The sequence below is a fragment of the Hemicordylus capensis genome, chromosome 11, assembly GCF_027244095.1.
Source record: "Hemicordylus capensis ecotype Gifberg chromosome 11, rHemCap1.1.pri, whole genome shotgun sequence".
NCBI classification, from domain to species: Eukaryota; Metazoa; Chordata; class Lepidosauria; order Squamata; family Cordylidae; genus Hemicordylus; species Hemicordylus capensis.
In genome coordinates, this window is record NC_069667.1 from 1708103 (window position 1) to 1994654 (window position 286552).

A 286552-nucleotide genomic window follows, 5' to 3' on the forward strand; every position below is an offset into this window, starting at 1 on the left:
AGATGGGCTTCCTTGGGCCTGATCCAGCAGCAAGGCTGTTCTTATGTTATGTTCCTGTAACTCCTGCTAACTGGGCAAAGAGGCACCCTTTTAAAGTGGTGATTCTCTTCTTACTCAGCAGGAGGAGAGCAACTGGCCCTCTCCAGTCCCAGCACAGCATCCCTCCAGTGGCTGTTGCTGGTGTCTATCTTATGTTTCTTTTTAGATTGTGAGCCCTTTGGGGACAGGAAGCCATCTTTCTCTATGTAAACCGCTTGGTAAACTTTTGTGGAAAAGCGGTATATAAATCTGTAGTTGTAGTAGTAGTAGGTAGGTCTGCCCACACCTGGGGAGTTCTGCTCATGTAAACAGCCCCAATGTAGTCTCAGAATTTCCTTATTTTAAAAAAATCACACACTTCATATCATGCTCATATTTTAATTTTTGCTTCGGAATCGAGTTTAAAGCATTCAGGTTGGTTTAGGGTGAGTGTGGCTAGTCCTTAGTCATTATCTTGCACTTGGTGACAATCCGCAGATATTGGAGGTTCCATGCCTGGTCTAGAGAACCCTTCACATTCATGCCACTTCAGCCCCCAAAACGTGAAGCCCTGATATGGAGAGAGGAAAAGCTGATAGAACTTAAAACTTGGCTAAAGTTTCTATTGAGACTGAAGTCTATGAAATGTGAGGAAATGAAGCCACTCAGTATATTTGCCTTCATAAAAGAAGGATGAAGAATATGATATCTGCTTTCAATCATTTAAATGCCGAACACTAAGCAGATGGAGGACAACTGCTCTTTTGTGCTACTGAGGGCACAGAAAATGACAGGATATCTGAGCATCTCTATGGAAGCAAATTTGGGCTTCATTTGAGGGAGAGCATCTTGCCACGGACACCAGGTAATGGAGTCAGTTTTACACCTGTGGAGCCTTTGAAACTTGGATGCTCTGGTCCAGGAGTTCTTAGACTTGCAGAGTCCCTCTGATGCAGACACAGAGTTTCCCCTCCTGCAAGAGATGCTCTATTTGTACCCAAAGAGAGGGAATGCAGAAGGTTCCCAGTTCCCTCCCTGGCAGCATCTCCAAGATAGGGCTGAGAGAGATTCCTGCCTGCAGCCTTGGAAGCCATGGGAAGCAAGGCAGTCTGTGATTCTTGCATACGGTAGGTTGTGTGGTGATATGCTAGGGTGACTGCTTATCCCCTATCAGGCAAATCCAGGGCTCAGTCTCTTTATCCCATCCAGACATTCTGGATTCTAGACCAGGCCCAGAGAGTAATGGCCAGATACTGGAATCCCCCAAACAATTGCAGTGTGGAACTAGATAGTGAAGGGGCCATATCCAGTCTTTCCTCCCTTCCCCAATGTGAATGCTTGCTGAATGCACAAACCCTTCTCTGAGTGCACCAATGCATGCATGCATGCATGAGAGAGCTGTCAAAGGGAGGGATGGGCAGAAGGTAGCAGAAGGTACCATACATGGGAGAGTTGGGCGGGGAAGAAGACTGGACTCTCCCCCTACTTTTCAAATGACCAAACCTGGGAGCCATAGGCAATGCAGACAGGTCACAGAGATTGGATAAGTTCATAGGAAATACATTCCTATGGACTGCACCAGACAAATCAGGGGAAAAGTCAGAAAGGGTTCGGTCTCAGTTCAGGGGGAGTCAGCTGGATGATTTTCCTACTCCTGCCTGTCCTACATGGAGGCAATACTATGACTAAGAAGCAGTGATCAGCAGAACCCCTGAGGTGTGTGATAAAGCCAGCAGCTTGCTGCAGCTCCAGGAAGGAAGGAAATCAAGCTTACAGATGGCTGGCCACCGTGATGGAAATGGCAGGAAGATGCCCGCTAGGAAGAAGGCTCTTCGGATAGGGATCTGCGGTGCGCCTGGAAAGCGGAAGCCAGATACTAAAAGGAGCTCTCCCACAAAATGGGAACATCAATGTGGAAACGACCCACATCTTGGAAGCCTGACAGAACACAAGGACACGCTTCCAGCCGCTGCCATGGGAAGGGAAATGTCATGTTTTTCTCGAAGAGAAGAAAACTGTAAGGAAAATAACATTAAAAATTGCTCTGAATGCTTGAAGAAGAAGAAGAAGAAGAAGAAGAAGAAGAAGAAGAAGAAGAAGAAGAAGAAGAAGAAGAAGAAGAAGAAGAAGAAGTTGTTGCTAACTGTGTAAGCACAACAGGGCTTGCATACAGCCCAGCCACGAGCTCAGGCTGGTTCAGGAAGCAGAATCTGAATTGTACACTTAAGGGTTTGATATATATTTTGATATGTTATAGATAGATAGATAAATAGATAGATAGATAAAAAATCAAACCCTCCTCCATTTTTTGTGAATGAATTCAAAGCAAATAAATCAGAAGAGTCCAAAGTGATTCAGCTCTACTTCTGGCTGCAAATGAGCACACCAAGGCAAGCAGGGGGATCCACTGGTGGAACAGAAGCCACCCCACTGGGGACCCATGGGGCAAGAGGGCAAGAGGTAGGCTGCTTTTGGTTCCATCCCAGTGGTTTTTTGGAGGCTGATTCAGTCTCCCATCAGCATCCCCACTGAATTCAACATGAAGATTTCATTCAAGCCAGAGAAGAATTTCAGGGCCTCTAATGCTCACCTCCCCTTTGTGGCAAGCATTACAGAGTCCCTGATGCTAATTTCCAGGCCAGAGCTGGGTGAGCTTTGCAGTCCCCTCTCCTTCCTACTAGCCTCTTTCCGCGTCGGCTTTCATTGCCATACTTGGAAAAGTTCTTCACAACAGGTGCTCCAAAGTCTTCTGCTTTGGGCATCTGGCTAAATTTCCTTTTAAGCCTTCTTTCCTCCACAAAGGCAGGAAATTGCTTGCCCTTTGTCCAAGCCAATTTTTATCCCAGCACAGATTTTTCTTTCATTGTTTTATCATGTCCTCTGACAGATCCCAAAGAGATATCATCACAACCATCTGAAGTTATATCCATCCTAGATCTCTGAGGGCCAAAAACAGTGGTTTTCAAAACCTTTCGACATTGATTTGTCCACCGATGGAGCTGCAGACATCTACCATGGAGCCTCTCTACGTTGAAGAGGATTCTGGGGCATGCTTTCCACATGCAGGAACCAGGCCTGGTCTCTTAGGACTCACTAATGTCATGCAATTTTAAACATACCCTGTAAATCACCTTGGAAATTCCATACTGAAAAATAGGGTGACATGTTTTAAATAAGCTGTATGAACTTGGAATGCATCCTCTTTCACAGCTATACTGTGCTCCCAAAACTCAGCTGTTCATTGCAATGGAAGACTGAACATATGGGCTAGTTGCCCTTTGGGGGGTTGCTGTGGTCACCTCTAGCTTAGATGCCTGCAGTGTGTTATGCATGAGTGTGCCTTTGAAGATTTCTCAAAGACTGCAGCTCAAAATATGGCGGCTGTAAGCTTGCTGGCTGGGATCAGCTGTAGAGAGCATCACCCACCAGCTATGAATGCTCCTCTGGCTGCAGGTCTGGTTTTGAGCACAATCCATAGCAACATAGGAAGCTGCCATATACTGAGTCGGACCATTGGTCTATCTAGCTCAATATTGCCTTCACAGACTGGCAATGGCTTCTCCAAGGTGGCAGGCAGGAATCTCTCTCAGCCCTACCTTGGAGATGCTGCCAGGGAGGGAACTTGAAACTTTCTGCTTTTCCCAGAGTGGCTCCATCCTCTGAGGGGGAGTTTCTTCCAGTGCTCACACTTCTAGTCTCCCATTCATATGCAACCAGGGTGGACCCTGCTTAGCTAAGGGGACAAGTCAGGCTTGCCACCACCAGAACAGCTCTTCTTTCCAAAACGTTGAGCCAATGTGGCTTGGGACCCAGGCGCCTGAAGGACCTGGACTCCACATACGTCTGCCCTCCCATTCATCACCAGAGGCCCTTTGTGGAACTCCCTGCCTTCTGGAGTTAGGGAGCTGGCAACCTGCATGAGGGGGTCTTCTTAGCTGTGGCACCTCCCTTGCAGGATGGTCTCCTGGGGAGGCGGCTTGCCTGGTCCGGTGTCTACCTCTCTTTGTTGTTAGCCAAAGTTCTTGCTTCCCATCGGCTTGGAAGATGCCAGATGAGTTTGATCCTGTGGCGTATTATTGTGCTTTCATTGTATGAAATGCTTCTATTCTTGTTGTTAGCCACCCATGAAAGTTCAGTTGGCAGGGCATAACAAACAAAAAGAGAAGATACTGATCAGCTTCTTGAGAAACACTTGGGAATCGTTAAGACCCCGTTACCATTTTATTTTTCATCCTATTACTCACTGGAAGCAAAGTAGCCTCAATGAGGGCAGAAGGGTGCCATTGACTTACAGCTCCAAATATTAAGATATTCTCACACCCATTCAAATTGGTCTCCACTGATTCATCAGCTAATGGCTTGTACTTGCTCCATTTACCAATGGATCCTGTTAAAGCTGCTAATTAATTGCATTATCTATGCAGAGGCCCTCATCTGCGGGTGACCGCCAGACCTCCTGGCTGCTGCTCCATTATCTGCTGAATGAAGCAGCACTAGTGAAAGGAAGAGATTAAAAGTGCACACTGATTTGCTCCTTCCATTCAAATCCATCTCACCATCCCAGCACTTCATTCAACCTGCAGCAATTTGCTGTGGCCTAATCTCTATGGGAGACTTTATAGCAGGGTGTGAGGATCTGGAAGTCATGGACAGAATTCTCATCCCTCTGGACCATTTATGGGAAACAAATGGGAAAGAGGAGCTTCATCGGAAGCTTAAAGGAGTCCTCTTGATGCATGTCCAGGGAAGCCAGGAGGAGCCTGGTGACTGGGAAAGTTATTCCTTCTAATCCCGAACAGTTGGCTTTGGGATTCTTTTGGTCCACAGGTTTCTGAATTGCAAAGGGATGGGGTAGAGGTTCATGGCAGGGTCAGGGAGGCTCCCTGGTATTTTGAAATGAAACATCATACTATTTGATAGATTTCCCAGGCTTGCAAGAGGTTGCTGGGACTTATTGCAAACAATGGGGGAAAAACATGTGTGGCTTCTCCCTCCCTTGTGGGGTGGAATTGAATTCTTTCTGCTCCCTTTGAACTCATATCCAGCCTAGTCCACACAGTCAGCAGTGCCAGACGGGTACCTCTGCAGAGAATGCAGGTGGCTAAATGGATAAGTGAAGCCCCCCCCCCCCTCCGTGGCTTGCACATACAAAACTTGCTTGTCAAGAAGGAGGATAGTTTGGAGCCTGTCTTCATAAAATCAAGCTTTCCGTGTGCAGGAAGGTGTCCTTTCCTCCGCTTCATGGGAAGGAGCAACCCGCCACGTGACGTTTGAAGTGGTGCAGCCCAGGACCAATTTTACCACTCCACACTCTTTGCATAAACGATGCCCCTGTGGCTTACCTTAAGTCAGTAAGTGGGACATGAACTTAGGAACACAGGAAGGCGCCTTAAATGGAGTCAGAGCCTGGCTTCATCTAGCTCAGCAGAGTTGACACTGACTGGCAGCAGGAGACTCTCCCAGCCCTACCTGGAGATGCTCCTGCCAGGGAGTGAACCTGAGACCTCCTGCAGGCCAAGCAGAGCCCCGCCCACTGAGCTGCAGCCCCCTCCCCATTTCAGCCACCACTTGAACAAAAATATCCCTGTCTAACCCACAGAACCAGCTTCTACACGTTCAAGTCCGTTTTACTTTCTCCCCATCGGGATGTTGGTGTTTTGAGCACGGCTTGTGAGTGTGTGAACAGGCTCTGTCCTCAGCACCTCTAGTCAAAGGACTCTGGCTGGGGAAGAGTCCTCCTCTCTCCCTAAGCGCTTGGAGAGCCCCTGCCCCCCTCACAGCAGGCACCGTTGGGCTAAAAGGATTCACAGGTTAGTGTAGCTTTGGATGGACAAATTCTAGAGGCATTGGAATTCAAATGCTCAGCTCATGCTTGGTCATAGTCAGAGGTTGTCAAATACTCCTTGAAGCCCAGAACGCTTGGCATGCTGGTGGGAAAGGCAGGAGAGAGGGGTCTGTGCATGTGCAGCCCTGACTGCTGAAGGCCTGCAGATCAGACAGGCCCGTTGAGCATTTAGCATCCCCTCTCCTGCCAGAGATCTCCGGCCTTTCCCTGCCCACCTCCTCTCCCTCACTTTAGGGCTATCTTAATTAACTCCAGGAGGCAGGATGCTCCTTCCCTCACTGCAATCTCTGCAAATAGACTGCCCTAAACTTCCCACACCCAAAAGATCCGTACAAAAACCTGTAACTGCAATGCATGGGTCGACTGCATAAGAAGCGTTTCACAAACTGGTTTGGTCTTTAAGTGCCTGAGTAGTCCTATGGAGATTTGGGGACTACGACCTGGTGCTCCCATCAGTCCTAACAGGAAAAGGAATGTTGCCGAGAAGCTGACGGCACTCAGAGTTTCCTAAAGGGCAAGAGAAATTGAGCCATTTGTAATGATTCCAGGAAAATTTACCAAGCAGCTGCTGTGATTAGTGTTAAGCTAAAGGATGAACATTTGGTCCAGTTAGAAAATGTGTGAATAAAGAGGCTTAAAGGCTGCTTGGCCATTCCCTCACCTGCTGTGGACCTGTATATCAGTCTTGGTTGCGAAGTGATCCCCACACCAGCTTTACATGAGAATAAGGCAAGGAGGAACCACAAATCCGGCCCCAGAAAATCTCCCTGCCATCACCCTCCTAAAAGAACATCATCATCAGAGTCCCTGCTGCTGATCGCATATAACCGGGGTTCCCAACCTGTGGATGGCCTTGGTGTTATGAGGCAGACTGAAGGCTAGTCCTTGGGCACAGAGCTGCCATTGGTTTATTTCAAAAACATTGGCCAAGTCAGAACCTGGTGGATCAAGAACAGCGGTTAAAGTGTCAACTTCATCTGTTTTCATTGCTTTTGAACAAGTCATTGATTGTGTGTTTCAAAAAAGTGATCATAGAGCCAGGAAAGAGCAACAAAAACGATCAGGAAGCTGGAATAAAGGTTAAACAATCTGGAGAGTTTAGGGGAAAAGTGAACGGAAAGGATACATGATCAAGGTTTATAAGAGGATGTGTTGGGTGAAAAAGGTGCAACGGGTTTTCTCCTTCTTCCACTACATTAAAAAAGCAAAGAAATGGATGGAGCAACAGATCACATCACAGGCAAGTCATGTAGGGAACTCAGTGCTGGAAGAGGTGAGGCTGACCATTGCTTTAACATGGCTTCCAAAAGGGATGAGATAAATTTGCGGAGCCTGTCCACCTTAAGTGGCGCAGCGGGAAAATGCTTGACTGACCAGCAGAAGGTTGCCGGTTTGCATCCTCACTGGTACTATATCGGGCAGCAGCGATATAGGAAGATGCTGAAAGGCATCATCTCATACTGTGAGGGAGGAGGCAATGGTCAACCCCTCCTGTATTTTACCAAAGAAAACCACAGAGCTCTGTGGGTGCCAGGAGTCGAAATTGACTTGATGGCACACTTACCTTTACCTTATCCATGGTTATTTGTCCTGTCAGGGAAGTGGGATCTCCATGTTCGGAGGCAGCGCCCCTGACGGCCAACAGCTGAGGGCCAACCTCAGGAGATGTCTAGTTTCTCCATGCTTGTTTGTGAACTTTCCCAAAGCATCTGATGGGCCACTGTGGGATACGGCATGCTGGTGGACTAGACTGATCTCTGGACTCATCCAAAGAGCTCTTCCAGTGATATATAAAAGCTTGCATAACCTCTTTGACCAGAAATGTATTAGTGGGACAAAAGGAAGAACTGTGCAGTGCACACTCCAGGAAAACATCATAATGCTGCTGTTCTTCTTCAATAGAACTATTGTCTAGCTTTAGGACAAGTTACTATTTGGACACCATTAGAAGAGCGCTCTCTCTCTCTCTCTCTCTCTCTCTCTCTCTCTCTCTCTCTCTCTCTCTCTCTCTCTCACACACACACACACACACACACACAGCAAGTAATCAGAGCTGACTATACTATAGAGAGCCTGCACTTGCTGCCAGCCAGCTTATGCTTTGAAATTCATGATCTTTTTACATGTGCCTCGAGAGGAATTCCATGTTTCACTTGCTGTGCTGGTGGGACAGCCTGTCTGGCAGTGGAGAGAAGAGGCTTCTTCTTTGAAAGAACATTTAAGACACACGACTGCAGAGAGACTTTTTGCATTTCTGCTGCTCCCTTCTTCTATCCTACAAGGCCCTCTGCAATGGCTAGCTACGACACAAAGGTAAAGATGACGGCACACGTTGATTCTGGGCCGTGGGGACTGGTCCTCCTTCTGTCGTGTGAGCTGTGCTCATATTCCCTGCCTTGTGCTTGGGGCGGGGAAGCCTCTGCTCCTGACTGGGACCCAAACCTGGCAAACGGCCACCCTGCACAGCAAAGCCTGTCCAGCCCAGGGTGCTCAGGTTAAAGTCGGGCTGGGCAGGGAGAAAGAGAGAGGCCGCTGGGGCCAATTCTGCCCCACTCCCACCCACCAGCACCAGCAGCCCCTGTTGGCTGAGTTGAAAGATCACATGGAAAGAAGCGGCACATCCGTCCCAGAAGTGATTTGGATCACATCCTATTGTGCTGCAAGAGGCCAAGAAGATGGATGCTGAGTCAATGAAGCTGCCTCCCACTGCTGCTCCGTCTGGCTTGGCACTGTCTGCCCCTGAGAGGCAGCAGCCTCCTTCCCAGCCCCTTCCCTGGAGATGCTGCCGCCAGGGAGGGAACCTGGGACCTTCTGCAGGCCAAGCAGGGCTCTGCCATGGGGCTCTGGCCCCATCCCCAGCCCTAGCTGATGAGACAAAAAGACCGCAAGACGTCTTCAGGCTCTTTCGAAATGTGGGGAGGAAGAAAGGCAGGCACACCCCTCCAGCATCTCCGCAGAGGGAAACAGGGGCACACCTGGGCATCGTGGGGGTGGGGCGAGGGGCAGAGCCTGGCAGCTCAGCAGCAGCGCCTGGTTGACCAGGGCAGGGCCAGTCCTGGCCATCAAGCCCCCCCCCCACCCAGGCAGCTCATCTTTCTGCAGAAATTGGACACTGACCCACCACCCACCACCACCTCAGTTGCCAGCCAAATGCAGTAGCTGTTCACTGCACTAGCTAAATGGAACCTCCTGTTTCAGAGGCACTCTACCTCTGGGGGGGAGGGCTGCTGCCCTTGTTATCCCCCCACCCCGTGAGCTTCCCAGGAACCTCTGGCTGGCCACATTTGGAAGAGGGTGCTAGCAGAGACCTGATCCAGCCGGGCTCCGTCTCTCCCTTAAGTCTCATTCATTTGGAAGTTTTGCACCTGCTGCAGTTGCGATCAGCACCGGGCATGGCTAAGTCTGCTAATCTACAAGTGCACAAAGAAATTAGCTGGGGAAAACAGACCCTCTTCTTCTCTTGCCTCCCTCCGCAGGCCCATCTGTTCCCTTAAAATATCCAGTTGGGCATCTGTCCAGCAAAGCTCTTAAGCACGTGCTTAAGTTCCAGCCTGTGAGAAATCCTACCGACTCCAAAACAGGAAAGTGGTTTTTCTTTTTCTCTGGCAAATCCTCCGGTTTCATGATGTTTCAGATGCATGAAACATCTGCCTGTGATTTACAAGCCCTGCAGGACTCGTGTGAGCTCGAAGCCAAAGACGGGTGACCTCACGCCACAGGCTCCAGTGGTCCCATGAAGCAGGCGCCCACAGCAGGAGGAGCCCAGCTACAAAGGGGTGGTATTTTAGGAAGCTGATATTTTTACTTCCACTGCCGCTTTCCTCCTGAAGAAAGCAGAGGCTAGTCACAACAGACTGCAGCAGCAGCAGCAGATAACGCAAGGGCAGGCATCGGCTAGGCTGGCTGCCGGGCTGACACACGATGGTCTACCCGCATGTTGTCCAGGATGTTCACAATAATAGGAACAGAGGAAGCTGCCTTCTACTGAGTCAGGCCCTTGGTCCAGCTAGCTGAGTATTGTCTACACAGCCTGACAGCGGCTTCTCCAAGGTGGCAGGCAGGAATCTCTCTCAGCCCTGTCTTGGAGATGCTGCCAGGCAGGGAACTTGGAACTTTCTGCATACAAGCAGGCAGATGCTCTTCCCAGAGTGGCCCCATCCCCTCAGGAGAATATCGTCCAGTGCTCACACATGTAGTCTCCCATTCAAATGCAAACCAGGGTGGACCCAGCTTAGCAAAGGGGACAATTCATGCTTGCTGTCACCTAATGGCACAGTGGGGAAATGGCTTGACTATCTAAGCCAGAGGTTGCCAGTTCAAATCCCAACTGGTCTGTTTCCCAGACTATGGGAAACACCTGTGTTGGACAGCAGCGATATAGGAAGATGCTGAAAGGTATCGCCTCAGGCTGTGCGGGAGGAGGCAATGGCCAACCCCTCCTGTATTCTACCAAAGACAACCACAGGGCTCTGTGGGTGCCAGGAGTCGACACCGATTCGACGGCACACTTTACCACAAAGCCAGCTCTCTTCCCTTAGACCACTCTCTAGAGCTGATCAGCCGAATCCAGAGGCAAACAGCCAACCCACCCATGAGAACAAGTTCCTGTGCTCCAAGCTCACTGCTGTGAGGGGTGTGGGGGAGTAACCCTGCTTACCCTGCCTTGCATCGGGGATGGGTGTGTGTGTGGGGGGGGGGTTGCTCTCAGCAGCTCTGATGGTGTAACTCTGTTGGAAGAGTGACAGGGGAATCAGCCGCAACTGAGCATGTGGGGCCTTAGAAGGTGCTCGGGGCAAACGCTCTTTGGAAGAGTTGCTGCAGCCGAGAGTCCCTCCCTTTTCATTCCAGAGCCTGAGAGTAAGAGCTTTCCAGTGGGTTTCTGGGTCAGGAGAGGATTTTTGTATAATTAGCTTTTGGTAGAATTCCCCCGATGTAGTTTGAATCATGATGGCTGGTTGTTGTTTTTAACAATGAGTTACGGCTGTCCGTGCAATGGAGGAGCCAAAAAAGCTACAGAAGGACAAGCAGAATTCTGCTTTGCCTCATTCATCACTGCAGGAAGGATGTCAGCGAGGGCTTTGGAGCTGGGCGGGAATGCCGCTTGAAGGCTCCACTCTTCCAGTAATTTCTCTTTGTGCAGCTAAGCAAACCGTCGGCCCAAAAGAAATAGGAAATGCCAAGTGGACAGACCTTGACGTCTGTTGCACACAGCATTCAGATTTGCCTCCCACCGAAATTCAAGGCTCAGAGTAGCAACATTTGTAATATTTGGACCTTGGGAAAGAGAGATTCTGAGTTCAAAACTTCAGATATGGTTTAGCTTCAAACACAAAATTGCTGGGTTGTTTGTTTGTTTTTAAATTTAAAATGTGCTGGGAAATTGGTGTCATTTAGGATCTTTCCATCCTGCCTCTCACTCCTCACTTTACCCCGGGAGCCAAAATATAAAATAAAAATCAATGGAACTGTTAATTCAGCACAGCTGGACACCCCCCCCCACACACACACACACTTTGCACCATTGGAGGCCTGGTAGTTCCATCTGAGGTCTTAGATTCCTCTAAAGCGGGGGCGGGGGGGGGACAAAGGGCTGACTAGCCAACCCAGCCTCTCAGTGGGCCATCGAGACCCCTTCTGGCCACCCATTTATGGGTGTCTCTAAAAACCTTCCACATCAGAACAAGCAAAGGTGGGGTTTCATTTCCTGGTGCTCATAAAATTTGCCAAGACCCCTGCATACGAGGAAGATGAAATGTTTATGGCCCTTCGTGTAATTAGAAGATGCAGGATTGTAAAGACGTCTGAAATGCAGTTGAATCTGCTTTCATGTTTATTTGTTATGGCCTGGCTGCTGTCCATGTACTCTCCACCAAACGTGTGCTGTCTTTAATGTATCCCATTTATAAAAATTGTGTGCAGCATGTGCCTGAGACTTGGAAGCTGCCTTCATTTGTCTGAGAGAGAGAGAGAAAGCAGGCAAGAGGACACCTTTGATTGCACCAGCTTCTGCCACTGTAACTAAACCAACTTCTGAGCCCCCCAGAAAAGCTGGTCCTAATGCTTCCCCAGCTGACTTACAAAGAACAAAAGAACACAAGAACAGCCCTGCTGGATCAGGCCAAGGCAGCCCATCCCATCCAGCACCCTGTTTCACACAGTGGCCCACCAGATGCCTCTTGAGAGGTCCACAGGCAAGGACTGAGGGCATGCCCTCTCTCCTGCTGCTGTTGCTCCCCTGCAACTTGAGAAGCATCTTGCCTCTGAGGCTGGCCTATAGTTGCCATTGATAGACCTGTCTGTGAATTTATCTGAACTCCTCTTACCATCCAGGTTGTTGGCTATCACCACATCCCATGGCAGTGGATTCCACAGATTAATTGTACTTTAAAAGTACTTCAGTTTGTTGGTCCTAGATCTCTTGGCAATCAATTGCATGGGATGACCCTGGTTCTAGTGTGATGTGAGAGGGAGAAGAATTTCTCTCCATCCACTTTCTCCACACCATGCATGATTTTATAGACCTCTATCATGTCTCCCCACAGTTGTCTTTTTTCTAAACTAAAAAGCCCCAGGTGTTGTAGCCTAGCCTCATAAGGAAGGTGCTCCAGGTCCCATGTCATCTTGGTTGCCCTCTTCTGCACCTTTTCCAGTTCTACAATATATTTCTTAAGATATGGTGACCAGAACTGTATGCCACACCACAGATTTGTATAAAGGCATTATAATATTTGCATTTTTATTTTCAATACCCTTCCAAATGATTCTAAGCACAGTTGGCCTTTTTCACAGCTGCCACGCACTGTGTCAACACTTTCAACGAGCTGTAAACCACAACCCCAAGATGTATCTCGTGGTCAGCCACTGACAGCTTAGACCCCATCAGTGTATATGTGGGGAGACTTCATTAACCAGCAGACTCCATTAACCAGGCTGTAGACTGTGGTCGAGAAGAAGGGTAGGGATACATCGGACAGGACACGACAAGCCCAGGAGAAATCAGGGACTATCCCTTATTTGACTCTGATCTGTTTTTGGAGCTGAACTGATCGTTAAAAGTAAGGACAAAACAGACTTTCAATATTTTTCTCGGGCTAGCAGATGTGCCAGGATGCCTTCCTGTCAGTCAATTTTCTGGTCCCTGTGCCTGGAGAATCACTAGGAAACCAGCCACTTTGTGCCTGTCTCTTTGTGTCTTTGAATGATGCCCTGTTAATGTTTTATTAACAAGAGTTCCTAGAGCCAGCATTTTTCAGGGTGCACTTCTGTCCCCCAGGGTCTTTTGACATTAAATCTGAGTAGGAAATGGATATATCACTCGTCTGCAAAATCCTGAAAAGTAAAAGCTTCAGTGTTGAGGTGAGGTCATCTGTCTGGTCCATAGAACCATGATATTGACTGAGTTTACAATGAAGATGCACCGGGGAAAGCAGGTAAATATTAGTTGCTTCAGAGCTGATACTCCGTTTCAGAGAGATGTGTGAAGCATTTCATACTGGAATGACTTGCTCTTCCAACTTGTATGATTATATGCAATAAAGTTTACTGTCTGTGTTAAGACTGTAAAAAAGCAGAGGAAATGTGCTAATTTTCTATGCCATTTGCATTCAGGAGGCAAAAAAACCATCCCTGGATTTATTGTGAAATACATTTACTCTCAGACAAAACAACTTTTTCCCCCTGTCTGCCTTCAGTTTTTATGTAGTGCTTATCATAAGAATTCAAATGCTCGGCCTTGCAAGGCTGAAATCCTTAGAGGTATGAATTGCAAAGTCTAGCACAAATGTCCAACGGGATGAAGAAAGCTTTCGGAATCTCTGGTCTTGTTATCATGGAAGTGTGGGGGGCAGCTCTTAAATAAAACTCTTGCAGGACATATGCCACATTTTAAGAAGGCAGCCCTGAACCTTGTTCAGTGTGGGAAACCAACAGGGGCCACCAAAACTGGAGAGGGAGAGCCCTTTGAAATCAAAGAACCAGATTCAGGCTAGACATTAGGAAGAACTTCCCCATTCGAAGGGCTATTGGACAGTCAGTGGTGGAATGGCCTTCCTTGCACGCTGGTGGACCCCCCTCTCCAAATAGAGGCTGACCTGTCAGGGATGCTGTAACAGCTTCCTGTGCTTAGCAGGGGGGTGACTAGAAGACCTATAAGGACCCTTCCAACCCTTCAATTCTATAAGGGAATGTTCAGCGTTGCCAATATGTGGCTGTTACCAAAGGAAAATAAAACAATAACTTTCCATGGAAAGGGAGCTCACAACTCTGCAGGCCCGATGGAGAACAACTGGTTCTACAGGGATGCAGACATCTGGCGGGGGGAGAGGTATTATTAAGTGCTTCTCAGCAACTGGGAGGAGGTCACACCCTCCTCCCTGAGCACCGCCCAGCTGTTGGAAGTTCATACTTTCTGTGGCTCCCTCTAGTGGCCTAACGAGCAGGACCTCAGCAGCAACGTGTTCCAAAGAAGAGACGTGGATGGCCAGGAACAGGTTCCAGGGTGGCAGCAGAAGAGGCATCAAGACAGCTGAGCTTGCAAGTCCAAGAGAGAAGCCGCCTGAGAGGGAAACAGATTGTTTACCATTAGAGTGGAATAAAGGAGGAGGAGGATCCTGTGATGAGGCAATTAGTGAGAAACAAAGGTTGAAGGGCCAATTCACTTGGTATTAGACTTTACTCCAGGATCAATACATCATCCCATCCAACAGCAGTCCTTCCCTCTCCAAGCCTCAAAGTCATTTCCAGCAAAAACTGGAAAAGGTGGTGGTAGAGGGGGTAGCGCATTAGACTGTAACTTAATTGCTTGATAGAAAGGAAACAGACAGGTCCACCACCACCACCACCACCACCACCGCCCCCCATTGAAAGCCTTAGTTTTATGCGAACCCTTCAGGACATTTGGGTTTCTAATCTTTCGGGATTTAAAAAGAAAGTTCTGCAATGTAAACACCTCACTGTGCGTGTCTGGATTTCTAATAAAGAAAATGTAACAAAGATTTTAAGTGGTATTTGCCTTGCTGTTTCCATGAGGATCATGGAACGGATCGTGCCGTTTCATAGTCAAATGTATGCAAATCAAAGGAAAACATGAGCCCAGTCTTAAGCAGAAATGGAATCTGATTTCTTGATCTGTGTAAGTGACTTTTGACATTTCATATGCAGGATGTGCATAAACAGAGACCCCCACCCCCACCACCCCCGCCAAATGGGCAACAACCCTATCATAATAGATATGGACGATAAAATTAGGCCATGTGTTAAAGCTTCAGGGCATAAAAATAAGCTTCAAAAACAACTGATGGGCCTCTTTTAGGAGTCAGAGACCATGTCAAGGGAGAATCATTTCCACTAGACAAAAATACAGAAGGTTACCAATCCCCTCCTCCTTCATTCCAGTTTATGGAATTTAGGTGTCTATGGATTTAGAAAACCAATTATTTCTTCAGTGTGTGAATTGATCTTTTACATCCCCAGCAAACTACTGACAAACAATAGTTTTTACAAAGAGTTAAAACTGGTGTGATCTATTAATTTTTTGTTTAACAAATATTTATACCCTGCTATACTAGTCTGAAGACCTTCAGGGTAGCTTACAACAAAATATCAAACATAAGAAGCGTATTTAAAAGGCCCAGGAAAACGTGGATACAAGGGTAGCAGTCCTAACCTGGACTGACATTCTCTATGGCTGCTTCTTGGGCACACCCAGTATTGCAATCTCCTTTTAATGATGCCGCCATTTTATGTTCTAAGAAAGGAATCATCATTGTGGCCTGGGATTTTCATCCAGTGTCTCTTTGTGACTTATGCATTCTTACAGATCCCACACATTCATTTAAAATGCTATTGCCTGCCTAATGAGACAGGGGGGATTAGGAATCTTGATCACTCTGCTAGCTGAGCAAAGAGGCATGCTTTAAACTAGTGGTTCTCTTACTTGTAGCACTGGGGAGCAACAGTCCCTATCCAGCCTCAGCACCGTGTTTTTCCAGTGGCTGTTGCTAGAGTCTACCTTGTGCTTCTTTTTAGATCGCCAGACCTTTTGGGACAGGAAACTATCTCATTTCTTTTTCTATGTAGACCATTTTGAGAACTGGGTTTTTTGTTTTGTTTTTGGAAAAGTGGTATATAAATATTTGTTAAAAGGGTGTGTGTGTGAAATGGTAGGCAATTACATATTGTCCACAAAAAGAGTTTGGTCATGGAAATGTTTCCTCCCCTTCTCTTGCAGGTGGCTGCTGCAGATGCCCTGCCCCAAACACACCTTGCTGCCTGGTTAAAACACAGGAGCCCCACACCTGTGACAAGCAGGTATCACCTCCAGGTGACATGCAAAGTAAGTTTTGTACACTGGAAGACCGAGGGCACTTTTCTTCTTCCAGGCCATCCACATACCACAAATAGTTAACATAAGGGCATGATCAGAGGCAGGCACATGGTTTGTGAAGGCTATTAAGTTTCATAGATAAAATAAAGGAGATTTTAAATTCTGCACTGAAATGCTTCGAGTGATAAATCACACCAATTAATCAATTAAGGTTTGCAGCCCAGTGCTATTAACACAATAAGAAATGGTTGAGTCAGCATAGGTGGCCAGAAGATGCCCACTGTAACATCGGGGAGGAGGGCTCTGCACTTAATCAGATGACTTCTTTTCTTTCTCACCCATCCACAGTTTTTGAGGAGGACACTGTTGTCCTTTTCTGCCACGGTTGCTGACGGGGGTGGGTACTTCCTCCCAGCAATATAAGCTTCCTGATGACTAGTCTATGGTTGCAGTTGCTCCAACACATTGGCTAGAAGGAGGACCCAGAGGCTGGAAAAGGAGTGGAGACTGGAACTACTAGAGAGCAGAAGAGACATGGATACAGAAGGGATGGTAGCCAAGCAAGGGCAGTGGCTGCGGCAAAGAGCAAATAAGAAACCGTGAGCAATCTAGCAAGGGCCCAAACAAGAGGAACAGGAAGTTATGAATGGAATCCAAGCAGATTTGCTAGTATAGCAATCCTTGTTTCATTCATTAACAAAAGTGCAACATGGTCTCTGTTTAAGTGCAACATGGTCTCTGTTCTTCTTTCAGCTATTTTGCCGGGTTGTTGTTTACTCCCAGAAAGAACTCAGGAAACCAGAATTAATTTTTCAACTCCAGCTTAAATGTTGGTGCGAATGAATGGTTTATTTTGATCATTGATCAGAATACAGAAAATTAAAAATGATACAAAATCCCAATAAATAAAAACAAAAGAAAAAGTCACTTTAAATCCACAATTCAGTTAAACATTTAATAACACCACCAAACTGTACATTAAATTGATGAAGCAATGTTAGTGTTGTTTGTTTAGCCTTGCTCACTTATGCCCTGTTCGTTCTGGTGCTCTGTTGGCTTCTGGAGCTCAGTTCTCATGGGTGGAACCTTTTCTTTATTGGTTGTACATACACACACCTAGGAGAAACCTAGGACGCTACCTCAGTCCAGCACACGTCCCTGTAGCTGCCGTGAAGAGTCAGATGCCTGCTGAGGATATGGGCACCATCAGGCAATTAATCAGTGTGGGCCCACTTTGATCTGTGTGGCTGACAATTAAGAGCACATTTACATAGGTTTTGTCTACTTGTGGGAGGGTATTTTAGTTCAGTGTGTCAGGAAATGAGAGAGCATATGGACAAACAATCCTTAACACTATTTTCTTAGAATCTGGCAGAGGAAGATGAAACCAGCACAGTGGCAGGTTTCTCAAGAGAGCCCAGTGGGATATAATGGACGTAGTCACAGACCTGGTCTAGGGAGATGAGGATTCAGTCTGTGCTCAGCTTCAACACACAGTGGCCTGATTTTCACAGTCATTTGAATCTAGGTTTAAAGTCAGTAACCAACATTAGTGTGGTTGCATGGGATTACCCTGCTGAGATTACCAATGTTGGTTTGTGTCCTCCGAGGAAGCTGAGATTCCCACCTTGATGGGAGTCCACATGACCATGCTAACACTGGTTATCAACATTAAGCCTCGATTCGAATAACAGTTATGAACCAGGTCACTGACTAGCCTTGGGAAAGTCAGTCTCTCAGCCAAAACCTGCATCACAAGTTTTTATCCTCATGACAATAAAACTGGATAACATCCCATACATTGTTCTAAGCTTCTTGGACACAGGGTGGGGACCAGGTAACAAGAAGAGCTCCAAGTTACCAGTCCCACTGCTTAATCAACTCAGCCAATTTTAACCTAGAATTAAAGCACCCGTTGATCAGCTGCAGTGATTAAGGAGTCTGCATCATCATCAATTGATGCTTGCAACCCTAATAAGATCTCTCAAAAAGCAGTCTGGGGTTCAAGAAAAGAAGGGGCCCACAAGAGATGAAGGGGAAAGAGCTGGCCTGTTTTTCCCTGAGTGAGGCTGGGACAATGCCACACACGCCTACCCAAAAGCTGCATCTCCCTCCATCCCCCTCGTGCCTGCACTCCCCAAGACTCAGAAGTGCCCTCACACATTCCAGTCTTTGGCAAGCAATTGATCCACCTGCTCACAAAAGCTCAAATGGTGGCAAGCTCAAAGAATGCTGAAGAGAATGTCCCCCACTGCTGCTCCACCCGCATCCCCCCACAGGTAGGGCAGAAGTGGAAGACAGCGCGAGCTTGTTCCAGGCTGGGGCCCCCCAGGGTTACCAGTGGCTGGGATAGCAGCAGCAGTGCCAACAACCGGGTGGGGGGTCTCAAAGCAGGACCATGGACAGATCACTGGGGGAGGGCCCCCCCCCAAGGAACCAGGGAGGATGCTGTGCCAGCAAGGACCTGGACTGCAGGAAGGGCTTCAACAACAACAACCTTTATTTGTTAGCTGCCTCATAACAAATTGTTTTCTGAGCAGTTCGCAACACAGCATTAAAACATGAAATAAAAACACGTAACCCATTAAATCATAACAGACCAAAATGGGGTGGGGGGGATGAGAAAATGCACTGCCCTTGACTGCCAGAGAGGCCAAAGGTCTAGGCGCAGACGGCCCATCTAGAAAGATGGCGGGACACTCCCCACAAGGGCCAGGCCAGGGTGTGAGCAGGACAAGGCTGCTGTGCCGCTAGCTCAGAGCTGCTTCTCTTGGAACGAATGAGGCCCACGTCGCCTGCCATGTCAGCCTAGAACAGCCACCCACCCTGACACGGACCACCAGCCAGGCTCCCAGTGGAGACCCTGCGTGTTCCGAGCAGCAAGAAAGAACCTGAGGGTCCTGTGAGGTGGCTGGAACAGAGGTGCACCTAGGTCATGTTGGAGCCTGGAGCTAAAGGCTTTTGAAGCACCCCCACCCCCACTCACAGTATTTTAAACATGACCACACCCCCCAGGACAGACTAAAAATGCTGATGATGATGCACATCCACCTCGGGCTGATGCCGTGAATGTGTGGACCCAGTGCCTGGAGGCTGTAGGGGTTTGGAGGGGTAAAAACAAGCTCAGGCTTAATCCCTCCAAGACTGAGTTGCTTTTGTGTAGTTCTTGATCTGGCAGGTTCCAGTCTCAAGTGTCTCCCTTGAGGGGGTCACATGCCCCTTGAAAGAGCAGGCTCGCAATTTGTGGGTTATCCTGGACTCACGGCTTCTGCTGAAACAGCAGGTGGAAGCCGTGGCCAGGGGAGCCTTTGCCCAGCTTTGTCTGGTGTGCCAATTGCAGCCTTACCTCGACCCAGCAGGCCCTGGCAGTGGCAACTGTAGCTCATCCCCTCTCGGTTGGACTACTGCAATGCGCTCTACCTGGGGTTGCCTTTGAAGACGACTCGGAAGCTTCAGCTGGCCCCGAATGCCGCTGCTGCTTATGGGCAGCAGAAAATATGATCATGCTTCACCTTTGCTGAGGTGGCTGCATTGGCTGCCAGTTTGCTTCTGGGTCCAATTCAAAGTGCTGGTGATCACCTATAAAAGCCTTCAGGGTTTGGTGCCTGTGTACCTTCAGGACCGCCCCCCCCCCAACTCTGATGTGCCCTGTGGGGTTGTCTCAGGTGGGCCTCCTCAAAGTTCCGGGCCCAGGGTCCTTGGAGGGCCTTCTCAGTTGCAGCCCGCTTCCTCCTTAAGAACACCTTGCCTCCTAAGATTCGCAATGCCGCCTCCCTTCCGTCCTTAAGAAGCTTTTGAAAACTTATTGATTTTGCCAGGCTTTTAGTTGTTAATGTGTGTGTGTGTTTCCCCTTTTAACCTTATTTTCCTTGCTGTTTTAATTTATGTAAACCGCCTCGAGTCTATGGAAGTCAGGTGGTCAATAAATTTGCTAGCCAGATAGATCGATTTGGAGGAGGGCCCCAGCCCAGGGGGTGTGGAGGCCCTGGACCTCGCCCGAAGTCCAGGAGTAAGAGCAACTTACTGGGGGGGGGGGTTGGACAACTTACTGGGGGTGCTGGGGGGGGTTGGACCGGGGGCGATCGCCAGCAGCACCTCTGCGCCCCCAACGCACGGCCCACCGACCGAGGCGCCGCGTCCCGAGCTAGCCCAGATCTGCGCGCACCGCCTCGCCTGAGGGCAGCGGCGGCACCACCGACTGCTGAATAAGCCTTAGATAAAGATCTGCGGCTGGCGGGCTGCTGTTCTGGCACGCCGGCGAGGCTGCGGTCAGAGCGGGGCCCGGGCCCGAGCAAGGGGCAGTCTTGCTCGCCCCGCCGGGCCCCGTGCGGTCCCCTCGGGCTGCCGCGCCAGTGCGCGCGAGGGTCTTCTGGGGCTCCGGGCAGCGCGCCCCGCCGGCAGGCCGGTCGGTGCGCGCGCTCGCCGCTCAGCAGCAGCGCTGCCTCAGCCTCTCCCGCCCGCTTTGGCAAGAGCCGCCTCGGGGCACGTGGAGCTGGGCGTGCGCCTGCAGAGCCGCGGCGGCAGGGCTGCCTTGCTGGGGAGCCCGCGACGAGTACATAAGCCGCAGCCGCGCGCCCAGCCGCCGCACGCACCACCGGGCAGCCCCGCAAAACTCAGCAGACTCTCTCCGCAGCAGCGCGCTCCGCTTGGGGGCTGCAGACTCGCGCGGCCCTCGCAGCTGCCTGCCGGAGTCGCCGCCGGCTCGAAGCAGAGCCGTCTCCAGGCAGCGGCGGCAGCAGCAGGAGAAGAGCGGCCAGCGGCGCGGCGCTCGCGGAAGGAGCCGGGCAGGAAAGCGGCGCGAGCGAAGAAGGGCCCCCGACCAGCCCGGACAGCCCAGCTCGCTGTTGCTGCTGCCGCCGCCGCCGCCTCCTCCGCCCACTTGTTGCTTCCCTCGCTCGCTCCGTCTCTGCCGGGCCGGCCAGCGCTGGGCAGCCAGTCCGCCAAGGGCCAGCAGGACACCCGCACGGATCGCTCGCCCGCCCGCACCCCGCCGCCGCCGCCGCCGCCGAGGTGCTGATTGGGCTGCCCGCCCGCCTCCGTCCGCGCCCCTCCTCCGGCCGGGCAGCCAGCCGCTCGCTCGCTCGCTCGCCCGCCCTCCTCCCTGCGGTGGGGGCCAAAGGGGCGGGTTGGCCACGCCGCCCCCCGCTCGCCCAGCAGCTCGCCCGGCTCTGCTCAGCGGCTGCTTCTGTCCGAACAGCCGAGCGAGCAGCTCTCAGAGCCGCCGCCGCCCCGGCCTCCCCGCCCGCCCGCGCCGGCCCTCCTTCACCTCGGCTCACCCAGCTGCCTGCCTGCGAGAGAAGCGTCAGCTTGCAAGCGCGGCTCGGGCAGCGAGAGGGACCCCACCGCGGGCGGCCGCCGTGAAAGTTGCCGACTCCGGCGCTCCTGCCGCCGCCCTCTTCCCCGGCTCCCGCTGGCTGCCTTGCCCAGGCCTCGAAGCTCCGGGCAGGCCGGCCCCGACCTCGGGCACCCTCGCGGGGTGCCCTGCCCGCTCCGCGCTGCACCTGCTCAGCCGGGGACTTGCTGGCCCGGACGCCGCCGCCAGAGATGAGCCCGCTCGCCGGCCCCAGAAGCTGCCGCCGCTGCCGCCGAAGCAGCCAGCCCTGCTAGAGGAGCCCGCCCGGCCCGGCTCTCTCGCGACTCCTCCCCAGCGCCGCGCGCCTCAAGGACTCTGCCCCGCCGCCGCGCCAGCCAGGACGAGCCAAGCCGGCGCCGCCACTCTCTCCGCGGCTGCAGGCATGGAGGTGCACGTCGGGCTGGGCAGGGTCTACGCCCGCCCGCCGGGAAAGACTTTCCGAGGAGCCTTCCAGAGCCTCTTCCAGAGCGTCCGCGAGGTTTTCCAGAGCCCCGCGCCCGGCGGGCCGCGGGAGGAGCCCGGCCCTAGTCACCAGGCGGCCGCAGCGAGCTCCGCTTCTGCCTCCGCGCCGTGCCAGTCCGGCGGCCGCCTGCAAGCCGCCAGCCCGCAGCAGCCGGGCTCTCCCTCCTACCTGCCGCTGGACGAGCAGTCGCAGGTGAGCAAAGGGCTGCAACAGCCCGAAGACGGCCGGGAAGCGCACGCAGCGGCGGCCTCCGCCGCCTCCTCTTCCTCCGTGGCCGCCCCGTCGCCGCTCGCCCTGCTGGGCTCCTCTTTCCAAGGCTGCACGGGGGACCTCAAAGACCTGCTGGGCGAGAGCAGCCTCCTGCCGCCGCCTCCGCCGCCCGAAGGTGAGCCGCCGCGTGGTGCTGCCGGCGAAGCCGCGCCGCCGCTGCCGGGCAAGGACGACTACCTGGGCGAGAGCGCCAAGGAGCTGTGCAAAGCCGTCTCCGCCTCCATGGGCCTGGCGGTGGAGGCGCTCGACGCGCCCAGCGGCGAGCTGGTGGTGCCTCTCCGCGGCGACTGCATGTTCGCCTTGCCCGGCGCGCACGCTCGGCCGCTGGCCGTGGGCGGCTGCAAGATCGTCGAGGCCGAGCAGGAGGGCGTCGCGGCGGGCGAGGGCGCGCTGGCCATGGACGTGCCGGGCAACCTGAGCCTCTACAAGAGCTCGCCGTCGGAGCTGGACGAGTCCTCGGCAGCGGCCGCCGCTGCCGCCTTCCAGAGCCGCGACTACTACAACTTCCAGCTGGCGCTCGCTGCCTCCTCGCACAGCCGCATCAAGCTGGAGAGCCCGCTGGAGTACGCGCCCGGCGGCGTGTGGGGCGCGCAGTGCCGGCGCGCGGCGGAGATGCCCGCCCTGGCGCCCCACTACGGCGCGCCGCCCGGCCCGGGCTGGCACCCCTTCTTCGCCGAGGACGGGCAACTCTACGGGCCGTGCGCGCCCGGCGACAGCGCTCCCCCGGGCCCCTTCGGCTACGGCAGAAGCCCCGGGCCGTCCGGCCAGGAAGGAGGCGACGGCCCCGCCGAGGTGTGGTACCCGGGGGGCGTGGTGGGCAGGATGCCCTTCGCTCCCGGCGCCGGCTGCATCAAGACGGAGCTGACCCCGTGGATGGAGGGCTACGCGGGGGCCTACGGAGACATGAGGTAAAGTACCAAGAGCCCGCCAGAGAGAGACCTGCAGTGGGCACCCTTCACCCCCACCCACGGGTCCCGAAGGGCCTTGCTAGTAGCTCGCTTCTCTGGGCCGGCCCAAGGAGGACGGGAAGGCAAAGGGGCGGAGGAGGTCCTTGAGAAGTGTGGATCAGTGCCCTTCACTGCCACTCTGAGTTAGGGTCAGGGGTGGGAGGCCGAGCTGGATGACCTCTGGAGTCCTTGTCCCTGCGCCTGTGAATCTAGATGCTCCTGCCAGTAGTCCAAGCCAGAATTGCTCCTAGCCCAGTGCCCACCTGCCGCTCAGTAAGCCCCACTAAGTGCTTCAGTGGGAGCTACTCATAAGGAAGTGTGCATCAGGTTTGCAGCCTGCATGTGGAACTTTCTCAGTGCTGACTTCTAACAGGTGTAAAAAGCTTTACCCCCAATGTTGTGCTGAGTGATTTGCTGATCTGCCCGGGAGCCCCGGAATTTGGATGTGTTTCTTCCAGTCTGGTCTCAAACTGGAGGGTTTGGGCTTCTGAGAGGTTTTGCTTTCATGGACTGGTGTTTGCTTTCTGGATTCCAGATCCAAACTGTTTGATTCATCTTCCATAATGGAGCAATAGTTAACTTTTTGTTTTGTCTTGCTTTGTTTGAAAACAGATTATTTTAATTTGGCAAGGTTGCTTCTCATGACTCATTATGAAAGATGGTGGTTGCTTTTGGTTGTTCAGTATTTCTGTACTGAAACTCAAGACACCAAAAGGTGACTTGGTGATCCATCAGAGATATGTGTATGTGCACTGTGATGATTCAGACTTCCAACTAGCTCTGCATCTTTTTAGATGCTTATCAAAGTCCTCAGATCACTATCTAGTTGGAAGTTTCAAATCTGTCCCCCCCACCCCACCCCCCGCAAAAGCTCTCCTTATTTTAATTGCATTGAGGAGTTTCTAGAAGGCTGACAACTGCACAGCAGGGGAGGGGGGATGCTAAACTGCCCAGAGTTGCACATAAAATATGGATGAATGCTCCTTTCTGAATTTAGAGGCTAACTTGAGACTTCATAGTTAATTAAATTGCATACAACCGCAGGGTTATTTAAAAGGCCCTCTTTATCCTGAATAAGAGACCTTATTATGAACCAGTAAATGTTTGTTGGTAAATGTAACAAAGAAATGGGTTATGTATTTTCCCTGCGTGTGTGTGTGTGTGTGTGTGTGTGTGCGTGTGCGTGTGTTGCACTTTAATTTCCCCTTTAAAAGAAGAAAGTAACACACTAGATGTCAAGAAGCTCAAGAGTGAAATGAATACTGTATGGCACATACACATCAAAAATTTCTGTATCAACGAGAGCCATCTTTCTTAGCTTTAACAAGACCCCAAAAGAGTCCATTGTAGCAACAACACTGAATAAGTTGTACGACACTCTCGTCTTGCAGCTGGTTGGCAAAAACTCCACTCTTCTCTTTGCCAGCCATTTTGCCCATTTCCCCCATAACTGACTGATTTGGTTGAGAAGGTGGCAGTATTATAGGTTCTTAGAACTTTTAAAAAGAATATAGTCTGCTGGTCTAACCCTCCCCACCAGCTTTTCACTGGGCCTATGAAAGATGTCTGGGGATTCTCAGCGTTGTTCCTCCTAGAGAGTCAGATCCTCTGTTGCCAGCAGCGCCTGCATCGACCTTCTCGGTGGCGCAGCCTTGGGTTAAAATGGAGACGGAGGTGAAGCCCTTCCCAGGATCCCATGGCACGGAACTGGGGCTTGATCACTCCCAAGTCCCCCATGCCTGCTTTGCTGATGTGAAGATGACCTCATTTGTTCAGGCAATCAAATATCTGTCACAAGCAGTAACTCCTCTATCAATATTCTCATTTGGGGGGTAAATGAATGATAAGCAGCACTAAAGCCGCAAAGTCTCGCTAGGTGCTGGACCTGTCTGGTCGTCTTGGCTGATGCAAAAGTGAGAGGGGAGCCTGGCATTGCAACCTGGCACCTCTGCCTTTCAGTGATTCAGACAGATAATATAGGTTTTGCGGGTTTCTGCAGCATTTACTTCTGTAAGTGTATTGCCAAACCATGAGCCAGTTAAGACAAGAGTGCTCAGAGTCCCAAGGACTACACTGGGGCTGGTATTAGGATCCTAAAACATGTGCGATGGAAAGAGATCCCACCAGTTTCAGGATAACTTACTTTAACTTGCACGTCCTTAGGATTGCAGTCTAAAGTGACTTAAAATCCTAGCATTTAAGCTCAACAAGGGTGTGGTTTTGGCTGTTTTACAGAGACAACTATGTATTTAGTTTGTTGACTAGCTAGTTGAGACTGATAGTCCACCAGATTCAGAGGCACTGGATGAGCATTGCAGACATTACAAAAACAAAGAACAAAAACCCAAAGACGAATGGAACCCTGTCCCAAAGTCTAAAACCTCTGCTAACTGGGCAAAGAGGCACCTTTTAATGTGGTGATTCTCTTTTATTTAGCAGAGGGAGAGTAACTGGCCCCATCCACCCCCAGCACAGTACCTCCAGTGACTGTTGCTGGTGTCTACATTTCTTTTTAGATTGTGAGCCCTTTGGGGACAGGGATCCATCTTTCTTTCTTACTTACTTACTTACTTACTTACTTACTTATTTATATTTTTTTCTCTGTGTAAACCGCCCTGAGCCATTTTTGGAAGGGCGGTATAGAAATCGAATAAATAAATAATAACTAAATAAAAGGAATTGAGAAACTGTGGGAATGGCCACACAGAAAATGTACAATTGCCCAGCAATGTTGCAGGGATAGATTCTAAGCTAGACTGTCATCAATTCTTGCAAAATCTAAAGATATTTAGTTATAAGAAAATGAATAAAATGCAGGTTTGCTTGTTTGCAAACTGTAAGTGGTACATACCTCAATGTGGTTTTGACCCAAAGCTACTTATGGTGGTGCTTTTGCCTGTTTTGCGTTATGATGCATGTTGGGAGGTGGGGAGAAGAATGACTGGAGAAGACCAGAGTTTCTTTAAAGCTGATGCAGTTATATGTACACAGTTAAATGTAAACTTATATAGTTTTGACATACACAACTAGCAATGCTTTGTAAAGAGTTCATGTGTTTCTTTGAGTGTGTATGTGTGAGTGAGTGAAACTCTCACATCTGACTGTTCTCATTTCAAAGGCTGGGGCTGTCCGCCATTTTCTCCTGGTGTCTCTAAATGCAGCGGAAGAATGTAAGTCTGTAAGTCGAAAGTAATGCCAGGCTTCACCTCCTTCTGTAGCCCTCACTTTGGACCATAGTCCCAGTTGGTGTGGCAGGGGACGCTGGCCGCCATAGCCTCAAACTGTTGCCAAGAATTGCAAATGGCATTTGTTTATGTAAGAAAATATCAGGCAGAAAGTATTTCTGCTTGTTAGGCAACACACTGAAACTAAAAGTTAGCCACCATTGTCACCTGGGAGATAGGAATTTTAATCTGAGCTCTCCCAGGTCCAAGGCTAATGTGTAAATCCTCCCAGGTGTGTGTGTGTGTGTGTGTGTGTGTGTGTGTTAGTTCATACACAAGTAAACTGCAGGAATCTATACCACCCAGCGCTGATGGTGAGGGGCGGGTGCAAAGTGAAAATGGAGTCGCGCTGGAAGAAGTGCCCGCATATCATGTCTGAACGACGGTGGCAGTTTTCCAGTCCCCTCCTGAGAATACATTTTGACTTAAATTGAGCTTCTATGAAGTACGTGGTTTTAGATACCTAAAGTATGTAATCTACCCATAGAGTGTTGTCGTGCTTGAATCCATCGTATTAGTCTCACAGTGCCCCTACGGGAAAGTATTCTGCAATTTACAGACAAGGAGCAAAATTTGCAAAAATCTGATAGACGAGTGTAGAGAATCAAGCTCGTCTACCCAAGTTTTTACAAAAATAGGTACATTGTAAGCAGCCAACTATCTTTCCCTTAACATTTATCTTGGGCCTCATCCAGCGCTCCATGGAATCTAATGGAAAGCCTCCCATTGACGTCAATGGACCTGGATTAGCTCTTTACATTTTACGACCTCGGGTCCCATTGCGACTTGAAAATATGGCGGTCTGTACTTTTGAATGCCTCTTATTTATTTATTATGTATCGCTTACAGTAGGCCTGCTTGTGTCTATGCGGAACAGCCACTCTTGCCTGCGCAGTGATCTAATGGATCATCTTTGGTGCAGTAACTCAAAGTAAAACTCCCTTTGTTCCTGCTGGAGCACAGCTCCATTTTAGCAGGCAGAGAGCTGTCCCTGTGTGTCCCGCTCACATTATTCCTAGTCTCAATACATTGCGTCTTTTCTCCTCCCCCACACCCCAGGTGTTTGTTTTTGTGTTTGTTTTTGTGTTTGTTTTTGTGTTTGTTTTTGTGTTTGTTTTTGTGTTTGTTTTTGTGTTTGTTTTTGTGTTTGTTTTTGTGTTTGTTTTTGTGTTTGTTTTTGTGTTTGTTTTTGTGTTTGTTTTTGTGTTTGTTTTGTTTTGTTTTGTTTTGCCAATAGTTAGCACTCTGGAGATCACGGCAGCACTGGAGGTGGGCATAATAATTCCACACAAAATAGCAAAAAACCTAAATGCAGGTCGTTCAATATGTACAGAGTTCTTTATTCAATAATTTTAGGTGCCTGTTGATCAGCGTGTGTGGCTATGTTGTTGAAAGCCAGGAACTAGTTTTATTTTTAACCGGACCACCAGACAGAATACTTTCTGTGTGTTTTTTCCTTACATTTCCAGAAGTCAAAAGATTAGGGACTTGGGACACGATCCAGCGGCCCCTTTTCTTTCAATAGGAGAACAAAGCAAAGTGGTTGCACGTCTTCTGCTGAAACCAATGGGAGTTAAAAAGTGCTTAACTTTGATGGGATCATATTATGATCACTATTTCAAGGCAGTCCAGAAAGGGACTTGGAAGATCTGTTCTCTGCTGTGGCTTGAGATGGTGTACTTGTCTGAGGCAGCGTGATCCACCGAGCGCTGGGCTAGCTTGCCTCTCTCCTGGTTTCTACTCGGTATACTGTACGTCCATTTATAGTTATTTTTAGGCTTATCAATCTTTCCCCATTGCCTCTAACCCTTCTTCTTTCTGAATTTGTTGTTGGCTTTTCTGTACTGTTGTTTACCAGCACTGATAAACAGAGAGCATTGCCTCAGCTCAGCGTTGCCGCGATGCTGCCTTCTTGCCTTGCTGCTTGAACACCATTATTTTAATCTCACCTGACGGTGAGTGACACAAAGGGCCGTTTTGTATTTATCTTTTTTGCTCTACGCGATTTTCTGGTGAAGAGTGGCAAAGATTGTCTGCGGTCTCTCCGCCTCATCGTCATCACACAGATCGATCTCCTCAGATATATATTTTTAATTCTCTTTCAGACATTGCCTCCGTGTAACTTTATGATTAGCTGCCTGCCTAGCTTTTGATTTACTCCTGATGGGAGGAGATAAACAATTAATAAATTGTCAGTGCCAAGATAAGGATTTTTGATTTATGCCATCCCTTTTTAAAGCCAATGGTTGGCAGGCAGAGGCCTGCATGGGTTATGGTGGTTTCCCATCAGTTCTCTTCCCTTCTCCAAGACTGTTTTTTCCCCTGAGCAAGTTCATTCTTTGGCACATGGACAGTGCTTTGTACGGTTTGGGCATTAGGTGAGTATTTTGCATGACGTGCGTAGAGTGTGGCAGGAGAGAGATCCTAGGGAGCCCTCACTTCTCTGGCTGGGAGGGCCGGGCATTCTCTTAACCCTCACAATCCAGTCCCCAAACTAACCGTGAAGTCTGTGAGCCATTCCTGGCCTGAATTGCTTCCGTGGCACTAATTTCCCTTCACCCGTCAGTGTTCCAGACTCTGTATAGATCAAATCATTATGAGGGGAGTTGTGTGACTTGACATTCTTGACATGCAGGACTAGGTCAGAAACCAGGGGTGCCCTCAAGCACCCAGCTTCTCCTCCCCCCCCTTTTCTTCAGGCCCTGCCAGACGTTAGTCCTGGAATCTGCCTTCAGATTAGCCAGGGCTAAGCCCCAAGACACATGATGACACACATTTAACAAAATAATAATAGTATAAAAATAATAATTGTGAAGACAGAACTGGGAAAACTATTTTAAGCAGTTAGAGAAATTAATGCCGAATAATGTTCCCCCCTCCATCGTCTTGCTTTTTGGAGTCGGGCCTGTATATCTGATGTGGGCTCTTAAAATGGTTGATCCCGCACTGAGGAGTCTGAGATACTAGCCCTGCTTTGCATAACGAAGGGAGTGCCACTGGGGTTGATTTAAGTGCCTCAGTGTTTCTGGGGATGATGGGAGCTGTAGTCCAACAACACCTGAAGACTCAAGTTTGAGAATCCCTGGAGTAAATGAAAGTGGCCAGTGCACATCTGGAACTCAGAGTGAGGGTTCTTGCGGAGACACAGTCTGTGGGGAAGCATGCTATTCTCTTCCTGCGATGCACTCCACTCTGCTCTGGGGAAATCCTTCTTTTCCATTCTTTCTGTTGCACATTATGAGGCTAACCGGACATCCCTTCTGACCCTAGACTGTAGTCTTTATTTCGGTCAAAGACCAGATACAATAATAAAGTTTACATGCACTGCATAGTAATACATTGCTCTATCAACAGTATCCTCCTATCCCACAATCTGTTCCAACTAGACTAAGCCAGACTAGTTACTGGTACGAACCATTAAAGACCCAACCCCAGAGGTTGGTGCCAGATCTTGCAAACAGCTACACAAAATCTGGCCACCTTGAGACTAATTTCTATCCTCTGATCCAGAAGTCAAGAAGTAACACAAAAGGCTTCATTATGACCGGTGAAAGACAATCTAATCTGGTGTGTCCTGACACAACAGCGAAACTCCCTTCACACGGGCAGATCACTTCCAACACTTCGCCAAGTCCAGCATCAACGCAGCAGTTAAAACATAACGCAAACTACAGTTTGTTATAAAACTATAGACAAAGCAATAAAAACAGAGCTATTAGGTGACTAAACGGAGGAGCAGTGAACGCGCCGTCTTGCTCCTCCCCACCCCCCTGCCGTTTTTATAATGCTGCTCTGCTCGTTTTCTCTTTGCCATTTGACCCTGGAAAGGTGGCCTCACTCAACCTCTGCATTCCCCGCTTGCTGCAGGCTTCGTTTCACTGCTTCTCACTTTGTTGGGAAACTTAGATGGCTTCAGCTGTAGTACCACTGGGGAGGAGAGAACGGGTGGACTTGAGGGATGATGATTTAATAATAATAATAATAATAATAATAATAATAATAATAATAATTATATATATATATATATATATATATATATATATATATATATATATATATAAATAATAAATAAATAACATATTTTTATACCACGTCTCTGGGTGGTATAACAACAAGATTAAAAAAGTAAAACATTAATTAAAAACTGGCTGGTGGGTGGGTGGCTGAGGGCGCCTTTGCTCCCTGCAGGCCCTCACTGTGACTCCAGGTGAGGGATGGATGGACACTGCAGATGACATCTGACCACTTCTTGTCAGCAGTGCCTGTCGCTTGCGGCGTGGGTAGGCTGCAGTGGAAGCGAAAAAGACCTCAACACCAGGAAAGATGGCCTTGGACTTTGAGCGGCCGGGGTGGGGTGGGGGGAGATGGGGGTTTAGTGATAGAGAGGCAGGAGGGGAGAAAATTGTTCTGAGCTGGGCCTTATTTCAAGCTTCAGGGCCAACTGCATTGGTGCTGCTTCTGCAGTGTGCAAGGTTGTCCACCATCCCGTTAATCCACTTAGAATCTTAATAAAGGGGAAACGGAGAAGGAAGAGGGCAGGAGAGAAAAACCTGAGCACATCCGGATTGCTTTCAAGGCCTGTCAAATGACACTGCATTATTATTTTCTTTTTTTCCCCAAATTCAATTTTTATTAATTTTAACAATAGTAATATTGTCATTCATTACAAATACACACAAAAGGGTAGACTTCCCGCACACATCTCTTCGTGAATCATCAGCTATAAAATTTACCCTTGCTATAATAATAATTCAAAGCATAAATTTAAACCCTTACAAACATAGTGCATTATTATTTTCCAGGAGTTTACCGACTTATAGCTTGCCGGGGTTGGGGGTTGGTAGACTAATCAGCCGCTCTCCCGTTACTTCACTTTGGAATGTGATCGGCTACATTTCTAATGCATTCTCGTTGTTCAGCAATTGGAATGTTCTAATCCAGGACTGGAAATGGTTTATTGGAAATAAGCATATAGACCGACAATCCACAATGAAATAGGGACATTGGTTCTATTTGCTTCAAACGAGAGCTGTGGTGGTGGTTGTTTTTAAAGAACAGGGTGAGCTAGTTGATGAATTTGAAGGGGCTGGCATGGGGAGACAGATGGGTCGGAAGCAGAATGGAGAGAAGGAAAACCTAAGTGGGGTCTCTGGACTAGCATCTTTGATAACTTCACACACACACACACACACACTGGCCTCCGCTCCTTCTCTGCTGTCTATTTTGCCAGACTTGCTAGGCCTTGTTGTAAGGTAGATGGTAATCTCTCCAGAGTGGGTGCTCCTGTCTCACAGCATGTGTCTTTTGCAACATCTAACGCAACATTGCTGCTAGTTTCTCATGCAACTGTCATGCTAATAGCTCATAACTGTATCATAATAGAAGCTGCCAGAAAAAGATGCCGCCTTTCTGTTTGGTAAAAGAAGCAATAGCAATAAGGATGAAGCAGGACTGAAGCAAGCAACTAAAATAAACGAGCCGAGGCAATTTGCCTGGGTCTTTTATCCCTGTGGTGGTGTTTTTTTAAATCAAAACAACAACAGAATCCAAATGTGTCTGTTTAAATGGAGACTGCTTTCAGGTGTTTCAGTGAGTTTGTGAGTTTCAGTGGTTTGTGGATTGCAGAGATTGCAAGAGAGCTTTGCTTTTCAGTCCATATTTGCAGTGCTTAGGGCCTCGATCCAGAGAAAGGTTGTTCTGTTCAAGTTCCACTGAAATGAGAGCATATCAATTGCCCCATGGGCCTGGATTGGGGCCTTCGAAAAACGGATTAAAGCATTTTGGGGAAATGTACCTGTCCTACAGAGCTTGGAGCTTGCTTTTTGCTCTCTCTGGTGAATGTGTTGGAAGTCTCTGCAAATCTAACAGCAACTCTACTGTTAAAATTAAGTGAGCTCGTTTCAGCAGAATTTGAATTCTGTAAGTTGCAAGGACATTCACATGCTTTATGTTTCACACCCATTATTTCAGCTTCTAGAGACTGAAATATTGTATAACTTGTTATAAATGCATTGGGATGAAGATAATTGTAAACCATCCGTTTAAAGTCTAAAAATGGGATTTTTAATTTTCATGTATGGCGCTGTGTGTGTGTGTGTCGCGCATGTGGGAGCAAAGTGAAACTGGATAAGCAGCGGTTTGCAACAGTTGGGAGTTCAGATGATGATGATGATGATAGCTTTTCCACCATGTCCCTATTGGCATCGCTAAACATAGGATCAAGCCCCTGCTCTCTAATGGGTGCCTCTGACCTTTCTACTTCAATTTAATGGTAATAGCATGTAGATATTTCTTTTGAAGACAAATCGTGCATGGAGGAATGCAGTTTCGGAAACCTGCCTGTCTGGCTGCCTTTCTGATACTCAGAGTCCACAGCCGCTAAAACAAATTTATGTACAGTACTGCAAATTCCAGGTAATTGTGAAAACCATTGATGTGATAAATCCTGTCTTTCATTATAGAATCTATTCAGGCCCCTTTCCCTCCTCCTTGTTCTCTCTTCACCTTTTTTTAACCTTTATCTTTTGTAGCCTGAGTTTAGAAAAGCCCCGACTCTGGGTCCCATTAGCTCTTCCCTTCTCTCTCCCTTGTCCTCAGCAGGTCTTGAAGTCATGAACTTTGGAGCCTGATAGAGAGATATATGAGTGAGCCGGGATATGTGGATATGTGAGTGATATGTGAGTGAGCCGGGAATATGTGAGTGAGCCGGGAAGCAGGTTATCTGCCTTTATCTGTCCCCTCGTCCTTTCCCACAGGCTAGAAAACAGAACATATTGCTACGCACTCTGTCCAGGGCTGCCATGGATGGCAGATTGGCTGCTTCCAGCCTTGGTGGCCAGGGCTGCAGCCTGACTTGGGAGGTGGGCAGGTCATTGGGAGCACGCGACACCCCTGTTTCTCCAGGGTTTGCCTGCTGGCGCTCCCTCAAGGCTGTGATTCTTTTCTCCTGGAAACTCGCCAAAGGCTGGGCCTGTGCTGCTTTCAGATACAGCACAAAGAGATTTGGATTCGAACGTGAATGAGTTATTGGCTCATTTGATAGCACTCCCGAAGTAGAGGTCTAAATACAAAATGCTCCCTATGTCTGCTTGCAGGCCTGTGAACCCCTTATTGACCCATTTTCCCACCTTTATTGTTTATAACCTTCGGTCATCACAAGTAAGTTACTTATCAAAAGATAGTGCTTCCTTGAGCCATGTAAAATGAGGTCTTGGAACATCTGCCCAGATGCTTCCTCTGTGGAACTAGGCACCCAAACGGCTGCCTGGTCCTCTGGCGTCCCCCAACTCCCTTTTGGACAAAAGTGCTCCAGATTTGACACATTGAGTCATCTCAAGTAATGGGCAGGATGGGAGCCTTTGGCTAGAAGTGGCGTGAGCATCTCGTCTGGGGGAAGGCAGCTGGGCCCAAATGTGCGAAGGAGCCCGATCAGGCCTTTTAGCAGCTGTGCCACATGGCTGGCTCATGCGCAGCCTGTGGCCCACTAGATCCACCTTGGTCACTTTCACATGTGCTGCTGCCAAGTCAGGGCTCCTGCCTCTTGCATTTGTGCATTTGCTTGTTCTTGCCCAAATGCATTTTGATCCTGTCTTCCACGGCGTTAGTATTCCCCTCCCCACCCCACCCTTGTGTGGGGTGGGTAAGCATCTCAGCTGCTACTCCCCTGTTGCCGATGAGAGGTTTCTTAACAGACATTTTGTTTTCTAGACAGCTGGAAGCTTTTCACACGGGGCTCTTGAAGCCCTTTAACTTGCAACTCCCCCGGCATGGAGGGGGTGCATTCACATATCGCTGTGATTTATTGGGGAGCCGTTGACACACAATTCAGGTTTTTCACTGTGCATTAGAGTGTAACCTGATTTATTTCCAGGGTTAAAAAAAAATCCAATATGTGTGGTGTTTTTTTGGGGACAACTTTGAGCCTCCCTGTAAACTCGCCCAGTAAAGCCTGCTGTGTGTAAAAGCCCCTGTTGAGGCGGTACCCAGGTCTTGTCTGCTGTGGGCAGTAAAAGGATCCTGGATTTTGGAGGGGAGAGGCCCAAAGGGGAAGGATGAGGAGACCTGGCCTTCCCTCACCTTTCAACCTCAACATCTGCTTGGGAAACTGTCCCCCCAGAGCAGGCCTGCTCTGTTCTGCCCATGGAGAATGCAGGACTGAGGCGAGACCGTTGCTCTTCTCCTCTCTAAATCCGATGTGCTTTATTGCTGCCAAGCTGAACCCTTTGTTCATCCTTGTAGCCTTGTGGCCATGAAGTCTGATACATGTCGACACAGTGGGCAGCCCTCCTGGTCAGTTTTCCTGGGTCCCTTTGACAGCACACCTTGAAGTCTAAGTAAACACACCAGGAGAAAGCAGTGGGGAGGCCAATGGGGAATCCCCCCCCTGCTCATCTGAATGTGAGCTGCTCTGGATCTACAGTAGCTTTTTGGGGTGGGAGGGAAACCACCATCAGCTTCAGAAAAAGGGGGCTGTACACGTTCTCTGCAGAAAACACCAATGGTGCTAGTGTGTCAAACCCCACGTGGCATATTTTCTTCTGTAATGAAATGCAACTGCCCTCTGAAGAGTCACACTTGAGTCTTCAGGTACACAAAACCTTTGTTTTGAAAGGCTTATGAAACACAACTAATTGGGAGGAAACCTGGCATGCCTTCCCCTGGCTGTGTCCCCCCGGCCTCTCTGTCTGGAAAATCATTGCAGGCGACTGCATTCAGACGTGACAAGCTAGAGTTTGCCTTCATGAGCGCCAGCAACCTGGGCTTACACATGCTGTCCTCCTCCTCCTCTTCCTCCTTGCTCGAGGGGAGGAAGTTAGAAGTCAGAAACTTCCAGTGCTAGCAGAGATTGCTTTTTCGTGCAAACCTATGAAGCTGTAACCCACAGTTTGCCTTTAAGCAAAGATCCCAAATACTGGGGACAAACAACCTTGGCCAAGTTATGGGTTGCTGTACACCAGCATCAGGAACTTCAGATCTCCTGCTGGAAGTAAACTGAGGAGTCTGTTAGCCCGAGACATCAGAGTCCAGAGCTTGGGCTACTAATGGCCATCCATGGTTTCTCACACACTTTTGCGGCGGCTTCTGAGAACGCGGTGAGCTCATCGCAAGAGAGAGCGATCCCATGGCAAAGAGCTGACCTGGCGGTGTATTTAAAGATCTCCTGAATTTTCAGCATTTGTGTTGGCGGGATCATGGAGGCAAAGTAGGGTTTATCTGTCTGGCATGAGTTAATGATTACTGAGCTGGGTTGTGCCTCCGAGTTGTGCCTGTCTGGGGTGACATGCATGGAATGGTTGCCCAGTTTCTTAGTGTGTGTGTGTGTGTGAGAGAGAGAGAGAGAGGGAGGAGGAGGAGGAGGAGGAGGAGGAGGCGGCCGAGGAGGCCGCCACTCATGCTGAAACCCGTCTGCAGCAGCCCAACAGACCTGAGGGCATGCAGGTTAATATAGCATTTTGTGTTACTCCACAGAGTTTTCATGGTTTGTTTTCTTTCTTTTGGCTGTGGAAATGAAGTGGGTTTGGCTTCATAATGAACATGGAAATCTTATGGTGTTGGTGCTGTTTGCTGTATTTACAAAAAAGAAAAAAGAAACATCCATTGACCTTTAACTAATATCAACATCTTCATGTCGGATCTCAGCCCCTAATCAAGCACAGCTTTATAGACAGACAAAACATGTAATCATATTGATCAAATACTTCTCAACTTCCATCACAAGAGAGGCTGAGTTCAGGACCTGTAGTCATTTATTCTGTTTTTCTTTTGAACCTTTTAATCTCACCTTTCCAATTCACACAAGACATTCAAGGCAGTAAACATCCATAGTTTAAAAACAACCAAATGTAATAATTGGATTATAAACCATTTCAAACCTCAGAAGGGCAGCAGATACAACAAAGAGGAAGCCAGATGGAGCAGATTCCAAGCTCAGACAGGCAGATGGCTTTCCACAGCAAAGTTTTTTCAGGTGTCATTGGAAGAGCCCAAATGGATCTCTTGTGGTGGGGAGTTCCACATCCTAGGTGCCACAGTGGAAAAGGCCCTTCTGTAAGTTCCATCAACTGCACTTCTGATGGTGGCAAGATGTGCAGAGGAGCCGTCTCAGCTGTTCTTGGTGGACAGACAGACGGGAGCAGATAGTGCTTTAGGCAGGTTAAGCAAACTCAGGATGAGTTCCCTCATCTGGTGTCGGGCATGGTTCCTGCACTGCTGCATAATTTCTTTGGCACATTTTTTGTCACAAAGAGGGGAGATCTACGAAGGGCACCAAAAGCTGATCTCCTAACCATTCTTTACCAACTCTGGCTTCTAGGCATTCCCCAGTGAAAAATGGATGTTAAGGCAAATGTTTGTCGTCCCCCCGGCCCCAATGAAGACAGGACACACTTAGTTGGCATAAATAAGGGCCACTTTATTCTTGTACAGTGATAACGAGCCTGCAACGAGGGCCCCACCTAATCAGAGTGAAGGTATTCCTCCATGTGTTGGCCCCTCCTAGTGAAGGGCGTCCCACGCCAGGGCGAAGGGCCGGGTCCTGAGTCGGTCAGGCTCCATGTCCTGACTTCATCTCACCGCGAGGCTTCCCCCGCTGGGTTGGGGGTGTGTGTGACCAGACACCCTCCCCAACCCAAGCGGCCAAGGCCATGAGTCTTGGGACGCTGCGTGTGGTGCCTCCTTCGTGCATTTTCAGTGCTTGCACGGGGATTACTGCGCCGCCCCCCCCCCCCCCGCTCTGCTTCTTGCCTGCCGGTGAGTCCTGCCACCTCAGCCTAGCAGATGGCTGATGACTTTTTGGTCTCCCAGCGGTTGGTGGTGTCGCTGGTCTCTTTTGCTGCCACCTGCTGAGATGGTTTATTTACATTGCTCATTCCCTTAAGCTTTCTTGTTAGTCATTGTTTTTTGTTTCATGTTAAGGCACATGTGCTTTATTTCACTGAGATTTCAGTTGATAATGAAGTCCATCATTTTCTGATCTCTTGACTGCCCAGGATCTGCCTGCTGCAGCTTGTAACAACGGGCCAAGCTTTCAAAGAATGCTGTTGAGAGTTGCTTGCAGATGCTTTTTAAAATAGGTGGTAGCTAAAATTGCCATCCAGAAACCTCATTAAGTTGGTTCAGCAAAGGCTCCATGCATCCCGCTGTCTGGAGAAAAACACCCAAGTCTTCCAGCTGGCAGACGCCAGACTGGTGTCGGGGCTTGGGTGGCCTCCTCTGGCCCGACTGCCAGTGCTCACCCCTTGGGGCCAGGCTGAATTGCTTGACTTTCACAGTCTTTAATTGAGAGTATTTCCCCATCCTTATGGAAAACTTCAGCCCCTGAGGGCTGGTCAATACCAAGACTCTTTGGTGTTGGTGGTGTTGGTATTTGAAATTGTCGGAGGTCTTGGAAGGGTTCACCACTTCTCCGGAACCCCTGGCGTGGCGCTCTCCCGCTGTAGAATGGCCCCACCTCCACCTCGCTGGGCTGAGCACTGGATTCTAGCTGAATGTGAAGGATCTACTGGCTCCCCCTTTTGGAGGAGAGGAGGAGGAGGAGGGTCTCGCCTCGCCATCCAAGCCATCTTGCAGGTCTCTTGAGCTTCAGCCCCAGGCTTTGGCTCTGACTCTTGGCTGGCTCATTTCCCCCCATTGCCTGGGTCCCTGCTTGACCGTCCCAGTCTTGACTTGTGTCAGAAATAAGGCACTGGTGTGGGAAAGCGGTACAGAAATGGAATGATGGAATAATACCCTGGCCCAGGACTTAACAGATCCCAGGCACCAGGGAGCTACAGAGCCAGGACTCCCAGATTAGCAGAGTCAGGGGTGGAGCTATTAAATGAAATCACTATTTGTCCCAGGCAGCTCTCTTCTATTCTAAGCATGCTACTGGCAAAAGAGACAAAGAGAAGCCCGTTCCTCCTCCTCCTCCTCCTCCTCCTCCACAGTGTCTGTCATTAAGACGGGCCATTTTGTCAAGTGTCCATGGTCTGGTCAAGGCCTGCAACAAGAGGGCTCTTCTTTCATTCTTCTGGACCAAGCCATCTTGGCGAGTGCTCTGCTTCTGACTGTGGCCAGCGAGAGGGAAGCCCCTGGGATGCTCATATGGCAATGGAGATGGCTATCCCATGGTGCTCAGCCCTGGTATCCTTTCTCTGAATGTGCCAGCTCCCATTGATGGCCGTTGCTTGCCCTGATCCTGTCTAATTCTTATTAAAGGCTAGTATTGCCATATGCCCTGACCATTAATTCCATCTGGTTAAGTATAAATTGTGTATCAAGATCTGGGTTGCCGAAGAGGGATATGCAAGAGGAGTATTTCTGATGAAACATTCCCCTCCTGAAAGGAGGGGAAATCATGGACTTACTGAAGGTGTAGGTGTGTGTGTGTCAGGGGTGTATCTAGGGTAGGGAAGGCAGGGCACGTGCCCCGGGCGCCACTTGAAGGGGGGCGCCATTTTTGAAATTTTTTTTAAAATGGCTGCTGAAAACAAAATGGCCGCCACACATGCTCAAATGGTCCCTGTGAGGCCCTAGAGGCCAACAGGGGGATGGGGAACCTTTGCAGACCCCCCCACAGCCTTTAGGAAGCCCCCCGAAGGGGCTACATGTTAAAAAAAATTAATATAAGTCACTGTACACATATTTAGTTTGGCACTATGTACAGAGAATCAGGGCTTGTGAATACTGAGCTGAAACATATGAGCTAGGATTGTATCTAGGAGCTAGGATTTGCTCTTACTTTGCTTCTTGTGATAAATGAGTTAAATGTGATGTCTTAATAATATGGCTATTAATGGTGAGTTTGTCTTTGAATCAGTGTTAAATCCTTAGTATTAAGGCCCACTGGGAATTTCTTGCTCTCTTTCTCTCATTTTAACTGTCTTTCTGAAATACTAGAATATATTGTGACACATATATTGTGACACAGTTTACCCTGCATTTCCTTTAATTATTTTCAGAGTATCAAGGAAAAGTCAAATTCTCCATTTATTTTTAAAACTTATGTAATAGTGATGCAACAATGCATAGTAGAGAATTAGACAGGCAATTCTGTTTAGTTTTCCAAGTATACCTCAACATAGTTTTTGTGTATTTCATGAGTCCCAGCATACTGAAATTTGTAGTTTTCCAGCATTTTTTGGTCTGGCTACGTCCACTGCTAAATAGTTTTTGAAATATGAAAAGATTAACAAGCTTGACTTGTATTTTTGAGCTGTTATTATGGTAAAGTTATCTGAAAGATGGGTGTCAGATGTTTGGACAGGGGGCACAATTTCAGTGCTTGCCCTGGGCACTATTTCCCCTAGATACGCCTCTGGGGTGTGTGTGTGTGTGTGTGTGTGTGTGTGTGTGTGTGAGAGAGAGAGGGAGAGGGAGAGGGAGAGAGAAAGGTCTCTTTGTAGTCTTAATGCTAGCTATCTAGCATATCATAGCAATTATTATACCTGTAATCATTGTTTCTAATTAAGATGGATATCTAGGCTAATCTTGCATTCATGCTCTGGAGAGATCTTTGATGGAGGCAACTTCAGTGTGTTGGCTTCGGGCGTGTGTTTTGGGAGGAGGGATGCCCAATGGCTGAGAGAAGATTCAGAGGACTGTCTTACTTGACAGCTGTTTGGGACCAAGAACAGTTGCCAGTGAACAGGGCTCTGAGGAGCATGCGGCCTCTGATCAGCCGTTCCTTCACAAAGTTAATCTGCCTCAGGCATCCCCTGCGAACATGAACAGAGGCACCTTTTTTTAAGTGGCTGTTCTCTTTATTGAGCAGGGGGAGAGCAACTGCCCCTCTCCATCCCTAGCACAGCATCCCTCCAGTGGCTGTTGCTGGGGTCCGTCTTATGTTTCTTTTTAGATTTTGAGCCCTTTGGGGACATGGACACACACACACACACACACACACAAACTGCTTTGGGAATTTTTGTTGAAAAGCTGAAAATAAATATTTATAGATGTAGTAGTAATGGGAGATAGTGCAGAGAGTGGCTTGGGGTGTGTGTGTGAGAGAGAGAGAGCGAGAGAGAGTGCATGAGTGCACACAAGCTGTTAACATGGTGCAGAGATGTTATTTATGGGCTCCACTTCACATTGAGCAAAGAATGTGCTTCTAAATTTTGAAGCTTTTATATCAAGATTTATCCTCTGAGTGGCTAATGTGGTAATGAGCAGAAAGCTGCAGAGAGGCCTTTTGCTTGGAGCTCGTTGGTTCCTCATTCCACCCCTCTGTCGTCCTCTTCCGTTTTGAAGGTGTGGGGCTGAGGAGGCACTTGCCGCTGTGGCTGCTTTGTGGGGGAAAGGAGGATTTGGGGCTCCCCTCTCAAAGGATCCCTGCTTTCTAGGATCCCCTCCCCGCCCTCAGTGTCTTAGAGTACACGCCCCAGAAGCCTTTGTAGTGGGCAGGGTTTCTTGGTGAAGTGGAACCAGTCTCCCTAAGGCTGACCGGTGAAAAACCATGGCTGTGCATCCCTCCGGAGTTAAGAATTCAACAACCACAACAAATATTTATATGCCACTTTTCCATAAAAGTTTCCAAAGTGGTTTACACAGAGAAATCGAATGAATAATAAATAGATAAGATGGATCCCTTACCCTGAAGGGCTCACTGTCGAAAAAGAAATATGATAGACACCAGCAATAGCCACTGGAGGGATGCTGTGCTGGGGCCGGATAGGGCCAGTTGCTCTCCCCCTGCTCAATAAAGAGAATCGCCATGTTAAAAAGGTGCCTCTTTGCCCAGTTAGCAGGGGAGCTATAGCTGTGTGGAGTGGTGCGCTGCGCACCCTCTGTTGTGTGTGCCAATTATTTACATACAAAGAGAACTCTTTCATAAAGATAACTCTCAGAAGTAGAACTGTGGGGCACTAAGGTAAGACCACACGAAACATCACATACACCCCCACCCCAAAGGACTCTTTATGGGCCACAGTAGTGTGATATGAAATGCCAGGGTAACCCCCCACCACCGTCATATGAGTCAGAGTCCACAAGTATGAAATGATGGAGGTAGACGTCTCTTTATTGTAGTGTAAAGCTTTCTGTGTCCACATGGTGAATATCATTCCATTCCGTGGTTTGAATAGGGAATTGGACACAATTTGTTGCTTGTGGTGGTTTCCTTGGGTTTTCTTTTGCAGAAGAGGTGCTTTTCAAGACTTGTGGCTGACCACCTCTTCTCTTCCACCACTGGAATGCCAGTGCTTTCTGCAGCAACAAAGTTAGCGTAGTCTCAGCCCAGACTGGTATTCTAGGTTAACCAAAACTCAGGATATCCAGTACCCAATCTGCAGACCCCCGTACTCTTTGGTCTGCAGCCTTGTCTGTTCTCAGCTGGGACATGGGCCTAGGGATACCAACAAAGCTCTCTGTTCTTGGGGCACTATCCTTGGAGCTCAGAAACAAGGGAAGGGAGAACTTCTCACACCCTGAGAGATCTTCTGAGCCCAGAATGCCTAGAGATGTGCTCCACCCTACCCCGGGCCCGCCTCTCTCCCTATCCTTACTGGTTGTGGCTGCAGCAGAGCAGTGAGAGAAGCAGCAAACACAGTGCTATGCAGGGAGAGAGACCTGCAGTCATCTCTAAAGCATGCTTTGAAAACCGTGGCCTGTTTAGGCAAGTGGCATGTTGTCAATGTTAGCTTGCAATCAGATGCCCTGGTGACTGGGCCTTTCAGTTAATATTGCCTAACTTGGTTGAGCTGTGGCAAGGTCTTTGCTAATGTGTCCTAGATAGCCAACATGCAATCTGGAACATCTTTGATGATAGATGGAACGTGGGAATGGAAGCAACACATTGTGTTGTCCAATGGAGAACTGCAAAAGGCTCTTGAGATTGTGTTTGGGGGTTTTATGAAACTGGAACAGCTAGTTCTGGAGTGAACATACTTTATTCTGTATTTGTTTCTGGAGTCTTTCCTTTAGTTCTCTCACTTTGTTGTTGTTGTTAATTTACATTTTATATCTTGCTCTTCCTCCAAAGAGCCCAGAGCGGTGTACTACATACTTAGGTTTCTCCTCACATCAACCCTGCGAAGTAGGTTAGGCTGAGAGAGAAGTGACTGGCCCAGAGTCACCCAGCAAGTGTCATGGCTGAATGCGGATTTGAACTCGGGAATCCCTGGTCCTAGTCCAGCACTCTAACCACTACACCACGCTGGCTTCCTGCTTCTCCAACAGTTGTGTGTGCTTAAGAGCTGGACTTCATGTCATGTTTCACATCTAGCCTAGCTCTGACAGCAGAGGCAAGGAAGGAGAGAAGATATTGTTGTTGTGTGTCCCAACTCCCAGAATATGTTAAGACCCAGAGCATTCTCAGCTTAAAAGTGCAGGCATTTTCAGTCTGGAAATGAGTAAGTTTCCTTCTCCTTTTCCTCCCTGCAAAGGATAAAATGCAGTGGCCAGGATTGTCCAAGAACAGCATGGGAGCCCGCGCGTAGCTGGGTTCAGTGGCTATCTCAGCCACACAAACTCCTCATGATTCTCTGAGCACACCACTTCCTCTTAGCCTCAGTTTCTCCTTTGCATAATGGTGACCTTTTGGATTAATGCTAGAGCAAGGCTAGGAAATGACCTGGTTGCCCAGGTGCCTTGGAACGAAAGAAAACATTTCTTCTTGCAACATGCAATTAGCTCATGGGGGCCCACTGCCACAGGAGCATGTCGTGATGGCCTTTAAATGGTGATTAGACAACGTGTGGGGAAGGAAGGGTCTGTCGACGCATGATGGCTCTACTGAGCCTGCAGCGTCAGGAGCAGTAGCCGCTGAGGGCCACTTGTTGAAGAGCAGCAGCAGAGAAGGCCTATTGCAGTGGGTCTCAAACTTGGGTCCTCAGGTGTGGCTGAGCTACCGTTCCCATCATACCCAGCCTTTGGCCATTGTGGCTGGGGTTGATGGGCGTAGTAGTCCAACAACATCCGGGGACCCAGGTTTGAGAAGCCATGGCTTGTTGCCTCCATCCTCTGCTTGTGGGCTTCCAGAGGCATCGAGTTGGCCATTGTGGGAAACAAGATGCTGGACTTTTGGGGCCTCTGGTCTCATCCAGCAGGACCCCTCTTAGGTTCTTGTGCATTTGGCACTGCTGCTTGGGAATCCAAAAGGCTTGCTCTCGGCCCTATGCAAGGCTGGTGCCTGGCTTCCAGATACTGGCTCTTGGGGAATGGAAACCCTTTTTGCAGCCCTGGTGAACTCAATAAAAAGAGGGCAGAGCACTTTGCAAGCTGGATGTGTGCCGTATAAATGAGAAGGAGAAAATAGTTTCAACTCTTGACCCGACCAGTCTTTGAACTGGCAACCGGCTCCCGGGAGAGACGATGCAATTATCTCCTCCAAGTGATCTCCACTTCCAATTTGATGGACCTGCAGTCATCTAGTGACAGGTGGGTTGGTCGTGCCTGAGTGCAGCAAGGAAGGATTTACTACCCCTCTCCTGCCTGCTTCCTGTCTGGGCCTGGCTTTTCCTGAATGGAGCAGGGAGATCTTGGTGCTGAGAGAGAGAGAGAGGAACAGTTGATCTGGCTTGTGTTTCACTCTGATATTTCTGTTCTGTAAACACTTAGGTAACAAGACGCAGCCGTGCTGTCGCCATGCACATCCTGGGCTTGGGCTGGCGGGCCGGCTTCCTCAGATCCTCTCACTTTCCCCCAGTTTGTGTCCCGAGAAGGCTAATCACACCGCAGTATTTCACTCATTGTAACTATGTCCTCGAGAAGAGGAACGTGGAGTGCTGGTCGCTGAGGAGTGAATCAGTTCATAAGCAATTTTTGCCACGGTTCTTGAAAAGGAGCATGGAAACAGGGAGGACCTCCTCCGTGAACGCCTCCAGGGACTGTGGTTTAGCTCTGCCCTGTTTCCTGTCTTGGGCCACCAAGCTGGTGTTGAACTAACATAAGAGTATTTCTGATGACGCCTTCGTCATAGTGAAAGCATGATGCCCCTCCTGAAAGGAGGGGTAATCATGGACTTACTGAAGGTCTAGGGGTGTGTGTGTGTGTGTGCGTGCGTGCGTGCGTGCGCTTATAAAGTATTACACCTGTTTGTCAGAAATGCCAGGGAGTGATCATTGTTTCTAATTAAGATGGATATCTAGGCTAATCTTGCATTCATGCTCTGGAGAGATCTGTGATGGAGGCAACTTCAGTGTGTTGGCTTCGGACGTGTGTTTTGGGAGGAGGGATGCCCAATGGTTGAGAGAAGATTCAGAGGACTGTCTTACTTGACAGCTGTTTGGGACCAAGAACAGTTGCCAGTGAACAGGACTCTGAGGAGCATGCGGCCTCTGATCAGCCGATTCCTTTGCAAAGTTGATCTGCCCCAGGCGGAAGGCATCCCCTGCGAACTGAGCAAAGAGGCACCTTTTTTAAAGTGGCGGTTCTCTTTATCAAGTAGAGGGAGAGCAACTGGCACATCATCCCTTATCGGTGAACCCTTCCAGAGACTGTGGTTTAGCTCTGCCCCCTTTCCTATCTTGGGCCTCCAAGGTGTGGTGTTAAACTAACAAATGGGGAAATGTGTCTGAAAGACCTCACAGTCAATGGTGACAGAGGGCCTGGCTCTATCACAATGACATGCATTAAGTCTGCAACTGACTTTTCACCACCCTGGTTTGGGGGAGCAAAAATGGTAGACACACTGCTGGGGATAAGGGCCCTGAGTATAGCAACGGGTTTCCAAACAATTATCCACAAAGAACAGACGTTTAAAAGGGGGTGCCCTGTTCCCCAAGATGCTTCATGGGTAAACCTGCCCAGCTCTCCCTCTTTCAGGCAATGCTTTAACAACAGGGTTGACATGGATTTGCTTCCCCTAGAAGTTGTCCTTGGTTGGGTGCTCCCTGAACATTCTAGTGACCTCCCACAATATTTGCTGTTGGTTTCGATATTTGGCGTCAATCAGTTTTTGATATCTGGCTATTCTCTTATGATGTGCAAGCAATATTTTGTTGAAATCAGCCATCAAGGTGTTGGTCTTTGATAGCATCAGGCGTGTGATTGCAATTAGTAGTTGATGTCACAGGGAGCAGATTTGGAATTGCTTGTGGCACAGGTTGTACTCATTCCATTGTACTGCTTTCTTGTAGATCTGTGTGTCAATGTGTTGCATTGTAAGGCGGGGTTGTTTTTGCTGCACTAAGAAAGTTTGCTAATTTTCATTAACTTAAACAATTAGGAAACCGAGGCATTGCCCTTTGGAGGAGTGGCAGAACACTAAAACGGAGAATAGTAACAAAACGTTGCCAGAGGGACTACACGCCTCCCGCAATCCTAGGCTGTTAAAGTGTACGGAACTTTGGATCGGAGCGATAAACAGAGAGCCAGCTTAGTACGTGACGGAGTAAACTTTGCACACTGAAGATGGGATACAGGGTTGCAGAAGCAAAGCCGAGGGAGCCATTTGCTTTGTCATGGGGTGTATCCGATGCAATGTTTTGGCTTTTGGTAATTTGGTGAAAGCAGTCATGTGATGGAGGCAACTCCTGTGCTGGCAGTTGAAAGGGAGTCCTGATGGTGGTTTTGATAGTCTGTTTGCTAGAAGCCAAGCTGGGATATTACAGTCATTACCTATTATTAAAATGGCCTTGAGAGAGATTGGAAGGGTTGTGCACTCTTGTTACAAAACGCAGGGCAGAAGTTTCTGTTCATGCTGCGAGTGCCTCTGATTAAAATCAGCCTTTTCTTCTGGGGTGTGTGTTACACACACACATGTACACACGTACACGTACGTATAAAACTGTTATAAATATATATAATATATAATTTTTAATATATTAATCTATTCTCCTGCAGTTCCAGAGAATGCTCTGATTGTTACACTGCTCTCTGCCCACAAACATTTTGCTAATGAGCTTTTGCTTGCTAAATTTTCTAGCAGGTGAGCCATCCAATAAGCCGACATGGTTAGCATGGTTTGTTTTTTAAAAATTTAGGCTTTCCAGGTTTTCTGTCTAACAGACACTCAGCAACTGCTAGCTTCCCTCCCTCCCACCTCCAATGGGGCTTCTATGCCCTCTTTCCCATACCTTCCCTTCTCTGCCTCTGGTTGTATTCCACTCATCCCATCAACTTGCTGATGATGGGGAAAGGGGGAAAGCCAGGGGGAGGGAGCCATTTCACTCCTCTCCCTGGAGTTCCTGGAAACGAGACCAGCAGTTGCTTTTGGGAAAACACATCACTGCAGTTCTTGCTCTTACAGCTTCCTCTAGCAGGACCCCGGTTTGCCTTCATTCTCTCCTTCTCTGTTTTCCAGTAAAGGAAAAGTGTGCCGTTGACTCCTGGCACCCACAGAGCCCTGTGGTTGTCTTTAGTCTAACACAGGAAGAGGTTCCCATTGCCTCCTCCCGCACAGTATGAGATGATACTTTTCAGCATCTTCCTGTAGCGCTGCTGCCCGATAGAGGTGTTTCCCATAGTCTGGGAAGCCATATACCAGCAAGGATTCGAACCGGCTACCTCTGGCTTGCTAGTCATGTCATTTCCCCTCTGCGCCATTAGGTGTACTTTTCTAGTACTTTAGGGCAATCCTCCGAGCCTCACCTGGGGCTCCTAGGATTAATACATGTTGGCTTGGGGTTTCCAGGACATGGCCTCGTTCTGAATTGAGCCATGCCCTCACCAGCAGGAGGACAGTGAGTGCCCTCTTCTCCAGGACTGGGGGCTGGTGATCGTGTTGCTTCCCACCCCCCTGCCTTCTGAGGTTTGAAGTCATTTTGACAGAAGGAGCCCTGTGTGTGGCCGTGTGTACACTCTTCCCTCTTTTGCCTCTGGTCAAACAGGGTTTTGCATTGTTTCAACAGAATCTCACCTGCCCAACTCGTTTGACCAAAGGAGACCCCGGAGGGGGGGGGGGAATAAAAGAAAAGTGTGCACAATATGCCGTGGCAAGCCCTGCTTCCCCCCGAAACCATCTTTAGCTCCTTGAAAAAAGCAAAAGCAAAAACCCAACTGTCTGTCGGGTGGATGAGTGTTGCCCCACATAGCTGGCTGGTGCTGGCTCCTGCTACCAGCACTGGGCTGTTTGCGATTCCTGGACAAAAGCGCTCCAATTAGCACTCTTAGGTTTTACTACAGGCTGCCGCGTGTGGACGAAGTGGACCGAGAAAGGGAGGAACGTATTAGAATTTGGGGTCCTCCAGTGGAAGTGATGGGCAGTAGGTTCAAGGAAGACAAACGAGAGGGCGTATTCACACAACACACAATTAACTTATGAATTTGCTGCCCCAATATGTGGGAATGGACCGCTGGCTTAGGTGGCTTTTAAAGCAGCTTGGACACATTTGTGGAGAAAGAGAGGTTTATTAGCCAGGGCACCTACTTAACTGGAACCTCCCTGTTAAGGGCAGTCTATCTCTGCATTTCTGTTGTGGGGGAAACGTCAGGGGGCGTCTAGTCTGCATTCTTCGTTTGTGAGCTTCCTAGAGGCTGACCACTGCTGGACACAAGGATGCTGGATCTTTCTATGTTCTTGGGAAGTCAGGGGCTGAATCTTCTGGTTCTCATTTAGGCAGTCTGAAAAGAAGGGGCAACCCCCACCCCCAATTCTTTTTCATTTTCTCAAGACGGGCTTTACTTCATGGAGACCCAGAGGAGAGCAGACCCTGTTGGAGTGAGCAACAGGATTAACAGGAAAACTGGCAGATGTTGAAGGAAAAAAATAGAAACCTTTGAATTTCAGTTCACACAGAGATTTACTGCCTATTCATTAAGGATCAGCTGCCATCCTTATTTATACCCTCCATAAACATCCTGGACGCCATGATCTTCCCCCTGGTATGTACAGCCAGACACAATTTATTGCCTGATGTTGTAAAATAAGTAATGGAACTGTTACAGTGTAAAAAATGAAAAATGTCTTTTTCTTTTTACATCAATTTGGTTCTTGATGTCCACACAGGTTTGTGACTTTGCGCACAAGTGTGCGTGACGATGTGTGGTGTGCCAGTGTGTGAGAAACCTCTGGAGAAATCTTGCTTTTTTGGTCAAAACTTTACTCTTTACAGCTCCTCTAATGTTTTGCCCAGGAAGGAGTCCTGACTTGCATTTTGCCATCGGTGAAATTTTGTGGCACTTCTCAGGGATGTGCTAAACACCTCTGAGCATCTCTGCAAACCTTGTCTTAGAGAGATGTTGTGGCCTATGGGCTGAGAAACGGAGCCATAAATTGGGAACGATCCGTTTGATCTCACCTCTGCCATGAGCTCACGAGGCAGCCTTATTGGACGATTTTCACGATTAACATCCCACCCTCCTTTCTTCAGTTGGATGATAAAATGTTTAAGAAGTGATCAAATAGCAAGTGCACCAAAATACAGTAAAACTAGAACACTGTCTTAAAAGCGGAGACTAAAAAGCTGCGCAGAATAACATCATCTTCTAAAGACAGGCAAAGAGAGCCGGCACTGCTGGCCCAACTCCCTGGGAAGAAAGAGGGTTTCAAAGCTGCCGGAAAAGCTCACCTCTCCGCCTGCCTCTGACTCAGTTGGCAGGCAGACCAGCAGGGCCAAAAGTGCCAATGAAAGGGCTCCGGCAGGTTAATCAGGGAGCAGGAGGGCCTTTAGATCGGCTGTCCCAGACTGTTGAGGGCCAAAGCGAGCACTTTAAGTTGGGCCCAGAAGCGAACTGGCACGCAGGGCTAGGCCTCTTACTCGGGCTAGCACTATCTGGCAGCTGCAGCGTGCACGGCTTGTAGCTTTCCAACCGTCTTCAAAGACAGCCCAGAGCAGCGCTGCCACCGTCTAGCCTGGGCATGAGTCTCCGGGGTCGCCTGGGCTGTAACCAGAGAGGACTGCCTTGACGTGCCCACTAGAAGGAAGGTCCGAGAGAGCCCCACCCCCTCTCAGCACTGAGAAAGCAAAGCAAGCCCTCCCTCTCTTTGCAGTATGAGGGTGATAATACTGATCTGCCTTACAGGGTTGTTGTAAAGGCTGCAACGTGCTGGTCCGTGTGAATGGCTTGGGGCGCTCCAAAGCACAGCAGGAGGCTTGTTAAGCCACTCTGACTTCCCTTGAGGAGTCCAGCCGAAGCAGCTGACTCTGGATGTGCCTTCGAGAGAGAGCTGGGCACCTGGGGCGGCGGCACTGGGCCTTGTACCCCTTGGCTCTTGCATTTGGTCCCCAGTGTGCAGAAAGGTCGCCGGGGGGCACGCAGTTGGGACTGGCTCGACCGCCAGCCAGCCATGATCTCTGCTCTCTTGCTCCCCCACCTCCCAGTTCTTTCTGGCACACAAGCAGAGGGCTTAGGAGGGAAGCAGGTCTCTTGCTCTTTGTACTGGGAGACAGGGATGGGAAGAAGTGTGTGTGTGGGGGGGTGCCCCCTCCTGCTGCTCAAAAGGAAGTCCTGCTCTTCCTTGCCTTCTCAAAAATGGCCGTGGAGAGGAGACCTCTGGGGAGGAGATCTGTGGGGTGCTGGGTGTCCTGCTTGCCCGAGGGCTGGGGGCCCTTGCCACCGGCAGGGGGATATATGGGTGCTTGACTAGCATCCATTGGGAATCTCCGTGCATGGGCGGACACAGGTGGGGGAAGGCACCTCTTCAGGTCGCCAGGTCCAAGCTGTGTAAATGGCACTCAAGGGAAGCATTGGTGCTTTGAATTGTCTTGGAAACTGAACAGTAGCTACCTAGCGAAGTCCTCCTGCCGGCCAAATCAGCCCACTGTGTCACCTAGGGCCGGTCCCTGTGAGCGATCTAGCTGCTGTTTTTGGAGCTTGAGGTTTCCAGGCAGCCTGCCAAGGCAGCCCTGCATATAACTGGTGTGCCCCTCTCTGGAAGCCCGGCCCAGTCCAAACCAGTGGCATCCAGTCCTCCTCCATGCCGCTGGGCCGCCTTCTTCCCCCCACTGAAGGGACTGGGCCAGCCTCTTTGTACAGAGGTTCCGTGCCTGCCATGGCGCTTCTGTACAAAGGGGCCGGCCCCCTGGGTTCCGTGTCGGCCTGGGTTCACCAGCTCTGCAACTGTATTACGGCGTTTACGTTTTCTTTTCCCTTTAAGCCTCCCCCCTCTCCGACATGTGGATAAGTAATTTACTGCCAGACAGTCTCAGTAGGGAAGTTCAGGTTCTGTTTTGCTTCCCCCCGCCGCCCCGCCCCGCCCCGCCAACCACCATTTATTCAAAGAAAGACATTTCATCACTTTGGGCTTGAAAGTCAAGTGTGCAGTTTATTTTGGCATGATTAGTTACTAGATCACCGTGGAATTTAATTGCCTTTTATTAGTTCTTGCTGTGACATGAGTAAGGCTACTGGAATAGAAGAAATCTATCAGGGTTGTCATGGCAAAAGGAGGCGGCGTTCTCCATGTGAATTCTCCTTCCCTCTGCCCACATCGTCTGTGTTTGCTAGAAGCTGTCGTCTCTCAGGATGCCTGATCCTGATGCTCCTGATTTCCCCAGGGCCTGATCCAGTCGGTTCCCCAGCAAGCCCCACTGAAGTCTCCAGCAGTTCCGGAGAGCAGGGCTGTGATATAAGCTTCCCTTGTGCAGAGGACCGGGCTTTGTGGCAGAGCATCTGCTCTGCATGCAGGAGGTCCTCAGAGCACTCCAGGGCGGGCTGGGAAAGACCCCTAAGCCTGAGGCCTTGGAGAGCCACTGCCAGTCAGAGTAGATGCTCCTGGCATGGATGGGCCATGGCTCTGACTTGGTAGACGGCAGCTTCCTGTCTACCTGTGTAGAACCTCCCATGAACTTCTGCTTTGGGGCCTCTTTCCTGTGTTAGCAGAGTTGAGGACCCTAATTCTTAATGGTAGGGAACTTTACTTAAAAACGAGAAAAGCTTAGCTGAGTTTCAGGTCTGTTTTGGATGGAGAAAGAGGCCTGTGGCTGTGTGCCTAGTGACCCAAAGCAGGTCTACAGAGAACAGCTCCATCATCCCCTAAGGGGAATCTCTTACAGTGCTCACCAGGGGCGTAACGAGGCTGGAGTGGGCCCAGAGACGAAATTTTAAAATGGGCCCCTCGCTGATACACACACACACACACACACACACACTTCACATGTGACTTGCCTCTGGGGGGCCCCTCGAGGCGTGGGGGCCCCCAGGCAGCCACCTCCCCTTGCCTAATGGTAGTTAGGCCCCTGGTGCCCACACTTCTAGTCTCCCTTTCATATGCAACCAGGGCAAATCCTGCTTAGCTTAAGGGGACAAGTCATGCTTGCTGCCACAAGACCAGCTCTCTTCCCTAGACGGATGGCGAATGACTCTCAGGCATGGTGGCCTCAGATCTTCAGGGGTTTGTCCAGCTCAGTGGGCAGAGATTGAGAGTGGGGTGTGAGCCTGATGCTTGTCCTGGGGGGCAGCAGGCTGCAGCCAGCTTTGCTTCTGAGTCATCGCTGGGAATGTACACAGCAAGTATCGCTCTGTGTGTTGTATCCCAGCGGGATGGGGAGGAGTGGACCAGCAGAATCCCTTGTTTCGGCCAGCTCTGCCGATAGCAAATGTGATCGCCAAACTACCTGATCCATAAGCAGACTTGCCTCTCCTTTCCCCCCACCCCATCCGCACACCTCCTCCTCTCGTAATAATTTGACTCCAAAGAGAAAAACATGCATAAGGGGAAATGCTGGCTGTCTCTGAGGACTTTCCTAGGCTTAAATGAGATATTTCTCAGGGCTCTGACTTCATCTTCTTTGTTTCTCACTGTGCTGGCTTTTGATACCTGTTGTTTTAGGATTCCCCGCTGGGTTGAGCAGAAGCGCCTCTGCACTCAGCATGGCAATGACCGTTGCTGCATCACATATGTTTTATTTATCTATTATTTCTCTATCATATTTTTATACCACCTGATATGTACATCTCTAGCCAGTGTACAAAATTTAAAGCAATAAAAAGTCACAGTTTTAAAATCCATGAAACACAATAAAAACAATAGTTTAAAACAGTTATTAAAACAAATTATTGAAATTAATTCTAATTAAAAGCCTGTGAGAACTGGTGAGTCTTGAGGGTACTACTACAACAACACCAAATATTTATATACCGCTCTTCTACCAAAGTTCTCAAAGCAGTTTACATAGAAAAATAAATACATGAATAAGATGGTCCCCTGTCCCCAAAGGGATCACGGTCTAAAAATAAACATAAGGCAGATTCCAGCAACAGCCGCTGGAGGGGTGCTGTGTTGGGGTTGGATAGGGCCAGTCCCCCCCCCCCGCCGCTAAATAGAGAGAATCACCACTTTTAAAAGGTGCCCTTTTGCTCAATTAGCAGGGGCTAATTCCTGAAAACAGACAGAGAAGAAGATGCTCTTATTTCAGCGGGGAGCATATTCCAAATCCATGGGGCAGCCACAGAGAAAGCCCGGTACCAGGTCGCCACCAGACGAGTGTAACTGGACCTCACCAGAAGATTGCAACAGGTGGCAGGGTTCATGACAAAGGAGGCGCTCTCTTAAAAACCCTGGGCCCAAGCCATTCAGGGCTTTATAGGTAAAAACCAACCCATGTGCAAGATATGTGATGTTTTCATGTGGGAGAAGTTTCTTGAAGGCGGCTGTTCATGAGAGCCAAGCTCAGAAGCTCCGAGGTGGCAAGGCCCGCATGTCCATCCTGGGACAAGCCAAGAGTGTTCATCTGCTCATCATCCCACTGGCCAGTCCTAGAGGCACATGAGCCAGGCATGAAGGCGGCAGCTGTTGCCCCATCCTGCAACTGTGCTCAGAGGCCTCCTGTTTCTGAACATGGAGGTTCCATTTAGCCGCCTTGGCTACTAGCCATTGAGATGAGGCCGTAGCTCAGTGTGGAGCCTCTGCTTGCATGGCGAAGGTCCACCGTCCCAGGTTCAATCCCTGGCAGCATCTCCAAGTAGGGCTGGGAAAGACTCCTGCCTGAAACCCTGAAGAGCCGCTGCGAATCAGTGCAGAGAGTCCTGAGCTAGGTGGACCAATGGTCTGGCTCAGTAGAAGGCAGCTTAAGAACATAAGAACAGCCCGGCTGGATCAGGCCCAAGGAGGCCCATCTAGTCCAGCATCCTGCTTCATATAGAGGCCCACGATACCTCTGGGGAGCCCACAGGCAAGAGGTATGTGCATGCCCTCCCTCCTGCTGTTGCTCCCCTGCAACTGATATTGAGTCATCCTGCCTCTGAGGCTGGAGGTGGCCTGTAGCCCTCCAACAAGTAGCCATTGATAGATCTCTCCTCCATGAAGTTATCCAAACCTCTCTTAAAGCCATCCAGGCTGTTGGCTGTCACCACATCTTGTGGCAGAGAATTCCACAAGTTGATTATGTGTTGTGTGAAAAAGTACTTCCATTTGCTGGTCCTAAATTTCCTGGCAATCAATTTCATGGGATCACCTGTTTGTTTGTTTACAATATTTATATGCTGCTATTCTATATAAACAAATCTATGGAGGCTTACAACAAGATCCATTAAACACAGTACTGTTCATAAGCATAGCTCTCTCCTCTTTCCTAGGACATCCAGGTTATGTAATAAGTAATGTGGCTGGCTTATGTTTGGGCCATCTGGCCAATGCACTGGACCGGTTTATCCTGAATGGTGCACAACCGGATGATTATCCAGACCAGTTTACATTCTGGTCTGGTCATAAATTGTCTACTATTGGCTATCTGCTGATTTCCCATAGTTTGATCCACTTCCTTACACACTTTGAAGTGGCGGTCAGACCGGAAAGTGACCACTGAACGTTTATTTTCATCTGTAAGCCCCTGGCGAGCAATGACAAGGCGGCTTCCAATCGACAGTTTGATGCTTTAGAGGAAGCGGGGCCCCTTAGAATTAGGTGGTGTGGACAAATTAATGAACTGGTGAGCCCCTGGTTGAACCCGAGGGACGGTTCCTCACTACTGCCTTTAGCAATGGTGGATTCTGAAGCAGACCCTCTTTTGGGTTCTGTCTTGGATCTCTATGAAACCCTTATTGAAAGGTTGCAGGTATTTGTGATGAGAAGCACATCTAAGTCATTGCAGAACAGATCCAGATCCAAAGGATGGTTTGACTATGAATGTTGTGCTGCAAAGAGGGAGTTAATTGGCATTTTTGTTCAACATAGGAGGATCTCTCATCTGAGTCTAACCAGATTATAAAGGATGCAAAAAGACAGTACAGATCACTGCTGGGCAAGAAAAAAAGCCAAGCTTTGGAACAAGTCCGTATGAATGCCCTCCCTTCGGAACTTTTGGCTGGTAGATATAGTAGAATTCCAGCTGAGCAGAGATTGATTGATTGATTGATTGATTGTTAAATTTATATACAGCCTTTCATTAAAACAATCCCAAGGTAGTTTACAGCAAAATTTAAAAACAAGATGGTAAGAAAGACACAATTAAAATATTAAACTAAAAATATAAAACAAATCTGATTAAAATTTAAAACAAAAGCATAAAAGCAATACAGAGTACAAAGAGCAACAGCAGAGACAATCAAATAAAAGCCTGGGCAAAAAACCAAGATTTTACACTTTTTCTAAAAACTGTGATGGAGACCGAGGAGCGAATAGCCACCAGGAGAGCCTTCCAGAGTCTGGGGGCAGCAACAGAGAAGGCCCTGTCCCGCGTGCACGACAACCGAGCCTCCCTCATTGTCGGCACCCGGAGCAGAGCCCCCTCAGATGACCTCGTCAAGCGGGCAGCAACCCTTGGGAGCAGGCGGTCCCTCAGGTACCCTGGGCCCAAACCATTATGGGCTTTAAAGGTCAAAACCAGCACCTTGAATTGGACCCGGAAACAAACTGGCAGCCAGTGCAGCTCTTTCAGGATGGGTGTGATGTGCTCCCACTGGGCAACTCCAGATAAAACCCTAACTGCTGCGTTTTGCACTAGCTGCAGTTTACGGATATTCTTCAAGAGCAGCCCCATGTCGAATGCGTTACAGTAATCCAGCCGTGACGTGACTAAGGCACAGATTGCCCCTGTATCTCTGATGAGATTGAGTCAGTTGCACATATGCTCCTGTGGTGTGTCTTTTATATAGATCTTAGGTGAAGGTTAATTGTCTCTCTTTTACATAATCTGCCAGGTCGATTGGATGAATTCTACATCAAATATTTGCTAATAGATGCGAATTTGTCTATCTCACGCACACACACACACAGTTGCAAAATTCTGTTCTGCAATATGAGTTCGTTACACTCTGCTTGCTAGTGGTTAGATCCAATCCCATACTATTAATATGGCTTTACGTTTAAAACTTTATCTTGTTTTAGATGTTGTGTTATTGGTCAAAGACCTTAATAAAGACCGATTGATTGCCCCAGATCTGCAGCTAAACATCCTGTGAATGCATGGGAGAAGACTAGCCGGGTGCTTCTCGCCTTGAAAAGACTGTCTACAATTTCCGCTGCAGAAAATATATTTTAAACAATATGAGCAGTCTGTGGAGAATGTTAACCAGCCCTGCTAGGTTACAAGGATAAATTAAAGCAAAGCAAACTGAATTTAGATTAGATTCTTCTCCCAATTGCATTTTTATTTGGTAAGAAAAGAGCACAGGTAGATATTAATTATAAACATTAAGTTACAGCCAGCTGTTTCCTTTCGCGCACACTAAGGGCACCAATCCCAGGAGGGTCCTGGGATGAGAATTCTCACACGGTCTGGGTCCTGCAAATTGCTGTAAAGAGTTGGCTTTTACACATATACGATGTCTCTAGTGAGACATGGATCCAGACAGGCTGGGGGTGAGTGTCATCTTAAAATGCAACTTGGCTTGCAGCTGTGTGCCCTGCAGAGGGGGTGCCAGGTTTTGTGGGCAAGAGGCGATTATCTGCTGGCCACCTTCCATCTTGCCCCTAGACTTCTAGAAAGGGAGAAGAGAGACAAGTCCGTGAGAACACGTGGCGTGGTGCTTTCCCTTTGTGCTGCGTAACAACTGCCAGCCTCTGAGATGGGGTGTGACTGTGTGTGTGTGTGTGGGGGGGGGGTGTATTCCAGGTAGAAGCTCTTGTTTCCCATGCTCATGAAATCCATATCATGTGTGCACCAAAGGTCTCTGCTGCTGGTATGTGCACGAGATTGAGGAGTCTCTGGCAGCTGCACTTCTGACTCCCACCCCTTTTTACTCTCTGGGACAGAAGGAGAAGAGAGCTGGGCTTGAGGAAGTCAGGATACCTTGTCCTAGTTTGCATTTGGATGGGTGACTACATGTGAGCACTGTAAGATATCCCCCTTTGGAGGATGAGGCCTTAGCTCAGTGGACCTGGATCTGCTTTGCATGCAGAAGATCCTGGGTTCAGACCCTGGCAGCATCTCCATGTAGGGCTGGGAAAGACTCCTGAACCTGAAACCCTAGAGAACCACTGCCAGTCAGTGTAGACAGTCCTGAACTAGATGGACCAAGAGTCTGACTCAGTATAAAGCAGCTTCCTGTGTAGTTTTTGCAAACTGAATGCATCCATTGCTTCCCACGCATAGGAACACAGGAAGCTGCCAAATACTGAGTCAGACCCCTGGTCCATCTAGCTCAGTATTGTCTACTCAGACTGGCTGCGGCTTCTCCAAGGTTGCAGGCAGGAGTCTCTCTCTCTCAGGCCTGTCTTGGAGATGCTGCCAGGGAGGGAAGTTGGAACCTAGATGCTCTTCCCAGAGCGGCTCCATCCCCTAACGGGGGGAATATCTTCCAGTGCTCACACATCAAGTCTGCCTTTCATATGCAACCAGGGCGGACCCTGCTTAGCTAAGCGGACAAGTCAGGCTTGCTACCACAAGACCAGCTCTCCTCTCATTCACATCTGACAAGTGTACTTTGCTGAATTTATTGAAACATCGAAATGTGGCATTTTGTGGGACGTCTATGCCGGGCGTGAGGGCCAGGGTCATGGCACTGCAGTAATGCATTGGGACAGCGGCACCTGCCAGTCAGTAAGACATTTTGAGGAGTTTTGCAAATCAATACAATTTGTCCAACGAGGGTTGTTTTATGTACGTTTGCTTTCTGTTTTCCTGACACATTTGTGTTTTTGCGGAATTGGGACATTAATTCTTTGAAATGTTGGAAGCTTATTCTTGGCCAGAGAAGCATCTGTTGTCCCAGAGAAAGACGCAGGTCAATGAATAGCAGGTTCCTGTCGGTGGTGGAAACACACACACACACACACACACACACACACCCCTCTTTAAAACCTTGGCTCTTCAGACATGTCTGAATGTTTGTGAAGAAGAGTGGCTCCAAGAGCGCTCGGGAGCAATATGCATGAAGCAGCAGCCGAGACAGCCCGGTGGATCGCTAAGGCTCCACGTTGCTCTGGCTCCTTGTCCACAGTGCTGAAAGGCCGGACTTCTGCATCCGCTCCTGGAACCCAGAGGTAGCGCCGCCCGGCTCCTCTTCCCACGACTGCTACTGCGCACACCCACTCTGCTTTCTTCCTTCTCGGAAGAGAAACTTCTTGCCTAGTCAGCTCACCGGGAAGTACAGTGTGCTCACACCACCTTGCTGAGATAACTTCCAGCAGCGATATGGAGAGAGTAGCGATGGCCGGCAGCAGCATCCTGAATGAGCCTTGCAAGGGAGGAGGGGGTGGGATATGGCGGCTCAAAGGCTGCCTTCTCCAGGTTATCTGCTCTCTCCCCAGCCTCTGAGTCAGAAAGAGCCGCTCAACTCTGACAAATGAGAGCTGCTTTTTGGAGTCCGTGCCTGAGCCCTCAGTGGTTTGGGGTTAGGATAGGGATGTAGGAAGCTGCCTTAGACGGAGTCAGGCCCTTGCTAAATCTAACTCAGTATTATCGACACTGACCGGCAGCTGCTCCTCCAAGGTTTCAGGCAGGAGTCTTCCCTAACCCCACCTGGAGATGCTAACAGGGAGGGAACCGGGAGCCTTCTATATGCAAAGCAGTTGCTTTGAAGCTGAGCTACGGCCTGGCCACCAAACGTGGCATACATGGGCCTCCCATCCAAGCACTGACCACAGCAAGACCTGCTTAGCTTCAGCAAGGTGGCTGTGCTGCATGCCCTTCGACCATGCTGTGGGATATCTGAAGTATCTCACTTTATTGGGGCGGGGCGGGGGGAGGAAAGACGTCTCTCTCAAACTTACTCCCAGGTAAGCTCAGGGTGGTAAAATCCCAAACGCAAGGAAACCGTTAGCGAGGATCTCTCCAAGCTGAAAGGCTGAGCAACAGAATGGCAGGTGAGAGGAAACAGATCACACACAGTGACAAATGTGCAGAGAGTGTAAATTGCTTGTAGCTACGTAGAAAAAAAGATTGGAAAACCGCTGGAATTGTCCGCGTCGCAGGCTCCAGCAGTGAAAAGGAGAAATTGCCTGTTAGAGAAGGGGGTGACAAAGTCTTGCATTGCTTGGGAGGGGGTGCATTATACAAAATCGTGGTCTGCTTATATTCCCCCCTCTTGGGTGCATTCTGGACACTCTGTTGTTGTTTGTTTTAATGGGAACCAGAGAGCTGACTAAAGCAATAAAAAGTAAAAAGAGCCAATAGTTGGCGACATTTTTCCTACAAAGAAATTGTGGTTGCGTCTTTGCAGCTCTCAGAAACTGCAAAAGCCGGGGGGTGGGGGCATTGTGAGAGGTTTATCAAATGACGAATGCTGTGGGGAGAATGAAGAGGGAGAATCCTCTTTCTCTCCGGTGGCTGGAGCTTCTCCATCAGGCCCTCCTCTGTCGTTAGTGTGTCAAGCTGCTGTGAGTGCTTGTAGCCCAAGGAAGGTGTCGGTGCAAGGCCAGGAGGGGCCGTTTAGAATCAGGGCGGAGAGGCTGGCTTAGCCAGGAGGTCCCTTGCTCAGATCTTGCCCTGCCACCAAGTCACTCGGTGGCCTTTAAGGCAAGCCTCAGCCTGCCACAGATGGTAGACTTGCAGGGCTGTTGTGAGGATCACCACCGGGGCCTGCCCTCTGAGCTTCCCAGGGGCATCTGGTGGGCCACTGTGTCAGTCAGGATGCTGGGCTGCATAGGCTTCCTTGGGCCTGATCCAGCAGGGCTGTTCTCATGTTCTTAAGAAGAGAGAGTGTGTGAAATGCTTTGAAAGCACCATGCTCCTGTTTTTCAGTTTGCACCGTTGGTTCCAAATTGGCCTCTTCCAGCAGCTTTTCTCCCTAAGAGGTGACAGGCAGGGGACCTGTATCCTCTGCTTTTGGAGCGAAAAGTAGCTGGGATTGCATTCTGGGAGGAGGCCGTGCTTTTGAAGGAGATGACTGAGCAGCTCCTCTTTGCAAGAGAAGGAGAACCCCCAAGAAAAAGAATTGGGTAACAAAGCAGGGGGTGGGGATTAGTCTGCAAGTGAGAAGAAGACCCATGGTTACAACTCATAAGGTGTCGCTCTGTCTTTAAATGGTTGGGAGATGGAGCCTCATCATGCAACTGATCTTCAGTAGGTCTTTTTAGAACACACACAAGAATGCTCTTCTAGACAGCATGATTAGCTTGTGGAATTCACTGTCACAATATAGTGGTAGCCATTAGTGAATCTGGGTTTAAAAAAACAACAGGATTCATAGAAGTGCTGTTTAAAAAGGAATCTTGTGGAGTTGAGTGGCAATTGGTCTCTGGTTTCCAGATGCTGGAGAAAAGCACCTGGGGATCCCCTCTCCCCCCCCCCATACCCTTTTTGTGAGGCTCTCAGGAGTGTCTGGCTGGCTACCAGCAAAGAGCACAGGGCTGGAGCCGAGTAGCTCAATCCAGCAAGGAAGTGCTTAGGTAAGAATTATGCAGTTGTTGTGAAGCAGAAACCATCTCTCTGGGCCGTCAGCCAGCATTGCTTGTTCAAACACTCCACGTGTGTGTGGCTTCTTCCCTGGACCAGTCCTAAGATCAACTAGCCTCCTGTTCGGTAACTGTGGGAACCCCAGGAAAAGTCGACATCCCGTCTTGCTGGCCTGTGTCATGTGCTGATGAGAGAACTGGGCTTGTGGATCGAGGCAACCAAGGGCCAAAGCTCTGGCCAGCCATGGTGGAAGGAGGCTTTTTTGTTGGTTGGTTGGTTTTGGTTTTTGCTAGATGTCATGGTTGGAATTGCTATCGATTTAATATTTTTCTTTCCGCGTCACCTGCCTGGAGCATGGTGGGATAAAAGTCTTCTACTTGATTGATAATAAAAGCCATGTGGCTCTTGACGAAAATGAAGGCCCATCCCTGTCTTTGGGGTGTCTAGTGAGTGACAATCGATGATGTGGCCCACTGTGCTTCATTTCCTCCGCTTTCTCCCTCCCCCATGAAATGCAGAGCAGGCAGTGAAGTGGAGCTGCGGAGGGGCAATTCCTCAGGGTGTTGCTCGCTGGTTGGGCACTTAGACATTGGCCTTCCTCTGGGGAAGGCAAATACTGTGGATGGCGCAGCTAGAGGAGGTGAAAGCAGGGAAGCTGGCCAGGGGGGCGCTTTTCACACAGGCCTTTTCGCTCTCTTCTCCTCCCGAATGCAGGTGTGCATTCACATATCAGCCAGATTCACCCTGAAGTAAAGCTATTGGGGAGCACTCCACACACACACACACGATTCGGGATTTTCATTGCGCGTTAGAGAGTAGCCAATTTATGTCCAGTGTAAAAAAAAATACACTTTTTGCGTTGGTTTTTTGGGGCAAGCTTGAACTCGCTGTAAAGCCTGCTGTGTGAAAAACGCCCAGGCGATGAGCAAAGAGGGGTCTGGAAGAGTGCTCCCCGTCCGCAGTCCTGTGCTCTCCATGCATTTGGCCGCCCGCTTGGAGTCTGACTCTTCCGCCACTCCCCCCAGAGAGCTTGGCCACGTCTCCTGTGCTTTCTCAGGCAGGGCCCTGCTTTGGTTGGAAGGATGCTGGGTTTGCTGTGGATCTCGGGCTGCGGGCCCTGAAACACACACATACTCCAGTGGCGCCACAGAAATTATCCCAGGCCAGTAATGATAACCTGTCACTAGTAGATCCTAGTTTGGAGATTGACTTTCATGAGTAAGGGCTGAATAGGTCTAACCTATTTGTAAATTCTCCTCTTGTTCCTCTGGAGAATAGCCTTTTGCCTCAAGGACGTCCAGTTCCCACTCACAGGTAATTATGGAGTTAAGAGCATTTAATTATAACTAAAGATTTTCTCCACAAAGCATTGTATGCCTATTTTTATTATTATTTGGGCATGCCACGGCCCTGATCCTCGTTGGCTGCCCCGACAGCTGCAATTTTACCAACAAATGAAGTTAGACTCTCGGTTTGGCCTTTCCATCTTCAGACATTTCCTGCCTTGGGCTATATGTCTCTTGCGCATCTCCTGAGTATTTAAAAAAAAGAAATAAAGGGCCATTGGTGTCACTTTTTTATTTTGTAGGAGAGAACGTGTGCGTGTGCGCGCGCGCACATGTGCGCACACACACACGCACGCACACAAACATATGGGGCAAGGGGAGAGAGAGAGAGAGAGAGAGAGAGAGAGAGAGAGAGAGAGAGAGAGAATAAAATGAGAAAACACCAAAGGGTTGGGGTGTGTCTTTTGAATGACTGTTCACAAGAGCAGCTCCAAAGCGAAGCCTAATGCCTTTAGAGCAATTGGCATTGTTTCCAAAATGCATTTAGTGGTGTTGTTGTTTTTAATTTGAACTGGAGAAACGGGCAGCTGAAAGTCCAGCTCTAGCAGAAGAAAGATTAACCCACAATTAGATCAATGCTTTGTATTGCGACATCTAGTCTAAAAATACCCTTGGCGTGATCAAAAGGAGTTATTTGTTCATTTGTGGAAGCTCTGATCTCATGGGGTCAGTGTGGACTAACTAATATTAGTAAACTAGATAGAAGTAGAGGAGTGGTGTGAATGAACTGCACGCGCACACACACACACACACACACACACACACACACACACACACACACACACTGGGAGGGGATGCTGATGGTGTGTGCACATCTTTATCACTGGTGGTCACACTGCTGGATGAAGGTCCTCATCCAAAACATCTCATTTCCCTGTTGAAGGTCTAGGCATTGATAGATCTCATTGTGGCAAAAGTGACCAGTTTCTGATACTAGAAGAAGGCTGCTGCAGACAAATACAACATCATTTAAGTCTTGTCTTGGCTCAACCTTTTTTTACTTAGAAGCAAATCCCCTTCAGTTCAGTGGTGTTTACTCCTGTGTAAGTGTGCCTAGAATTGCATTGTTAGCATTACCATTGGTGAAAATTGGTTATTTTCTTAAAATATTCCCATCAGCAAAGGTGTGCGCTGAAAATTCTTGCTGGCCCATTTTTATTTTATTCTATTTTTTGTTTTGTTTAACTTTCATATGAAGAGCTGTTATTCAATCCGTATGAACAACTGTGTGGCCTGCTGTTTTAATCTGGGGTGTTGAGCTTTCATCCATATTGCATGCTGATGACATTGCTGCAATTCCAAACTCATAAACTGGGCTGCAAAAATGATTAAATAAAGTGTGTAAATTGTGTAAGAGAAAAACCTGAAAGCAAAAGCAAGAGGTGTATCTTGCTAGAAAATCATAATTTATTCTATAAAGAATGCCCCAATGAATTTCAGCCACAGGCCTTCACTGGGGGAATTAAAATAAATGATGGAAGAACTGTAGCTCACTAGTTACAGATACTTGCATGCAAAAGGTCCCAGATTCAGTTTTTCGCAGCATCTCCAAGTAGTAGAGCCTGGAAAGAGGCTGGCTGCCGGTCACTGTCGGCCAGGGATGCACACCTCAAATGTCCTGGTGGGCCAGGAAGAACCATGACGTGGTGTGCAGGGGCCAAGGACAACTTTCAGCTCATGATTACACTAAAATTAATTATTAAAAAATTAATGAAAACAAGAAAGCAATGGGTTGGAGTCAGGCAGGGAGGGGAAAGGGATGAGGGATGCAGTTAGTGGCCCAGGGGTGGGACCAGCCAGGTGGCTGAGGAACATCTTGTCTCAAGTGGACAAATGCATTGAGCTGCTGCTGCTGCTTGCCACGGGTCACTCCAAGTGCTCTTCGTGGCTCCTGCTGTTGCTGAAGGACTTTCTTTCTTGCGGGCCAGATCCGGCCGCTGGTCCTTAAGCTGTGGAGGCAGTACTGAGCTAGATGGACCACGGGTCTGACTCGGTAGAAGGCAGCGACTTCATGTGGCATATATTTAAAAAACGATCTTAACGTGGATATAAGCAACTGGAAAAAGTCATCAGCATCTGGTCCTCAGACAGAACATATCCATGATTTAATATTGAGCAAGCATCTCAGATTGCATGCAGCATTCATGCGTTGGCGTCTGATTGCGACCACGTCCAAAAAAACTGGAAGGATTTCTTTGACAAGAGAGAGCTCCTCTGTTGTGTGGCCTCTATTCCACAAAAGTATAGCCCATAATGTTCCCGCTTTCCTCTCCCCCCCCCCCCCGCCCCCGTACTGGCGCTCATCAGTATGGGATTAGTCAATGAGCTTGAGACAGGCCGGAAATAATCAAACGGTAGTTCCTCTCTCCAGAGGGCGCCATCCCCAGTTCCGGTCCTGTCTGCTCGAGGCTCACACGCTGAGAGGGTTTGCTCTGTTGGAACTTGGTTTTGTTCCATCAGAAGTTTTTTCCTATCTGCTTTCTCTGACTGAAAATGTGCAAGAGTGGGAAGGAACCTGCCTTAGGCTATTGCTTTTATTTGTTAAACGCCCAAATCAGTTTTTAATTTATAGATTCGGCTAATTGGCAATTTTACTGTTTGTTTGTTTGTTTGTTTCCTTCTTTCGGGCTATACCGGGTGTGCTATCTGCATGATGGAGCTTGCCCAAGCCAAGGAGCTTCTTGGAGGCTCTCTCTCGGAGGGGTCTCTTGCCCCGGATCAGATTAAAGAACCGAGGCAGCCTTTACCATCCACATCGGCCCTCTCTTCGGCCGTAGCCATTCCTGCCCCGGTGGAGGCTCCTGTGCCAATCCTTCTCGCTTCTCCTCACAAGGTGACCAAGAGGAGTAGGCACAGTAAGGAGGGGGAACGGAAGCAAGTTCAAAAAGCCTAAAAAGCTTTTGGAATCGGTGCACCTCAGTGAGCATTTGCTCATACAAGCCGCTTGCAAATGGTCCAAAACGCGCAGTAAGGAGCCAAGTGCTAAGAAGGGGAAGGACGGCCAACACCCGGTGGGTGACTCATTGGCGTCCATGAGTACTTCCCCTGTGGTTGTTGCTGAGGGGGAACCGGCTGGCCCGTGCAGTCCTCCCCGCACACCACCCGAACCGGCTGACAAAGAGCGGAACATCTAAGGAGCCTGTGGGCTCCGAGAGACAGGAGGTCACTGCTTGGGACGGTGCTGCACAGACCTTCAGGTAACCTCTCTCGCTCTTCGGTGGGGCTGATCCCTGCTCCCACTCCTCCCGATGTGGCTATATGGCTGAAGGATTTCTTTACCAGGGAGTGCCTGCCTCTTATTGTCCAACCCCAATTGCAGGCTCCTCCAGATCCCTTGCAACCTTCCCGCCCTCACCCTGAGCCCTCTGGCTGTCCCAATCGGCCTTTGCAGCCTAACAGGTGCTTGTCCTAATCCTTCTCAGAGTCTAGCCCCAGGAGGGAGGTGATTCCCCTAATGAAGCATGGGCGTTTTGCCCCTAAGCCACCCAGACTTAGAGACAAGAAGCGGCTTCCAGTGTCATCGTCTGCCTCAGACACTGAGCAGAGGCCTCCCAAATACCCTTGAGAACCCAGGGTACCTTCCCAACCAGCTGCCCCGGCAGGCCCAGTGTTGCCACCTAGTCGGTCTGCTCCTAGCCTCCCTGCTCAGCCCCTTCCTAATTCCACCCTTCCCTTTCCCCTCACCCAGCCAGGTTCTGAATCAGACCCTGAGTCACACATGCCATTGCATAAGGGCTCGGATAGAGAGCAGGGCGAGCTCTCAGAGGAAGCCACCATTCCTGTGGCACCCATCTTTATGCGCCTTTTGATGTCTTCTGATTTGGATGTCCTCTTACCCGAAGCTAAGCGGGCAATTAATGACGTATCTCCAGTGGATGTGGCACCGCCTTTAGAATTAGGTCAGGATGTATTCCCTTCGACTTTGGCTCCCTCTTTGGCTCCCTCGACTTCTGTGCCTTTTCCATCTTTGTTCAAATAGGTGATGCTGGCAGAATGGCAAGACCCAGCATCCTGCAGGCCCATTGGCTCGTGTCCTAGGAAACACTGTACCTTATCTCCTGAGGTAACCTCTTTGCTGGCTACACCCAGGGTGGATCCACCCATTGTTCAGATGGTATCTGGGACTTTTCTGAATATTGAGTCAGGCGCAACTAAGCTCTACAGAGGACAAAAAGTGCAATCTGTTGCTTTAATAAGGCCCATGAGGCCTCTTCCACAGTGATTAGGGTAGCCACGGCTAACTCCATTTTTTGCCACGGATTCAATTTTATGGGCTAAGCAGTTGGCACCTTTAGTGCCCCCAGGAAATCCCAAATTAAGACAGGCTTAATAAACTGGCTCTGGCTGCGGCCTTCATGGCTCACTCCAGTCTTGATTGTGTACAACAGGCCTCGAGAGCCTTGGCCTCTGGGGTAGTTTTGTGCAGATTGCTGTGGCTCAAGGGGTGGCGAGTTGATTCTAAATCTAAGATCGCATTAACAGCCTCCCCTTACTTGGGTACTAACCTTTTTGGCCCCTCCTTGGACCTGGTTCTGGTGGAGACCAATGACAAAAAGAAGGCTATGCCTAACAACAGAAAAGTTTACCGCAGGGGTTTTTGCAACCCAGGCAGTTCCTTTTGTAACCAAAGACAGTCTTACAACCCACCTTCCTTTCGCACAGGAGATGTCAGGCAAACCAGCTTTAGAGGCACTGGTAGGTATCAATGGAGGCCATGAGGCAGGGGGCTCTCCAGACCACAGGGCAATAGAGACCCTTGCACGACTGCACACTATAATAAATGACAATGACTACCTTCCCGTAGGGGGCAGGCTTCAGCAATTCACCCTCATGTGGCTGTCCACAACCCAGGATCAGTGGGTATTGGACACGGCATCCAAAGGCTGTTCCCTGGATCTGTCTCTTATGCCTTGCGACTTCTTCTTTGTTCCCCCCCCCCCCGCTCCCAGCAGATAGGAAAACATCTCCGGATGACCGAGGCGATCCAACATCTTCTTCGGACTCATGCGATCGAGCCCGTTCCTTGGACGCTAAGATGTTCAGACGTTTACTTTTTTTTCTTTTTTCCCCCCAAATTCAATTTTTATTAATTTTAACAGTAGTAATATTGTCATTCATTGCAAATACACACAAAAAGGTGGACTTCCCGCACACATCTCTTCGTGAATCATCAGCTATAAAATTTACCCTTGCTATAATAATAATTCAAAACATAAATTCAAACCCTTACAAACATAGCTAATCTACCCAACCTGCAGTTTTTTGCTAAATTTCAAACCCTGCTGTAAAGTCCATAGTAGGATAGTTTCCAGTCTTCTTTAGATGTTCAGACGTTTACTTGCTTTTATTCCTCGTGCCCAGAAAGGACGGGTCCTGGAGGGCAGTTCTAAATCTCAGACGTCTCAACAGGTTTATCAAGAAGAGGAAATTCAGAATTGAGTCCCTATGGTCCATCAAGCAGGCAGTTCCGAACAACTTACTCGTGTTGGAGGACCTTTCAGAGGCATATCTCCATATCCCTATCCTTCTGGATCATAGGAAGTTCCTCCGCTTCTTCTACAACAACTGCCATTATCAATATCGGGCTCTCCTGTTCCACCTAGCCTCAGCCCCACAGGTGTTCACGAAGATTATGGCAGCCCTCACAGCCCACCTCCGCCTCCAGGGGTGTGCATCTATCTGTTTCTCAATGACCTCCTTATCAGATCTTCATCCTTCCCAGTGGCTCAAGAGCATGTGCAGCTCACCCTGAAGTATCTCAAGGATCATGGCTTCATTGTGAATCTGGACAAGAGTCACAGACTCCCCTCGCAGTCGCTTCAACACTTAGGGGCGGTGTTTCACACCATTCCAGCAATGGTGACACTTCCTATGGAAAGAAAAACCAAGATAACATCTGCCTTCTCTCCCCTACTTCAGGCCATATCAGTGGACCTGATGCTGTTAGCCCAGATTCTAGGACTGATGGTCGCCGCTATGGAATGTACCCCCTGGGCCAGGTGGCACTCGCAGCCCCTTCAATGGCTTCTCCTTCCATTCCAGGAAGCCATTATGATGGTGACTCATATCCCAGTACGCCTCTCGAGCCGGGTCAAGAATTCCTTACTTTGGTGGCTCTCCCTGGTGCTAGAGAAGGGTCTGCCATTCAGGGAACCACAGAGGATCCTGTTCACAACCGACTCCAGCCTCATGGGCTGGGGAGCAGTCTGCAAGGATTGCCCAGCACAAAGGCTCTTGTCAGCATCAGAAAGAAAGTGGAACATCAACCAACTGGAGCTAAGGGCAGCCAGACTAGCCCTTCTGCATTTTCAGAACTTTATCCAGGACAAACATGACATTCTCAGGACAGACATTACCACCACCAAGGCCCACATCAGTCGCCGGGGGGGGCGGGGGGGCGGCACTCGATCCAAGGGCCTGATGAAGGAATCCGACCTCCTCTTCACCTGGGCCAAAAGGCATCTCCTGTCCTTAACCGCAGAACACTTAAGCGGAGTGGACAACAGGCAGGCAAATTGTCTAAGCCATCATTCAGTCGATCCCTCGGAATGGAAATTACATCCTCAGGTGTTTCGTCAGATTTCTAAGCATCTGGGCACTCCTCTAGTAGACCTCTTTGCGTCTCCTCTCAATACCCAAGTGCCAAGGTTCGTCTCACGGTTCCTGTCCCAGCAGACAGAAGCCACGGACACTCTCATATCACCATGTTCCCAGGGGTTGCTTTACACATTTTCCCCGACACTTATTCTTCCAAAGGCAGTCAGGAAGTGGCATCTAGAGAGAGCAGAGATTATACTCATCGCCCCCCACTGGCCAAGACGGGCGTGGTTCGCAGACTTAGTCAACATGTCAGTCTTTCCTCCATGGCGTCTCCCACTTCTCCTGGACCTTCTGTTGCAATAAGGGCCCATTCTTCCTCCAGACCCCAGGTGGCTCTAACTTTGCGCCTGGACTTTGAGCACCGCAAGCTAGGCAGCGAAGGATATTCACACCAGGTTCTGGACACCATACTAGCATATCGCCGCATGGCTACTCCACGTATCTATCAGGCCACCTGGGCAGCATTTTCCAGATGAGCCCATAGGAAAAGCATCAACCCCATTGTTGCAGGGGTTCCTGAAGTCCTGGCTTTCCTCCAGTATGGAGTCACATTTAAAACCTTCCACCTTGAAGAGGCAAATCTCTGCCTTGGCTTCAGTTCTGGATATTTCAGATTCAGGGACGCAGTCCTTGCGCCCACACATCTCTCAGTTTCTCAGCGGAGCTTCCAATTTGGCTCCTCTGCCAGTGCCTCATTTCCCCTCATGGAACATCAACATGGTACTGAATGCCCTTACCTTACCACCCTTTGAGCCCCTGACTTCCATCCTTCCTGAGGATTCTTTCATATAAGACCCTTTTCGTGGTGCCCATCACATTGGCCTGCAGGGTTTCAGAGCTAGGGGCTCTCTCGGTCCGCAAGGAACTGTGCATCTTCCAGCCGGATGAGGCTATTCTGTGATTGGACCCTACCTTTTTGCCGAAGGTTAATACAGTTTTTCAGGGGAATAAAGGAGGCCTAAAGATGAGCTAGCCACTGCTATTTCCCCCCCGCTCTTTAGTCCAGAAGTCCTTTGCAAATTATGCTGATGGACGTCCTAGGGTGGCTTTACACAGCTGGCCAAAAGCTGGTGAGTGTACATTCTCCGTGGGTGCAGCATCTAAACTGGCCCAAGTCCAGCTTCCACAGCAGATTACTGAGATTCTCATTCCTGGCTTCTGTAGCTTAAGAGTTGAAGTTGGGAGAATCCAGGTAATGCGATGGCGTGGGACCCAGACTTGAGTGGGTTCGGATGACTAGCCCACCAGGTACGTGGACTGAGGCTTAATGTCTTTCAGGCGGTCGTGTCACACCTCCCAGGGAGGCATCTGGGAAATAAAAAATGGCGGCTGTTGGCATCTATGCTCCTTCAGTGAAATGGGATGGTTGGAGTGTTGTTCACATTAGCCTTTGGTTCTTTGGCTGGACCAAAGAAAGATCTAGTGCTAGCCACATGAAAGTAGCACCATCAGCCCATTCACACAGCCATGAATTAGAGGGCAGGAGGCAGTAAACCAAGCTATTACTGCTTGTGACTCACCCCCCCGCCAAGAATCTCACCTTTTTGAAGCTGGGGCCCTTTGTTCTTTGAACCCTTTCGCTCAATTATAGCTACACCTCTGCCCGTGGCCATCATGTTTGTCAGAGGGTGCTGCAGCTAGAGGGGCCTGGCAGAAGAGAGCTGTCGGTGCAGTGAGGGCTGCCTCTGTACTGGGAATGTGATGCATTCTGAGATACCTCCTTCTCTCCTTGGAGGACCCAGCTCCCACTTTCCATGCTGGAGACTGCAGCTGCCATGTTCGTCTGGATGTGGGGCTTGCAGAGCCAAACAGAGACTCTGCTTGTCTGTCAAGAATGTTTCCCCCACCAGTCTCCTCCATATGATCCTGTGAATGGCCTCCACGATTATCAACACTGCGACTAAGGCAACCAAATTCTGAGAGTCAGCCCCCAAAAGAGACAGCCTCTGTCCTGAAGTGGCCTCCATATGGATGAAAGTGCCTGTTGTTCCCCGGCCCTGTTGAATACGAGTTTCTTCAGGATCCAATTACTATGGTGCAACCGGGTGAAATTCTATGGTGAAATATTATGTGGCAGCTCAGGTACAAACGGCTGTACTTGCCATAACTGATAACCTGGTTTTAAGAGCGTTTTGCCTCGAGGGGCTGAGTTGTTAACGCTGTGTAAACAACTTGTAAAATGCAAATGGAGGGTCTCTTGGCAACCGCCTGCCTTGGCTGCGCCCTGAAGTAGAAAGGCTACTGCTGCAGTTGGGTCTTAAGGGCAGGGCTTTTAGGAAGGGGAGTCAAAATCCTGCCACTTGGGGAAGGCTCCCCAGACTGCTGGCAGGCCAGAGTTCCTGAGGGAGTTCCCAGCAAGGAATCCCTGTGTGGGAAAGCAGTGGCAGCCTCCTCAGGGTGTAGTGAGGAGGACAGCTTCTTGCTGAAGAGAAGATCTGAGTCATACACAGGTGCATCACCTGGTCTCCTCAGACTTGGGGTTAGCTTATACCACGACTAGTTAGATACCACTTTTCAACAAAAGTTCCCAAAGCAGTTTAAGAAATAAAAAATAAATAAAAGGGCTGCCTGTCCCCAAAGGGCTCACAATTTAAAACAAAACGTAAGGTAGACACACTAGCCACAGCCACTGTAGGGATGCTGTGCTGGGGATGGATAGGGCCAGTTGCTCTCCCCCTGCTCAATAAAGAGAATCACCACTTTGCTCAGTTAGTTTTGTCCTGGAGTTTGCACATCTGGTCATCATCCAGTGGTGAACATGCCTGTGTGAACAAGCTAGAAATGTGCTGCTCTCTTCCTTTCTGCTCCCCCCCCCAATAAATTGGGCTGTTGGGGTGTCCCAGCTGAGCACTCCAGCTGACAGAATCTGCAGGGGGAAGCATGCCTCCAGACCCTCTCCTGGCCTGCTTTCTATCAGGTTAGGTTTTATAAGAGACAGAGATCTCTCCACAGACTCCATGCATTCCGCACATTTGTGTTAAAACTTGAATTTAAATGCATACTTTGCAGCATATACTGTGTAGAAAATCATTGAAGATGCTCTAGATATTTAAATGGATCCCCCCCCCCCAGTAACAGGGATGAGGGGATCAGGGTTTTTTAACAGAAAATGCTGGAACAGAAGTCAAAGAAAACCCTTCAAAGTTTGGATGGAATGGAATCAGAGAGATCCGTCCATCTCTAGGCGTTTCCTACCATCTATGTAGAAATGCCTCTGTTGTGCCTCAGTCTCTTCAGCTTTTCATAATGCCCATTTTGTACATTTTCTTTAGCTTATTGTAAAAGTTTTATGTGGCCCGATATTCCAGTCTACTTTCAAGAATGTTTCCTTCCCAGGCCAGTCCTCTATAGTGATACCACTATGGAGTACTTTTTAATTTTTCTGTTTCTGCAGAAAGTTACTGTCTCTGCCATTAACAGATTTTTGCTTTGGGCCTCAACTGGAGTAACCACAAAAACAGAACAAACCAGGCAAAACCAGATGACTTCCTTGTCAGAGCATCAATGAGGGGTTGATTTGCCAGGTGAAAAGCCATTCCAGAATCCTGCTACAGGCAGGTATCACTGCTGCCTGGCCATCTAAGTGTGGCTGCTCTTTCTTTGATTTCCTCTCACTTAAAGTACACAGGGTAGCATGTGATCAGCTGCCTGACCTTTGGCTGTCTGGCATGCAGCATGGAAATTGCAATATTTCTGTTTGAAGTTCCCACTCTTTGCCCTAACTGTAAAGTCCAACCCTCCCAGCTTCTCTGATGTTTTGCCCATGTTGTTTTTAAAAATATGATACTTGTCCTTAACTAGAGCTCTATGTCTGCACAGCCAACCTGCTTCTCAGCTCCTGAAAGGTTCTAAGTGTGAGGCATTTAATGTTGCAGCAGCCGTTAAAATAATGGACAGCTCTATGCATCCAACAGAATTTAATTATTCATTTATATATTTGTTTATTTGTTTATTTATTGTTAAATTATATACCACCTTTCATTAAAACAATCCCAAGGCGGTTTACAGCAAAATTTAAAAACAAGATGGTAAAAAAGACACAATTAAAATATTAAGTGAAAAATATAAAACAAATCTGATTAAAATTTAAAACAAAAGCGTAAAAGCAATACAGAGTACAAAGAGCAGCAGCAGAGACAATCAAATAAAAGCCTGGGCAAAAAGCCAAGATTTTACACTCTTTCTAAAAGCTGTGATGAAGACCGAGGAGTGAATAGCCACCGGGAGAGCCTTCCAGAGTCTGGGGGCAGCAACAGAGAAGGCCCTGTCCCGCGTGCACGACAGCCGAGCCTCCCTTATCGTCAGTAACCTTATCGTCGGCTGCTAATTGTTCTCCATTGAAAAGATGAGGTGTGAGGCTCTTCTAGGTCTAGAAGTCAAGCCTGGCACCCATTCCTCTGTGTGAGAAGTTGCTTGTTTCTCTTGTACGCTTTTCAAAGGCATTGTGTGGGCAGTAAGCAGTGGGAGTTTCACCTCATTGGTCCAGTCCTGCAGATCTCAATCCCAGAGCAATTAAAGTTGGGTGGCGCTCGGCTCTGCTGATCCATGGAAAGTTGGACTGCATTTCAAACGAGGGTTCAGATGCCACTGGGAGTCAAACTGGTGCCAATGGGTGTGTGCAGTGACATCTGTTCATGATAGGGTTGCCATATTCTGGCTTTCCAAATCCAGGTGCCTAATTTGCATATTATGTGAATTGGCTTGAAAATCATTTTGCACATGTACATTAGCAGCTGCACTTTCTGGTCGATTTGTATTTGCTCTGGATATCGACCAACAATAGTTGGGGAAGAGATCTTCGCCCGACCACTTTCCTTGACATACTAGCAGCAGCAGTAGAACCAAACAATAAAAAATGCACAGCTTTTTGATTAAGGCTGCAATTCTGTACACACTTATTTGAGAGAAGATCTGTTTGAAACCAACAGTGCTTTCTTCTAAGTAGGCGTGCATTGAATGTAAAGCCAAGATAATCCTTAAACATTACAATACACAGCCTGGTAGGCAGGTAAAGATTCACTTCAAAAGCAAGCTATCCTCTCAACTGCCCGAAAGAGATTCCCTGCTGATAACAACCAAGGCAACATTCCTCAGGGGACGACTGTACTTGTGAAAGGGAAACCCTCCCAGCTAGTCTTCTGGGCTCTTCCTCTCTTCATCCAAGTCCAGCAGTTGAGCAGAAGAGTGACTGCACGTTTTGCTCCATAACTCTGCTTCTACAAGGGCTAGAACTCAGCTTTTCTTTTTTAAAAAAATGAAATCTGAAATCCGGGCTAATCTGGGTGGGCTAAGCAATCTGGGTGAGGTACATGAAATCTGGGTGAAACTCAGAATCCTGGGGGGCATGGCAACTCTAGTTCATGATGGATGTTTAACTTGCTGCTAGAAACTTCTGGACATGCATCTACTGCTATAGGATTTGCATTTGGCGAGCTACAGTTTCTTGTTAAATTGCTTCTGGCAGATTCAGCTGTTTAGAGCTCCATCCATGGGATGCTTGGCGATGAGGATAGTAATGGAATAGAACAGAAAAAGCTTTCAAACAGCAAATGTCAGGATTCCTCTGAAGTTTTCACAAGTCTCTGCCAAGCACTTCCAAATTCTGCCAAAAAATATTAGAAGGTGTGGTGGGGGCGGACAGATACGTTGTTTATCAGAAAGCATGCAGATCAGGCACTAGCGGGGTGGCCTTTCCCTGAGGCAGGGTGAGGCGCTTGTCTCTGGCAGCAGATGATTGGCGGGCCAGAGGCCTCCTGCAGCCAAAGCCCTCCTGCCCCCTTCTTTAAAAGGGGGGAGGGGTGCCTGCAAGGGGGCATGGCGTTTGGTGCCCTGCCTCTGGGGCACTGAAGCCTTGAGCCGGCCCTGGACCCTTGTGTGGTGCAGATGTGGAGAAGTTTTCCAAATCAGCTTGAGGAACAAAGATAAAGTGTGCTTGAAGGGACCCAAGTAGATCCTAGCAGCAACAGGCTTCTTTAAAAATAAAGCGTATGCTAGGGGCCTGTTACTCCAGAATGCTTACAGCAAATGTCACAGACATTAGAAGCTAAGAGTAGGCGCTGTAAAAAGGATGTGGCATGGATTAACCCATATTGGATGTTTTTGTAGAAGGATATAAATGTTTTCGTTTGCATCAGTAAAAACAACAAAATGTGGTATACCAATAGATCCATTAGCAATATTATGAAAATAGTTGAGATGAGCCAAAAATACAAAAGGATTTTAAGGAACATGTTGGCATCAGCACAAGTTTCAGGTGCAAAATTTGAAAGTCCCGCTTTCTGTCAATGAATTGGCAGTGAAGAGGAGTGCAGCATAGAGGCTTAATCCGTGAAATGACACATTATAAGGGACGACAGGAAAGAATAAATGTACAGAGCAAATTGATGTATTGGTGGCCTTTAATTGAATATTGGAACAAACAAAACCTACATAAATGTGAGTCAGGAAGTTTTGAATGTAATTTAGTATTAATAATAATAATAATAATAATAATTCAATTTCAAAGTATAAGGGTTAGGGTAATCTTTGAAGAGTGCTCTGGAAATGGAGGCTTGCTTCATCATGGGTGATGACTGTTTAATGTAAATGATTAATTCTTTAATTAAACTAATTAAATTATCAACTAATTGATAATTAATAGCCAATTATATTGGAGGGCTTTATAGGTGTGCATTTCATTTTGGGTAGACATGGGGTAGAGATTGGTTTCCTATGCAAATTCTGTTTGTAATAGGAAGAGATTAAAAGTGTTTAAAAAGGAAAAGGGCACCCACAGATGGAGAAATGCTTAGCAAAGACGAAGCAAAAGCATAGCATTTTATGAAAATGAGAGTTCCCACAATTTGGATCCCGTGTTTAATGGCATAAAATAAAATAGAAACATTCTGTGTTTTGAGTAAAAGCAGCTAACAAACAAAAGCCAGTTCTGAACATTATAGATGGCCGTCCTGGCTGGCCAAAATCTCTGGATGCAGCAGCCTTTCAATCTGCTGGCTCCATTTCCTTTGTTTCCTGTATGGTCCATTCCAAAGGCGTCCTCTGCGGAGCCAGCTCTTGAATGGAGGCCGGCCGCTTTGCCCTGGCTGGGGAGCGGGCATGTCCTTGTCAGTGGCTGACTTCTCAGCCCTCTGAATGTGACTGAGCCAATGGCGTTTCTCGAGCGCATGGCAATTGTTGTCTTGAATACCCTGAGAATGTCTAGCGCGCTGCGGATGCCATTAAAAAGTTCATAATGATGCAATTAATTAAGAGTTCATTACTTGGGATATGCTAAGAGTATTTTGTTTGTCTGGCAAGGACATTTTCCCCATTATGTGTGTATGTTTCCCTGGTTTTTAAGTATGCAAATTCCCTGCCCACATGGCCAGGCCCATGTTGCTTTTCTTTGCCATTCGTTCATTTTGGGGTCTGGATTAGCTCAGCTTCTGAACTTCTTGTGCCACACCAACTCACTCACTATTTTCCCCATCAGAGCAATCCGGCATAATCTGTAGCTGAATGATTTCCTCCTTTGGAGTCTGGAGGAGCATAAAAAGGCGCGGGGAATTAGAAGCTTTTGAAGCCATTAATTTGAAAAGAGCCTGCTTGGGGAGAAGGGCTCCTATGACCTTGTGTCCCGAAATGTTAATCTTGTTTGTCTCCATGTATTTTAAGTGCCCTTGAGGGTTGCAGGGAGCTTTTTAACAAGGGAGAACAATTGATTATAGATGCTGATCTGTGATTAGACGGCAGGGTGGATTTTTGGATGCAGGAACTGTGAAATTTGAGGAGCTTTTATTCTTGGCAGTGATTTGTTCTAAGTGCAGTGTTGTAAACAATCAGAATGGCCAAATTGGAATGAAAAGTTTCAGGTGACAAAACAGCCAGACCATTGTTGAAGAGGCCTTCTCTTGGTCTCCTCATGTGCAGTCTGCTGATGCAGACTGTGGTGGAGTCTTCGTTCCTGACCAGGGTGGTGGAGTGGTTGCTGACATGACAACTCCAGGGACTTTTGGATGAAGTGGATGGTCAGGGATCCTCAATGTTGGGCCCCCAGATGTTATTGGACTTCAACTCCCATAATCCCCAACCAAAGGCCACTGGGGCTTGGGATTATGGGAGTTGAAGTCCACTAACTTCTGGGGGCCCAACGTTGAGGATCCCTGGCTCTAGATCAGGGCCACCACCCTTAAATGCCCCGATCCAGCCCCAGCACAGCATCCCTCCAGTGGCTGCTGCTGGTGTCCACCTTGTGTTCCTTTTTTAGACTGTGAGACCTTTGAGGACAGCGATCCATCTTATTTATGTATTAATGTTTTCTCTATAGAAACTGCTTTGGGGACTCGTGTTGATTCTTGTTGAAAAGCAGTATATAAATATCCGTTGTTTGTTAAATGTGTTGGCCTACAGTTCTCAGAATCCGCTGTGGCTGGGAATGATAGGAGTTGTAATCCAAGAACAGCTGGAGGGCTGAGGTTGCACAGCCCTGGTCTAGATCCATTCAGTCTGGCTTCTGCTCGACATGCAGGATGGAAAATCTTGGTTTCCTTCTAAATAAGCCACACCAAGACAAGAGAGAAATGGGAGGAGTGTGACCCTGTAGTAGGTTTTGATCTGATTGCCTGTGATTTTTTCATTGACTGCCCACATGGATGGGAGCAGGAAGCCCTGGGTTGCAGTGGGTCTGATCCTGTCTCACAGGACAATTCCAGAGGGCAATCCTAGGGGATTGCTGCTCTTCCCTGTGGGAATCGTCCTTTGGGGTGCTGCAGTGTTGCATCATCTTGTTCTCATGGGTTTTGGGTTCCCCTCCCCCATGCAAGAAGGCGCTAGATGAGGACCATTACACTGATTGAGGAAATGCTATTTACTGAATGAATGAATGAATGAATGAATGAATGAATATACCGATTGACTCCAAAGGCTCTAGGCTAAGGACACCCTGGTTGAAGAAGCCAATTATTTTGATTTCCCCTGTGTGGGAGGAACTACAGGTTTCAAACTTACCATCAGCCGAGTGTGGGGTGGTGGCATACTGTTTCCAGACCCCAAGCGACTAAGGGTCTTCCTGATAATGCGGAAGAGCCTACCGTCCCATCCTCACCTTCAACTCAGTGCATGGCGGCTGGACTCCAAGCCAGTAGCACATGCAGTCTTCATTACACAGGCGTCACTGGAAGCTGCCTTACCCCAAATCAGACCCTGGGTCCATCTAGCCCAGTGCTATCTACACACTGACTGGCAGTGGGCTCCTCCCCACATGGGGAGGCTCCTCCCCACGGTTTCAGACTTGGGGGTCTTTTTTCTGTCCCCCAACCCTACCTATTGATGCTGCCAGTCATGGAACCTGGGACCTTCTGCCTGAAAAGCAGGTGCTATTGCACGGAGCTGCAGCCCTTTCCCAGTCAGTGGTATGTCAGTGGTAGATACTGGATTAGTGGGGAGGCCGAGGCGTCCATCTGAGACCTGCAGCCGGCAGCTCACGTTTTCTGTGCGGTGGCTTCTTCCCTTCCTGGTTCCCAGGGCATTCGTGTCAAAGAGAAGAGCCGCTGGGTGGCTGTCTTGGGAGATCCAGGGGTCTCAGGGGTCGGTTGGCTGTTTAACCACCTGTTCCAGCCCCCAGGAGGCTGGGTCGGAGACTTCTGAGTCAGTGGAGCCTGGGGCCGTGGAGGGGCCACCTGCCGCCAATTTGCTTGGGACGCTACTCCCATCCACCTGGCCTTTTTTGCAAAACCCCCCACAGGCTGTTCTTTGTCTCTCCACTAGGATCATTCAGTAAATATTATCAGGCACACTCCCTTTTCATTGCCAGCGGGGAGTGGAGCTTATAGAATTGGAAGGCTGTGGTGGAAGTTAAATGAAATTAGAAAAGATTACCCAGGACAGGTTGTTTCCTAGGGAACTGGTTAGGGCGCTCAGAGCAGCGGCAGCTCCAGCACCACCACCCAAGGTCCTCACCTTGGAGAGCCAGGTAGCTCCTCAGTCACTCGGAGAATAACAGGGCGATGAGGTGGCTGGTGACCTCAGCGAAGGCTGCCCATTTCATCCCTCACCCCCAGCCCACCCTGTTCTTGCTTTCCTCTCAGCCTGCATGCTCTGACCTTGAAGCCAGAGCACTGGGGCCGAGCATTTTTCAACCACTGGCACAGAATCGGCAGTGGATGCTTAAAAGGAGGGAGGGAGGACGGGCTCCAGGTTTTCTTTGATTTTGCGACTGGCCACACAGATCCCCAGTACCTCTTCTTGGAGTGTTCACTGTGTGGACATGGTGAACACTTTTGTTGATTGATTCCTCTATCGGTGAAGCAAACTGTCCATTGAATATTGCATTTAAAGCTACAAATCTGAGAAGGCAATTAACAGCTTTAACTAGCTCAAACTCTAGGAGGCTTAAGAATGGCTAATAACTTCTTATGTGCAATTGAGGGCTCTTATCCAAGGCAGTGATGCAAATCCATTTAGCCCCAAATACGGAGACCAAGTGGTGGCCGGATTTTTCTGCTCTTTCTGCCTATGGGAAGCTAGGAGGCTTCAGAATCGCTGGGGAGTCCTAAAAGCCTAATGACCTAATCAGGGATTCCTGCAGTTGCATTCTAGAGCATTAATGTGGAGTTGTTGCCTCCTCTTAGCAAGTGAAACTTGGCTTTGTGGACTTAGGAGGGTCATTTTTGGCCTTGTCAATTGTGTGGTGCCCCTCTTGGTTGGTCCACATGATGCACTGCACATGTGGGCCAATAAGCCTCCTTAGCCCACATGATGCTCAGCATTATGGCTCTTCCCTCAGTGGTGGTTCAGACAGCGCCAACACTGGGTCAAATGTGGAAGCAGTGTTTCTGGAGCTCTCCCCATCGTGGTGAACAAGGAAGCCTAACGAAATGCTGCTTCCACAGCCACTGCTTCTGGACTGCCCTTGGAATCCATAGCGGCCCCAGGCTCAGCATCACAGAACCATAACACTGCACATCATGTGGACCAGTGTGAATCCAGCCCCCCAACTCTGCATTGTCCAGTCGTGGCTCTGGCTGGTCCTTGCAAGTCAGCAGGGCGCCAAAGGAGACACAGTTACCTCTGCTTCCTGGCGGCAGCACGCCGGGGCGGGTGGGGTGGACTCCTCTCTTTCTGCTGTGCTGCCTGCAGGTTGACCATTTGTCAGGTAGAGCTGCATGGTTAACCGCACAGCTCTACCTGATGACTGGCCAGCCTGCAGGTAGCACAGCTCCAGGCAGGGTGGGAGAGATGGGAGCCACCCAACTTTCCACCGTTGGGGAAGCAGAGGCAGCTGTGCCTCTTCTGGCATCCCCCAGGCCAGCTCATGAGGACCAACGGTTACTGTGCTGTCATTCAGTGAAGTAGAGGGATGAGATGCTAATTTGGATTGAGGCCTCTCCCCTGCCCCTTGGCTTAAAGGAAGAAGAGAGAGGCCTTAAGAGCTGCTTTAGCTCAGATTATCCTCTTGATGGTGTAAAGAAAATCCAGGTTTAAGGTGACACAGAGGTGGTTGCTTCAGGGTAAATGAGGAGGAAATGAGCATCACGCATTACAGCAGCATTCACTGGAACACGGAAGCCGCCTCCTTTGGTCACATGGAACGCCCAGCATTGTAGTTAGAAGTCGGTCTGGTCCATCATCCCATTATCAGCAGCTTTGCCGGTCAAGAGCAATGCCAGAAGAGGGGGAAAGGAGATTCCCTCCATGCGTATGCCACAGCAGTAGCCCCCACCATGGGTGACAACACAGTCTCTCTCTCCCTATTGCCCCACTGCTGCCTCCATAGCCACAGGCGCCAACAAGGAATGATCAGCCAGGAAGCTGTTCACACGGGGCTTTTGAAGCCCTTTAACTCGCCTCTCCTCCAGAATGCAGGGGATGCGTTCACATGTTTAGTATGTATGTATGTATTGAATTTATATACCGCCTAGCGTAAAAATCTCTAGGCGGTGTACAGAATTAAAACATAAAAGTATAACACATTTAAAATTGATAAAAAGATTAAAATTATAGATAAAAACATTTTAAATCACATAATATCATCTAGATTTACCCCAAAGTCACTGCCAGTTATCGGGGAGCAGTTCAAACACAATTCAGGTTGTTCACTGTGCGTTAGAATGTAGCCCGATTTCTATCCAGGGTAAAAAAAACAACCCACTATTTGTGGCAATCTTTTGGGACAACTTTGAGGTCGCAGTAAAGCCTCCCCCTAAACTCGCAGTAAAACCTGCTGTGTGTAAAAGTCCCTGGTAACATGATCAAGGCTGTTTCGGAAAACAGAAACAAAAATTGAGTGCATTGGCATATTCAGCACAGAGTGGTTAGAAGAGCAGGGAGCGTTGCAGAACCGGCTTCTTGAAGCAAATGCGTTTGTAGACTGGCTCCAGATAGTTGGAGCAGCCGCTGCACCTGGTTAAAACAATCCAATTCCCTTCCTTGGCTCAGAAGTGGGAGCTCTGCATGCCTGGACAAGCTGATGTTGGATGCTGCACCAGTGCATCTTCTGAGCTAGTTGTTCATGCTGGGAGTAATACGCAAAATGAAGACACATGTTGTGGGGCACTGGCAGCTTGGCCAAACCAGTGGGTCTTGGCTCACTTACTGTGGGCACAAAAACATGGGAGTAGGAGCCAATGGAAAGCACCAACAGCCGTCGCACCAACAGCCCTAGACAGGCTCTCTCATCCTACTGTGGCACGGTCATCTGTATCATCCTTCCAGCTGGTACAGAGTGTGCGGTATAAGGTAGTAGCATGTGTGGTAATGATGCCCACCTCTGTATGAGGAGAGTTGCATGTGCTTGAGTAAAGTCTGAGGCCCCCTTTACACACCTTGCACCCCCAGCAGTGTCTCTCAGGCTAATCTAGGTACAGTATCATCATTACTTACAGGCTGCTTTTCAACAAAATCCTCAAAGCAGTCTGCCTAACAAAAGGTACAAGAAAATGGCTCCCTGTACTGCTGGTGCCAAGACTTCCATTGGCGAGGGGCCATATAGCTCAGTGGTGGTGGAGCCCGTGTTTTGCATACAGAAGATCCCGACTCAGTCCCTGGCAGGGCCAGGCAGGCTTGCGAAAAGAGGCCCCTCCCCCTCTCTTGAGACCCAAGAGAGCCACTGCCAGGCGGTGCAGGTCCTGTGAGCTAGACTGACAAAGCGCTTGATGTAGCAGGAGGCAGCTTCCGGTGTTCACTTCTGCCCAGGTCGCTCGGCTTCCGGACTTGTTTACAAAGAGCACCAAGGACACTTGCAAGGCCTCACTCTTGCACAGTATAGGCACCCATCAGTAGGGTTGCCAACATTTCATGGCCAGAATGAGGGACGCAAGTTTGGCGGGGCTGGCTGTGGGGCGACGGGAGGTGTGTGCAGTAGTAATCAGGTATAATTGACGTCTATGTAATTGAATTATATGCTGTTGAATAGTGCCAGCCTTGTTATTATTTAGAACATATTCAAGATACACCACTTGCTCGTCCTGCCACCAAAATGAGGGACGTCCCACGTAATGAGGGACAGTTGGCAACCTTACCCATCAGGAAGCCCCATTAGATGGGTGGATGTCTTTGCATGTGGCCAGACCGGCAAGGGAGGCGGCAGCAGCAGCAGCAGCAGCACTGAAGCCAGGAAGAGTGCCGGCCTCACAATCCTTCGTCATTGATACTACAGTATCTAATGTGTGCTTTGGTTCTGGAAACAAAGAAAGAGTGTGAAAGAATACAATTGTGAACCTTAGAACAGGACACAAACCAGCAGTCATTGCACTGAAATGCCAGAGAGAAACGGTGAGCTTTTGAATAATTTCTTCAGATGAGATCAGGAAGAGAGCGGCTGAATTTTCAAAGGGTGTCTGAGCCCTGCCTCTGTTTACATGCCCTGGCTGTGTTTCGAGCCACCATTTCCCATGAGACCCTTGAACAGCCCAGCCCCTTCCTGCCTGGCTGTCCTGGGGCCACTGCCTTCCCATCGGCTTGCTGCTGCCGGTGGCAGGAGGAAGCCCACTTTGCTACTGCATTTTGGCACAGCCCGCAGGTTGGACCATATTGCAGTGATCCTTAATTTTGTTCCCTTGCTCAGTTCAAAGGGCTGCATTTGACCTTTAGAGCCTTAAAAGAGTCTGGGACCAGAGGATCTTGCGATTCGCCACCCTCTGTGAACCTGCCCAAATCCTATGGCCCACTTCCACGACCCCTCTCTCAGCCCTCGTGCCATCACATGCATAGAACAAGGAAGGGCAAGGAAGAGGCACAGAGAGCGAAATGGAGCAGCACATCAGACCTACTTTGGCCAACTAACTAGTCACCCACTAATCCAAATCAAACAGCTTTATTAGCATCCATTGTCCAGATTGTGACACAGAAACAAAGCACACGTCCCTCTCTATTAAAAAAGAAGAGAAGTGAAGTGAGTTCAAGCAGATGACAGGAACCGAAGACTCCAGTTTGGCAACAGCTTTTATGAAAGGTGCTGCCATCTTGTATAACAATGGGTGTAGAATATAACACGGCCAATGGCTACACTTGCCCTAGAACAGCACTGGCCAAATGAGCAATGCTGGCCGCTAAGTGAATCATCGTTACAATTTTATTGCTCGGCAAAAATGTCTGTAGTCCAGAGTTAGAAGACAGTGAAAAGAGTCATTCCTGCAAAGAGGAACAGAGATAGAGACTGGCCAATTGGACCATCAGCTTAGATCTACAAGGTCTGTCAACAGAATAATAGAATCGCCAAATTAAAGTTGGAAGGAACCCTCTAAGGCGTGCGCTTGTGCACGCGCTCACAAGTTTTTAAATGTCCGCTCAGTTAATTTTAGATCCCGCTCAGGTTGAATCACGAAGGCTCCATTCTGAATGCAGGTGTGCACACACTGTCTTGATACTGCCGCCCAGAACAAAACTCATTCTGCACAGAGATGGAAAAAAGTGGAGGGACCACTGCACGTGGCAGACTGTTCCACTGTTTACCAACTCTTAACAGTAAGGAAATTCCTCTTAATGTCTAGCCTGGCTGCCTGTTTCCCTTTCGGGACATGGACTCTGGTGATGGACCCATCGCCTTCAGTGATGGGTGTGAACACAATCTCCAGTCACATTGAATGTATGAGGGAAATGAGGGTGTTGCTTAAGCTTCAAGGAGAGCATGATGCAGGGTCTGTGCACTTTTTGGTAGTACCTGATAAATGTGCTTATGCCATCATGCCAACAACAACAAAGTAGCCGTGAGCTGGGCAACCTAGTCGGAAATGTTTCAGGGCAGGAAGAGAATCAGGTGTGCCTTTTCTCCATCTGCTGTGAGGATCCCAAGATCCCAAATGTAGGTAGGAGAGCTGCTGTTTGGATCTCCATCTGTGGAGAAATGCATTGCACAGCTCTGCGACTTGGCTCTCCCTGAAAAGGATGTCCTCCTCTCTCCCGTTAAAAAATAAAGTAAAATTGCTCAGATGGAAATTTTGAGCACCAGGACTGGCAGCCAGGGGGAGGGGGTTGAAATTTCTCCCTATTCAAGGTTGCCCTCAGCCCATTGAGTGTGCAGTGAAAGCCGGGCTGATTGCTGAAATGAGCGATTGACACACAGGTGATGATTACCCGGCAAGCAGAGCCGTTCTTGGCTCCTGCCAATGCCTCTATTTTGCACAGCCCTCTTGCGTCCCTCAGGAGCTGCAGGGAGCTTTCTAATCGCCCTCTCCCATGTTGTGCCAAGGAGAGAGGCAGCGAAAGTTTGTTTCTTTCTCCCCTTCCGAAAGCTATGCAGACGCTTCTGCCCTTGACCTCCCAGTCGTGAACCCCGGGTGGAATCTCTGGCCCACGTCATTCCGACACAAGTTGTGTCTGCTTTGCTCAGCCTTATCTCCACTTTCTGGCTTTCCTGGCTTTGCCCTGGCACTTGCCTTACATTTTTCAAATTTGCTGCAGTTGTTGCACTGGAGAAAGCTGCTGCCAAGATGGAGACTTTGGGGTCTGATTCACGTGGCTGCCAGTGGGAATTTCTGTCATGCTTTCTCTCCATGCATGCCCGTCCCCAGGCTCTGCAAGCTTTCCTTTGCAGCTGGCTTGGGATGAACCAAGCACAGGATTTGGCTGGCATTGGCCAAAATCTCCAGTATACCCATAAGGCTGGTTGTAGCGGGGTGTGTGTGTGTGTGTGTGTATAAACCTTGCACAGGCTTGATTTTTAGACCCTTCAGCCAGTAGAGAAATGGGTCTTGAATCTGGGTGATCTGGATTCAGGCCCTGACTGTGCCACAGATTCATTGTGTGGAGCTGGGTAATCACTGCCTCCCCGCCACCCGCCCCTGAGCTTCAGTTCGTCATTTGTTGGAAATGAAATCCAGAGCTTTTGGGAGGATGAATGCAATAAAGCAGAGGCTGGCAAGAAGCCAGCCAAGGACAGAGAACAGGGACGAGAAGCCAAGTCATTTCCCTCTTACTCACTGGCTGCAGCCTGCATGTTCTGAGCTCGCTGGCTTTCCTGGGATGAGGAGGGAGGCATCAGGACGTTCTAGAGGCAAAGCAGAGATTCTCTCCTGAAGGTAGTGGCGGGATTTGGGCTGGTGGGCAAAAGGGCTGCTTCTGGCCACTGAAAGAAAAGGGGCCGGCCGACTATGAAGCATCTGCTTCAGGCCACGGATTCCGGGGTGGGGGTGGGGGGTCTTGCTTTCCTGCCATCAGTGTGAACCTCTCAGTGCTGCTCGTTTGGAAAAACATACCCCATTGCAGCAGAGGGAGGTATTCTTGTGAGGTGTGAAAAGGTCCTCAGGTTGGCATTGACTCAAGAAGGTACATGTGGGTGAGGTGTGGGGAGAGCCAGCCATCATGCATGGGGCAGGTATGGATCCATTGTTGCCTGCAGCCACCATGTCAATTTTGCAAATATGAAGTGCCACATAACCAGCAGGCATCCTAGTGGGATCTCACCACAGGCACACAAGCAGACCTGTCCCTGCATATGTTTGATTCACACTGTCATGATCAGAGCAGTGTGTGTGTGTGTGTGTGTGTGTGTGTGTGTGTGTGTGTGTGTGTGACATGGAGCAGTTCCTGGCTCCATCAGTTGTGCTGTTCTTACATCCAGGAGTCGTGTCTGGTGGTAAAACTTGGAATCTCAGCCAGGCTAGAAATGTTTATCTAGGGCTAAAAAAAACCCTCCATAGCATGAGCAGCTCTTGTTCTTGCCAGCACAGTCCATTAATTTTCCAGAGAGAAAGGAGATGAAGGACGGATGGTCCAAGCCCTGCTAGTGGCTCAGTCTGCGAAGGAAGAGTCACCCCAGCTGGGCTGCTGTTCTTGGATAAGCTCACTGCATAGGCTGGACTCTCCAAAGGTTGGTCCTCAGGTGCTGCTGGATACCTGCCATCATGTATCAAGAAACCAATTCAAGGAACCGTGCTATAGCTTCAGGGCAAGGCTTCCTTGGGGACGTCTCTGCTTAGACACCGACTTCGCAGGGACATTTTCAAAAATGGGGAGCACATTTCAGGGCTCTTCCCAAAGAGAGACACTTGGAGAATTTTTGAGAGAAACCAGAGATGTTTCTATAAGACAAGCGAGATTTCAGCAGGGAAATTTCAATGTTGGTGGGGGGGGGGTCTTACACATCCCTTAGTCGCAGAGCTGCACATTAATGGCCCAGCCACTGAAAGTGGTGTCTTCAGGTGGGTTCTCCTTGTCTTAGCATCTCTCCCCACCTGCTCTCTCTCTCCTTCACTCTCTGCTCAGTGAGTGGGTGCTGGAGAGGCAGGGAGGTGTTCAGCAGGGCGCTTTCCAGAAAAACCCTACAACAGCATCACTACAGATCTGCTAAGTGTGCTTCTGTACTTCCTGTGTTGTGACACCACAGTCCCTGTGCTTGCAGCAATGGGCCGTTCACATTTCCAATGCCTTCTTTCAGATTTTATCTTTGCATTATAGTGCTACAACATTGCATGTGCGTGGCAAAAAAAAGTAGCTGTATTTTCCCGTTGTAGGAGTTTCAGATTCTGGAGATAGTTTTCAATATGATCCTGCCAAGCCGAAGCATTTTACTGCTGTTGTAGCGTGTAGCAAGGGCACTTTCCAGACTAGCTGCTGGCACAACAGAAAATTCTTTCATTCGTGCAAGTCACATTTGGGGCATAAACAGCAGGGGGAGCAGTCTCGCAGCAACTAACAACCCCCCAAACCAGCAACTTTTCCACACCGGTTATACAACGTCCTAGCTCTATATCGCTGTGATTAAATTTGCTACAAGGCATTGGCAATGTGAACGGTCCCCTGCTGTCTGCGTAGGGACTGCAGTGTTATAATGCAGGAAGTGTGGGAGCAGGCTTCCAAGATCCGCCCTGACCATGTTGCGGGGTCTAGTCTGGAAAGTGCCCGGCTGAATTCACCCATAGTGACTTTCCATTGATAGATAGCAACATCGCTCTACAAAGATAACAGAGTGTTAAGCCCCTTCAGCCTCCCTCCTCAGCTGCTTTCTTCTTGACACACCCCCAGGTTGTGCATGTTTTGTTTTTGTCTTTTTGTCTTTCCTTGCAAAGGTAAGTAGATATCTAACACTTTGTAAAGTCTGCCTGCCTTTTTGGGGGACATGCCCTCGGCAGCTTGGATCTTCAGCTCAAAACAGGGCTCGCGCTTGTGTGGATGGTGCAGAAGGTAATCCTGGATCACTGCTTTGCAGATCAGTCGATTCTCTGAGGAAGCTGGGGGCAGGGGTGGAAAGAAAGGCATTTATTTTTGAAGCAATTAAACTAGAGACAATTTCCCCTGCCCCATTTCTAAGGATAATACCATTGACATAACTGTCAATATTCCTTAACTGATGGTTGTGAAGCTGTGGAAATCTCTTTCCCCACTTCTAGGTAGGGGTAAAGTGTGCTGTCAAGTTGATTTCAGCTCCTGGCACCCACAGAGCCCTGTGGTTGTCTTTGGCAGAATACAGGAGGGCCTTTATCCTTGCTCCCAGAATTAGGCAACTCTAATATTGTTTTAGAAACGAAATTAATCCAGGTCTGCTTCCGTTTGCTCCTTGTTGACTTTGAAAGGAAAGGGTTCTTTCTTTCCCCAGTCTTGAGCAAAAGAGCTATCCCACACACCTGCCTCTGCTCTTAGCGAATGAAGCCCTTCCTGCAAGATGGAGCCAACTCTGTTATGGAGCAGAAGCACGATGCCTCCGAATACCAGTTGCAGGGGAGCAACAGCAGCAGGAGGGAGGGCAGGCCCTCTGCTCTTGCCTGTGGGCTTCCCAGAGATAATCTGGTGGGCCACTGTGAGAAACAGGATGCTGGACTAGATGGGCCTCCTTGGGCCTGATCCAGCAGGGCTGTTTTTATGAAGTGCAGAACTACCCAGTCTCCGCTGCCAGCAAGCCGTGGCCTTGCTCTCATCATAGTCAGAGCTGTGTCTGCAGAGGCAAGCGCTGAGCTTGGGTGCTTTCCAGATGAAACCCCTCAACAGTGTCACTACGGATCTGCAAAATGTGCTTCTGTCCTTTCTGTGTTGTGAAACCACAGTCCCTGCGCTGACAGCAAGGTGCCGATCACATTTCCAACGCCGGTCTTCGGGTTTTATTAGTGCTACAGTATTGCAAGTCCGTTGCAGAAAAAGAGCTGTATTTTCCTGTTATAGGCATTTGAGATTCTGGGGGTCGTTTTCAACACGATCCTGCCAAGCGGAAGCATTTTACCCCTGTTGTAGCGTGTAATCTGGCAAGCGCCCTGGGGAAGCTTCTCCTCAAGCCTCAGAGCTCTGGTGAACTTCTGCATCTGGAACGTCCAGGCTGCTGGTTTCAGTGCTTGTACCGGCAAAGGACGCAAGCGTGGCGGCTATGAAGTGCTTGCCTGCCTGGCCCACCCCCATTCCCCCTCTGCCCCCACCGACATCGCAATCCTGGGATTGTAAAAGCAGGAAAAGGGCACTGCTGGGAGAATGTGTCAGGGGAAACAGAGACCCAGCCAAAGACACTCAGGAGCATGATCCTACATGTGCAGACGTGGGCGAGTATGTCATTTGGAACTGTAACGCCAGCTCTGTGGACTCCTCCCAAGTGGTGTTTCTGATGTTTTGTCGCTTTCGGCAGTTCAGTAATAATTAAGATTCGGATTTCCTTCTACGTGCCCCATAAAACCACGGCCTCCGCTACTGTGCCGATGGGGAAGGGGAATTACTGGGCGAGTGGAGAGTGTGCCTAGTCAACTTCCACCAAACATGCAGATGAGGCTTAATTTGAGCTCTTGCTCAGCTGGGCTCTGCTCCAGAAGCCAGTTGCCCTGGCAGGGACCAGCCTTGGGGATAGGGAAGCGAGGGCCTCTTGGGAAACGTGCGGGCGCTTTTTCCTCAGCCCCGAGTAAGCCTTTTGACCTTTCGCCTTTTCAAAGCTTCTTCTCCACTTCTGGCCCCTCCCTGCCTCGCACAACCATCTCCCCCCCAGCAGATCACGGAGAGATCTTTGCCTGCAGTTGTGAGCATGCAGCCTCGCTGTGGTGGGCACTCATCCAAAGCCCTTTGCTGCAAGCGGTGGGAGAGGCAGTGATCCCCAAAGAGAGCTCTTTGGGGACTGGGCTGGCCCACTCTGCTGTTAATTAACACTGAATAGAGGGCAATCAACTGATTGAAGGATGACTTTGTGTATTGATTGATTCTGGGCTCTTCATAATGGCGAACAGTTCCAACACAGCTGGGTTTTTCAGCAATGGGAAATGTTTGTATGTAGGGAGATTCCAAGCAAAATGGGCATTTCTTCCCACTTGCTTCTCAGAGGTAGTTCCCGTCCGAGACATCCAAGCATGCAGAAGTCTATGGCAGGGGTGCTGCGACTGCATGTCCAGCCCCATGCGAGTTAATTGACCTGCCAAATAAAACCTAAAGTGAATATTCAGCCTAGCAAATGGAGGTTGTTGGGGAAGCAGAGTTCAGTGTCCTTTGACTGCGGGGTAAGTAAGAAATGCACCCGGCTAAGTGCAACACCTTCTGCTTTCATCTCAAGATAATACGGCACCAGCGTCTGTAGGCTTGAAGCATGCTGGAGGAGGAGGAGGGGAGCCTGGGGACCTTGAGTGAGCCTGGGGACCCAGAGTACTGTCCTGGGCTGTATTTGGCAGAGCGTGATGTGAACATCAGGCATCGCTCCTGCTGCTTCTGTGCTTGGAAGCCTTTCCTCCGGAGCAGACAATCTGTGGCTCTTGTAGGAGACACAGACACGGTTGTTTTTCTCAGCTAGCGCATCCAGCGAGCAAAACTACAGCATTATTGTGGCTCACTCAGTAATATAAGGTCTCTTTGAAATAATGAAACTGGGTAAAAGCAGGAGGAGAGCGAGAGCTGCCGTTTGCCTGATTCCCTTGTTCCATTGCAGGCAGCTTTAAAAGCCTTCTCAGCCCATCATCCTTGTCGTCCTGGTCTCTTCAAAGAGGGAAATGTGTCAGGCAAGTTGACGGGCATCACGCAACTGGTGGGTGAATGCTGAAACAAGCCCTTGACTCCAGACAGGGGTGGGGCCCTGTGGAAGTGGCATTAGCCTTCCTAATTGGCCAATTAGGTCGCTCAGACTGGCCCGCTTAGTTTTGCTCCACACCCTGGGCTTAATCCTAGCAGGCTTGTGTGGATTCTGTTCAGAAGAGTATTTGTAAGATTAAGGAATTACAGTCCCGCCCGAAGGCAGCTTCTGATCTTTAGCTTACAGGGAAATGTGATAGGGCTCAGGGCTTGGCACTGGAAATCCGCTATTCAGTTGGTGCTGCAGAGATCCTGCCTCAAAGGCCATGAAGCAGGGCGGTTTTGAACCTCCCCAAATGAGCTGAAAGCAGATAGAACTTTTTCAGAGCCGTGGAGGTGGTTGGATGGAACTGTTACCAGGCACTTATTCTGAAGTGGAATCTGAACCCAAATACTCCTCCGAGGACACTATTTCAGTGCACCAGAACTGAAACCAACCCTAAAATGTCTTGGACGCTTTCCAGTTTGCAAGCCTCACACCACAAAAATTGGTGTAAACTGCAACATTTTATGGTGCCGAATTCAAACCGCATTAGAGATCTTGTAAAAGGACAAGCCTCTTACAACAGGCAAATACAGCTTTTTTTTTTGCAACACAGATGCGACGTTATAGGGCTGTGACGCAGTGGGTGGATACCTCTCAGCTAATATCTGTGACATCACCGACACACATAACTCCCCCCCCTTCACAAAGTCCCCTTTGAAACTGTTTTAACATTACACAATTGCCTAAGTGAAATTGTAAATGTTTTGAAAACTGAATGAAATTTAAATTAAGAAAAATACTTGTCATTTTTCTTTTTGTTAAGACACCATGCGCATTTATGTATATGTATGTTGCTTAAATTTTTTATTTAAAAAGTGTGCAGTCTACCTTGTGCATCAGAGATGGGACAAGATGGGGGCGTGTTGGCACAGTTCCTTAGCCAGGAGAAATAACTGAGCCAGATCCCAGCGATGTGTAGGGGACACCAAAACCCCTTTAGCTCTTGGGTTGCCAGACAAGCTGCTGAGCTATGGCAAACTGAGCTGCCCAAAGATGATAGATAACAGACTTAACCCAACTCAGGTACCAGCTCAGGGCACAGGCAGTCAAGCACCAAGTTCTCTGGTCGAGACCCTTGGGCTAATACGTGCTGCACGAGTTAATCCCTGGTTAAGGAACCGAGCTTCTGTGATCAGGGGTGTAACTATAATAGGGCAAGGGGAGACAGTTGTCTGGGCGCCCACTGCCTTGGGGCGCCACCCAGAGGCAAGTCACATAACTGATTCCCCCAGCCATTCATCCGCCCGGGCTTCCTTCAGTTGTATTCATCCCCCTTGTCTAATCTTGTGGTATTGTCTGTTGCACAAAATCTATGTCCAAAACGTTTAAGCTGGCCGGCTGCTTTTCATTCCTCAATACTCCCCCAGTCCTCCCCTACAGCAGTGTGATTATTGGCAGATGCACATTATTGGCTTCCTGGGCAGGTATACAAGGGGATCCGGACAGGCTTCAGTGCCTTCCCACATGGACCTGCATCTTCCAAAATAAATGTGTTTCTTGGTTCCAAGGCAATTGAGTTATGTAGTGATGGGCTCTCACTCTAGATCTTCTGGAAAATCACTCTTGGAAATAGGGAGCTGGACTGTGCAGCCATCGAGACAGGGCATATGATTGTGCTTTGAGGAAACCTGCGTTTCTCATTTCCAAGGGTTTCCAGTGAAAAGCAGCGCCAAATTTGTTATCCAGGACCCGCAGCTGTGGGGCTGATTTTGCCAGAGAACTGAAGAGCAGGCCTGGAGAACTGCTAGCCACTGGTGATCCATTCAGAGCAGGAGTCCATTCAGGAATCTGCCCTTGAACATCTGGCCCTGCAGCTCACTGGCCATGGCAAGCAGGAGGTTTTTGAGCTACCAAGGCCAGATGGGTCTTGAGTGTAGATTACGTGTCTGGTGTCGGTGGACTGAAGTTTAACTCCTGTGACTCCAGCAAGCTGAATTCCCTCAATAAGCAATATTCCCACCCCTGCAATATTACTGCATTCACAGTCTTTAAGATTTTTAATGCTGCTGGGTTGTTACAAACCTGGTTATCTTGATCAAACAACAGAATGCACTTGGCAGTATGTTGCATGCAACTTTTTAAAAAAACACCTCAAAATGGTGCTTGTTGTATGTTGCATCTCATGCAAAGGAGTTCCCCCTTTCCCCCTCCCACTGGCCAGGTTCCAGGTTTTCAAAAGCTGCTTGACAGGCAGACACTGGAGAGGTGATATGCATCGTCATGATGCTAATATGCATCACGAGACGGGAGCTGCAGCTTTATTATATTTTGCAAGCACCCTTTTAGAAAGGTGGTTCTGGCACTTGTAGATGACCCAAAGCGAATGGGGGATTCACAAGTGCAGTCTTTTCTCATGCCAGTTGCAGCCACCCTTGACAGATCAGTAATGGTGACTGTCCATCCAATAGCAATTAGCACAGATATGTGTCCCAAGGTCGCCCTCCTTCAGGTGTCATGTTCTCTCTCACCTGGTGTGGGCCCTCGGCCATTAGTCGTTCTGCCCGCACCCCACCTGCTGATGGTTTGCCTCTCTCTTTTGCACCCACAGATTGGAGTCTGCCAGGGACCATGTTCTGCCCATTGACTATTACTTCCCACCCCAGAAGACCTGCCTGATCTGCGGGGATGAAGCTTCTGGATGCCACTACGGAGCTCTCACCTGCGGGAGCTGCAAGGTCTTTTTCAAAAGAGCAGCTGAAGGTAATTCACAGAAGTGCGCATAGAAGCAGAGCCTTCCCAGTGTGTCTTCCTGGCTGGGATTTGCTTTTTCTCCTGCCTCAATGAGGCATCATCAGGGTTTGAATCTGGGTGGCTCCTGACCCTCGGTGCAGGAGAGCATACAGACATCGGAAGCTGCCTTCTACCGCGTCAGACCTTTGGTCCACCTAGCTCAGTACTGTCCACACTGACTGGCAGCGGTTTGCCAGAGTTTCAGGTTCAGGAGTCTTTCCCAGCCCTACCTGGAGATGCTGCCAGGGATTGAACCTGGGACCTTCTGCATGCAAAGCCGATGCTCCATCCCCTAAGGGGGAGATCTTGCAGCCCTCACATGTAATCTCTCATCCAAACCAAGGCAGAGCCGCTTAGCATAGGGAAGAGTTTGTGCTCGCTGCTACAAGACTGGCTCTCCTCCCCAGTCTGTGTTTGATATACAAAATACCTGCCCTAGGAGGCTTTAACGTTGCTGTTTTTGGACTGGTGGCCATGTCCGTCTGTATTGCAGCAAAACCAACCAACAATCTTATTGTTCACTTGCCTGATTTGCTCAGGAAAGTGAGTCTCCACCATGGGGAGGGAGAGAGGGAGAGGGAGAGGGAGAGGGAGAGGGAGGGAGAGAGAGAGAGAGAGAGAGAACCTTTCCCTGCAAAATGCTTGGGTTCATCAGCCTTTGGGTTCACCCGCAGCCCAGTCAAATACCTGCTTGGGGCCCTGTTGAAGAAGAGGAGAAATTAGTAAAGGATGAGAACTAGCAGGAAGTCTGCGATTCGCCTGCCCTCCTTCTCCCCTGCTGCCCATCAGACTCAAGGGGCTGGTTGCTCTCCTGGAAAGGTCTGAGCATCTCCCCAGCACCGGGATGCAGCATCCGCCTCCCCATGGCTCTTCCCAAGCCCCAAAGATGGGTTGCCTCCGAGGCAGTTCTTTCCCGTGCCGTGATTGGCTGTTGGATCCCTGGCAAAGTGTAGTTCTTAATTATGTGTAGAAATTACAGGGAAATAGGAAATTCCATTAGGCCAAATGGAGAGGGAAGGCCACCATAGGCTTTCAATGCGCAGAGCAAGGGAAAGGGGCCAGTACTTCAGAGCCCATCCACTTGGCCATCTATAAGCCGTGCCATAAATCAAAAGAGCCCAGCTAAGGCACCGTAGCAATGCCAGTCGTAAATCTCCTGTTAACACGGACGCCTGCTAAATGCGCTGGCTGCTGGCAGTAATAAGTCACTGCCATGTTTTATGATGTCATTTAGGTAAGAGACGCTTCTTGGTCCGCCGACCAAAGCTCTTGCATTGGGGGCATAGCCTCTGCATATTTCCCTCTCCGTCCTCATGGCGGGTCTCTGCACTCTTGGTTTTTCGAGGGACACCATATGGGGCACTGCCTACTCCAGAGCAGGGGCTCCCGTCCCAGCCTTAGGTCTCTCGACTTCGTAGGACTACAGCTCCCATCATCCCCAGCCACCCTGGCCTTCAGCTGCTGTCAACCAGGACCTCTCAGTTCTTCTGACCTCTGCCCATGAAGTGGGCAGGGGAATTGCATGCTCCCGAATTTAGGGGACATCACACAAAGCACTTTAGGAGCACGAATTGTCCCCTTTGCTAAGTGAGCTTGGTTTGCACTGGATAGGGGTGGGGTCCTAGCTCAGGGGAAGAGCATCTGCATGCCGAAGGTCTCAGCTTTATGCCCTGGCTGGTAGCATCTCCAGGTAGGGCTGGGGAAAGTTCCTCTGCTTGAAACCTTGGAGATCGGCTGCCCGTCAGTGTAGACAATGCTGAGCTGGATGGACCAATGGTTTGACTTGGCAGAAGGCAGCTTCCTCTACTTGACCCAGTCCAGTGTTTCCTGCTTGGAAAGCGGCCAGTTCCCTCAGGCTCTTCCTCCAGCTTCCTGCCACGTGGCAGTGGTTTGGAGTGTAGGCACAAGGCTTGCTGGGAACAAGAGGCCACACAAGATCAGTTTAGTGTGGCCGCTGCTTTCTTTGCTTGGCGTCCATGGATGAAAGCCGAGCTCACCCACGCGACTCCTGAAGCCCTTGCCAGTCTCCTCTTCGCCTCCCATTGCAAGCGATAACTGACTCACGTTGCTGCTGCCAGCCCCTCTGTTTGCAGAGCTGCCATCCAATTTGCACAACTGGATTTACTTGTCAGACTCCAAAGTGGAAAAGTAGCAGGGATTCATAATTGGGTTTTGAGGTCCTCCAGCAAAGATGTGGTGCTGCTGCCCAGGGGGTGCCAGAAGCGAAAGAACAGGGGGCAGTTGAGGGTCAGACAGAAGGGCCTGGAGTCGATCTATGCAAGGGGAGCAAGAGCGGAGTGGGGCCCTCTAGCCGCGGATATCTGGCCAATCGTTTCTCTAATTTACTGCAGGTCAGCTGTCTTGGGAACAGTGCAGGTTTGCACAGCATTTTTTAAAAATATACTCCCACCTCACCACCCACCGAGTCATAGGAACCTAGGCAGCTGCCATATACTGAGTCAGACCCTTGGCCCATCTAGCTCAGTATTGTCTACACAGACTGGCAGCGGCTTCTCCAAGGTTGCAGGCAGGAGTCTCTCTCAGCCCTATCTCGGAGATGCTGCCAGGGAGGGAACCTGGAACCTAGTTGCTCTTCCCAGAGTGGCTCCATCTTCCAAGGGGAAGATCTTCCAGTGCTCACACTTCTAGTCTCCCATCCATATGCAACCAGGGTGGACCCTGCTTAGCTAAGGGGGCAAGGCATGCTGGCGACCACCAGACCAGCTCTTCGACCTGTTGATTCCTTTCCTCATTTGTGAATTGTACAACTCTGGGGTGGTAGCGGCTTGTCCTTTGATGCCAAAGAGCCCCTGGTGGTGCAGTGGTAAAACTGCCGCCCTGTAACCAGAAGGTTACAAGTTCGATCCTGACCAGGGGCTCAAGGTTGACTCAGCCTTCCATCCTTCCGAGGTCAGTAAAATGAGTACCCAGAATGTTGGGGGCAATATGCTAAATCATTGTAAACAGCTTAGAGAGCTCCAGCTATAGAGCGGTATATAAATGTAAGTGCTATTGATATTGCTTTTGCTAAAGGAGGCGCAGCTGCCTCTGCTTCCCAGCAGCAGCAGCTCAGGCTGCTGCTCTCTCTCCCTCCCACATTACCTGCAGGCTGGCCAACTGCACAGCTCTACCTGCTGAATGGCCAGCCTGCAGGCAGCGCGACTCCCTTGCAGGGCCGGAGAGAGAGGAGCCACCCAAGTGGCTTCTGGGAAGCCGAGGCAGGGGCATCTCCTCTGGTGCCCCCCTGAATGCTGGGACGAGCCGCTGTCGCTCGGGGGGGTCTTGGCGCAGATGCCCAAATGGTGGCTGCCCATCTGTTTGGCAAGCATGTCGGCTTTGCTTGCACCTGGATTTTCTTCTTCCTTGGAAAAAGCATCGGAGCAAGAGTCTCGAGGAAGCTTCCCCCACAAGGCGTTTGGAGCCCTTTCACTCCCATCTCCTCCAGAATGGAGGCGGTGTGTTCACATATCGGCCGGATTTACTCTGAAGTCCCTGTGAGTTATCGGAGAGCAGTTCACACACAGTTCAGGTTTTTCACAATGCATTAGTGTAGCCTGATTTATATCCGGGGTTTAAAAAATCCACGAATTTCTTGGGGGTTTGGGGACAACTTTGAGTTCGCAGTAAAGCCTCCCAGTAAACCCACAGAATCGCCTGCTGTGTGTAGAAGTCCCAGACAGCAGAGAAGGTGGCTGAGAGCCGAAAGCTCTGCTTGGCCGACTATTTTCAGCACCCAGGGGTGGTGTCTCTATATTTAGTGGGTGAGGATATGAATTTAAGCTTCCTGGATGCTGCTGTGGCTTCTCCTCCTGATCTGTTCTGTTTCTGCAAGGCTTCAGGAATTATCCTGTGGTCCCTGTGGAATCTCTGCTGCCGGCTCCACTAGGAAGGCCTGCCCTGAATTCTGACACCTGATGGCTAAAAGACACTACTCGTGTCAGCTAAAAGGATCTGCAGCTCACTAGGCCTTTATTTTACCTGGGTAAACTGAGCTGCTTGCAGGGGAGAGCCTTTATAGGAGGGAAGCCGGGACGGTCCTTGCCCTCATGTAGGGTGCAGAGAGATGTGACAGACAGCCCAATCCTAGGTGTGCCAACTGAGAAGTAAATCCCATGGAGTTCAATCCCCTGGGACTAAACCCTGTGGAATCCCTCCAAAAACCATCCAAGAGCTCCCCTGGTGTGGCTCTGCAGTGTGTGCTCTGTCATAGGGACATAGGAAGCTGCCATATCCTGAGTCAAACCGTAAGTCTATCTAGCTCAGTATTGTCCTCACAGACTGGCAGCGGCTTCTCCAAGGTTGCAGGCAGGAATCTCTCTCAGCCCTATCTTGGAGTTGCTGCCAGGGAGGGAAGTTGGAACCTGGATGCTCTTCCCAGAGCAGCTCCATCCCCAAAGGGGAATATCTTCCAGTGCTGCTCACACTTCTAGTCTCCCATCCAGATGCAACCAGGACAGACCCTGCTTTGCTAAGGGGACCAGTCATGCTTGCTACCATAAGACCAGCTCTCCTTGAATCGATAATCTGCACGGATTCAGGGCGCCCAGAAGATTCCACCTGACCCTTTTAGTTTTCTGTTTCTGCTATCGTGCAAAGTCCTCCTTAGTTTAGAATACTTTTGAAGGCTCACGTTTGCTCTGGCACCTTAGTTGCTGGTTTTGCACATTTTTGTTGCAATGTCGTTCCCCCCCCCAAAAAAACCGCACGCCATGTTGGGTTTTTAAAATCTCTTTATTGATCGAGTGTCACTTGAAGTGCCTCATTGGCAGAAACAGCATCTTACCTGCACCATCAAATAAACCGCAGCCATAAAAACCATTTTAGATCACACCGCAGCATGGAATCCACAGTCGATACCAAGCCACTGAGCAGATCAGCACAGGTTTTATGTCTGGATTGTCTCTGTGTATACTTAGAAATAAGTCCCACTGGTTTCTGTGGAGCTTTCTGCCAGGGAAGTGTGTCGGTTTTATCCATCACTAAATCCCAGTTTAAACAAATGGTCTTTGCCAGTCTTCCTGTATCTCAGCAAGGAGGTCTAATATTGCTTATGGCAGAGCCATGGGGCTACTGCAGAAAAGACCCTGCGCCTTCCAGCAGTAGGCCTCACCTCCTTATGCAGTCAGGCTGTGGGCAGAGTATTACCTGCATGTCTTAACTGATCTGCTTTGAGGTGGAGTTGTACAAGGAACTCCCCAACATAGTGTCATGGTTAGAGTGTTGGACTAGGACCAAGGGGAGCTGAGTTCAAATCCTTCTTCAGCCATGCAATTCACTGGGTGACTCTGGGCCAGTCACATATGTCTCAGCCCAATGCACCTCATAGGGTTATTGTGAGAATAAACAGAACCATTTACACACCTCTGGGCTCCTTGGAAGAAGAGCAGGTTAAATGTAAAATAGATATGGAACTGTTATAAAAGACACCTCTGTGTTCTTCTTAGGGATGGGATGTTCTTAGTAGCACATCCAAGTAGCTATTAGATTGAGGGAGGATTGCTGGTCTTGTGGCAGCAAGCAGGAATTGCCCCCTTGCTAAGTAGGGTCTGCCCTGGTTTGCCTTTGAATGGGAGACTACATGTGTGAGCACTGCAAGGTATTCCCCTGAGGGGGTGGGGCTGCTCTGGGAAGAGCATCTGCATGCAGAAGGTTCCAAATTCCTTGCCTGGCATCTCCAGATAGGGCTGAGAGAGAGGTCCTGCCTACAGCCTTGGAGAAGCCACTGCCGGTCTGTGTTGATCATTCTGAGCTAGATGGACCAATGGTCTGGCTCAGGATATGGCAGCTCCCTATGTTCCTAGATTTTATATTTTCAAAAAGCAGAGGAGCCCTTGCTGTTTCTCCCAGTAGCCCTCAGCACAACCTAAAGTCTGCTTTGCACCCACTCTGTTCTAACCTAATTAACACTAACTTTTCCTGCCCTCTGCCTTAAGACTGTTACAAATTTGCCAGCGTTAGGGTTTCGGTATAATGCTTGGGGTTGTTCTTCTCTGCCCCTGCTCCGTCTTGTTCTCCAGCCAGCCAGCAGAGAACCTCTGGAGACCTCCACTGCTTGCCCCCAACTCTAGCATTCTCATTCACCCTAATAAAGGGGTTGCTCTCCTTTGACTCTTGGTCTGTCCTTCAGTAGCAATCTTTGTGCTAGGGTTCCAGTGCTGCGGCTGGATTTCCGACCATGCCCCCTGCAAGCTCTTGCTTTGGTCCCTGTGCCTTTCGTGGCACAGCTGATCTGCACCGCACTCTGGGGTGGGGTGGGGCCCTTCCGGCCAACTTGCCTGGCACCTTTGGGGTCTCCAGTGCCCACCCCCGCTCCTCTGACCAGCTCCCTGCTGACCTTCAGAAAGTGAGTATCGAACTTTCTGTTGAGGAGGTCCGTTCTGCTCCTGTGTGTTGAGTCGGTTGATGGATCTGTGTGAGCAGCTTTTCTTGTTTTCAGCTGAACTTCTTTAATACTGTGACTTTATTGTGAAATCCGGAAATAGTCCGCTGCTTGGGAAGCTCTTTTGGGCTCCTAAAGCAGGATGAGCATTCGAGAGGCTGGTAGGTTAAATATTGGAGCTGCAGAGGCCAGTGCCGGCTTCTTTCCCAGCTGCCTGGAACGGAGTCTGGGCTGAGCCAGCCACAGGATCACGGTTGCGCTGGAGCCGTACAAGCCTCTGCTGGAGCAAAAGCCGTCCTGCAGGTTGGTGACGGCCCAAGTAGACAGAGGAGAAACAGCCGCGCAGGTTAGGCCAGGTCCGGTGCCTGCCAGCTGGTCCAGGGCCAGTGTGGGCCATTTCTCTCTCCTCTCCCTCTTGGAGCGCCTCCTGTATCTCACTGGCCCACTCTGCCTACTCCCTGCTGCCTTGCTAAGGAGCCGTGGAGGGAGGGACTAGAGGGGAGGAGGAGGAGGGAGCTGCAGGCCCCTCTGGGCACAGGACCTGACCTGAGCTTGGATGCAGCTAAGGTGTGGTTGCTTGCTGTATGATCAGGCTCTTGTGCCTCCTGCAATGAATCCTGCCAGAATGCCTATTTAAAAGCAATTTATTAACGAGGGAGAGAGTAATTGCGGTTCTGCCTTCTCATGGACATCACCCTTTGGGGGCATCGGACAGGGATCGTACTCTGGAGATGCACCGTGAGCCGGGAATCCACAGCTCACTTGCAGTCGAAAATGTGTTAATAAGTGATTGCAGAAGTTCTGGCCACTGTCTCCAGCAGAGAGCCGCGCCAAGTGCCTGGGGAATGAAGTATGTGTGAGTTGCACCTTCACTGTTCACATTTCCTTTGAGGTGTGCAAAGGGGGAGCTCACACATTTCCCGGGGGGGGGCAATACTCCAGATGCAGATGCTAGGGAGGGGCAAGCTTGCCCCAACTCACTTCCCCGTCAGTTTTGGTTTCCCCGGCTGCAGATCCTCAGGGAAAGCTCGGCTGGATCTTTCCAAGCTTGAGAGAGAGAGCTCCGAAAGACCAGGCTTGCCTTCCTTCTCCCAGGCTTCCCAGTGCCACCAGTTCTTCTGGGCGTATTCATTGCCTCTGGGGAGCCTGAGTTCCTAGTGGCTCCCCCTGATTCAGTCCATTCAACAGAGAGGCGCTGGTGGCTCAGATTTCCCATGAGCCCGGGCAGCATGGTCTCCTCCGAATATGTTCCGAATTATCCAGGAGCAACCAGGGGCCTTACAGACGAAATCTAAGCATGCCTGCTGAAGCCCCCGCTCCCCACCCACCCACCCCCATGGGAAAACAGGAACCTTGTGGGTGGGGGGGGGAACATGTCTGCAGTTGAGGCTGTTTGCAAATGGACAAAGCACCAGGGCCCCCAAAGGCCCCCTCCCCCTTGTTCCCTGGGAGGGGAGACAGGATGGAAAGGGGCCGGTCCTGGTGGGGCTCTGCATCAAGCCGTCCTGGAGGACCGAGCTCTTGGGATGCTTCGTCCGGTCCCTTCAGCCGTGAGGGGAACTGCTCCACTGTGACAGAGGCCAGGGAAGCCGGCCAGTTCTGTCCAGCCTGGCACATTCTGCTGGAGGACTCCTTGGCAGGCATCAATCTCTCCCTCCTGTGCTCGCCAGGCCACTCGCCTTGAATGTATAGATGCTCCAAGGCACATCCAGGGCCAGGAGAAAGACAGATGGGCTCCACAGCTGGCGCCAGCCGCGTCTTCCGCCCTGCCACAGGTTTCCACGCGGGAAGCCGAGTGAGCTGGGCTGCCATTTGCATTGTTTCCTTCCCAGCCTGGAATCCCGTTTGCTGCCCAGTGCGGCATGGTGGGGGATTCAGGCAGGCTGCCCTGCTCGGCTCTCCCTCTTGCTGCCCCTCCTGGCTGGAGGAGCTGCCGACCATCCCAGAAGGCCTTTTCTCAGCATCTCACCCTTAAGTATCTATATTATTATTGATTTTGTTGTTGCTGCTGCTGCCAGGAATTGTGCCAAGCAAGCTTGGGTTTTGTGAGCAGAATACGTTGTGCCAGGCATGAATTTCCTTAGGCTGCCCTTTTCCCAAAACGGGGGTTTCAGAGCAGGACTGCTGGGTCGGAGGAAGGGGACACTAGTCCAGCCTCCTGCCTGCCTGCCGCAGTGGCCAGCCAGGGGCTTGCAGAGAGCTCACAAATGGGAGGTACCCGGGATTGGACCCGGTCCCTTCAAGCCCGATGTTCTCTGCCCTTAAGCAAAGGCCCTCCCTGGGTGTGGTATGGCCCCGAGCCAGCCCTGCACAAACCCACCAGGCTGGGCAGAGCCCACGAGCCACACGTGCTGGTCTGCCAGGTGCTCGACTCTCCCTCTTTTCCTGGTCAATGGCCGTAATAAAGATTGACTGGCTGACTGACCCTCCCTCTGTTTCTTCAGTCCCAGGGTGATGATCAGGCTCCAGTTCCCATATGCAACGGGGCGGCAACTGCAGAGACACTGGAGGGCTCCTAGAACTCTGTGAAGTTGGGAGAGCCCAAAAGGCCCTTTCCCTCCCACTGCGGCCCACCATACGCCACAGAGCAAACGTCCCAAGGTTACTGGGCAGCTCCAGGGCCCGGGTCTCCTGGCTGCCATCTCGCATCTTCAACTTGGTTTGGGATTCTTTGAGAAGGATGTTCCTGTCTTGTCCTGGTTTTTAGCATTGTGAGTCACGTTGGTTGGCCTCACTGATCATGGGCTGAGAAGTGGGGTATAAGGTTTGTGTGTGGGGGGGTGGGCTTAATGAGCCACGAGGTTGTGTCCCCCATTGCTGCTACCAGGGTCTGCCTCCTGGGAGAGCACACCCTCTTCCCCACCCAGCTGCCCTCAGTGTCATCTTGCCCGCCCCCCCACCATGCTTTTAACTTGGCTGGAACTGCACGCGCCGTAATTGCACAGCCCTCTCACTCACATGGCCCCGTGCCGTGTGCTCCGACAATCCTTCCGTGGAAGTCATCAGTCAACCAGTCCTCCATTTGCTCTCCATGCAGCTTTGCCAAAGGCTAACGAGTTGCCAGAGACTAAACTCTGGCCAGGTTGGTGCTTCTTGCCAACACAAACAGTTATTGGAAGCAAATTGTTTTCAGTCTGCCTCTCTCTCTCTTCTTGGGATTTCGATTCCCCTGCCTTCTCTTTGGTTGAGTTGTTGACTGCAGTGCCTGCAAGAAAGCTCTGGGCCTGCATACACACATGTCCTGGGCAGGGTTCCCCGGTGTTTACTCATGCAGATTCGAGAGGGACCAAGTGGCCTTTTTTGTCTTTTGGAGAAGCATTCGTGGCAAGGAGGACAAGCTGCAGGAACCAGGAGAGGATGAGAGCCAATAGTCTGCTTTGCTTGCTGTGCCGAGAGCCAGAGTGTAAAGCCCTGCTGCAGCCACGTTGTCACATGCTCAGAAGTTGACCAGACTTTGGGGCGTGTGTTTCTGCTTTCTGGATTTCAAACACACGTGAATTTTACTGAAACTGGTCTGTGGAGCCTTGTTGCTGAATTTGTGACTTGTTGCCCCAAGTCTTGTTGCTGAGTTTTAGGGCTGCACACCCTGCTTAGCCAAGGGGGCCATTAATGTTTGCTACCACAAGATCAGCTCTCTCCCCCCACCTTGGCTTGGCCTCAGAGGTGCAACTTACGGCAAACCCTGGACACTCACTGGTGCCGAGTGTGGGCTTTGCCAAACCGCCAGCAGCAATCCTTGTGATAGATAGACGCTGCACACACACACCGACCGACCAGGTGCCTTCTGCATCCTCCTCAGCACTGCTGACAGAGAGTGTGGATTGCCCCGGGGGGGGGGGTGTCTTCTGTTCCATGGCGCTCACTCGTCTCTCTCTGACTCTGACCATCCTCAGTCACACTCCTTGTCAGCTGCTGGATCAGTTGCTCAGCCTGGTGAAGTCTTTACAAGTCTTCCTGAACAAACCAGCAAATGACAGTCTATGGGTATTCCATCTGAAGAGCGGGGGAGGTTAATTCTTTTTCCGCTCACTTGACTTCAGCTCCTGTAAATTACAGCCCTTTCAGCAGAAATGGTGCCACCGTTTGTCCCTTTTTGTAGTGGTGCATGAAGCATTTTCCTGGGCGAATGCTTCCAGTCCTGCTCAGGCAGTGCTCTTTGCGCACATGCAGTGGTAGGGAGATGCCAGCCACTACGTGAGGCAGGCCTTCTCGAGCCAGATGTGGCTGGACTTCAGCTCCCCGTCCCACCATCCTCGGCCCCAGTGGCCAAAGGCCAACCACATCTGGGGGCCCAGGTTTGAGAACCCCTAAGGTCAGGCTTTGAGTGGGTAGCAGTTGCAGCTCCCTTTTGAGGCTGAATTATAAGTGTCCTCTTCTTTGAAGGAAAGAATGTGTTGCTCTTTGCTTGTGGCAGATCCCAGATTTTTCATACTTTGGCCAAAGCACGGTCCCGTCCCATCTGTGGAGGGCTGTGCAGAATCCTTACTTTGAAGAAGTGGGATTGCAGCACCAGGGCGTGATTTGTGAAGTGCACTGCGGCAGCCTCTGGATGACTGCAGAGAGAAAAGTCACTCTTTCCTAACCACACCGGAGGCTTCTCTCATTCTTGGGAGGACGCTTTAAGGGGCTGATTTGCAGTTCCAGAAGGTTCATGTTAGACCCAAAGGTCTGACTAAAGCAGTGTCCACCTTTCCACCATGGCCAGTCGGATGCCTCCAAAGGAAATCTCCAAACACGCCCCGCCCCATTGCGGCTCTCCAGATGCTGATATTCAGAGGTAGACTGCCTTTTCACCTGTAGGTTCTCTGTAGCCATCATGGCTAACAACCAGTGACAGCCAGGTTCCTGGAAGAGAAAAGGCCTCTTTCTGTGTCTAAAGCATCTAAACCAGTGGCCATGACTCCAGCAGGTTCCATACATTAAGTATACGTAGTGTGAAGGTCCTTCCTTTTGTCCGTCCTGAATCTCCTGTCTGTCAGTTTCATTGCATAACCCGGAATTCTAATTCTCTCTAACCACTTAGGCACATAGGAACCTGCCTTATACCGAGTCTGACCCTTGGTCCATCTAGCTCAGTATTGTCTTACACGGACTGGCAGTGGCTTCTCTGAGGCTGTTTCGGGCAGCATTCTTTCCCAGCCCTACCTCTGCTGGTTGGAAGTGTGCCTTCAAGTCAGTTCCGGATCCTGGCAACCGCAGAGCCCTGTGGTTTTCCTTGGTAGAATACAGGAAGGGTTTGCCATTGCCTCCTCTCTCACAGTATGAGATGAGGCCTTTCAGCATCTTCCTCTATCACTGCTACCCAATATAGGTGTACCAGTGGGGATTCGAACCAGCAACCTCTTGCTTGATAGGCAAGCATTTCTCCGCCGAGTCATTAGGTGGCACTCTGCTGGTCTACAAGACCATAGTCAACTTATCTATCTGTCCATCCCAGTCCTACCTGGAGAAGCCCAGGAGCGAACCTGGAACCTTCTGCATGCCAAGCAGAAGCTCCTGCACTGGAATGTCTGGCCACACTCCCATGGGGGGGTCTCCCACCCTAGTGGACCATGCATAGCAGAGGGGACCAACCAGCTCTCCCAACTACCTCTAGCTAAATTCTCTCCAGCCACCTTCTTCTTCTTGAACTGCACATGGCCAAGCCCTTCCTCAGTGCCAACCCCCTTGACAGGCCTGCAGTGCCCATGGGGCAGAACTCCCCCTCCTCTCTTATGGATCTGTTTTGGCGTTTGGCATGGAGCCTCGAGACGTCTCCCTCCCTGAACCGAGGATGCCTGTTGATAGAGTTTGATAATATTGCAGCTTGCATCCGAGAGCAATTTGCCTCGCGGAGGATGTGGCTGTGTCGGATTCATTGATAAATTGTGGCGACAGCCTCAGTGGGATAATTGCTGCTGTTTGCTCTGTTCTTTGTTTGAGACAGAGTTTGAAGCTGGCTTCCCCTTTCCCTGCTTCGCTTGTTCCCGAGGTTGATTGTGATGTCAGCTAATGAGCCATGATTGGAGTAATAGTGATAATTGGGTTGCTTTGTGGAATATTGGGCAAGAGGCCAGCGCCAAGGAGGTGCTCGGCAGTTCCTCCCATAGTGCAGCCCACAGCTGACATGTTTATGGCGGGGGGCGGGGGGGGGGAGAGTTCTCCTTGTCTGGACTCCATTGCAAATATTTGGAATTCAGAGTCTCCAGCTTTTCTCAGCAGTTCTAGTTGGGACCAGCTGACATGCAGACTAAATTACTCCTGGGTAGTAATGGTGAGTAACTTTGTCTGGATGTCAGCCATTGCATTTAGGGATTTTAAGGAGTCAACCTTAAAGGTAAAGTGTGCTGTCAAGTTGGTGTCGACTCCTGGTGCCCACAGAGCCCTGTGGTTATCTTTGGTAGAATACAGGAGGGGTTGACCATTGCCATCTCCCTTTCAGCATCTTCCTGTATTGCTGCTGCCCGATATAGGTGTTTCCCATAGTCTGGAAATCATACCAGTGGGAATTCGAACCAGCAACCTCTGGCTTGATAATCAAGTCATTTCCCTGCTGCACCATTAGGTGGTGTGAACAGAGTAAAAATGTTAAATTTGGCAAGTTGAATATAATAATAATAATAGTATTTCCTTAACATTAGCAAGACTCTAAAGCTGAAATCTGAAGAAGTTTTGAATTAGAAAGAAGGAGAATGTGAGTTCTCATTTGTCTATCACCTTATTAGGCACACAAGACTTTTTGCTGATTGCATACATTACTTATTAAAGCATAAAATATACCACAGGTTACTTATTTGCAAGCATTTCACAAAAGCTGGGGAAATGCTGGTGATAACATTGCTCTTTCCAATTTTGTAACTTCTAACATGCCTGCTGATGGTTTGGAAATGGGCAAAAATCGCTCTCTAACCTGGACGGGGTGTGTGTGTGTGTGTGTGTGTGTGTGTGTGTGTGTGTGTGTGTGTGTGTGCACGCAATAATGTCTGCTGGAGGGGAGGGGAGGGTGTGGCCAAGCTGCATCTCAGGTCTTGGCTGGAGTCCACACACCCAGCACAGGATGGCAAAGGGGAAGGATCAGACTTCCTTGCTTCTTCTCTGGAGGTGCCCCCACTATGTAGGACAGAAATACTGTGGTGGGTTTTGAGGGTGGGGTCTTTGGGGGTCTCTCGTTATCCTGTTGCCAAATGTGCATTTTGTGTTCCTTTCAGCAGGCTGCAGTAGTACTCTCCCTTCTTCAGTTCAGGAAAAGTCCACAAGTGTCTTTTTGCAAGGTCAGGCGTCTGTGCCTTTGTTTCCCCAGGGGGTGGGAGATGTTCTTTAAAACCCTTTTCATTCTACACTGCTGGTGGTTGAGCAATGATGATGGGAGATGGGCTGTGAGCCTTCTGGGGTTCTACTGCTGCCCCGTGCAAAAGCAAACGTTACAATACAGCTGCCTGAGAATCTCCGTCTCCCTTTTTGAAGCTCGGAGGCTTGCAAATATAACTTGACTCCATTCCCGCTTGACATGAGACTGCGTGGGGCTCAGTCAAGACAGGCCATTGGGCTCCAGCCAAGCGCTGAAACAAACTTTCTGACTCTCAGCTCTGGAAAGGATTTGACTTGCTTCATCTCTCGGATGGCTTGCCCTCTTTCAATTTCATGTTCAAGGGTCAAGTTCAAGGTCCTTCATAACATTCCTTATTTACATGATACAAATGCTGTTGCTCTTTGCCAAGAGACACACACACAGGCTTCTGCTCCCCTCTGGACTGACTGTTGGGCTTTTTGCTTGGGTGTTGGGGTGTGTGGGGTGTTTTGTTGTTGTTTTTTTGCTTGGTTTCCCTTCTCTTGTTCCTTCATTGATTCTTGTACTCTCTCATTCCTGCCTCCATTCTCCATTTGCTTGGAGACTTTAAATGCAGGGAGCGAGCCGGGGGAGCTGAAGCCATAAGCATGGCCGTGTGCATCTGGTAGGACCCTCCTGCATCTCCCTCCATTCACTGAGCTATGAAGCTTGCTGATGGTGCATGAGAGGCACGTCCCGTGTCCGGGACTTGCTGCTAGGTCCATTTTGGCCCCATTTGGAGGCATTCTTTATCACCGTTTGAAAATATTTGTGTCCCAGTGAGCCTTTTAAATCCCACACCTTATAGTATAAGAACCTGACAGATCAGGCCCAAGAAGGCCTCTCTTGTCCAGCATCCTGTTTCCCACAGTGGCCCACCAGATGCCTCTGAGAAGCCCACAGGCAAGAAGGGAGGGCATGCCATCTCTCCTGCTGTTGCTCCCCTGCAACTGGGATTCAGAGGCATTGTGCTTCTGAGGCTGGAGGCGGCCTATAGCCACCAGACTAGTAGCCATTGATAGACCTGTCCTCCATTTATTTGTCTCAGCCCCTTTTAAAGCCATCCAGGCTGGTGGCCATCAGTACATCCCATGGCAGGGAATTCCATAGATTACTTATGTGCTGTGTGAAAAAGTACTTCCTCTTGTCAGTCCTAAATTGCCCGATCTTCAATTTCATGGGATGACCCCTGGTTCTAGAGTTGTGAGAGAGGGAGAAGAATGTCTCTCTGCCCACCCTCTCCACTCCATGCATAATTTTATGCACCTCGATCATGTCTTCCCTTAGTTGCCTCTTTTCCAAAGTAAAGAGCCCCAGGTGCTGTAGCCGAGCCTCAGAAAGAAGGAAAACACACCTTATGTTTTTTTGCTCTCTCCAGCATTACTTTGCCCCTTTTAATGTCTTATTTCAGTGCTTTTATGACTTCTTGACCATTTCTGTTCTGCTGTAATTGGTTTAACTTTAGACCCTTCCGGCACTTCTCTAAGTGTGGGGAAGGTGAGGTGAAAAGTTTTGAATGAATGAATACAATTCTAGCACATTGCAGCAGTGCCGTTTTTAAAGTTATGCCCCCTGTTTCACCACATGGTGGCAAAGTGGGGATGATAATTGACTAGGCTCAGCTGCCCCAGATCTGGGACTCTTGCCAGGAAAGAGGGACCGCCAGAACCCATCACTCTGCCTTGGGCTTTTCACAGCCTGTCCACCTGTTGGGGTGTGAAGGGTTAAACTCTGCTAGTTGGGAAAGGCTGGAACAAGAGGTGGTTGGGAGAGAGAGGCTGGCTGTGTGTCCCCACATAGTTCTACAAGACAACTGAATTCCATTCAGGACTCAAAGGCAGAGGAGTTTCATTCATCACTGTTAACGTGGCCAAGTAATTACGACTCTTGGTATAGTGCTCCATTTATTCAACCGTACATAGGAACCTTCAGCCTCTTCTGTAAATGCCATTATGAATAGCAACAACTTCCTCCTTTGCTTAATGTCGTAGTGCTAAGGAGATTAGGACACTTACAGGATTGGATTAAATTGGATTAGGCGAATCAAATGCATTTTGCAAAAAGATTCCATTTGCAATGTCGGACTCGCTTTTAGAACCCTGTTTAGAAAAACAGACAACCCTTTCCAGAACGAATATGGTGAATATGAATACAGCCAATATTTATATACTGCTTTTCAACCAAAGTTCCCAAAGTGGGAGGGAGGGATAGATAAGCTCCCCATCCCCCAAGGGCTCAAAATCTAAAAAAATAAATGTAAGATAGACACCAGCAGCAGCCATTGGATGGATGCTGTGCTGGAGACAGAGAGGGCCAGCTGGTCTCCCCCTGCTAAATACAAGAGAATCACCACTTTGAAAAGGTGCCTCTTTGCTCAGTTAGCAGGGGATCACCTTTTCACAAGGTGGTATATGGGAAAGGCAGGCAGTTGAGGGCGCACATCTGTGGTGGGCCAAAAGTCTGTTTCACACGTGACTGTATCGTGTGCTGGTCTAAGCTGGGGTTAGGGATGCTGGAGCACCACTGACCTTGGACAGCTCCGAGTGCAGGGAGCCAGCAGCACCTCTGCTATAGTTGAGCAGGATCACAGGAGCTGGATAATGACTCAGCATGAGCAGAATGTTGCTCCAGCAGCTTCTCAGAGCAGACTGTCATCTTTTAGGGCTGCTGCCCAGGCAGAGTGCCTGCCGGGAAACATGGCTACCCTTGGCACTATTGCTGTTTGATTTGAGCAGCCTAGTTACTTCCACGCAGTTGGAACTATGGCTCAGCTTTCTGCTACTGTTGCATACAGTGGAAGTGTGTGCAGAGCCTTCTCTGCCAACCCCCCACTACAACTAACCGTCTACAGATTTGGATCCCAGGCAGTTACGTGTACAACCTTAAGGGCTTTTCCTTTGCTTAAGCAGTATCCTGCCTGCAACCTTAGAAAGCCACAGTCAGTCAGGGGAGACAGTCTTGACCTAAACAGACAATGATCTGGCTTCACATATATGGGCAGTTTTCGTATCCTCTGTTGTATTGTTCCTCTGTCCATAATTAATAGATATGTGGTTTTTTAAAGCAGATGTTTGTATCCTTTTCTGATGATGGCCATTAAACTAAAGTATGCTCTTCTCTAGATCTTTGTTGATGCAGCAGCACCAACAAGGGGAGAAAATTGATCTGTGTACTTGTTGTGGCTTTTTATGTGGGGAAGACAGCGATAGTTTATTGTCTGCCAAATGGAAAAAGACTAAATCCTCCAGAAATTAAAGTTTGTCATCAAGCCATTGAGAGGTTTTACAAACAGGCAGAGAAGAGGGGGCGAAAAACCCTCAAGATTAAATAAAAACTTTTTGCCATTCTGTGTATTTTAAAGGATGGCGGGTTGAGTGCTCGCCGGCTTTGTTTTAAAGTGCTTAGAATGAATCAGTAATAATGGATGAAGAGTTATGATGAAGTATTTTTACTTTCCATGCATTTAAGCCTCCTCTCATTCCCTCGGTGGTCCTAACATCAAAACAAGGCTTACAGAGTGCAACACATGGCCTCCACGTGGATCAAGTGAATTTTTGATCTCTGCGATGATGTTTCCAAATGGCAAACTGTTTCTGTCCAGTGCTCATGGCAGGAATCCTGCAAATGTTCACCAGATGCTTCCCAAATTCATTTCATCCAAATTTACTCCTGGGTTTTAGAGTTCCAAATTGCCCAGTTCTCTTTCCAAATTAGAACTGGTGAGTTGGGAATCTTCCATGGTTCCATTTTTTATAGCCTAACAAAAGAGCGTGCATGCATCGTTTTGCACCAGCTGTTAGAATGTTGTGTCTGTTTCCCCCTCTCCACATTGCCAGTGCACTTGGGTGCTGTGTTCCCTCTAACAGAGATTCCCTGATTTTGTTGACTACAACTCCCAGCATCCCCAGCTGCAATGGCTTTTGGCTGGGGATTATGGGAGTTGTAGTCAACTGCATCTGGGAATTCCTGTTAGAGGGAACACTGCTTGGATGTATTGACAAAGCAACACAAAAAAGCAAACTAGAGATGTGCAAAACGTTTCGGGTATAGAACGATCTGTACCCGAAACGACCCGTTTCAAGTGATTCGTTGCTGAAACAAATCACCCTCTTGCCCTCCCAAAATATTTTTGAGCCAAAACGAATCACCCCTGTTTCGGCTCCGAATTATTTATAGTTTCAGCCCTCCATTTTGTGGCTGATAATGTGCATCTTCTTCCTCCTCCATTTTGAGTTCTGACATCTATTTGAATTTCCCGCCTTTTTGCCTCCCATTGACTTCAGTGCAAAAAGGTCCGATCTGACATTGACTTGAATTTCAGGTCCCAGGGCCAAAAGAGTGGGGTGGCGTGGTAGTGCCTAATGGGTGGAGGTTACCACCCAAATTACAGAGGGATTGGGCAAAGGGCTGATTTTTGGTGAATTGTTGAAGTTTACATGTCTTCAAGGTTTTCCCCCATAAGATATAATGGAGGTGTATTGCTTCACGTTGGGAGGAAAAGGGTGGCCTAGAGTGGTGTGGGGTTGGTGGTAGTGCCCAAGGGGGGCAAGGAAGCTACCAGAATTTTTTCAATGGATTTGGGCAGAGGGCTGAAGTTTACGCATCTTTAAGGTTTTTCCCCATAAGGTATAATGGAGGTTTCAGCAGCCCCATAACTGCACTTGGGGGAGGGGTGCTGGGGAAGCCCAGAGCGAGTGTCAGTGTAGTGAACAGAGGGTGCCAATCACCCCCATGGGTTTCTAACCCATGGAGTATAGGGTTCTGTTGTTTCTGAGGTGTTCTGAGTGTAGATTCTCTGGTAGCAAATTAGATTTTCAATACAAACCATGAATCCACTCTCATTTGCTACCAGAGAATCTACACTCAGAACACCTCAGAAACAACAGAACCCTGTACCCCATGGGTTAGAAACCCGTGGGGGTGGCTGGTACCCTCTGCTCACTACACCACCACTTGCTCTGGGCCACCCCAGTGCCCCGCAAGTGCAGTTATGGGGATGCTGAAACCTACATGATTCCCTGTTTCACACAGTGGCACACACCAGATGCCACTGAGAAGCCCACAGGCAGGAGCTGAAAGGGGCATACCTTCTCTCCTGCTGTTGCTCCCCTGCAACTGGTACTCAGAGGTATCCTGCCTCTGAGGCTGGAGGTGGCCTGTAGCCCTCCGACTAGTAGCCGTTGATAGACCTTTCCTCCATGAAGTTATCCAAACCCCTCTTCAAGCCATCCAGGTTGTTAGCTGTCATCACATCTTGTGGCAGAGAATTCCACAAGTTGATTATGCATTGTGTGAAAAAGTAATTCCGTTTGTTGGTCCTAGATTTCCCGGCAATCAGTTTCGTGGGATGACCCCTGGTTCTAGTGTGATGTGAGAGGGAGAAGAATTTCTCTCTATCCACTTTGTCCCACACCATGCATGATTTTATAGACCTCTCTCATGTCTCCTTTTTCTAAACTAAAATGACCTAGGTGTTGTAGCCTTGCTTCATAAGAAAGGTGCTCTAGGCCCCTGATAATCTTGGTTGCCCTCTTCTGCACCTTTTCCAGTTCTACGATGTCCTTTTTTAGATGTGGTGACCAGAATTGTGAAATAAGTGTGTTGTCAAGTTGGTGTCGACTCCTGGTGCCCACAGAGCCCTGTGGTTGTCTTGGGAAGAATACAGGAGGGGTTGATCATTGCCTCCTCCCGTGCAGTGTGAGATGAGGCCTTTCAGCATCTTCCTATATCGCAGCTGCCCGATATAGGAGTCTCTGATAGTCTGGGAAACATACCAGCGGGGATTCAAACTGGCAACCTCTGGCTTGCTAGTCAGGCCATTTCCCCATGGTGCCATTAAATGGCAGCTTTTATCTGCCGGACTTCCAGCACCAGCTGAGACTCTTTTTTGGAAACAACACAGAAAAGCCACTCTTGTCCAGATTTTGGTAGAGCCACATACAGCCCTGGCCTTGGGATGGCCACTGTTGACCTCTGGCTTTCCCAGACTTCAGTGTTGAGGTTGGGCGGGAGTTGCATTATCCAGTTTCCATATGCTGGCCCCACATAGCCAAGGAGGCAACAGAGGACAGGAAAGCAAGATTGAGGATGTTGGGGAGGCTGGATGGAGAAGGCTGGAAAGGAAAGAGATGGGCCAGGGCAGGAAATTCCTTCCTTCCTTCCTTCCTTCCTTCCTTCCTTCCTCCTCCTCCTCCTCCTCCTCCTCCCCCTGGACTGAGGGGAGCTCTGTGAGCACAAGCCCAGGGAGGAGGGCGAAGCAGTGGGGCATGATAGGGGCTGTAGTCCAATAACATGAGAGTTTGAAAATCCCTGACCTCTGGAAACCGTGGCAAGTGGGAAATGGCAGAGGAGACGACCAGTTAGGAAAGAGAAGAAGAGGGGAAAGGGAAACCATGAGTGAATCTTATTGGTTGGTCTGAATCAAAAGAATTGATTTCAGGCTCTGTTGAGCCTTAGAACAAAACCTCTGATAATAGTAATCCTGGAATGACCTTGTGTGTCTTGAGTCTTTATCTGCTGGGCTTTCTCCCTGCATTTTTCATTCTCTTGGAGAGGCAGTGGATTAGACTTCTAAGATTTCAGGCTGCTGCTGGTGCAGAGATACTGTAGTTTAGTCTATGGATTCGCGAGAGGAAAAGAGGGCGGCAGCCAGTGACTGAAGGAGTGAGAGCTAGCAATGGTGTGCAGGCATGCTTCCAAGGCATCACTCAGGAAGCCACTTCTGGCAGGTGGGGATGGAAACTTCTGAGCCCACTCCAGCTGCTCTTGACCTGAGGAACTGGAGAACAAAAAGCAGGTGGAAGGAAAGAGGGCGAGATGGCCGCGAGGGTGGTCCAGATGTTGCTGACAACGATGCCTTGGCCACTGGAGTAGGCGCTGAATGTGTGTCTGTTTACTGTCCATCTGCCTGCCCATGGTGAGAGGCAGAATGCCGCCGTGGAGGGAACTGGGGCTCACTCATCCAAGAGGCGATGATTTCTTGCATCCTCAAGGGAGCTGATTTGACACCTTCCTCTCCTGCAGCATAACCCAGGAGGCCAAATCACTCTCTCGGCCCCTGCTGTGCCTTTGAAGGTATCCATCTATCCTTCCTCCACGGCTGGAGTGCCAAGAGAGTTTGCATGACTGGCCTCTCCTGTTCTCTCTCCCCCCCTTCCCCTCCCCTCCCCAAACCAAACAAGGGCCCTTAAAGCTGATAATGGGAAAGAACAAGAGAAGTCGTCAGTGGGGGGGGGGAGGTATAAGAGAGGAGCTGCTGAGAGCTGGTTATGTTAAAAGAACTTGGTGAAATATCACATTAATGCACTCAAGCACCATTATGTGCTTTTCTTGGCAGCCAAGGGTCTTGAGTGTTATAACCAGGTTCTAATAAGGGCAATTACAAAGTTGGTTTGTGTTTTTTAATGTATGGTTGTTTTATCAGGCCTGTGCCGCAGCGTCACACCATGCGTCCTGAGAGAAGGGAGAGCTTTATTAGGAGAGAAAAGACTTCTAATGACTTTTTATACAAGGCCTTGATTACAGGTTGTTGTTGATGTGCTTTGCTGATGGAGGCCAACCCTGTCAAACAAAGAGGACAGTTGGGTAATGCCAGGAGGCTCAGAGGAGGGCAAAGGCAGCAGAGTGGGGTCTCTCGCTGAGGGATAAACTGTTGCCTGGGATACAGCCGGGTGGTAGCAGCCTGCAAGGAGCCCCTCTTGGAAGCACGGTGTGGATGTGATTGCTGGAATTGGGGGCTGGGGGTCCGTGGTAGAGCGGGCCCTGCTCCACTCCCCTGTCGGAAACCCGGCACTGATGCTTCACCTGTTATATTTCTAGTTTTGAGCGTTGTGGCCGATTCATCTGCTCAGAGTGGCCCCACAGGCTGCCTCAAGGCTGCCCTCTCCTTTGGGCTTGCAAACATGGGGCCATGGATCCAGTCGAGGGGCTGGTGATCTCTGAGTGGCCTCATCTGCTTCCCTCCAGGAGAAGGGTGTGTCCTGAAGGCCTGGATGCTCCTGTGCATGCTTAGTTCCCTGCTGGGGTGCATGGGGCTTGTCGTTTTTCTGTGCCTACCAATACAACTGGGAGACAGAGGAAACTTCGGCTCCCATGCTCAAAGGAGTTTTTAGGTCTCAAGGGAGACAGAAGAAACTACTAGCTCCATGCATTCATGCAGTGTTCCCTCTAACAGGGATTCCCAGATGTTGTTGACTACAACTCCCAGAATCCCCAGCTGCAGTGGCTGTTGCTTGGGGATTCTGGGAGTTGTAGTCAACAACATCTGGGAATCTCTGTTAGAGGGAACACTGCACATGTGCACAAAAGGCGTATCTAGGTCTTTTGAGGGGGCCTTTCAAGGTCTCTTCTATCTCCAGCAAGTTCTCCCTGCTTCTGGTGCCTTCTGCATTTCACAAGGGGAGGATTTGTCTGGGAGGGGGGAACTGGCAGGGCTCACCAGTGGCCAAATAAAGTGGAAGAGGGAGGAATTGCAAAGCATTTGGGGGTGCAGAGTTGTTCCAGTGAAATTCTTGACTCCAATAATAGAGTCTTCCTGCGGGTTGGATTCCTTCCACTGCATGCCTGCACCGAGCCTTTATTAATATCAGCCCCAACTAAGCTCAGAACAGGTTTCCTTCATTTGTGATTGGATGCATCTGCGTTTGAGGATGCCAGGGTGTGAGCAACTATGGGTTGCAGCAAAGTGGGTGGGGATGAATCTCTAGGGTTGTTTATATTAATCGCCCAACATCTTGATGTGGTAAAGTTGAGGCAGCAGATAGAAGCATCCACCTGTCTCTGGCAAAGGCATGTTGGCCCATCTTGTGTGTCTTCTCTTACTTTGCTTATAAGCCTTTTCCCCATTTTTGCTTTATGTAAAACTTATCATCACTGGACTGTGTAATAACAATAACTATTAATTATCATTATTAATTAGTATTAGCATATCATTGCAGAGGGAAGGTTTGTCCCAAGAGAGCATAAACACTGGGACTAGAGGAGGATGCAGGACAAATAAGCTTAAGGTTTAGTTTGCCGGCCTCATTGCTAGCAGCAAAGACTGACTGGCTCCTTGGCTCTCCTAAGTTTCCTTCAGCATCCACAACTCCCCTTTCTGGGGAGGCTGGTTGTGCTGGATTATGGGTAACTGAGATGAAGCAACTGCATCTTCCAGAGCAGTGAAGTTCTGCGTTGAGCTCCCTGGAACAGCTGCTGGGCCAAAGAGCTTCACAGAGACCACGACTGAATATCCCCTGGCAATTTCTTTTCTCTCTCTCTGGAGCAGCAGCTCGTTGGAGTTAGGAAGGGTGTGGGGGGACAAGGGGGCCTCTACCACTCACACAGCTTGAGGCAGGGAGTTATTTGCACCTGGCTCCATGCTGCGTTGGGCTTGAGGGAAGCACCCCCCTGCTCTTGGGTTTTGTTTTTGCAAGTTCACATACCATGCCTCTGTGTTTTCCTTCTAGCCAATGGGGGGCGGGGGAGAGAGAGAGATTACTAAAGAGCTATATCTGCATATCTAAAGAGAAGATCCCTCTTATCATGCTAATGATTCTACCTCAGTGCCTCTCCCTGTTTGCTCCAGCATTTTCAGAACAAGTAGCTTAAAACCAGCATTTAAAAAACCCAGAGATACATCGAGATAAGCTAGAATTCGCAAGACAAAACTCGATTTGTGTGTGTGGAGTGGGTCCGAGGATCTCAAAGGGACTTCGGAGTAAGGATCTCGAAGGGACTTCAGAGTGTGTGTGAACACACACACACTCTTCTGAAGGAGATTCGGGGTAGAAGCCTCGTCTGTAAATCCTCCAGGTGGCAGCGGAGTCTGGCCCACATCTGCCTTAGCAACTGTCTGCAACAGCTCACTGGTCGCGATTGCCAGAGCCTGCCTCTGCAGGACTCTGAAGGTTGATTCCTGGTGTCCAGGTTTCTCCATTGTCTGAAGATGGGAAGGGCTGTGTTGTCCACTGTTGTCCTGTGCAAGCACCAACATGGATCTTCACCCTGAGTCCTAGCTATGTTTCTAGCCCTTGAGCTGAGTAGTTCTGAACAGGTGTGGGGCAAAGCCTGGTGAACTTTCAGAAGCCAGAGTGGGGACTTGTCTGGATTTCTTCCCAGTGGCCAGGGTGGTGTATACCTCTCTGCCTCTCCCAGTGACTCACAGAAGCAAAAATTAAATACAAAATAGATATATGCAAGTTTGCTTGATGTGCATAATGTTTACAAGACACAAGATTTTGCTTTAGTTGGCATAACTACATGGATATTTACTACTACTATCATCTTTATTACCATTATTAGCAAAGTGTGTGCACTCTCTCAGCAAAATAGCCCTGAGACTTCTGCTCTGCTTCATAGCTTTGATCTGTTGATGAAGATGTCTGGTGTTACCTTTTCACATCTTTCTCTTTACTGTTTTCAGGTAAACAGAAATACCTCTGTGCCAGCCGGAATGACTGCACCATTGACAAATTCCGAAGGAAAAACTGCCCTTCGTGTCGCCTGCGAAAATGCTATGAAGCAGGAATGACTCTTGGAGGTAATCTTCTCTCAGCCGAGAGTCTTTTATTATTTACAAGACACCTGCTTTGCTGTGGATGTGTCACACCCCAGGATGGTGCACAGCCTCAGCTGTTGGGATAGTTCTCTTTTCCAGCCTGTAACACTGATACATTGTGAAATCAGTTCCTTTCTTTGATCAGTGCCTGGCAAGCGTGCAGACCTCAGAGAGCTACAGGCCTGCCTGCCAAGATCATGACATCTAGTCCTATGGATTGATGCAGGATCCAAAAGATTAACCTTGTGGGAAATGAATAGAAGCCCATGAGCAAGGCAAGTGGCCAGGTTTCGAGGAGGGAGCTATGGGAGAAGGATCTGCCAGTGAGAAATGGGGTGAGTGTGAGAGAGAGGCGGGGGGCACTTTCAGTGCTGGCCCCATCATAGAGAAGGGTTCTGGACATGACTTCAGGCAGCAAATTTCCAAAACAGTTTATGAGTGGCAAATTTTGCACCAGGAACTGGGGATGTCATTCCTCCAGGATCTTACTGAGGAAGTCTGAGGTAGTGCTAGAGATGTGCAATGCATGCAAGGCATAAACGAAAAACTGCCTCATGCTCTTCGGTCATCCAGGTTGGACTACTGCAATGCACTCTACATGGGGCTGCCCTTGGAGATGGTTTGGAAGCTCCAGCTGGTCCAGAATGCTGCTGCAAGGATGCTCATGGGTGCAAGTCGCTTCATGAGTGTCACCCCCATCCTGTGGCAGCTTCATTGGTTACCAGTCCATGGCAATATCAAGGCAGTGTGTGCACATAACTCTCTCACACGCAGCACACACACACACACGGAAATAAATAATGCACATTTTTAAAAATCTCCCTCAGGCCCCCACCTCGACATTCTGCCAGTCTCCTTGGGCTGCTTGCGGGGGGGGGGCAGCACCACCTCCCATCCTCCCCCTCTGCTTATTCCCCACCCGCTGCTTGGGCTCCGAGTCCCATTTCCTGCCATAGATCCCATCGAGCTGGGAGGCAGTCTCTGCACTCCGCTTCGGAGCCCCCACTTGCAGGGCAAGATCCCTGCTCGACCCCTGAGCTGCAGCCTTTAAGTGCAGGCTGAGAATCTTTGGCCACTCTAGCCTAGGATTGTCAGCTCTGGCAGGCAGTGGCTCTGTCTCCGGAGCGCAAGCAGAAAGAGGCTCTTTTCCAGCCCTGCTGTTTGAGATCCTCGTAACTGGAGACGGGACCTCGGTCCTTCTGTCTGCCACCAAACTATGGGACCCGGAAACCAGCTAGAACTCACTCGGTCTGGGCAAGCGGTCAAAAGCGCAACGCCGTCTTTCATTAAAAGCTGTATTGAGTCGAGATTTGTTCTATTCCACCCTTTGGAGGAGATGCCTACTCTCTCTAGGAAGAGATCCATAATCCATAAAGATCCTTGTTGTCTTTTTCTATTAACAAAAGAAAAGAGGAATTACTTAAGCAGTTAGTCGTAGGGAGAAAGACAAGACAGGGAATGCCGGGGCAGAATTTGCCCAGTCAGAAAAAGCTGGATGGGCGGAGGGTGAGCCGGAGGCCGCAGTCTGGACTAGGGTTCCCTCTAGCAAGGATTCCCAGATGCTGTTGACTGCAACTGCCACAATTTTAGATTATGAGCCCTTTGGGGGCAGGGATCCATCTTTGTTATTTCTCTGTGTAAACCGCCTTGAGCCATTTTGGAAGGACGGTATACAAGTCGAATAATTAATAATAATAATAATTTATTATTATTATTATTATTAATATAATCATCGTCATCGTCATCCCCAAGCAAAAGCCATTGCAGCTGGGGATTCTGGGAGTTGTAGTCCACAACATCTGGGGATCCCCATTAGAGGGAACATTGGTTTGGACCCACTCCTGGGTGTTGCTTCCTCTCCAGCCAGTTCCCGAGCTGCCAAAAATGGCAGCAGGGTTGAGGTGTGCAGGTGCAAACCAGTGGGGGGGGCCACCTCCCCACCTCCCTCCCGCTCTGCCATTCAAGACCAGGCTCCCCTTCTTGGGACTTGCCATGGTTTCCCCAGCAGGGGAGCCAAGCCGGCTGGGAGTGGCAGCTGCTGTTGAAGGGGGCCTGTCTGCTTGGTTCTGTCTCCCGCCCTCTGGCTAGAGAGAAGCCTGTCAAGGTGCTTTCAAAAGAGGTTAATGATTGAACCTTTTAGCCATCATAACTCCAAGAGCTGCTCTTTGGGACGCTGGTGGGCAAAGTGCCTCGCGCGCTCTTACTCTGGGGGAAACCAAGCCATGCATCCTTCTTTGGTCTGCTTCAGCCACAGATTGGAACCTAGGCAGCTGCCATATATACCGAGTCAGACCCTTGGTCCATCTAGCTCAGTATTGTCTACCCAGACTGGCAGCAGCTTCTCTAAGGTTGCAGGCAGGAGTCTCTCTCAGCCCTCTCTTGGAGATGCTGCCAGGGAGGGAACTGGGAACCTTCTGCTCTTCCCAGAGTGGCTCCATCCCCTGAGGGGAAGATCTTACAGTGCTCACACATGTAGTCTCCCATGCAGATGGTCTGCATTCAAATGATAAACAGGGGTCCCTAGTCCCAGAGGGTTAAATGCTCCCCCCACCCACACCAGTTCTTCCCTGAAAAAAAAGCTGGAGCTGGAGGCTTGGGTTCTTTGAACCCTTTCGCTCACTTATAGCTACAACCCTGTTGCACACTATCACAGTTTTGCAACAGGTCCCTTAAGGGTGCTTCCGTATTGCCTGTGTTTTGACATTGCAGCCCCTAAGTTGTAAGGTGTTGTAATTTGTAATTGTTTAGCAAAGCCCCAAGAGGAAGCTGCCCACTCCAGAGACAAGGTAGTGCAGTGCCTTATGGTTGCAGTTAGTCAAGAACAAGCATGGAGATTGTAGTGCAGTATAAAGTAAACAAGGCTTATTGGTTAAGTACATTTGAGATAGGAAAGACCTATCCTGACTATGAGCTACATAGTGAATAGGAGGGGGGAGAGAGAGATGCTCCCATCTGCTCTCCAAGGAAGTAGAACTGACTCGCTACAGGAAATACCTGAGGAGTCAAGGGAGGAGTCATAGAGTAGAGGCAAAGCAGGGACAGGTAAGGAGACCCTCACTCACTGCCTCTGCTCCCAGTGCCCCTGGTGGTCATGAGGATAGTTGGTGCAAAAGGTCAATGCACTGGGACTCCATCTCCAAAATAAGGAAGGTGCTGTTCATATTTCCGACACCTTCTTTCGGATTTTATATTTGCATTATAGTGCTACAACAATGCAAGTCCGTTGCAAAAAATAAAATAAAAATAGCTGTATTTGCCCATTGTAGGAGGCTTGCTCCCTTACAGCAGATCTCTAATGCGGTTTGAATTTGGTGCCACACAACGTTGCAGTTTACACCACTTTTTTTGTGGTGTCAGGTTCGCAATCTGGAAAGCACCCAGCCTCCACAAGGGAGAAACATGGCTGGGAACTAGTTTGATCCCCATTAGACAAATGCAGTGGGTGGTAGGGGGTAGGCCTGCTGGGGAGATTCGGAGGGTTGAAGCAGTTGGCAGCCGAGTCCCTACCTCACCAGCTAGTTCGGTCTTGGAAATACCCCATACACTGTTTTTAACGTGCCCCCTCCTGCAAGCCTAACTTAAAATCCATGAGTAGGCTTAACCAAGTGAAAATTGGCTGGGGTGGGGTGGGGGCATTTGTAAGGGAGAAGCAGCTGGCACAAGAGGGGTTCAGCCCCATCTCCCTCACTCACACTGAGTCTCTCTACAAGGCTCCTCGCAGTTGCAGTACCTCAACGTGGGTTTTCAAACCGGCATTTACCAAGGTCTGATCCTTCCTCATGGTCCGTTCCTGGCAGTCAGTGGCTTCCTGGACCTCCTCTTCCACCTCCCGACCCCCCGCTTGGTTTGAACGAACCACCCCAACACCATAAGGCAATGGCTGTTCTCCAGATGGGAGAGGAGACGTGCACATCTGCACTTCTTCCTGGTGTGACTGAGAGGTCCAGCAGCAGAAATATTGTCTAAGCTGGCCCGCTGCTGTTATCGTTATTATTCCCCTGGTTTTCTGTGACATTACACCCAAAGCAGTTTGCAAAATGTCAAACCAACAATGATAAATGCAAGCGACTGACAAAGCCTGTGCCATAGCAGCTCTTGCTCCGGGGGCCTCTATTATCTCCCCATCTCCCTTCCTCACATCAACAGAGTTTCGTTCCTCCCTCTTTGGAAGACCATCTAGGAAGGTGGCAGTCAACCTTCCCCTCATCTGTGCTCCACAACTGGCTCCTTCACCCCTCCGTGGGGCTGGTGGCGGCACAGCGGGGTGCAGGTGATGGCCTCCAGGTCCCTCTCCTGGCATTCCTGGTGTTGTGGCCGCCTCTTGCTTTTCTCCTGCTACTGTTGCAGTGTGTCTTGTGACACGTAGGTACAACTGAGCTTCTCTGAAGGCCTCTCCAAGAACTTTCAACTTTGACATCCACTTCCATGGCCCTCAAAACTCTTCTGTTAACTGGCTGGACAACTTCCTGGGAAAACCAGCACTGGACTCCCTTCCCCTTCCTTTTCTGTGTCTATAACTGAGGGAAATGAAGGCACTTCATGGTATGCCATTGCATGTGGCCATTCAACAACGCACAGAAAGACAACCCTTTAACCAGAGTTGCCCTTCCGAAGAGGTCGGTTCCTTTGAGGGTAAGCGGGGAGCTACTTGAGGCTTCTGATTGAACTGCTTTCTCTCAGGTTTCCTGTCTGTCTTAGCCAGTTTTGCCGGATCCCAATCCTCGCTCCCAACAAAACTGTGCACGTTTCGGTTGTGGGAAGCTCTAGCTGGTGGCCTGGCCTCCCTTCTTTCCATAAATAGAAGCCAGAGAAGGGATACGAGCTTTGCATGTACGCTGTGATTGAGGTCCTCATACCTGCTTATTAATTATGCACCAGCCTGGGATACAAAGAGGGAGCCGCTCTCTGCCTCCCATGTTGCTGATTCTCCTTGGCCAAGCAGGTCTACTGGGGTGGCGTTCTCAATCAGGAGGTTCAGCATTGTTTTGAATGTGATCGGTGTCTGTTAATGATTGGTAACTGCTTGAAGGACAGGAAACAGAGGGCAGGAATAAATGGACAGTTTTCACAGTGTAGGAAAGTAAGAAGTGGGGTCTCCCAGGGATCTGTTCTGGGACCAGTGCTCTTTAACTTGTTCAGAAATGATCTAGAAGTTGGAGTAAGCAGTGAAGTGGTCAAATTTGCAGATGACACTAAATGATTTAGGCTAGTGAAATCCAAAAACAGATTGCAAGGAGCTCCAAAAGGAGCTCACATATACACTGATGGGATCTGAGCTGTCAGTGACTGACCAGGAGAGAGATCTTGGGGTCAAGGTGGACAGCTCGTTGGAAGTGTCGACTCAGTGTGCAGTTGCAGTGAAAATGGCAAATTCCATGCTAGAGATCATTGGGAAGGGGGTTGGAAATAAGAATGCTAGTACCTTTATACAAATCTATGCTGCTGCCACATTTGGAGTACTGCGTACAGTTCTGGTCACCGTATCTTAAGAAGGACATTGTAGAATTGAAAAAGGTGCAGAATAGGGCAACCAAGATGATCAGGGGCCTGGAGCAACTTCCTTATGAGGCTCGGCTACAGCACCTGGGGCTCTTTACTTTGGAAAAGAGGCAACTAAGGGAAGACATGATCGAGGTGCATAAAATTATGCATGGAGTGGAGAGGGTGGGCAGAGAGACATTTTTCTCCCTCTCTCACAACACTAGAACCAGGGGTCATCCCATGAAACTGAAGGTTGTGAATCTTAGGACCAACAAAAGGAAGTACTTTTTCACACAGTGCATGCCACAACACATCTGCCATTGGACATGGTGGTGGTCACTAGCTTGGATGGCTTTAAAAGAGGCTTAGACAAATTCATGTAGGACATGTCTATCAATGTCTCCTAGTCTGGTGGCTGTGGGCCACCTCCAGCCTCAGAGGCAAAGTGCCTCTAAATACCAGTTGCAGGCAAGCAAAAGAGGGGGCATTGCTCTCACCTCCCGCCTGTGGGCTTTCCAGAGGCATCTGGTGGGCCGCTGTGTGAAACAGGTTGCTGGACTAGATGGGCCTTGGGCCTGATCCAATAGGGCTGTTCTTACGTAACAGCACACATGAGCACCAGAGCCAGCTTGGATAAGCACCCTGAGCAAATGCCTCCAGTTTGTGCCAAGTGGAATAGTGATCACATTGCAAGAGCTAAAGTTTCCCCTCTTGATACCTGCCAGCAGCAGGTGCCAAACTGCCCATTCCAACATCTTCATCCCCTTCCCCTTAAAACTGAATAGCAGAATGGCTTCTTGAATCTGAGGCTGAACTGGTCCTCCTCCACGACAGCATCCCGTTTAACTGGAGATGGAACCACCCCTTGGAGAACACACCAAGGACCACCTGTGGACCTGTCTCGTACTGAACCAGACCTCTGCCTGGGTTCACCTGGTGTTGCTCCTTTGGGCTGGCAGTGGCTTTCCAGATGTTTCCACCAGGACGAGGTCTGTCCTGGCTCCAGAACATGAGAGCCAGAGCCATGCCAGGGACTGAACCTGGACATGCCTAAAACAAAACACTGAGTTCTACACCTCCGCCCACCACCCACACAGAATTAATTAGGGATGTGCGAACCGGTTCGGATCCGAACCGGTTCGGGTCCGAACCGGTTCTGGTTCGGAGGTTCGGATCGAACCGAACCACCCCTGGTTCGGTTCGAATCCGAACCGAACTGGGGGTGGTTCGTTTCGAACCGGTTCAGACCGGTTCGGATCGGTTCGGAAAGCTGAAAATTGGTCAGATGGTAGCTGGCACCCAGGGGTACCTGTCACCCAAACCCCAAAGCAATCGGACACTCGTACGATTTTTTATGAATTTTTGAAAAATATTTTTATTTTTCTCTCATAGGATATAATGGGACCCGAACCAGGCCATTATTTCTTATTGTGGAGCACTCATGGGTGCCAACAACCATGCAAACCCTGAAGCAATCAGACACCCCTATTATTTTTTATGAATATTTGAAATATTTTTAATTGTTTTTCTCATTGAGTATAATGGGACCCGAACCAGTCCATATCCCCTGTTGTGGAGGACCTAGGAGCACAAAAGCAGGGTGGGTGGTAGACAGGCATGGGTGCCTACCACCCAAAAAATCTCAAGGTAATTGGACACTCCTCTGATTATTGGTGAATTGTTAAGTGTTTTTGAATTCCTCATAGAGAATAATTAGGATTGCAGCAAATGTATAGCTTCACGTCGGGGGGAAAGGGGTGTCGTAGAGTGCAGTGTGGTGGGTGGTAGTTCCTAGGGTGGGCAAGGAAGCTATCAGAATTATTTGAAAGGAATTGGGCAAAGAGGTGATTTTTAAGTGATTTTTGAAGTTTACGCGTCTTTAAGGTTTTTCCTCATAATAAGTTATAATGGAACTTTCAGCAGCCCTATAAGTGCACATGGGGGTGCTGGGGTGGCCCAGAGCAAGTGGTGGTGTAGTGCACATAGGGTGCCAACCACCCCCATGGGTTTCTAACCCATGGGGTACAGGGATCTCTGGTAGGGGCACCCCCATGGGTACAGGGTTCTCTTGTTTCTGAGGTATTGAGTGTGGATTCTATGATAGCAAATGAGATTTTCAATGAGACACCATCAATCCACTCTAATATGCTATCATAGAATCCACACTCCGCCTCCTGCTTCTTCTCTGTGTGTGTGCTTAGTAGGGGTGTGCAATTTGGGATTTCAGGTGATTTGGCTCGGACCCGAACCGAATCACCCCTGTTCTGTTTTGTGCCCGAATCTGGGTCACCCGAATCACCCTTGATTTGGTTCGGATTTGGATTTAATCCAAATCCGAATCCGAATCGATTCGGGGGGGGTAAAAAGGGGACCAGGGGCAAAATTTTGGGGTGGGGTGGTAGTGCCCAATGGGTAGAGTCTACCACCCCAATTTCAGGGGGATTGGGCAAAGGGCTGATTTTTGGTGAATTTTTAAAGTTTTAGTGACTTTGGGGCAGTTCGGGGGCATAGCATGGGATCTGGGCAAAAGGAGTGGGGTGGCGTGGTAGTGCCTAATGGGTGCAGACTACCACCCCAATTTCAGGGGGATTGGGCAAAGGGCTGATTTTTGGTAAATTTCTGAAAATTTCATATCTTTGGGGCATATTGGGGCATATTGGGGCAGAAAGTGGGGCCTGGGGCAGAATAGTGGGGTGTGATGGTAGTGCCTAATGGGTGGAGGCTACCACCCCAATTTCAGGGGGTTTGGAAAAAGGGGTGATTTTTTGAGAATTTTTGAAGTTTTAGTGACTTTGGGGCAGTTTGGGGACAGAAAGTGGATCTGCCCCAAAATAGTGGGGTGGGGTGGTAGTGCCTGATGGGTGGAGGCTACCACCCCAATTTCAGGGGGATTGGGCAGAGGGCTGATTTTTTGAGAATTTTTGAAGTTTGGGTGTCTTTGGGGCAGATTGGGGGCAGAAAGTGGATCTGCCCCAAAGGAGTGGGGTGGGCTGGTAGATAGTGCCTAATGGGTGGAGGCTACCACCCATCCCCAATTTAAGAGTGATTGGGCAGAGGGGTGAATTATGGTGAATTTATTTGTATGAGGTTTGTCTTCATAAGGTGAAGTGTGCTAAATTGATTACTTCCTCATATTATTCATAGTAAAGGAAAGTGTGAAAAAGTGAAAGTGGGGTCATGAGAGTTGTTTAATTGAAAAATATCTCATTTGCTATGATAGAATGAGAATTCACACCTTTTCTATTCACCATAATTCACCCCTCTGCCCAATCACTCTTAAATTGGGGATGGGTGGTAGCCTCCACCCATTAGGCACTATCTACCAGCCCACCCCACTCCTTTGGGGCAGATCCACTTTCTGCCCCCAATCTGCCCCAAAGACACCCAAACTTCAAAAATTCTCAAAAAATCAGCCCTCTGCCCAATCCCCCTGAAATTGGGGTGGTAGCCTCCACCCATTAGGCACTACCACCCCACCCCACTATTTTGGGGCAGATCCACTTTCTGCCCCCAAACTGCCCCAAAGTCACTAAAACTTCAAAAATTCTCAAAAAATCACCCCTTTGTCCAAACCCCCTGAAATTGGGGTGGTAGCCTCCACCCATTAGGCACTACCACCACACCCCACTATTCTGCCCCAGCCCCCACTTTCTGCCCCAATATGCCCCAATCTGCCCCAAAGACATGAAATTTTCAGAAATTTACCAAAAATCAGCCCTTTGCCCAATCCCCCTGAAATTGGGGTGGTAGCCTGCACCCATTAGGCACTACCACCCCACGCCACTCCTTTTGCCCAGATCCCATGCTATGCCCCCGAACTGCCCCAAAGTCACTAAAACTTTAAAAAATCGCCAAAAATCAGAGGAAGGTCCAATCGACTTGAAATTTGGGTGGCAGGTAGAACACAAGGTCCCCTTTCAAACCAGCTATTTTTTGAGATCCGAACCGGTTCGGTTCGGATCCGAACCGGTTCGGATCCGAACCGAACCGGGGGGGTGATTCGGCAAAACCAAAACCGAACCACCCTGGTCCGGTTCGGACCCGGTTCGGATCCGAACCGAACCGGGAGAACCGGTTTTATGCACATCCCTAGAATTAATTCCTCTAGATCTGAGCAACTGCGTTTGTGTTTTTAAAATGCACCTTTAAAATGTCTGGTGTAACTGTGGAGGTCGGGGAGATTTTCCCTCCCCGCAGACGGTCAGCTTCTGTGAGGGGCCGTAGCCCAGTGGTGGTGCTGCCCCTGTGCACTGCATGAGTTTGTCGCTGGACTTTTGTCAAGGCAGGGCTTGGATGGACCCCTGAGCCAGAAGCCCTGGAGAGCTGCTGTTTGTCCGTGCTGACACTCCTGAGCTATGTGCGACCGTGCTTGGCTCAGGAGGAGGCAGTTTCAGAGAGCGGCCTAGCCAGTGAGCCGCTGGCTCACCTGTGGCCACCACACCTGTGGCCACCACAGCCCGTCCTGGAGGGCCTGCAACTTACAGGTGGTGCAGATCTGAGGGCTCCCAGAAGGTCTTAGTCATGCAAACGGATGCTCGCACAGTTGGCTCAGAGGGAACCTGGAAACTGGCTGTAAAGAGCATGGATGCTGCAGCTGTTCTCTCTCAACTCTCCTCGTCCTCTCAAAGAGAAGAGCAGCCTCTTCTTCTGCCAACGTGTGGCTGTTCTGCCAGCCCCTGAGCACTTTGCAGGAACAGCCAGTGGGGTGGGATGTCGGCCCGCTCACCAGATAGCGCACAGCTGAGCTTTGCCTGTAATTGCCTGAATTACCTGATGATAAATGCATCCAAATTGCCAAACGGTGTGCCCCTCTGAGGCCACCATGGGTGCCATTTGGAGCATCACAGGCGAGACGGTTTTAAGGGAGCGAGAAAGGTAAGGTCATGCCCCACTGCTTACAGGAGCGGGAATGTTGGCAGTGTGGCTGGAGAGCCACGAGGGTTTCTGCTGCAGCTGCTGAGCCTGCTGGATGCTATTTCCAGGTCACCGTGCTCCTCCTGCAATCCACAAGCAGCTGCTCTTTGCCGAGGGAATGGAGGGGCACTCTCAGGCCCTGAGGAGCAGGAGCTGGGGCTGCTGCAGGTCTCTTTGGGGTTGTGTTTCGGGAGCCTGTGAAGGCAGAGGCCCAGGGACCAGGACCTCTTGGGCGGGGAGGCTCTTGGTTCTGCTCAGAGGCACATCCAGCCTCAGAGACATGATGCCTCTCAATCCCAGTGGCAGGGGAGCAACAGCAAGAGAGAGGAGGGCAGGCACATCCCTCTCGCCTGTGGGCTCCCCAGAGGCATCTGCTGGGCCACTGTGTGAAACAAGAGGCTGGGCTAGATGGGTTTTCTTGGGCCTCATCCAGCAGGGCTGTTCTTATGCTCCCGAAACTTATGGTGGAGTCAGAAATGAATCTATTCTGTCCTGCCAGTTATGCAAATGGATGGTGGATTATGGACCCTGGGTTCTATGCAACTGTGCTCAGAGAGGCTCTGACATCACCTCCTTGCTGAGCCAGAGAGAGAGAGAGAGAGCGCACCAGCCTGGAAAGCAGGGCCAGGCTCAGAGGCGTCCTCTGTGAGCTGCCAAGGGCCCAGTGCTGACACCACTCCTGACACCGGCCTCATTCGCCCGCCACCATCACCCAAGCAGCTTTGGGGCTCAGCCAGACGCCCGCCTCTGTTTGCTGGGCAGCCCCTCTCCCCTTCCTGTAGCAACAGGCCCAGCTTCCCTCCTTGATGCAGTGGCAGCAGCCCCGCGGGCTCTGCTGCCCAACAGCTGCTGCTCCCCATGGCGCATGGGTGCTGTGGGAGAGGGAACATGGCAGCCGGCGGCCACTGCTGTTGCTGCTGCCAGCATGCCAGGGATGAAGGCAAAACACGTCCAGGAAAGGGGGCAGGAGGCAGGAAAGGGGGCAGGGGGGTGACCTTGCCAAGGAGAGCACTGCTGGAAAGTCTCCCACTCCGGTCAGAGATGGTGGTTTCACCCTGGGTGTTGGTGGCGAGTTTTTGTGACTGATTGGGTGATTGGATGCTTCTCCTGCCTGGCCCAGAAGGCAGCTCGCAAATATAAAAGGAAGAGAACTGTCCCTAGACAGACTCCTAAGAGGGGCCTTTGAGTATCGGCTGCAGAGCACCAGGGCCTGCTGGCCAATGTGGCCTGGACACCTGAGAATCACTGGGACAGAAAACGGGCTGTGTTCCTTATGATCACCACCTTAAGTGGCGCAGTAGGGAAATGTTGGACTCACAAGCAGAAGGTTGCCGGTTCGAATCCCCGCTGCTACTATATCAGGCAGCAGCGATCTAGGAAGATGCTGAAAGGCATCATCTCATACTGCGCGGGAGGAGGCAACGGTCAACCCCTCCTGCATTCTACCCAAGACAACCACAGGGCTAGTCTGTGGGTGCCAGGAGTTGACTCCGACTCCGACTCCGACTCTGACTCGGCGGCACACTTTACCTTTCACCTTTTCCTTACGATCAACCCTGGCTGTAGTAAGCCAGAAGAGCAAGGATGACCTGAAATGGGTGTGTGGTGTTTCCTTTGTTACTCTTTAAAGGACCAAGACTGTTTCTCTCAGCTATATAGAATCAGTTGTGGTTTGTGAGCTTCACTTTAGGGAAGAGGAGCAGGAAGGGCCAGCCCAGCATGCAAGAAGGAGCCCAGAAGCCAGGCTGAAGAGGTCAATAGGCCCTTTCCATCCCCAGCCTAAAGGAAGTGCCAGAGGTTGCCAAGAGAGGGGCTCCTCCGCCAGTCGTTCTAGGGCAGGCTGAGTCTATTCCAGGATGCCACATGCGGGCCAGAAATTGGAGTGGGCCAGAGCAATCACAGTGCTGAGAATTTCTGTCTTCTTTTTTGTCTTTTATAAAAAGCAGTTTTCTGGCCCTGCTCTGGAGCTTTGTTGCTAGCTTGAAATGTAACACCTGGTGAATCTCAAGTAGTACACACACACACACACACACACACACACACACACGAATAGCAAGCAGAGACTGCCTTCAGCTCACTGGCAAACAAAGCAAATTAAATTATCCCATTATTCAAGATAAGGAGATATACATACATTTGCATAACTTTGTATGGGTCAGTTAATTCATCATACATAATTTAAAGGGGACTTGGTGTTTGATTTGGTAGGGTTTTTTTTTAAATGTTTTGACTGAGTCTTGACAGTTGCTTGATTCTTGGAGGCATTTTTACGGTTGCGTTTTATAAGGGTTTCCTAGTCAGTGTCTCCCGGAGCTTATTGAGTGCTCTTGTTTACGGCTTGGAGGTCTCCAGCAGCCTTGAACTGACAGGGTGTCTGTCTGTCATAGGCAGGGAGAAGGGATGCAGAGCAACTCAGCCCTGAGGAGGCTTAGCTCACCTTGGAGGCACTGCCCTCTTTTGACCTGCCCCACATAGCTGGGCGTGCGTTGATGACTGGATACATACCTGGTGCTGCCTTGAGCATCTCATTCAGAAATGAGCCGGTGGTTTCCTGCTGACAAACCCACTGGCTACGCCACTGGGCTGCATGGATCTCCCTCCCCCAGTGAGCGTGGGAGCTTGTGGCACCAAGAGAGTTTCCCTACCAATGTTCCCTCTTCTAACAGAAAATCCCAGACGTTATTGTCCTCAGCCAAAGCCCACTGCAGCTCGGGATTCTGGGAGCTGAAGTCAGCAACATCTGGGATTCCCTTTTGCAGGGAATACTCTCCCCCTCGCCCATTCCTCAGAGTGGTGGGCACAGCTTTCACTGCGCACACAGCAGAGGCGTCTGCATACATGCGCCTGCTTCATTTGAGTCCTGCTGCTCCTAGCGGCTGAACTGCCGTGTTACCCTAACCCTTAAAATGTTCTGTGGGGAGATGTTTTGAATGGCTCACCATGTAGCCACAGGAAGGTGTCAATTTCCCCCCTTCGGAACAATGAAGACCCTCCAGCTTGAATTAATGTGGAATAACTCTCATCTCTCTGGCAACGTTTCCTGCTCCCCTGGGTGGCTGGTGATATGCTGTGTTGCTCTGGAACTGTCTGCATCTGCTTGGAGCAATTCTCAGCTCCAGGGCTGGACCAAGGCAGCTAACTCTGGCTCTCTGGCAGATCTGTTTTCCCAAGATGGCCCTGGATGCCCTTTTTGGCACTGGCCCAGCAGCCCAACCCTCCCCTTGTACAAAATAACAAGGTGACTTTGGAGAGCTGTGCACATCATTCCAGAGATTACACATAGCAGCGCCTCCCTCTTCTTGCCCACTCCCCCCAGAATGACACTTGTAGCATCATTGCCCCTGTGGGGCAGGGGACAGATTACAGCTCTTGAGGTTGACTAAGAGTCTTGGGGTTCCTGGCAGGGGAAGATGCTGCATGCGCCACAGAGTGCCCACTGCTTGGCCTTGAGGAAGGGGAGGAGTAGTGATGACCATCAGGGGCCTTGGATTGTTTGAATCAACTGCTCAAAAAGCCCCAGTCGCTTTTGGGACTCGCCCATCTCAAAGGCCAGCTCTGGAAGTGCTGTTCCTCACAACACTTACCGAACAGATGGGATGCGTTGCCTCCAGAGCTTATGATGGTTGCTGGCCTTCAATGGCTTTGGGGGAAGATTGGGCCAGTTCACAAAAGAGGAGAGGCCTATCGGGGGATATAGGTCAAGGCAGCGAAATGCCGGCCTCCGTATTCAGGGGCAGAATGGACCAGATGTGTGGTGGGAGGAGTGACCAGGGGCGAGGGTCTCCATCTTGTGCTGACCACTATTGGAGACGGACTGCTAGGCTAGATGGGCTGATTTGGCACTGGCAGTTCTTGTGTTTGCTGCCTTTCCTCCTCTGTCTCAAGTGGTTACCATTCACCACTCCACACTGTCAATTTTAAATATTAAGATCCAATAAACTTCAGAGTAAATACCAGCAGAAACTGGAGTTGGTTTAGTTTCATAAACCATGAAGGTAATTTTTTAAGGTCTTGAGTTTCATAATATTTTTCGTGTTTGTATTTCAGGAAACATTTCTTCTTTTCATTTAAAACCTTGTTAATCCAGCAACACTTAATAAAAAATCCTCTTTCCCCCCAAATGAAACCGTGTGCTGTGCAAGCAATAAGCTCCTTTCTCAAAAATAGTTTTTCTGCCAGGATTCTGGTTTTCTAAATCTAATGCAGATTTGACGCTAAGGCTGTAGGGATTGGGGTATTTTAAAGACCTTTTCAAATTTGTTTCGAAACTACTTCTTGGGCAGCTATTGCCCCCCCACCCCAAGGAGCCCCTTTGCCTGCTTTTATGGGCTCCATTCCCTGTTGAAAAGAAGGTGGTATGGGACGAAAGACCAATAAGCCAAAGAACTAGTTTTCCTCCTCACTTCTGCCTCAGAAGGCCTTTATATTTCCAAATGCCATTATTTTTCGAAACAATTCCTGATGAATCATCTGTGGCAACTCTGGATTTTCATATGATGTTGCCATGGGGGGGCTTAGAATATTTCCCAAAGCCAAGTGGACAGGCCTGGCCTTGGATGAAAAGGCATCCAACAGCTGGTGGAAGGGAGTTGCCAGTTTGGCTAACAGCAGCGTCATGGCAGTGAAAGAGGCTGGCAGGATTGAACCTGGACTCAACAGGAGCCTTCATCAGCTGCTGGTTGACATACAAACACAGGCTAATTTCAAAGTGTGCTTAGCTTGGCATGGAGCTGGATCATGTACTGCAGGATTGCCCACTCCTCTGAAATATTCTCAAGGGGGTGGCCGGGGGTGGGAGAGGAATGGCCCATTTTGTTGCCTTCCCAGCTGAGAGACCCCCAGTTGGATGTGTGGGGTGATCCCCCCCACACACACACCCCAACAAAGTGCTTCTCCCTCTGGCAGGGCAGCCCAAGCCCTGCCCAAGCTGGCTCCTTTTCTAGCCGCTGGAGATGCCTTTCAGAAGCGTCCACAACCCAAGCGCTGGCATAATAAGAGGAAGGTCATCAACAGGTATTCCTCCTGCTCATACAGCAAGTTTAATGAATAGGGAGAGGGGGGAAACCAAAGCCGCGCGGAAGGCTTGCTTTTTCCGACCCACTCCTGGATTAGCTTGCAAGGTCTGCCGCGCGGTTCGGTTACGCTGCCTGCCAGGTGGGAGTGAGCCCTGCAGGGTGACGTCCGAAGCGCGACAGGTGGCTCTGCCGAGGGTGTTAAGGTAGAAACAGTACATCGTCAGGTGTTCAAACTAATGGGCTGTTAAGAACAATCAGCTGTTCCGAATTTGCAAGTAAATCGCTCTGCGAGGGGAGCATAAAGTAGCACTGTGGGACTGTGTTGTGCTTGTCTCTGTCCAGCACTCCAACACACTGGCTGCACTGGCAGGCATGAGTCATCCCTGGCGTCACCTCCCAGTTCAGGGTCAACGGTGCGGCTGCCAAAGGGTCATCAGCATCATTGGGTGGCAGGAATTCCCAGGTAGGCGGCGGCGTTCAGCCGGGGGACCCTTGAGGGGGAAGCAGAGAAATGGGACACCCCCACACTCTGCTCCCTGGATGACGACGCCACCCATGTCTTCCCAAAAGGGAGGCAGGTGGTAGTGGGGGGTGCGATGCTTTCTCATTCGAGAGCTGACCCATTTTGTTCCCCAGCACAGTTCACAGCATTCATAAGATGCAACAGTGCCATTAAAAACCACACGCTTGCAAAGCATGTAAGCCATAGATCCCTGAGGAAAGAAGCGGAGGAAAGGAGGGGGAAGAAGAGATCAGGTTGAAAAGCACACGTGGAACTGAAAACCAAAACTCAAAAAAAAAAGCAAAATAGATCTCCTGTACATGAGAAGTGATTATAGCTCCTTAGGACATGGGTGAAGGGGAGCAGTGGAAAAGGCTTTGGGTGAGCTTATTTATTTATTTGTATTTAATACTTTTGTTTAACACCAGAAACTTGCATCTCATGGTGATTAACACAAATGAACACTAAACAATTAAAACAGTTAACATTTTAAAACAACAATAAAGTCAACTAGCTGGGCCGGGCGCAGAGCATCTGCACCTCTAGTTTTCCCCGCCCGCCCACCACCAATTTCTTTCCCAGCCTGCCTGCCGCCACCACCGCTTTCTTTCCCTTCCCGCCACTGCCATTTTCCCCACCCATTGCTGCCGTTTTCTTCCCTCGCCCACCACCGCTGTTGCTGTTTCCTGCTCACCCTGCTGTTGCCATTTTCACCTGCCCACCCCCACCCCCGCCACTGTTTTGTCCCTCCTGCTGTGTTTTGTTTTCCGCCTCGCCTCTGGCGCTGCCGCTTTCCTCTTCCCCTGTCAGCAGCTTGCTCTTGAACTCTCACGAGAGCTGCCACACATGGGATTAGCAGCGGGTATGCCTGAGAGAGAGAGAGATGTACAGCTAGCCAGAGGCGTGATTAAAGAAATGTGTCTTGAGATCTCCAAATTGCTGCCCCATTTGGAGGTGAGAGGCTGTTTCTCCCATTTGGAGAGGGACAGAAGGGGGCTGTGTGCCAGTGCTGACAGCACACCTTTTAGCAGGGGTGTTACTGAATTCCTCTCTTCCCAAAATTTGCAATGCAGTACATGGTTCCAGGACCCTCCCACTCCCCCGTGGAGTAGATATTAGGAACCATGACAATTTTTGCAAATTCTCAGCATTCCATAAGCTTTCTGAAAAAAAGGTTGTTAAATGTGTATTTTGCACATTTGTAACATCCACAATGTTATTGCGGAAGCTGTTTGGATAGGAAACACATGACCATGCTTGAAGAAGAGTGGCAATAGGATCAGTGTGTGCATGCCCTCCCTCATACTGTTGCTCCCCTGCAACTGGTATTGAGAGGCATCTTGCCTCTGAGGCTGGAGGTGGCCCACTGTCACCAGACTAGTAGCCACTGACAGACCTGTCCTCCATGAATATGTCTAAGCCCCTTTTAAAGCCGTCCAAGCTGGTGGCAATCACCACATCTTGTGGCAGAGAATTCCATAGGTTAATTATGTGTTGTGTGAAAAAGTACTTCCTTATGTTGGTCCTAAATTTCTTTGCAATCAGTTTCATGGGATGACCTCTGGTTCTAGTGTTATGAGAGAAGGGAAAAAATGTCTCTCTGTCCGCTCTCTCCTCTCCAAGCATAATTTTATACATCTCAAGAAGGACTTCTCCACATGCAATGCGTAATTGACAGCTGGGATTCGGTTTCACAAGATGAAGTGATAGCTGATAGCTGTGATAAGTCTGGCACCGTAGCTAAGTGGCCCTTCAGTGTTCAGACACCTGACCTCCCACTGCCAGACCCTGTGTGCAAAGAACCTGGGACCACTGCCTTCCTAAATTAGTACCCTCCCCAGGCCTTTCCCTCTCAGAGAAAGTGTGCTGGAGCCAGTGGCTGTTGACACCAGCAAGAGGAGCTCTCTGCCCTCCAGAGTAGCCAGAAGTTCACCTCCCACAAGAAGCAGTCTGGGGGCACCTTAAAGGTTATTTCTGCTACAAGACTGTGTGCTGTTTTGCTGCACTCCGGAAGTTATTCACCTGAGGGAGAGTAACTCCAAGCTGCTTGGCCCAGTCCTAAGGTCAGGGCTGAGACATCAGAGTCTGGCTGGGCAGGGCTGGGCACCTTCAGAATCTGCTTTCCAACTAGGCCATGGTGAGAGTGAGAGTAGAATTGGCCTAGTAGTATAAATTAGTGTTGATCAATTCCCTTGTTTTTCCATTTTTGCTTCTCTTGGTGCAAGCGGTAGATTCAGAGAGCAGACAGTCCCTCTCTCTGATCTCCACTCTATCGTTTAATGGATTTCAGCTCTTGAGTCACTGTTGTCCATAGACAGAGTCAAGCAACAATCCCAGTGCTCTGACCTGCTCCCCAGTTGCCACGTGAGCTCTAGGCACTTCCTTTGTCCGGGGAGTGGGCATCTGGCCCAGCTGCACGCATCTCTGCTGACCCAGCCACCATATTGGTGCTGATGCATCCATGAGCCATTGACCTAGGGAAGGACAGGAGTTGGTGTGAGATCCCAGGGCCCCAATAGCAGCAAGAAGAGAGGGGCACCATATGATGGCCCTCAGCTTGCAGCGGCCCTGGGATCAGAGAGCACAAGGGAGAATCCCTGCCTGTCACAGCAACTAACAGAAATATCCCTGGGCTACATCAAGCTAAAAGGGCTTTCCCTTTTTTTCATAGTTCTTCTGCTGCTTCAACGGTCTGAGTGAAACACAACCATACATCAGGGTCACATTCTTAGTTGGGACAGACTGACAAAATTAATGCTCTGAACAACTTTGTGTGTATATATATTCTTCTCTCTAGGTCACTCTGACCTGTTCTGCTTGGCCTGCTTTATATTTGTTTTTAATGTTAGCATATAAGTAATTGTGAAAATGTGTGCTGTGAATTAGTGCTCCCTATTCTCCCACATCCACCACCCCTGCCCCACACCCCCAGCCCCCTCCCCCTCCCCTTGCCTGCCCCATAGAGTGATGCTCTCTTCTCAAGAACATTTCAGTGGCTGGATGTTTGCTATTAACCATTAATGGCCAGTCCCTTTGCAGGCTGGGTCTGGGTCTGTTGAGCAATGCTGAAAATTTCACTGGCTTTCAGTGGCCACAAAGGAGGAGGTGGCACACTTTTGGGGTTTTTTTTTGTTTGTTTTTTAAGATTCTGCCTTTGGCACAAAATGGTACTTTAAAAAAAAAGATAGCTATTGATTTAGTTCACTTTGACTCAAGAGCTGAAATCCATTAAGAGTAGGGAGCAGAGAGAGGGACTGTCTTCTCTCCGAATCTACCACTTGTACCAAGAGAAGCAAAAAGGGAAAAGGGAATGGATTGACACTGGCTGATGCTGGTAAATTCTTGGCCAAGACCGGCCCCCCGAGGACTGCCAAAGCACTTCCCTGATCAGAAACTGCAGTGCTCCAAAAGGCACTTCTCTCGATGCCTTCTGAGCAACCTTTCCTCTTCTAGAAGGGATTTTTCAGGGAGGGATTACACACTGACAGACATAGGGAGCTGTTCTTGAAAATGGCAACCCCCGAGTCAGGGGTTCCCAGCCTCTTGCTCAGTAATCAGTAGCTCCGCTTTCCTCTGTGTCCTCCTGATCTCATTACTTTGGAGATTTCCACTTCCTCGCATCAGGCAGCCAGTGGGCTGGATTGTGATGGAGTCATGGCTACAGGACACAAGGTGTGTTGTACTGCAGCAGCTTCTGCTCACAGTTGGGAGCAGCCCTTTTTTCCTCTCCAATAAATGCCGGCCCCACCTCCAGTGTGATGAACATCTATTCCCCCGCGTCCTTTTCCTGGTTCAGTTGTGGTAGGTTAGCAGCACCACCTGATGCCCAGTGCGTGCGTGTGCACACACACACACCCCCCAGTGTATGTTTCCACTTCCAGGACTCTATCCTTCCCAGACAAGGGAAACATTTCAAAGGGGGAAAGGCTTCTGGTGTCCACACCCCTTTCTCGGTGTCTGCCCACTTCGCCTTCCCAGTGCTGGCTTGCCCTAAGCACAGCGAACTGTGTTTCTTGCAAGCGAGCCGTGAGTCTACATGTGAGTAAATCCACCCCTGCACTGCAGCTCCATGACCAGGAGAAGACATTCTTGCCAGACCTTCCCCTCCACATAATGCAGCTGTTGAAAGAATAGAACCTCTGACAGGAAAGGGCCTGGTGTTGCTGCTGAATGAAGTGACCTTTTTACCTCTCAAGGCATCTGAGTGATGTGGGCATTTGGCTCTGTCCCTGAAGGCTGCAAGTTCAAATATCTCTAGGCTCAAGGCAAGATGGCTGCCTCTGGCCTAACCAGACATAAATGGGGACCTGATCCACTGGCGAAGTCCACGGTGTAGATCATGGCCACCAAAAATGGCTCCGTCTACATGCTGACATTCTGCACTATCTTCAACTGCCCTTGGGAAGAAAGCTCTCCTCCCTGTAGGAGGCATTGCTACACAGATGCATAGAAACATAGGCAGCTGCCATATACTGAGTCAGACCATTGGTCCATCTAGCTCAGTATCGTCTTCACAGACTGGCAGCGGCTTCTCCAAGGTTGCAGGCAGGAGTCTCTCTCAGCCCGATCTTGGAGATGCTGTCAGGCAGGGAACTTGGAACCTTCTGCTCTTCCCAGAGTGGCAGCTCCATCCCTTAAGGGTGGATCTTCAACTGCCCTTGGCTACACATGCCCACCCACAAAATACAATGTGAACTCATCCTCAGATTACTTACTGGTCTCTGAGAATCACTCTGAGAATAGGCAGCCGTGGTGGGTCTTGCCCTCCGCAGTAATTCCAGGCCGACAGAATGTAATGGCTCTGGCATGAGTCCTAGCAGTGCTTTCCTCTTGGATGTAGCCATCAGTTCTCAGCCATCCTAAGGGCAGGTGGGTGCCTGGACAGGACACAGCATCACAGTATGGCTGCCCAGCATAGCAGTATTCATGAGCGGGGTCCCTCTGCTCCTAGAAAGGCAAGCTCTCCGCCCAAGAGGGTCCCTGATATTCGGCGGTTGGCTACCAAATCCAGGGTGATCCTTGAGCTTGCCCATCCCAGCTCCAGGCACATTTTGTTTTCTGATTTGAAAAGCATCCAGAATGAGTAATGGCTTTCTCCCCTCTGGCAGAAGTAGCTGTCCTAGACAGAACATTCCCGTTTTATGGCCCATGTGCGCGCCTGCTTGATGGGCTTTGGTCTCCTCTTACACAGCGCTCTTTGGTGGGTCTTCTTGAGTTGCCAGGGGAGAGCTTTTTCAAGCGCACCCCATGCCTGGCCTGCCACCCACCCACCCCACCCATCCGTAGCTCTTGCAGCCAGCTCTGCAGTTGCAGCTGGCCATGTGCTAGACAAGGGCTGGGTTCGGGAACAAAGTCAGAATATCAAGCTACTGTCGTTTGCAGCCTGAGGCAGCTTTTGTCCTCCACTGAACAGATGGAAGGAGGCTAGTGTGTGAATTATGGGCATGGCCTCTCCTTCCCCTGCTGCTCTTTCTGGAAACAGCCTAAACCTCTATTCCAGGCTCTCCCACTTTGTGTTCTTGCTTACACACTCCATTGCACGGCAGTTGTCATTTTGGGGTGCTCTGGCGCACCTGGGAGAGCAACATTCTCCTCTTTGCCCCCGCTCCCTCCACAAAGGGCCTCGTCTTACTCCACCCATAAGCAGGACTGCAGCCTCTCACAGTAGAGATTCAGGACTCGTTAACGGAAAGCCGAATCTCACCCTTTGCAACAGCTGTGCTGATCGAAGGGGGGGCTGAGGGAGCTAGTCATGGCGCTCGGTTTGTCCAGGTTCTGGAATCTCTTGCTTGGCTCTCCACTAAAATGACCTCTTGTGCTCTGAGAGGCAGAAAACAACATGAAAGGCCTGTAAAGCAGCTCTTTTCAGCTCAACATTGCCACGTGCATCTGGCTTCTCCTAAGCAACATTGTTCACCATGGCACTTTCCAGACTAGCTGCTCAAGAGCAGCAAAATGCCTCTGTTCTGGCAAGTCACATTGAAAATGTGAGCAGCAGGGGGAGCAGTCTCGCACCAACTAAAAAACCAGCAACTTCCTTACGCCGGATATACGATGTACAGCGACAAGCACAACCTGCAGAGGATCCCATCTTTTGGGCTGATTGAGGGGGACATGAATGCCCCAGTGGCGCTTCCAACGTTTAAGCCGCTTCTGGACATCTCCAAGGCCTGTTGGGAAAAACCATCTTCTACCTAATCAACTTCCAAGCATTTGGAGTCTTTTCATCTTGTGAAGTTAGAGGAATGCACCTTTCTGAAGAAACATCCAACTCCAAACTCTTTAGTTGTGCAAGCTGTGCCGTCTCGCTCTAAGCACCGGTCCTTGTCTATGCCAATTGACTGGGAGGGAAGTTGGTTAGATTCTGTTGGTCATAGGCTCTGCAACGGAAAGTGGCTAATTATCAGACCTGTATGGGCCGCTACAACCATTTCCTCCGGGAGAAACCGAGCCCCTACCTTGATCTTTTTCCTCAAGAGCAGAGGGATCTCGCCTACGTTACCAGGAAGGAGGCCTTTCATCTGGCTAAACAACAGCTCCATTCTTCCCATCATCAAGCCGATTCTGCAGCCCATACTCCATTGCCCTATGCCAGCATGCTTGGCTGTGATCTTCAGGTTTGAATCCCAAGGCCAAGACTCAGAATGAAGACCTCTCATTCATTCATTCGTTTGTTCGTTCGTTTTTATTCGATTTTTGTACTGCCCTTCCAAAAATGGCTCAGTACGGTTTACACAGAGAAATAATAAATAAATAAGATGGTGCATATTTGATGGTGAAGCCCTTTTGGGGTCGAAGACTGATGTTCGTAAGCTCTCAGGAACACTGCACGCTCAATGAAGCCTAATTTCCACCCAGGCTCGTCTGTCTAGACCAGGCCTGCTCAACTTTGGCCCTCCTGCAGATGTTGGCCTACAGCTCCCATAATCCCTGGCTGGGGATTATGGGAGTTGTAGTACAAAAATAGCGGGGGTGGAGTTGAGGAGGCCTGGTCTAGACCATATAAATGGAATAAGGCATCCTCCCAATCTCAGGGCGCGGAACACTCCTTGGGCTCGCAGAGGCCATCACACTATAAGATGCCCTCTCACTTTGCCAACCAGCATCCTGCTCAGCCCAGGCCTACACCATCGGCCTTTGCAGAGAGCACATGGTGACTTTGTCCACCAAATTGGTACTCGTCTCAGGCGGTACTTACCAACTTGGGAAGCCACAACTGCAGCCCCGTGAGTACTAACCCTTATTCGTATAGGATACACCAACAGACATGCTTGGGGCTTCAAAATGTACCTCCAGGAAGAGTCCTCTGCAGACGACTGGGGGCTGCCACACACCAAGGCACTGCAATCTCATGCTCACCCTGCCATGGCTGCACTTCTGTTGAACGTTGCTTTGTGGGTTGTCTCTTTAGATCTCTTGGTCCTCCTCTTCGCTTAGCCAAAACGGAGCTGTTGGCTCTCGGGCTGCTGCTTAGAGCACAGCTAGGGCACTCCGCTCCAGCACTTGAGCCCACGGGGAACTGTCTCAAGGCTAAACAAAGTGGTCAGCTGTACTTCTTGGGAACCGTTGTCAGAACTCTGCAGGAGTCGGAGATGCGCAGCCTCCCTCCCTCCCTCCCTCCCTCCCTTGCCGTCTCTCTCTTTTGCTTTGGTTGTGACCCACACAAATAATTGCCAGGATATGTCACCCTGCACTTTGCTCTTGTTTTTCCAGGCTGACTCGCTCTTATTTTTATTGCCATTTTCCCATTTTTACAGAGCAGCCTCCCTTAATTGCTCTTACTGTAGATCATCCAAAGCATATTATTTAAAGATCAGCTTTTGCATTGATTTATGGAGCTGCTCTTTGATTTGACGTTTTTACGTCTGGAGGCTTGTTTTTCTAATTATGGCCAAAGGAAGTTTCAGATAAGTATCGTTTAATGTAGGGAGCCAGAACCCCAAGGACACCAGATTTCCATTTTATTTTGCTCTTGCTCAAATGGAGCAACCAGGGCTCTCTCCCCCACCCTGCTTTTTTGTAATTAATGAATTAATTGTCCTCCCAAGATGACTGTTGGGGAGTGAAGTGGGGGGGGGCAGGGGTGGGGGGGAAGAGAGAGATAAAAGGCTTTTACTGTCTAGAACAACAAAACCTGGCTCTGCAGACTTGATGGTCATGAGCCCGCCAATTAAAGCAGACACCATGAAGTGAAAATAAATAAATAAATGCAATAAACAGTCCATTTCAGAGAATTACAGAGTCCTAATCACAGATTTCCTGGTGTTCTGTTCATGGCCCATGTAATATGATGCAAGGTCTGCCGGGGAACGGGGTCTGCTTAAATCCCCTTGAAGCGAAAGCTCAGCAGCTCCGTCTCAGGTTTTGTACAGATCATAGTGGTGTGTTTTTAAGCAGAGCTCAAAGAAGTGAAGTGCTTGGTGATCTCTGCTCCATCCTGCAGCCTTCCAGTGGAGACGTGTCCAACCACACATTTGTTTTGTTTTGATTGATTGATTGATTGATTGATTGATTAAGTGTTGTCAAATCGGTGTCTACTCTTAGCGACCACATAGACAGATTCTCTCCAGGATGATAATCTGTCTTCCACTTGGCCTTTCAGGTCTCTTAGTAGTGCATTCATTGCTGCCGTAATCGAGTTGCAGCTGTGTGGAAATCCACTTGGTGATATGAGGCATTCCCACATGGCCTCTCTTTGTACTGCGGCTCTGAATCTTTGACAATCCAGCAGTCTTCTTTCATAATATACTGAATGTCCAGTCTCTGAAGCTTGATCAACAAGCTGGAACCTATAGATATACTTCAGTTTAAAAAGTCAAATAATTTAATGAATGTCATGTGCTTCCCAGTCCATTGGTAACTATTCTCTCTTCGATAGTGTTTTCCATCTTTCTGATGTGGTCTGGCCTGTTCTAACTCTATCAACAACAACAAAAGTGTAGGGGGTATTGCCTCTCTGACTTGCTGTCTGTTTGTCATTGACAAATATTAATACTAATAATGTAATGCTTTAACCATAATATTTTAAAAACATTTTTGCAAGTCCTCACACAGCGAGACCTAGACATATTTGGACTGTGCACAAGGCTATAAGTGGGATCAGCTCTGCAGCCACCATTTCTCTGCAGCAAGCCCAGTTCTTTCAGCTGGTGGCAGGTGCAAGGCAGGCGAAAGCCCTTTCAGCTCGCATCAGTAGGACGGTCGTTTCCAAGTCATCAGAAGCCAGAGAAGCTCTTCACACAATCCTTGTGAAGAGCTAGCAGGCTATCTGTGGAGGAGGAGGGTTTTGCTGACCTTCCCCACAGGTGATCAGAAGTGGTTCCCTGGGCAGGCGGATCGCCAGCCCAGACAAGTGGCAGCTCTCCTGCGGGCCGCCTGCACCTCACTCGGCCGCTCCAGGGGTCGGACTCTGGGAAGCGTCACCCTGCAAGCAGCTGCGGCTGACACACGATCAAACAAAAAGAGGGTAAGGGAGCACTCACAGCTTCCTGTGTTCCTAACCTCGTTGAAGAGGCAGGCTGCTTGGGTGGGCTTGCCACTGGGGAGCCACCGGGCTCGCCCTCAAGCCTGGTGGTTCTCATGAGTGTGCAGAACTGGGCTGGGCTCCCTTAGCCTGGCTTTGCACGCTCGTGAGAATAGTTTCTCCTAGTTTCTTTACTCCACACGACTCGGATCTCAGCTGGAGTGCTGTGTTCAGACTGGGCACCACATTTTAAGAAGGATGTAGACAGTTTGGAATGAGTCCACAAGGAGGATGGCCATTTCAGAAAAATAAGCCCTGTGAGGAAGGGTATGTTTAGCCTAGAAGAGAGAAGACTGGGGGTGGGGGGACATGATAGCCCTCTCCAAATACCTGAAGAGCCGTTGCACAGAAGGGAGCAAAGACTTGTTGTGCGGCAGGGGCGTAGCTAGGGGAGAGGGGGCCCGTGTTCATCCCTCTCTCTGGCGGCCCCCCAGAGTGAGGGAGATAATGAAGAATATAGGGAGGGATGGAGCTGGAGGGCCCTTGGGAGCTGGGGGCCCGTGTTCCTTGAACCCTTTTGCTCAATTATATCTACGCCCCTTTTGTGCGGTGTCCCAGAAGCCAAGTTGTGATTCTTATAGGCTTAAGTGACAAGAGGACAGCTTTCAGTGGAACATTAGGAGAAATGTCTGAATGGTAGGAACAGTTCTATATTTGAACCATTCCCTAGCAAGGTGTTGGGCTCTTTCTCACTTGTGATTCTCAAGGAGAGTCTGCACTGCTGCCTGCTGCCTGCCTCCCACTCTGGATTTTCTGCATCAAGCAGGGGGCTAGTATTGAGGGGTGTGAGGAGAAACATTAAAGTCCTCACACCACAGAGTGTGCCCTAGTGGTAAAGACATTTAGCCCAAGAGTTTATCTGGAGACATTAGGTTGAGTTCAAAAAACAAATAAAGATTTTTTTTTTATCACTGATTGAGAGAGGGAGCCATTGAACAACATATGCAGTTTCCTTCAACAACTGAACAATTCTGACTTACTCTAATTGACCAAGAGAGACTATTAACATAACTCATCCAGCCTCTTGTGGCTATAAGAGGTTACTGCAATTCTAAGAGAATTTAGAATTCTCACTTCTAACCGTTAGGAACAGAGGCGTATCCAGGGAAAATAGCACCTAGGGCAAGCACTGAAATGGCGCCCCCTATCCAAACATCTGACACCCATCTTTCAGATAACTTTACCATAATATCAGCTGAAAAATACAAGTCAAGCTCGTTAATCTTTTAATATTTCAAAAAATATTTAGCAGTGGACGTAGCCAGACCAAAAAATGCCAGAAAATGACAAATTTCAGTATGCTGGGGCTAATGAAATATCCAAATACTATGTGGAGGTGTACTTGGAAAACTAAACAGAATTGCCTGTCTGATTCTCTACTATGCATTGTAGCATCACTATTACGTAAGTTTTAAAAATAAATGGAGAATTTGACTTTTCCCAGATACTCTGAAAATAATTAAAGGATATGCAGAGTAAACTGTGTCACTGCTTGGAATATATTCTAGTATTTCAGAAAGACAGTTAAAATGAGAGAAAGAGAGCAAGAAACTCCCAGTGGGTCTTAATACTAAGGATTTCACACTGATTCAAAGACAAACTCACCATTAATAGTCATATTATTAAGACATCACATTTAACTCACTTATCACAAGAAGCAAAGTAGAGCAAATGAATACAATCCTAGCTCATAAGCTTCAGCTCAGTATTCACAAACCCTGATTCTCTGTACATCGTGCCAAACTAAATATGTGTACAGTGACATATTATATTAATTTTAAAAAAATTTAATCTGTAGCCCCTTCAGGGGGCTTCCTAAAGGCTGTGGGGGGGTGTCTGCAAAAGTTCCCCCTCCCCCTGCTGGCCTCTAGAGCCTCACAGGGACCATTTGAGCATGTGTGGTGGCCATTTTTTAAAATATTTTTTAAATGGCCGCTGAAAACAAAATGGCCACTGTGCATGCTCAAATGGCCTCTGTGGTGGCCATTTTGTTTTGGTGGCTATTTTTTATTTTTATTTTTTTAAAAAATGGCGCCCCCTTCAAGTGGTGCCCGGGGCACGTGCCCAGCCTGCCCCACCCTAGATACGCCCCTGGGGTTAGGAACATAGGGGCGTGCCTTACACCGATTCAGACCCTGGGTCCATCTAGCTCCGTATTGTCTTCACAGACTGGTAGCGGCTTCTCCAAAGTTTCAGACAGAGAAGGCTCTTCCCCTGAACTATGTCCCCATCCCCAAGATGGCCTCTAAGGTCATCCCCCTCCAACTCTAGGAATCTAACCCAGCAGTGGGAATGTCTCTGAGTTTCCTCCTTGTTCTCCGCAGCCCGGAAACTGAAGAAACTGGGCAACCTGAAAATGCAGGAGGAAGGGGAGGCGGCTGGCCCATCCAGCCCCAATGAGGATCCAGCCTCCAAGATGTCCATGACACGCATTGACAACCTGGAGTGTCAGCCCATCTTCCTCAATGTTCTGGAAGCCATTGAGCCTGGCGTGGTTTGCGCAGGCCATGACAACAACCAGCCCGACTCCTTCGCCACCCTTCTGACCAGCCTCAATGAGCTCGGGGAGAGGCAGCTGGTGCATGTGGTCAAATGGGCAAAAGCCTTACCAGGTAAGGAGAAGCTCCTGCATTCCCCCCGCCCCATAACATTCTGTTTATTCTAAGCAGAGGTGCATGCATAGCCTGCTGGGTTCAGAAACAAACTTGGGGCAATCATGAGGTGGTGAGCTTGATAAGTTCTTAAATTCTTCTTTGGGACAGACTTCAAGTCCAAGCCAGAGCAGAATTCCTGCAGCCAGAGCTTTATGCTACTGACTTGTGTCTGTCTCTCAGCCAATGACGCTCAGGGTGGTCTGGTTTCTCTGCTGTGAGGTCTTTCCTGTCGGAGGTTTCTCGGTGGGGCTGACTTTGTTCTCTCTCCGGAGCAACCCCCAGCTGCCTGAAGTGCCTTATGCAAAGCAAACACATCGCACATATTCTTCCTTCCTTCGTTATTTGCATTTTGTGATTTGGAATTGCACTGACTGTTTGCAGTATTGCAGAATGCGCACACTGTATATAAGAAATGCATCATGATCCAAAGTGAGCAAAAGGAAACACCCCTAGAGCCCCTCAGCCTCACTGAATAATTTGGATGAAAGAATAATATTTTGCAGTTCATTGGGATCTTAACGTCTCAGAAGTAGCCAACTCCAATAAGAGGCTGGTCTTCTGACCCATTTCAAATCATTCCTTCCTTAAGGGGATCAGCTGTTCCCATGTAAATGACTGGGAATCCGGAGAGTATGGCCCCCGCCTCTCCACTTCTGCACACCACACATAATTGTATAATCCTTTAGCAGATGCCCCATCAAAATAATTTGGGATAGAATATGTACAGCCCTGCTTTTAGTGTGGCTGGTTCTCTGTTTTCTGCTCATCTTCTCCAAGCAACCTTCATTTTTCTCAGCTGGCCAGCGTTTCCATGAAATATGCATAATCTATTTTATTTCTTCATTGGGCACAAATACCCTACCACTTGCAGGAAAAGGGAGATAACCACAGAAAGCACAGGAGCCAGTGCTATTTCTCAGTAGAAGTTGTGCGTGTTTGCATATGGTGAGCACATGTGTAGAAACGAGAACTGCACCTGGTGGTGACATTTCCCTGTAGACGTTAGCTGCGTACGCTTATCCTTAGCATGCAAGCACTGTTGCAAACATCTGTTATAGGTGTCGGAAGAGGACATGGCAGGCTGGTCTTTAAGGGCAAGAGGGGCAACGCTGTCACCCCTTGCCAGCCCCCTCCTCCAGTTCTCTTAAACGTACCATCTAGTCCTCTTCCTTGCTTACATCTTGCTTTCTTTTTCTCTTGGGCAGCTTCTCAGGCTCCTTGTCTCTTTTTTAACGGCCTTTCCTCCCTCTCGGGGTGTTTCTTTGGGCTCCACCACACCCCAAAGGGAGTCATTATTGTCCTTAGCCACTCCTAAACTGCATGTTTAATTTCCCAGCACCGGTCCGGATCTTCCTTTCCCTTTCCATTTCTTGCCTCTTGGGGGCGTTAGCTTGGAACGAACTCTACCAATGAGAAGTCAGGATAGCTGGCAGAGAGGTGTGCTGGCCCATCACCAGCAAGCTAGGCAGGGTTGAGTCATCTGATCTGCCCGGAGCCCTCCCAGGAAAGTTGGCGCATGTAGCAGGGAGGTATGGGAGCCCCGTGGTGGGCTTGATCCGTAGAGAGAGAGAGAGAGAGAGAGGCAGGCTCTCTGGGCCAAGAGTTGGTCTCCTTGCTTGCTGGAATGAAGTGAGTGGCTGGGCTCAACTGGAGAAAGGGAGGAACAAGCCGTGGCTTCTGATTGGTGGCAAGAGGTCAAGGAGGGCGCCTGGAGACCCCAAACTCTTTCCCCAGAAAAACGTCTGAAAGCAGCTCCTGCTGCTGAAGTGGACTCTGAACAAGCGTTAACTGGCTGTGCAAATGAACAAGAGTCCTCCTTCCCCTCTCCCTTGAGTCCCAGGTGTAGTTGGGGAGAAAGGCTTCCCCCCTTGCCCAAATAATCTCAAAAAGCAGGGAGTTTAAGCTCCCAGCTTTGGCGCTGGCTTGCAGAACACAGAGTGGATGAGTTCCTCCTTTTGGCGTTGCTGCCCTGCTCCACTCCTCCGTGACACACCCAGGGACCCTATATGGTTGAGTTTATCGCATTATCAACCAAAACAAGAGGGTCAGATAAGGTAGAGGGGTGTGGGGGTGTGGCGCGTTCAAGCTGCTGCTTGTGACTTTGAGGGCAAAGGCATCCACGTTCACTTAACCCTTTGTGTCTTGATTGCTGCTGAGCTGAGTAGTTTATCACCCCAGGGAGAAGAGCCGCTCAACCTTCAGACCAGGACACAAAGGCTCTCTTCAACCCTCCCTCATTTGTGGGCAGTGGTGGACATAGAAGTTGGAGATTCCAAACAATGGGGGATTCCTACTCTTGAGCTCCAGAATGTGCATGGGGACTAGCTGGAGAGCTCTCCGGTCCCCCCCTGTCCAAGTTGAACACCCCAATCCCATGTTAACACATGTCTCAGTCCGTCTGCATCCCCTCTGCCCACATATGGCTTTTTGATTTGTGTGTTTTTAAAAAAAGAAATCAAAGGCATTCCTAGTTTATTTTCTGTGTTTAGCCCCTTGCTACATGATGAGACATGTCTAATTTTGTCCTTAGGTTGTTCTCCTATGCATACTTATTTAGGAGTAGCATTTGCTGAATACAGTGGGACTTACTTCTGAGTAAACACACACAGGCTTGTCTATCAAGCCATGTCGGTCCTCTCATGCCTCTTATTGCTTTGGCTTCTGTAACTCCAAGTTACAGGAAATGTTTCGGCCTGATGAAGGGTTCCTGTATGTGTAACTCATACTTGTTTGTATGATCCCAGACCCTGTTTTTAAAGCCAGGGCTTCAGCATGGCAACAAGGAAAGGGGGCCCCTGAGCATATACGCTGTTCACTTCTCTCCCACTGCCATCCCATTGGCCACCACTGCCACTGGAAGAAGGGTGTGGTTGTTGTTACCTGCAAACCAATGTGCGACCTATGCCTTTTGATGAGAATTTTGCTCCTAAAAGTTGATCCATACAAAACCCACTGCCGATGAGCCTGTTTCCATGTCTTGTAAGGAAAGGTTGCTGGGAAAGGAGCCTGTGGTTGTCAGGAGTAAGTGGAGATAAAGCAGGCATGCCCAAGTCAAAGACCCGGGTGGGCCAGAACTCACCATGACTTGGTATGTAGGGGCGGAAGTAAATTTTCAGCACATTAATGATTGCATTAACATTAATTATTAAAAAATCTTAATGAAAGCAATTATTAGTTACCCACAGCATGAGGAGGGAAGAGGAGGCAACCTTTCTTCTTCCCTGTCCCCCATGCACTTTCAACGCTTGCAAAGGTCAGTTTTGAAGGGAGCTGACCCCCATCAGCTCCATGGGGCAAGGCGGCATTTTGCACCTCACCTCAGGCACCACATTACTTTGGGCCCAGCAAAAATGTCCCCAGGCCTTATGTGGTGCAGGCCTGGCTGGGATAAAGCCTAAGGAGCCGTCCACACCTTAGAGGGAAGTCTGAGTCTAGGGGACAGTGCCGCTGATCATAGCTCCCAAATGAGACGACCTGCATGATCAACACCTTTGTCACATTCACACTTCAGTCGTGTGCTTAAAGACTTGTGCAAAATGACCCTGGCATCCTCTTTACAGTAATCTGTAAGGAATTCTCAAGCTATTTCAGGGACCATAATTTTGGGTTCCAAAGGATTTGACCATAATGGTGAAGGGGCTGTTGGAGGGATAGCGAGGGAATAATTAGGGCTGGAGAAATCCCCTAGGAGTGAGGAAGCAGGAGGAGGCTTAAAGCAGGGAAATGTCTGAGGAATGAGAGCACCCTCGTCACCCCAAAGGGATGCAGGCCCTGCTTGGCTGCTTTCCATTATTTGGCACAGCCAGGGGGTGGGTGGTCATCTTCACCAACTTTGCAGAGAGGGCCAGACTCTTTGAGGAGCATAGGAAGCTGCCATATACGGAGTCAGAGCATTGGTCTATCTAGCTCAGTATTGTCTTCACAGACTGGCAGCGGCTTCTCCAAGCTTGCAGGCAGGAATCTCTCTCAGTCCTATAAGACAGATGCTGCCAGGGAGGGAACTTGGAGCCTTCTGCTCTTCCCAGAGCGGCTTCATCCCCTGAGGGGAATATCTTACAGGGCTCAAACATCAAGTCTCTCATTCATAGGTAACCAGGGCAGACTCTGCCTAGCTAAGGGGACAAGTCATGCTGGCTACCACCAGATCAGCTCTCCTCTCTTTTCTTCCAAAGAGAGCCGGAGGAGGAGGAGTTGAGCCCGAACTCCCATCCGGTCCTGACAGAATCAGATTATTTGGGATACCTGGGCTTATTAATGTCATTAGAGGGCCACGGGGTTGGGTTAGGCAGGCTAGGATCTCATCATTGTCACCTTCGGGACTTACTGTTGCTCACTTGCAGAAGATCTTCAGAGAGGGCAGAAGAAAAATAAGCACATACAGCCCCCCACCCCACGGACATGTCATTAACCTCCATCTAGGCACACAGTGCTCGCGGTGGCAGTCCTGGGGAAATCCAGTGATCCAGTGATGCATTGGCAGGCCAAGAAGTCAGTGGGTGTCAGCCATGGTGCTGCGGTTGCATTCGTCATGCTTCTGGCCACTGGTTGGTGTCACTTTCCCCACTTCCAGGTTGGCAGCTGGAGAAGCTGCTTCTGGACACAGCCTCAGTGAAGGATGGACCCATCAGATACTCTGCCCTTTAGCTACTACTGATTTTCAAAAATAGTTTTGTTTTAATACTAATTTAGGATTATTAAAATGTATTTGTTAGTGCACCTCATTCTGTTGTATGTGCTGAGCAGGCCTTGTAGTTATTGTGATTCAACTTTATTTGTTAGCCGCCCCATAACCTGTTGTGCTCTGGACAGCGCACAATAACACAATGGTAAAAAACATCCAATAAACACACATCAAACAAGACAAACACATTACAATATAAGGTAGAAAACACACAATGAAATGCAGAACATTTTGAAAATATTTCAATCGGTTTTTAAAATCCTGAGCCTCACTGGGGAGGCTGTTCCTTAGATGGGGTGACACCACTGATAAGGCCCTCTCCCTCATGGCCTAACCACCTTCATGACTCCTCCTGCATCCATAAGACATAGAAACGTGTCCTCTTATTAAAAGGGGAATGACTGGGAGCTCTTCTACACCTTTCACGGAAGGAGACCTGCTCAGCACATGCACTTGCAGTAGGAGACCTAGAAGCCGGGAAGAGGGCTGCCCTTGCGTCCACCTCCAGGTGGTAGATCCCAATTCTCAATACTTCCCAGAGGGGAGGGGAGAAGCCCATCGCCTGTCGCTCTTCAGGGCCAAGTTTCTCTCTTTCTCTCTGCTCATGCAACTTCCTTATTTTTTTTTGGCATACAAGCAGGCCTGTAGCCAGCCTCAAAATTGGGGGTGGGGATTGCAGAAGTCAGGGGAGGCGGGTTATAAAATGTTCAGTGAAAACAGTCAGTGAGGCTGGGGAGGAAAGAGAACCTTTTGGTGTGGCAGGAACATAACATGCCACCAGCTGGCTATGGGCCTGAATACAGGATAATAAAACCCCAACAGGGCACGAGGAGGAGGATCAGGTCCACGCTGAAGTTCCCCTTCCCCTTTACAGTGAAAAGGTTGTCTTCCGAGTCTAGGACTTCACTAGTTCCTCGGCATTAGCTCTCCAGTTTTGATATCTCTAATCTTCAGGAAGTCAAATACATTTGTTCTGTATGGGGCTGGTTGCATATTTATATCTCATCTTTGAGAAGCCTAATGCTGTGGTGACTACATCAGTGGCAGTGTTGCCTTAGTGACTAAAAGATTGAGCTCTAGATCAGGAAGTCTGGTTTGTTTATGTATTTATGCTTTACATTTATATACAAACCACCATCCAATTACAACCAACCGACCAACTTAATAGAACAATAATAAAATGTCATGTAAGCATGCACTCAGAATCAAGCAGCACAGATGCAACCAACTCAAAGGGAACTCATAGCAGCTACTCATTGGCCAAAGGCCTGAAGAAAAAGGGTAGGCTTCTCTGAAAGACTGGGAGTGTTGGAGCCATGTGGATCTCCGTTATGAGGTCCACCACTGGGGGGTAGTCACCAAGAAGGCCTTTCTAAAACAAAAGTAACGTGGCGTGTGATACATCAGTGGCGACACCTTTCTGAGCAGTCTCTGCCATTGGGATCATGCCAGCGATTGCTCCAATCCACAACTTGGTATAAAATGAAATGTGAATATGTTTTGTTATACCAGCTATGTTTTGTTCTGGTTTTTTGGTTTTGGTTTTTTACATGTTATATCCCGCTCTTCCTCCAAGGAGGCCAGAGCGGTGTACTACATACTTCAGTTCCTCCTCACAACAACCCTGTGAAGTAGGTTAGGCTGAAAGAGAAGTGACTGGCTCAGAGTCACCCAGCAAGTCTCATGGCTGAATGGGGATTTGAACTGGGGTCTCCTCCAAGTCCAGCACTCCCCGGTCCGAGTCCAGCCCCACACCACGAGGTTGAGCATTCTCAATGGCACACTAGAGCATGTTATTTGATACTGTGGGCCTCTGACTGGGCCCAGAAGCTACCATGTTCTCACAGGGGCTAAGATGCAGGAGCGCCATATTTTACAGAAATCACCCAAAGAGCCCGTGTGGATAGACTTGCATTATTTTCTGTCTTCAAACTATCTGAATTCTGCAATGTGTTGGCTTCTGAAATCATAATATTTATGAGTTTCCCAGCCAGTCAGCATGGAGAACCACACTTTTGTTCAACATTTGTCATCTTCTGGGAAGTTATGGATATTGTTGTAGCCCAACCTAATGCAAGTTTACTTGGAAACAAGTTCCACTTTGTTTAGACTTGTTTCCAAGTGTGCATAGGATTGCGGTTTTAAATTTCCAGCAAAAGATCTTGCTGAGTATCCTTGCATGTGGATATGTCTTGTTTGTAAGCAGACATAATTATACAGAGCAAAAGGCATGTGGGCTGCATGGCCAAAGTTCTTGGGTTACTCTTCTTGGCTGTATAACGGTTCTGTTACTGAGGTGTTTTAATTAAGAGAGCAGACCATTAAGTGGCATGCTTGTTCAGGAAAACATTTGAATTTCAAAATAGAAAACATGATCTATATCCATGAGTTAAATCAGTCTGGTGGTTTAAATCTATATTTCCCAATTCGTGGTAGTGGAAAAATGTTCATTTTGCAGCCCTAAAGTGGCAGAACAGAGTCATCGTAGTTCATTCCATATCCTGAAACCGGGTGCTATCCAGAGGAATTTCTGCATGCTTTTTAAAAGTAGAACTGGGACAGCAGATCACCCACAAGGAAATGCAAAGCAAAATCCTCCTTCCCTCCAAATGCTGCCAGTGTACATGTTTCTCAAATCTGCTTTGGCTATTCACCGCCGTGATGATCCATCTGGCTTGGTGGGGGCGGGGAAGCAGGGGTGCTGCACTTCCAGCTTTGCACTGCAGATAAGCTCCGTGGCACCAGGACCTCAGCAAGCATCTCCATGTGGCCTGGTCAGTTTGAGCAGCGTTCACCACAGGGAAGCTACCACAAGCTGCAATGAACCACTAGCTGCACAGCCTGTAGCCTGCTGACCCCTGTTCCCGCCGTGTACATTTTTCTTGTCTTTTGAGTTGCAGGTTTTATCCAATCAAGCCCTTAGTGGCTTTACAGTCCTGGGACACCATCGCCTGTTCCCCATCATGCTTGGCCAGAACACCATCTGCACTCCACGGCCGGCCAGCCAGCCAGCCAGGGCACATGGAGAAGAGTTCATATAATCAGAGGCTCTGAGGCGGCCCCATAAGCCATCTAGCCCAACCCCCGGCAGGAATCCCAGAGCTAGAGCGTCCCCGAGATGGCTTCCCCTTCCAACTTGCCTACATCCTTCTTAAAGTGCAGCACCTAGAACTGGACACAAACACAGGAAGAGATCTCACTAGAGCTGAATAAACTGGGACGATGACTTTTTGTGACTTGGACACTGGTTCTGTTAATGCAGCCTAAATTGGCATTTGCCTTTTTTGGAGCTGCATCACACTCCTGACTCGTGTTCAGTTTGTAATGGACTCCAGTCTCAAGGTCCTTTTCACATGTGCCACTGGCAAGCCGGGTATCCTTCATCTGATACCTGTGCATTTGATTTCCACCACCCCACCCCCTCCAAGTGCAGAACTTGGCATTTGTCTCTGTTGAATTCTTTGTTGTTAGTTACAAACTAGTGTTCCATTTTATCAAGGGCATTTTGAATTTTATTCCCATCTTCTGGGGGGCTAGTTATTCCTCCCCGATGACAATTTGTGTCATCTGCAAATGAGAATTCACTTTATGCCTCCATCCAAGTCATTGACAAACACACATTGACATGTACCAGGTCTAGAACAGAGCTCTGAGGCGCCCTGCTTGAATCCTTCCTCCAGTTTGATAAGGAGTGATTGATGAGCACTGAGAGTAGGATTTTCTACCCAGTTGTGAATCCACCTGAGTTGTTGCTGGCTGCCTCACAGCGGTGGAACATGCTTCCTCTGGTGACTCGCCAAGACATAAGAAGAGCCCTGCTGGATCAGACATCATGCCCAGCATCCTGTTTCCAGCAGTGAGCAGCCAGGAATCTCTAGGAAGTACACAAGCAGGACATGAAGGCGATAACCCACCCTTGTTCTGCCGCCTGCCCAAACCCCACCAGCACCTGGCATTCTGAACTCAGCAGTCCCATTTAACTGCCATGGCTCATACCATGGGAAGAGCTCTCCTCCTCCTCCTCCTCCTCCTCCTCCTGCACTTGATGCCATTGCCATTTTTCAAGACTAAAGAACCCCCAACATGTGAGCCTTTCCTTGAAGGGAAGGTGAAGTTAGTAGTCCTTCTCTGCACCTTTTCAGCCCCGTGGTGTCCTTTTTGAGATGCAGTAACCAGCTGAAACATGAAATTGCAAAAGCAGCCAAACCATAGACTTGTGTGAGGGCTACAATTCTGGGTGTTGTGTTTTCAGAGCTTTTCCTAGTAATCCTTAGCACAGAATTTGCATTGTTCACTGTGGCTGAGATCTGTGGCTGAGATATTGAACTCCCCACCAACAACCCCAAGAACTCCTTTCTCCTTACTCTGTTTACCCGAATAGAAGACTATTTTGAATTTAAGATGATCCCCTTAAAAATAGGTTAAATATAAGTTATACTTCTATTAAAAAAAACAACAACAATTAAAAACCCCAGGGCTCTGAATTTAAGACAACCCTCTAATTTCTAACACCAAAGAACTTGGATATCATCAGGGGAAGGCAGAACCTCCCTAAATGCCTGCCTGGAGGCGGTGATGGGCTGGATGAGAGATAACAAACTGGGACTGACTCCAGATAATATGGAGGTATTTATTGTGTGGGGTTGGAACTGAGGAGATGATTTTGATCTGCCAGTTCTGGATGGGGTCACACTTCCCCAGAAGGAACAGGTACACAGTCTGGGGGTTCTTCTGGATCCAAACTTCTCCCTCGTGTCCCAGGCTGAGGCAGTGGCCAGAGGTGCTTTCTATCAGCTTCAGCTGATACACCAGCTGCACCTTCTTGAGATAAATGACCTCAGAACAGTAGTCCATCTGCTGGTCACCTCCAGACTTGACTACTGCAATGCGCTCTATGTGGGGCTGCCTTTGTACATAGTCCAGAAACTACAGTTGGTCCAGAATGCGGCAGCCAGATTAGTCTCCGGTTCATCTTGGAGAGACCATATAATTCCTCTCTTAAAAGATTTACATGGGTTTCCGATAAGTTTCTGGGCAAAATACAAGGAAGCTCTTCTCACGATCAGTGAGAAGAGCTTCTGTTGGATCTGCAGGGAGAGCAGGCTTAGCCTCCTCTCCCTGCAGATGATCGAGCTTGTAGCCCTGCTCGATCACGGAGCCAGCGGGGGCTGTGGGAATCGGGGGCCGCACATCCCCCCAGAAATCCTGGGGGCATCTTGGAGAGACCCCTGAGCCCAGGAGGCTGTTTACAAGGGGTCTACTTGTATGTTGCCGCACACCACTCGCTCCGTTAACCTCATTTAAGGGGAGGGTGTTTCAGACAAGCTAGCCGCCTTGGGAGCACCAGGCTCACCTGTGAGCCCAGTGGTTCCCACAATCAATGGAAAGCATAGCCCACTTTACGTTGATTGTGGGAATCGCCTCAAGGTCTTGGTTATAACCTATAAAGCCCTAAACAGCTCAGGCCCTGGGTATTTAAGAGAACATCTTCTTCACTATGACCCATACTGCCCATTGAGATCATCAGGAGCGGTCCGTCTGCAGTTGCCACCGGCCCGTCTGGTGGCCACTCAGGAACGGGCCTTCTCCATTGCTGCCCCGAGGCTTTGGAACATGCTCCCTGCTATTTCAGCCTCTCCTTCTCTGACAACTTTTAAAATGGCAAGGAAGACAAATTTGTTTACACAGGCTTTTAATTAGATACTGTTTTAATAGTTTGATGGTTCTTAATAATTTTAGTGTTTTAAGTTTTAAATTGTTGTAATGTTTTAACCTTTTTTCTACTTGTTTTTATAGTTTTGTTGTAAACCGCCCAGAGACTAGCATTTTGGGTGGTATACAAATATATTACTTACCTACCTACCTACATACATACATACATACCCTAGTCTTGGGTTCAGGTAAATACAGTAACTACTGCCTGTTCAGACAAAAATCAGCAAGCCGGGTCTCACAATCAGTGAGACCCGGTTTGTGAAGCTAAAGTGGAGAGAGTGGGCTAAGCGCACTCTCCCTGCAGAAGATCAGGGCGGGAGCCCTGGGCGGCTGGATCGGCCGCCCACACTATTGCCAGCTCCGTGAAGGAGCCGGCAGGGGCTGGGGAGTTCGGGGGCCACGCAGCCCCCAGAAGCACCAGTATGCCCTGCACGAGCGCGCAGGGCGTACTGAGGAGACCCCAGAGCCGGGAGGCTGCTTTTCAGCCTCCCACTGGGGGTCTGCCCATGAGTAACGGCGACGCGGAGCCATGCTGCGGCTACTCACGATAAAAAAAACTGGGTTTGTGGAGCACTCACTCCGCAAACCCGGTTTAAGGGGCAGGCTGCTTGAGCGGATTACCCATTCGAGAAACACTGGGCTCACAACCAAGCCCGGTGGTTCTCACGTTGGTAGAAAACTGGGCTAGCAGAGGCTAGCCCGATTTTCTACAATCGTGTGAATAGCCCCAGCAGAGGTGGGGGTTTATTTGCAGGGATTTTGTTCTCGCATATGTCCACAGATAACAAAACTGCAGATAAAAAGTCCTTTACCCTATGGGGGTTTGGAAGGGGTGTATGGTCCTGACACACAAGCAGTGGGGAGCATAAATAAGCACAGTACCTTGCTCTCCAGCAATGCCCCCCAATTTTCTTCCAAATCCTCCAAGTTTTATTCTTTTTTTTATTTTAAGGCTTTGTTTTGTTTGTTTGTTTTTGCAGAAAAGAGCCACAAAATGGCTCAGCACTGCAAAATAGTGGCAGGAAATGACAACAGAAGGAATTTCCAACCATTCAAGAACCGCAGATAGGTGAAAATAACCCTATTTTCACCCCATGATTAAAGAAACTGGACCTCTAGGACCCATCCACTTTACGCGAAACTGCGGGTGCTGGGACAATGGATAACAAGGGCCCACCTGTCTATGAAGATGGAATTTTATTTTATACAGGAGCCTTAGGTGATGAACTTTGTTGAATGTTTTTTGGAAGTTCAGGATTTAAGCCTACTTATTTTTAAGATAATTATAAGATAAGTTTATTTAAAAAATATTTTTTTAAAAAATTGGGTGACTAAGGTTAAGCAGGTATGGGGGTGAAATGTTAGTTTCCTAATGCTGTTCTGAAATTCTGACTGGTGGTTTGCTGATATATTTAACATACCAGCATTCCAAGCCTTTTGGATGTGCTAGGCTATTTTTCTTAATAAGTAGATACATATAGATTTTGATGCATAATGTCCAGATCCTAAAAAGGACAGGCGTTATAAGGGCGATAAGTGTGCACATATAGCCAAAGAGTGCTTTGCTCTTTCCACTGTAGAAGAGACCGGTCTCTTCTTAAACTAGACAAGCATCCTTTAGCACTGGAAACTGCTGCAGCAAGAACAACAGAGTCCAGCTGTGCATGTGGTTCTCTGGGCTGCCCCCCGCTCCTGCCTTGAATCCTGGGCTCAATGCCTCTGCGTAACATGTTATACCCACCAGTAGCTAGAGACAGGTAGTTGTTTAAGCAAGTTGCACAGGCATTGCTTCCTGTAATTTGGCTCCCCGGATGTTGAGCCTTGTGGGGTTTGGTACCTGTTTACCTACAGACCCGCCTCTCCCATCTAGTTACATCCCGTCCGGTCAGATCTGGTCTGATGGCCCTTTTTTCGGCCCCTGATTTCCGAGAGGTTCGGGGAGCTAGAACCCGTGAAAGGGCTTTCTCGGTTGCCGCCCTACTTCTCTGGAATTCCCTTCCCCTGCAGATTCGTTTAGCTCCTTCTTTGTCAATTTTTAAATCTTTATTGAAGACTTTCTTTTTCGCCAGGCTTTTACCCTGTAATTTATCTATCCCCCCGCTGTTAGTTACTTTAGGTTTATTTAGAATGTAATTTTAATGCTGTCTTGTTTTGCATGTTTTTGTACACTGCCCAGATTCTTCGGAGTGGGCGGTATATCAAATGTTTTAAATAAATAAACTACAACTCCCATCATCCTCAGCCACAATGGCCAAAGGCCATTGGGGTTGGAGGTGATGGGAGTTGTAGTCTGACAACATCTGGGGAGCCAGGCTTGAGAACCCCTGCTGTAAAATATACAGACCGGTTTTCTGCCTCTCAGCCAAGTAGTCATTGAAAAGTATATATCTGCCCAGTACTCTTGGAAGGATTGGCATGGTGCCGAAATTTGAAGAGAATGTCAGAACCAGGGCTCAGGAAATCCACTAGTCTACTTGTCTGTGACGAGTGAAAAATGCTGCCTGACAAGCAAAAAAAAATCCTGATGAGTAATGTACCAACATAGTTTGATGAGTAAAATTATTTTGTCTGGCTGCTGAACAGAGCCAACATTTCTTGACCCCTGGTCAAAACAGTTCAGGTTTCTGCCAAAAGAGCATTTTCTACCTAAGAATTTTCCTGGGCAGTTTCTCTACATAGCACTTCCTGGATAAGATCACTTGCGTCCATTCTAACCTGGCCACCATGCCAGATGGAGGACAAATGAAAGGCAGGATGTTCCCCTACTAGCACCAGTTGGCCACAAATGCTTAGAAGAGATCCAGTTGTTATCTCTGTAGAGATCTACCTTTCCAAAATCAGTCAGAAGCTTACTGGAGAGGGGACCATTTTCTAAAATAGTGGCCCGGTTATAAAACTCCCTCCTCCGTCTCCTTCACTTGGCATCTCTTTGATCACTTTTAGGGCATCACACTAAGACTGCCCAATTTGCCCATGACTGGCTTGAATTGCTCTTATTTTCATGTATATGACAGTTGTTTTAGCATTTGGGATTATTTGGTGTTTGCTGTTTTAAAACCATAAAAAGTTAATCACTCCATTTTAAGTAGTATGTTGGTGTTTCCTTGAGGGCTTTTACAATGGACAGGTGTGGCATAGCACCTTTATGCACCTTAAATAAGTAAATGATCAGATAAACCCCGAGCATTTCTTCGTTTCTAGTTGTAGGTGCTCACCAGTTCACCGCCACCTAATCTATTGTAAGTGGGGAAGGGATCCAAATGCTTTTTCCACACACACAAAACCGCCTGACGATTAAAACTGAAACACTGCCACCACAGTTCTCCAGTTCTCCGACTTCTCACATAATGCCACTGACAGAATTGACCTCGGTGATTTCCTCGGTGCTTCCAGAGAGAGGACTTTTCCCCACTTACTTCTGTGGGTTTTTGCATTGACTTGGCTGTGGAAGAGAAATCAGATTCCACACAGAACAGTTTTATACTCAGGTTTTTATACTCAGGTCGCTATTTTCTGTCTGCATTAAGTAGTGGCACATTGTCAGATAGTTGTCTGTCCCTCCCTCTATTGTGTGTGTGTGCTGTGTTGTGTTCTTTCTTTGTTCTGTATTTTGAATTTGGTTGTACATTGCCTTCATGGAAAGTCATCTTAATAAATAATAATAACAATAAAGGTGCTCTCTTTTGACCTGTTTTCTGCCCCCCCCAAACCCTCCCTTTCCCCCTCAAGTGGTGCTTCTCTAAGACCAGTGAGAGCAGAATGGTGCTCAGCCAGAAGGTGGTCAGTGTGGCGCTGGGCCATAAAACAGTCCTGATTTGATGTTCCCATCAACTATGCCCAGATGAGCCTCTTCCAGCAGCATCCTTTGAGCTCATTCCAAAGCCCTTTGAGGTGCTTCCCCTTTGATATCCTAAGCAAAGTTGCCAAGGGCCAAAATACACTTTACCTTGTGATGGAGTTTAGGCCTCAGGGAATTTTTATTTTTATTGTTTTAGTTGCCTCAAACATCAGCTGTGGAATCAAAAGACCAGGCATTTGCTAGGGGGTGTTGAACTCATGAGGATCCAGTTGGTGCTGAAGAGTGAACGCACAGCATAAAGCACGTCCCTGCTTCTGGTTCCTTCCTCTCCATCTCTCCTGGGCATCTCCTTGGCCAGGTCTCGGGGAGATGCAGGAGCTGCATTGCAGGCCTGGTGCTGCTGTGAAGGAGCAGGCTGCCCTCACTCATGCTCCAGCGTGGTCATGGCCGAAGCCTCTTGGGGAGTGCTCTGCTAGCTGTGAAGAATTGCCCTGGGAAACCACCTAGACTAAAGGTTCAGGGCTGTGCCAGCAGTGCCTTGCATGAACTGGGAGAACCAAACCAACTCTGTTTGTAAGCCTTGCCTGATCCTCACAACCTAGTCCAGATGGCCCTTTCCTCAAGTGGCGAATCCAGTTGTTGCCTGGTTCACTTCGGAAATCCTTTGCGAAGTGGCAGATCTGGTGTCACGCTCAGTCCTGGCTCCCACCACACCAAGGGCCTGGCTGCAGGCCTAGGTGACCAAAGTGGACCTCACAAGGGCCTCGGAGAGGAGTCTGGGCATGGATTTATTTATTTTTTATTTTGTGGTTAAATTTATATACCAGCTTTCATTAGAACACTCCCAAGGCAGTTCACAGAAAAATTAAAACAAGACTATAAAAATACACAATTAAAATATTAAGCTAGAATATAAAAACATAGATCTGACTAAAAGAATTTAAAATACAAGCACAATATAACCATATGAAATGCAAAGAAGCAGCAGTAGAGACAATCATATAAAAGCCTGGATAAAAAGCCAAGATTTCACACGCTTTCTAAAAACTGTGATGAAGTCCGAGGAGCAAATAGCCACCAAGAGAGCCTTCCTGAGTCTGGGGGCAGCAACAGAGAAGGCCCCGTCCCGCGTGCACGACAACCGAGCCTCCCTCATTGTCGGCACATGGAGAAGAGACCCCTCAGAGGACCTCATCAAACGGGCAGCAACCCTTGGGAGCAGGCGGTCCCTCGGGTATCCCGGGCCCAAACCATTAAGGGCTTTAAAGGTCAAAAACAGCACCTTGAATTGGACCCGGAAACGAACTGGCAGCCAGTGCAGCTCTTTCAAAGTGGGTGTGATGTGATCCCAGTAGGCATAAAATAGAAGATAAAACCCTAGCTGCCGCATTTTGCACTAGCTGCAGTTTCCGAATATTCTTCCAGGGCGGCCCCACGTAGAGTGCATTACAGTAATCCAGCCATGACATGACTAAAGCACGGGTAACTGTGGCCAGATCTGCCTTCTCGAGAAAGGGAGCAGCTGGCACACTATCCGAAGCTGTGCAAAGGCACCCCTGGCCACCGCCTCCACCTGAGCTTCCAAAAGCAGAGCTGGGTGCATGCCTGCCTTCCGCCCTCACCCAGTATGCCATTGTCTAATCATGTAGGGAGGAGGATCTGCACCTCCCCTCTAGGGACAGCTCAGATATCACCCATTACTGACATTTGAACTGCATGCTCAGGGTAGCTTGGATAAGCCACCTCCCCACACAACTGGATGAAAGTGCCTGGAGAGAGAAGGAGCCGCCTGCCTACACTACACCCACACACCTTGAACGGGGTTCCTTGGCCTGCCGTCCGGAATGGCTCTTACGATACGAATACGACAAATATTTCTATACCGCTTTTCAACAAAAGTTCCCAAAGCAGTTTACATAGATACAAATAAATAGATAAAATGGCTCCACGTCCCCAAAAGGCTCACAATCTAAAAATGAAACATAAGATGGACACCAGCAACAGCCACTGGAGGGATGCATCATGCAGCATCCAAACTAAGTTAGTCATGGCCAAGTCCCACTGGAACCAATGGAACTTTAGTCATGACTAACTTGTCTCAATGGTTTCAGTGGTGTCTAGCCATGACTAACTTAGCCCAAATACTGTCAATTAGGGATATGCATGAATCAATTTTTTCAGTTTGGTTTGTACCCGAACTGAATCACCCCCAATTTGTTTCGGGTCCAAATCTGCCCCCTCCCCCCCCCCGAATCACCCCAGATTCTATTTATACCCGAATTTTCCGAATCCAGATTGATTTGGGGCAGCAACAACAAAAAAGAGTTCCAGGGGCAAAAGAGTGGGGTGGGTGGTAGTGCCCAATGGGTGGGAGCTACCACCCAAATTTCAAAGAAATTGGTGAAAGAGGTGACTTAAAATTTGTTGAAGTCTTTAAGCTTTTTCCCATAGGGAATAATGCAGACAAGTCTTGGCTTGTCTGACGGGCCAGCAGCAGCAGCAGCTCAATGCAGCCGGGCACTTGAGGCCAGCTGAGGTGCATGTGGCCGCGATGGGCCGATGAGCGAGTCGGGCAGTGGCAGCAGCTGCTTGAGCAGGAGCGGCGACGGGTGGGCCAATGGGTGGGCAGCAGCATCCAGCAGGCACAAGCCGAGTGCACCCAGAAAGGCAGAGGGTCGCTCACTCTTCACTCTAGAACTGACGTTCTCGTACGTCAGCTCCCTCTTCTCCAGGGGGACCATCCTCTGCTCTCTCCTCAAACGGCCTTGCAGTGCCACCTTATGCTTGTCTACTGAGAAATACGTCCCATGGTGTACCCAGTAAGGCTTTGCTTCCTAGGACGCATGCCTGGGGTTGCAGCCTGAAAGCAGCAACAGAGATTTAGAGAGAGGAAAGGACCTGGCATTTGGTGGTGGTGGGGGGGGGGGTTCTGGCCTGCGCTCCAGGCGCCCCGCTGACTGAGCAGGGTCCGGCCCTATTTTCCAGCCTCTATCCTTGCTTAAAAGTGTGGGTTCCTAGATGAGCGGTGAAGAGGCACAAGTAGCTAAGAACTGCTTCCATGGATTTTAACATAATAATAACTGTGCTGAAATTGGCCTTGGCCCTGGCACACCAAGGCAAGGTGGGTTCTGGCCCCCGGCGGGGGCGGGGGAGGGATTTGAGTTTTGCATCCCTGATCTAGATAGATAACCTCAGAGAGAGGAGGTGTTATTTCCTAATTCAAAACTGAAGGGCAGTAGAGAGTACCGGTGCCTTGTGGTAGGACAATATTGGGTTTGGGGTGGTTAATTTCTTTCTTGGTCGTTAAGATACCTGGCAATCCTCAAATCTCTTGATCTGAAATGAGTCTCATGAGCGGCCTCCAAAGAGGTTGGACATGATGGGCTTATTTATTATTTCTACTACTACAAATATTGATGTACCACTTTCCAAACAAAGCTCCCAAAGCAGTTTACATAGAGAAATAATAAATAAACTCCTGCTAACTTGGCAAAGAGGCACCTTTTAACGTGGTGATTCTCTTTATTTAGCAGGGGGAGAGTAGCTGGCCCCATCCACCCCTAGCATAATACCCCTCCAGTGACTGTAGATGGTTTCTATCTTATGTTTATTTTTAGATTGTGAGCCCTTTGGGGACAGGGAGCCATCTTATTTATTTGTTATTTCTCTGTGTGAACCGCACTAAGTCATTTCTGAAAGGGCGGTATAGAAATCGAAATAATAATAATAATAATAATAATAATAATATGGATCTGTGCCCCAAAGGGCTCACAATCTAAAAAGAAATGCAAGGTAGACACTGGCAACAGCCACTGGAGGGATGCTGTGCTGGGGATGGATAGGGCCAGTTGTTCTCCTCCTGCTAAGTAAAGAGAATCACTTCTTTAAAAAGGTGCCTCTTGGCTCAGCAGGGGGTATGAGAGATTAGATTAGATTAGATTAGATTAGATTAGATTAGATTAGATTAGATTAGATTAGATTAGATTAGATTAGATAGCTTTCAGTTTGGAAATTGGATGTCCCTGAGTCCCATATCTCTTTCAGATCATTTTTGGCATTTGGACCGTTTGACCCCCTAGATTTCTCAAGATACAGCCTTCCTGGGGAAGTTGCCCTTCAGAGTGTAGTGGGCAGGAGGGGATAGGTTGCTAGTTGGACCCCTCCCTAATATGAAAAATGTGGTGCATAACAGGAAAACAGGATGTCAGGAAGAAGGCTAGACTAGAAACCCTTTCCCTGTCACATCAGACTTTCTGCAGTTTGGATGAAAAGCATTCCAACCTGTCCTGAAGCCGTGGAGTCCCTCCTGCTTCTTCTGACTCTGTAGGTTGGGCCATAACAGCCGCTGGGTTGCACCCAAGACAATCTTTGCCTTCGTGGGTAACAAGCCAGGCCACTGGAGCAACTCAAGCCTGCCCTGCCCATGCCTGAAATTTAAAGTGTTGGCCTCTTGGATTAGCTCCAAGAAACAAATGGGCCCCCATTTTGAGCTCAGGAGCCATTTTGTGGCTCATTTTAAAAGAAAATGAATTAAAAACCATGATTTTTCACCAAAAAATGGCAGAATGGAGACCCGGGTGGGAGGGAATTGCTGGATCACTGGGGCCCTGTGGAGCACGATCCCACCCACCCCTCCATTTCTAGGGCCATTTTCACAGTTCCCCCCTCTTTTTTGCGACCTCCAGGAACCTAACCCCCTGATCCCATAGACATAACGATTCAGTATTCATTGTTTCATTGTCCGCTGTAACTGTGGAGAGCAGAACCCTGCAAAGATTGAGGGCCTCATGTAATCACTCCTCCTCCCACACCCTGTTTTCAGACGTGGATTCCTCTTATATAAAGTATGTATTTTGTAGCCCTTGAGTCAGTAGTAACAATATGATGAACAATCTAATTTTTTGGAGGGGGTATCATGGCCAGGATTCTCTGTTAAGATTACACATTCACTTAGAGTAATATATACGAGCTTTAAGACTGGAATGCAAAAGGCTTCACGGATGGACTGAAACTATTAATCATGGAGATGATGTGACCTGGATACTTGCCAGGAACCAAATGATTACTAATGAGCATTATTTAATAGCTGCTGAACAAAGATACCAAGCAGGTCATTTGTTATTGGAGAGGAAGAGAAACCTTTTAATTTTGTCTTGAAATACTGGTAGGGAAACTGAGGGGGCAGTAATATGTGTTAGGTGGCCAAATACCTATTCCCTACTTTCCCCACCTGTGTGCCATCAGGTTGAGGCACAACTTGTACAGTGCCAGTTTGGTTCAGGGTCTTCAGCATGCTAATGGGGGAGCCTGTCCTCCTGATTTTAGTGGAGACTTACTCCTGAGTAATTCTGTTGAGGATTGTAGGTGGTGAATTGGGCTTCACCACCTCAGGATGGGAAGTTAATAAAAAGTGGCCAGAATTTTAGCTGCAGGGAGGTATCGATCTGCTCTTGTTCAGAAGTGAGCCAAACCAAAATCTCTAAGATTAGATGCTCAAAGTCCATGATTAGGACCGGATGCTTTTGAATTAAATAAGCTTCTGCTTGTGATGGAATGGATTCCATGGAGGAATGTATAAATTCGCATGCTGTAATATGACAAACGTGTACAGTCCTCCCTGTAGAGTGTTGAGTTGGTGTCGTGTATAGAACCCCATTCATCTTTTGCCATGAAATTATTTCGGGACCTCTAGATAAGCCACCCTTCTTCTCTCCCCATCACATCTCCCTCTACCTTCATTATGGCAGTACTACTATGTACCTAACAGGGATGCTATAAGAATTACATAAATAATTGTGTTTTTGAAGCACTATGAATGCTCCAAAGCACTATATAAATGCTCAGGGTTGTTTTATGATCAGGAGAATTGGTTTATGGATAGCCCAGCAAGAAGCACTGAGTTGACCAAACACATACAAGGGAATGATACTTCCATTCCCCAGAATTCCTTGGCTCCAGGCGGGTGTGGAAATCTTCACTGCAGGAGAAGGGATTCCAGAAAGGGATGTTGTAGCTCAGTGCTCAGCATGTTCCAGCTCAAGTGTTCTAACTCAGTTCCTAATTGCTCAGATCCTTGAAATTCCATCCAGCAAAGATCAGCATCAGAGTCAAGATGGCGGACATTTGTGCATGGAGATTTATGGCTGTTGGGCAGTGGGAACAAGGAGGTAGCCTTGTGCAATTTAGAAAACAGCAGACAAAGATGACGTCATGTGCTTACTGGACCTTTGAAAGCAAAAGCTGAGGCTCACATGTGGCTTGACCTGTACTCCCATTTAATGGTGAGGTTGCTTAAGGTTCAGAGCCAGGGCTAAATCTGAGCTGATTCATTGGGCGGTGTCTTCTGGCTCCCAGAAAAAGAAAAGCCACCTGCCATAACACTGATTCCTAAACAGGCCTCTTGCTGCTCTCCAAGAACACTTGTCGGCACATGCTCCAAACTTTCTTCACTGTACAGCTTTGGAATACTGCTGCATACAGATATTCTGTGTTCCCCAGAGCAGTATTTGGGGCAACTTGCATCTTTGCAACACCTGTACGAAGCAGAAGCATGAGGCCGGGGATTGACACACCCAAGAAGAAGGAACTCGTCTGGGGAATGGAATGAAGCAAAAAGGTGAAGGGATGCCGGAGGCTGCTCTCCAGCTACTGCTGGACTACAGCTCTCATCCTCCCAGCCACAATTTATGGTGGAGAGCTTCAAGCTGACCTCCCATGTTGTGAACAGGGAGGACACTGAAGGTGTTTCCTCTCCTAGTTCTTTCTCTCACCCAACCTAGAATTATAAAGTCCATTCACAACCTGGGTGCTTTCCAGATTGATTGGTTGATTGATTAAGTGCCGTGTCAAGTCGGTTTCGATTCTTAGCGACCACCTAGATAGATTCTCTCCAGGATGATCTGTCTTCAACTTGGCCTTGAAGGTCTCTCAGTGGTGCATTCATTGCTGTTGTCATTGAGTCCTCTTCTTCTCTTGCCTTCAACTTTCCCCAGCATTGTGGACTTCTTGAGGAAGCTGGGTCTTTGCATAATGTGTCCGAAGTATGATAGTTTGAGCCTGGTCATTTGTGCATCGAGTGAAAATTCTGGTTTGATTTGTTCTATGATCCATTTGTTTGTTTTCCTGGCTGTCCATGGTATCTTCAAAAGTCTTCTCCAGCACCAAAGTTCAAAAGCGTCAACATTTTTTCTATCTTGCTTCTTCAAGATTAGACACTTTTTACCCATTTGGGGGGAATGTTGTTCACTTGGAGCTTCAAAAGCCCCACCAGGGCTCTTTCCAGATTAGCCGCTAAAACGTGACTAAATGCCTTGTTCAGGCAAATCGCAGTCAAAATGTAAAACCTGCAGGGGGGGCAGTCTCACAATAACTTACAAACTGAAAGAACAACCTCCTTTTTTTGGGGGGATATTCTCTGTGGTGAGAGAATTCCTTTCTCATTATAGCAGAGTGCACAGAGGCACAACACAGCAGATTAGTTAAGCATGCATGTGTGCTGAGAGTAAAGTAACTCGGAGCCAATTCATAGTTTCAAATCAATATAAAAGGCATTTATTAAGGAACTCCATTCTAGATAGGAAAGTGAGGATTTAGGATCTCTAATCTATCTATCTAGCTGGATGCAGATGGATTCTGCATCCTCTCTGCACATATGGTGCAGGGAGAGAAGCTTGCCATGTTGCAAGGTAGGAGGGCAGGTAGGAAGAGGAGAGAGGAAGGAAGGAAGTCCCTGAGATTAGCAATCTACACATCAGAGGGATAGCATCAGAGCAGTGGAGAAGTGATGACAAATGTCTTGACCCTCTAGCCCTCTGACTTACTAGTCTGTCCTCCACTGTCTGAGGCAAAGAGACAGCGCAAAGTCCTTTAACTTCCAACATTTTTACGCTAGATAAACAACGTCATAGCACTAAATCACAGCAATCAAATTCGAAAGAAAGCATCTGACATATGAACAGCACCCTGTGGTCAGCATTGGGACTGTGGTGTCACAACACAGGAAGTGTGGAAGCACAGAGATATGTCCTGACCCCGTTTTAGGGACTATCTGGAAAGCACCCTGGTGGGGCTTTTGAAGCTCGAAGTGAACGACATTCCCTCCAAATGGGTAAAAAGCGTCTATGGCTCAGAGGTGGGGAGAAATAACCAGCTGGGTACACTCACTTCTGCAGGGAAACAGCATAGAACAACAACAAGAAGAAGAATGTATATACTGCTTTTCAACAAAGGTTTCCAAAGCGGTCTTTCCAAACCTTCCAAAAAGGCAGATCTCCTAGCTTTGTGGGGTGGGAGGTCAGCTTCACTGTCAGTTTCCCACAAGAAATATCCTGCTCACACTGGTTTACATGTTTGTTCTGCATCTGTGAACCTCAGCAGGGGAAAATGCTCTAACTCTAAATTCACACATTTGCAGTGCCCAGAATTCACAAATCCCAAGATACTGTCATTCAGAAACAACGCTCTGTGTGAATGTTCATATTCTTTGGCAGGTCTCTGAGTATCAAAAGGTAGCTTTAGCTGTCTGAAATCCTAATTCAAAAGCTGTAATAATTCAAACAGCTCCTAAAACTTCAGTTCTCTGAAGTGTGCGTTTTCATCCCTTAGTTGTGCATTTGACAGAGTTGTCTGGAATTGGTGTGTGTTGCACGTTTGCTTTAGCTCTGATTTGAACGGAAGCAGGATTCTTCCACTTTTCAAGCCATTAAACTACGGTAGAGAGGATTCTCCTACACATCTGCTTTGTTGGATAAACCACAAAAGCCTTTTGTGTGTGTGTTTCCTCGCTTCAAATGGCATTTGGGTCTTTTTCCATTTTAAACAGTGTCTGTGGAGCCCCAACTTAAATGAGGTCCTCTTCTATATTTCTTAATGCATTGGACCTGCTTCTCTTGCCCTACTGAGCAGTAATGCTGAATATTTTTGAGGACAGGAAATCTGTACCCTCTCCCAGCTCTGTGCTAGACCTGGAGTGGGAGTGGAAACAAATTCTGCTTTTGGAATTTGCAAGGGCTTATCTCACAAATCCTGCCCTAGTTTATGGATCTTCTCAATAATCAAAAGTCTGGATCTGGACCTTTGACCACATAAAATCTGAATTCCAGTGTGAAATTTGGAAAAGCAAGTTCTCTCCTTTATTTTTCTCCCCCCCCCCCCAGTTTTTCACTCTGGTTTATCATGTCCTCGAAAACTGAGAATCACATTCTTGCGGGGGGGGGCTGTATCCCAGATCTGGCCTTTGGAGTGATAGCGAAATTTCTATTTTCTGTGATCATTCATTTCAGCCCAACGCAGCAGTGGGCTTGGGCAACAGAAGCCTCATGGCAAGTTAAAGCATTTGGCAGCATCATGCCTGACTGGCACTCACTTAGAGACATTGACAGCTTACAAGACAAGAAGCAGAAGCTAAATTGAGCTGCTCTGATTAAGGAGTAACTACCATTTCACTTCTTAAAAAGTTGACTAACGGCTCATTTAGGAGTTAATAGAGTGAGATAAGATCAAGAGCAAAGCGGCTTGCTGCTGCTAGTAGGGAGTATCTAAAGAAATGGCAAGAGAGAGACTAGAAGCAGGGCCTGCCTGTGGACTTCGAGTGCCAGGAGGAACACATGCATGGCCTGCTTGTGGATTAGTTTTAGGCCAGGTCAGGAAAGCATTTGCGACTTGCTACAATCATTTGGAATAGTTATCTGTCAATTAATTAATATTTAGAACTATCTGCTGTTTGGAATATGTTATTGTTATTTGGAAAATAGATGCTGTCAAAAGCTGTTTACATAGCAAAAGGAATAAGACGGCTCCCTGCCCCAAAGGGGCTCATGATCCAAGAAGAGACACAAGGGAGTCACCAGCGGCAGCAAGAGCAGCAGCTACTGGGAGGCAAGCTGGGCTGGGCTGGGCTGGGCTGGGCTGGGCTGCCTCGGGACCGCTGCTGCTCTCCTCCTCCTCCTCCATCATGTCAAGGAGCTGCCACTTTAGAATGGTGCCTCGTTGCCCAGTAGCAGGCAGGGGCTTAACCTCCTTTCTCTGCTCAGCCAGTATCTGCTGGAGATGTCTTCAAGTGGCAGCTCATATTTAATAAGATTTGCACCTATGTTCCAGCCTAGAGCAAACAGGAAGCTCAAAATAACCAGTTATGTGAATCTTGCCTCTTGCTGGTGCTGCAGTATAAATAGAAAATTAACATGTGCAATAATAATAGAAATAACTAAGAAAACGGTTTCATACTGTGCTTTAACCGCTTTTTCTCTCTGGTGGAAGCAAAGGACTCTGAATTGTCTCCTCTGTCTCTGTCTGTCTGTCTGTCTGTCTGTCTGTCTCTCTCTCTCTCTCTCTCTCTCTTTTGGCCAGCTGACTAAGGATAGCATTGGAAATGCTAATTTTACAAAGGATGGTGCTGAGGATTCCATGGGCCCATCTCATTTCCTGCCCAATGGAGTCCCTATGTCCAGAACACTCCGGTGCTTTCAGAGGGAAGAGGTAGTGATATGCCCCTCATCCAGCCCCAGTTAACCTCTTCCATGTGTGCCTTCTCCCCTCCAGGGTTCCGTAACCTGCATGTTGACGACCAAATGGCAATAATTCAGTACTCCTGGATGGGCCTGATGATTTTTGCCATGGGATGGAGATCATTCACTAACGTGAACTCCCGGATGCTCTACTTTGCTCCAGACTTGGTCTTCAATGAGTAAGTTCTGTTTTTCTTCACAGCGGACTGTCCGTTCTGCATTATCCCCATTAGATGGCCTGTGATACGACTGCCATTGAGAAGGGATTGCATAACCTGTTGTGATATGTTCTAAGAAAACCTGGTCAATGGCGTACCAGTAGGAGCCCCTGCTCTCTGTCTCCAGGGGCTTTCTGAGAATTGCTTGGTAACACAATGTTAACGCTGATAACTCTCCCTTCCTCTCTTTCCCTCCCCTGCCTCTGTCTTTGCCTTTCCTCTCTCTGGTTCCTCAGTGCACACCCTTCAGAACTGCATGCTTAGAATAGCCGCTTGTGGGATATGCCAGCAGCTGCGTAAGCAGAAACAGCTCGAGTCCCACAAGCAGCCCTGACACATGGGACACATGGTGCCCTGAGAGGAAGGGCCACTGGAACAAGCCTAGTGTAAAGACACTTGTAAAGGGTGGCGGCAGAGGGAGGGGGCTTACAAGGCTGCCTGGGCAGAACTTTGGGATGGGTCCTGCCCTCTTAATGCCACAGAGAGGACACACTGATGCCCAGTCTCAGCCATTGTAAAATTCTGAATCTATGGTTTTCTATGGGCAGCCCCCACTTCTGCATTGCTTCAGGATAATCAACTTTTTTTCTCATTCTCTTTTGGTGAGGGAGGGACAGGAAAATATAGCTAGAAACGCCAAGGTGAATAACAAAAACTTCTTTAAATATATCAAAAGTAGAAAACCTGCCAGGGAGGCGGTTGGCCCCTTAGATGATGAGGGTGTGAAAGAGATTATGAAGGAGGATAAGGAGATTGCAGAGAAGCTGAATGAGTTCTTTGCATCTGTCTTCACAGCAGAGGATACTGACCATATACCCTCTCTAGAATTGAGCTTATCAGGTTTAGCCGCTGAGGAACTGGGCCAGTTTGAGGTGACAAGGGAAGATGTTCTAAACTGTCTTGAAAAACTACAAATTAACAAATTACCAGGGCCAGATGGCATCCACCTGAGAGTCCTTAAAGAACTTACATGTGAAATTGCCGGCCACCTAGCAAAAATATGTAACTTATCCCTACATTCAGGCTCTGTACCAGAGGACTGGAAAGTAGCCAATGTGACTCTGATTTTCAAAAAGGGATCCAGGAAATTACAGGCCGGTCAGCTTAACTTCGGTGCCTGGTAAATTGATGGAAAGCATACTTAAGGACAAAATTGTTAAGTATATAGAAGAAAAGGCCTTGTTGAAGGAGAACCAGCGTGGCTTTTGCAAGGGAAAGTCTTGCCTCACTAGCTTTTTAGAGTTCTTTGGGAGTGTTAACAGGCATGTGGATAAAGGTGATCCAGTCGACATAGTATACTTGGTCTTCCAAAGAGCTTTTGATGTAGTACCACACCAAAGGCTCTTGAGTAAACTTAGCAGTCATGGAATAAGGGGAGAGGTTCATGTGTGGATTGGTAACTGGTTGAAGAACAGGAAACTGAGAGTAGGAATAAATGGACAGTGTTCACAATGGAGGTAGGTAGGAAGTGGGGTCCCCCAGGGATCGGAACTGGGACCAGTGCTCTTTAACTTGTTCATAAATGATCTAGAAGTTGGGGTGAGCAGCAAAGTGGCCACATTTGCAGATGATACCAAACTATTTAGGGTAGTAAAATCCACAACAGATTGTGAAGTGCTCCAAAACGATATCTCCAAATTGGAGGACTGGGCAACAAAATGGCAAATGCGGTTCAATGTAAGCAAGTGTAAAAATACCCCAACTTCACATATACGATGATGGGATCTGAGTTGTCAGTGACTGACCAGGAGAGAGATCTTGGGGTCGTGGTGGACAGCTCATTGAAAGTGTTAGCTTAGTGTGCGGCAGCTGTGAAAAAGGGTAATTCCATGCTTGGAATCATTAGGAAAGGGATTGAAAATAAAAATGCTAATATTATAATGCCCTTATACAAATCTATGGTGTGGCCACATCTGGAGTACTGTGTAGTTTAGTTGCTGTATCTTAAAAAGGATATTGTAGAACTGGAAAGGGTGCAGAAGAGGGCAACCAAAAGGATCAGGGGCCTGGAGCACCTTCCTTCGGAGGAGAGGCTACAGCATCTGGGGCTCTTTACCTTGGAAAAGCAGTGACTAAGGGGAGACATGATCAAGGTGTATAAAATTATGCATGGAGTGGAGAGGGTGGACAGAGAGAAATTCTTCTCCCTCTCTTCTTCTCCCTTCAGCGCTAGAAACTGAAGGTCGGGAAATTTAGGACTGACAAGAGGAAGTACTTTTTCACACAGTGCATAATTAATCTATGGAATTCTCTGCCATGGGATGTGGTGATTGTTGAGGTTTGTGATTATTTAGCAAAGCACCAAGGAAGCTACCACTCCAGTTACAGAGTGCAGAGTTTAGTTGTTGCAACTAGTTAAGGAACACGCATGGAGATCACTGTAGAGTCTAAGCTAAATAGGTTTATTAGTGAAATACATCTGTGATAGGAAAGACCTATCCTTTCTATCAGCTACATAAATGAATAGATAGGGAGAGGGAGAGATATTTCCATCCTCTCTCTAGGAGGAAAGGAAGAGGACTGACTCACTACAGGAAATACCTGAGGAGTCAAGGCAGGGTTCATAGAACAGAGGCAAGCAGGGACAGGTAAGGAGACGCTCACTAGCTACCTCTGCTCCCAGTGTGCCTCGTGGTCATTAGTACAATCGATGCAAAAGGTCAATCCACTGGAACTCCATCTCCAACAGTGATGGCCACCAGCTTGGATGGCTTTAAAGGGGGCTTAGACAAATTCATGGTGGACAGGTCTATCAATGGCTACTAGTCTGGTGGCTGTGGGCCACCTCCAGCCTTAGAGGCACAATGCCTCTCAATCCCAGTTGCAGGGGAGCAACAGCAGGAGATGAGAGGGCATGCACATACCTCTTGCCTGTGGGCTCCCCAGAGGCATCTGGTGGGCCACTGTGTGAAACAGGATGCTGGCCTAGATGGGCCTTGGGCCTGATCCAGCAGGGCTGTACTTACATTCTTATGTTAAACACATGTGAGATGTGTTTCCTCTTCTCTCCATGTCTTCATGACATCCAGAGTTCAGATTTTGCATCTTCTCCTGTCGCTCGGTATACAGACAGTTTGCCCCCATAGGGGGAGCTTGTGCATCTGATCACATCTGGAAATGCAACCATTGAACCTTAGAAATGATAAGGAAGCATGGAGGAGAGGAAGCACCGGTTGCTTGTGCTTCTTTTCACCCTATATCAAGTGGTATCCAAACCCCGCTCTCATCATCATGGCTACAACTGAAGCGTTGGACCCACAGAAGCCCTTGGCTTTTTCACCTGAAATGAAGGAATCCAGCTTCATGGGGTATTTGCCCCACAGCCCACCTTCCCCCCCCCATGCCTAACCCCTGAACTCCTCTGTGTCTGACAGTTAATAGCTCTGTGTAGGCTGAAGCCCCTCCTGCTCATTCAGTTTTCCACTTAACTCCATGAATAAATTTCACAGACAATATGCACTCAGCCTAGTGGACAATAAAACCAGCAGGGATAAAGCACAGCTTGAACAAGAGGAGCCACTTGGTGCCAGCAGTATGGCAGTGAAATGACTGGTGGGCTATTAATCTACAGCCTTGGAATGTAAGCAGAGCAACTTCCGTGCTGCTCTGCTGACTCTTGTTTCTAGCTGGTGTCTGTGACAAGGGCCAGAGAGCAGTCTTGGGGCACTTCTGGGTCACTGCAAATGTTGACTAGGGATCAAAACAGGCTGTTGGGCATGGCCTGAGATTAACCCCCACCGAGAGATTGACAAATTGCATCGCTGTATGCCTGAAGCACTCTCTTCTGATGACCCACACCAAACAATGTCTTCTTTAAATACTGCAAAAACATGGGAGTTATTTTTGTTTTGTAAGAAAACCCAGAGGTCAAGGCAACCTTAGAATTCCACGTGAACCTGCCCGGATTGGAACATTCTCCGTTCTTGCTTCCAGGACAAGTTGCCATCAAGATTGCAACATAGATATGTTTCTGAGTTTTCCAGCTGCTGTGCAGCACTGGAGGGTGTGAAATCTCTCCTTTCTTGGAGAATTAACGGATTCTCTTTCAACTGTCTTCCAGGCATTCACTGACATCTTGTCTTCCTTCTCCCAGGTACCGGATGCACAAATCCAGAATGTACAGCCAGTGTGTCCGGATGCGGCACCTGTCACAAGAGTTTGGATGGCTTCAGATCACTCCCCAAGAATTTCTCTGCATGAAAGCTCTGCTGCTCTTCAGTATTAGTGAGTGGCATCCTTCCTGTTTTGAGAGAGAGAGAGAGAGAGAGAGAGAGAGAGAGAGAGAGAGAGATGCTAGAAGCTTGCTGCCTTGCTTGATCAGACATGGATGGCGGCTGCTTCTTTAAGAGCTGTTGCATAAGCATATGCTCAAATAAATGTTGTTGTTGACTCCCAAGTAAGGAGCTCAGCAGTCATAAAACTACTGTACTTACCCAAATCGAAGTTGACTCTGAATTCAAGATGGTCCCCTTCAAAGGTAGAAGTGAAATACAGGTTATACCTGCATTTATTCGAAAGGAACAGGTCTCTGAATGTAAGACAACCTCCTGATTTCTGATGTCAAAAAACTTGGAACAACCCTAATCTTGGATTCAGGTAAATGCAGTATGTCTCAACCTACCATGGGAGTCGGAAATGTTTCTCTCGCTTCCACTGAAGTGGGAGGGGACCCTTCCATGTGGTTTTGTGTATGTCTGCATTTATTTGTTCAGTTCTCTCCTTCCTCCCCCTTTCTTGCTTGGCTTCCCCTCTTATCGTTGTTTTCGCCCTTTCTTCATGTGCACTCACCAGTTCCAGTAGACGGCCTGAAGAATCAGAAGTTCTTTGATGAACTTCGGATGAACTACATAAAGGAACTTGATCGTATCATCGCTTGCAAGAGAAAGAATCCCACGTCCTGCTCCCGCCGTTTCTACCAGCTCACCAAGCTCCTGGACTCTGTGCAGCCTGTAAGTAAGAAACAGGGGGGGGCGGTGGGTGGGGGAGAGATGGCCACACACATGGAAACGTGGTCATTAACCTTGGGTGAAGTCTCGTTGAATCTGTGTAGGCTGTTAAGCTTGGGGCACAAGGAGAGGGAAACATAGATCCCGACAAACACGGAAAGAATGCTGGAGTCTGTTTGGGGAAAGGGTCACTGTGACATCACCGTTTTTCACCCAAACCAGGAATCCCCTAGGAGACATGAAGGCTTTCCAGTCCAAGCCACCTGCATGGAAATGCTGCACTTCCAGCCAATTATGTCTAGCATTTAGGTACTTGTAGTCTTTTTAAAAAAAAAGGAGGAGAAGTTCAGCACACCAGAAATGAAAGTAAGATGGGAAACAAATGTACTAGTGGATTATTAGGCATTGAAAGGGTGGGCAGAAATAACTCCCCTTTTGCAGTCAGAAAGTTGGAGAGATCGTTTCAGAGATTTGGGTGGGGTTCCAGGCAAAGCTGCATGGGTGGTGTTCCTCCCAAGGGCTGCAGGCAGGCACTCACCATTTTTTTAAAAAACCCTCAGAGGCCCCCTGCCCATGGCAGTCAGTCCCCACAGCCTCAGGGTGAAGGGCTTCTGTGTCAGACCAGGGCAGTCTCCACCAGGGGCAGCGTGGCCACTGCAGAAGAAAGACCAGGGAAGTCTACACACAGCAGGTTTTACTGCGGGTTTATGGGGAGGCTTTACTGCGAACTCGAAGTTGTCCCCAAAAAACAACACAAATGGTTGATTATTTTACCTCGGATATAAATCGGGTTACACTCTAATGCACAGTGAAAACCCGAATTGTGTGTGAACTGCTCCCTGATAACTCACAAGGACTTTGGGGTAAATCTAGCCGATATGTGAACGTACCCCCTCCATTGCGAGTTGAAGGGTTTCAAAAGCCTCGTGTGAAAAGCTTCCAGGTGAATCCAGGGGACAGGCCAAAAGGGACAGACCTTTCATCTCCCTGGATTTCCAGCCAAAACATCTTTTGAGAGGCCCACTCTTCAAATGCCCACCCTTTCAGCTGCAAGAAAACTCCTTGGGCTCTGTCCAAGACAGCCATGGGGTTCCATCATAGGCAGGGAGCATGCAGCAAGGCAACTGGCATTTCTTGGTGGCACCAGTGCTAGGAGCAGTATTGCTGCATCCCGCCTTATTTGTGCTGCTCCCCCTCAAGCAATGACAGGTATTGTTTCCTGCACTGGTATCAGTGGAGCTATTCATCCCGGCAAAAAGCTAGCGGGCCATGGGAAGTCAGATGGCAATTCATCTGATAAGCATTCAGGTTCCAAAAGCTGGGGAAGTTGTCGTTTTTGTTTCTGTTTTTGCTAGGAGGGTTGCTACAGTCTGCTAAGGCCGGGGCGGGGGCGGTGGGGTCTCTTGCAGCTATATCATGTTGGTCACAGATCAGCAGGGGACACTTTTCCCTGCATAGAGATGGGGGAAAGTGTCTCTATGCAGGGAAATATCTGCATAGTGGCATCTGTGCAGGGATGGGGAGAGCTTCACTTCTCAATTTCTGCCCACCAGGCACCTATTAAAAGTAAGGAGTAACTTAGCAATAGCAATAGCAATAGCACTTACATTTATATACCGCTCTATAGCCGGAGCTCTCTAAGCGGTTTACAATGATTTCGCATATTGCCCCCCAACATTCTGGGTACTCATTTTACTGACCTCGGAAGGATGGAAGGCTGAGTCAACCTTGAGCCTTGAGCCTAACTTAGAACTTAGAAGAAACTTAGAAAGGTTCTGGGAAAATATGACCCCTCCTTAGGGTTGCCAACCATCCTGCACTGTGCGGGACATCCCAAATTCCAGTGGGGGAATGCCCATCCCATCCGGGATGAGCTCCCTTCCGCTTTAAAAAAAAATCCTAGGTGAAGTTTGGCACTCGGCAGGCACACAGAGCAGGAGGCTGCTGCTCCAGGCAGGCGTGTTCAGCGCTCCGAAGGCAAGGCAAGGCAAGGCAGACGGGGCTTGGGAGAAGGTGGCGAAGAGTCCCGACCCGACCCCAGATGAGGGGGTCTGAGTGACTTCAGGCTTCTGCACACGCAGACTTCTGCCCCCCGCCCTGGCGTCCTGATTTTGGCCAACCCAGTGTTGGCAACCCTGCCTCACAGACACACAGCCCAGAAGACAGACCTGAAGGGAAGATGCCTCAACATCTCCCATGACAAACAAGTAACCACTGCACATTCCATTCCAAATAAACAAGCCATCTGGAACAGCTGCCAGAGCCCGGAGCTGCCCCGCCCTTGTTCTCAGGATGCCTGGCTGCTGCCACCTAGTGGCTGTTCCCAAGAGCAGAAGAACGAGCATCAGGACACCCCAGGCCACCGGTGGTCGCCTCTTCCAGACCTCCAGGGCATTTGAGGGGCGCCCAGTCACTGCTTTTCCGTTCCAGGCTGTGAGGGTGGGAGCGCGACTCCACACATGCATGCATGCAGCCGAGGAGGCTGTCCCCCAGCCCCAGTTGTGCGGGAGCTATTTTTCATTGGGACCACACAAGGAAAGGGGTAAAGACTCCCTGCCCCACCCATAATGACTCCAATCCTGACTTCCCTACCCTCATGGCTGCAATTTCCAAAGCAGCCCCCCAAATGAAGAGAAGTTTTTGCCACAGCCCTCAGGAACATTTGCCATGAAAGAGTGGGAGTCGTGTCCCGAGAGACAAATTCATGGAGGACAGGTCTGTCAATGGCTACTAGTCTGGTGGCTATAGGCCACCTCCAGCTTCAGAGGCACGATGCCTCCGAGTCCCGTTTGCAGGGGAGCAAAGAGCAGGGCGCTTTCCAGACTAGCTGCTCAGCAGCAGCAAAAAGGCACATTCGGAACATGAACAGCAGGGGGAGCCGTCTTGCGGAAACTGACAATTCGAAAAACCAGCAACCTTATCATGTCGGATATACGACGTCGTGGCTCTATATCGCAGTGATTAAATTCGCAACAAGGCATTGGCAGTGTGAACAGCACCCTGCTGTCTGCGTAGGGGCTGCGGTGTCACAATGCAGGAAGTGTGGAAGCACCCTTCTGAGATCTGCCCTGACCCCGTTGTAGGGTCTAGTCTGGAAAGTGCCCTGGAGAGAGGCCATGCCCTCCGCTCTTGCCTGTGGGCTCCCCAGAGGCATCTAGTGGGCCACTGTGTGAAACACGATGCTGGCCTAGATGGGCCTCCTTGGGCCTGACCCAGCAGGGCTGTTCTTATGTCACCTCTGCAAATGAAGAGTCCCCTTAATTCTCTCTCTCTCTCTCTCTCTCTCTCTCTCTCTCTCTCTCTCTCTCTCTCTCGCCTCTAGATTGCCAGAGAGCTGCATCAGTTTACATTCGACCTCCTAGTGAAGTCCCACATGGTCAGCGTGGACTACCCAGAAATGATGGCCGAGATCATCTCGGTGCAGGTGCCCAAGATCCTCTCTGGGAAGGTCAAGCCAATCTACTTCCACACCCAGTGAGGGAGAGGCGGAGGGAGGATGCCTCCAGGCCCAGAGACCAGTCACCACTGCTGCCCTTTCAGCCGCCGCCTGCCTGTTAGCTCTGCACTACAGCACTGCAGTGCCTTGGAGAACTGTATGCTTCAGAAATATACAGTCACAAACTACCTGCTGAGGTCTCTTAACCTCTTGATGGTTCTCTCCTCGCCTTTTTCCTGGGCCAGCCTTCAAGCGGAATGCCCTGCCTTGGCTTTGCCTCTGTTTCAAACCGCTCCTTGTGTGTCCCTCAGTGCCCCCCCCCTCGCCCTGCTTCTTCTCTCCCTCCCCCCCCCCGCATTTCTTTTCACTTCTTTTTGGCGTTGTGGCATGGTGGCAATGTGGCACAGTGCCAGGCAGCACTTGTTTACATTACTGCGCGTGTGCATTTCCCACTGTGCCCTTTGTGACCTCGCACCACCGTGAGAAGCTTTAGATTTCGACACAGATACAAACAAACACACACGCACGCATGCACATCCCCATCTTCTTTGCATTGTCATAGCTGTTGCTTATTTTATTCTCTTTTTTAAGAGTGGGGGGGGCGGGGAGCCCAAGATGACCAGCAAGTTATTAAAATGAAAAACCAGGAAAGAAGGAAAGAACCACATTGCAGGAGCAGGCACACACACACACACACATTTATATATATATATAGAGAGAGAGAGAGAAATGTGTGTGTGCCTGCTCCTGCAATGTGGTTCTTTCCTGGTTTTTCATTTTAATAACTTTTAATAACTCCAGATAGATAGATAGATAGATAGATAGATAGATAGATAGATAGATAGATAGATAGATAGATAGATAGATAGATTTGGAGAAGTTCTATGGTTAAATTTTGTTCCCCCAACTGGGTCACTCTTGCCTCCATGATGAAGGCGTCGTTCTGTAGTTTGTCTGTGAGCAGAAGTGTACAGCTGGAGCGCCTGCAGCCCGAATCAGGCTGAGAGCACTTGAGTGAAATTACATGCTTGTGAAAGAGAGAGAGGGAGGGGGGGAGTGTGTTGCCGCGGCTGCAGGCGTCCCAGAGACCCCAATTCCACTCGCCTGTGCCTGTGCAAGTGGGGCCTGCCCTGCCCCTTTCCACTGACTATGCACAGAGCGGCAGCCAGCCCAGCCCTCGCCGTGAGCCCAGCCGGCTCCCCTTGGCAGTGACTGCACTGGGGACCTTGTGCCGGCTCTACTCCCTCCGAGGCGCTTGCTGCAGCTCTGACTTAACCCAGAAAGTGCCCAGCCTGTATAGTGCTCCTTATGACCATAACATCAAAGGGCTGGAGGAAGTTCCTTCCTGGAAGCCACAGGGGGCTGTTTTGCCACACCACGTTTCCTCCTTCTGTGGACCATGAGCCAACACACACACACACACACACACACACACACACACACACACACACACACACACACACTTGCCCAATGAATGTGAAGACATTCCAGGTTTGAGCACTGTCCTTTTTCCCATCACACAAGACACGGTCCTCTTGGAAGCGCAGCCCTCTGGTTCTAGTGGTGTCTACCCTGCGCTCCCTGCGGCTGCTCTCCTTGCCTCTGCCGCCAGCCTGTGTTTGTGGCCTTCTTTCAGCTATGCCTGCTCTTCGCCTTGGTGCACGGAAGACATCAAAAGACCTCTGCGTTTGACTTGTTCTTTCAGGACTTGGCAGGGGACAGCCCCAGAAGCAATGCAAAAACCGACTGCTGGGCTTTGGGGCCTTCTGAGGAACTGCACGGAACATTGGTCCTAAGCCACTCCATTCTTGGGGAATAACTGTGGTGGTGGTTGGTTTTTTTAAAGCAAGGACATCAGGATCCTGGTGTATCCCCGTACATTGTAAAGAGAAAAAGAAAAAAATCCCAATTCTGGGGCCCCTTTTCCCTCCTGTGACTTCTGTTAAATGCAGAGGAACATTCACCAAAAGGGGAAAGAACCCAGAAGCGGAAGCATCCTTCATTGTGAAACAAAGTTCCACAACATTGTGAAGCTGCACTAGAATTTGTGCAAGCGCTGACCACTGAATCTCATGGGCCGACATGAAAGGATTCTAAGCTTTAACAGAAAAAGAAAAATACTGCCATCTTTTACAGGTCAGGATTTATTACAGATAGAAATATCCGTGAGTTGTGTTGCTGAAGCCAGCGGGGGGGGCAGGGGGGGGACACAGTCATTTGGGTCATATTGGACAGCTCCGTCGAATGTGTTAAGGTTTCTTTGGTTTTCATAAGAACGCTATTTGCATTTATCTTGTTTTGTCCCCCTATCAGTTATTGTCCTTAAGTCCATTTTGCCAGGTCTCAGCAGGAAATAGCACCAGTCATTTGCCCCCTTTGATTTTTGGAAGGACAAGTGAGAGCTGTGATACTCTGTCTCCCAACCCCTAAGCAGCAATAGCTTATTCAACTTTACATCTCAAGGTGGCTTGCTGTGGGGTTAAAGCTTGTGTCGCCCCTGTGGTTTAATCCGCCCTTCCTGTTTAGTGATAAGTTGGCAACTTCTGTGGCTTTGGTGGATCATGCATATGCAGCAGGTGCAGGACCACCCAAGCCTACAGAAGCAATAGACGCATGTTCCAAGGTACACTTAGCAGAGATGCATTGTTGAAATGACAACACAAACACCCAGAAAAATCCCCTCCAACAGCAGTTGAAAAATCTGAGTGATCCTTTCCAATGGTGTCATCCATTGCTTCGTTGGGCATCGGGGAACACATCTGCAAAAGTCTTTCTGAATGTGCACACTGTAGCAGCAAGCAGAAGAGGTTCCATGTTATGTTAAGAACACAGCGGAAGGTTTGGCTTGCCTCAGTGCCTGAAAGTGGGGCCTGTTCAGATCAGCTCTTATGAGAAGGTCATGTCATTCCAAAGGGGCTTCTGGGCAAACGCGGCCATTACCAATGGATGGAGATAGGGCCACATGAAGAGTTCCCAGAACTGTCCCCGCCCTGCCGCCGCCACAATTTTCTGGTGGAAAATTAGGTGAGAAAATTGGGTGGGGAGGTTTGGATCAGCTCCATAAAAGCATCCACAACTTCCAACCCAACATAGATTTAAAGTTTTCCCTGCAAGTGTCAAACCTGGTAGATAAATGCCCTGCGATTCCGTCTGAAAGAGAGAATGGAAAACTGCAGTCATGTACGATGCATATGGAAAGCGGCTCTGTCCTTGGAACAATACTCAACTGTCTAGAAACGAGGAATCTGCCAACTTGAAGGGCCATCTGTTGACTGGAGGTCTTTCTGCTGAGTTTAACTGGGGCTTGCTTGCCATAGAAGCAGCTGTGGGGAACTATATGGTGGTGGGTTGTTTTTAAATTCTGTAGCTCATATATAGATCGATATTAAGCCCCAAAGTCCTTGTCCACCTCTCAGATAAAGATAAATGCCTCAGGCAAGGCATTTGAGGGCCCAGGGCCCTGCATGCTGGAAAGAACTGGTCCATTTTCTTCCGAGAGCTCCTCTATGGTATATGCACCAGCCTGCTTCCGCTGTTGATGAAGCCACCTCTAGCCCAGGGAAATGGCTGCTGTGGAGAATGCCGGGGCGGGGGGGGGGCTTCTTTTCTCTCCAGCAGACTTCCCCAGCAACTTTTTTTAGAAGTTGTCCACCTCCTCTTTAGCATCCGGCAGCATATTACTCATGAGGTGCATTACCTTGACATTGCAAAGCATAGGGGTCCCTGCCAATCTTTGGATTGTGACCGTGTTTGGCAGAATTACTGAAAGATCCATCCAGAACACTTATAATCAAATGCCATGTAAATAAGGGGGGGCGGGCAGGGGTGGTGGTGGTGTGGGGAAATTAAGTATTTACTTCCTTTGGTTTATGTGCAGTGACCCCACTGCTGCTGCATTTGAAGAAGACGAAATAAGCTTGAGCAATACCGAAAGCATTGGCAATGTCTTAGCCATCAGTCCTTATTTTATTATGAATCTTATGCATTGTTTTTATTAATATTATGCTTTTTTATTTTTTACTTATGCTGAGTACATTCTATCTAGCCAGGTGAGGAAGCTGTCCTCCTCAACCCTGCACAGCTCTCTTCCTTCCTTTCAACTCTGCAGGGTCTCAAACAGCCTCCACTTTCCTTCCAGCAAAATTGGAGAAGGAAAAGAGGAAGGGAAATGCACCTTCATATGTAAAAGAAGTGCTCTTTGGCATCATTGGATGCAGGGTTTGGCTAGATGCCCCCAATATTGACTAGATGGCAACTAATTTGGGTGTATGGCTTTGGCAGCCTTCCCAGGCACAGCCGAATGGCCTCATTCGTGGAACGGCTGAAGATTTTCTGAGATGCACCTTTATGGTTTATGCACTTTCTCACTATTTACCTTACCAAGGGAGAGCAAATATCATGACACAGCCCACTTTTTAATTGGGTAGATAGAAAAGAGGACCCACCCCCACCGTCAGTTTTCAGCAATGGCTTTTCTCCTTACTTGGGAATGATGCCTGATGGGACTGTGCCCTCCGGTCATGGTGAGCATCAAAGGACGAAGGGAAGATGCATCTCAACTAGGCTGGGTGCCACAACCAAGATGTCCCTCATCACTCGGCATGCTCCTCTCCCCCAAGGTCTTTGGGGCAGACATCACACCTTCACCTTGGACTCTGCTGTGTTTGCTGGGACAGGCGGTGCAAGGGATGGCCAAGCTGAGGCTGTCCCGCTGTTGCTGGACTACATCTCCCATCATTCTTAGCCTCAAGCAATGTTGAAGTCCCAACAAGAGGGGAGAGCCTCAGGATGGCCACCTCTATGCTGATGTGCGCATTGCACATGTGCGGAGCATCAGTTGACTCTACACTCAACTCTTGTGGTTCTCAGTTGCATTAGGCTTGTGTTGACTTCCATGAAAGCCGAGTGAAGCCATTGCTTGGAAACACTTGAAACTGCATCCTGCATGTTCACCAACAAAGGCTAATCCCAGACCAGCTGGAAATTCCCACTGAGTTGTTGCCGACCCGTTAGAGACAAAGAAAGGCCTTTGATATCTCATTCTGGTTGGGTGTACAATACCAGTGACAACATCCCTTCATGGCACTGGGGGGAGGGGGGGTTGGGTTTGTTACAATTCTGGACTCTGCCTTTTTCTATATTGGTACTAAGACCCCTCCCTCATTTTCGGAAAAACCATTTCCTGTCCCCTAGCTGAAGTTGGAACCCCCTGGACATCACAGATGTTCATAGGAGCCACCTTTTGTATGATGCACCTTGTGAAACTTAAGCTATTTTATGTTGTTCACTTGTAACGTTTGTCCAAAGGATTAATGGTGGTGGTGTTACCAAAGACTGTCTAGGTGAAATGGAAAAATGTTAGGTCTTGTTTGATAAATCACAGAGACTACAGTCGTGGTGGGAGAGAAAGAGTGGGCCCTTCTCTGCATTTTAATCTCCTCCATGATAAAAGCAGGGAAATTAAGATATTCCCTTCAGGGAATGGAGCCGCTCTGGGAAGAGCAGAAGGTTCCAAGTTCCCTCCCTGGCAGCATCTCCAAGATAGGGCTGAGAGAGATTCCTGCCTGCAGCCTTGGAGAAGCCGCTGCCAGTCTGTGAAGACAATACTGAGCTAGATGGACCAATGGTCTGACTCAGTATATGGCAGCTGCCTATGTTCCTATGTAAATAGGCCCACTGGGCACATAACAGGGGGAAGGTATGTTATTTCCTCTTTCCTGTCCAGCTAGGTACTGAAATCTGACAGAAGGAATGTTGGGTGCCCTGACACTCTGAACTCAGTTGCCAGTTTTGATTTGGGCTGAGCTGCACAAGATTCTTGCTGTGAAAGAAAGTTGCACTTTGGTTTAAAGAGACACAGTTTGCACTAGGGGGTAGCGGAGAAGATGTCACAGCCCTGCTCCCAGTCGATGGCACTAAAGCTTCTCTGCTCAGCTGTCCATGTTCAGAGTGTTGGGGGCAGAGGGACCTGCATCTGGATCTCATTGGAGTCTACAAACCCCCTTTTGTTGATGCGATCATGGGATGAGATGCAAGCGATTGCATAGTACTTGAATCACCAACGTAATTCACATTAGTGTGTGAGAGCGCTGCACCTTGAAAGCAAAACAAGAGGCAATGGCCATTCTTGGAAATGATTGTGGAGGGGGAGAAGTTATTGGAAAGAGCCCTCCTTAACCTTCGACCCCAGGCCTGGGAAAGTGTTCTGGAGACGCCCTGGCCAGGTGTCCCGAGGCTGCAGAGTGGGCCAGGCAGCCACATACAGTCAGGTGCCCTCTTGCTCAGCTGCTGCCTAAGAAAGCTCGCTAAGGCAAACTTTTCCTTCCTAACTAGCTTTCCAGTTGCAGGGCATCCCCCCCCCCACACACACACATACATTCACTGCAGAGAAAGGAGAGAAGCAGCCAAATCTCCCCCCCCACATGTTTGGGTGGGGCACGTTTGTGTGGACACACACACACAGCATAGATGCCCAGGGGGCCTGCCCTGGTTTCTTCAGGCACTGTCAAAATGCCCCAGTGAAGCCGACATCCCTGGCGAGCAAATTATTTTTATTTTTAATGGGTGCGGGGTGGTTGGGAGATGGTCCTGTCAAGACTGTGGCACTTTTTAAAAACAAAAGAATAAGATATTTTGTTAACTTGTTTCTATATTATTATTTTTTTAAATGATCTTCATATGCATAGAAGGTGTTTTTTTTTTTTAATTTGTTAGACAGAAAGGGGAGTGAGGGGGCTTCTACTTGTGTGCATGCGGGGAGGGGTTATTTGCAAAAGTAGATACATGGAAAGAGATCCTTCTCAGTTGTATTAATGCAGCCAAATAAGCTTGTGAAGATAACAAATCTCAACAAACCAGCAGAACCATGGAAATGTTTGTTTTCATAAATTGGGGATTTGGGCAATCTGTTGTTTCCTCAACGTGAGGCTGTTTGGAAATAAATAAATAAAATAAAAAGCTGGCTTCGCCTGTTCCATCTCCTGTCAACCCGTGTTAAGTGTTTGCCAACCCCGTGGTGTGAGCCTGCCAGCAAGGGCTCCCGTCAAGTTGTCCAGAACACAGAGGAAGGAGGGCTTCTCCTGCTGGCCACCTTAAGAAACAGAAAGGCTCTCCTCTCCCGCTAAAGCAGCCGCTGGGAGAGGTTGGTGTTGACTTCAGCAGAACTCAGCCCAACACCCATGCAAAAAGGACACCTGTGGATGGCTTCCTAGTGCAGACTTCACTGGCGTGGATGGTAAAGGGCAAGAAATGTTCCCTGGGGAATTGCCCCCGTTGAAAACCTAGGCACGCCATCCACACACAGGCAGAGTTGCAGGGTTCACCTTTGGGAACTGGAGAGCCCACACACCCTAACCCTTGCAGGCAGTGCTGAACTGCATACATTCTGGTTTATGAATCAGAAAGAAACCAGGGTTTCTGATGAGAGGGTAGTTAAGCACAAAAAGAGCCAAAGACTGGTGGGCCACTGTGTGAAACAGGATGCTGGACTAGATGAGCATTGGGCCTGATCCAGCAGGGCTGTTCTTACATATTTAAACTGTGACCAGTAATCGCCAGATGCTAGTGCAAATTGCACGCTTCAACTCAAAGCTCCGTTTTTTGTAATCTTGGATTCTGTCATTGCTCCAGATACAATTTTAAGAAGCAAACTCTTGATGGTTGGGATGTACCTGTGTGCCTCTGACTTCTGTCTGTGTGCAGGTGTGCATTTGGGAAGCTACTTCTACTGTTAGGGGGAAATAAACCCCCAAATTCTGTTGTGGTGCCTCCAGGTGGGGATGGGTGGGGGGGCAAGCAAGGGTAGAAATGAAGCCACATAAATCACAGGCCCATTTTCCCAAGCAAAGACCAAGTCAAAGTCCTAGGCTGCTGCTATTACGAAAGCTGATTTGGGAACCTTTTCTTACTTGAATGGCTAAAAAACTTTGGGCCGCAAACCGCGGGCTGGTCTAGACATCACATTTTGCACAGGCTCTGGTGGGCTACTGTCCAGCCCCTCCATCAATTCCATTTTCTAGTCAAACGTGTCTGTTCTGCTTTTATTGTAAGTCGAATCTGATCCCCAAGTATAAAGAATGCTGCATTTGTCAGAGACATTCTTCATCCAGCACAGCAGGGGTGTTTTGGGAGGAGGAAGGGGTGTGTCTGCTGTCCCATCAGACAAACAAGATGGTAGTGGAAGAAGAAAAACAGCACCAACTTTTCCACAAGTTTCTTATGTAACGACAGAGTAATTGGCAGCGAGGGAGGGTTGAGAAGTGCCAGGCGCTTGCAGCTGAACAAAGCAGCTTGATAACAGGTTGGCCACACGTGGGAGGGGGACCAGGTCAGCTCTCATCACTGGGGGTGTACCGTGGGCAGGCACCGGCCCCCCGCCAGCCCTCTTCCCTGGGAACAGCCAGCAAGCCCACCTGCTGGAGAGCCCAGTCCAGGCAGACAAGGCTGCCGTTCGTGGGGCTAGTAGTGTGGGCTGGTGATTTGGGAGTTGAAGTTGGAGACGTGGCAGGCCGGAGCGGGGTGGCTGAAGCTTGGCTGGGGAGGGAGGAGGCCAGCGGGGCAGGCGACTGCTGAGCTCAAGGGGGCTGGAAGAGGGGCACGGCTGATTTGCTCCCGTCTGGGGTTTTGTGCCCCACTTCCCGGCCGAAGCGCCTGCGGGGCAAGGAGACACAGCACAGGCTCTGCATCGATACCGAGTCGTGCTCAGTGGTGCTTTGTGGGACGGGCACACAGAGGCGTAACTAGGGAAAACGGCGCCCGGGGCAAGCACTGAAATGGCGCCCCCCCGCCCCCCCCACATACTACATTATACTTAGGTTTTTCCTCACAAGTGCCCGCCGCCGCCAAGCCAGGCCACTGACTGGCCGCCATGTGCCAGCAAAGCAATGGGGGGGGCGGCGCAGGGGGCGCGGAAGGGACCGCTCATGGGGGAGGGGGTGCCGACGCGCTCCCTTGACTGCTGCAGCGCTGCTGCACTGAGCAGGAAACATTTGTATTAACAAATTTTTTAAAAAAAAAAATTTAAAAATATATTTTTTGTCATGGCGGCGCCCCCCATGTGACCAGAAAAGATGGCGCCCGGGGCACGTGCCCCCCCCTATAGTTACGCCTCTGCGGGCACAGGCTGTGGCCCCAGAGGAAGCGAGCCTGCCGCCCTGTCTGGGGCCAGACCAGGCCTCCCCCCCGCCTTGCTCCCGCCACTGGGCCTGCTCCCCGGCTCACCACTCAGGGTGGCTACAACCAGGCTCCCGGGCCGGTGAAGCTAAAGCAGGCCGTCGACTCCTGGCGCCCCCAGACTAGCCCTGTGGCTGCCTTGGGGAGCACACAGGCGGGGCTGGCTGGCCAGGGTGAGCTGATGAGGCCGCCCAGCACCGTCCTCCAGCGCTGAGAAAACACGCAGGCTGGGATGGAGGGCGGGGGGCGGCGGGGGGGCTTCCACTGGGGGCACAGGGCCAAGGCTGCTCCTGTCCGGCTTCCCTTGAGAACCGGACTCTGGCCGGCAGCAAGCAACGTCTTCCTCCTCCCTCCACCCATCAGCGCCCCCGTTTGCAAAGGTGAGACCCTGCGCAGGGGGCGGGGCGGGGCGGGGGTCGCCCTCCAGGACTCGGTCAAGACTGGAGGAGGAGGGGGGGGGGAGGCCTCCAGGCAGGCTCGCACCCCTCGGCGTGCCCTGCGGGCGGGAGGGCGGAGGCCGCGCGCCCCCGCCCCGCCGTTGCCTCCCGCTGCCCCAAGCCGGAGAGCCCCACCACTCCGTCCCAGCAGGGGCTGCGGCTGCGCTGCTCTCCGCGGCGGCAGGGGGCTAAGTCAGCCTCGCCCGCCTCCTTTCAAGCAGCCCCCGCCTGCTCGCAGTGGCCGCCGGAGCGCAGGAGGAGCTGCTCCGGGGGGCGCAGCCCGAGAGGGAGAGCCGGGGAGGAGCCCCCGCAGGCCGGCAGGCAAAGCGCAGCAGTCCCTGGGCGAGGAGGGCTCGGGAAGAGCGTCGTCTCGTCGGGCCTGCTGCTGCTGCTGCTGCTGCTGCTGGCCCGGAGGCATTGCAAAGAAGGGGGGCCGCCCCGGGCGTGGGGAGCAGAAGCCGGAGGGCAGCTGCTGCTGCTGCTGCTGCTGCTGCAGCCGTGGAGGCGCGACCGGGTTCCCCGCGAGGCCTGGCCTGGCTGCAGCTCCCCGCCACCCAGCAGTCTGCAGGAGGAGGGCAAGGCTGCTGCTGGGCCCGGCTGGCAAAGAGCCTCCTCCTGGGCACGGAGATGAGCCACAGCAGGGGGGCCTCCGCCCGCGGGGAACCGGGCCCGGCTGCTGGGCTTCCCGCTCAGCCTCCACTGGAGCCCGCTGGAGTCGGTCGGGCTAGATCAGGCTGGAGATTCTGCACGCCCCCCCCCCCCCACCCACCCACCCCCGGAGACTGGCCTCATGCCCAGGGGCTGGCGGCAGCAGCAGCAGCAGCAGCAGGGCACCCCTTGTGCTCTGGTGCTGCCGCCGCGGAGTTTCTTTCATGCATTCATGCGATTTCTATGCCACCCTTCCAAAAGTGGCTCAGGGCGCTTTAGAGAGAGAGATAGAGAGATAGAGAATTTCCTCTCCTCCTTCCCGGTGAGGCCCTTCTCACTGGCCCCAGGACAGGACCAACTGGGGGAGCCTGAGAGGAGGAAGCAGCCTCGGTCAAGGGTGGGTTGCAGCCCAAAGAGCTCAGCACCTGCACAACCCACCCACCCACCCACAAATCTTTGAACCTCTCTGCTTGGCCTGGCCTGCCAGGGTTTTGAATTGGTGGTCAGTTGTTTTTAACTGCTGTAAGTGTCCAGCTGCCTAGTTCTCCAGGGTTTTTAACTGTTTAGATGTTTTAACTGTTTTGATAGTTTTGATTTTAATTGTTGTTTGTTTTTACTTTGATGTAATCTGCCCTGAGCCATTTTTGGAAGGGTGGAATATGAATTGAATTTGTGTGGCGGGAAGGGGGGGTATCAAAGCAGGAAGACCTGTGTCCAGTGCATCCCAAAATACAACCACCTGCCTGTGGGGCATAAGCTGTGGGTTATGCTCGGTGGGTGTGAAGGACTTGGAGAAGCTGAGAGGGGCAGCTGGGGGAGGAATACTGTGCACACTCTTCCCATGTTCTGGAAAGCTGCATTTTGGAAAGGGTATTGTGAAGCTGGGCAGGGGAGAGGGAAGCCAAAAATGCTGGAGCCCATTCCCTCAGAGGGGGAGGAGACATGCAGCATTTGAGGGGTGGGGCAGGGCTGCCTTCATCCAGAAAAAAAGGCAACTAAGTCGGGGGAGAGATCTGATAAAACTACATATGGTCAGAGGCACTCTTACCCCCTGGGGTCCCCCAAATCCTCTTTAGTCTGTCCCAGGTGGTGCAGTTGCATGGCAGATCAAGATGATGCTTCATTTGCAGGGCAGGGGTGGAGGGCTCCAAAGGCCTTTAGGTCTCGGCTCCAAAGTTACCTAGGTGCACCTCTGTGTGTGGTGGGGAGAAACTGCAAGGAGAGACCTGCAAAGCACATAACTGGCAGATAGGAAGGGGAAAGCGTGAAACATGCCCTTGCTCCGATCCGATCAAATCTGGTAGCATCTGGACACGCCCAGAACCCGGGCTGTCCTTTTAAAAATCTCCAACCATGAATCTCCTGTGTAACGTGTTTTAGAGGGAAGGTGGAGAAACTAGGGACTGCTTTGAGGCTTCAAGTGAGTCTCCTGGGCTAAAGCAAGACTTGAACTAAAGACTTCACAGCTCTCGCCACGCACCCAGCCCCTGCCCCACACATGCTCTTGTAGAAACAGGCCCAAGTGGGGCCCCCGGGCTCTCCTGGTTCAAGGCTGCAGAGAGAACACAGACGGACCCTGCTCTTTCACCAGCCCTGCTTCTGTTTCTGTTCTCTAATCCCCCACCAGCCTTGATCTCCACAATGCCACAAATGTGCTTTTGCCAGAGTGTACTTGCAAAGCAGCCGACTTAATCAAAAGTACACATTTCCAGGTACAACATAACCTTTCCATGGAGATGCCTGAGTGACAGGCTCCAATTCATCAGCCTTATTGTAACATATATCCACACAGCCTACAGCTCCCAGATTGCATTTCACGAAGGCTCTTTGATCTTACGAGTTTTAGCAGCTTTAAAAAGAGGCCTAAAAATGTGTCTTTTGAGCCTGGCCTTTAGTGAGTACTGAAATTATTTTTTTGAGTTAATGAGGAGTTTGTGTAGCTCTTTTTATATTTGTGAACCTCCTAGAGCCATCTGGATGAGGTGGTATAAAAATCTATTTATTAATAATAATAATAATAATAATAATAATAATAATATAGACACTAAACCTCTTTAGCCTATTAAAGGATTTGGAAGAAGAAAAAGTAAAAGGGGTGTGGGGAGGCCTATGCTGTGTGTTCAAGAGTATCGTCTCCCAGCCATTTGATGCTCTCCCATTGGGGTCTGGAGCCTTATCAAAGCAAGCAAGCATCCCTAGATTTGTCAACTAGAACAGAAGAGACAGGTGAGAAGGCCTCTCAGAAATGTGCTTGTATTTTTGGTAGCTTTTTGGTTGTTTTTGTGAGCCACTTTGAGAACTATTGTTATGGGGTGACCAACAGAGGTTGTTCTTGAGGAAGACAATATAAATGCATAAGAACAACCCTGCTGGATCAAGGCCCATCCAGTCCAGCATCCTGTTCTTTGAATCTTTTGTTGCACAACTTTAGCATGAGTGAGACTTGACTGGTCATCGTTTTCTGCTGGAAAACCTCCTTCAATCTCTCCCATGTTTCTCTTGCGGATTTTCTTATCTTCTATATATTAATTTATCGCATACAGTTAAGGACATGTGCCCCAAGCCCCATTTGCTGCATGGTTTGCCTGCTGCTACATCTTCACGTATTCTACCAAAGAAAACCACAGGGCTCTGTGGGCGCCAGGCGTCGTAATCGACTTGACGGCACACTTTACTTTAAAAGACCAACTTCTATAGTGTGTATCACTCACCTTCTTTACAGCCAGATGCATCTTTGTAGACCCCAAAGTAGCCACTTCTTGTTTATAAAAGTCTTGTTGACTATTAGGTCTAGTAGGCCACTGCTACTAGGCATTCATAACTGCTTTTCCATGTCCACCATTAACTCCCAAAATAAAGGACTGTTATGAGACACCATAAAATAGTTAATCTTTTGATTAACTATAGTTTGTATATTAATTTTTTAAAATCACTATAGTATGTGACTGCAGGCATTATTTCAGTCAAAAGACTTCCGAGTAGCTAATAACTCATTAAAATACAACAAAACAAAATTATTAAAATGAACAGAACTGCAATAGCCTTGACACAGAGCAAAGTGGCACCCTCCCTAGCAGCATCTCCAAGACAGGGCAGAGAGAGATTCCTGCCTGCCACCTTGGAGAAGCCGCTGCCAGTCTGTGTAGACAATGCTGAGCTAGTATTGGGCCAAGGGTTTGACTCAGTATACGGCAGCTTCCTATGTTCCTAAAGTGAAACCACTAGTCTTAAAATCCTAAAGACCTGACCTTTTTAAAAAACAAAGCCTGCATGGATGCTGAATGGATAGCAACTTCAATGCCAGAGAGAACATTACAGAAGAGGGTGCTTTTACCCAAAAGGCCCTGATCACAACCCACCTCTCCTCCAAAGTCAGGGACTTGGGGAAGGGTCCCCCAGGTTGAGTATGACTCTCAAGCAGGTTAATACAGGAGAAGAGATCCCTTCAGGTTCCCAGCTCCCAAGCCCCTTACAGCTTTGAAAGGTAAATACCAGCACCTTGAATTCTCCTCTGACAGGTTCCAATAAGCCATTTAACACAAATTGGGACTCCTGCACACCAGTTCAGCTCTTCTAGACCTCAGCAGTAGATCCCTACTGGCCTAGTGAAAAGGTCCAGGATTTGCCAGATTTAAAGAGTTTAATCTGTTACAATGCAGCATGAGAAACCCCAGGCATGTCTGGATTAGAGGTGACCAAATTTCAGTTCAAAATTATATGGATGTTGGAGATGGGGAACCCAGAGTTTTGAGGCTTGTTTCAGAGATCCAGTTGAGTTACAGGAGATCTGAAAAATATCCCTATGGACAGAGGTGCACCTAGGAAACTTTGGATGCAAATATGCATTAGCAGAAACATTTCAACTCGCAACTTAACATATTCCCATCCCACATTTCTTTCCCTACTCCCCGCTCTGTCTCTAAAGCAGAGGTCACGCTCAGTTGCCCGGTGCAGTGCAGGCCAGCAGCACAACACGGCAACCACACCACCCAGGACACAGTAAAGAGGATTTGGGGGCCCCCAGGGGGTGTGGAGGCCCTGGACTTTGGCCCAGAAGTGCCTGTGGACCTGAGTTTTCCCAGAGGCTTCAAGGGCCCAATGCAGACCCAGTAAGCATGCATTGTGACCCCATCTGGTGTGCACTGGTAACCAAAGGCACACCGAGGTGAGCCTGGACCTATAGGCCTTTGGCGCACACCCACACACCCATGATGTTAAGCATCATCCCCCTACCTACACACACAGCCCGTGACTCACAAAGTATTTTTAACACATGGGTTCTGGAGGACACAAACAGCAACTGAACTCACAAGAATGTGAGATGATACCATAGGTATATTTATGCAAACATTTATTAACAGAAACATTTCAACATAACATATTCCCATCCCACGTGATTCTTTCCCCACTCTGTCTCTACAGTGCCTGGCACAGGTCACAATCACACTCTGCCACCCAGCACAGTGCAGGCGAGCAGCAACCACACCACCCAGGACCGAGTAAAGAGGATTTGGGGGCCCCCGGGGGTGTGGGGGCCCTGGGCTTTGGCCCCAAAATCCAGGGGTAAGAGCGCCAGTGCTGGTAATGTGAGGCAGCCTCTGTATTTGCTGGGCTTTGGCAGTTCAGACTTGGGCTTCCCTGGAATTCCTACCATCTCACATTGGCAGGGAGTTGTTTGGCTTACTAATTCTGATCAAGATCGAGGGCTATTCACCCATCTCTGCTCTAGAAAAGTGGGGCTAGAAGAACTGGACTAGTATACACCCCACCTCCCAAAACATTAGCAGGGCTTCACCATAGGTTACAGGGCCCTGTGACAGAAGGAAGCACATCTAGGCTACTCGCCCCATTTTCCAGGCAGAACTAAATCACAAACACCTCATTGGTTTCTGTAAGTAAACTTAGACAGGCACAACTTCATTCATAGCTCAGTCCTAACCCTGTCTGATGTGGGGCTGTTTCAAGGCGGGTCCTGGCACAGAGATCTGTTGGTGAAATTCAGGGGAAAGTCCAAAACTGTTCCACTAACAGCTGGAATCTAAGCAACTCTCTGTGGCTGTGTTTCCCTCCCTGGCCCAGAACAGTGAAAGAATCCAAGATTCCTGCCTTCAGTCTGTTATATGCCACAAGTGAGTTTCAAAGTGTAGATCTTGATGATTCTTCTTGAAGGAGACACTGAGCTTTGATCCCATCCAAATGCTAATTGCCTTGTAAAATCCTAAGGAGCAGCTGATGACTCCACACAGAAATCCCCATTTGCTCCAGGATTAAGTCATCCAAACAAAAGAATCTGATGAGATGCAATTAGTACATACTTGGCAGGGATGGGCCAGCCCAACTTCTCAGCATTAGTTAGGATGCAAAATGATCACAAGCAGGGCTGGAAGGGGCCCTCTTTGGCCTCCTGCAATAAAACATTGTTTGGGGATGTGGGTGTAGAACATCCACTCCATATACTTGCCAGGAGGCAGCCCTAATGTAGTAAACTCATCTGTGCCTCTCAACACAAACAAGAAAACAAGGGTTTGAAGACATGCGCCCCAGCGGCAGCTGGCTTGCTTAATGGGGCGGGGGCGGGGCACACTTTCCACCACAGCAGGGCTTATTTTCACCACATTTAGAAGGGTCTAGCGTGGACTGCATGGGTTCAATTCTGACCCCACACAATTCTTCCCTAGCCATAAAGGTAAAGTGTGCTGTCAAGTCGATTTTGACTCCTGGCGCCCACAGAGCCCTGTGGTTTTCTTTTGGTAGCAAACAGGAGGGGGTTCCCATTGCCTCCTCCCACACAGTATAAGATGATGCCTTTCAGCGTCTTCCTGTATCGCTGCCGGCTGGTACTATATCAGGCAGGATTCAAACCAGCAACCTTCTGCTGGTTAGTCAAGCATGTCTCCACTGCACCACTTAAGGTAGATGCCATATCCCTGGCTAATCAGGTTCTGCTGTGCTTTTATCGAATCCCCTCCCAATTTTGCGCACACAAACACAAATCACCAGCAGTGCACTAGATCCCAGCAGGATCTGGTCTCTGAGTGCTGGTTGGGTGACACAAGTCAACTCACTCGCTTTGCAGATGGCACTCCTAGAAGACACCCCCCCCCATTTTGTTTAGTACTTAAGTTTACCATAGAATTATCTGCCAAAGCAACAATTATAGATGAAAAGCATAATATCCTTTACAAAGATTAGTTAGATCTTCCTGTGCTGGATGGGATTACGCTCCCCCAGGAGGAGCAGGTGCACAGCTTGGGGGTACTCCTGGATCCAGGCCTAACCCTGGTATCTCAGGTGGAGGCCATGGCCAGGAGTGCTTTCTATCAGCTTCGGCCGATTCAACAGCTGCGCCCATTTCTTGAAGAGGATGACCTCAAAACAGTGGTGCATCAGCTGGTAACCTCCCGGCTTGACTATTGCAATGCGCTCTACGTGGGGCTGCCTTTGTACGCAGTCCGGAAACTTCAGTTAGTTCCGAATGCGGCAACCAGGTTGGTCTCTGGGGCAACCCGGAGAGACCATATTATGCCTGTCTTGAAACTATTACACTGGCTGCCGATATGTTTCCGGGCAAAATACAAAGTGCTGGTTATTACCTTTAAAGCCCTGAATGGCTTGGGTCCGAGAGAGCGCCTCCTTTTACATGATCCCCACTGCACATTAAGATCATCTGAAGAGGTCCGTCTCCAGTTGCCACCGGTTCGTTTGGTGGCGACTCAGAGGTGGGCCTTCTCTGTGGCTGCTCTCGGGCTGTGGAATGCACTCCCGGCAGAAATTCATAATCTTAATTCCTTACTGACCTTCAAGAGAGCCCTTATAACCCATCTGTTTGGCCTGGCCTTTCAGGGTTTAAAGCCGATTAGTTTTAATTGTTTTAATGCTAACCTGGTTTTCAGGGTTTTAATTGTTATGATAGTTTAATTGTTTTTTTTAAATGTTTTAATTGGTGTTAATATTTATATCTCTGTTTTGGAATAACGCAAGGAGAGTTTTCCAGAAGGAATTTAACAATCTTTATGTATGCAACCACGGCGGCTAGAATAGTATATGCGCAGAAATGGAAGAACAATGAAATGCCCTCAAAAGAAGATTGGCTGATAAAAACTTTGGAATATGCTGAGATCCAAAACTTACAGTACTGATAAGGGATGAAAACCTGGAATGTTTTAAAGAAGATTGGAAACCATTCTTACTATACTTAAAGAACTATTTTTCTAATATTGATTTTTCAGCAGGGTTTGAAATTTAGTAATAATAGCAGGTTGAGTAGAGTAAAATCGAGTTTGTAAGGTATAGGATATATGTTTTGAATTACTATAGCAATGGTTGAATTGTATAATTAGTGATTCGCACAGACTGGCGAGCGGGAAGTCAACATTTGTTTAATTGGATGTAATGAGATTGTTATATTGTAAAAACCAATAAAAAATTTAAAAGCGAAAAAATATATTTATATCTCTGTTTTAATTGTTATTGGTTTTAATGGTTTCTGGTTTTAATTGTAAGCCATTCTGAGCCATTCCAGAAGGGCAGTATAAAATCAAATAAATAAAGGCGGGCACAAAATGTCACCTAATATATAAAGCACCTTTCCAATTAGCAGCAAGTGTTCCATCAGTCTACGGCCTGAGGTGGGGCAACGGACACGCCCATCTTTTGCTAAATATATTTACATTTTATATCCCGCTCTTCCTCCAAGGAGCCCAGAGTGGTGTACGACATACTTAGGTTTCTCCTCACAACAACTCGGTGAAGTAGGTTAGGCTGAGAGAGAAGTGACTGGCCCAGAGTCACCCAGCAAGTCTCATGGCTAAATAGGGATTTGAACTCGGGTCTCCTGGATCCCAGTCCAGCACTCTAACCATTACACCACACTGGCTCATGGCCCCCTTAAGATCATAAGAACAGCCCTGCTGGATCAGGCAGAAGGCCCATCTAGTCCCACATCTGGTTTCACACAGTGGCCCACCAGATGCCTCTGGGGAGCCCACAGGCAAGAGGTATGTGCATGCCCTCTCTTCAGCTGCTGTTGCTCCCCTGCAACTGGTATCAAAAGGCATCTTGCCTCTGAGGCTAGAGATGGCCCACAGCCCCCAGACTAGTAGCCATTGATAGACCTGCCATCTAAGCTGGTGGCCATCACCACATCCCATGGCAAAGAATGCCATAGATTAATTATGTTCTTTGCGAAAAAGTACTTCCTCTTGTTGGTCATGACTTTCCCAACCTTCAGTTTCATGGAGTGACCCCTGGTTCTAGTGTTGTGAGAGAGGGAGAAAAAATTATCTCTGAGATGACATCTCAGATGCACTAAGGTGACACTTCCAGTGAGCTTTCCAACACAACCCCAAGATCTCTCTCCTGATCAGTCACTGACAGCTCAGATCCCATCAGCATATGTGTGAAGTTGTGTTTTTGTTGCCCCAATGTGCATCACTTTACACTTGCTTACAGTGAACCTCATTTGCCATTTTGTCTCCCAGTCCCACAGTTGGAGAGGTCTTTTTGGAGCTCCTCACAATCCTTTGTGGATTTCACTACCCTAAATAGTTTAGTGTCATTGCAAATTTGGCCACTTTGCTGCTCACCCCAACTTCTAGATCATTTATGAACAAGTTAAAGAGCACTGGTCCCAGTTCCGATCCCTGGGGGACCCCACTTCCTACTTTCCTCCATTGTGAACACTGTCCATTTATTCCTACTCTCAGTTTCCTTTCCTTCAACCAGTTACCGATCCACACATGAACCTGTCCCCTTTATTCCATGACTGCTTATGTTTACTCAAGAGCCTTTGGTGGGGTGGGGAACTTTATCAAAAGCCTTTTGGAAGTATACTATGTTGACTGGATCACCTTTATCCACATGCCTGTTGACACTCTCAAAGAACTCCAAAAGGTTAGTGAGGAAAGATTTCCCTTGCAGAAGCTGTGCTGGTTCTCCTTCAACAAGGCCTTTTCTTCTATATGCTTAACAATTTTGTCCTTAAGTATGCTTTCCATCAATCTACCTGGCACTGAAGTTAAGCTGACTGTCCTGTAACTCCCCAGATCCCTTTTTGAAAATTGGAGTCACATTGGCTACTTTCCAGTCCTCTGGTACAGAGCCTGATTGTAGGGACAAGTTACATATTTTTGCTAGATCGGCAATTTTACATTTGAGTTCCTTCAGAACTCTTGGGTGGATGCTATCTGGCCCTGACAGTTGGTTAATTTTTAGTTTTTCAAGACAGTTTAGAACTGTCCCTATACACCCCCAGCACAGTACTTCCAGTGACTGTTAAAAGCTGGTGTCTATCTTATGTTTCTTTTTAGATTGTGAGCCCTTTGGGGACAGGGAACCATCTTATTTATTAATTATTTCTCTGTGTAAACTGCCCTGAGCCATTTTTGGAAGGGCGGTATAGAAATCGAATGAATGAATGAGCCAGCGTGGTGTAGTGGTTAGAGTGCTGCACTAGGACCAGGGATACCCGAGTTCAAATCCCCATTCAGCCATGAGAGTTGCTGGGTGACTCTGGGCCAGTCACTTCTCTCTCAGCCTAACCTACTTCACAGGGTTGATGTGAAGAGAAACTTAAGTATGCAGTACACTGCTCTGGGTTTGGAGGAAGAGCGGGATATAAAATGTAAATAAAAAAATAATCCCAGTGGTAATTGGCGCCCTAGGTGCAATTCCAAAACACCTTGAAGAGCACCTCAACACCATAGGGGCCAGAAATCACCATCAGCCAATTAAAAAAGCAACTATACTGGGAACAGCCTATATTCTGCAACAATATCTATAACAACAACAGCAACAACACTGATAATAAAATTTAGCCATCCCAGGTCCTTGGGAAAGACTCTATGTCTGGGTAAAACAAACCAGCCAATAACACCTGTCTGACTGTGTAAACAATAATAATAATTAATAATAATATCTTCCCTTGTCACCTCAAATTGGCCCAGTCCTCAGCCACTAAACCTGAAAAGCTCAATTCCAGAGAGGGTATATGGTCAGTATCCTCCGCCATGAAGACAGATGCAAAGAACTCATTCAGTTTCTCTGCAATCTCCTTATCCTCCTTAAGAATCCCTTTCACATCCTCATCATCTAAGGGGCCAACCACCTCCCTGGCAGGTTTTCTACTTTTGATATATTTTTATTCCCCTTGACATCTCTAGCTATATGCTCCTCCTCAAACTCTCTCTTTGCATCCCTTATTGTCTCCTTGCATTTCTTTGGCCAGAGTTTATGTTCCTTCCTGTTCTCTTCATTTGGGCAGGACTTCCATTTTCTGAAGGAAGTCTTCTTCCCTTTTATAGCTTCCCTGACTCTACTTTTTGGCCACGCTGGCATCCTCCTGAACTTGGTGGTACCTTTTCTCCTTTTTAGTATACATTCCAACTGAGCTTCTAGTACTGTGGTTTTAAATAAGTCCCATGCTTTCTGGAGTGATTTGACCCTCCTGACTTTCCCTTTCAACTTCCTTCTTACCAGTCCCCTCATTTTTGAGAAGTTTCCTCTTCTGAAGTCCAAAGCATCTGTATTGGACTTCCTTGATAATTCTCCACTCGCATATCAGCTGAATTGGATCACACTATGGTCACTGCTATCCAATGGTTCTGCAACTCTGACATCTCACACCAGGTCCTGGACACCACTCAGGATTAAATCCAAAGTCGCCATCCCTCTGGTTGGTTCCACAACTAATTGTTCTAAGGCACAGTCATTTAGCATGGCTAGAAATTTGGCCTCTCAGGCATCACCTGAATGCGAATTTACCCAGTCTATGTGTGGGTAGTTGAAGTCACCCATTATCACTGCCCTGTCTCTCTTTGATGCCTCTCTTATCTGTTTCTCCAACTCCAGGTCACTCTCAGCGCTTTGATCCGGAGGGCGATAGCATGTCCCTAGTAACACATTCCCTTTCAGTCCTCGTAATGTTACCCATAATGATTCTGTGGAGGACTCCAGTCCATCTAGGTTTTCTAGCTTGTTGGAATCTATCCCTTCTTTGATATAGGGGGCCACTCCTCCCCCAATCCTCCCCTCTCTGTCCCTTCTATAGAATTTATATCCAGGAATAATCGTGTCCCACTGGTTCTCACCATTCCGCCAGGTTTCCATTACACCCCTTGTATCTATGTTTTCATTAGTAATCAAGCACTCCAGCTCACCCATCTTTGCTCAGAGGCTTCTGGCTTTGGTATATAGACACCTATAGGCCGGGGCCCTTACCATCCTTTGACCCATTTGGAAAGCTGTCCTGTGTTTCCTTCAGCTCAACCCCTGGCTCTGCTCTGTCCCGTTCTGGTTTATTCAAAACATGTTCACCCTCACACCTTCGGGGATTGTGCTGGCCGAAGCAGATACCACCCAGTTCCTGCCGGCAATCCTCCTGGCATCATCCAGCTACAGCCTACATAGGTGTCTACATGGCACCTGACTGATTACAAAGGACTTTCTAGGGCATTCAGGGACACAGGAATGTCAGCCTCCAGCAAGCAGTCCAGACACTTCTCTGTGAAATGCACCAACAATCAGAAGCCAGTCAGCCGATTCCGCCCAGCAAAGGTCTTTGTCTTCAAAAGGTGCTTCGTCAGGAGCAAAGCTTTACTGCTTGTGAAAGTATAAAGGTTTTTCTGACACCAAATTTCGAAAAACATGTCTCTTGCTGACAGGGCCCGAGGCTTTACCCATACGGCCTGGAAATGGCTTTACAGGAAGAACTCATTAGTACAAGCTGTAGCTTTCATCAGGTTCTTAATTGTTCCTATTAGACGTGTAAGAACGGAAGCATAAGTGGAATTCTGCTATTGGTTGCTTGCAACTCTCTGGAAAGGCCCAGGGTAGAACTTAGAAGGGTGAAACAACAAGTGCATTCTGCTGATAGCTATCTCTGGTTACTGATTGATTTTTGTTTACTTAGTACATTTATGTACCACCCCACACAAAAAGGTCCCTGGGCGGTTCACAATATAAAACCAATTAAAACAGTGATGATGCAACTAATTAAGACATTAACGTAATTAAATAATTTAAAACAACAACAACTGTAAAACCAAAGCTTTAAAACTAAAATGCCTGACTAAATAGGTATGTTTTTAGTTCCTTCTTAAAAACATTCAGAGAAAGGGAAACTCTGATTTCATTAGGAAGCGCGTTCTAGAGTCCCGGGGCAACTCTAGAAAAGGCCCAGTTTCGAGTCATCACCAATCGAGCTGGTGGCAAGCACAACCAGACCTCCCCAGATGATCTTCAAAGGCGGTGGGGTTGGTGAAGAAGGCACTCACTTAAATACCTCTGACCCAAGCCTGATTCGTCTTGGCCGAGAACTGCAAGTCTCTGAGGCTCAACCACTCACACAGACCCCCTGCTGCAGAAGTGGAACAGTTTCTTGCCATTCACTCACAAGTCTGGTCTCATCCTGAGGCCTCCTGGGTTTGCCTCAGAAAGTGGTAGACCAGAGTTGCCACCTGCACCAAGTGTAGACCCTCAGCCACCTTGGGGAGCCACTTAAGGACTTGTTCTTTGGAGATCTCCAGGGTGGTTTGTCACACCTAGCAGCAAGAGGCAGAAAATACATTCAGGCTGGTCTAAGATGCCCCGTGCAAATTTTAGCAGCTGTTTCCCACAAAGGCTTATGAGTGTGCTCCTTTAAAGGATTACTTCTTCTTCCCCTGGGATCTTGCCCAGACACTCAGACGGTGTTGTGTGGGGCAGGAGCTGCTCTTTGTCTCCCCACCATCAGAGGTGCAGTGGTTGGGAACATGGAGGAGGGCCAGGGTCAGGTTAAGTTCCCAACTTTGGCTCCCCAGTTGTTGTGGGACTATAATCCTCACCATCCCAGCTACAATGAGTTGAAGCAGGGGGTCATGGCCTGTGAATCCAGCCACAGCCGAAGGGCTCGTGGGCAGCCCATGTTGAGCTGGGCTCTCACGGGATGCACCAGCTGCCAATTCTCAGTTGTTGCTCGACTATCCCAGTTCAGACTCCCTGATGCTCCGTCAGGGTAGAGGGAGGAAGGAGCCAGTGCCTGGCCCCAAGGGTTTTGGGGGGGAGGGGGTCTCCACGCCCAGCCCTCTGGCACCCACATAACTCAGCTCCTTCCTCTCTCATCTTCCCTGGACAGATCCTTGTTTCCTGAGCCACAGAGCAGCCGCCTTCGGTAGTTTCTCCTCTCTCTGGCTCCAGAACCATCCTCAAGCCAACCTGGGATTGAGCGGGAGGGAGGCACAACCAGGCAGCAAGGAGGGGTTCTGCCAAGGTGACCTCCATCTGAATGCAAGAGCCGAGTGGCGGGAGGCAGAGATGGTTGTGCGGAAATGGACTTGGGTTCCAGAAGGCCCCAGCGACTCGTTCAGTGTGAGGAATGAGCCGATAGAAGTTGGAGGCACAGCTCCGACCAGGGGGAAACCCAACGGCCAAACCCCCAGCTTTTCAGATGCTCACACCTGTTCTGTACGGTGCGGATGGCTGGATTTTGGGATCAGGAGATGGCACATCCCTCACTCGGCTAGAGCCCCACAAGTGCTCCAGCGGGGGAGTCCATCGTTTCTTAATGGATGAGGGGCTGATTCTTCACTCCCCATGAGAATCGTGCCTTCGTTCCCAACACCTACTACCATTCTGCAGCCTCAGCGGACACCACAAAGTGAAAGAGTGCTGTGGCTCTGAAATGCTCGCCCTTAGCAGCTACAGAGGCCTAGTAGAGAGGAAGAATCAAGGGGGGCGGGGGGGGAGGGAAGAGAGGCTGACTGGCTTCTCAGCTTGACTAGCAACCCACTCGGCCAGCCACCGCCAGTGCATTTCCTGCCGATCCACAGCTGCACCTTTGCCATGACCCCTTTTCTACTGCTGCTGGGAATCGCCAAGAGAGGCGTCACGGGCAGTCTGCGTGCAAGTTGCCCCGGGTGGCCCTTGTTATCGCTCATCATTTTAACTTGTGCTGGGGCCAAGGCTGGCTCCCAGAGCAGCCTGCTGTTCAGCACAAGGTCAGGTGAGAAGAGCCAGGCTGGGCCAGCCCCATGCCCAAAGAGGGGCCCCGCAGACGAGAGGGCCACCCCCCCCCCCGGCCACTTGCTGTGCTGCTGAGCGGCAAGTGGGTGGCCGGTAGAGTGGCTTGCTCTGCTTTGCCGGAATGCCCCTCCTCTCCCTTGGGGGCCTGAAGAGTACAGCATGCTCCCTGCCCCGTCCATTCTCTGTCCGGACCTGTGCTCTGGGCGCGAGCGAGCTCCGACAGCTGTTGGAGCTGCGTTACCCTCCGAGAGGCTCCAATTGCTCATTCCTCGACTCTGAGAAGTATTTCGTCTTGCTACAACAAAATCCAAGCGTCCCAGTTGAAGGCAGAGCTTCTTGAGTGCAAGGCAGGGGAAAGGCTGCCTTGAAAAAAAGCGGTGTGTGTGTGGGGGGGATGAAATCGGAGCCGCCAAGCTGCCTTGGGCCAGTCTGCGTCCAGGTTATGAAAGGAAGCCTGCACAAGGAGGTGGCTTTTGGTATGCTCCAAATGGCGGCTGCTCCCCCACAGCCATCGAAAGAGAAAAATAAGAAGCAGCCTCAGTCCACCATCAGCCCTGTGTTCCATGTGCTGCTTAAGCGGCTTGCGTGCATGTACAGAGTGCCTCCTACCCTAATTCGGGAGCCCTGCAAAATGGAGGCTGGGAATTTGATGGTGAGCAAAGCCTAAGTCCCAGCTGAGGAGGAGGGTATTTCTTCCTACCTTGTTCGAAAGCTGGGGAGGGAATCGGGGTAGGTAGGGCGTGATCGTGCGCACAATCAGGCTCCCTGCCTCCAACCTAGTTTGTACCTGACACTCGGTCAGCTGACAGGAGCGTGCCCTGCCCCAAGGAGCGTGCCCTGCCCTAGAGGCTTCTCCTTCCTCCGTGTTGACTGTGTGAACGGCCCTGGGGTCTGTGACCATCACGGCCGGGGATGAGGAGGAGGGGAGTTGTAGCCCAACAACATCTAGGGACCAAGTCTGAACTGCGCTGGGCTACGGGAATATGAGAGACTGACACGATCCAGACAAAGGGCTTTCACTCTGCTCTCTGGCACCGTGCCATATTCTGCTCAATGACCTTCAAGTTCTGAAAATAAAATGCCTGCAACTTAAGAAGAGCACACACAAAGGCCATGAGCTGGATCTTTTTTTAATCCATGGAAACTTTATAAACATTACAACTAATCTAATTGGTTTTACCAGACAAAACACATCAGGTGGAAGATACCTTAAGTGCCTTGAAATTCACAAAACAAGTTGAATTGCTGGACATCTTTAGCTTATGATGAATGCAGGCATGAGGCTAGATTTACCACGCCCATGTGCAACACATTAAAGTCAGGATGGCACTCAGCTCTGCCTGACAGGTATATTATATATTTATGCAGAACGTGACCACAAGCGTTGGATTTCAAAGGCTGCAGCCCAGGACGACTGATCACATACTGTCTGGAGTTGCAGCATTCAGGTTTTCCCCTGGTCATCTTCACAGCTGGACTGAGAGTCTACTCCACTCAATGACTGCTTGGAATCATGGCTTACTGCATTAAAAAAAAGAAATTCGCTTGTTCTCTTGACTCCCTTGTTTGGTCACTACAACCTCAGTAGTTGTCTCTGAAGAACACACCCAGGCCATCGCAAGAAAGCTCTGATCCGAGGATTTCGCGAGACCTAGAGGCAATGGCGTCATCGGATTGGGGCCCACTTTTCAAAAGTCACCACCAGAACAGAGTCCAGTCTCTTACTTGGACAGCAGAGTCCCAGCTGCATGGTATCACAGAAGCAACATCAACATGGCCATGAAGCCCACATGGCTTTTATTCTCTTTGACACTGCTAAGCATGCACACAGGGCTGCAAGCTGAGAGCATGGACACCAATGCCGCAGGGAGCATGTTCTTGGCGTCTCTCCTCACCGTGTGCTGCTAAAACCAACATGGCACCCAGAAGAAGAGCCGGGCAGGGCCCTAGCTGCGGCACACAACAGCAGGCCACCGGGGGCTATTTCAAAAGGCACACCACTTCAGGACCTTTGGGCACAGGCCGACCTGCAAAGCGCTGCTCCACTGTACTAGACAATGCTTCCCCTTCTTTTGCTTTGGTCCTTAGGAACCGTGTTTGTTGCCGTGGGAGACTCGTCTAAAGGAATGCTTTGCCCAGGCTTCTGCTAAGGAGAACCCTGGGGCGGAGGAGCCTCGAGAAAGCGCTGCTTGGGCCAGGAGTTCACTACCAGTGGCACTCAAGAGGCTGCTGAACTACAACTCCCATCATCCCCGGCCACAAATTGTAGCTGGGGGTGATGGGAGTTGTAGTCCAGCAACACCTGGAGGACTGCAGGTTGGGAAGCCTGCCACAGACTACACACAGGCTTTCAGTGGAACCGGGACAACGAGGGGTCAGGACGAGAGAGTAAGAATGTAGAGATTAAGAAACACACGCCCCCCCCCACTAGAGCAGAACTGGAGTGTTGTACCCCCCCCCCACACACCCCCAGTAAGTGGATGCCCCTTCAACATGCCCCTTGGCAGCCCCCGAATCTCTCTCTTGCAAGTGCCACTGGCATTGCGCAACAGTCCCACCCCATGCCGAAAGCTACTGGAGACCACTCCGGGTGCCAAAGGTCCCCTGAGCAGGATGAGTCCGCCACGAGACAAAGCAGCCAGGCAACTGGGGCTTCTGCTGCCCAGCACTGAGAGCAGCTCCGGCCGGGACAGGAAGGGCCACCGGAGGGGCGCACAAATGACTCCTGCTTCAGTGGCCAATGTCATTCTGGCTGGGGAGGAAGGAGAGTGTCGGCCCGAAGAGGGTTCCGATCCCTTACAGGCCTCCCCCCCACCCCCGTCCCACAGAACAGCCGCTTGTTGCAGGAGACAGAGGGGGGAGAAAGACAGGGAGACCTCCGGGCATGCGACCTCTCAGCATTTCTCCAGCAGTGCAGGCAGGAGGGAGGGGCTGCTGCTGCAGACGGAACACACAGCCACCCCCAACACTTCAGTTCCTTAAAAAGGTGCGCGGGGGGGGGGGTGCGCGGAGTCAACAGCCGAAGATTCATCTTTACAAAGTCAGGGCGGCCAACTCCCCGCACCCCCCCGCCCCCCACTGCCCGAGGACAGAGACTTCTGGTGAAAGCGGACAACATCTCCAAGGCCCAGGAGGCAAACCCCGGGGTGGGGGTGGAATCACTGGCTGGCAGCTTTGCAGCCAGCCTCGAAAGAGGCTGCTCTTCAGGGCTCTGCCCCTGCGCCTCCCCGGACCACCCATTGCCCTCTCCAGCCAGCCGCAAGCCGGCCTCCACCACACACTCCGCAGACAAACAGGTCCTGTTCTTGGGATGCAGGCAACGGAGGCTCTCGGAGGCAGGGGAGGAGAAGACTGAAGCACGCAACAGGTTTGGGGGGTTCTTTAAATTAACAGCAAGGTGGAGGTCCTTCCTCCCGCTGGAAGATCCCTTTCTCTTGCAGCGACACAAACGATTCACAACGGTATGCGGCAGAGACGACGGGATCCTGCAGGACAGGTGAGCTAGGCGGCACACGGAGCAGTATGGAGAGCAGCTGAACCAGTCTCCCTGGAACCAGCCAGGATCAGCCGTAGGAAAGTCTGGGAGAGGGGGGAAAGGAACAAACACAAGCCAGGTGTGTTAAAGGCAAACACCACAGTCCTAAATACCCTGTGCCTTTTTTCTTTTTGCGGCGACTGTAACCAAAACAGCAAAAAGGACCTTGAAATGTAGGATTCACAAAAGAATCCCAAGTGAATATATTACGATATTTAAACCTGAGCTTAAGAACTTAAGAACAGCCCTGCTGGATCAGGCCCAAGGCCTATCTAGGCTAGCATCCTGTTCCACACAGTGACCACCGGATGCCTCTGAGATGCTCACGGGCAAGAGCTGAGAAGGGTATGCCCCCCCTCCTGCTGTTGCTCCCCTGCATCTGGCATTGAGAGGCATCGTGCCTCTGAGGCTGAAAGTGGCCTAAAGACCTCAGACTAGCAGCCGTGGATAGACCCCTCCTCCATGAATTATCTAAACCACATGTAGCTAGCACCACATCTTGTGGCAGGGAATTCAATAGGTTGATTGTGCATTGTGTGAAAAAGTACATAAGAACGGTGCCGCTGGGTCAGGCCCAAGGCCCATCTAGTCCAGCATCCTGTAGTAAATAAGTTACAGTTATACATATAATCATACACTTGAGAAGTATTTAAAAAGCACTTATGGAGATGCCCCTAACAATTCAATAGAGTCCTTATCAAAGAGCTGGCTGCAGGTGTGCAAATAGTTGAGTTCTATTCCTCAAAGAAATAGAAGAGTTGTTGCAAATGATCAGAAGGGATGCTCTCAAAAGATCTTAATCTGTCCACCAGTCTAATGACAACCCAGGAGGAGAATAGTAGATCACTTAGTTGAAGCCAAAGGGGTTTCAGCCCATTTGTGGTTGTCCTCAGTGACAATAATGCATTGATTTCCTTCTCTTTGTAAACTACCTTGCCAGAAAGGATTTTCTGGCCAAGTTCGCACCAGAAGGGATTATCTCCTTCCTAGTGGACCTCACAATGCTTGCAATCTATTGTTCTTTTGCAGGAGACGACACCACTTCAACATGCAGGCAAGGGGAAACTGGGGGGATGGCCTCCTTCCCGCCATCAGCAATGGCCCCATGCTCACCAAAACACTACCGATCTGGGTGACACAAAACCGAAACGTACCGTCAGCCTCTCAGCTTTCATCACTCGGGAGTCTGCCTTGGGGTGATGAAGTGCTGCAAAGGAAGTGTGGGAGGAAAGGAGGAGGATGGCATTAATTCAAGAAATGAGAGCTGAACTCAGCCAGCCGTGCCCTGGCACCTCCAGACCAGATGGTCAAAATGCAGGTCTTCTCAAACTTGGGTCCCGGATTATGTTGGACCTTCCAACTCCCAACACGCCCAGTTACAACAAAGACAAAGCAACTTTATTTTTTAGCCACCCCATAAATTGCTCTTTGGGCAGCTGAAAACACACACACACACACACACACACACACCCCACATCAACTCACAATGCACAGACACACCAAAATACAAAACCATTTTTCAAAAACTTGGTTTTTTTACATCAATTTTAAAAATCAAATCTAAAACTAAAAAGCCTGAGTGGACAGGAAGGTCTTCACCTGGCATCTAAAAGTACAAAGTGATGGTGCCAGGCAAACCTCACTGAGGAGGCTGTTCCATAACTGGGGTGCCACCACCGAGAAGGCCCTCTTCCTAGTAGCCAACCAGCTCACCTTGGTGGGCGGAGCAGGGCCTCCAAAGAAGGTCTTAAGGTAACCTGAGTCAGAACAAGTATTTATACACCGCTTTTCAACAAAAGTTTCCAAAGTGGTTTACACAGAGAAACAATAAATAAATAAGATGGATCCCTGCCCCAAAGGGCTCACAATCTAAAAAAATGTGGCACATATTGGGCAAGGCACTCTCTCTGGTAACCTGGTGGTCCCAAGCCATTAGGGCTCCACAGGTTAGAACACTGGCTGGAGGTGGGTGGGAGTTGAACTCCAACTACACCTGGGGGCCCAAGTTTGAACCCCTGCTGTAATGGGTTTGTGGGGCTGCCCCTGAAGACAGTCCAGAAATGCCATTAGGTAAGACTGTGGCTGCCAGTCTGCTATCCAAGGCAGGCAGATCAGATCAGCTCATCCCGATTTGCAGCCACCTTCATCAGTTACCAGTTTGTTTCTGAGCTTCATTCAAGGTGCTGATTTTGCCGTTCTAAAGCTCTAAATAGTCTACATAGGCAGCTGCCATATACTGGGTCAGACCATTGGTCTGTCTAGCTCAGTATTGTCTACCCAGACTGGCAGAGGCTTCTCCAAGGTTGCAGGCAGGGTGCTCTCTCAGCACTATCTTGGAGAAGCTGCCAGGGAAGGAACTTTATGCTCTTCCCAGAGTGGCTCCATGCCCTGAGGGGAATATCTTACAGTGCTTACACATCAAGTCTCCCATTCAAATGCAACCAGGGCAGACCTTGCTTAGAGAAGGGGACAAGTCATGTTTGCCACCACAAGATCAGCTCTCCTCTAAAGGTTGTCCTTGTCCTCTAGGAAAAGGCTACACAACTTTCCCCCTCCAGCTGCTGTTGGACCACAACTCCCATCGCCCCTGGTCACTGTGACTGGGGACAATAGGTGTTGCAGCCCAACAACAGCCAGAGGGCCGATGTTGTGCAGCCCTGGTCAAAGACACAGCGGTCTTAAGAAGAGCTGCCCTCTCCCGCCATGAACCTGCCTGAGCAAGAGACACGGCTCTGTGCACCTCCAGCATCGGAGGTCTGGTGGGTGGGTAGCAGGGCCTTTTTAGTGTTGATGCCCACATTGTGGAATGCCCTCCCAAGGTCAGGCAACCTGGCTCCTCCTTTCCTTGCTTTTCAGCATACCATTGTTGCAGCAGGCCTTGAAGATGCCTTAAACTGACTTGGCTACGCTGTTGCGTGTTTTGGTGATCTTTGCCTATTTAATTGCCAAGACAGTACTGTTTTATATTTATTTTGTATCGTGTCTTTAATGGCTGCGAGCCACTTTGGGCAAAGTGGGAAAGCAAGGCGACAAGAACCTGGAAATAAACGAAACTCACAAGGCAACCCTATCCTTGAGTTATGGCAGGCAGATGGAGACAGGATAGCAAGAGAATCCTCTCTGCCAGCGTAATCCCCAGTTCTGAGGGCACAGGGGCACTGCTATGCTGTCACTGTTTTCCATCCATATAACTGCTGCACCATCAACAACAACAGCCAGGGCAGGGGGGGCGGGGAGTGGAACTATGGAACCCAGGGGGAAGCAAGAACCGAGTAGTCCAATAGTAGCAAAGGGGTCCAGGAATCTGCATGGCAGCCCACAAGAGATGCATGACGTGGCCCATAAACACCGGATCCAAGCGATTCACAGGTTTCCAAAAAAGATGTCAAGTATCCCTGCATCTTAGAGAAGTCCTTCACCTTTGTGATCATGAAGAGCAACCTGAAGCCACGACGTGCAGCTTCTGCAGAAGGCTCACGGCAGCGGAAGAGCAGGAGTGTGTTCTTGGAACGCCCCCTCCCAGTCTCCACACCCGAGGATGGAAGAGGGCAATTGTGCCTCTGAACATACGCACACATGCACGCAAGACACAGCTCTCCCTTACCTTCCTGTCCTGAAGGAAGCCGTCTCAAAGAACTTGGTTCTGGAGGCCACCCTGCAGACATAACCAGCACCAGCCATTAATGTTCTGCACAGTGATGAGGCAGCCAGACCGACACAAGAGCAGGCCCAAGACCAGCAGCAGCTCGTTCCAATGAGACCGGGGGGCGGGGGGGTGCCAAAGGAGGCAAAACTGCCCCTGCTTCCCAGCAGCAGCTCGGGTGACTCCTCTTCCCTGCCCCACCTGAGGGCTGTGCTGTCTGAAGGCTGCCTGTATGTCAGGAAGAGCTGCGAGGTTAACTGAGCAGCCCCACCTGACAAATGGCCAGCCTGCAGGCAGTAGGGATGTGCACGGAATTGGTGGTGGCCAGTTTGATGGCGGGGTGTGTGTGTGTGTGTGTGTCTGTGTGTGTGTGGCTTTAAGGAGCCGGGAGGGTGCTCTTACCCACCCCTGCGTTTCCGCCGCCCTGGTGCGCATCGGACTGGAAGTGCCCCGTGCATGCGTGTGGCGCGCCAGTGATGCGTGCACGTGCACCAGGCCTCCGAACCAGATTGTGCACATCCCGAGCAGGCAGTGTGGCTCTTGGGTGGGGCAGGGAAGAAAGAGGAGCCGCCCCGGCTGCCTGCTTGGTGCCCCCCTGGCTCGTTAGGACAAGCCGCTAGTGCCCAGAGGAAGCCCATCTAGCCCAGCCTCCTGTTTCCCACAGTGGCCCACCAGATGCCTCTCTGGGGAGCCCACAAGCAGGAGGTATGTGCATGCCCTCTCGTCTCCTGCTGCTGCTGCTGCTGCTCCCCTGCAACTGGGATTGAGAGGCATCGTGCTCCTGAGGCTGGAGATGGCCCATAGACACCAGCAGAGCCTAGTCTTTATTTCGGCCCTTGACCAGCACAACATAGCCACCGGAACTAGCAGCCATTGATAGCCCTGTGAACTTGTCTACGCCCCACTTCTCAGCTTGCTCCCAGCCAAGTTTCCTTCGATTCATCCACTGACCTTCAGCCTACTGCGATTAATTCTAATTCTGCTTAGGACCAGTGTTCGCTCCCACACGGGTTCCCAGACTGGATGACTACAACTCCCACCATCCCCAGCTCCAACAGCCTTTGGCTGGGGATTATGAGCATTGTGGTCAAAAACATCTGGAAATCCCTGTTACAGAGAGTGCTGCTAGGACTACGGATATTTATGCACCACTTTTCAACAAAAGGTTCTCAAAGTGGTTTGTGGAAGCAAAGAGAGGCGGATGCCGTAGGAAGGTTTCCGAGAAGGTTCCGATCCTTTGCCCTAAGTGCTTTGTTATTACCCCATCGCAGTCTGCGAGAACTCCTACTCTCTCCCACCCCCGCATGAGCTGCTCAGATCCCACCCGATCCTTGATCCACTTGCTACTCACACAGAGGAGTGAGCGTCTCCCGTCCCTCCCGTTATCAACTCTGGCTTCGACTCCAGCTTCTGAGGCGTGGGGGCTTTGCACGGGGGATCTGGTGGTCTCACTGGAGGACGCGTTATCACTGGTCTCTCCCCGGCTGACCGCACTTTCGTGAAGCCTTCGTACTCACCTGGGTGGGAAAGGAAGAAACACTGTTGGTTGTGCAGTGGAGTGGCCAGAGCAAGTGGGAGTGGGGGGGGGGGCTTTGTGGGACTCCCAAGCAGACCTTGTCGGGGGCTGCACATAATAATGCCCCAGCCACTAAGCGATGCGCAGCTGACTCTTGAGCAGAGATGCCACTCCAGGCTCGGTGGGTGGGTCCACCCACTGAAACTGGCCTTGGGAGCGGAGCCAGAACTGGTCACCGCTTGCCACCTGCCTGACTCAAGGATGGCCTCAGCCAGAGGACCTCTGACCACAGGCAGGTTTGCATGGCAACAGGCAGCCCTGGGGATGGACCCCCGTTGCACAGACTTGTGCACATGCTGGATGCTTCTCCTCTTCTGAGGATAAGCAGACAGCAACGTCCGTGCACGCCACACCAATTTAAAAGGTCACTCAGTGCCAACGGGACTGCTGGGGGATGGAAAATCCAAATCCAGCATATGCACGCCAACACACACACATGTGAAATATTGCAAGGTAGATGACAAATCACAAAGCAACACACACAGAGGCCAGGAAGACTTACTCTCCTTGCCACAAATCCCAGGCTTTGGAGCGAGCCTCTTTGCATGGAGCGTGGAGGTCTTCAGAGAGCCTGTCGCGGGCATGACGCCGTTTGCAGCTTTGTTGGAGAATTTCGGCCCGCCATCTTGGAGCCGGGACACCAGCCTCCCCACGTCCACCTCTGCACACTGGTCGGACTTGTTTTCGGAGCCCGGCTTCCCAGGATCAGCCTCGACTGCCCTCTGCACAGGCAGCCTGCTGCGTTGTAGCGGCTTGGGAGCTTCTGTGTAATGAGGGCTGATGGTGCCATTGGGAGTAAGCCCATCGTCCACTGCAAGGGAAGCCAAGAGAACCATCATGGACGAGAATTCCCCCCCCCCCCCCGCAAAGATACTCTTGCATATGAATCCCAGCCATGGATACATCCTGAAAAGCAGCTGACTAACGTAGGAGTCACATGTTCTCAAATGACCTTCACTTGATTAGAACAACAAAGAGACACTTTAACGAACAGCATCAATACTTACAAAATCAAGTTTATTGGCTGGATCATTTATTAGGTGTTTTTCAGTTGCTCTCAAAGAGCTTTACAATACATACATTCATTAATGGGGGCTAGCCCAAGACTCCTCCTCACCCACTCCGGCTGGCCCCAACCTTTTCAAAATGGGACCTTTCTCGCCCTGTTCAGCAGACATTGGGATAGAAGGAGGCCTAAACTGCAGCTAAATCTATCCATGGTCCTTTTTCATGCACTTCAAGTTAACTGGAAAACTGGCAGGAAAAAGCCGAGAATGTCGATTCACCCCAAGAGACACTTGCTCAGTCCTGCTGCTGGATTGCTCAACTGTGATGGATAGGTGACAGGAAGCAAGTTCACATGCCCCTCCCCTCAGGCTTGCCTTTACCTCTCCCCCAGGATTATTCTGCCCCTACAATTCAGGAGCCCAAGACTACCTGTGTTTTAAGGTGTCCACAGAAGAATTATTATTATTATTATTATTTTGGCCAACTCCATTTAGAATCAACCCACATTTTGCAACCTTGGCTAGAAGTTTAGAAACTAGGTTTTAGGTTAGTTAAGATCAGCAGGAAAACTGGCGCAAACATATATGTTTGCCACGTTTGACTGCAATGTAATTTTAATCAAATTTATCCATCATGAAACTATATATGGTTCCATCATGAAACTATATATGGCAGCATATATGGGATTCCCAGGTGGCCTCTCATCTAGCCATGACCAGCCCTAGATCTGCTTAGTGGACAGAGACACATTTTTCTCCCTCTCTCACAACCCTAGAGCCAGGGGCCATCCCATGAAACCGGTTGCCAGGCAATTTAGGACCAACAAAAGGAATGACTTCTTCATACAGCGCACAATTAGTCTATGGATTCCTCTGCCACGGGAGGTGGTGATGGCCACCAGCTTGGGTGGCTTTAAAAGGGGCTTAGGCAAATTCATGGAGAACAGGGCTATCAATGGCTACTAGTCTGGTGGCTGTGGGCCACCTCCAGCCTCAGAGACAAGATGTCTCTGAATACCAGTTGCAGGGGAGCAACCGCACAAGAGAGGGCATGCCTTGTACTCTTGCTTGTGGGCTTCCCAGAGGCATCTGGTGAGTGACTGTGGGAAACAGGATGCTGGACTAGACAGGCCTTGCACCTGATCCAGCTGGGCTGTTCTAAAGATTGCTGCATCAGATGCCTTCAGACTATGCCTGGGAACCACTGACAGAGAAGGCAGAAATTCTCAAGCAAAAGAGCGTGCAAGCCCATCCAACTCTGATTAGACAATCTGGCGGCATTTTGTCTGTACCAAGTCTGGCTAAATTCACAAGAAACTGCAGAGATGCTAGCTAAGTGGAATCAGTGACTGTTTCAACATGAGCCTGAAATATGCAAATCCCCCCCCCCTCATTTGTAACCCAAGTCAACAGGCTGTGCCAGCGGCAAAAATTAAATGGTGATCAGTTATCACAGGAAGATGGATTGTCAAAAGACACAAAGAAATCAACCATAGAGGAGCAAAACACACCCAGAAAAAATGGATTCGTCTAGTCCCTGTCAACGATCTTTAGAACATTAGCAGGTATAGCATGTTCTGGGAAAACTGCAATTGGACAATAAAGGAATTGCCGTAACTGTGGCCAAGATTCTTCCAAGATTTAATTGAACTGCCATAATTGTGGCCAAGATTCTTCCAAGATTTAATTTGCTGCAAACAAAACAAGCTTCATACCCACCGCCTGGCTGGAAGAGGCCTTCCATCAGCATTCGCCAGCCATGACTCATGCGAGTTCTGAATAGGTTCCCAGTGGTGCCTTGTGCAAAGTCACGCTGGCCACCACCAACTGCACAGGTTCAGTGGGCTTTCAAGAAGGTGGTGCATTTCCTCTTCATGACAAGCTGACCCCACAGCATGGAAGATGCCTCCTGCCCCGGCAGCTCCGAAAGTCAACTGCCAAGCCAAACAAACCACTCTGGTGTCTCCAGCTGATTTACTTCTCTGAAACCTGGAGCCCACGTGGTCCATTTAGAGCTCAGAAGAAGGAAGAGAGGCGGCGGCTGCGTCCCGGGTTCTCTGGCTGGGAAGCAACAAGCCAGGCCAACGCAAGGGCCCCAAACACGAGCCTGCTGAGAGTTTGGGAAGCTGACCTCCCAAATCAGGTCACAGACTCCTGCTGAAACTCCCCGTGGTTTCAAAGACAAATTTCCCAGGCAACACTGGGGCAGGCACCCGTTCAAGAAAAATGAGGCTGCACCTGAGGCTCCCCTTTGGGCTTGTAGATGAGAACATAAGAACAGCTCTGCTGAATCCGGCCCCAAGGAGGCCCATCTAGTCCAGTGTCCTGATTCACACAGTGGTCCACCTGGTGCTGCTAGGAAACCCACAGGCAAAAGGTGAGGGCAGGCCCTCTCTCCTGCTGTTGCTCCCCTGCAACTGGGATTCAGAGGCATCCGGCTGCTGAAACACGAGGTGGCCCACAGCCACCAGACTAGTAGCCGCTGATAGACCTCTCCTCCATGAACATAGGAAGCTGCCATATACTGAGTCAGACCATTGGTCCATCTAGCTCAGTATTGTCTACACAGACCGGCAGAGGCTTCTCCAAGGTTGCAGGCAGGAGTCTCTCTCGGCCCTCTCTTGGAGATGCTGCCAGGGAGGGAACCTGGGACCTTCTGCTCTTCCCAGAGCAGCTCCATCCCCTACTAAGGGAAATACCTTATGGTGCTCACACTTAGAGTCTCCCATTCAGTTGCAGTCGGGGTGGACCCTGCTTAGGTAAGGGGACAAGTCATGCTTGCTACCACAAGACAAGGTCTAAAAAAAGAATTCATCCAACCCCCTCTTAAAGCCATCTGAGTTGTTGGCCGTCACCACATCTTGTGGTAGAGAATTCCACAAGTTGTTTATCTGTTGTGTGAAAAGGTACTCCCTTTTTTGGTCCTGAATTCTGTTCCGAGCTCAAAACACACTCTTCACCTGAAGGGTGTTCTGTTTTGAGCTTGATCCTTGGCCACTGTATCAAACAGAAGATGGAGCGGACAGTCAATGCATGTGTGCTTAACCTTATTAGCAGAATCTAGAGGGCAGAGACCTCCACAAGTGGGCCCCTTGCCTGAATTCGGCTCACACTCCCAGCTCACCACAGCCTGCTGCCTCTAGGACAACCAACACAGGAGGGAGGGAGGATGACCCCACCAATGCTGGAAATGTGGCAGTGAGCATCTCTTTCCACAGATGTGACTGGGCTGGACTACCAGTCCCATCACCCCCTGTGGGAAGTGATGCTCAGAGATCATTTTTAGTAAGGAGAGACAGAGCTGCTACTTCTCCCGTTTGTGCAAGAGGGTTCCTCTGGACCTACAAATACACATTAAGTCTTCCTGTCCAACATAAACACTGGCCTCATCGATGCAATTATTTGACTCTAGGCTCATCATGGGCTGCCTGCATTTGCATGATGGTGTGATCCCATGCCAAGGTGGGACTCTCAGAGTCATCTCGGAGTCATCATACCACAAACCATCTTGGTGTGAGTTTACACAATCTCGCTAATGTCAGTAACCCACATTAAACCTAGATTCAAGCAACGGTGTGAGCCAGGCCTGTGTCTCTGCTGCAGCAAAGGCAAAGTGGCTCTGACCACCTCACGTGCCTCTTTCCCGACGGATGGCAAGCGGAATGCCAGCCCCGTGTGGCCCTGGCACAGCTCAACTCACCTTCGTTGACTTCCACGGAGCCTCCGAAGAAGACGGGCCTCTCTCTCAGAGGGCGCTTGGAGATAGTGATGGGCTTGTGCCGCCGGGTGGCCACCCGAGGTGGGGGCACAGGTGGTGCAGCATTGTCCTCAGGGGGCCCGGAATAGATCTGGTGGGGGGAAGTATGGAGAAGCACATGACTTCATAGGACCATAGGAAACTGCCCTATACTGAGTCAGACCTTTGGTCCATCTAGCCGAGTATTGTCTTCACAGAGTGGCAGCGGCTTCTCCAAGGCTGCAGGCAGGAATCTCCCTCAGCCCCTTCTTGGAGATGCTGCCAGGAAGGGAACTGGGAACCTTCTGCTCTTCCCAGAGCGGCCCCATTATCCCCTGAAGGGAATCTCTTCCAGTGCTCACACATCAAATCTCCCATTCAAATTAGGCAACCAGGGTGGACCCTGCTTAGCGAAGGGGACAAGTCATGCTGGCTACCACCAGACCAGCTTCTCCTTCCCTTCAGCCTCTTCCCAGCTCAACACTCAGGAACCTAGGAAGCTGCCTTATACCAGTTCATTTGTTCATCTAGCTTGGTATTGTCTACACCAGGCCTGCTCAACTTAGTCCCCCACCCCAGCTGTTTTGGGGCTATAACTCCCATAATCCCCAGCAGCGTCCCCTTCTAACAGGGGTTCCCAGATGTTGTTGACTACAACTCCCAGAATCCCCAGCTGCAATGGCTTTTGCTTGGGGATTCAGCCACAGTGGCCAACAGCCAGGGATCATGGGAGCTGTAGGCCAACATCTGCAGAAGGGCCGAAGTTGAGCAGCCCCGGCCTACAATGAGTGGCTCTCCAAGGTTTCAGGTAGGAATCTTTCCCAGCCTTACCTGGAGATGCTGCTAGGGAGTGGACCTGGGGCCCATCTGCATGCAAATGCTCTTCCACTGAGCCCCACCTCCCTCAGGAGAATATCTTACAGCAGACATTTCTCACAGGCAGGCACCCATCCAAATGCAAGCCAAGGCAGACCCTGATCAGCAGAAGGGGACAATTCATGCTTGCTACACAAGGCCAGCTCTCTTCCCAACACTCTCAAAAGCAAGCTAATCTTGGTGGAGTGGCCACCCTGGGGTGTTCTGCCAGCTTCATTAGCCAAAAGGAAAGGAAAGGTTGTACTGTCGAGTTGGTGTCGACTCCTGGCGCCCACAGAGCCCTGTGGTTGTCTTGGGTAGAATACAGGAGGGGTTGACCATTGCCTCCTCCCACGCAGTATGAAATGATGCCTTTCAGCACCTTCCTACATCGCTGCTGCCCGATACAGGAGTTTCCCATATTCTGGGGGAAACACCCAACAGCCAAACAGCTTGTAAACTCAACTGCACTGGAGTTGGCCGATAGTAAGGCACTGAGTCCCCAGCATGAAGGTGCACCAAACAGGAGGTTTGCCTGTGGTCTTCCCATCACACAGCTGTTCAAGGAGCCTAGCTGGGGAGTGGAGAGCTTGGCAGCTCCATCGTAGAAAGCCACAGTGTGTGCCACAGTTCTACCAGAAAGCACAAGGAAGCCACGACAAAACTACGGATCTGGCTCTTGATGCAGGCTCCTTGCATTCTTAGTGAGGGCTCTCTCATTGATCTCTCTCTCGCATTTCTTTGCAACGCACAATAATGAAGAAAAGCAAACACAAAACTAGCTGTGTGGGTCTTAATGCAGCCTTGTCCAACTGATTGATGGCACTGAAAGCAGCTGGATTTCCCACCCTGCCGATATGGAGGAACGGAGTTTTCTGCTAAGTTACATAAACAAATGCCCTGATTGTTTTAGAATTGAGAACGGAACCCAGAGATTCACGGTGGATCTTCCGGCTGCCAGTGAAAGCTTCTGTTACAGTGCTAGTAGCAATTTGCAAGCTGTATCAAGTCTAGTGGAGATCTTGATTAACCCATCTCAGTTGATAAAGGGGTCTCATGGGAAGCAGCAACATTTGGCTCTGAGAGACTTATCTGCCTCGGGGGCTTTGGTGAGAATGCAGTTTATTTCATGTTTAGAAGCTCCTATCCCTCTCAGGCTGGATGCAGATGCAACACCAGGCCGTGGAAACCTTTGCCTGCAAAGCAATTCTCCTGCTATTAGCCACGGAGAGGGGCATGGAACAGAGCACCCTTTCCACTTCCGGGGCTAACAGAAGCTTCGGGGGGACGATTAAAACCAGGGCTGGGGCATAGAAGCAAGGAATGAAATCTCCCTGCAAGCCAAATCATGCCACTCTGCGGTTCCTCTTCGAACAAGGGGGGAAAGGCATTGGTAGTCCCAACCACGGAGTTCCCACGTCCTGCCTTGCTTGGTTCTTTGGAAAGAATATCAGAATGCGGAGAAGGACAACCCCTGGCAACAGAAACGCAGCATGGTGTGTGTCACTTTTACAGCACCCGTCTATATTTAGCTAAAGCGAGCAGTATCTTTAAATCAGTCAGTTTCATAGGTAGCCTCTTTGGAATGGGCTGAGGAGTCACGGACCAGAATCTTCCTCATCCTCATCACACACACAACTGAGCAATTTACAACTGGGTGCCCTGTTGACAGTGAACCAGCAGCGGATTAACACACGAGTCCAAGGCAGCAGGAGAGGGAAGAGAATTGCCCCAGTTAACAGCCAACACCACCTGTTGCATTTCCAGAGATGTTTCAGATATATCCATCATGCACATTTTTAACTGGGTGGCCACTTGTCTCCACCCCCCCCCCACCCCTCAGCAGCTGTCCATGAGGAGCAGGACCTTCTCAGGAGCTCTACCAGGCCACCAACAGCCCAGCCTAGCCCCAACAGTGAGAGAGCCCCAGGTTGGCCAGTGAATGCTGGGATTGGACTACAACTCCTATCATCCCCTGCTACAATTTACTGTCACCGGGGATGATGGGAGCTGTAGTCCAACAGCAGCTGTATGCCAAGTCAGCTGATTTCACTGCCCCCACCCCCACCCCTGCTGCTCCCTTGCACGAGACATCTCCTTGGCTTGGCAACTATTGTTGGTTTCTTGGTTTCTGCTGAAATGAGCATATTCATCTGTTTATTTCCTGTTTTGCCGCTGTGTCTTTTGGGAATCAGCTGATCCCGTTGTTTGACATTATGCTACTGGGAGGATTTTGTTAGAATTTGTACATAAAGAGCTGCAGAACATCTTGCAATATAGAGCAGATAATAAAACTTGCTTGGTGTAGTTTATTTTAAAGCACTTGCCAAGGAGGAGGGAAACTGAAGCAAAATCCCAACTGCCTAGCCTTGCTTCGGTTTCCCTCCTCCTTGGTAAGCATTTTAAAATAAACCCTAGCTGTGCCCTTCCTCCTCCCAGGGGCTTCTGCTTTAAAGCCTGGCATATGAGCCGAAGAGAGAGAGACTGACTGAATGGCTGCCATGCCAGTGCTTAAGCCATGTGAAGGGGCTCATCTCCTTTTTACCGCTTCCCAGGCTGCAATAGACACACACAAGCTGTCAGCGTGGCACTTCTGGGCCTGCTTTTTCCTCGCCAACATAGAAGATCCCCTCTGCCCAGGAGTTTGCTCTCGGAATATCAATATAGGGGCAGCATTTCAACCCCCCTTTGCTATGATTATTAAGATCTCTTGTCCCAAGATCCCAAGCATGAAGGGAAGGTATCAGTCTCTAGTGGGCTCTACTTCTGGTGAACCACCGCACCGTTCTCCACAGCTGGGAACACAAAGAAACAGCCCGTTCTCCCGTCTTGCATCAACTCGTAGCCACATCAAAAATGAGCGAAGAGCAAGAGCAATTGCAGGTCTGGCCACAGCAGAGCAAAGGCTGTATTTCAGAGAAGGGGCTTTCAAGCTCCTTGCCCTGCAGGATTGATTTCCATGCTGGTGGGCCTGCCAAGACGGCCCTTCATCTTTCAGTTTACGGGTTATTTGTTTGGTGCACAGACCTTGCCACACCCTGCAGATCAGCGGAAAAGTATCTCTGGGATACAGAGGCATTGGAGCAAGCATTCGGTCCATGTGGGGCCACCCGCTGCCCTGTCTGTCACCATGCTCTTTAAAAAGGAAGCTTCTAACCCTTGTGGCTGAGAAGTCACCTGGAGAGTGACTGGGCAGCGCTGGCCGAGGCCCCCAAAGCCAGAGACGTGGAAGAGCTGGATTTTCATGGGTTGCATCAATGGAGCTTCAGTGTCCCAAGGAGCACGAAAGGTGGCTCTTTTCTTTCCCACCCCGTCCAAGAGCCACACCGCCTGCAGGCTGGCCATCAGGTAGAGCTACGTGGGCCAAGCTGCTCTTTGGTGTCCAGGCTTGCACAGCAATGAGTAGCAGAGGCAGGGGGAAAGATTCAACACGGCAAAAACAGCAGAGTAAGACCTCAGCAAGTACACTCATCCCTTGCCAATGGGTTCCATTCTGGCAAAACCTCGCCACTGGCAAATTTGCGGTTGGCGAGACATTAAAGTCTATGGGAAACAGGAGGTTAAGGGGACCACAACCGCAAGAAGACCTAGAAGTATATGCTGGCCTTGGGCCGAAATAAACAAATACAGACAGACAGACCTAAAAGTGGGGGGCGGGGAGGAAATACAAAACAAATGCTTTTTTAAAAAAATCACCCCAAAAAATCTGTAATATTGCCAAGAGTCACCAAGAAGATTGAGCAGATCGAACTTCTGGGCGGTGTTTGAAACACCCACCCACCGCCAATCACTCAAAAGCATTTTAAATTGGCATGGGGCAGCAAGTTCAGCAAGGGTCACCAAGGGGAATGAGCAGGTCGAATCTCTGAACCCCTCCAAAATCACTAAAAAAAAACCCCAACCAAAAACCCTTGCCAAACGTGGCTGCCAAGACCTGTCACAATTTCCCATTCCCGTATCCTCAGAACCATGGTTTGCAAAAGCGTGGTTGCGAAGGGATGTCTGTAGGCTAAATTTGATTTATACAAGTTGCAGAATCCAGCTTTTCTTGGGGCAGAATCTGGGATTGCCTAAGCTCAGAACATTAATGTATTTAGGACACAACCCTAAGATTTGCATAGCTCAAGAATTCAAATCACTGGGACGATTCCCCGGCCCCATTTGGACCGCCTGACGACACCACCACCCCGCCCCCTAACCTCTTCAAGAAGCCGGGTTTGCACTGCTGCCATGGAAGTCACTTTTATATTCTTCACAAGTGTGCCAAAATATTGACCTAATCTCAGCTTTGCAGACGAGGGTTTTATGTAATGTTGAGAGCCGTTTCCAGAGGGATCAAGTTTTTAATTTAGCTGTAGTGCTCGAGTTTAAAGCTGTCAAAGCAATAATTACCCACACCGACTCAATGAACAATTTCCCTGTCCTTCGAGCCTTCATAATTCACCATGTAAATATACCATGCCAGCTTCAAACTCATTTGAAGTGTTTGCTTATATGTGAAATGAAACATTTTCGACTCCAAGCCCACACTCACAAGCACCAGTCTAATAAAATGTTACTCGCTTAACCTTATCGTCGCAGAAATTAAAGGCCAGGAAAGAAGTCGTCTTACTTTTAATTAAAAAGACCTCATTCCAGAGATTAGAAACAGCTAGTTATACTGTTCTCTCCTCCTCATGCTGGCCATAAAAACTGTATGTCAACTGTTGGCATAAAAATACAGGGGGGCGGGGGGGGGAGAGAGGAGAGCCTGTCTTGCGGCAGCAAGCATGCACTGCCCCCTTTGCTAAGCAGGACACACCCTGGTTCACATTTGGATGGGTGACTCCATGTGAGCTCTGTCTGCTGTAAGATATGCCCCTCAGAGGAAGGGGCCAGAGCATAGTGCTCGAGTGTGTGCGTGCAGAAGGTCCCCGGTTCCCTCCCTGGCAGCATCTCCAGGTAGGGCTGGGAAAGACTCCTGCCTGCAACCTTGGAAAAGCCGCTGCCAGTCAGTGCAGACAATACTGAGCTAGAGGTACGAATGGTCTGACTCGCTATAAGACAGCTTCCTATGTCCCTACATAAAAGGCCTGCTTTTTCTCATTTCAACATCTATGGTTAGTTCTGAACGTTTCCTAGGGGCAATTTACAGTCAACACAAAACCCTCTTGGCTGCTTTCTAGAGCTGCACTAAACATTCTTTTCGCAGAACATTTGCACAGAAGGCCGGTGGGAGCTGCTGCCAGTCAGAGCACAGAATCCTGTGCCTAGAGGGACCATGGCCTGACTCAGGAGGTCAGCATCACAGACCCTAATTTCACCGACTACCTGCAAAAGGAAGCAGGAGGGGCCAACGGTTCTTCCCAAAGTAGGCCAGGGACTCATGCCAGACCCTCCCCGACTGACCAGTTGGTTTCCAGTTGCTCTGCACCCAGCTTTGGGGCTGGCTGCTTCTCCTGGACTCCTTCTCTGTTTTGTCTGCGTGCTGACCTCGTTCATGCCTGCCCTGGTCTTCTCAAGCCAAGCCTGTCTCATCGCGGGCACCCATGAGACCTTATCCTGCGAGGACTCCCTTCCTTCCCCCAGCCCTGCTTCTGCTCTCGTAGGCTTCCGGTAGAGACACTTTTTGCAAGACCAGCCAAAAGTGCCTCAGCAAAGGAGGTGCCCTACCTTGTCCAGGTGCTCAATGAGGATCTCTACCACAATGTTCTGGAACTTGATGTTCATCATCGCCGCAACCGTGTCTTCCTGAGCACGCATGAGAGTGGGGCCGAAGATCACCCCCATGTTGGAGGGGGACATCAGGTTCTCCCTGCTGTGTTCGCACACGCTGTCAGGGGCAGAGAGAAACACACTCAGAGGAGAGGGGAAAGTGGTCCTTATTGTAGTCCTATACCACCCTATATTAGATCTCTGGGCAGTTTTCAACCAAAACCCAGCAATAAAAACCCCAAATCACCCAAAACGAAATAAAATAACCATCAATACAACTGTAAAACCTTATAAACGAAAAGCCCGATAAAACAGGTGCATTTTCAAAATTCTCTTAAAAACAGTCTGAGATGGGGATCAATCAATCGATACAGTCACAGACCAACACACACTCTGAAATGGGGAGGTTCCGATCTAATTCAATGATAGAACCAGGAACCTCATGACTGAGTTTGTGCCCAGTTACGATACCGGAGCCTGCAGACATTTAGGCCGCAGAGCCCCTCAAGGTGGCAGCCGAGTGTGAAGTTCGGCACTGCACATTCTAGCTCAAGATGGGGTGAGATGGGTTGGTTAGTCATGCAGGGAGGAGGATTCTTTTTTATTCATGCGGTTTGTTTATAAATTATTATTGTTGTTGTTGTTGTTTACACAGTCAGACAGGTGTTATTGACTGGTTTTTATTATTATTATTATTGCTTGTTTACACAGTCAGACAGGTGTTATTGACCGGTTTGTTTTATCCAGACATCGAGTCCTTCCCAAGGACCTGGGAGGGCTGGATTTTATTGTCAATTGTTATAGATATCGTCGCAGAATATAGGCTGTTCCCAGTAAAGCTGCTTTTTGGAATTGGCTGATGTTGATTTCAGTGGCCCCGATGGTGTTGAGGTGCTCTTCAAGGTCTTTTGGAACTGCACCCAGGGCGCCAATGACCACTGGGATTATTTGGGTCTTTTTCTGCCACAGCCTTTCAATTTCCATTTGTAGATCTTTGTATTTTGTGATTTTTTTCTATTTCTTTTTCTTCTATTCTGCTATTCCCTGGTATTGCTATGTCGATTATTTTAACTTGTTTTTCTTTCTTCTCGACTACAGTTATATCTGGTGTATTTTTATTATTGAGGTTTCTTTTTTATTCATGCTGATTATTATTATTATTATTATTATTATTATTATTATTATTTCGATTTCTATGCCACCCTTCCAAAAATGGCTCAGGGCGGTTTACACAGAGAAATAACAAATAAGATGGCTCCCTGTCCCCAAAGGGCTCACAATCTAAAAAGAAACATAAGACAGACCCCAGCAACAGTCACTGGAGGGATGCTGTGCTGGGGGTGGATAGGGCCAGTTACTCTCCCCCTGCTAAATAAAGAGAATCCCCACTTCAAAAAGGTGCCTCTTTGCCCAGTTAGCAAGTTTAAATGGATGAATGCCACTTCTGTGGCCAGCTCCGTTTTACTTCCCAGCACACACTGGGGATGACCGTGTGTTGTGATGAAACTGGCCATGGAAATGGATGGAGCAGGGGAGCATTCATGAATAGGCTGCAGCTATTGGCCTCGGGGATCCTGGGAGGAAACACTCCCTCCCTCTCTCCCCCTCCCTCTCTTCCCCCAGCCCTGATCCACCCATAACTACCTCCAAGTGCTCAGAGAAAACCCATTAAGCTATGTTGATTGCCTCCCTTCAGATGTGTGGGAGCAGGGCTGGCGTTCCATGGACACTGAAACCAGTCTCAAAATGCATCTTTGAAAAAGCCAACCCATCGCGGCTGCAGCAGGAGAATTCCTTGGCCAGAGGGGCGATCTGGAGGAGGGCGCCGAGTGCTATGCAGTTTCCTCAGACTCTGAGCTCAGTCTCTAGCAGAACTGACAGCCGCCCGTGCTAACGACACATTCAGCACACAACACACACACACATTATTCTGGAGTGATTTGTTTCGCCAATGCAGGCTCTGGGGAGGGAAGGATAGTCAAGGAAAAATCAAACGATGGCTGTCAGTGAGCGGAAGGTTCTCCAAAGGAATTTAGCAGAGTTTTCATTCTATTTCCCAAAAGATTCATGACTTTCAGAAACAAAAGAGTCGTCTCTCGAAGGAGCCTGTACATTCCGAAGCTGCATGAAATCACTGCCAGTCACCAAACGATGTTCAAATTGAGGTGAGCCAGGGCTTCATTTCCCACTGATTTCTGCTGCGGAACTCTGCATATTAATCATCTTGGGAGATTTTAGGGATGGGACAAGTGTTGAAGACAGGCGAGCGAGAAACACCCTCTCCGACGGACTGGCCCATTTTCAGGGAGGTCCCAGGGGGTCTCGCACTTGGGTCCCCAGAGGATGCTGGACTGAGGCTGGCCTTTGACCCCTGTGGCTGGGAAGGATGGGAGGAATAGGCCATCATCATCTGGGGGCCCAGGAACGAGAACCTCTCAGCTCATCTAGCTTCCTTTGAATTGGGTCCACTCAAAATAGGGTTCACAAGTTTAAGTTTCAAACATAAACATCCCAAAACGTTTTTCCACATCTGATACAGCCCTAGATATGTCCATGATTTCTCCAAAACATAAGAGCAATTTCCTTTGAAAGGAATTACTTGGAATTGAGTCTCTTAATTTCATGTCGTGAATTATCTTTTCCATCATATCTGCTGCACCCCACATTTTAAGTTGGCCAACTCCTCACTGTAGACATCTTAGGCTAGACATATTCTGGCAATATGTCTACCAATTGCACTAAATCATTTAAATAGTTCTTATCTGAAGCCATATCGAGAGTCTGTCTGGGCCAGAAGAGAGCCATATAAAATTTGCAAAAAGAAAAAAAAATGAAATTAAAGGAGAGGCACAAAACAGACAATGACATCCCTCTGAAGGGAACAGAGTGAACTCTGGTAGAGAGGAGTTGGAAGAGAGCCATCATTGCAAAGCAGGGCCCGGGAAGTCTTCTGAAGGCAGTGGCTGTTTACCTGGGAAGCTCAGCAGATCCGAGCTGGGAATGTCCACGTGTGCCACTCCTGGCTATTTGGAGGAGCAGCCAGTGCATCACCCCAGACTGCAGGCAAACACTCTGGAAGCCAGCTACCTCATTGCATCATTTTAAAAGGAAGGTTTTTAAGAAGCGAACAACATGCCATTCCCAGCTTCCAAATGAGCCTAGGCCTGGAGGATACAATCAGAAGCTCAGCAGGTCTGGAGCTCACAGTTCCAATCACGCCCAGACACTGCACAATGAAACCACCACCAGCCAAAACCAGGCATGCTTTTCTCTGCCAAGCACTCAAAGCAGCATTTGCTTTGAGCAGAAAATATCACACGGCTGTAACAGACTCCTCTGTGGCCTGGAGAGAGGCCCTTCTTCCTACTCCAGACGCCAAGGCTTCTTCCCACTGTACCAGAAGTGCAGCATCCTCATTTCCCTGGATACCTACAAAGCCCTGAATGGCTTGGGTCCAGGGTACGTAAGAGAGTGCCTCCTCCTCCTCCTCCTCCTCCATGGAGCCTGCTGCTGCGTATGACGATCCTTAGGGGAGGTCTGGTTGTGGTTGCCACTAGCGCCTTTGGTGGCAACTCAGAATCGAGTCTTCTCTAGGGCTCCCCAGGACTTTGGAACACACTCCCAAATAAAAACAGGGCGTCCCCATCTCTGCTGGTTTTTGAGAAACAGCTGAAGACGTGCTTTTTTAATCAGTTAACAAGTTTTAAAGTGTATATGGACATTTCAAATTATTTTAATCATTTGGATATTTTATGGTTGTTTTAAATTGGTTTCAGTGTGTAAACTGCCCAGAGATGTATATATTGGGCAGTACCAAAACACACACACACAAAACCGCGAAACCACCAACAAATACATACCCACCATAAACCTCTATCACAGAGAGCCGGGAGGCAGAAAGCAAATGCCAGCCAAGGGCATCTACAGCCACCACTTAGAGGTACCTGCTCTCTCCAAGAGGAGAGAGAAGGGGGTGGGGGGTCAGAAGAGGGATGGAGAAATTGGGGAAAGAAGCTTGAGAAATGGGAGGGAGGAAGAGGAGGACCTCTTGAGAAACGATCCTGCCATCGCCTACAGTAGGGGCAGAAGAACTGGGGGGGGCTAAGGGGTCCCGCATCTCCTGCATGCCTCTGGGTTGACCACAGAGTGGCTGGCTGGCTTCCTCCAAAAGGATGGAACTGGCCCAGCGGCTACCAATAGCCAACACTGATAGGGGTCCAGTTGATGGCATCACCCCACTCTCTGCTCAGAGATTAGCTATGGACATACCCTTAGGGCACTGTTAAGTGCCAAGCAAGGAGATGTCTTCATAATAATATTGCTCTTGATGCACCCCTTGTCAAAAAGGAGGCCATTCTCAGAGACGGATATGCACAGCCAAAGAAATGAGAAGATGGTTTTCTGCCCCAAAGATGAAACACCACCACCACCACCGGGAGGGGTTGAACAGAGGGCAGTTACTCCCTTGCTGCTAAACAGAAGGCCGCCGCTGACGCCACGGTCAAAGGTGCCTCTTGGCCCTTTTAGCAGAGATCCACGACCACCCCTGACCTTTTATAAAAGGCCAGTGCAGTGATGGGGAGGGGGCAAGAGGGGATTCTGACCTGGGCCAGGGCACCGCGGGAGGCACCACAGGCAGGGCGGTCACTGCCACCCGACCCGCCAGGGTTGTTCTGAGGACCAGGTGGGGTGAGGGCCCTCATGCCTGACCTCCTGCACCGCCCACATACTGGTCTATTAGCAACACACCACCCTCCGCTTCCTGGGGTGGGGGTGGGAAGGGCAGGCACAAAAGCCATGCGATCCACAAAGCCGTCATAAATAACCTATAATTCAATCCCTCCACCTTTCACTTGGAGACAGATAACCCTTGCATTTCATGAAGCTTGGAAGCCAGCACATGCAAAGTGTTAATCCTCCAGAACTCCCAATCTCTGAATGAGAGTTTGTTCTTTGGAAATAACTGAGACCTACTCTTGGGCAAGCTCATAGTGGATTGTGGCTGGCAAGAGCCAGGATAACAAGCTTCCTCCACCCACCCAACCACCCCCCCCTTTTTTTTTTGAGGGAGGGAGGGCGAGGGAAAGGGGGGGAGAGAGAGCGTGGGCACACTTCCTGTCTCTTAGTGAGCCTACAAAGGCATACATACATACAGGATGAGCTGAACCCAGATTCCAGGAAACTGGGGTTGGAAAACAGCCCTCAGAATCCCAGACAGACAAAGACAAGACTTGCTAATTGGGCTGCTCAGACGATTCAGGCTTCAGGACAGTCAGGCCATATGAACAGTAACCTGCTCTGAACATGGATCACGGAGTTTTTAAGAAGGGGGCACAGAGAGAAAGAAGGTCAGCCAGCAGAGAGGAGACAGGTGAGAAGAGAGTTCCTCAGAGGACTAAAATGCCCACCGTGTGAATTGATTTGCAGAATACTTTGTCTGAGCGGGTCCTCTGAATATCAGGAAAGGCAACAGCATTCTTGGGGGTTCAGTGCCAACACAGTTGGACCCGCTGCTAAGGGCTCTCTTTTCCTTCTCCAGGCAGAGATTTGCTAGCCAGAACTAATCAAGTGCAGGCTTGTTATTTCTTTCAAATAAAGCTGCACCAGACTGGTCTGGGTCAGTGCCTGGATGGGAACCAGCAGGGAACCTCGTAGTTGGTGCCCCAAGTTCCATGAGGGACGAAAGGCAGGGTATAAAGGAGGAAAACACATGGCTGGCTGTTGTTTTTGTTCTTGAGCAGGGGGAGGAGTTTCCTACCATCTCAGAGGGACACCCCCACCCCCTTTCTGAAAACATTTCAGCAACGCCTGCAAAAAGGTTGCCTGTTGAATGCCTTGCCCTCACTTGCAGATGCTCCCTCAACCGACTTCATTTGCCCTCAGTGAGGGAACTTGGAACCTTCTGCTCTTCCAGAGCGGCTCCATCCCCTGAGGGGAAGATCTTGCAGTGCTCACACATCAAGTCTCCCATTCAGATGCAACCAGGGCAGACCCTGCTTAGTTATGGGGACAAGTCATGCTTGCTACCACAAGACCAGCTCTCCTCTCCATCTGGGAATCCCTCTTAGAGGGAACACTGCTAGGCAGCCCAATGGTTTTGACTGTGTGGTGCCACCATCCTGTTCGCTGAATGTTCCCGAGTGCCTAATGTCACCGAGTAAATCAGGAAGGAAAAATAATCAGTAAAGAGATGTAGGGGGAAGAGTACTGAAGCAGCGGCAGCTGAGAGAACAACCCCTTCTTGGGTAGGAGAACCAGCCAGGCCAATCCAAACCTCCCTATTCCCAGAACATGCACACCACACCGCAACTCAGACTTCGCCACAGTTGCATGCCTGGCCCCCGCAAATGAAGACCACACCCTCAGGAGGGGGCGGGGTCCCTTTGTGGTCTTCTCCTTGCACAACATCCACGGGAGGCCACTCACTTCACCAGGTGCCTGATGAGGATTTCCAACATTTCTCGGTTCTTGTCCGGAAGCTTGTACACCAGGGCGTGAATCGCTCCCAGCCGGTAATCCAGGTTCTCAGACTCTGAGGAGAGGGGCGGGGAGGGGGGGGGAAGAAACCTGGTCAACACACAGCAAGGCTGGGTGCCAATGAGTGGCCAAACAGAATTCTGCTGTAATCCAGAAGGAAATCCACATCCAAACAGAAGAACCTTCGGGGTGCAGGGACAGGAACATGGGACGCGGCTATATCCGGAGCCAGACCCTCGGTCCTTCTAGCTCAGGACTGTCTACACCAGGCCTGCACAACACAAGGCCCGTGGGCCAGATTTGGCCCCCAGGTATCCTGCAGCAACACAGGAGCTGGAAACGGCGTTGTGGCATCATCCTGTGCATGCTTGCTCAGAAATATGCTCCATGCACAGAAATGTGCCCAGTGAGGCTTACTCTCATGTAAGCATGCCTAGCAATGCAGCCTGAAAGCAACCACAACTTAGGGAGAGGAGAGGACTTGGCCTTTGTTTGGGGCTGGCATGCCCTCTAGGGGCCCCACTGATTGAGCAGGGACAGGACCTATTCTCTGGCCACTATCCTTGGCTAAAACTATGGGTCCATTATCAGGGGGAACAGAGCCACAAGTAACTAATAATATTTTTAATTTTAATGTAATAATGTGCTAAACATTTGGCCATGGCCCCTGCATGCCAAGTTGTGGAGGGTTCTGGCCCACCAGGGCACTTGAGTTGTGCAGCCCTGGTCTACCCAAACTGGCAGCGGCTTCTCCAAGGGTGCAGGCAGGAGTCTCTCTCAGCCCCGTCTTGGAGAGGCTGCCAGGGAGGGAACTGGGGACCTTCTGCATGCAGGTGCTCTTCCCAGAGCGGCCCCCTCATCTCCTGAGGGGAATGTCTTGCAGCATTCACACGTTGTCTCCCATTCAAAGGCAAACCAGGGTGGACCTTGCTTAGCAAAGGGGACCATTCATGCTTGCTACGCTAAGACCAGCTCTCCGCCCAGGGCTGCCTTCCTAGGCTTCCTCCTGAGGTTTCCCTAGAAAGGATCCCTTACTCCCCACTTCACGATAACGTTGCAGTCTATATCATGGGGGGTGGGGGGTGGGAATCGTTACTGTGGGGGCTGCCTCACCCTGCGGGGTGCAGAGCAGTGGCTGCGCCCAAGAGGGGGGCTCAACCTTTCAGGACACACGTCAGCCCCTCTGGCAGGACAGGCACGTGCCCGGCACCCCAAAGAGAACCAGGCAGGGTTGTGCAGAAGGCCAGACACCCAGCAAGGGGAAACCCTCCCCGCCTTTGGCTCTGGGCTCCCTAGTCCCACGACTTGGACTCCTCACAGGAAGCTGCCCTATACAGAGCCAGACCCTTAGGCCATCACTGCAAGAGCGGCGCTCTTCCCCGCCAGCCACCCCTCTGCCCTGAAACGCACCAGCTTTGAGATGCCCCCTTGGCCTTCTCCAAAGGCCTGTCGGGATGCTGAAACAGTCCGCCCCATTCCCGCTGCAAAAGAAACACTAGGAGGCGGCTGCTCTCTGCTTGTCCCAGCTCAGCTAAGATTATTATTATTTTACATTTTCTATCCCGCTCTTCCTCCGAGGAGCCCAGAGCGGTGTACTACATACTTAGGTTTCTCCTCACAGCAACCCTGTGAAGTAGGCTAGGCTGAGAGAGAAGTGACTGGCCCAGAGTCACCCAGCTAGTATCATGGCTGAATGGGGATTTGAACTCAGATCTCCCTGGCCCCAGTCCAGCACTAACCACTACACCACGCTGGCTCTTCTCCAGTGCTTCCTGTCACCCGAGCAGCCAGGTCAAAGCCCTCAGGCTGCACTGCTCTGTTGAGTGGGCACCTCCGGCCCCCAGGAGCAGGTGGTATCCTGACACAGGTGCCCCCCGACCCAGAGTGAAAGGGAGGGAAGGGAACTGGGGCCCACACCTCTTCCTCTGTGTTTCCTGTCGGTTCCCGAACATTCAAAACCAGAGAGATGCCCAGAGAGGGCCCAGCCAAGGATACCGAAGACCAACAGCTCAAGCGTAACTCCCCTTAAGAAGAATTCGGAAGCTGGAGGCACCCGAGACGCTCATTAAAGCTGGCTGGAGTTTAATCCAGATGGCTGGAGGCTACTTTTATTCGATGAAGGCCTGGCCCCAGAAACACAATACAAACTAAAGACTGCCAAACCGATGGAGAGGTTTCCAAGTTAATGAACTGTGTGGCTTTAATTAGGCACCGGGCAATCCATGCAATTAAGAGGAAAACCCCAGCGCACTCCCGCCTCACAGGCACTCTGCCTCCAAACATTCAATGACTGGGACTCCCCCCACTTTCTGGATTAAAACTGGAGGCATGCTGCACCCTTGCCCTCACGCAGAACCCCCCTTCTCTTTTCTCATCCAGCTGCACAAAGAAACGGGCAGGCATCATCTCTGCACAAGCAGGGCGGGCGTTGCTGCATCCTGGCCTCGGCCCGCTCCCAGTCGGCCTTCCCCGGAGCTAACCTCAGCGGCCACAAACTGTGTAACCACACGGCTGTGGGGTGGGGTGCGGGGGGGGGGGAGGCCAATTTGCTCTGGCGAAGGGAAGGCTGGTTCCCGATTACTTGGCCACGCTCAATAAGGAACCGGCCCCTGGTCTTGGCCATTCCGGAGACATCTTGTTCCTCCCCACCAGGCAAGGGAATGCAGCACCCCCTCCTGCCTTCCCAATACTTACTAGCTGCAGAGACCAACTCTTTGTGGAGCTTGTATGTCATGACAGGTTCAGAGAGGTTCCTGCAAAAGGGGGGGGGGGAACCCAAATAAAACATGGCTCCTTGTGAAAGGAGAAGCACAGCGGCGTCTGTCCCACTCCTTCCTGCCCGCCCCCAACAGCACTCCCTGAAGGACAAAGAGAAGCTTCTTCCACTGAGCTCTTGGTGGCCCGGCCACCTCCTCTTCCTCAGCACCCACCTCCACACGCAATGCAGAGAAGCCATCAAGCAGGCAGCAGCAGAGCAGGCTACTGGGGGGGCCCAGATGCTCGGTGGCGTTACTCCTGCCAGGAGACCGGTGCGAAGAATGAACTATTGAAGAATTCTGTTGTTGAGATGTGGCCTGGGCTGGATGTGAGGGAGCAGAGGTGTGCGCTGCAGAGTCAGTTGGAAGCTAACTGCCAGGGAAGAAGCTGGCAGGAAGGGACTCGGACTTCAGGATTCAGGGAGGCAACTGAGGTCTATCAATGGCTACTAGTCGGGTGGCCGTGGGCCACCTCCAGCCTCTGAGGCATGACGCCTCTCAATCCTAGCTGCAGGGGAGCAACAGCAGGAAGAGAGAGGGCAGGCCCTCCCCTCTTGCCTGTGGGCTCCCCAGAGGCATCTGGTGGGCCACCGTGGGAAACAGGATGCTGGACTAGATGGGCCTCCTTGGGCCTGATCCAGCAGGGCTGTTCTTGTGTTATGTTCTTATGAGAGCAAACTGAAAATTGGTTGTGCTCTGAACTGTGTATTTCTTGGAAACAATCATTTTTCTTTATGAAAATGAGACATCCTCTTTTAACAAATATATATTTGGACCTTCTCTATTGGAGTAACTCCCCACCTTGCCCAAAGCATTCCCCTGCTATCAAGGAAAAGAGACAGGAGAGGAGGGAATTGTGGCATCAGATACAGGAACCAGCAGCCCAGGAGATCCTCTCCCTCTTTCTGCTGTAGGTAGCAGGAGATACATGGCCACACCTGGAGTCCTGCATACAATTCTGGTCACCTCATCTAAAAAAAGGACCTTGTGGAACTGGAGAAGGTGCAGAAGAGGGCAACCAAGCTGATCAGGGGCCTAGAGCACCTTCCTTATGAGGCAAGGCTACAGCACCTGGGGCTATTTAGTTTAGAAAAAAGACGACTGCGGGGAGACATGATAGAGGTCTATAAGGTCATGCATGGCGTGGAGAAAGTGGAGAGAGAGAAATTCCTCTCCCTCTCACATCATACTAGAACCAGGGGTCTTCCCATGAAATTGATTGCTGGGAAATTTAGGACCAAGAAACGGAAGTACTTTTTCACACAACACATAATCATCCACTTGTGGAATTCTCTGCCACAAGATGTGGTGAGAGCCAACAACCTGGATGGCTTGAAGAGGGGTTTGGATAACTTTATGGAGGAGAGGTCTATCAACGGCTACTAGTTGGAAGGCTATAGGCCACCTCCAGCCTCAGAGGCAGGATGCCTCTGAATACCAGTCGCAGGGGAGTAACAGCAGGAGGGAAGGCATGCCCTCAACTCCTGCCTGTGGCTTCCAGCGGCATCTGGTGGGCCACTGTGTGAAACAGGAGGCTGGACTGGATGGGCCTCCTTGGGCCTGATCCATCAGCAAGGCTGTGCTTATGGCCTGATTATCTGGGCACTCCTGTCACTCAGCATCAGCGCCTTTCCAAGCACAGCAGCTGCATGAAGGGGCGGCCAGTTCCTCTTCTGAAAGAGACCCTTCCTGTCCTGTTGCCAGTTCTGTCTCCAGCAGAGATTTGACAGAAAAGTTTCTCATATCTAGAGTTGCAACTTCACCCAAGGTTTTGGCCACGGAGACAGTCAGTCACGGCTCTTTTCTTTCCATGGCTGAATCCCCCGCAGCTGATTTCCTTTTGTTCAGAGCATCTAATTTAATTTCCAAGTGCTAATTTTGCCCATAATATGTGCTTTCTTTTGGCAAGAGCTGTAGCAGGTGAGAAAGACACTTTTTTTTTGCTGTGCTGAGCTTCTTCTGTAAACAAGAGTGGCAAGAAGTGGGGGTGCATTTCCCCACTCATGGGTTAGATGAATCTGCCTTAGAAAGTTAAACGGCAGCAGAGAAAGCAGACAAAAAGGTACCTGAGGTAGAATTTCAAGGAGCTAGTAATAGTCTTGATATCCCAGTCGCTGTTTTGAAGGTCGACGTTCCCTGGGCATTTGGGATCTGGAGAAGGGGTGGGAAGAAAAAGAGAGACATTTTTAAAACACCACCACCGACTACTTCATTTCTTAACATTATTGGTTGCCTTTCTGTAGTCACAGAATCTGAGGCGATGAGCAGAAGTAATGAACAACACACACCACAGGGTGAAAATTAATAAATCATCATTAAATTATTTTGAGCCAGAAAGACGCAAGGCATGCCCGTGATAGATTGGACATGCGGGGTGAATATGCTGGCTTAGAAGAACCTGGAAGAGACTCTTTGGGTATTTCTTAGTCACAAAATACTAAGAGATTATAAGTCTCTCTGACTTCATCCCTAATGGTCACAGCAGTTAGTCACAGAGCGAAGGGGTGGTTGGGCAGGGTGGAGTAAGCAGAACAAACCGCAGAGGCAAAAGTTATACCAATGACAGTCTGCGTTCCATGTGAAATAGAGAACGCTTCCTGCTCCTAAGCTGAGGTGCAGATAAACTCTTAGTGCTAAACATCTAACATGTTTAGAAAGCTCCTTGGGGCAGAGATTTTTGTTTGTTTGTCGCTCAGGAGCACTGCAAAGCACACGGTCACTGATGATGCACTAGAACATAATAAATGCACTATCATTTAGTCAAGGCTTCTAACTGGAAAAAAGCGCCAGCTAGGTATCCGTGCGGATTCTAAGTAATGAAAGTCCATTGCACAAGTTTATTTGGCAAAGACTTTCAAAACGAATCCCTGACAGGAGGAAGGCACAAGAACCCTGTAGCTAAAACCACAGAGGCTCGATGTTACAGCATCTCCCCTTGAGGCTCCCTTTCAAAATTTCGTCTTCTGACTCTCGTCTCCCTGTTCTTAGCTACACTGCAAAGATTTGCCTGGGTGCAGGCCCAGGGTGCAGGCCCTAAAGCACATGTTCCCCATGTTCAGATGGCCCAGGCAACCACAACATTTCTGTGGCAGCAGAAGACTCAGAGATCTGGTTTGGGAAGAGGGTGGGGCACAGCATTCCAGCTACCGCCTCCGAAATCCAGACGGGGAGGTGTTGTTGTGAGAAGCTAGAAATTCATCAGAGGGCATTTGCAGTTTTGTGTGTGCCCAGAATTTGTTAGGAGTCACTGCTCAATTTTCTGATCTTGCCAAGCCAAAAGCTGGTAAAACTGGTCAACTAAACCCATGTGCATTTAGTAGACAACGTGGAGACTTCCAATGGAACATGCAAACACGCAAACACAATATTTATACAATGCCCCAAACTTATGTCTCTGAGCGGTTTACAACAACATACAAACAATACAATTTAAAGCCACAATTCTATTAAAAAGCTTGGATTAAAAAAATGCAATCTTTAAAGACATTTTAGAAGCTGTCAGAGATGGGGAGACTCTTCTTTCAGCAGGGCATGCATTCCAAAGCCTCAGAATATGGTGGGAGTGGGGAAACAATTAACAGCAATCAAACACGTTGTCCTGTGTAATTAGCTGCCAGGAAAGTGAGACCCTAGGAAATGCAATATACCAATTGCACAAGAGGGTGATCGTCAACTTAAAAAAAAAAAAAGTAAATATGGAATGCCATCAAAGGCAACAGTACCTGTTCAGGAGAAAGGGGGAAAGGAAGCTACTAGCTTCATTTCTCAGGAAGTGTGGGTGTTCGCACAATCTCCCTGAAAGAATGGTGTTAGAGCCCAAACCCCACCCCCAAGTGGCACGTTGAGTGACACAACCATAAAGCGCTCTTGCAAACCTTCCTCTCAAGACCTGATGAAAAGTTCCTAAACACATCCTTCAGTGACAGGAATCAGGACAGGAATGCAATTGTTGGAGTCAGCAGCTCAGCTCTGAATGGCTCCGTCTTTTTGGTTCCTTAACGTTTGTTGGGAACAAGTCAAAGAACTGCAGCCAGCCCCGTTTTGCGAAAGAGAGAACGGGCCTCTCTGTCCGCTTGATGTCTGAATGCAACCTTCCAAGTGTGGTCTGCAGTGCTGATCAAGATGGCCACCCGTGACCCAAGAGAGGAAGTTCATCTTCGAAACAGATTTAATCAATAGGTTTTGCCCAGTGCATCAGCGCTGGATTAGGGAAAATCTAATTAAGGAAATTAATGAAGGAAAATCGAGCATCTCCACACTCAATAATCTAAGTCACCTCACCTGGAAAAACTTCCATCTGTAATTTGTAATAGTCCAAATTTGACATCCTGGTTGGTTAAACATGAGCGGGGCGGGGGGGGGGGGAGATTCATGAATATTCCTAAAATATTCATGATTCCGCCCCCCCCCCCCCCGCTCAGATTTCTTTTGTTCAAACGCAACGATAAGCCACTTTGCTTGGCTCCACTGTCAACCTTTTGTGTCTCCTCACAGGATTTCTATGTTTGCCTTCTCCTTTTCTTTATTTAGGCAACTAGAGTTTATTTTTAGGCAACTAGAGTTTATTTTACTGCTCCCTCCCTCACTCAAGTCACTTGTCTCTCACCGTTTGTTTTTCCCTCTTGGATGTTGAATGTTTTGGCCATCCTCCCTTCTCTGCTATCTTGCTCCATTTGTACGGTTTTGCTTTCTGTGGCCTTATATCACTCTGTCAGTTTTTACATTCTCCCCCCCCCCCCCCCAGTCTCAGGAACGTGACTCTGCTCCAGGCTGTAGACATCCTTTTCTCTCACACACAGTCCACAGCAGTCGTAAACCTGCTATTCCCTCAAGCCTATATACTCGTCAACCCAACTGCACTTTCCCAACGTTCTCATCTTTACCCAAACTCCCCCAGCATCGTTTTTCTTTCTGGGCATATCCTCACATTTCCCTCCTCTGTTCCAACGACTGTAAACTTGATTTATTCCCCTGCACAATTTGGACTGGAATGTAGGCATGCACGCTCCACATCTACATTTTTAATCAGAGAACTCTTCAGGTTAGAGTCCCAAAAGACAATCTGACTAGTTGCAGAGTTCGGTTGTGCAAAATGCAAGCCAAGTGAGGACCGCCCTGGCATGGGGGAACTTTGCTCATACTCTGCTCACTAGTGCTACCTTCCCCCCATCCAGCCCTCTTCCTTCTCTCATCTTCAGAACCCTCCAGCCACACAGGGGCAGCTTGAGGATTTGCTGCTTCAGCTGTTTTTAACCCCTGCTAACTGGGCAAAGAGGCACCTTTTACCGTGGCGATTCTCTTTATTGAGCAGGGGGAGAGTAACTGGCCCTCTCCACCCCCAGCACAGGACCCCTCCAGTGACTGTGGCTGGTGTCTATCTTGTGTTTCTTTTTAGATTGTGAGCCCTTTGGGGACAGGGGGTCCATCTTATCTTATTTATTATTTCTCTTTGTAAACCGCCCTGAGCTATTTTTGAAAGGGCGGTATAGAAATCGAAATAATAATTAATAATAATAATAATAATAATAAATAATAATAATAAAGCTTGTGTCCCCATTTATTAAGATTATTGCAAATTCTCATCCTATCCTCCAGTGTGTGTACACTTTCTCCAGTCTGTAAGTTATTTCACAAGGGTAAGCAATATAAAAAGCTTCTGAAAAAGACACGACCGTATACTATCTTCCCAATGAAAATCCCTTGAACTTACAGTCCTCAAAAAGGATGCCAAGGCCTTGTGGGACCTCGGTGTCTCACTGGACCTCTGGAATAAGGTCATCCGTTGAGGCAGGAATCCCTGTGGATGCTGAGGTTGAGGCTTTGGTGCCGTTTATGGCCATCAACCAAGCTGTCGGTCTTCATAAAGGGAGGGCTGCCCCTCCCTAACTGGAAGCCAGTCCATCCTTCAAAGGTCAAAGCCAAGACCATGGCTTTTGGGAAGACACTCACCCACCACCCAGACACTTCAAGTAGTGTCTGCAAAACAATCTAATGCTTGGTGTTTCATTATCAAACCTACATCGTTTCTCACAAACACAAAACCCAAGGATCAAGGAATGGTGTCTTACCAAAGAATGCATTCAAGAGTTTCTGGACCTGGATGTTGCTGCCTACAGTTCGGTACACGCCTTCAGTTGTGATCCCTTAACAGTGGAAAAACAAACAGCAATCATTTCTGTTTCTAAGGACCAAACGTCCTCATTACGTTTCAGGAAGCTCAACAGTGCCACCTTGTGGCCACCTTCCTTTCTTTTTTGGAAGTCTTTTTGCAAACTGTCTCAGCCGTTGTAAACCAGGGCATCAGTTAGACATCCATCGTGGTTAAATCCTGGTGCAATGCAATATCCCTGAGCCATGAGAGCACACATATGCACACTCACACCCTTTTTGCACAAAAGTTGGAAGAAGTTTACTCCCAAATGCAGTTAGAAACAAACCAAGACCCATTGTAACATCCAGACCAACTCATTGAGGTTTATTCTACCTTCCTTGGAATACACACAAAAGTCTTGCAATATTTTATACAGCATGTAAAGTTAACATAGCATGCCTATTTTGGTTTGTGGAATACACATCAAATGCATCAAAAATCACAATTGACTTAGGGCAACTGAAAATCTATTATTATTTTGAAGTACTTGTAAAAATTTAAGACACTACAACTCAATAGCATTTTAATTACTTACTGTATTTATCCAAATAGAAGATGACTGAATTTAAGACAATTCCTTATGCATAAAGGTTAAATGCAGGTTAAACCTGTATTTGCCTGAAAGGAAATTCTGAATTTAAAGTGACAACATCGATTCCCAACATCAAAGAACTTGATTGAGGTAAATACAAGTAAGTTTAATTCTGAGTGCAGGGGGAGTAGACACTGTCAGCTGCCAACATATCAAGTGCAGAACCACCAAAGAGCTATGCATCACGTGCCCTTATGATCTATGCAGTGACGCTTCCTAGGGCTAATCGCTGGGAAAACATTAAATGACCACTTTGAAACGGCCCTGTTTGATTGGTATTGTAATCATTTGTTAGGCTACTATTACCTTTTTTCCGGGGGGGGGGATACTCCTCCAGTTTATTGGCCCCTTTCAACTGCCATGAGAATGGCATTTCTTTTTTGCAGGTCTCATAAGCTGTGAGTGGATCCACACCCACACCCACCACCATGCTCAAGGAAAAGGATGTGGCACTCTGCAGCACAGGATCTGGCCTTGCAAGCAGGGTGTGTGGTGTGTGTGTGTAACTTTAGTAGAAGTACTGCAGCTTGAAAACTCACTATGGCTTTTGAAGAAAATGACGATCTTCAAGCAAGTTATTTTGCATTTCAATTCAGTGTCTGGGGAATTCTATTTCCATTAAATTTGCTCAACTTGTGCCTGCAAGCCATTTAAGGATCCCAACGGCAATGGAGCACTGCTTAGGATTTTGAGTGTTGTCTACAGCAGGGATTCTCAACGTTGGGTCCCCAGGTGTTATTGGACTTCAGCTCCCATAATCCCCAGCCCCAGTGGCCTTTCTTTGGGGATTATGGGAGTTGAAGTCCAATAACATCTGGGGACCCAACGCTGAGAATCCCTGGTCTAGAGAGCAGAGTTCAATAGTCCACTGTTACAACAACACTTTAAAAGCAGCAAAACAAGACCAACCAACCCCATAATAATTTTTGTAAATTGTGCTATTCGGACTGTTAGCTGCCTTGGATTTTTACTCATTTAATCTCCCACATTTCTCATCAAGCTCTTCATAAATCTGACTTGCGTCCCTCTCCCCTGACCAAATCTTCCTAGAAGTGCATAAAAGATCAGCTTTCCTAGCAGGTTTCCAAAAGAGAAGTTTATAAACGGGTGTCAAAACCTCAGCCTCTGTTGTGCTTTGCAGCGGCCAAGTGTGACAGCAAGTTATGTTTGGCAATTGTAAAAACTACTTTACTGCAAGTTGAAGAAACCACTCGGGAACGCCTTCCTGGAGAAATGAAAAGGTCGGCCTGGCACCATGTGACAGTGGGAAACAGCTTCCAGATGCGAGGCGGGGGACTCACCTTTTGTCTCTACCACATTAATGCATTTCCTCACAAATCGGAATCCAACCTCATTCAGCTCCACTGTTTAAAAAAGAATCATAATCACCAAAGAGCAGTAAAGGTTACCACTTAGGAGAGGCAGCATTGTGTGGTGGTTAGAGCATGCGTTCTCCAACTTGAGTCCCCAGATGTTGTTGGACTACAACTCTGTGGCTGGAGATGATGGGAGTTGTAGTCCAACATCTGGAGACCCAGGTTTGAGAAGCCCTGGATGGGACTGGGACTTGGGAGACCCAGATTCAAATCCCCACAAGTCTGTGAAACTCTCTGGGTGACTTTGGACCAGTCTAGCCTACCACACAGGGATGTTGCATCTATGCCACCACCATGGACATCTGGCTCCACACCACAGAATCCATCACCTGCAGTCCCAGCTGCTGCTTGCGTCCTACATCTATCAATAGGCTCCTAGGAGCTTCTTAAGAGGGCCTCCGTAGCAGATCCACATAACAGTGTGTAAGCTTAGTGCATTACGGCAATAGATAGAGGGTGTCTGCAGCACTAAGTTATTATTTGCAAGAACTGAACATGATAAGCTTTTAGCAGAAGGGCAGAGCCAGTGATCGTCCCTATTTCTTACAGCATTTCACTTTTCTCCCTGCTGGGAGGACCCTTTGAGAGAGACAAAGCCCTCTCTTAAGAGCTCTACAGGGAAAGTGCTGGGAAGGGCTACATACACTCCCCAGCACACTGTGCAGGCCTTCCCAGATGCTTCAGGGGCTCAAGACGGCTCGGTTTCCCTTCAAGGAGTGACGGGCAAAACCCCGCATGGCCCCTCCGCATGGTGCCAGGGGGATTTGTGCAGAGTATTCTGCTTGGGCCAAAGCCTCACACGGGCCCAAAGAAAGAATTAGTCAGGGGCTGCATTTGGGATCAGTGGGGGCCACCACTGAGCCCTGGGCTGCATAATTAAGAACTCGGAGGTAAGACGTCAAATGCCACCAGGGCAAAGCCAAAATGGCGCTCAGCTGTGCAGTCAACATTGTTTTGGGTTGCTAAGGGTTAGGGCACCTATTGGATAGTGCCTGTGCCGTCACTAGCAATGAACAATGCTTCCCCAGCCTGCCAAGGCAGCATTTACCATTTTCCTTAATTTCATATGCACTACTCTTAAAAGAATCCACACATCTGCTGTTTATGGAGGTAACCCATTGGCAACCACAGTTCCTTCCTTCGGGGTACCTTTTCCATACAGACTGATCTGTGTGGAACCCCAGCAGGTCTCCCTAGAAGCCCTGCAACTCACAGCAGACCCTAGAATGCCTTCTCGCGTGTCCTCTCACTCCTGCTGCTGCTTTTCCACAGCCCTCACTGCTTTCTGAATACTTCCTATGGTCCTTAATCATTGGCGGTATTTTCTACTGGCCTGTAGACGGTCTATTTTATAGACTGCTGCTTTTGAAGTAAAATGCAATTTGCATTCTTTAAAATAAGTAGGTAAATAAACACAGGGGCCCCATTCTGAGGGTCTTGCTCCCCAGCGCCATGGAAGGAGCTGAAGATTCAGGCAAGGTGATCGCCACGGAAGTCATCATGTAATTTGGGGGTTGTGATGCACATGCACAAGACCTGGGTCAAGCATGGAGCTAAGAGCTTCCTTCGTGCGTCGTAGCAACCCAACAAGATGTATAACATTCTTCGCCCCTTGCCTGCTAACTTACACTTTTATTTTTAAATAGTAAATGAATGTAGGGAATTGTCTGAGCAACTGCAGCACACAGTACGCCCAGCAGGGGGCAGCAGCAGGCATTTCTTTGACATCTTTATTTCAATGTGGATTAATTTAGAGGGAACGTTTCAGAAGAGAGATAGGAGTTACTCACTTTCTTCCTGTTTTGTGATGGGACTGTGGTAGATCTAAAGAGAAGGGGGGTGGGGAAGGACACACACAAAGCAAATGATAAATAAAAGCCAACAGAAGAACCAGGAAAAGCTAGATGAGCAGAGACAACCCAACATATTTTAAATTGTTTTGGTTTTAAATGTCTGCAAACGGTCTTAGGAATCAATCTGGCTGAAAGGTAGATCTAAAAAAATAATGTGCAAGTTTCTGACATTAGCTATCAATATGGACACTCCCTTTAAGGGAAGAGCCATAGCTCAGTGGGAAAGCATCCGCCTGGCATGCAGAAAATTCCAGGTTCAATCCCTGGCAGCATCTCCAGGAAGGCCTGGGGGAGGCTCCTGCCAGAAACCTTGGAGAAGCTGCTGCCAGTCAGTGCGGACCATGCTGAGCTAGACGGACCAAGGGTCTGACTCAGCACAAGGCAAATTCATATGTCCTTGAATGCCCAAGGAGCCACACCCCCTCCAGCCATCCACTAATTTCTATCGAAATGCAGGCCTTATGAATAGGGTTCAGAGATAGGCATCATTCCAAGGTGTCCGATGATGAACCAGGTTGTTTTGCAAAAATCTGTTAAGTCCAAGAACAATCCCCACGAGGGGGGTGCCACGGAACGCAAGTCATAGAAGACAGGCATTTCAGGAGAAATAAGCCCTAACAAAATCTCCTACAGTTGGGGCATAACATTGCCCAGAACAAGTCATAACACACAATTTACACATCTGTTAAAATGCAAAAGACGTATTCAGTCTAATGCTGCAAATTGTTCTGGGCCAGTAAGACTGAAACAACTTAGCTGAGACCTGCACTAAGGCAGGCCAGAGGAAGGAACATATATCCTTTTACAGCTAGGCAAAAGCAAGAGTGTCTATGCACAATCCTTATAAGCAGCATGTGTGCACAAAGAAAAAGACTGGTGCCAGCTGTGTTGCAACTTGCTAGATGTTCTTGGTAGCATAAAATTAGAGGGGCTGGTGAGATAAATCCAAAGTTGAGCAAGTTCGTCCTCCATCCAAGTTAGGCCAGGCAGAAATTCACTAGGGATAAAAATGCCTCCGAAAAACTCTCTCTCTCTCTCATCCCCGAGTTTTCTTAATTCGCAGCGAAGACATTTTCTGTTATTCTAGCACGTCACCATTTGGTCTCCTGCCCAGAGCTACAAACACTACACCCTTCCTGCCCAACACTGTTAAAGCATTTGCAACTCTGGGCACCAGACCAAACATTGTCTTTAATGGGCTTTTTACATCTTAAAGGATACTTTAATGGTATGTTGCCACTCTTAATGAATCTTTTCCACACCATACACAACGCTATCTATACACGGAGAGTCTGCCAAGGAAGCTGTGATAAGTGCTGGGATCAGATTCAGGGAAGGAAATCAATTAAGCATAGATAGTCCTGGAAAGCACAGAGTCAAAATATGCACAAACAGGATTAGAAGGGCAGCCAGAACACAAGGAAGAGGGAAGGTCAGAAGACAGGCCTGGTGCTAAGGTGCAGACCCTTAAAATTAACTGGACAAGGGGTGCTTTTTGCATGCATATGCACATAGGTCTACTTTGAGCAGATGGCACAGGCTGGCCATATCTTTGCTTATGGGGACAGGGCTGTTGCCTACGGGCAGAGAACCCAATTTGCCTGCAGAATGTCTCCAGTTCACATCCTGGCGGTATCTCCGGGTACAGCTGAGAGAGACTCCTGCCTGCAACCTTGGAGAAGCCGCTGCCAGTCAGTATACACAGTACGGAGCTGGATGGATTGAGGGTCTGATCCAGTAGAAGGCAGCTGCCTGTGAAGTTAGTCTCACCAGTTCCAGCAAGTGTGTGTAGGATTGCAGTCAAATTCTAGTGAGCTGTTCAAAGTAATCTAACTAGTATTCAGCCATTAGGAAAACACTTAGCAGTAAAAGTCTATTTCTCTTGCAAACAGTCAAAATGGGTCTCACCAGAGCAACCATGTCATGTGAACAGCTTTCACATGTCTCTAAAGGTGACCTACCAACTCTCCCCTCTCTCTACAAGAAGCCATGAGGAGGACACCTGAAGAGGGACCGGCCCCTCTGCACGCACTAAAGCATCATGCTTTGGATACGCACCGGCTCTTTGCCGTCCATGGCTTCCATCCAGAGCCGCCGATTCGCTTCAGACAGAGCCTGCAAAGTGATGGGCCCAGGCCTGCCGGAGACAAAAGAGGATTTTAAAAAAGCAAAGGCCATTCTTTCCCCTCACACAAAACTGAACCTGGAAGTATAGCTTTCGTCTTACAACAAAACAAAAGAAACCCTCTGAATACCGAAGAGAATATAAGCCCCCCAGCCCCGCTGAGGATTCTATGTATGCTTCTTATAAGATGGCTTCATCTGCAGTTAAACAAGTGGGGATATTTTTCAAGAGGCAAGGTCAGTGCTGGGCACAGCGGAAGTACAGACTGCAAAGCCACCTGGGCCTCTTCCACTGGTGAAGCAGCTTGAACTGAGCCACCCATTAAGGCAGTTTGGCGATCGTGTGTGTGTGAGGCGAAGAGCAAGGCCAGAGGGGGAGGAAGTGGTCATCCGAGGGGGGGGAGATGGGTCGGAGGGCGCTGTCCTCCCCAGCTCTCACTTTACTGAGGGAGGAGGAAATGCTGCTGACTGACTCAGCTCCCTGTCCCAGAGAACCATTTCCTTCCGCTCCCACTTTGCTGCTCCCCTCACACACGATCACCAGACGGGAGCACACACAGCTAGGACAGGACGCTTGTCCTACCTTAGTTATTGCCGTGTGAAGGTACACAGTCCAGAGAGAGTCCAGCAGCAAAAGCATCTCTTCAGAGGGGCTCATCCCCAAGCTAGGCTAACCCCAAACTGACTGGATATGAACTTGCAAGTAGGGATGGGTGGCAGAAACCTGCCTGGAAAATATTTCTCCTTAGGCAAAATTCACCGAGGGGCAACTTTCATTCCAGGCCTTGTCAGAATGTGGGGCCAATGTCTTAACTGACTCTCCATTCCCAGCAGGGACACCCAATGCTGGTGGAGGGGAAGACGTTATCCGTAGTAGCACAGTTTAGCACCCATGCTAATGGTTTCTGTGGGTGGCGACGTGTAAGGAAACCCCTCAAATGTTGCTCGACCGATTAAAACTCAATTTGCTTCCCCCAGAGTGTTCCGTTCAGGCACACTAAGTTTATCTTTCCTCCCATGTTTATGATTCCTGCCCCCACAGCATTCAAGGGAAATGCAAAGCCAGGCGACTCTGCTCTTTGCTCTTCCCAGTCAGAAAAGCCGCCCTGTGATGGTCCAGGCTACCATTCCCAAGAACTGCCCGGACTTCTGCTCACCTGTCAACAGTCTCAACGTCAAAGCAGAAGCGTTTGTCTATGGAGTCCGTCTTCCTCCTCACGCAGGACTTCAGGACCAAATGCAAGGGGCCCTGAGGAAGAAGAGCAGAGACTTCCAAGGCAAACTGGACGGCCAACGTCAAAGAAGGAGGTGGGATCTGTCAAGTCCTGGGCTGGCAGTTGGGTGCCAGCCAACACAAGCAGGAAAACGCAACTCCTCCGTGGGGAAGGCAACGCTGTTGTGGGATTCCTTCACCGGCTGCCAGTGGAGTACTGCCAGAACACTGCCCTCCCACCCCGCAAAGCAGAACCCGCCTGAGAAATTCCTCCTGGAAGCCACATACCTGCTTCGCGCCGGGCTTCTGCTCCATGGGGGTCATCCTCAGCACCTTGGCCTCCTTCTCATACTGGCAGTAGTGCTTGACCCAGGAGATGCCCAGGGCCCCTGCAACAAGTCCAGAGGGAAAGGCAGCACAGCATAGTGGTTAGATGTGTTGGACTAGGACCGGGAAGGCCGGGTTCGAATCCCCATTCAACCATGAAGCTCACCGGGTGACTCCGGGCCAGTCTTGTATATCTCTCAGCCTAACCCACCTCACAGGGTTGTTGTGAGGGTAAAAATGAGCACGTACACTGCTCTGAGCTCCTCGGAGGAAGAGCGGGATATTAATGTAATCAATAAAATAAAAATAAACAAACAAAAGGGGCTTCATGTGAGCTGTCCGAGAGGCACCAGGTTGCATCCTTTACAACACCTGGCCTAAGAGAGCTTTTAACGGGGCCTATCCAACCACTCTGTGGCCATGTGCATTCCACACCTGGAGGAGGGGGGAGAAGGCTGGGAGTGACATCAGATCTGCCCCATGTTCCCTCAGCAGCTCCCCTCCCTGCAGGTACAAAGTAACCCACGGACTGAGAAGTCCTGCCCTTCTGTGTGCACAGGGTCTCCCTGAGCCTGAAAGATACAGCCCGCCCTGGGTTCTAATCCTGGATTTCAAACGGGTTTAGAAGCACCATCTTGGTTAGAACTGAACACAATTATAGATGCAACCCCTGCTCACTGGGCAAAGACGCACCTTTTTAAAGCAGTGGCTTTTCTCTTTAGCCAAGGGAGAGCACCTGTCCCCTAATTCAGCCCAGCAGTGTCTGCTTCCCAGGGGCCGTTTCTGGTGTCTCCCCCTGTGCTTCTTTTTAGACTGTAAGCCCTTTGGGAGCAGGGGACCGTCTTCTCATTCCTCTTGCTACGTAAACTGCTTTAAGAACTTGTTGCTGAAAAGCAGCATTTTACCAGTATTAAGCGGAGTAATGCTTACTGTGATCAAAGCAACCCATGGAAGCGAGGAGGGGGCATGTTCAAAGTCTCAGTGACCACCCCAGTTTCAAAATCTCTTCTCTATGTCGAGATTTAAGTCTCCATACAAAGAGGGAACGGGGAGGGGTGTGTGTGCACATGCATGCACGCACATGTAGTAATAGCAGATGGGCCTTTCCTTCACTTCCACACTCTCAACAGACAACCACGTTGGACCCTAGAAGCGCCTTTGGCAAGAACTTACACTTCTCTTGCGTATACAGATAGCCCTCGATGGTGGGTTGTCCCGGCAGCTTACACGTCAGGGGAGCTTCCTTCATCCTCTTCTTGAGGTCTTCCAACTCTTCCCGTGTGCTGGTAAAGTGATTCCTTGTCTGTCGAGGGACGACAAAGGCACACACTTGCCTTTGAACACAACCCACAAAATCCTCCAAGATGGTAGAGTCCACAGTCTACCTGCAGGCGTCTCTGCACGCACTTGATGGGAAGAGCAGTAAGCAGGCACCAAGAGACCGAAAGTTGGTCCAGCATTTTCTTCCCAACCAGACACTCTCAGAGCAAGGAACTGCCATGGCACCCGGTAATCAGAGGTATACTGCCTCTGGCTAGAGAGGCTCCTTTTAGATGTTATAGCTCATTCTGTTTCTCAAACAGCTCTCCTAGATGGCGGCCACAGAGCACCAAAGCAACATAACTACCAGGTATCTCCACAGCTGCCAAGTAGGGGGAAAGTGCAAGTCTCTTGGAATTGAGTGGGGAGCATACAAGGAAGCAACTAGTTAGATGGTGGGAGAGCTGAGCGAAGAACAGCCATGGGGAGAATCTATTGCCATGGAGGAAGAAGTGCTATTCAATGCAAGGAGGATTCTGGGGGAGGGGCAGGTCATCCCCCCCGCCCCCGTGTCTTATGAACAAGTCACAGTGGGGGAATGATGCAGATTAATGGGTGCTGAGAATTCCAAGACCCTCCCTCAAAAAGTATTCCCAAGACAGAAGCAACAAAGGAAGGGCCGGGGGGGGGGGGAGAGAGAGAGAGAGAGAGGAAGACACACCAACTGAAAAGTGCACAGCACACTCACATTTTGCAAGCTCAGCTGGAGTTGTTGTTTATACGGAAGGAAATCCTGTGTTAGCTCAACAGTCAGGTTGTTATACGTGAAGAGGCTGTGAAGGAAAGCCAGTACCTGTGTACGGAACAAACAGGAGTTAGCAATTTGCTATCTAATGGCGCAGTGGGGAAATGACTTGATGAGCAAGCCAGAGGATGCCAGTTCAAATCCCCGCTGGTGTGTTTCTCAGACTATGGGAAACACCTCTATCAGGCAGCAGCTACGATATGGGAAGGTGCTGAAAGGCATCATTTCATACTGCGTGGGAGGAGGCCATGGTCAACCCCTCCTGTATTCTACCCAAGAAAACCAGAGGGCTCTGTGAGCGCCAGGAGTCGACACTGACTCGATGGCACACTTTACATGGCAGTAAAATCAGACATCCAGAATCATGGCACAAATGTTCCCACAGCAACAAATCAAAATCCATTTAAGCATCTGCAAAGAATTCCCAGAGCTGATCTTCACAGTGAACACACTTTCCACCCTGAAGAAGTGCGAAGCCTACGCAGTGGACCCTTTTATTTGGATCCACTCCTTTTTAAAAGGAGTTTAATGCAACCGTTTTGTCTGCTCTGCCGCTGCATTGTGCAGCACTGTGGTGTGGCATTACTGTATTTTTAATCACACATAAGCCATTCCAAGAGCCTTGCTGGCCGAAGCGCAACACAAACACAAAGCAAGGTTGTACATGATTTTCCATTTCAGAGAACTGGAAGAGTTACCATTCCTCCTTTGGAAATCAATTGATCTGTAGGTGGTGTGAATATTGTAACATACAAAGAGCAGTGGGAGTGTGTGTATATGTAGACACACATTTTTCTATCCCCCAATTTGTTTTTTTCAGTGTGGAAAGACAATGCCCTTCTTATAGATACAAGTATTTATATACCGCTTTTCAACAAGAGTCCCCAAAGCCGCTTACGTAGATATAGATACTTTTTTAAAAAGGCAATATCCACTCCTTTCCCTTTCTGCATGGAGATGTAGCTCTTAAGCTGGAAAACTGCAGGGTCCAGAGTGGTCTTCAGGATCAACACACAACCCAAAAAAATATTTCAAGAAGGAAACGATGTGAGATATGCTTACAGGCTCCACAATATTGAATTTCTTGCTCTCCTGCACTTCTTGAATCTGATACACATATTCCAAAGAAGACTCAAAGAAAACGTGTCTCTCTTTATCCACTTGCAGGTCAGCCTGGGTGAGAAAGCAAGCAAGACGCTCTTCAACACCACAACATGATGGCAATCATAAAGCCAAGAACAATCTGGTTATGGATTTATTACGAGTATTTATTCCATGTAATGCATAATGCGGCCGATTATATAAAGTCACAATAAAATCATTTAGCAGATAATCTAGCAATCACAAACAAAAGATAAACACCCAGACAGCAAGCAGAAATCTAAGCAGCACCAGAGGAAAACCCCAGCAGCAGTCAAATTACTGACATATGAAAATCCAGGCAGAACAGGCAAGTCTCCATATGGTGGTAGAAAAGCAGCAGAAAGGAGGCAAGGTGGACCTCCATTATGAAGGAATTTCACAGCTGAAGGATCTGTAGGAGTGTGCTATGGATCATTTTGAAAAGAAAACACATCAGCAGCATTTTGCAGAACTGTGTAAGTTACACAATTTAAAAAGGTGCCTGAATCGTCTAAATATTGTACAGAAATTAAAGTTAATAGAACAATACAGCCCCAGCTTATAGTCTAGGAATAATGACAGCACACAATAGGGAAGAAGTTAAAAGAAAACCTATTAGCAAAAGCCAGAGTGAACAGATGTGTGTTAAAGAGCTGCCTGATTGTAAAAACAAAAGAGGAGAGTCAGGTGTCAGGCGGAAAGGCGCTCCAGTGGTAGGAAAGGAAGCAGGCGAAGGGGAGCGAAAGCAATCTTGGGCCAAGCAAGAAGGCTGGTATCATACAGGGAACAAAGAGAAGGTGGATCTATCAAGGAGCAAGACAGTTGCCAGGGGTTAACCTAACTTCTCAATATCCATTACAGCATGCAAAATAAGAAATCAAATACATAAAAGAAAGTGACGCATTTTGGAAAAGTGAACTAGAGGCCTCAATAGATGAACATCAGAAGCAGCCTCAGGAGGAGTCATTGGACCCATCTAGTCAAGGACTGGCTCCTCCAACTGGAAGTAAGCCTTTACAATCGCAGGGCAGAGAAGGGTCTTTCTTTTAACTGGGAAATGCCAAGGACTAAACCTGGGACCTCCTCGAGCTACAGCATCTGCTCTGCTACTGAGCTAGGAGTTAACAGACCCATTATGTTGAAATTGGCTGCATCCATCCCGAGTATAATGCCCACAGCTCACAGAAATTAGCATGCCTTGACTAGAAGAAGTAGAATGCTTAGCCTAGCCCGGCAAGTATCCTTAGAAGCCTCCCACCGACTCCCCAGTCTCTAAGCTAAGTCTCCTCTTACCTCTTGCAACTGAGATTCTTTTTTCTTTGATGATAAACTCAAATGGCGATCTAACATGGAGTAAAACTTCTCACCATCTTTCTCAAATTTCTTCTTCCGTTCCTAGAAATTGAAGAAAGTTCAGACAGAATTCTGTTATGCACAGTAGGTCACGTTATTTTTAGGGATGGAATAAAGCATCCACCTCTGCCAATATTATGACCCGATACTGAGGTTCTGCTGTGTTGGATATGTTTATCAGAGTGGAGTTCAAAATGGCAGAATCTATTATTGTTCTGGAGTTAGTTGCTGGAATTTTGAAAGCAGGAGCCAATAATTCCTGTTCCCTATTCTGTCCTTTTGCAGTAAACTAATTTAAAAATGAATTCACCTCCCAACAAAAAGACACCTGACCTTTTTTCTTAATTGTGATTTGTATAATTATGCAAATTTTGGGAAAAGGCACTTGTGTACTTTTTAAAAAACTGGATTTTTCTTTTATACTTCTTCAATTCCCACAATTTGCGGCACACACACAAAAACGTGACCATCGTATAAATATCCCAATCTGCTGCAGGAGGTCGATGGAAGCCCCTAGGCCACAGGGCCAAGCGGCTGCCGTATCACAACACAGCATCCCTTGGAAACTGAGGACCGCAGTTGCCCTTGGTGCCCACAAATATCCGCCAAAACAGGAAATGGCTCACACTCCCTGAGCAAAGAGGACGAGAAGCGGAACCAGCCCCACTCAGTGCTAAGGAACTTCTCCACGGGTATTGAACAATACGTCCAAATAAAAACAAAGCCCCAGAAACAGAGACTGCTGTCAAATCACAGTCCAAAACCACAAAGGAAGGGGAAAGCACACCAAGGGCAGGGTACGCGGCAATTAATTAAGTGTGTGTGTGTGTGTATTTGGCGAAGATGACAGCCCCTCCATGCTCACTGGTCCCTATAGCGAGGGTGGGCACAAGACAGATCAATGGGATGCTCACAGCAGTTTAACCACAGCCACCCCCACAAAGCCTTTTGCTCTTGGCATTTGCACAGCACTTTTTCTGAGTGTCGAAAGCACTTCACGCCTCCTGCTGTCCCTCCCCTGCAACTGGTACTCAGAGGCATCCTGCCTTTGAGGCTGGAGGTGGCCTATGCAAGCTGCCATTGTGCAGCCTGCAGCTCGGCCAGTTGGGGGTAAACACGTCAAGGTGGGTGGAGAGCATCTGCCTCGCGAAATCACAGAAACCAGGATGGGTGGTGGTGCAGGACTCTTTGGAGGCAGATGTCTCAGGGCTTGGCTTTCCTTCCTTCCACTTCCAGCCACGGCCAGAACTCCAAATCTGATGGAAGCCTGGCCCTTCCTGCCGTCTCTGCCAAGGAGGCCTTATCTTGGGATGTGTAGCAGGCAAAGAGCTAATTGCTGGGGGGGGGGGGATGGCTTTCGGCAAGCTAACTGCAAACAGGCTAAGCAGTGGAGGGCACCATCTGCGCCATCCAGCTTCCAGGCAGCAGACCTCTTTCCAAGAAATAAAACAGCTGGCTCAGAAAGGAAGAAAAGGCCTCCCATTATACAAGCATCTGGCATGCTGGACTCAGGGCAGCTTTGCAAACATCTGCAGCTGCAGCATGCTGGCAACTTGAAACATGTCAAATGGATTTTATTCGACTTGATCCACAAAAACCATGCAGTGCGAGTGCTTGGACTTATTCCACCCGAGGCCCACTGGAATCAGAAGCCGCTCCGTGCTCCGGTTCACGCAGTTGGGAGTTGTGGCTGCTGGTTTCTCTCCACCCATTCTGAGAGCATATTTTGGCATTCCCCCCCCCCACCTCCCCTGGGAACTGCCAGTTGAACATATCAGCATTATTAGTGAGCAGAGTCAAAGTTCTTCTGCCAGTCATCTGGCAAGAGTTGCATTTTCGCATGGCTGGGATGATACACAGAACAAACCAGAGGAGCAGAGCGGCAAAGACACTTTCGTTGCCACAGAGGAAGGATGTTCCAAACCATTTAAACTTCATCACAATAAGTCACAAAAAGACCATGCTGTCAATAGAGCACAACTAATTTTAGTTGGCTCAAGGCCTGTAACTGAGCCAGCGTGGTGTAGTGGTTAGAGTGCTGGACTAGGACTGAGGAGACCCGAGTTCAAATCCCCATCCAGCCATGAGACTTGCTGGGTGACTCTGGGCCAGTCCCTTCTCTCTCAGCCTAACCTACTTCACAGGGTTGTTGTGAGGAGAAACCTAAGTATGTAGTACTCCGCTCTGGGCTCCTTGGAGGAAGAGCGGGATATAAATGTAAATAATAATAATAATAACAACTCTGAAATTGTCTAATCTAGCAGTGCAGACCTGAAATGAAAAACCATCAGGGGCCAGGAGGGCAGTGGGGAAGAGCAAACATTAGCAGCAGCCAGCTCAGCCCAACACCTTAAGTGGCACAGCAGGGAGATGCTTGGCTAACGAGCAGAAGGTTGCCGGTTCGAATCCCCGCTGCTACTATATCAGACAGCAGAGATATCGGAAGATGCTGAAAGGCATCATCTCACACTGCGCGGGAGGAGGCCATGGTCAACCCCTCCTGTAGTCTACCAAAAGAAAACCACAGGGCTCTGTGGGTGCCAGGAGTCAAAATCGACTTGACAGCACACTTCACCTTTACTTTACTCGGCCCAAAAGCTATCTCCCCCGCCCTCCTGTTATGATCTCTCTCTCTCTCTCGCTACCCATGACCTTCGCTTCCCCAAATCTCCCCTGCTCCCTTACATGATGCAGCCTTATGCATGGAGCGCCTCCTCTGAAGACATCCACGGTGCCAGCCGTTTCTCTCCCCCTCCAAATCCTCCTCCAAGCCCAGGTCTTCCACGAAGCCTTTGGCTGAACCCTCAGTGCTCACCTCGACACCTGAGAAGATTTCCCTCCAGCTGCCCTTGCCCTGAGCTCCCCACCTCCCCGACACCCTATAACATGCAGACCAGGAGCAGCTCATCTGAACAAGCAGGGCGGGGGGGGCGTCCAAGCAGGTGCACCTGCCTCTGCTTCTCGGCAGCAGCACGCGTTGCTCCTCTCCGTCCCCAGGCTGCCTACAGGCTGCCCATTCTTCAGGTAGCACAGCTCTACCTGATGAATGGCCAGCCTACAGGCAGCGCATCTCTCGGGGACTGTGGAAGAGTGAGGAGCCACCCAGGCAGCTCCCGGGAAGCAGAGGCAGCTGCGCCTCCTTTGGTGCACACCCACCCACACCCCAACGTGTAGACTGTATGCTCTTCAGTGCAGGGACCTGCTTTTTGCTTACATTACTCTACTGAGCACATAGGAACATAGAAACTGCCATATACTGAGCCAGACCCTTGGTCCATCTAGCTCAGTCTTGTCTACCCAGACCGGCAGCAGCTTCTCCAAGGTTTCAGGCAGGAGTCGCTCTCAGCCCTCTCTGGGAGATGCTGCCAGGGAGGGAACTTGGCACCTTCTGCTCTTCCCAGAGCGGCTCCATCCCCTGAGGGGAATCTCTTCCAGTGCTCACCCTTCTAGTCTCCCATTCATATGCAACCAGGGCAGAGCCTGCTTAGCTAAGCTAAGGGGACCATTCATGCTTGCTGCCACCAGACCAGCTCTCCCCTCTCTGCATATTGTTCACTGGCGTTAGGTAAACAAATCTGAATTGCAACCTGCAAGCAAAAGCCCGAATGCAGGGCTCCCAGAAGTTTAAATTGCTCACAGAGCTTCCAACCCAACAGCAATAACTGCCAGGGGGCCCCTCCACAGCTTGCTTTCCAAAGCAGCCAAATACAATGTTGAAAACAGTATGTTTACACAAGGTAAGGGGGGAAAGGGGAGCTGTCTTCAAAAGCCCCGAAAAGCCCCCCTAATCCCCCCTTAAGCTGTCTTAATCAAAACAACAAGGCAAGCCCGAGAAGCAGCAGCAGTTGCAGGAGCGGGAAGTTCCACCGGCAGCTGGGAATTGAGCAAGAGCAAAACACCGCCCCCACGCCCCCCCCACATCACCGCCCCCCCCCGCAGAGCCTCGTCTCTCTCCTGATTCTGGTTCTGACCCAGTTCTCAGTGCCAGAAACGGCCTCCGGGAAACTGGCTCTGCCCCAAGAGCTGGTCTGAGGGGCCGGGAACCCAACAGGGCAGAGGGCAGGGAAAGGGCCTCCCGGAACCGTTCCGGGACGAGGGGAACCAGACCCAGCCAGAGGGGCAGGAAGCCTCCTGGCCGCAGACCCACTTCCAGCTGCAGGGCTGGCCTTCCAGGAGGCTCCCCTTCTCCACACCGGAGGACCTGAGGAGGAGTCTGCAGGATCTGGAGCGGGAGCCCCATTCTGGGCAACCTTTGTGGAAAAGCAGCTGTAGACCCTCCACACACTCCCCCCCACCCCGGCTTCAGTCCGGATGGGGGCCATGCATGGCACAGGGGGAGAGGAGAGCTGGTCTTCATTTATTGTTCAGTTTTTATATGGCCTTTCATCATGCATCTCAAGGCCGTTTACAAAAGTTAAACGTGAGCGTGCTGAACATAAGCATAATTAGACATCTTTTAATGACTTTATTTTCTTAATTTTCGTATGGAAATCATTAAAGTACATTATCTTTTTTAATGTACAAGTTCAACTTAATCTCAGCTGTATAAATCTCATTCACGATGTCCTCTGCAGATGGGGGACTAGAAGTGTGAGCCCTGGAAGATCTTCCCCTCAGGGGATGGAGCCAATCTGGGAAGAGCATCTAGGCTCCAAGTTCCTTCCCTGGCAGCATCTCTGAGATAGGTCCAAGAGAGACTCCTGCCTGCAACCTTGGAGAAGCCACTGCCAGTCTGTGAAGACAATACTCAGCTAGGTGGACCAAGGGTCTGACTCAGTATATTGCCGCTTCCTATGTTCCTATGAGAGGGATTTAAACCAGTTGCTTTGATCAGGCAGTACCTGAGGACACCCTCCGACATTCTCCCATCTCAGGGGGTGGCCATCAAGGACTGCCTTGGGGGGCACTGTGGGGTCAGGCTAAACCAGCCTAAGAGCAGAGGGCCTCCATGGAGACAGTGAGTGAACCCACAGTGTGCCTTTGTGCCCAGACTCCCTGCAGTATGCACAGGTCCTGCGGTGGGCATTGTGCTCGCTGGGAAGAAAAAACTAAGTGAAAGAAAACTGAACACACACACCACTAGAGACTGGTCCCAACGAGCCAGCAGGGGGCGCCAAAGAGGCAGCACGAGTGGCTCTTCTCCCCCCCCCCCCCGCTGCCTGCAGACAGGCCATTCATCAGGTAGAGCTACAAGGCTGGCATCAGAGCTCTCAGGTGGGGGGGGGGAGGAGCCAGCAGAGCTGCCTGGGACCAGCTGCAACTGGAAGACACACACGTGCAGAGACGGGACAGTGGCTCGTGGGTGGTCTTGAAACAGGCTGAGAACACACACACCCTGCCTGCAATCCTTGCACCAGCGCAAAACACAACGCAGCCTCGACATCGTCTGCATTCGTTTTGCAAAGCAACAGGCTGGGGAAGGGCAGTTGGGTGCTGAGCATTCCTGGCGGTGGCTCCACGCTGCTTAAAAGGTCAAGGGCTCCAGATCGGCTGGGTCACATCCAGGCTTGAGCCTCCTCCAAGAGTTCTCCATTTCAAAGCTGGTTTGCAGCCAGCTCCTTTGGAAACTGCAGCCAACTAAGGCGGAACCTTGACTTTTTCATACTAGATGAGGGAGGAATGAACCTTTCCGTCTCTATAAAAAAGAGATTGCTTCTCCACATATGTTGCTTGCAAAGAAAAAAGCCGTTCTGGCCCTGTCTGTGTTTTGCTTAATTATCTTGGAAGTTTAAAATGGCTTTTCATCTTCATGGCAGGATCACTGGGTCTGAGAAATCTGGCCTATACAGACAGCTGGCCACGTGGTACACTTTCCCTAGACAGTACCATCCCATGCAAGTGGAACTCCATGCAGATGAATGCATCCCAAGCTGAGAGGGAAAAGGCCCCTACACTTTGAGGACTGTAAGTCAGGGAAAGGGTTCTAAGCCCGGCCTCTTCCCAGAAATGCTAGTTTTCTATGTGCAGGGTTTGGGGTTTTTTGGTTTTGTTTTGTTTTGTTGCGGAGGGGGGCAGTGGTGCACAATAGGTGGTGTATTCGGTCACCTCCCATTCTGCAGTTTCAAGTCCAGGAGCAATTTTATCACAATAAGCCGTGTGTCTAGGGAGTTTTCCAAAAAGATGTCAGGCTTAACGACGTCTCCAACATGAAACAAGATGTTAGGTCCTCCTGTTTCACGCCAGCATCCACAGCAGGGACAATGAATGCCAAGGAAGCAGGCAACAATTTCTCAGGAAGGGGAAATGTTCATGTGGGCCACATGCTGCTTGAAACGGAAAATTTAAGGTCACACTGAGAGTGTGTGTGCAAGCGCGCGTGTGAACAAGTGTGAGAGGGGGAGACTGTCTGATTTATTTTTATCAGCTTCCAGAGAATTGTGATAGCAGTTAGAAATGTGTTCCTGTATATCTAACTTGAAAATGCTTGTTCCTTTTTGAGAGGTTTTTTTTAAAAAAAAGACACCACCACAACACTACCACAACACAACAAAATTCAGCCATCCCAGGTCCTTGGGAAGGACTCAATGTCTGGATAAAACAAACCAGTCAACAACACCTGTCTGACTGTGTAATAAACAAACAAACAAACAAACAAACAAACAAACAAGCCAGCAGAGTGCCACTACCAGCCCCTCAACATACAACCAAAACTGTATTTACCTGAATCTAAGGCTAGGTTTTTTCAAGGAGAGTAACAGCAGGAGAGAGGGCATGCATGCCCTCAGCGCCTGCCTGTGGGCTTCCGAGAGGCATCTGGTGGGCCTGTGTGAAAAAGGATGATGGACTAGATGGGCCTCCTTGGGTCTGATCCAGCAGGGCTGTCCTTATGTTCAAGGTTTTGTGATGTTAGAATCAGTGGATTGTCTTAGATCCAGAGTCCTCTTCTTTCACGTAAATACAGGCATAACTGTATATAACCTCTATTCTTTTTTTAAGGGGGGTGTTTTGAATTCAGCATCATCTTCTATTCAAGTCAATCCAGCACCTTTTAAAAATGCAAATCAAGGAGGAAAGAGGGTGAGCAGGGCTTACCTTGGTGAATCCAATTTGCTCTTTACGGAAGTTTTCCAGCGGTTTGATCAACAAATCACTAGCATTTTGCACCTGCAAGAAAAAACAAAACACACTAACAAGTAGTATTGGTACACCGGCATGAACAATTTTGAAATCGGAGCGATGGAGTCCTGAACTCTGCCCCCAGACTAATTCTGAGCCAGTTCGGTTTGGGCTGGAGAGAAGAGTACAAGGAGTGCGAATGTTTCCTGGGGCATCAGGTTAAGAATCCGGAAAAGGAGTCTTCTTCAGAAAGGCAGCGTGTGCTTCACGAGGATCTGCAGTCCAGCACACACATGCAAGGAACTCATTGGAAAGAGCATTTCTGAAGGCTTTCCAATGTGGGGAGTGCATTTCCAGGAAGGGCCTAGCAAAATCTCGCAGGCACCAAGCAAGTTTGAGATAGAATTCAGGAACCAGCTTCTTCCTCACAGAAAGCGGAGCATTCCAGAAAGAGCTATGAGTAGAGACACAAAATTTGTGGGGCCCACCCCACAATCAAACATCCAAGAACCAGAGTCCCGTGAAGCTGAGGACCTTGGCCATCCTCTTTAACATATGCAACACCACTTGACTTTGCATGACCTGATTCTGTTTTTGAGCACTAGCAGCTGAACGTTGGGAAACACTATGTCCAAGGTGAAATTGACCAGTTCCCAAGTTCCATCAGTGGTGTTCTCTGTGCAATGGTCCACACACACAAGCGTGGAGAATCACCACTCAACACTGTGTCACGCAGGCTTCAGCATCCGACCTATTTTTAAAGCCCTGTTTTAAATGTGATGCCTGTCCCGCATTGTATTTATACCCTCTCAACAGCCCTGAAGTATCACCACATTATGGCTCAGATGTACACCACACTGGCCCTAATGCTGGTGCCACCATCCCTCTTTTATCTGTCCACCTGAGACACACGCCCTTCTAGTTCAGCTTTTCTAGGAGGACAAGGAGTCACACTGAAGCACAAGGCCAGCCACACAAAACCCTATCCATCCACTACTGCCTCACTGCTTTTTTTGGCCATTTGGATATTTGCCCCAATGTAAAGTCGCAAAGTAAATCCATTGGCTTGAGAAACTCCTACCCTTTGCTCCATTGGGATGGGACAGAGAGAAGACTCTCAAGATTCAACTGAGGAAAGGAGGAATTCAGAACGTGGAGCCGGGCATTCTGTAGAAGGGCTGACACAGATTCCAGCCTAAATGGGCTTCCGCCCCAAAATATTGCACATTGAGAGGCCAACAGTGAATTAGTGGGAAATTCTGCAACAAAAAGGGTCACAGCTCTGTAATTAAATGGAAACTCCCAATTACACAGAGCATGCCACATGCCAAGGACACAGCTTCCTTCAAAAACGGCCAGAATACTTCATAATTTGCTGCATGTTGATTGACTAATCCAAGTGCAACATAGCTCTTCCCAGAAACACCATGGTAAAATAAAGCAGCTTTCTATGTGTAAGGGAAGAGCTGGGGGTATCAAGAGACCCTTAAAGATTTTCTCAGCATCTTGGTGGAGGAAACCTGGAAGTTAAAGGAATTCATGTCACTGGAGACTTTGGTATCAGTTCAGCATCTGAGGTCCATGCTCCCATACATGGCTGAAGTACAAAGACAATTATAAGAACTGCTTATAATTAGGCTCTGTAACCAGCCCTAATTATAGGCCAGACAAGGGACAAAGTAGATATCTGCGGCAACGGTGTGTTTATTACCTAGGGCCTTGCCCTGTTGGAGTTGCAACACACAGTTGCTCCAAATGTCTAGTTTCATTCTGAAGAAGTGTATGCAGCCCTTTTGCTGTACTTAAGGAAAACATCATATTTTCTAAAAAGTATCAGAAGATAAATTCTTATGAAAGACAAAATTCTGAGACTCTCTCAGCAATCGATTCAGAGCGGTCCCTGCCCCCACCCGCACCCCTTTTCCACAGGGCCGAAGGTCAACCAGAGGGCCGCTGCTTGGCCCGTAGAAGGCCCCCAGGTTCCATCAAGGCAAGGGAGAAAAGGTTGGCAAGGCTGGAGGGCAGAGGACATCTGGTGCCAGCAAAGGGAGAGGAGGCCACCTTACCATCATCGACCTTTCAAGCTCCACCTCCTGGAGAAGTTCTGCAAATTCCTTGAAGGATTCAGCTGCAAAGGCGAAGAGAGAACGAAACCGTTACTTAGGGCTGACTCTGAAGAGATCAGAATTTAACGCCTTGATTGTCCCTATTATTCATAATCTAACACCTTAATATACAAAATGTAGAGTCTTTATTGGAATTCTCAGACTGAGCTACAACCCCGCCTTGTATGCGGAAGGAGCAACAAGAATACAAGGACAGTGGTGCCATTTGGACTGGACTTCCAAGTGGACGTCCAGCCCTTTGTGGACCTGGAAAGGAAGAGGAAGGAAAGGTTGTGCCGTCAAGTCGGTGTCGACTCCTGGAGACCAGTGTACCTTCTGACAGGGATTCCCAGCTGTTCTTGACTACAACTCCCAGAATCCCCAAGCAAAGGTCACTGCAGCTGGGGATTCTGGGAGTTGTAGTCAACAACAGCTGGGAATCCCTGTTAGAAGGAACACTGCTGGCGACCACAGAGCCATGTGGTTATCTTTGGTTGAATACAGGAGGGGGTTACCATTGCCATCTCCTGTGCAGTATGAGATGATGAGGCCTTTCAGCAGCTTCCTATATCACTGCTGCCTGATATAGGAGTTTCCCGTATTCTGGGGAACACACGAGTGGGGATTCGAACCAACAGTAACTAGGCAGGTTACTTCCCTGCTGTGCCATTAGGTGGCTTGCAGGCCTGGAGGGCCCCCAAGTCACTGGCTGCTGCCGCCACCATCTGCCTCTCTGCCCGACCCAGCCAGGCTCAGCGCAGGGCAGCGGACAGAGCAGACAGCTGCTTCCACCCGGCCATTCAGCACCCGCGTACTGGGTGTTCACTCGCACATGTGATGCCTTCGCCAAGTCAGGGTGGTGTGGTCGAGCGGCGTGCGGCACACACACACACACACACACACACACACACACACACACACACGGGGCTCAGGCGGGAGAGGCAGAGCAGAAGGTAGCAGCAACCCGGCAGGAGCCATGGCCAACTCAGGCCGGGCAGCGACCTACCCAGGGACTCCCAGATGGATGGAGGCTCAACAAGGCGGATTCCAGAGCTCCCCAAGCCACCACCAGCCATGTGGAGAAAAAGGAGAGCTGGTGGCCGGGTGAGCAGCAGGCAGGGGCAGACGCCTGCAGCCAGCCAGCCAGAGCATGAAGCTCCCGGAGCCGCGGCATCTCCCCCCACCCGACTAGCAGCGCTTTGGCAGGGCTTCCGGAGGTCTCTCTGCCAGCCTCCCCGAAACTCCCCAGCACGGGTGGGCTGGCAGGCTGCCTGCAGGCAGCAGAGAGGATGGAGGCCGAGTGGCCAGTGTGGATTGCCCACCAGAGTGCCGTGCACACCCCTGCCCGACCCCGCCACCACCGAGTGGGGTGCTGCCTGTGCCCGCCGCCTCCTCAGACCTAGTAATGGCAGGTACACGATTTCCTTCTTGTGGGTATTCCTCCCACTGTGTATATTTATGGAATGGCTTGCCATAAGGCCTTGCTCTCAGGCACAGATCAGGGCAGGGTGGAGGGCTCTGTGAATTTCTTTTAAAGTGGATCGGACAATCTGACGATTCTTTATTTATTTATTTTTTAAATCAAAAAAGTCCCATCAATCTGCTTGTTGCATGGCAGAAACTTACAAAAACAACTGGAACCTAAGCCCCCACCCCACCCTACATGGCAGCATCTGCCCTTTGCCTTCCTAAAAAGGGCTCCACCCTTTAGATCTCCTGGAATCCCTTGGCCTAGGGCGGGGGTGGGGAACCTTGGCCCTCCAGCTGTTTTTGAACTACAACTGGCTGGGGATGATGGGAGTTGTAGTTCAACAACAGCTGGAGGGCCAAGGTTCCCCACCCCTGCCCTAGGGCTTTGATACTGAGCACAGAAGTAGGGCAGGGTGGGAGAGCTCTGTGTATTTCATTTAAAGCAAATTGATTCATTCTGGTTCAATCCATTTACTTTTAATCCATTTTCTCCCTATTGCAATGAAGTTGCCAGAAAAAGGTTCTCTCTATCAGAGTCCTTCACACCTAGTGAAAGTGGAGCCAACTGTTAACACCTAAAAACAAACAACTAGTTTAAAAAAAAAAAACTATGCTCAAGCTGGTCTGATGTCCACAAGGTTTGAGTGAGAAGCAAGGGGCATGTGTTGTGGTTTCAAGTTTTCCCCTTACAAATGCACTATATGTTCAAGCTGGTTGGTGATCCAGATGTGCGTTTGAACTGTGGAGCAAGGGGCACCGTTCCTGCCTGCGCCAATGGGAAACTGGGTGAAACCATGGGGCTAGTAGATGGGGGTGGGGGAGAAGAGGATGCTTATTTTGCAAAGGGGTCCCAGTAAGCCGCTTGGGTCCACCCTCCAAGAAGTACCTAGCTGCACCGCTGAGGATATGGTGTTCAAGAAACCCAACGACTAGAAGGAAAATGAGTAGACTGGAAGCAGCAGAATCCAGAGTCCTTTTCTAGGCCAGCTCTCAAGGCAAGACTCACTGGGCATCTCTATGCAAATTCACTCATTATATAAAAATGGGTCATCAAGGGATGTGGAGAAGTTTCTCCAAAGTAGAAAGCCTCTCGGAATTTCAGGGTTTTCAGACGTCCCCCAAGGAGGAATGAAGATTCTCCCCGAATTCCAGGGTTCATCGGAAGGAGAAATTTCAGCCAACTTCCTCAGATTGCCTCCATCAAGGCCCTCAGTGCTGACTCCTCCACTAAGCTGAAGGACTTGATGTCTTGAGGAAATGTCCAGTAGCATCAGTCTTGTCCCTTGGTGACAGGTGGAAGAGGGAGAACCACCAGCTCAATTAACAGGGCTCAGAAAAGGGGGAGGAGAATGCTCTTAAGGCAGCGTGAACTGGAACCTTGCCAAGCACAGATTTGATCTACCTCTTTCAAAACACCCAGAAAAACAAAAGCCGAGGCTGTAGGAATGCTATTGTGACGGCAGGCAATATCAGCCAGTTCCTTCTTAAAGGAGCTGGAAGGAATCCCACCTAGCTCCTTAAGTTACGAGAGTCAGTTGGGGGGGGGGAGAGCAAAGAGAAATGTCACCTGATCTCTCATATGTGTTCACATGTGGCATATTAACCAAGCAAGATAGAGGACAGCGTGTTGAATGCCACCCGACTGTGTTCACAAGGAAGCTTACTATTAATCACTTTCGGGAGCTAAAGGCTGTTCAAACACACACACACACACACACACACACACACACACACAACTGCCAAATTTATTTAAAACCTTTTGAGATACACAGCAGGATTAAACAGATTAATATCTTCTGAAGCCTAGAGAGAGAGGGCATTCTATTTGCTTACGGAAGACTGGATTCAATCCTTCCACCACTGGGAACCTTTCACCAAGGCACAGCCTGCTATCCATCACAAGACTCAAGCAAAAGTCAAACAGCAGCATTGTCAGGCTTGGGCCTGCGTTCCAGTTCATCCTTTCTCTGACTCACGTCAGCAGGCCGTTACGGTCTGCCCTTTTTCTGCCACTTCGTGGTGTTTCCAAGACTGCAAAGAATTTCCAGCACATTTGATCAGAACCCCTCGTGCTTCGATATCACCACAAGAGTAGTTTCCAGCCTCACAACCAACCACTGGTTGAGCAGCAGCAAATTCGAGAGGCAGATGAATTCCCCAAAGGTCTTTTTAAGGAAGTATACCAGGTTTTATTTTCAAGTTTCTTCTCCATGAATGACAACCTTCTTGCCAAGTCTTTGTTGGTTCAACCCCGCCGGCTTCCGCCAGAGGGAAGCTGGGTCTCCATCAACATGGAGGCTGCCAAAACCACTGTGAGCAAGTTGCAATGGGGTAGGAAAGGCAGACAGGGGTGATTGTCTATGGCAGTGGTTCCCGACCGGGGGCCTTCCAGATGTTGCCGAGCTGCAACTCCCATCATCCCAGCTACACTGTGGCAGGGGGTGATGGGAGTTGTAGTTCAGCAACCTCTGGAAGGCCCCAGGTCAGGAACCACTAATCTGTGGCCTTTTTGTTGCTGCTATGGAAAAACAAATCAGGACATGGAGAGACTGGCCTAATTTAAGAGAGCGTCTTCTTCTGCATGATCCCCATTGTCCACTACGTTGATCAGGGGAGGCTCGTCTGTGGCTGCCTTCATGTCGTTTGGTGGCCACCCAGGGACGGGCCTTCTCTGTTGTCGCCCCAAGACTTTGGAACGCACTTCCCATGGGAATAAGAGTCTCCCCATCTCTAGTGGCTTTTAAAAGGGGTCCAAAGACTTATCTTTTTACCCAAGCTTTTTAGCTTTTTAACTTTTAATTTTTTAAACTTTTGATTGTTTATTATTTGTTTTTAATTGTTGTGAACCGCCCTGAGACCTTGGGTTAGGGCAGTATAAAAATGTGCTAAATTAATAATAATAATAATAATAATAATAATAATAATAATAATAATAATAATTCCTCGTTGGTTTTAATGTGGCTGGACCCTGTGCAACTTTGCAAGCAGTCCGTCTGCTCTTCAGAAATCTCGAGTTGACTTCAAGAGTGGCTGTTCCTAACGGGTCGGGGGCAGGATGACCCCTACTACCACCTCTCCCTCCCGGCAGCTCCAGTTGCTCCTCTCCCCGCCATTCTGGCATTAACAAGAGCTGCGCTGCTTGCGGACTGGCCATTCTTCAGGTAGCACTGTGTGGGTTCAGCCCACTCCGCTCTACCTGATGAATAGCCAGCCTGCAGGCAGCAGAGTTCTCATTAATGCCAGGGCAGGATGGGAGAGAGAGGCACAAACAGAGCTGCCAGGAACCAGAGACCACTGCATCTCATTTGGCGCCCCCTGGCTCGTTAGCACCTGGCTCGTTAGGACCAGCAACTACTGAAGACAACCCAAAATTTCTAAAGAGCAGAGGGACTGCTTGTAAAGTTGCACAGGGTCCAGCCACATTAAAACCAACGAGAAATCTGAAACAGATTTTTATAGGATTTTATAGCAAGCATTAGCATGAAAGGTAAGCTTTAGCAGGGTAGAATCAACTCAAAGCTTGTGGGGCCTCTTTCCCTGCGCTAAGTTCATCAACCAGAATCAGTGAGAAAAATGGCCCAGTCCAAAGGGTGACTTGGAATGAAGGAACAGGGTGCTCCTTACCCCCCAAATTTACTTTCAGTACCAGAAATGAGCTCATAATCCTTTCACACAAAGGTCTAGTCCTGGTTTCCCTCCACCCCAAACTTTCTTTGCTTCAGTAGCCTAATGAAGAAGAAGAGCAGCTGCTACTGCTGTACTGGTAAACCCTGGGGAGTCAGAAACTATTGTGAATGTGGTGCAAACCACCCAGAGACCTCTCAGCAAATGCTGATCTACCTTCTTCCCAGCTCTGATCAATACAATGCAGCCACAAAAGAAACTTTTGTCTTTAGTCCAATTAGATCAGCATGTCAGCACACAGCTCAAAATGTGTATTTCAAAAATTCCACACTTAAAAAAAAAAACCAACCCAGGGAGGCTTCTTTCATATGGACCTGATAAGGCTAAATCTTGAATTGCTTAGCATACTAAGGACACAGACTTCCAGAAATCCTCTGTCAGGAGCACATAAGACCACCCCTGAGTTCTGGCTTGCAGCCAAGTTCAGTCAATTTTCAAGGCAAATATCCGCAGGAGTGAAATACCCCTCAATGGAGGAAAGCATCTGCCCTTGTATGTTTCAAAGTGCTACTTCCAGCTTTGCTAGATGAGAGAGGGAGACCTTATGCTGACAGACCATGCCCTTGAGGCTCGGAAGAAACCCAGTTAAGTCACATGTTGAGTTTGGGGTGGGTTGTTCTTGGTCATTGTTATACAGACAAACGGAGACGTTTCATTGATCCATGACTGCTATTGTACCCAGAGAGATCGTCCAATTACTAGGTTTCTTATCTTCTTTTAGATAATAAACAGTTTGTAACAGAAAACACAGCTAATGTTTTGTTAGTATCTGCAAGGACGCCAGCAAAAGTTATGAGCACGCAAAAATAATCATTCTGGGTCAGCTGGCAACTGTCCAGTTCTCTGTGCTCCGTATTGTTGTGTGTGGCAAAGTTTATCTTTTGAATGTTTATTCTTGCTTTGGAGCATAGCACTGCTTTGTTTATTGCAGTCTGTGGACTAGTTTGATGCACTTTTGCTTTGATATTTACCAACCTCTTCAGAAATGTACTCTGAAGCAGACAGAGAGAGGCCTTGTGATCAAAAAGGGACTTCCCTACACAACAATTAGGATGGGATAAACTTGTTGAAGCTGCTGCAAACACACACACACACACGCAGCACTCACCGATATTGATCTCGTCGTCCGTCAGCGTATCCCCAATAAAGTCAAACTGAAAGGCCTGAAGAGTCTGGGAAAACTTCTGCACAGCCAAGGAATAACCTGGGGAAGAGGTAAAGATGGCAGAAGTGAATATTCAGGGCACCCGCCTGCATGTAGGAAGTCCACAGCGCCATCCTTCGCATCTCCAGTTGAACGACTGCAAGGAGAGATTCTTCTCTGCCCCAGACTCTGGGCAGTCCCTTTGGGTCAAAAGGGACAACACGGAGCTAGAGGGAGCATTGGCCCAGCCCCACACCAGGCAGCTTCACGTGTTCATCTGATCAGCTGGGTTTCAGCTAAAGGGACTTTCCCCCCCATATACAACGATTCAAAGCAGCCACGCGAACACCCGAGGGCAGGGGGCCGAGTACTCTTTCTTGGGCTGAAATTGCATTTTAAATCAAAACGTGTGTTTTAATACAGGCCTTCGAATCTGCTCTTAGATGCTTTCTACTGGGGGGGGGGCGGGGAGAGAACTGAAATTGAGGCATAAGGAAGTAGCCTCTCTACTCTCTCCCAACAGCACCTGACCTGGGTCTCGGAAGCACTGCACAGAGGAGGCCAATCTGCAAAACTAATGCTTGCCTTTGAGTCATGTGTGTGCTTTGGTCCTTCATTAAACAGCAGATATAAGAAGGAACAGAGGCTCTTAATGGGCCACAATACAGGAGACCAAAGATAAAACAGGGCCCCATATCACAGACTAGACCAATTTTCCATTTGGGTCCTCCTTGCAAGTCTGGAATAGGATCAAAGAATCCTCTTCTGGCTCTAGAGCGGAGAGAGACTTCAAATAAACCCACCAGATTAGAATCTAGAGTTCCCAGCAACTGGGACAGAGTAAGAGTTGGGCCCACAATGGGGGTTCTCAAGCTTGGGTCCCCAGATGATGTGGGACTACAGCTCCCAACATCCCCAGCTGCAATGGGCTTTCAGGGATTATGGGAGTTGTAGTCCAACAACACCTGAGGTCCCAAGATTGGGAAGCTGGATCCCTGCCTGCCTTGCCAGCTCCCAGGTCCCTGGATAATCCACCGAGAAGCAACGCTACCCCTAGGCCTGGGGAAGGGCTGTGTCGGTGCCACTGTGTGCACAAGAGGCGCCCTCTCAGGCCTTGGACTTGCGGGCACGCTTGGCCACCCCCGGAGCAGACTGTCAAGCACAAAAGCCACAGACACGAAGCAAACCGACACGACGACACAGGTCAGCGCTGGGCTAAAGGGTTCCCCTGGCAGAGAAAGAGAAACCCTTTCGCCCAGCTGGGTTGGACTGCAGGACTATAAATATGGCAGTCCTGAAGAGCAGAGCGGGGGAGGCACTCCTTGGGGCTCCTCTATCAGAGCAAGAGAGGGGGGGGCCTTGCAGAGCGGTGCTTTCCTCCAAGGTGACGTCACCGGCCGTTTGGGAAAGCGGTTCATGCCGCAGGGAGGGGGGCCCCAGCCTCCCCCCCCCAGGCTGTCCCCACAATGGGAGCGCTCCAGCCACACTCCCCCACCTGGCCTCCCACTCAGACACAAGGTTTTGGCAAACTCCCCTTGCGCAACCTGCCTGCTTTCCATCTGTGCTCAGATTTGGGAACCGGGGGGGGGGGGGGAGTGCGTGGATGGAGTTGCTGGCACGGCCTCTGGAAAACGAGGAGGCGTCCTGTAGCCATCTGCCGAGCCTGGGGGGGTGGACAAGCAGGCTGCTAATCTGATTAGGAAGATGGCGGTGGGGACCCAGACTCCGGCAGCCCCCCCCCCTCCCCGGGACGTTTCAACAGAGGGGCTTCATGAGCTCAGGAACACTGGGTGTGGGGTTGGGGGGCCGCTGGGCAGAGTCCAGGACCGGTGGCTGCCTCGCCGCTTTCCAGAGGGATCCGTCTCCCGGAGAAGCCCTGCTTGCCTCAAGGCAAGCCAGGCCTTGGACACACTGAGGGTCCGGCAGCACTGAAGAAGCTGCCTGCAAGCAGAGGCAGGTGAACTGATCTCCTGCGCCAGGAGCTCCTCCAGGCCTCCGCTGCTCTGCAGTGGCAGGACAAGCGGGGAGGTGGGCCGGCTCACTGGCACCAAGGAGATCTCCAGCCGAAGGGCTCGGAACGGGGACCTTTCAGGGAAGCCGATCTGTGGGGTGGAGGCAGGTACTTGCAAACCCTGGGATATTCCTGGGCGGGGGAGACAGGTGGCTGCTCTTCACCCGGAGACTACAAGACCGACACACACCGGAAGCACAGGCAGTCACTCCTGCTCACTGGGCAAGGCGGCACCCAAGTGACGGCGCTCCGAATACAAAGCAACTGGCCCTGCTCCGCCCAGCCCAGCACCCCTCCACAGGAAATCCACAGCACAGGATTTCCACTGTGCTGCTCTCATTCCTTTCAATATGTGTACCACTTCCCGATTTTGTTGCTGAAAAGCAGTATACTCATATTCTGACCAGTCAGCCCAGAGTGCGAACACAGGAGACAACTTTCAGGGTTGCCACTGCCTCCGTAAGGTAAAGTTGTGCCGCTGAGTCGGTGTCGACTCCTGGCGCCCACAGAGCCCTGTGGTTGTCTTGGGTAGAATGCAGGAGGGGTTGACCATTGCCTCCTCCCACGCAGTATGAGATGATGAGGCCTTTCAGCATCTTCCTAGACCGCTGCTGCCCAATATAGGGGTCTCCCATAGTCTGGGGAACATGCCATTGGGTAACTTATCCCTAGACAAGTCACTTCCCCATTGCAACGTCAGGTGGTGGCTGCTGCTGCCCAATATAGGTGACTACAAATGTATTTACTAGGGAGAATCTGGGGAGCACACCGGCAGGGATTTGCACTAGCAGCCTCTTGCACTCTAGGCACACTGCTTCCCCGCTGCTGCACCACCGCAGCTGATCCCTTGGGTAGAAAGAGACGGTTAATTTGACAGAGAGCACGAGCAAAAAGCAATTGCCCATTGCAATAAAAAAGCAAGCATTGAGCCAGGTCAGCTACCCAGAGTTATTGCATATTTACCCAAAAGGAAGAGGACTCTAAAATTAAGACAGCCCCCCAGTTTCTATCATCAAAGAACTGGGAAAAACCCTAGTCTTGGATTCGTGTAAAATTCAGAGAAACCAAAGACACCAGCAACAGCCCCTGGAGGGATGCTGTGCTGGGGCTGGACAGGGCCAGTTGCTCTCCCCCTGCTCAATAAAGAGAATCACCACTTTGAAAAGGTGCCTCTTGGCTCAGTTCGCAGGGGTCTAACTGACCCCGGCTAACAGCTTTCTTTGTATGGAACAGTAGTGGCTGGAGCCAGGGAGGTGGGGGCCAAAGGAGGTGCAGCTGCCTCTGCTTCCCGGCAGCAACTCGGGGGGCTTCTCTCTCCCCCGCCACACCCAGGAGCCACTCTGCCTGCAGGCTGGCTATTCATCAGGTAAAGCTGCACAGTTTGGAAAGCAAGCCATGAAGGGCCTTCCGGTAGTTATTGCTGGAGTGGAAGTTGTGCTAGCAATTTAAACTTCCGTGAGCACTGCATTCGGGCTTCTGCTTGCAGGGTGCTATTCGGATTTATTTAGCTAGCACCAACGAACTACATGCAGGGCACTCTACAGAATAATGTAAGCAAAGTGCAGGTCCCCGCTCATGGGAGGAGAGCTGGTCTTGTGGCAGCAAGCAGGAGTTGTCCCCTTTGCTAAGCAGGGTCTGCCCTGATTTGCATTTGAATGGGAGACCACAATTGAGCACTGTAAGATATTCCCCTCAGGGGATGTTGCCGCTCTGGGAAGAGCAGAAGGCTCCAAGTTCCCTCCCTAGTGTCTCCAGAAAGGGCTGGGAGAGACTGCCGCCTGCAACCTTGGAGAAGCCGCTGCCAGTCTGTGAAGACCATACTGAGCTAGATGGACCAAGGGTCTGACTCAGTATATGGCAGCGTCCTATGAGGAGCATCCAGTCTAAATCAAAGCAGCTCATCCTAAAAAGCCAGGGAGCGCCAAAGGAGGCACAGCTGCCCGTGTTTTCCAGCAGCAGCTCAAACTGCTCCTCCTCCTCTTGCCCTGCCCAAGAGCTGCAGCTCTACCTAATGAATGGCCAACCTGCAGACAGCAGGGCTCTCCGGCAGGGCAAGGAGGAGCAAGCCAGCCAAAGCTTTGTTATGGGTATGAAATGCCAGGCTTCAGGCTGGCACAGACCAAGCCAGGCACGACTTCCACACAACTAACCATTAACCCCTTCCTTCTCAAGAGGCTTCATTGTTCTGCCGACAAGTCTTTGTGTTTGTTTTGTTTGATGCAAGAAGCGGGGGTGGGTGGGTGGGGCGAGTACCTTTCTGCTTGTAGTCTCATAAGTCTGGGAAAGTCTTGACCCATTCCTGGCAGGGTGGATCACTTGGTCAGCCTCCCACATTCCGGCCTCCACTTGTCCTTCCGCTTTGAAACACTTTTGCACTTGTATCCTTCCCATCGGCTCAGACTCCGTTGCTTCTGCTCCGTGCTCCACCCACACCAGATAGGTTAGAGAACCCACCTACTGCCAGGCCCAAAGAGGTGCCCAAAGAGCTGTCCTCGGAACAAAGAGGCTAGTACTTCCAAGAACAACCAGGGACCATCAGCAGGAGCACAGGGGCAGTCGCTGTTTGCAGACACCATTCCACTTCCGTCCAGTGATCCCTGTAGCAAGGATCCCCAGATGTTGTTGACTACAACTCCCAGCATCCCCAGCTGCAATGGCCTTTGGCTATTAGTTGGCCATTATAGTCAACTACATCTGGGAATCCCTGCTAGAGGGAACGCTGCTTCCGTCGTGAGCAACTTTTTAGAACCAAGCTCTGAGCAGCCTCTCATCAAAGACCCTGCTGGACTTTTACAGCTCCCAGTATACCTAGCTGCAAGTGGGGAAGAGTGTGGGCCTTGCAGAAGCCAGCATGAACTGTCCCCCTTGCTAAGCAGGGTCCTTCCTGGTTTGCATTTGAATGGGAGACCTGTGTGAGCACCCTACTGCCTTGTTCCATGTTAAGTGCTTCTAAAGATCACAAGCCGGGCCAGTGAGCAGAGCCAGGTCGAGGCCAATTTCCAGCCCAACCTTCCCCCTGAACAGGGCCATGGTTACTTGGGGGAGAGAATCACTGTGGGAATTAATCCAAACAGCCCAGTGGGGGTGGGGGGGAAATGTTGCTGATCCTTGTAATGTGGAGGCTACTTAATGAAAACCAGACTCCTAGCAAAAGAAAATGAGATTGCTCTTTGCAGGAATGGAAAGAGGTTTGGTTAAAATCACATTACTGATGAATTAAAGATGTGGGGGTGGAGCGGGGAGGCCTTCAAGTTATGGGAATGGCCCAAACCAGGCTTGAATCCCCATGCCATAGCCCCAATCCAACTTGGCAGCCCCAGGACAGCTTTTCCAAAATGGCAGGGCTCCAGTGAGAGATGCAGCTGGGCCCAAAATGTCTTGTGACTTGAGAAAGCACCAAGGGAAGTTCTTGGGCAAACCTCTTGGGCTCAGGCTTAAGCATCAGCTAGCAGCACCAAAAGGTGCATCTCAAAGTAAAGTGCCTTCCCGTATCCACAAGGGAGACAAAAGGCTGACTGCTCAAGCCCACTCCTGCACTTTCTGACCATTTAGATCCACTTGCACTGCAAAGCTTCACGCAAGACACCTTAACGAGATTCCCCACACACCATATAATGCTTGGGACATGACAGCTGCCCATTCTGAAGTCTGACCCTTGTCTCTGCTGTTGCTCTTTCTATTTCGTGCTGTTTTTATGCTTGTGTTTGAGATTTTTAATCAGATTGGTTTTATGTTTTTAGCTTAATATTTTCTCTTTTTTTTACAATCTTGTTTTTCAATTCTGCTGTAAACCGCCTTGGGGTTGTTTTAATGAAAGTTGGTATATAAATGTAACAATAAATAAAACAAATAAATAAATGTTCCAGAAAAGGAAAGGTCTGGTTTGGTTTCCATTTCAATCAGAGCTGGGCAGCTTCAGCCATCCTGCAGAAGTTGGACTACAATTCCCATCATACCTCTCCACATAGTACCAACAGTCATGGATGATGGGAACTGTACTCCAACATCTGCAGGAGGACCACAGTTGTGCTGCCCTGGCCAAGACTCTTCAACTGGCCTCTCCCACTGAGCATTTCCCCGGGGAGTCTTGTGTCAACAGCAGTATCCAATAATCCTCACCTGGATCTCTTTATCCATTAACCCACAATGACCGACTTGCAAAACGAGGAGGCAGTAACTCCTAACTGCATTGGCCACGGCATGTGCCTATTAAACAGCCATCGCCAAGGCAAGCAGAGCAGGGTTGGGGAGATCTTTATGTACCATCAGCCCACTCCAGCGGGCACAAGGAATTCCACCACACCCCAGGTCTTCCTCATTAGTTAGTGCCTGCATGGATTCCTAGGGCTTTTTAAACCAGGTCTATAGAAAATGTATTGACCCTTTTGAACTTTGGTGCTGGGGAAGACGTTTGAGGATGCCATGGACAGCCAGGAAACAAACCAATGGATCACAGAACAAATCAATCTAGAATTTTCACTCGATGCACAAATGACCCGGCTCAAACTATCCTACTTCGGACACATTGTGCGATGACTCAGCTCCCTTGAGAAGTCCATAATACTGGGGAAAGTTGAAGGAAAGAGGAGAATAGAACAACCAGCAGCCAGGTGGATGGACTCAATGACAACAGCAATGAATGCACCACAAAGAGACCTTAAAGGCCAAGTGGAAGACAGATCACCCTGGAGAGAATCTATCTATGTGGTTGCTAGGAGTTGACACCAACTTGACAGCACTTAATCAATCAAGAAAGCAACAGAGTTCTCACTTTGCTTAAGGAAGGAAATTCCTTGGGGACATTCCTTGGGGGAAGCCATCACTGTTACGTCAGTTTATATTGGTTCCAAGTTTGCAGAGTGGATGTGGTATAAACACACACACACACACACACACGCAATGGCATAATTGTGAACTCTGGAAATAAGCCCTCCCTGGCTTCTCCAAGATAGGGCTGAGAGAGATTCCTGCCTGCAGCCTTGGAGAAGCTGCTGCCAGTCTGTGAAGACAATATTGAGCTAGACCAATGGTCTGACTCAGTATATGACAGCTTCCTATGTTCCTAAGAGAGCATTAGCTGCACATGAGTTTCGCACTTCCAGGGCTGGGGGCATCCAACTACCCTGGGGGAAGTGGAGGGCTCTTTCCAAAAAGACCAGCATGTTTGCATTCCAGTTTCTGTGAGGAAAGGGTCTGCTCCAGAAAGCACAAACCGGCCAAGGGTGGGGTAAAACAGTTTCACCTTTGTTTGAACAACCTGGAAACCCAAGGAGCACGAGTGTCGGCACGTGTGGCCTGACCTCTGAACAGGTGCACGTGGGGTCTCTTGCCCTGCCTAAATGCCATCTCACCTTCACATTTTTCAAAAGCTGACCCAGCAACCGGCTGCTGCATCAATGAGCATTTCAGGGTGAGGCATGTCAATAGCTACCACCGTGCAAAGTCACCCAACGTGTTAGACCAGTCGTGCCGTGACGCAGGGCCAGCAAGAAGGTGTCAATGCACGGGCACCAGGGGGCAGGGCTGGGACATGCCACTGGGCCCATGAGGTTTCAGCGAACGCTCAGCCAGCTCAGGGGGTCCTCCCTGCTCTTAAACCCAGCACAAACACATTTTGCATGCACCAGGATGCCCACTAAAGCGTAAGCCAGGGTTTCTCAAGTGTCTCTGGAGCAGAGGAACACATTTTTCTCAACAAAATCCCCATGGCCCTAAAGCCTTGCTTTTAGGAGTGGGAGAGAGTCAGATTTACCTGTCCCCCAAAGGAGCTCTAACCCCTGGTGTTGATGCACATTGTTGAGCCAGGTATGCGTCTTTAGTTTCTCACACACTCACAGCTCTTTTGCAGCACAGAGTTTTCCCATGGGCAGCCAAGAGGGCAGTTCTCCTAAATCCCCCAAATTTAGACAGTGGGAATCGGGGCAGATCTACCCCTCTGCCCATCCTCAGCAGTCAGCACTTTGTTCAACGCTGGCTGGGGGCTACTTTCTCTGCCTCTTGGAGGCAGAAAAAAAAGCTCCACATCAGCGCTGAACCAAGTGCTGACTGCCAAGGATGGGGAGAGGAGTGGAGCAGCCCTTCTTCCCGATACTGGCCATGCCTCCCTGTGTCTGATGTTAGCACAGGGGGTGTGGTTAGGGGGTTCACCCACTTACAACTGAGTAGGGGCCTGGGGCCCACCAGCAGGAACTTGCCTGACCCCTGGAAAAGTTCCTGCAGATGCCCTTGGAGACTCCTCCTTTGCCACACCCTCAGCACACATACAGGGACACACTGCCTGGAGCTGTGACTGTGTCTCCACCACTTACCCCTAACTTGTGCAACAGCCACCCAAGGGACACATCCCTCTTGTCCTTTGTAGCAAATGTCGATTCCCAGGAGAAATGCTGCAGTGCACACCGCACATGTTTTTTCAAAGAGCATGACAAGTCAAGGGAGCACCTCATATGCCAGAGCAAATGTAAATGTAAATGCAGAAGACCATGTGAAATCCAGCTATTAATTCTCCATACAGAACGAAGAGAAAGCATCAGGGGTGTTTCCCGGGAGTCTGAAGAGCAGGCTCACCAAGGAGGAGACAAGACAACAGCCTGGTTCTCAGAACCGTTAACTGGGCAAGACAGTTAACAGTTGCCCTCTCCAAGTTGAGGAGCTGTGGGAGGGGTAAGTGATCGCGTGGGAGGTGGGCTCAGGATTACCAAGCTCTGTGCCTGCCACACACATGGACACGTTTCCCTCCTCCAACCTAGCTTTTAAATTGCACATGACCAAAAACCAAGAGTGCACAGGAGGCCCCAAACTTCAACAGGAGCAGGAGGTCCCTTGCCCTACCCCATTAACAGTCCCAAGAACAGCCCTAAAGTCATTTAAAAGTGGGGTAGGCCAGAACGTGACAAGTCCCTGGCACCAGAGAGCCACGGCACCTAGAAATTGAACCACGGCGCCTGGATTAGGATATTCAGAGGTGGAGTTTGTTAAGAAAATATTTTATATGTCCCAGGGCTGGCCCCTGGATTCAAAGAAAAATGGTCAAGGCGTGGGGTAGGCAGGTTTCAGGCTTCTGAGGGTCTCCTTTCAGTACTAATGTAGAAAAAAAGTCTTGTTTGTTTGTTTTGTTCCAACTGATAAGCAATTGGGAGTCAGAAGTCTTTCCTGGTCTGCCACAAGTCACTCAGAGAACCACCAGAAGATCCCAGCCTCTCTTGTCCACTTTGGATTCCAAAGACACACCAAACAGAAGAAGAACAACACTTCAGAATGACAGTTAAGAGTTGCACAGATTACAGAAGCACCTGGGAAATTTATCCACCCCAAAACGATTCATTTGCAAGTTCAACGGTGGTGTGCCCTTGGAAGAGATGCAACAGAAGGAAGACAAACCTCTCCGTGTATCGTTTCAATCACAAGACAGCTAGCCCGTTCACTTTAGGATTTATTTTCAGCATTTTTAAACGACTGGTAGGATTTCGCGTCATTTTTAACAGCTGCAAATGCTTAATATTTTGAACTGTGAGTCACCACTCATTTTCTGGATGGCTCATGTGTATGAGTTTAGAGCAACTCCATAGATTTTAAAGGTTGAGCACAGACTTGGAACTCCATGACTGTTAAAAATAATTAATGAGCTATTCTTTTTTTTTAAAAAAAAAATTGCCCAATTAAATGGAAATTTCATTTTAGGCAATTTTAAAAAGGGGTTGAATTGAGCCATCTAGGGGTTCTCCAGCCTGGGTCACCAGGTGCTGCTGGACAACTGCTGCCACCAAGGCCACAAGGATCATTGTGGATGGAGGTGATGGCAATTGTCGTCCAACAACATCTGGCGACCCACATTGGAGAACCCCTTGTGGAGTTTAACCGATTCATTCGAAGCAGCCCTATAAAAAAGCAGCTCAATGAATCAGCCCTTCTAACACAGCCAACACCCAACTCTAGCTTGCCCTGAGCTTACCCATTCTGCATGGCATTTGCTAGCCTCCCATTTTAATATGCAATGTACAAAACCACTTTGTAACAAGTCAGACCGGTGGTCCAGTTAGCCAAGTCTCATCTGCTCTGACTGGCAGTGGCTCTCCAGGGGCCCAGGAAGAGAAGGGTCTTCCCAGCCCTTACCCAGAGATGCCAGGGACCTTCTGCACGCAAAATCTCTGCTCTCTGCTCTAACACTCCATTCACAGCAGTGAGCTGGAGAACATCCAGAGAAGTCAAAGAACCGCCAAGGAAAGCACCAGGAGCCCGAAGCCATCAACTGACAGAATTCCCTTTGAGCTACCAGATACAACAAAGCCATTTTAGGACCAGAGCCTCCTAGCCAGTTGAGGGAATTGCCTACAGCCACAACAGCCAAAAGGCATTTCCCATCAACTCTCATGATGGGAGCTGTAGTCCAATAACATCTGGGAACTCTAGCTGAAGAACTCTCAGCCTAAAGCAATAAGAGTTGAATTTGCAGACTTCTCTTTGACGATTCATCAGAAGAGTCTCAAGAGAAGGTTATAAACCGCCCTGAGAGGGATGTAAATAAATACATACATACATGGACTCCAGAAGCCCTACATTTTCCCTCAGGCTTCTGTGTAGAAACAGTATTTTCCTCATGCTCTGCGCACTCTATGGCTTGGCTTGTTCAAAACATCCCCATGTTTCCAGCAAGTTTAGTTTAAGCAAATCTGGAAGTTCCTGTTCAAAGATTACATTTGAGGAATTTCACATATCCCTGGCCAATGGTTCATCAGTAATCAAGGCCTTCTGCAGAACCAAAGAATCTTGCCCATTGACAAGCATGACGCAACAATCATGCCTCTCCCATGAGATCCGATACGTAGCTGTTGCCCCAAACAACTGTGCAATCGACCCGGAAGAGCAGCTTGGCCTGAGAAGTCGGTCAGTGGTGGCCAAGAGGCTGCTACTATGGCAACTGGAAATGGATGATGCATTGCGAGGCCAGGCTTTGACAGGGGAACAGCTGCCACCCATTAAACAGCCAGCTGTGGTCCGGCTTTACAGAAGCCAGCAGCCATGGGTGGAAGTCGGGCAACCTCCCATCGACCGGCCACATCTGTGAATCCATCCCTTTCACAAAGCAGCTCCCTGCAAAATGCACAGAGGAGGAACCACCAACAAAAGGCCCATTCTTCTCCAAGGGGACAGAAATTGCATTTCTCATGCTCCAAATATTCCAGCGCTCGACTTCTCCAGAAAAGATTGCCACACTGCAAAGAGGTGAAGCTACTTGAAGCGCCAGCTTCCAGAAAAGTGATGCCCACTCATTCCATTGTGGACTCCAGTTTCCAGGGCTCATGTCCCCACAGCCCTTAAAGCAAGGTTGCCACACCAGTCAACTGACCAAATTCGACCAACTGATGTGGGCCAGTATTCCATGGAGCCATGACGCAATTAATGCTGGAAGAACTGGCTGGCTGCCTACTCAAACAACTTCCTTTTTAAAAGGGCCTTTTGTTTTTAAAAGTTGCTGTTACTTTGCTTTATTTGTTGTTTTTAACTTCATTTCAAAAACACTCTAACTGTTGGCTGATCCTGATGTTCTGGGCTAAAGCGAAGAGACAGTGAATCCTCCACATTTCGAAAGAAGCTTTACCTAATATTACTAAAATTCATAATCTCATTTTTTTAAAATTATGTTTGTTCCACAACTGTTAACTAATTTGTTTTTGTAAGCAAATCTGTTGAAAATTAAAGTATCTTGCTTGCAGTTCTCAGTTGATGCTGTAAAGAGAATTAACCAATACTCAGCTAGTCAAATATGCAGCTCTTCCTAAAAGTCTCGGAAAAGCTGGTTTCTAGAGAATTCTTTACCAAAGAAGTCATTGAGGCAACATAATTTTGGAAACTATACTAGGCTTCAGGGGTATTTTAGCAGTCTTAACCTTGAGAGGCTGAGCCACTTAGACATTTCAAAGAAAGTTTTAGGAAATAACTTGGACAACTGAAGCCACACAGGTATATTTAACGCTTTCCCCTAAAGGGACGTGAGCTTTTGGTAAAACCAAAAAACCCAGCTCTGGCTTTCTCACACCGACCGGGACCTATATAAAGGCACTGGTCTGAAGACAGGAATTTCCCAACATCCAAACTTTGCAGCACTAAAATTTGACTGGCCTTATAAATGGCAGACATCTCTTCCCTTTTCTAAAGGACATGAATTAAATGGAAAAGAACTGAAAAGCATCAATCACCAGGCAGAGTAAACATTATTTCTTTCAAAACTGGAGAGTCATCCTGTGGAAAACGGAAAGAGTCTGGCCAATTCATATTTAGGAGCAGGAGGGGGTGGATTCCAGTGTAAACTTTGGTGGACATGGATTAGAAACCAAACAGGCTACCCAGTGGGAGCATCTTTGCTATCACACGGCAAACTGCCACAGGGAAGCCATTTCAAGCCACTTCCATAAGCGGCTAGTAACACACAGCCTGCCTGTGCCTCTGAAACTTCCACCAATTCCACAGTTTTGGCCTGGTCAGAAACCAGCCCTGCTCAACCAGACTTTGGAGGACTTCAGGATTCCCAGGAATACCATTGGAAAGTCATCGGCCCTGGCCAGCAGTTGAGCTCCAGCAGGAACAGGAGCAGAGTCACAGAGCAAGTTGCCTTGGACCGAGTCAGACCCTTGGTCCATCTAGCTCAGTATGGTCTGCACCAAGGATTCTCAACCTTGGTCCTCAGTTGTTGTTGGACTTCAACTCCCATATATCCCAACCAAAGGCCATTGGGGCTGGGGATTATGGGAGCTGAAGTCCAACAACAACTGGGGGACCAAGGTTGAGAATCCCTGACTGGAAGTGGCTCTCCAAGTTCCCTGATAAGGGACCCTTCCCTGCCCAACCTGGGATTGAACCTGGCACCTCCTGCGTGCAAAGCAGATGCTCTGCCACATGGCTATGGCCCCATCCCCAAGTGGTAAGAAAAGCTTCCCTGGAGGGCAGCTTGGCCAGCATCTATATCCATATCTAGCTCTCTTAAACATGCCCACCGCTAATCCCATGCGTGGCAGCTCTTGCAAGAGGTCGAGCTGCCAGGGGGGAAAGCAAACGGGCAGAAATGGGCGGATAGGTGAGAGAGCAGCACTGGGGAAAGCAAGAAAGCTGTGCCGGGGTGTGTGTGTGTGTGTGTGTGTGTGTGTGTGTGTGTGTGTGTGTAGAAAGTGGCACCAGGGAAATTGGTGGCCGGGGGGGTGAAGAAGGGGGGGGCATCCGGCAGCCAGAAAAAAAGCAGTTGGCCAGGCAGCTGGCCAGAGGGGGGGGGGATGTTGTTTGGAGGGGGGAGGGCTGAGAATGAGGGGCCGAGAACTAGAGGCACAGATGCTCTGAGCCCGGGCCAGCTAATTGCTGATATTCCCCTACAATGCACAGTGGTAGAAGGGAGTTGGAGGGCACCACCTTCAACTCACAAAGAGGACAGACCAACTCAGTGCTCGGTATGAATGGCATAGAAGTCCTCACACACACACAGGGTTCCGTGACATGTCAGATGAATCAGCAAAGAAAAGGTCCCCACCACAACCACTGCCTTAGAGGAATATGAAGACGGCACCAAAACCAACGGTACATGGCAGAAGCTCCCCCCTTTTCCCTTCTTCTCTCCTCCCTGCACCGTTGCACATCTGAGCTGCCTCCATGAAGCAAAACCAGCACTGCCTCCCATCTCGGGTTCATTGTTCGGCCTGACAGCCCAGAAAGCCACCTGAGACGAGAAAACAGCTTCGCTTTGTTGCAAGATGGATGAGTTGTCGTATCAGTTTACTCAATTCAAAAGTCAATCTTTTCTATGTATAGGAGCCGGAAATCTGTGTGGAAGGTTGTGCTTGACAAGTGAATGAGGATGTTAATGCTAGAAACGATAAAGCCACCAGAGAAGCTCACGTTAAAAGCTACAGAACTGCAGAGAGAAAGAGAGAGAGAAGAGGCATGCATAGTTATTCATAGAAAGGCGGAGTAGGGCTTGCTCTAAAGCTCCCTCTGGATTCCAGGGATAGTTCACAGGGACTTCCTAGGATGGCCGCATGCCTATGAACACAGTTGGCCTTTTCCAGCATCCTTTCAGCCTTACGATAAAAGGATTCCATCTGGCACCATCTCACAAGACATGAAAAAGAATCTGCAGGCTAACGTTGGAGCCATTTCTGCTCCTAGAAGGCCTCGGGTTTGCTGACCTATTTCCTAATGGAATGTTGGAATATTCTGAGGACATTCCTGGATTCTTTGCAAAGAAACATTTATTGACAACAGATGCAAAGGGATACACAGGGCTGAACTGGAGCCAGGATTTTGCCCCAAAGATATGAGCCCAGGCCTGGAAGCTATTTGCAGCTCTGTGGTGCTTCAACGGGAGGGAGGATTTATGGGCAGAAGCAGAGCAGGCTTCTCTCCCACCCCCACCCCCACCCCCCACAGCCCCACAGCCCCAGCCTGCCCCACAGATCTAGGGATGGGGGGCAGGGCCTTCCTGGTCAGAGGGCACAAGGGACTTCTGGCCTTTCACTGAAGACAAGGGCAGCGTGTGACACTGAAGAACATCTTGCTCCTTGGCCTCTGCAAGAGAAAGTGACCACTTCTCTGGAGACTGCAAAAAAAGACTGGCAACTTCAGCATTTCCCCTCTTGACATCTCAGGCAGAAAGCCCGATGAGTCACACCAGCCAAGCAGAGAACTCTTACAAGCAGTTTATGAGCTAAGCAAAGTCGACTCCACTGTGTTCTTTCCAGGGCAGAGTCTCCTTGTCCGCCCACCCCGTTTCTTTGCCCTTGCAAGGAGAGAAAAGAAGAAGTCCACCCTGAAGAAGCCTCGTTTCCAAACTTGCACAACTGCCAGCCTGTACTCCCGATTTACAACACTGGATAACAGATGTGTGTTCCCCGCCTGCATTTGAACTGGTTTCATTCCCACCAAGTGGCAAAGAAGAAGAGTTTTCAGAGATTTGGTCTAACTTGAATGAGCAGTTTGCACTTTGAAGCAATTTCCCCTAGAAGAAGATTTGTGTGGGTGGTTGTTGTGTTTTTTTAAAATACAATATTCATGTTAATGTTTAAGACACTTTTGTACATTCCCCCCCCCCCCGCAAGGCACTGTTGCCAAAGTCCCTGGTTCAAGACCCTGGAGCCTTAAAAGTGGTGCTCCACAAAGCACAAAAGGTGTGTGTTTACTTAGAGACATAGACCCCACTCTTCTTTTCTAGATGAAAAACTCACAAGTGAAAGGCAAACAAAAACTAAAGAAATAAACACATTAAGAGGCGTTTTATTTGGCGCCCAAAGCCAGGCTTTGACCCAGCTCCGGAACAGGGTCAGAAATGAGCCGAGTGGACTTCCCATTGAGGGAATGCCGCAGGATAACATTTGAGAACTCCTTACCGGGTGTCAGTGTTGCCTCGAAAAGGGATTCCCAGATATTCTTGACTACAACTCCCAGAATCCCCAAGCAAAAGCCACTGCAGCTGGGGTTTCTGGGAGTTGTAGTCAACAACATCTGGGAATCCCTGTTAGAGGGAACACCACTGGGTGTCCGTCCCCATTCACAATCTGTCATTCCAGCCATAATGCTGAACAGAACTCTGGGCTTAGGGTGGTCTGCGCCCCAAGGAAATTCCCAAAATGATGCCTGCCACATGGACCATCACCATGGGGAGGGGCAAAGAAGTTTACATCAGCTCACAGAAACCACAAAATTAAAAAAGCTCAGGGCACAAGCCCTGGGAGCGTCTGATCTTTTAAATTCAGCTTTTAAATGGAAGAAGTAGCTGCCGACCCCGGAGCACCACTGCACACAGTTACTCAACGCAGCTTGTACAGAAGACATCAGCCCTTCCCAGATCAGCTCTTATGTTCACTGCACTTTTAGAGAATTGGTTTTAATTAACTGCTGACTCTTGTTCTTCGTGACTCTTAGTGATTTTACGATGTCTATTTTGAGGCATCATAAAATCATTTTAGTTAAAATAAATAAAATATAGTTGCTGGTGGGTAAACTCAGAGGATTTCAGACAGTCAGCATCCATTTCATAAATCTTTTTGAAGAAAGTTAGTTCACTTCCTGATGAAGCAAAAACAATTAAATGAACTTTGAAATTCCTAAAAAGATTTCATAGTTTATAAGGCCTTTTACATTAGAGCAAAAATCCAGATGCTGAACTATAGTACTGTACTTAAGTCCATACAATAAGCTAAAAGCAAGAGTTAAACCCACGAAGAAGATCTATTTTTTGCATTAGAAGAACAAGGTTTATTTTGAGAAGAAAAAAGATGAAGAGTCTGTCAAGGTAGCAGATGCAGAAAGGAAGGAGCACCATATAATTGAGGTAAATTCTTGTGACTCAGGTTTAGGAGTCTATTTCTTCCTCTCTGGTTCAAACCAAAAAGTGATTGTGGCAAGACAAGCGGATTTGTTGCATCACTTCATCATCAGGTACATGCATTAGTAATGTCCTTAGGTGGCAGATAGATTACATTCAAGGGTATGGTGGTGGTGGGAAATAGTAAGTCAGTGAGGTTAAATGACCGTGAACTCAAATGTCCACAAAAACAGTTCACCTTTTCAAGGGGGCCACTTGGCTGTTTTTCCTGCAACAGCCTCCATGCAGTGTAGCCGCCCTTAATCCGCTTGGTCCAGTGCTGCAAGACCCCCAAATTCCCAGAGGCTTCGTCATGGGCTGAGTCACCCCTGCTCTTCTTAAATAAATAAATAAATAAATAAAGATACACACACATGCTCACTCACCCTTCTCTTGCTGTGGTAGAACAACTTTATCATACCCAGATCAGCAAAGTCAAACAGAAAACAAAAGGGATTTTCCATTTCCCACCAGCAATTATTTCATCCAGCACAGAAAGAAGTCTGGGAAATTCATATTTTCCTCTCAAGGAAAAGAGAGTTCATCCAGCCCTTCCCACAAAGGAAACCAACCAACCAAGTTATCACGACTGCCTGTGGAGAGCTCAAGTCATTTCCAAGCCAGATATGACAGTGAAAAGGAACTGGCCTTCATGGCAGATTTCCTGGACTAAAAACCCATTTCCCAAAGGTCTACACAACAGCCACTGGCTTGGGAATCCCCAGTAAACAACAGGTAACTCCCAACACTATAGTACATAACCGAGAATCTCCATTTCAACATTTCTCCAGTCAGCAGACTTCCCAGAGGAAGCTGTTTCTGTGGGAATCCACAGCCTCCCAGACCTGCCTGGGAGATTTTGCTACTTAGGGGTCAAACTAGATGCTGCACCCAAATACAAGTCACATCACCCAACGGCAACCTTTTAAGCAAGGCAACTTGGATCAGAGAAGCCCGTGTTAAGAGAGCCATCACCGGCCACACACCACAGATCTAAGACTTCTCGTTACTGGACTTGCCCAAGGAGTCTGTCCACACACTGAGCAGCAAGTCATGAGCCGTGGTTGCCAGAGCAAGCAACACACTTGCATGTGTGAACAGGCCATCATTCACTACCCACTGGACCACAGTCACACAAAGAAATCCCTTCTGCTGCCGATGTATACAGAACATGCAAAAAGCAGGTGGAGAACAGAGGTGGGATGGGAACTGAAGTGACAAGAAGTTACCAAGAAGAGAAATTCTTCACTGGTAAAAAGCAGAACCAAAACAGGCACATCAGACAGAAGGTTTCGCAGCAGCAGTGATGCCGGCCTCAGCAAGGGAGCACAAAATGTTGCAGTCCTCCCTGTCGCCTCGCTCTTTCCCCTTCTCTATCTGCGCCCTGCCCATTCTCTTGGGGCTGCTGAAAACACACATCTGTTTTCAATCTGCAGCAACCTGGGAGGCTGGGATTTGCTCAAAAGCCAACTGTGCCTAACGGCTTTCTAAAACAAACTTGCCTGCCCAGTGACCAGCCGCCGGAGGCATTTGCCAGCCCTGTGCCAGCTGGCGGCTTCCCCACCAGATTCCAAACAGGACTTGCCACAATTCAAGAGCTTGACAAGGAGGGGAGGCCTTGAGCGACATCTCAGCATCCGCCCCAAACAGCTTCCTTGACAGAAGGCCAAACGCCCTCTGAAGTGTGCAGCTTATATCAACTGTGTTTACTATGAGCAGCTGCTGATTGCATAAAGCATGTCTGAAACCTACAAATATGAAGTGGGTTCCAAAGCTGTGGAATGCTCGTGGCTCTTCTCCAAAGAGCTCGGGGAATTTTACCTTTATAAGGGTGCTGCTGAGCATTCTTTGCTGGAGAAGCCCAGCCCTTCATGGAGTTGCCGTTTCCAGGGACCCAGCCATGGGAGTTAGCTCTGAAACCTAGATGAAGTTAGCAGATGTGCCTGTAAGGCATGGATCTTGGAGATCTGGGCTCAAATCTCAGCTCTGCCACAGACTCACCTGAGAAAGTCCAGCCTTGGTTTCTGATAAGCTGGAATGAATGACTGGCCTACTTCAGGAGTCCCAAGTTGTGAGGACAAAACACAAGGAAGGCTGCACTCCAAGCACGCTTCGTCCCACTGAAATTAGTGACTTACTTCCAAGTAGACTCTGCAAGAGATGTGAAGCACTTTGTGCATCTCAGGCCCACTCCAGTAGTGTCTCAGTGTTTGGGGGAAACTCTCCTTTACCGCCATGCTTGTGGGCTTGAATGTCTCTTCTCTTGTATTAATCTTTCTGCCACCTCTGTCTCTTGGCACACTGTTTCATTTTTCTTATTTTATTGGCATGTTTAAGCTAATTTTTGAAACCTTCTTTGCTAGCCATGGGGGGCTGGGATGGCGGCCTTTGGGACCAAAAAGTGGGCTTTTCTTACTTTACCAATGTTTCAGTATTTGTATTAAACAAACCGGTATTTCCAAGATCCACTGTCACCAATGTGGTTCACCCCTCTCGTTCAAAGAAGAGAGACCTCGTCCACTGGACCGTCTCAGTGCTCAGGAAGGGAGGGGTGGCTACTCACTTCCCCAGTGAAGAGAGCGGACTGGATCTGCTGAGCTGCATTTTCCCAACATGCCTTGCCCCTGCCGAGCACAAATCTCGCTGAAGGAGAGCAATCGTACCCCTTGGATGAAACCGATCTGAGCTGCAACACAACACAGCCTTCCTGGCCAACACACACAGACCGTAAAACATTTCCTCAGCCAGCCTCAGAGAGCAGTGCTTATTTTCTCCCTGGACCAAGAGACTCACCCTGCCACAAAACAGGCTTCTGTCCCCTCTCATGGGCTACAGGCCAGGTGTGCCACTGGCCTGTCTGGAATCTGTTGCTGCTGGAAGTTGCAGAAGCGGAAGGCAGAGAGGAATGCCAGATCGCTCCCAGCAGGTGCCAAAAGGAAAAGGAAATGCCAACCGGGTGCAAAATGGCTCTTTTTGCACTTGCTAGCCAGCAGACTCAGAGGTGCCCATTTAGACTAGTCTTTACCGGGAGTCCAAATGACTTGAACGTACTGAGAAGTAGTTATTCCAGTGGCTTTCCAAGAGACAAAGGGCTTCTCTCAGCTTCCATCGGGAGAATGTGCCCAAACACCTTCTTTAGTGCACTGTGGGCTAGCTCAGCTGTATGACTCTCTTTGTGTAGCAAACGAACATCCACCGAAGAAGCCAAGAGACCGTTTCCCCAGAGGCTAGCCTGACTTGGGGGAAGGCACTAAACTTTACCCAATGGATAGCTAAAGGCACACAGAATACGCTGCCTCAGCTGCACTTCCGGCATACCGGCATTTAAAGCTCTCCTCTTACCATCACCTGCAATGCCTGTGTGGTCCAAGACTGAGGGAGCACCATCTCAGGCATATTGAGCAGTAGTCTAGCTGCTCAGCAAAAGAACGCTGACCAAGACACAGAGCAGGCGGCAGGAAGGAATGTTTGGTAGGAAACAAATAGCCAGGCAACGTTGGAGACTCTACAGTTGGGGAGCAGGCAGATGAAAAGCACGCAATGAAAAGCAGGCCCCCCCACCCCCAAAGAGAGACTAAATAAAATAGTGCAAGGCCATGTTGCATCCGTGGCATGCGGCTGGTCCATGGGATTTGCTGGGGGCCAGAAGATAAGCAGCAACGGCTACGGATGAGATATACTAGCCTGACAACGCAGGAGATCCCAAGTCCCGAGAGCAATCTTTGGACAGGCTGCCCCCAATCTGAAAAGTAAAAAATGGACACTAGCATATAGAAACTTCAGCGATGTTACAAAACCATTATGGGGGAGGAGAGCTGGTCTTGTGGTAGCCAGCATGAATTGTCCCCTTTGCCAAGCAGGGTCTGCCCTGGTTGGAATTTGAATGGGAGACTACACGTGTGAGCACTGTCAGATATTCCCCTTAAGGGATGGGGCCATTGCTCAGTGGAAGAGCACCTGCCTGCTTGTATTCAGAAGGTTCCAAATTCCCTCCATGCCATCTCCAAATAGGGCTGAGAGAGAAACTTCTGCCTGCATCCTTGGAGAAGATGCTGCCAGTCTGCGTAGACTATACTGAGCTAGATGGACCAATGGCTTAACTCGGTAGAAGGCAGCTTCCTATAAGAACAGCTCTGCTGGATCAGGCCCAAGGAAGCCCATCTAGTCCAGCATCCTGTTTCACACAGTGGCCCACCGGATGCCTCTGGGGAGTCCACAGGCAAGAGGTATGTGCATGCCCTCTCTCCAGCTGCTGTTGCTCCCCTGCAACTGGGATGGAGAGGCATCGTGCCTCTGAGGCTGGAGGTGGCCCACAGCCACCAGACTAGTAGCCATTGACAGTCCTGTCCTCCATGAATTCGTCTAAGCCCCTTTAAAGCTGTCCAAGCTGGTGGCCATCACCACATCCTATGGCAAAGAATTCCATTGATTAATTATGTGCGGTGTGGAAAAAGTACTTCCTCGTGTCAGTCCTAAATTCCCCAGCCTTGAGTTTCATGGGGTGACCCCTGGTTCTAGTGTTGTGAGAGAGGGAGAAAAATGCCTCTCTGCCCACCCTCTCCACTCCATGAATAATTTTATACACCTCAATCATGTCTCCCCATAGTTGCCTCTTTTCCAAGGTAAAGAGCCCCAGATGCTGTAGCCTTGCCTCATAAGGAAGGTGCACCGGGCCCCTGATCATTTTGGTTGCCCTCTTCTGCACCTTTTCCAGTTCTACAATATCCTTCTTAAGAAACAGTGACCAAAGCTGTACACAGTACTCCAGATGTGGCCACACTATGTAAAACTCATAACCTCCCTAGCCCAGAGGCTCAGGAATACAAGTATGAAAATGAACATTTCCTACAGTTGCATCAGTGGATATCACAGAGATCATGCAAGAAACTAGGGCCCATTGAAAGGAATCCAAAACCAAAACAAAATTTATGCACATTGCTGCAAAAACTGCACAAAACTGCTTACAAAGTTTCCTAATTTTACATGCCAGGAGCTCTGCTCACTTGTGACCTTGCCTTCACTGTTCTAAATATGCACAGACCTTTGTTCCAGGAGGATGCAGCCAGCTGTTCTTCCCTCTTGGGAGACCATCTGGTCTGAAGTTGGCAACCTGGCCTGCGTCTGGGCTGCGGTAAAGTGTTTGTTCAGTGGCAACCACACTGTCACAGCCTCATATAAAGTCAGCCAGAAGGGTGCATCCGCTGTTCATAGAAAGGGGCTGTGGGAGGAGATGGTTACACAGACA

The 286552-nt window shown here is 49.3% G+C and overlaps 2 protein-coding genes across 3 annotated transcripts in view; one reads left to right on the plus strand and one right to left on the minus strand.

The window, feature by feature from the left end:
• The first annotated feature begins 21321 nt into the window (after positions 1–21321).
• Positions 21322–178465, plus strand: AR (androgen receptor). Of its 2 annotated transcripts, XM_053273665.1 has the most exons (8): positions 21322–23181; positions 91992–92143; positions 116261–116377; positions 144155–144442; positions 169219–169363; positions 173496–173626; positions 174194–174351; positions 177671–178465. In XM_053273665.1, exons 1-8 carry the CDS (start codon positions 21923–21925, stop codon positions 177824–177826), a joined length of 2406 nt encoding a protein of 801 aa, XP_053129640.1. In that variant the 5' UTR covers positions 21322–21922; the 3' UTR covers positions 177827–178465. The 2 variants fall into 2 exon arrangements, with proteins under 2 accessions (XP_053129640.1, XP_053129641.1); XM_053273666.1 differs by lacking the exon at positions 144155–144442.
• A 24687-nt stretch (positions 178466–203152) lies between these two features.
• The window catches only part of OPHN1 (oligophrenin 1), a 91300-nt gene continuing 7900 nt past the window's right edge, over positions 203153–286552 (minus strand). The window contains exons 2-24 of the mRNA XM_053273667.1: positions 264917–265012; positions 258616–258677; positions 256526–256597; positions 249434–249535; positions 248081–248191; positions 246962–247066; positions 246127–246256; positions 244915–245015; positions 244571–244662; positions 243348–243426; positions 241227–241260; positions 239362–239424; positions 237386–237460; positions 233384–233468; positions 231256–231314; positions 228511–228616; positions 222043–222202; positions 215500–215647; positions 211295–211603; positions 210568–210733; positions 209178–209228; positions 206728–206780; positions 203153–205617 (exon numbers count right to left, since the gene is read on the minus strand). Coding sequence (XP_053129642.1) covers positions 206738–206780; positions 209178–209228; positions 210568–210733; positions 211295–211603; positions 215500–215647; positions 222043–222202; positions 228511–228616; positions 231256–231314; positions 233384–233468; positions 237386–237460; positions 239362–239424; positions 241227–241260; positions 243348–243426; positions 244571–244662; positions 244915–245015; positions 246127–246256; positions 246962–247066; positions 248081–248191; positions 249434–249535; positions 256526–256597; positions 258616–258677; positions 264917–265012 — 2249 coding nt within the window. The 3' untranslated portion in view covers positions 203153–205617; positions 206728–206737. The remainder of the gene's footprint in view (positions 205618–206727; positions 206781–209177; positions 209229–210567; positions 210734–211294; positions 211604–215499; positions 215648–222042; positions 222203–228510; positions 228617–231255; positions 231315–233383; positions 233469–237385; positions 237461–239361; positions 239425–241226; positions 241261–243347; positions 243427–244570; positions 244663–244914; positions 245016–246126; positions 246257–246961; positions 247067–248080; positions 248192–249433; positions 249536–256525; positions 256598–258615; positions 258678–264916; positions 265013–286552) is intronic.

Bases quoted from the DNA above. Each gene is read 5' to 3' on its own strand.
- AR (XM_053273665.1), top strand. From the start codon at position 21,923: ATGGAGGTGCACGTCGGGCTGGGCAGGGTCTACGCCCGCCCGCCGGGA. The intron at 23,182-91,991 runs GTAAAGTACCAA...TTGCACCCACAG, and splicing joins GGGGCCTACGGAGACATGAG to ATTGGAGTCTGCCAGGGACC. The intron at 92,144-116,260 runs GTAATTCACAGA...TACTGTTTTCAG, and splicing joins TTTCAAAAGAGCAGCTGAAG to GTAAACAGAAATACCTCTGT.